Source organism: Hirundo rustica, chromosome 25 (genome assembly GCF_015227805.2).
Source record: "Hirundo rustica isolate bHirRus1 chromosome 25, bHirRus1.pri.v3, whole genome shotgun sequence".
NCBI lineage: Eukaryota > Metazoa > Chordata > Aves > Passeriformes > Hirundinidae > Hirundo > Hirundo rustica.
The window spans coordinates 28,496-286,081 of NC_053474.1; the positions used below are offsets into that span (position 1 = coordinate 28,496).

At 57.1% G+C, this 257,586-nt stretch overlaps 11 protein-coding genes and 3 non-coding genes across 18 annotated transcripts; 4 read left to right on the top strand and 10 right to left on the bottom strand.

Annotated features, from left to right (window-relative positions):
* The first annotated feature begins 4,563 nt into the window (after window positions 1-4,563).
* Window positions 4,564-134,556, top strand: MACF1 (microtubule actin crosslinking factor 1). The gene is given in 101 exon segments (XM_058423538.1): window positions 4,564-4,699; window positions 31,164-31,225; window positions 32,164-32,253; window positions 34,687-34,764; window positions 36,204-36,296; window positions 42,232-42,398; window positions 43,036-43,148; window positions 43,241-43,347; window positions 43,768-43,887; window positions 43,993-44,088; window positions 44,330-44,457; window positions 44,553-44,646; window positions 45,374-45,528; window positions 45,631-45,907; window positions 46,313-46,441; window positions 46,673-46,750; window positions 46,879-47,040; window positions 47,607-47,711; window positions 48,247-48,342; window positions 48,666-48,791; window positions 50,813-50,965; window positions 51,440-51,594; window positions 51,979-52,105; window positions 52,565-52,748; window positions 53,284-53,453; window positions 53,712-53,890; window positions 54,086-54,224; window positions 54,587-54,780; window positions 54,896-55,058; window positions 55,514-55,597; window positions 55,698-55,805; window positions 56,444-56,542; window positions 56,694-56,846; window positions 56,951-57,039; window positions 57,435-57,570; window positions 60,337-65,616; window positions 66,092-66,241; window positions 66,623-66,838; window positions 66,918-67,067; window positions 67,793-68,020; window positions 69,284-69,490; window positions 69,579-69,812; window positions 70,358-70,585; window positions 70,790-70,897; window positions 70,900-70,983; window positions 70,985-71,311; window positions 71,630-71,806; window positions 72,252-72,375; window positions 72,677-72,885; window positions 73,441-73,758; window positions 74,532-74,698; window positions 75,694-75,850; window positions 76,544-76,661; window positions 77,937-77,999; window positions 78,718-78,959; window positions 79,433-79,562; window positions 80,351-80,550; window positions 81,245-81,740; window positions 82,331-83,802; window positions 102,346-102,507; window positions 102,633-102,803; window positions 103,887-104,053; window positions 105,053-105,212; window positions 105,636-105,962; window positions 106,630-106,714; window positions 107,666-107,907; window positions 108,019-108,225; window positions 108,956-109,075; window positions 110,129-110,236; window positions 110,582-110,800; window positions 111,376-111,579; window positions 113,603-113,834; window positions 114,589-114,815; window positions 115,679-115,801; window positions 115,908-116,009; window positions 116,386-116,487; window positions 116,587-116,760; window positions 116,856-117,011; window positions 117,157-117,354; window positions 117,697-117,825; window positions 118,147-118,320; window positions 119,056-119,211; window positions 119,331-119,537; window positions 119,660-119,779; window positions 119,977-120,146; window positions 120,282-120,441; window positions 120,675-120,869; window positions 121,530-121,658; window positions 121,743-121,886; window positions 121,999-122,187; window positions 122,496-122,613; window positions 123,114-123,277; window positions 124,301-124,463; window positions 124,563-124,717; window positions 124,926-125,000; window positions 125,684-125,701; window positions 127,581-127,698; window positions 128,988-129,199; window positions 129,710-129,820; window positions 131,549-131,672; window positions 132,875-134,556. Coding segments are annotated over 101 exon segments (22,359 nt in total). The 5' UTR covers window positions 4,564-4,605; the 3' UTR covers window positions 133,129-134,556.
* A 697-nt stretch (window positions 134,557-135,253) lies between these two features.
* On the top strand, window positions 135,254-147,017 carry LOC120762993 (bone morphogenetic protein 8B-like). The gene is made up of 7 exons (XM_040085965.2): window positions 135,254-135,665; window positions 141,099-141,291; window positions 142,668-142,816; window positions 143,388-143,582; window positions 144,171-144,250; window positions 144,575-144,685; window positions 146,410-147,017. Exons 1-7 carry the CDS (start codon window positions 135,254-135,256, stop codon window positions 146,557-146,559), a joined length of 1,290 nt encoding a protein of 429 aa, XP_039941899.1. The 3' UTR covers window positions 146,560-147,017.
* Window positions 147,018-148,791: 1,774 nt separating this feature from the next.
* PPIE (peptidylprolyl isomerase E) lies at window positions 148,792-151,769 on the bottom strand. The gene is made up of 10 exons (XM_040086014.2): window positions 151,714-151,769; window positions 151,539-151,637; window positions 151,398-151,441; window positions 150,872-150,898; window positions 150,611-150,692; window positions 150,406-150,506; window positions 150,164-150,287; window positions 149,896-150,081; window positions 149,234-149,376; window positions 148,792-149,141 (listed from the first exon to the last, which is right to left on the bottom strand). Exons 1-10 carry the CDS (start codon window positions 151,742-151,744, stop codon window positions 149,073-149,075), a joined length of 906 nt encoding a protein of 301 aa, XP_039941948.1. The 5' UTR covers window positions 151,745-151,769; the 3' UTR covers window positions 148,792-149,072.
* A 1,099-nt stretch (window positions 151,770-152,868) lies between these two features.
* Window positions 152,869-166,458, bottom strand: PABPC4 (poly(A) binding protein cytoplasmic 4). The gene is made up of 16 exons (XM_040086013.2): window positions 166,352-166,458; window positions 165,541-166,109; window positions 159,954-160,147; window positions 159,421-159,536; window positions 158,824-158,963; window positions 158,556-158,650; window positions 157,822-157,959; window positions 157,141-157,236; window positions 156,412-156,684; window positions 156,092-156,179; window positions 155,720-155,836; window positions 155,069-155,196; window positions 154,430-154,523; window positions 154,209-154,339; window positions 154,027-154,126; window positions 152,869-153,222 (listed from the first exon to the last, which is right to left on the bottom strand). Exons 2-15 carry the CDS (start codon window positions 165,731-165,733, stop codon window positions 154,040-154,042), a joined length of 1,890 nt encoding a protein of 629 aa, XP_039941947.1. The 5' UTR covers window positions 165,734-166,109; window positions 166,352-166,458; the 3' UTR covers window positions 152,869-153,222; window positions 154,027-154,039.
* On the bottom strand, window positions 155,467-155,596 carry LOC120763272 (small nucleolar RNA SNORA55). The gene has a single exon (XR_005704067.1). It is a non-coding gene; the product is annotated as a small nucleolar RNA SNORA55 (small nucleolar RNA).
* LOC120763271 (small nucleolar RNA SNORA55) lies at window positions 156,770-156,897 on the bottom strand. Its single transcript, XR_005704066.1, has one exon. It is a non-coding gene; the product is annotated as a small nucleolar RNA SNORA55 (small nucleolar RNA).
* Window positions 157,386-157,521, bottom strand: LOC120763273 (small nucleolar RNA SNORA55). The gene has a single exon (XR_005704068.1). It is a non-coding gene; the product is annotated as a small nucleolar RNA SNORA55 (small nucleolar RNA).
* Window positions 166,459-170,106: 3,648 nt separating the features above from the next.
* HEYL (hes related family bHLH transcription factor with YRPW motif like) lies at window positions 170,107-178,597 on the bottom strand. Its single transcript, XM_040086423.2, has 5 exons — window positions 178,421-178,597; window positions 175,018-175,084; window positions 174,560-174,643; window positions 174,031-174,112; window positions 170,107-172,649 (listed from the first exon to the last, which is right to left on the bottom strand). Exons 1-5 carry the CDS (start codon window positions 178,498-178,500, stop codon window positions 171,982-171,984), a joined length of 981 nt encoding a protein of 326 aa, XP_039942357.1. The 5' UTR covers window positions 178,501-178,597; the 3' UTR covers window positions 170,107-171,981.
* An 11,417-nt stretch (window positions 178,598-190,014) lies between these two features.
* NT5C1A (5'-nucleotidase, cytosolic IA) lies at window positions 190,015-200,618 on the bottom strand. The gene is made up of 6 exons (XM_040086365.2): window positions 200,485-200,618; window positions 194,981-195,148; window positions 194,046-194,175; window positions 193,664-193,786; window positions 193,048-193,232; window positions 190,015-192,840 (listed from the first exon to the last, which is right to left on the bottom strand). Exons 1-6 carry the CDS (start codon window positions 200,578-200,580, stop codon window positions 192,472-192,474), a joined length of 1,071 nt encoding a protein of 356 aa, XP_039942299.1. The 5' UTR covers window positions 200,581-200,618; the 3' UTR covers window positions 190,015-192,471.
* A 1,954-nt stretch (window positions 200,619-202,572) lies between these two features.
* Window positions 202,573-206,116, bottom strand: HPCAL4 (hippocalcin like 4). The gene is made up of 4 exons (XM_040086170.2): window positions 206,075-206,116; window positions 204,332-204,501; window positions 203,997-204,212; window positions 202,573-203,754 (listed from the first exon to the last, which is right to left on the bottom strand). Exons 2-4 carry the CDS (start codon window positions 204,491-204,493, stop codon window positions 203,557-203,559), a joined length of 576 nt encoding a protein of 191 aa, XP_039942104.1. The 5' UTR covers window positions 204,494-204,501; window positions 206,075-206,116; the 3' UTR covers window positions 202,573-203,556.
* A 1,829-nt stretch (window positions 206,117-207,945) lies between these two features.
* On the top strand, window positions 207,946-215,866 carry LOC120763090 (CYFIP-related Rac1 interactor A-like). 3 transcript variants are annotated; one of them, XM_058423559.1, is made up of 13 exons: window positions 207,946-207,977; window positions 211,067-211,151; window positions 211,644-211,724; window positions 212,956-213,035; window positions 213,524-213,645; window positions 213,722-213,827; window positions 213,999-214,135; window positions 214,247-214,324; window positions 214,427-214,543; window positions 214,647-214,726; window positions 214,821-214,947; window positions 215,115-215,185; window positions 215,268-215,866. In XM_058423559.1, exons 4-13 carry the CDS (start codon window positions 212,963-212,965, stop codon window positions 215,329-215,331), a joined length of 975 nt encoding a protein of 324 aa, XP_058279542.1. In that variant the 5' UTR covers window positions 207,946-207,977; window positions 211,067-211,151; window positions 211,644-211,724; window positions 212,956-212,962; the 3' UTR covers window positions 215,332-215,866. The 3 variants fall into 3 exon arrangements, with proteins under 3 accessions (XP_058279542.1, XP_039942090.1, XP_039942088.1); XM_040086156.2 differs by lacking the exons at window positions 207,946-207,977; window positions 212,956-213,035 and adding an exon at window positions 208,561-208,618; XM_040086154.2 differs by lacking the exons at window positions 207,946-207,977; window positions 211,067-211,151; window positions 211,644-211,724 and having other exon boundaries at window positions 212,924-213,035.
* A 3,935-nt stretch (window positions 215,867-219,801) lies between these two features.
* Window positions 219,802-234,094, bottom strand: TRIT1 (tRNA isopentenyltransferase 1). Of its 2 annotated transcripts, XM_058423578.1 has the most exons (12): window positions 233,939-234,094; window positions 229,745-229,887; window positions 229,235-229,331; window positions 228,898-229,046; window positions 226,830-226,972; window positions 226,492-226,603; window positions 226,286-226,398; window positions 225,225-225,302; window positions 223,584-223,693; window positions 223,153-223,270; window positions 221,626-221,714; window positions 220,236-220,373 (listed from the first exon to the last, which is right to left on the bottom strand). In XM_058423578.1, the coding sequence occupies exons 1-11, from the start codon at window positions 234,092-234,094 to the stop codon at window positions 221,632-221,634; spliced, it is 1,302 nt and encodes a 433-aa protein (XP_058279561.1). In that variant the 3' UTR covers window positions 220,236-220,373; window positions 221,626-221,631. The 2 variants fall into 2 exon arrangements, with proteins under 2 accessions (XP_058279560.1, XP_058279561.1); XM_058423577.1 differs by lacking the exon at window positions 221,626-221,714 and having other exon boundaries at window positions 219,802-220,373.
* Window positions 234,095-236,088: 1,994 nt separating this feature from the next.
* Window positions 236,089-240,920, bottom strand: MYCL (MYCL proto-oncogene, bHLH transcription factor). Its single transcript, XM_040086193.2, has 2 exons — window positions 240,321-240,920; window positions 236,089-238,091 (listed from the first exon to the last, which is right to left on the bottom strand). Exons 1-2 carry the CDS (start codon window positions 240,823-240,825, stop codon window positions 237,520-237,522), a joined length of 1,077 nt encoding a protein of 358 aa, XP_039942127.1. The 5' UTR covers window positions 240,826-240,920; the 3' UTR covers window positions 236,089-237,519.
* A 5,306-nt stretch (window positions 240,921-246,226) lies between these two features.
* MFSD2A (MFSD2 lysolipid transporter A, lysophospholipid) lies at window positions 246,227-254,602 on the top strand. 2 transcript variants are annotated; one of them, XM_040086320.2, is made up of 14 exons: window positions 246,227-246,304; window positions 246,384-246,506; window positions 247,023-247,147; window positions 250,136-250,259; window positions 250,407-250,485; window positions 250,681-250,853; window positions 250,946-251,036; window positions 251,494-251,615; window positions 251,862-251,945; window positions 252,588-252,671; window positions 252,940-253,052; window positions 253,220-253,363; window positions 253,504-253,680; window positions 254,020-254,602. In XM_040086320.2, exons 1-14 carry the CDS (start codon window positions 246,227-246,229, stop codon window positions 254,075-254,077), a joined length of 1,575 nt encoding a protein of 524 aa, XP_039942254.1. In that variant the 3' UTR covers window positions 254,078-254,602. The 2 variants fall into 2 exon arrangements, with proteins under 2 accessions (XP_039942254.1, XP_039942255.1); XM_040086321.2 differs by lacking the exons at window positions 246,227-246,304; window positions 251,862-251,945 and having other exon boundaries at window positions 246,393-246,506.
* Window positions 254,603-257,586: the final 2,984 nt, after the last annotated feature.

A 257,586-nucleotide genomic window follows, 5' to 3' on the forward strand; every position in this document is an offset into this window, starting at 1 on the left:
TGTCTCTGCTGTGGTTTTGTCCTCTCGAGGTTCACCCTGGGCGGTTCATCCCCTCAGCGCCGGGGTTAAGGGATGACTGGGCACCTCCAACTGGCGGGTTGGGTGACATTAAAATGCTTAATTAAGGACTGAATGGCTCCTTGGTGGAACAATGCCCTTGGCTGAACTCTGTGGAGGAATTTGCCCAGGGAGGTTTGGGATTCCCACCTGCCCGGGCGATGGAGCTGGGGCTGCTCCTTTGTGGTGCCCATCAGCAGCTCCATCACTGTGGTCATTGGGACATGCTGGAGGGGACAGTGCCCCATGTGTCCCTTTGCCTGCTGTGCTGCCTGACCCAGTCACAGCTCAAGGGAAGGAGCAGGGATGGGAAGCAGAAACAAAAACAGGGATGGACCCACCTTGGCCTATGGTTCCTTCTCCAAGCACCAGCTGTGGGGTGGTGGGGACCCCGCTCCAGGATGGCTGGGAAGAGAAGATGGGGGAATTTGCTCAGGGTGGTGTCTCCAGGCACCAGAACTGGGATTCAATCCTTCACTGGGGCCAAATGGCCATCAAGGGCTTTTATCTGTGTCTGCCACAGTCTGGCCACGTCTCCCGGCTCTCTGACCACCTTTGATCTGTTCCTGCCAGAGCAAACGGATTTGGGGATTCAGGGCCGTGCTGAGAGACCCCTGCTGAGCCCTGGCCAGGCTTCCCTGCCTGTTGCTCCAAGAGAAACCCAGGGCTGGGCTTTAATCTCACTGGTGGGGGTGGGCAGAAGGGTGACAAAACCCCTGAGGTGTCCATTCTGCCCAGCCAGCCCCCACCAGCCCCCAGTCAGTGACCAAACCGGCCCCAGTGCTGGCATTGTCATCCTGTGGGGACACAGACGGGGAGCACTGGGGAGCAGGGATAGCACCTGGCACAGGAGCAGGTGCCAACAGGTCAGGGGAGGCTGTGGGGTGCTGCTCCCTCCCTGCTTGCCCCATGGCAAGGGGGTGCGTGTGGATCGGGCCATGCCACGGTGCCGCCGTACCAGCCCGGGAATCTTGAGGCTGGAAGAACCAGTTGTTTCAAATGATGGTTCTTGCGAATGAACCGTCTGGGGCTGGGATAGGCAAATGTGCAGGGTGCGGCTGGCCTTGCCCCAAATCCCAAATCCCTGGGGCTGGGAGATGGAGGGTACCAGGATCCTGCCATATTCACTGCTTCTCATGGACCTGCTCTGCCCTGAAATCCCCATCCTCCCGCACACTAGGGATGGATTCTGCCAAGGCCCAGCAATTCCCTAGCTCTGTTTCTGCCTGGGATGATGAGTGCTTGTTGTCACCCAGCTCAATCCAGCCCGTGATGAAAGGCAGAGGGATGTCACAAAATTTGTCTCATGCAGATTCCCCATTAAAAATAACTCGGGACATGAAGTGAGACAGTGCTGAGCTGGGGAAAAAAAAACCCCAAAGAACAACAACAACAAAAACAAAAGCAAAACAAAAAAACAAAAAAAATCAGAGACAGTTTTGTGTCACCAGGTTTGAAAATGAGCTGAAATATTGATTCAGAATCTTGCATTATTCAGTGGGAATGTCTGCAGGGCACTGTCCACCCCAGTGCCTATTCCCACTGGGATCAGGCTTGGGCTCAAGGATGGTGGCCTGAGGAATGTGCCCCGGGTGACCTGGCACCTCTCAGTGAAGTGAGGGGAGGTTGATGGGACCTTGGCTTTTTGGGATCCCCAGGAAGAGGCACCAGGGCCTGGGGATGGAGCCTGGGCATCGAGTCCTTTGTGCCACCATGGACCCTGTAGAGATGGCACAGAAGGAGTGGTACTTTTGTGGGATTGGGGGGATACAGGGATCATGATTTTGGGGGGGACACAAAGATCTGAGGGACTCTTGTTCCTCACTAGGCGTGGGGTCCAGTGGTCTCTGCCTCCTTTCTGGCCATCAGAGCCAAGGAAAGGAGGACACAGCCATGGCCAGGGAGGGCCTTGCAGGGGGCTGGGATGTGCTGGCCCAGGTCCACAGGCAGCTCTGGAGCTTTTCTGGCATCTCCTCAGGAGGCAGTGGTGGAAGGGGAGGGGGGAGCAGGACGCGGAGGGTCAGGATGTGACCATTGACCCTGCCTTGCTCTGCCTCTCTCCAGGCACTTGGCAGAGGGTGAGGGTGGGCAGGGGGATGCTACTTTTGGGGGGGAAAAAAAGGCTCTTTCATCCTAAATCTGTTTGCACTTGGTGCTGCCAGGGCTGTGCTGGGGTGCTGCTGGGGCAGGAGCAGCCCGGGGGCTCCAGGTTGCCAAGGGTGAGCGGACAGGGGTGATGGATGAGGCGTCACGGGGACTTTCCAAGGGCTCTTTGAAAAGGTTCCTGGGAGTCCTTTGTCACCCGGACGCGTCACCCGCGCCGCTGGCATAGCCAGCTCAGGCTGAGGGAGGGAGCTGTGCTTCATCCCTGGGGACATGGGAACAAGCCCCCTTGTTCTCCGCTGCCTTGGAAGCAGCGAAGCCACCGGCTGTTGGGGCCGGGGCAGGTTCCGAGCAGCATTCCCGCTGCCCAAGGAGGAATCGCTGAGTGCCAGCTGGCCGGCAGAGATTTCCCTTTCCCTGGGAACGCGTTTTTGGGTCAGAGGGATGTGGAGAGCGTAGGCACCTCTTCAGGGCTCTGTGCCGGGCGACTCCACGGGCAGAGTCGGGGGAGCTGCGCCCCGGGGCCGTTCCCAGGGGATTTTCTGGCTGTTCCCAGTGGAATGCTCCACTGAGAATGCCCTGGCACCGCTGGGCACAAAGGCCCTGCCACGAGGTCACCGTGATCTAAACCCTCCTCCCCACGGAGGCTCTGCCGGGGATGCAGCCGGGCACCGGCGCTCTGTGCCGCGTTAATTACTTTTCCTAATTAAGGCGCCAAGCTGAAAGGGAGATGCCTCCAAAACCGGGATGAGGGGGGTGTGATTTGTGTAACCCCACCCCAGGTCGGGGGCTGCGGGAGGAGGAGGACGATGGAGGTGCTGCCCCTGGTCCCTCTTCATTTCCTGGAGGGATGCGACCCCACCCTGAGGGGTTTCGGGGGTCCCTGGGTGACGGTGGGGACACGCAGGATGGGGCTTTTCTCGTTGCTATGGTTACCCAGCCGGGCCCTCCAGTTGCCGTGGGAACGGCGCATCGGGGTGAAAAACGAGCATTATGAGATGGCCAAAAAAGGGCCGAGATTTGCCCCAGTGGCGGGAGGCTGGATCCGGGGGGGGGTGACATGGGCTCAGCGGGGTGTGGGTGGGTGTTGGGGGGACTGCGGTGTCCCCTGGCCTGGGGACAGCCACCCTCATGCCCCTGTAACAGTGATTTCCACGGGAGGTTTTGCTCTGTCAGCTTGGCTGGGATTTGCGGGGACTGAGTAGGGTTTCTGTGGATATGGGAGTGCCAGGCAGGTTTGGCCCTGAACCCCCATTTCCCCTCAGGGTTTGGCTCTGCCCCATTGTTCCCCTTGATGGGGCCTTTCCATCCCCTCCAAGGTCCCCAAGCTGAGCCTCAGGGCCCCCTTTGTCCTGCCCATTCCTCACCCCTCGCTCAGGGGTCCCCACTCCCCCACAGCCCCTCTAGGCAGTGCCAGGGGGCCTGGCTGTCCCTGGTCATAGCTTCCAGCCAGGATCACAGCCCAGGAGATCCCCTCAGGCTCAGCAGCCCCCCTAGTTTCTCCCATGCTGGAAGCAGGGTGGAGAAAAGCAGGAGCTCCATCCTGGGGGCAGCAGGACTGGGGACAGCTGAGGTGATGCACTGGGTACACTGGGATCTACTGGGATGTACTGGGATGAACTTCCTGGGCTCACTGGGATGCACCAGCGGCACAAATTGCCACTGGGAGGTAAAAGCATCATATCCAGGCAGTGTTGACCCCCTCCTCGCAAAGTGTCGCCCCTGGTGTCAGTCCCTCTGCCACCCCTCTGTGCCACCCCATGGTGTCACTGCCTGTGTCAGTCACCCTCCAGTGTTGTCCACGATGCCACTCCCAGTGTCACCCCCTGGTGTCGTTCTTAGTGTCACCCCAAGCATCACTCCCAGTGTCACCCCCCTGGTGTCACACGCACATTGTCACCCCCTGGTGTCGTTCCTGGTATCACGACAATTGTCACCTCCGGGATCACCACCGGTGTCACCCCCAGTATGATCCGCGATGTCACCCCGGTGTCACCCCCCCCGCCCCGTTGTACCCCAGCCCCTCCCGGCCGGTGCTGCCCAGAGTGGCCGCCAGGGGGCGTGGCCTGCTCGGGGGTGTGGCCTCAACAGGGGCGGAGCAAACAGCCAGGTGGGCGCGGCCTATTCTGACGGGCGCGGTCATAGGCGTGGTCACGATAATTATTGGCTCTGGGGCGTGTCCAGAGGCGAGTCCCCATCCATGGGCGCGTCCTCATCAATAGCAGTGTCGCCATCCATGGGCGGTTACCGGGCCGGTGGGGGCGGGTGCCGGGAGCCATGGGTGGGTCTAGGGGAGTGTCCCTGTCGGCGGGCGTGTCCCGGTGGCGATGGGCGGGTCAGCGGGGCGGGTCGGTCCCGGGCGCGGCGCGGCGGAAGCGGTCCCGGCACAGACGGGCCCTGGCCGCGCCGCCGGCAGCTGCGCCCAGCCCGGGCACAAAGGCCGCCATGGCCGCGTACGTGCCGGGGCTGCTCCCGGCCAACCGCAGCCAGGAGAAGGAGTTCGTGCAGGCCTACGAGGACGTGCTGGAGCGCTACAAAGGTATCGTGCCCGCCGGGGCCCGCGGCCGGGCCTGGAGCGCGCCGGGGCCGCCCCGCGGGGTTGAACCGGCGCCGTCCCGAAGCCTTCCCCGAGCCTTTCCGGGGCCTTCCCGGTGTTTTCTCGGTGTTTTTTCGGTGCCCAAGGCCGGGGCGCTGGGAGCGGCCCCGGGCACGCTGCGGGGTAGATGGTCGGTGGCAGCGTCCTTGGGGAGCGCGGTGCCCCCGCGCCGGGTGTGCTGGCCCGAGTGTCCCCAGCATGGGGACAGCGTCTGAGCGTCCCAGGTGTCCGTCCCCTGCGTGGGGTGCCCCGGGTTCCTAGGTGGGTTGTGTGGGGGAACAGCGTGGCTGCGTGGGGTTCCTGCGTGCCGCGGCTCCTGCGTGGGCTGCCCGTGGACTCAGCATCCTGCAGCTCATCCCTGCGTGGGGTGCCCGAGGGATGAGCGGCGCTGCTGTCCCCAGTGTGGGATGTCTTGGGGTGTTCGGCAGCCCTTCGTGAAGTTCCCACGTCCTCTGGGTGTCTTAACCAGAATTTTAGGGTCCCCGTGTCCCTTCCATGGGGTGCCCAGCATCCCAGCCGGGCACCCCACCGCTCGGAGCAGCACGACATCCCTCATCCCTGTGCCCTCACTCGCGGTGCCACACGGGGTGTAGGGACCCGTCCATGTCCCCACAGCCCCCGACACCACCGGGATGCCTCGCTGAGCTGCAGCCAGGCAGGGATGAGGAGACAAGGTGCTGCCGAGGCCGGTGCTGGTACCGGCAGTGAGTGTGCAGTTTTGATATCAGAGGCTCATCCCCGGCAGCTGTGTGCGTTCCCATTCTAATGCATGTTATTATTTCTTTTTTTTTCCCTCCTCCCCACTGCAGTGCTAGGCTTGTCCTGGAGCCCAGTTTCCAGCCCCACAGGGCTCCCAGTACTCAGTTTTATAAGTTCAGCAGCCAAATTTATTTAAAATGCAGATGGCCGGGCCAAGAGGAGTTTTCCTTTCTGCCTGCGGAGAAAGGGGAATAAAGGATTCCCTGGTTCCCTGATTCAAGGGGTGCCACTCAAGCACCCCAGAGGTGGGAGAGACGTGCAGCCTCTGCAGGGAGCAGGGAATAAAACCTCGTAGGGTGCCTTGGAAAGGCACTGGGAAACGTGACTTGGGCTCATCCAAGTACTTGACAAACTTTTTTATTAATAGAAATCTGCTTTGCTGTAGTTGGGTTCAGCGTGGAAATGCAGATGGCAACGCTGGCGTGGAAGGTGCTGCTGTTTGCATCAGGTTTGCTTTGTTCCAGAAAAGAAATGGAAATTCCAGAGCCTGTAATGCACTTGGTACAGCTGGAGCACCCCTGGCACCTGGGCTCTCCTTGCCTGCTCCCTGCTCTGGCTGTTGGTACCTTCCATGAGCAATTGGGTTCTTTGGAGAAGGAGTTGTTCTAGGGAATACCTGATTTTTGCACTGGGATATGGTAGAAAGCTAGTGATAACTTGGAAATACCCTGCTGGGTGTTGTTGGAGCTTGCTTGTGGTGGAGGGGTGGAGTGTTTATACTCCATAAAAACTTTCCTTTGCTTCTGACCCCTTCTCAACTCCCCACCCATCCTGGGACATCCCACCAGTGCTGCAAGGGCTGAGTTGGAGCCCCAGTTTGGGTTGTTTGGGTTTGACTTGGTGGATGTGTTGTCTCTTTGCTGTTGTTCCCCACTGCAGCTCCTGTAAGCTGTTTGGTTTTTCCTGTCCAGAACAAGTTTTCCACTGGGTCATCCCCTCCCCCTCTTAATCCTGCAAAAACAGAGTTTTTGCTGAAATGGGACTGCTGAGGGCTGAGTGGGGAGACCTGTGGTGTTGGTGGCCAGCTTGTGGTGGCCACCCAGGACCTGCCACGTTCAGGACCTGGCGCTGCCACCACTGACGACAAGGAGGACACTTGGCACTGCCAGAGCCAGGATTGTAAATGCATTTCTCTTAAACAGCACCTCTAAATACCCTAAAAGAAAATCTCGATTTGAGCAGTGAGGCCTCTGGTGCTGAGCGAGCCGGGGCAGGTCCGGAGACAAGGAAAGCAGCAGCACGGGAAAAGTCCCAGAGCAGGCTGTGAGTCCTGATTTTCCCTGGTGAGCAGGAGTGAAGCAGCTGGCAGATCCCCATGATTCCTTTCTTTCTAAGAACACCCACCCTCAGCAGCGGGGGGCCGGGGAGATGTGCCGCAGCGCTGCGGCACTGGGGCTGACTGGGATGCTCCTGATCCCGGGTGTTCCAGGGGAGGATGTTTGCATCAGCGCTGCGGGGGCACCCACCTGCTGTGCCCTGCTCCCGAGGGGGTGGCTTCAACCAGAGGATGGGGCTAAAAGTGGAGATTTTGGGGGTGGTGACTCCAGTGCTGTCTCAGCGCTTCCCTGGCTCTCAGTTCCTCGGGGTTGTCCTGTCTGGGACAGCTGGGAGGTCCCGAGTGCCACCACACCTTCACCAGTGTGGCCCAGTTGAAAGCCAGCAGCCCAATTCCCTGTGGGGATTCCCAGCCCCTCTTGCCTCATCCCTGGATCACAGTGCCGTGGCACGTGCCGGGACCTGCTGCCGCCCATCCCGGTGGGAATGACTGCATCAGCGCGGTGATGGTGGAGCTTTTTGGACACCTCTCTTTTGGGGTCTGGGCAGAGACGGGAGCCTGGCCCTGTCACCCTGAGTGGGGCCTAGCAGCTGAGACCACGCTCCATTCCCATGGCAGCCTCCTGTCGTGTTTTGGGGCCTGCTGACCCTCACTGTCCCCTTGGAAAATCAGGAGCCAGCACATGGAAATCATGGCCCTGTGCTGAGCATCCCCCGGCAGCTCAGGGGTGCTGGCAGCCCTGCCGAGCTCAGAACACAGGTCATGCTTCCCCTGCTCACAGCGCTGTAAACATTAACTAATCAATCCTGGTGAAATGCTTTCTTTCTCATAATTAACTGGGGGTTTTTTGGGATTGAGGGTAGAAAACCTGGAGCTGTGGCATCTCAAAAGCTTTTCTCCACTCCCGGCACTGTCTCTGCCTGCTCCGTGGTGCCTTGCACATGATCTGGCTTGTTTGGACTGGGACCAGCACAGGGTTGTTGTCACCTTGGTTGAGTAACCTGGCTTCAGCTGGGGAGGGAACAACCTCCCAAGGACTGGAGGGGACTCTGGGGTAGGCAGGAGAGGTGGGGGACCCTTGTATAAATCAACCAGGATTCATTCCACTTGGGACTGGAGCCTTCCTGGTGCTGGGTGGCATTCCTGGCAATGCCCATCTCTGACGAACCTCCTCTTCTCCCAATTGTGGCTGGTGTTGTGCCACAACAAATGCACCCGGAGGTGTCTGGGGACTCGGAGTGCCTTGTTCCTTGAGCCAAGAAGCTCTCCCAGCGTGCAGCTGCCTCCTGATGCAAGGGATTGCTGAGAGATCCATCCCACAAGGATAAACATCACTCCTGGCTGGTGCTGAGTGGGCTGCATGAGGCTTCTGTGGCCTGTGACAGCACTGCTGGGTCTGGTGGCGCGGTGGTGACTCCTTGCTGGGGGAGAGGAAGCCCTTCTTCTTCCTTCTCATCCCTCCAGAGAAAGGTTGGCCAAGTTCTGCCTTTGGAGTGGAGAGTCCCTGGCTGGAGCAAGTATGGAGGAAGCTGGGCTGGAAGCCATGGGATTTTCCATCACTGGGTGAATCACCCTGTTTTTTGTGGGGGTCATTGGCTTCTCCGGCTTGAGAGGGCAGGGACTAGAGGCAAAAACGGGGGCTCACAAAGGTGGCAGGAGCCTGGGGCAGCCCTGGGTGTCCGAGGTGGAGCCCCAGCACTCGGCGCAAGGAGCCGTTTTGCTCGTGTTCATTTTGGCCAGCAGGGAAATGGGGCTGGTAGTGTTGCAGGTGACAGGATCCACCCCACCTGGCCCGGCTGGCTCTCTGTGTGGAGTCATCCCCATGCCAAGGCCCAGCCGTGTCTCCCAGGCTGGGACTGCCTGGCAGAGAGGCACGTGCCTCGCCCCATCTCACCGGGATCAGTGGAAGCCGTGGCTGGCGTTGTCCTGGTGCCCTGCTAATGAACCAGAATCATGGCTGAGCCCTGCTCTCACAGCTCCTGGGGCTGTTGGCTGCTTCTCCTCCTTTCCATGTGCTTCTGACCCAGAGAGAAAAATCCCCTGGGAGGGCAGGGGGTGGGTGCAAGGTGGCTTTATCCATGGTACCTCGCTGGCACCATCGCCGGGACGTGACCACTGGTGTGTGGGGCTGTGCCGGGAAGGCTTTTCATCTCTCTCAGTAGCCGAGCCTTTGGAAAGGGCTCTGCCTGGCTCTCCTCAGCGCCGCATTCCGTGGAGCCTTCTCCTTCCCGGCTCATGCTCCGGGGCGAGACCAGAGTCTTTGACCTCCGTCTGCTGGGTCCCAGCCAAGCTCCTTTCCAAGCTTGTCTCGCTTGTGTCAGCTAAGTTTAGACTGCTCTGGACATACCGTGACTGATGCCAGTGGCAAGGAACCTCCCAGAAGGAAGTAAAACAAGAGGTTTTATTGAAATTTAAAGTGTCTTAACACCATTGTTTGAATATTGGGGTGATGAGTGCCATTTTTATGGATCTAAGATGGATAAACCCAGGATGTGGGAGCAGCAGGGTGCTGCAGGTTCCAGTTCCTCCTGTCTTCCTGCAGGGAGAAGCTGTGCTGGAGCTTGGGGTGGGTGTGAAGGAGCTGGTCCATGCTGGGATTTCTGGATACAGCTTCGCAGAGGGGCTGTGAGCCCTGCCTGGACCATGGGCTCAGCCTGGTTGGTTCCTGCACGGGGCAGTGTTTCGCTGCCGGCTGGAGCAGGAGGGCCGGGACAGGTGTGGGGTAGCGGGAGGATGCATGGAGCAGCTGGGAAGCAGCACAGGGAAGCCCTGGAAGGGACCTCACTCCCTGAGCTCCAATAATCCAGCCCTTCCCAATCCTCTCCATGGCTCTGCCGTGCCCAGGGCGTCGCGGCCATGGAAGCTCCATGCTGTGGCCGGATCTTAGCAACGCCAGCTGAGTTTTCCAGGCAGGTGAGACAATCGCTGCCTTGGGGAGAGGCAGTGCGGGAGTGCTGGCACACCTGGGATGAGGCCGGGGTTGGGGACACAGCGGGAGCTCTGACTGCCGGGGCTGGTCACCCGTGCTTTGTCCCCCGGCACTGGGTGGACCCTCCCAGGTCCATGGGCAGGACCAGTGAAGCGGCTCCTCTCTGCGCCCCTGATTGCTCACGCCTTTCCCATCCCATCGGAGGCTGTGGGCGGGGTGGGAACCAGCAGAGCCGGTGCTGGGAGGTGGTGGAGGCTGGGAGCTATCTCTCCAGCACACCCCTCATCCCTGATGGATGCTGTCCTTGAGATCTCCCTTTCCTCCCAGACGTTCTTTCTGCCGGGAAAACTCCAGATTTAACCTCTCAGCACTGCCCTGTATGGGGGGTCTTGGCCTGCTGCCGGGTCTGGGGATGTTCAAACAGCCTCCAGCTTGAGGAGGGAAACTGCCAAGGAAACTCCCTGCACAGAGGATGCTTGTGTTAATAAGCTGGGAAGTTTCACTTCCAAGCTCATGTAATGGGGTTTTGTGTGTCTGGATGGATTTCACCCAGCTGGTGGGGCTGGGGAAGGGGGATCCTCCAGCCTCAGCTTCCTGCGGGAATGTGTGGTGGGGTGGGAGGCTGAATGATCAGATTTGGTGTGTGTTTGGCTGTGGACATGGTAAAATGAGTCCTGGGCTGTGATCTGAGATGTGTGTCCTGCTTCTGGGTCAGATAAGCCCAGAGATTCCTGGAAGTGGGGGGGGGCGGGGGGGTGGAAGTGAGAGGAGGGCTCTTGAGCAAGCTGTTTTGGGAGATTCTGGGTGAGAAGCAGGATGCTGATCCCAGCAGGATGTGCTGCAGCTCCCTGTCACCCCTCAAAGCACAGCCTGGCTCTGTGGCTCTCAGCAGAGGTGGGACAAGTCTGGCTGCAGGGCCTGTGCCTGGAGTGTCCCTTTGTCACCCAGTGTTTATCAGTGCTCTGAGCCAGCGAGCTTCGGGCGCTGAGAGGCCACAATTGTGTTTATTTTGTTGTTTTCCTGTGCGTGACAAGCCTGCATTTCCATTTTTCATTTCCTGTTGAGCCCTGTTTCCCTCCGGTGAGTCCCAGCCTGCCCTGCCTGCCCTCCTCTGCTCAGATGAGCTTTTTTTAATGATGCCGGGGAAGCTTTTTCAGCCTCCCACAGGAGATGAGTGCTGTGTTTTGCACCTCTGCAGCACCTGTGTGGGCTGTGTTCTCTCCCAGCTTCTGTTTTGCCCACCTTGAGCTCTTCTGGGAGCCTTTTCCCCTTCCTCAAGCTCTGCTGGGACCCCTGCCCAGGTCGGGGGTGTAATCCTGTCATGGCTGGGATTGAAACCAGCTCCCTCTCCAAATCTCTTGCTTTGCCTTTGCTCCCCGCCAGCCATCTACCCCACTCGTCCACAGCGATGGAGCTTGTGCCTTGATCTCAGTCGGATTTTTTGTGTCCTGCCAGGGTGAGACTCATCTTGTTTTTTATTAATCATTTTTCAGGTCTGTTGTGGGCCCTACAGAAATACTTTTGCCAGCAGCTTATTTTTCCCTGCAGGAAACTGTATACAAGGGCTCCCTTGGCTGGGAGATTCCAGCTGACCTTGGGCAGTTTTGCTCCCGGTAAATGTATCCTGTGGGAGCGACTTCTTTCCCTGTGGAGCGCGGTCGGGACGTCTCCTCAGCCCGGTAGTCCTGCTCTGCACATGCTGCCCCGCCAGCTAATGAGCGTCAGTTAGTGCCCACTGCACCACCCCTCTGCTTCAGGCATGTCCAGTTGACACAGTGATGTTGGAGATGGCTGGTGTGGCCCTGGCTGTCCCTGTGACCCCTCTAGGGGCTTGCTGGGGTGGTGATGGTGCAGCCTTTAAAGCTATCCCTAAATAAATCCACTCTGCACCCCAGGTGTGTCCAGGATCACACCTCCGTTCCCTGCCTCTGGCAACATCCTTGGCGTGGCTTGAGCGGCCCCATCCCCACTCCTGGGTCTGGTGGGGTCTCCCAGCATCCCCCCAGCTCTGGGGTGACAGCAGTGGGGACAGCCATGGGTGGCACAGGAGCTTTCAGTGGAGGCGCCTCCAGACGCTGCTGCCTGTGGAGATATTTCATCCTGGCTGGCTGTTTGGGATGCTTCTCATTCCTGCTGGGAGGACAGTTGCTGTGCTGGGAGATCTGGGATTCCTGGATGTTTCAGGAGCTGGGGGCTCCCCTGACACCCCCCTCTCAGTCTCAGTGTGCTGATCGAGCCAGCTGGAGCAATCCTCCCTCCTCCAGGAATTCCTGGCGTTCCCGGCAGAGGGGAGAAGGAGCTGGGATGCTTGGGGATGGGATCTGGTGGCGTCAGACCCGCTTTCCATTAACTCCCTCGGGACGGGAGGAGAGAAGTGCCCTTCTTCCCATGAAGGCTGGGTTTGGGGGAGCTCAATGGCTTCTGGGCTGAATTCCCTGCATATCTCTCCTGCTGCTGGAATTTTGGAGCAGCTGCCTGCTTGCCATGTCCAGTGGCCATCCTGGAGGGGTCTGGTCTCTCCCCTTTGCCGGGAAGGAGAGGATGGAGTAAACAAGGTGGAATCTCACTGTCCCCCCGTGACGGGCTCAGCTCCCCGTGCCTGTTTGCGGGTGTTGGAGAGGAAGGATCTGATGTCCCCTCATGTCCCCTCCATGGAGCTGTTCCCACCCTTCATTCTCACAACTGCTTTGTCATCAGGGATCAGGACTTCCCACCCCCCCCCCCCCTTTTTTTTTTTTCCTTGCTTTAGAAGAAAATTCCGTTGTGCTATTTTTAGTGGTGACAACTTGGCTTCTCACAACAACTTCCATTCTGCTGCCGGCACTGCCGGTGGGTGCGGGAGGATGGCTGGAAATGGCCCTGTGATGCCAGGGATGCAGCGGGCCTCAGGGACCTCCAGCTCCTAAATCCAGGCTCTTCGCGTGGCCCCTCCCTGGTGGCTGGATCAGCTCCTGGATCAGCTCCTTGCTGGGATGAACGGATGTCACCTCCATCCCACCCAAGCCCAGGGGTGCAGAGGGTGCTGGGGTAATAAGAGTGTGGAGCAGGCACCTCACCACCTACCCCCCTTTCCAGCTGGGAGCTCCCGGAGAGACTTTTGGCTCCCTGGTTCCCAGCTGTCAAGGGTACAAGTAGCAACTGGCCTGCTGGGTTTGCTCTGCTCGCCATGCAAAGTGTGTGTCTGTCCCTGGAGAAGTGTCCATCTGTCCTGGAGCTGTGGAGCATTGTTTCCATGAGTGTTCTGGTTTTATTAATATTCTTATGGGTAATTTGCTGTGGGATGTGGGTTGCTGTGGGGTTGCATCTCAACACACAGTGAAGGAGCCAGGGATTCATGTGCCCATGGATGAGGGGAATCTCCTCACCACCCTGAGTTTCAAGGAGCTTCCTCCCTGGGGTTTGGAGGAGATTTGGCTCCTGCAGCACACTCTTGCTCTATTTCTCTCCCCTTCCTCTGGCAAAGCTCAAATGCTGTGTGGGAGCCCAGGCAGGATGATCCTGCACTGTGTGGTGGGTCTTGCTCAATCTGCTGGGATCTCTCCAGGGAGGGAATGAGGAGAGCAGGATCTACCTCCATGACAGCAGATTTCAGCACTACTGATGGTGATTATATTATTATCATTGTCATTATTGTTTTTATTATTTGATTTTGTCCATGTCCGGTGGACAGCAGTCCTGCTGAAGGGCAGCAATGAGCGGGTCAGGCACTTGGATCCCCTTGGATCACTCTGGGCTGGTTCCTGCTGCCAAAAATTCCTTTGAAACCAGTAAATTTCCTTTTCAGCTTTGTAAGTGCCTCACAGCCAGGGCGAGGTGAGCACGTGCTGAGTGTTGGGGGGCAGAGACAGGAGGGATCTGCTCTCCACCTGCTCCTGGGTCTCACCTGCCCCATTTTTCCAACATTTTATGGCACTTTTCTGATGGCTTCTCCCTGGTGTCAGTCGCCAGCGTGGCTTTTCCCACAAGGATGGGAACCCATCTGCCCACTGCTTACATTTTCCTCCTCCCCTGCCTGCCAGCCTTAAATCCCATTGGTTTTTTTTCTTACCCTCCCAATTCCCTTCCTTGCTGGAAATATCCCCGGGACATACAATCTCTGAAAGCTGCAGCGTGGAGGGGTGGGATAAGGGATGCCGGGGGGCCCTGGTGGTGCTGGGCAGTTGCTGGGCTCATTTGCAAAAAAAGGGGGGTGGCCTCAGGCCTGGGAGGCTTTCATGTGCTTCATCAAATAAGGAAACACTGCCAGTGGTCAAAGGGCGACTGAGAGGAGTCCAGCGGGAATTCTGAGCCGGGGACAGTGGCTGGAGCTTGTGGGTGCCCCGATGCTGCCCAGCTGAGCAGCGGGGTGGGTCCGGCTGGAAGATGAATTTGGAGAAGTACAAGAAGTTCCTGGATGGACTCGGCACCCTGAGAGGTATTTGTGACCCGGGGCGGGGGGAGAGGCTGAGTCGCTGGGTGCCACCATCTGTCACCGATCGCCAATTCACGCGGATCGAGTGCCCCTGGCACGGCCAGGAGGAGCTGTAGGCTTCCCAGGGAGGCAGCCGGGAGAGGTGGTGCTTCCACGGCTCCGCTTCACTTCCCTCTTTTGTCCTCTCCTTGGGTTTGGAGCTGGGCACAAAGGAGTGCTGGGGCAGCGGCCAGCCCAGCCCTTGCGAGCAGCTCAGGGAGCCTAGGGAAGCTGCTTGGCAGATAACAACTGGGAAAGGAATTGAGCTCAAATTCCTGCTCCAGGGGACAGCAGGCTGCTGTTCCCGTGGGATGGGGGCTGATCCTGCTCTGTTGAGGGTGTTTTTGCCACGTGGCTGCAGGTGCACGGTAGCACCCGGGAGCAGATTGCTCTTTTCCCACTTCTTTCTAAAGCTCTTCCTCAGTGCTCTGCCCTCTCCTGCCTCTCAAGCTGTCCCTGGAGAGCCAGCTGGGACACCCGATCATGCTGGGCTGACTCCTGGCAGGTGGCTGGAGGCAGGCAGCCGTTGTCTTACTGTCACAGGCAGCGAGCCCAGGCTGTGGGACAGCAGCTCGGCTTACCTGGTGCTCTGGGAATGCTTTTTCTCCCCTTTCTTTGTCTATTTTCTATCCTCCCTGCTGTCAGAGGAGCTTTTTCCTCTGAAATTCCCACCCAGTCTCATCCTGCTGCAGGGCTTCTCCTGCTAGAAGGAGAGGAGAGGAAAACAGAAGGCACCTGGAATGCCATCATCCAACCTGTCATCCAACAATGCTGTCATTGACTTGCCCCTTTCACAGCAAGACCTTGGCTGGGCTTTACCAGCTGATCCCATTGTATAACAAAGGTGAATCTATTCTATGTTTAATTTAGCTGGGAGCCAAGGGAGTTGTCACCAGAGGGCTGGCAGTGTCCCCACCCTCCCGTGCCGTGGCAGCGGCGAAGGGTTAATCCCACAGCCCTGTGCTGACAGCTGCCCTGAGTTATCGAGTCTGGGAGGAATATAATTCACTTTCTTATGCTGCTGTGGTGTCCATCATAAATTTTTCCTGAGCCTCGCTGCAGCTGGCACTGGGAATCAATGTAAAAAGGAGCCCAGAGTCACCATGTGCCTGCTGCGTGTGCCGGGGGTGGTGGCCAGCTCTGTCCCCTCCATCTCCAGCCCCTTGGCAGCCAGAGCAGGGATGGGGGCTGGATGTGGTTGCCATTGAGCCCTATTAGACATTTTGGGGCTGCTGCTGAAGCTCTCTCGTGGAGCTTTCCAGCCCTGTCTCCAGCTGCAGCTCGGAGAATTCCTGTCCCGCCCAAGCCAGCGAGGCGCGGGGAGCCAAGATGACATTGTTAATCGTGTTTACAAGGTGATTGCTTGCAGGAGCTGAGCTGGCAGCCTTCCCCTCTCCAGGTGCTGCCCAGAGCCCTGCTGGGAGCCTTGGCTCCCGTGCTGGCTCTCACAGAGCTCGTGGCACTTTCCACTCCCGCGAGCCCGGAACAAGGACATGGAAATGCGGATGGCATATCCCCAGGAAGCCCAGTCTGTGGGTTTTTGGTCTGTTTTGCTGCCTCCAGACCCAGTGATGCTGACTTTGCCTGTTGCCAGCTGTGTTTACCACAGCCGTTTGTGGCTTTAATTCAGGGGGGTATGGGCAGGGAAGGGGTGGAGGCTGGAAGTGTCCAAGGCCAGGCTGGACAGGGCCTGGAGCAACCTGGTCTGGTGGAAGGTGTTCCTGCCCGTGGGGGTGAAATGGCCTTTAAGGTCCCTTCCAACCAAACCGTCTGGCATTCTGTGCTTGCAGGAGGCCAAAGGCTGCTTGAGCTAGCACAATTTGAGCCCTTTCACACTTGAGAGGCTTCCCTGTGCATCCAAGCACAAAAGGGGTGCCCACAGGGAATAGTTGGCTCTGTGGTGCTCACTGACATAGGGGTGCTGTGCTGTGCATCCTGCTGTCACTGTTTGGCATTGCCATGGATCTAAGTGCGCTCCTAGCACAGAAAACAGCCAGCCTAGCCTGCCCTTTAGCTGCAGAGCTGGCCAGAGCTGGAGGAAAACAAGGTTTTATTGCTGGAGAGGTTTCTTGTCCCTTCTCCCCCCTCATCTCCCAGGGAGGTGGAGGCAGCAGCGGATATTGGAGCTGGGAGTGCTTCATATGTAAATGCTCGTGTGTGTAAGTCCAAGCCCCTGACACCGCGCCCCCCGCCCCCCCCCCGGCCCCGGCTCAGTGCCAGCATCCATCCCTGTCAGCCCTCCAAGAGGTTTGGAGAGCATCCCAGTGCCCCCAGCCCGCCTAGCTGGGATGGGGCTGGGGGACCCTGCCAGATCCCTGTATCCATGCCAGGGACAAAGGATGCTGCTCTGGGAGCAACCCTGCCCCAGTGGGTGTGGGGTCACCTGGACTTTCCATGCAGTTTCCATCTTGAGTTTCCCGGGGCAGCGTCGGTCAGGGCCCCGAGATGAACCAGATCCTTTGGGCATGGCTGAGGAAACCCATTAGATTACAAATTTATTGCTGAGTTAATTTTACCAGCAAGCACGAGGCCGGCTGGTTTCGCTTTCTGAGGAGTTTTGTTGTTTACTTGGCAGCCAGCTCAAACCTGGCTTCTCTTCGGCTCTGTCCGTGTATTTCCAGCTAATCTGGCTCCATCTGACCTTGGAGCTGCTGTGTGCTTTCCCCAGGGGAACGAGGCTCAGATTTTCCCCCGTGACCAAGGAGTGGGTCCATGCTTGTTCCTGTCACTTCACCATGGCGCGTGTGTCCACAGTGAGGAATTCCATGGCTCTGCTGAGTTTCTGCTGTTAAAAAGGAGGGATTTGGGTGGCTCTGCTGCCTGAGGGATGTGTGGGATTGGAGCAGGAGGCAGGAGCAGCATCCTGCCCTGCTGTGTGCCACAGTGCTGGAGTGGTGCCACAGCTTATCCCCTGTCACTGTTTGCTTTCGTCCCATCATGTGGTGGCTTCCCTGAGGAGCAGATGGGGCTGCCCAAGGTGGCCGGGTGTGATAAGAAATTCAGGGCCAACATCTTCCCTGGCTGTCCTGGGTGGAGGCCCTGGTGAGTTTTTGCTCTGCCGGCCCTGTGTCCCTATGCAGGGGGAGGATGGGGCTGGTGTCTCCTGGGCAAGGGTGGGGGACGCTTTTCCAGCACGGCCACCCAGTGAAGTGTCCCCTGGGCAACCCTGACAGGCAGGGACACTCACAGGCTGTGCCCTAATTGAGGATCTCTGTTGATTTACAGCTTTCCCACCACAGCTTTGGGGTTCCAGGGATGGTTTTAGCCCCAGAAAGGTCTGGCTCAGCCCTGCTGAGGGAATCTGCTGGGCTTGGGCCAGGCTGGAGGGGTCTGGCGGATCTGGAGCTTGAACAGAGCGGCCAGAGCAGTGTTAGCAACTGGATTATTTAATTTGCTTTTTAACAGGGATTAAGTTTCTCTGCAGGAGAGCAGGTCCCAAGGGAACAGAAGTTTTGAGCTCCTGCCTCCCCCCTTTTTTTTAATCCTACATTTCTCTGTGCTGTTGCATGCCAAGGCCAACTGGTTGGGAGCTGGCGGGAACAGCTGGGATGAAACCTCACTTCAGGGCACAGCAGGGCCATGACCTGGGGTGTGATTGAGCTTGGAAGGACCAGGACCAGATCCTGGGTGCTGTGGGGAGGCAGCTGTGGGTGCCCTGCTGCGCAGACCCCCCCCTCTCCAGAGGGAGGGTGCTTGGGGCTGGCCGGCAGAACAAGCTTCTGCCCCTTTGCTCGCCTCCAGCCTGGCGCTAATCACGTTTCACACTGCTTACTTTGGGACATCTAATGAGATCAGGGCTCAAGGTTGCTGCCTGCCCTCCATCTGCAGAGGAAGGGGAAGAGGAAGGAATAGGCTGCTTCCTTCTCTTTGACCTCCATTTCTCAGAGGAGGCTTTGCACATCTCTGGCTCCACTGCCGCCGTCCTCATGTTTGCAGCATGGCGAGGGTGGGAAGACCCTGAGCTGCTTTTTGGGGCACACCTGGGGAGCTGAAGGCTGAAAAAAGAGGGGACCCACCACTTCCTAACAGCACCTTGGGCGGTGACCTCTGTGCTTTATTTGTGGGGAGCTGGACGTGGCCACCAGAGCTGTTGGCCATACTCAGGGCAGAGCCCAGCCCTGACACCCCCGGCCCTGACACACCCATGGTGTGGGGCCTGTGCAAACACAGCACCCCCCCAAACAAAGCTCAGCCAGTTCCCACTAGCTCAACATTTCCCTATTTCCCCCGCTGCCAAGCAGCCTCTGTTTGGCGCTGGAATAACGAGCCTCTTTGCGGAGACACCGGCTCTTTTGTTAGCTGGTAGAAAAGGAGTTTTGATGCCGGCCATCCCTCCGCCCCGCGGCTTTCCGGCTCTCTAAGCCGCTGCTGAAATGCAAAGCTTGGGCTTGAGCTGCCGGGGGTGATCCCAGCGCCGCGGCTCCGATCCGGCTCCCCACGGCTCTCCCCGGGGCTTGGCGAGCGGGTCCGCACCCCGAGCAACCACACCACAGCGGGACCTGGCTCCTCAAAGAGCGGCTGGGGTCTATCTTCATTGGCGGGATTTTTCCAGCATTCAGGGCATGCCTGGTCCTCGGCTGCTGTGCAGGATTTGGGATGTGGGTTGCTCTCCGGCACGGGACTTTACCCATCCCCTCTGCTGGGGTTTCCAGCAAATCTCATGGTGGCGGTGGGGGTGTTGGTGGCTTGTTTTTTAATGGTTTTCTCCATCTGCTGTCGGGGTGTGCTGGGAATTCCGGAGCGGGTGTTTACCCAGCCGCGGAGACGGCGGCTCTGTGGAGGTGTGCGGCGTTGTCCCCGTAGCCGGAGGGGCAGGGAGGGACCCGGCGATGGCATCGCCTTCCTCCTCCTCCTCCCCCTGCCTGGGAAAGCAGCCACCTCTCGTGTCAGCACAGGCCCCTGGGAAGGCGTGCAGACGTGTGTGTCTTCTTGCACGTGGGCGTGCAAGCAAAGCCTTCCTCTGCCCGGGGCTGGTGTTGCTCCCTTCCAAAGAGCCCTCTGTGTTTTCTGCCGGGAGCCCTTTGCTGTTCCTTTCCCTGTGCATCCCCATCCTCCTCACCTGCGGCACCAGCTTCGCCTCTTCCCTCTCATCCAGCATTTCCAAGTGCATCCCGGATGACTCCAAGCTCTCCATGCAGCTTTTATCTGTGCCCCCAGTGCCTATCCCTGTTCCCTCGATGCCACCGAGTCCATGCCAGCTCTGCGAGGTTTCAGTGCTTTCCGGCATTACGTGGCCTCGAATTTCGTGGCATCACTCAATGAGCAGGCTCTGCCAGCATCCTCGGAGGGGTGACAAGCCACAGGAGGCTTCCGAGAAGCGGGAAGCGATGAAATAGGGCTGGAGCTGCTGCGTCAGCAGAATCCCGGCAGCCTTGGGGAGGGTGGATGTAGAGGGAGGTTTGTCATGATGGGAAAGCAGCGGTGAGATCACCCCCCGTCTAGCATGACGCTCACTCCTGGCCTGCAGGGAGAGTTCCAAAGGCCAGGCAGTGTTGGAATGAGATGTGTCCAGGCTGGCATTGTGTGCACATGGCTCATGGGCCAAGGATCTGCTGGGATCCGTGTCAGGGAGCTGGTGTCGCTCTGTGGGGATGCATAGAGGGGCGGGCACTCTGCCTGTGCTGCGGGCAGCAGGGCTGCAAGTGCTGATGGCTCTGGGTGCCCCTGGGAAAGGTGCTGAATCTGGGACACCAAAAAGTGAGTCCCAGCAAGGAAAGGAAGGTGATGCCCTAGGAATGCCTCCTGCTCTTCCTGTAGGAGATGTGGGAGCCTCTTCCTGATCCTGCTGTGTAGGGAATGGTCTCTTTCTGAGTTATTTTTGAGATTCTTGAGGCCCTGGGTTCTCCTGTTGGCTCTGTCCATCTCACTGGAGTTGGTCCCTTTGGATGGCCCCCGTTGGGATGTCACATTCCCATAGACCCCAAAACTGCTGGTGTGCTGGGGGATTTGCCCTCCAGCCCGGCAGCAGGAGTTCATGCTGCCGGGGAATGATTAAGTCATGAGCAGGTGGCTGTCCAGCTCAGTTGTTTGCCTTTGCAGGATGAAAGCCACAGGAATGATGTTTGCTTCCAGCCTTGCCTCGAACCTTCTTATCCCTGCCCTCCACCTCCCGCAGCAAGGTGGTCATGGGGTGCTTTCCCACATCCCCCCCCGATGCAGCACTGTCAGCCCTGCTGTGGGAAGGGAAGTCTTGTCTTTTTTTAAAGACATTTTTCTAATTTTGGTGCCCAGACATCTGCTGGAAAAGGGAACATCTCCATTCTTATCACTGGAGCTTCCTTTCACTCCCGATTTTACCACTGATGGTGCCTGGGCGGGCGTTCCGAGGTTCCCTCCCAGCCCCTTCCCTCTCCCCTCATTTTGCTGACCTTTGGAAGCTCCTCTGTAAGAGCTTTGCAGGCAAATATTGATTTGTACTGCCCTCACGGTGCAGACTGGGGGGGCTGGTGCAGAATAGCCCCACCATCTCTGGCTGGGATGGAGCTGCCCTGGTTAATCTGGATGAAGCCCAGCTCAAGCTCCCACTATTGCTGTGCAAATGGGGAGCATTGGAGGGATACTCAGAGCCGAAATCCCTGTTTGCAGAAACCCCTGTGTTTGGGATGTCGGTTTTCCAGGGCCACAAGAGCGTTGCTGTCTGAGAGTTTCCATAGTATCAATTTTTGCAGCGCTGGAGTTGTGGGGTGATGCCCAGGGGATGGCACGGGACCCCTGCGGGCTTCTCCCTGTCCCTCCTAGCAGGAATGGGGATGATGAAAGCCAGAAGGAAATGTTGAACGCGGGGAATGTGCTCGCTGTGCCAGGAGCCAGCTGGGGAGGACTCACCAGCCGTGCCCGCACACGCTCGGGTGGGTGATTCACCGGCAGCAGGAGGGGACTGGAAGCTGGAGCCGAGGAGCTGGGCAGCGTCGGGAGCCGTGACCTAGCTCGTTTCCACCTTGTTTTTAATAGCCTGGATCAGAAGAAACGTCATCTTTGTTCTGGCTTTCCCAAGGCTCCTGGCGCCGCGGGCAGGGTGGAGCGAGGCTCCGCGCCCTGGCGGGGTCCTGCCCGTGCTTGCCGGCAGAATGGGGTGCCCTGGCACGTGCGAGAGAGCTCGGCAGCCAGGGATGTGTCTTGCTGAGCTGTCTGTCTGTCTGTCTGTCCACAGCTGCCTTTGCTGCGGTTTGCCAGGGGGTTGTGAAGCTGTGGAGAGGGGGGAAGAGCTGTGATCCGATGGGGAGTTATCTCAGCTGAGCACTGCAGTGGGGCATGTGGTCCATCCCCTGGCTAAGGATTAGGAATGGTGTTCGTTCCAGCCCTGTGCCCTCACTCAGCCCCTGTTGAACCCCAGACAGACCCTTTGACCCACTCCAGAGCAGGGCCTGTCCCTCTGTGAGGCTGTCTTTGATTTAACAGGGCACCCCTGGTCCTTCCCCTCCTGGCCGATTTTTAGCTGCTGCCATAAGCCACTGAGATTTGCACCTAAAGCGCCCAGAAAGGAGGAAAAAACAACAGAAAGGGGAAAAGCTTCACTGAGGAAGCACAGCAGGAAACCTGGTTCCTGTCCTGCAGTCACGAGTTTGTGCGTGCTCAGCACTGCTGCTGGACAGGCCCTTTAACTGCTCTGGGAACTGGGGTGCTTTGTGGTCAGGGTGGGGTGACCCCGATGACCCTTTGGGGCAGAGAAGTCCTCCAGAGCTCTCCTAGCTGCCCCCATGTACATTTTTTCCTGCTGCAGGCAATGGAGGGGCTTTGCTAGGCTTGGCTGGGGGGCACTGGGTGCCCACCCAGGCACGGCGGGGTGCAGGCAGAGCCCCAGAGTGATGCTTCACCCCGGCTCAGTGCTGCTGGGTGCCAGCTCTGGCTCTGTCCACAGCGATGCCCACTCCAGCGTTTCCACAGTGCCACCTGGCTGCTACCTCCCAGGGCGGGGACACGCAGCCCCGGCTGAATCTCACAGACCTTGTGCTGCCTTTTGCAAGGCCACAGCACCCAGGGGATGAAGGAACACCCCAATGTCTTTGCCCACACTGATGCCAGGGTGCCTCCATGCCCTGAGTGGCGCCAGGGACACAGGGGCTGTGCCCGGCTCCCGTGTGACAACTGCCCAGCAGCTTCTCTGGTCATATAAGGAGATGCGGGAGCCGGGAGCTGAGCCGGGAGCTGATCTCTGCCGCCTGAGCATTACTCACTGGAGAGGCACATGGAGGGGGAGGAACAGCCCAGGACATCCAAAGCTTGGCATGACTCACCTCTGGGCAGGGGCATGGCTGGATCGAGGTGGGTCCAGCATCTGCATCCCCCCAAGCTGCCCGATGGGGTACCCTAAACCCAGGTGGGGGGCATAGTGCTGGGGTCCCACCATTCTGGGTGATGCAAAATGCTGCCCTGTGAAGCAAGGGGGTGCCCTGCAAGGTGGGGACCCCCCCCTGTGGGAGGGCAGGGCCTCTCCGCTCCCCAAATTCCCACACAGGCAGGAGTTGTGCCCTCTCCCCACCCCTTTCCTTTCTGGGCAAAGCCGCCTTGCAAGGAACTAAAAATGAGCTGTTTGTGTTTTGGGTGTTCAGGGTGGTTTCTATGGCAAAGAGGGGGGGTGTGTGGTGGCAGCTTCCGGGGCTGGGTGGTCCCCTGAGCCTGGCAGAGTCACCCCAAAACCCGACATTGGCTACTGACACCCCAGATCAGCCACCTCCTTCCTGCCCTATCAGCTTCCTGCAGTGTGCAAAGGAAAGTGGGGTGATGGTGTTAAACTGAGCTGGATGAATTTGGGATCACAGGAATCCCCAGGGTGTCCTGATGAAGCAGAGGGATGTATTGATATAAATACTCATTTATATAGATATATTCAAAAGTTGGGCTTGGTGATGCTTGTGGGTCTTTTCCAAGTCAGGGCATTCTATGATTCCATTAAATTATATTTATACGTATAAAAATAAGTAAAAACATATTTACATGTGGCTGTATATACTTTAAGAGTTTCTTTCACCCAAAGCCTTCTCCAGCTGGGGCAGCTGGCAGCACACTCAGTGCATTTTATCATCCCCTCCATGCAGGAAACACCCAGGAAGCCCAAGAGCAGCTGAGCCCCTATGGTTGCAGCTGGGGTGAGGGGACATGGGGAGCCAGCTCCTGCTACCTGGACCATTTCCACCAGCACAATCCCAGCTCCACCATGTCACCAGCACTCATCTGTCTTGCAGGAGGCTCTTTGCCCCTCTCAGGTTGGACCATGGGCCCATTTATGGTGGCCTCGTGCCTGCCTTGTGGTGGGTCATTCCTCCTGCAGCTTTAACAGAAAGCAGACGTCTTTGGAGGAAAACTATGCCGGGATATTTTTCATCCAGGCAGGGATGGAGCTCTGGAGAATATATTGCAACAGCGCCGAGCCCCGGGGTAATTCCGTATTTTTTATCACCATCTTGTTGTCCTGAAGGATGCGGGGGCTGCACAGGGAACCCCAGGGAACGATACAATTGTAGGATCATGGGATAGTTGGGTGGAAGGGACCTTAAAGATCGTCTCATTCCAGGCCCCTTGCCATGGGCAGGGATACTTTCCACCATCTCAGGGTGTTCCAAGCTCTGTCAAACCTCGCCTAGGACACTTTCAGGGATCCAGGGGCAGCCACAACTTCTCCAGGCAAACTGTGCCAGGTTTTGGAATGTTTCAGGCAATGTTTGGGTCTTTCAGGTTTTGCTTGATATGGTTTTCTTTGTGTGCCTGACTAGTTGGTGGCTGTTGGGTTTGGGGAACTGCTCAGGGTTATAAATATAATATAAATCTCTGTTTGCACCTGGATGAAACCCTGGACCTCATGGGGTTTCCTAAATGTGGAGCAGGAGTTGTGGGATGGCATCTGGTGCCGTGCTGGCCCTGCATGAGCTGCATCTCCTGGTCACTAAATCCTGAGCTGGGATTCCTGGCTCTCCCACCAGTAAATCCTGAGCCAGGCTGATGCTCTGCAGGTCTGCTCTGTACCACGCTCACCCTAACAATTCCCCTGAGCCCCGGCAGAAAAATCCCGTCTTGTCTGAGGCCTTGGGAGAGGGAACGGCGAAAAATGAGCCTTTAATTCCATGCCTCTATCCAAGAGCCAGTTTCTCCCTCTGGAGCTGGCAGAGGGATGTGAGGGACTGTGAGATCAATCCAGGCTTTGTGGGAGCCTCTCCACCGCGTTTGCTTGTGGTTACAACGGCAGAGGGGCCGGGCAGGCACCGGCTGCTCTTGGTTTCCCTGGTTTGCCGTTCCTGGCACCGCCGGCAGCGGAAGCCTTTCCGCAGAGAACTGAAACTCTGAGTAACGCCCAGCACGCTGCAAACCCTTGGTAAATGGGGCTGGGCTGCAAAGTCTGCGATGCTGAGGGCTAGCAGGACACCCAGCCACGGGAGGGGTGGGGAAGTGCACGAACCTCTGGTGTTAGAGCATCTTTTGGGGTGTTTCCTCATGGCGGGGCGGGGTGTTCTTACATTATTCAGAGCATTCAGGGAGGGTGATGAGGATGTGGAGGATGTACCTGTGGTCCTCAACTCCCAGAAGCACAAATTTTGTCACCGTTGCTTTCACCCTCCTGCTGAGCAGAGCTTCCTGCGAGCAGACACTGCTGGCTCCAGCCCAAGTAGCCCGGGAGCCCCTGGAAGTGCTGCCTCCATGTCGCAGCCGCTCCCCCTCGATCCCGGCTGCGCTTGGCATCCCTGGCTGTCTGCTGGCAGGGGACGCTGCTGACTGTCACCCATCGGGGGGAGCTGAGGTTTTGTGCCTGTCCCAAGCCCCCGTGAGGACGGGGACGCTGCAGCGGTGCCGCCACGGCAGCTGCAGCCGCTGATATCCCCTCGGCTGCGGCTTCTTTCCAGCGGGGCTGGGAATGGATATTGAGGAGATGACGACTCCTCCCCACCAAGCGGGGAAGGCGGGGGGGGGGGGGGGGGGGGGGGGGGAGGCGGGGGACCAAGACGAAGTTTGGCCGCGAGAACTCCGAGGAAAGATGTTTGAGCCGGCCTGACGCTCGCTTTTCTCCCTTTACCCGCCCCCTCTTCGAGCTCCGAAATATCCCAATCCCAGCGGCGCTGGCTGTCCCAAGCCGTGCCAGGTCCGGGAACGCCGCAGGACACAGCCAGCTGCAGGCAGAAGCGCAGGCAGGAGGTTTTGGAAGTTTCTCCAGCCAGCGGCTCAGCCACCATCCCCTCACCCTCTCCGGCAATGCCGGGCTTCAGCAGCAGAAAGAAAGTCGGAGCCAGGCTTGGGATAACGGGCCGGGAATAGGAAGCGATGCCTCTTTCGGAGAGCTCCTATCTGCCGCCCGCTGCCTTTGTCCTGAGCCACGTACTGGGCATCGCCGGCGTCCTTTACTGGAGGAGCCGGAGCAGGGAAGGTAGGGGTGTTCCGGGGGGGGGGCAGGGACGCTAAGATGGCCGGCATGACCAGGGCACGGATTGTTTTCCTTCCCAGGCGCCGTTGCAGCGTCACGGACAGGGACAGACGTGGTTGTGGGGAGGAGGGAGGAGGACACGGCAATGGGGAACCCTCAGTGGGCTCTGAACCCATGTGGGGAGGGGGAGGCAGAGGTTTGAGTGCCTAAATTTGGCCTCACCACCCATTCCCGGCCTATGTGGGGCTGGGGGTGATTGGGATGAGGGGAGGTCTGGCTGGGGATGAAGCTGCTTTTTGTCTGGCACAATCCCACAGCATGTGGCTGGGTTTCTGCCTCCCGCTTCTGCCCCGGTCGCTCCCAACCCTGGCTGTGACAGCGGCGTCTCCGTCAGCCACCAGCACCGGCAAGACGCAGCCCTGGGAGATTCTCCTGGAGCTGGCATGGCCTCACTGAGCAGCTGGGGCTGACCCTGCCTCAGTTTCCCAAAATAGGGCTCACACATGACTGCCCAAGGAGGGCAAGGATTCATTACAGGGGTGTGGGATATCTCCAGGCCCCAGCTTAGGTCTCGGTAACTCCAGCTCCATCCCCGACCTCTTCCCCCTGGGATTTGTTTGTTTTGATTCCTCGCTCTTTCTTTCCAGCCGTGCTTGTTCTTGCCTGAGCCTCCGCATGGGGCCCTTTCCCAGCGTCCATGACCGATTCCCTCTTTTCTTTCCCTTTTTCCGTGCAAAGGGGCGGGACTGCGCAGCCGGGCAGCACACGCAGACTTTTCCCTGGATGCTACTTTGGGATACACTTCTTTCTTTCTCCCTCTGAACTATTGGGAGAGGGAGGCTGAGAGGGAATTGCACAAACACGTCATGCAGAATGCACCCTGTCACCCACTGAACCCAGCCTTGCTGCAATTCCTTCTGCTGACCTGCCCACTTAATTAATCTCCGTGGCTGGGCAGTGTGATGTTCTTGGCTCCGTTTGGGGACCTCTTGGATGCTTCCCAACTGGACTATCTCTTCCCCATGGTGACCTGCTGCTTCATCCTGTTTGGAGGGATGTTTCCCCCTCCAAATCCACCCCTTTTTGAAAAGACCCTTGAGTAAGTGTTGCAAGCAGCAAGTATATCCAAAACCTGTTCTATTTCATCACTTTTTCCCGAAAAATGGCAGATAAAGCCCAATCCTGGAAGACCAGAATCATTTTGCAGCAGGTTTTTCTCTCTGTGACGCTCACCCAGCTCTGCTGAGCATTTGCCCTGCTCTCCTTTGCATCAGTACATCTCAGGTGTCTCCCTCATTAAATATCCGGGTTGGATACTTTTCCACCGCAGGTACCTCTTGTACATTCTTCCAGGCTGAATCAGGCTCCGTTTCCTCTCCCTGGATGAAAGGCTCTGTAAATCCTACCCTGTTGGCTCTGTTGTCATGATGGATTATGTCAGCTCTCAAATTGGCAGCCAGCATGTTTTAAATACCTGGTGTTCCTCAGCCAGACAGATTTTTTTGCATATCCCCCTCTCAAAAGTGCCAGGTTCAAAAAGCCCCCTGCGCATTCTCATTCTTTGCTTGCCTTGAACGGAAGATGCTGGGTTTCATTGCTTCAAAATTTGGAGTTTTGGCTTTTTTTAAGTAACCAATGCCTGCTTTACCCTATGGTTGGCTCTTGTTTAATCCCACTTTCACACTGACTGGGAGCTTGGAGATATCCTCGAGATCTCTGTGAGATCATCTGGTGCAGTGCCCTGTCTGAGGTCTCCCATGCTCCTTTGGATTTAACAGCAGAAGAAAGTTTGGGAGCCCCTTCCCAACTTTATTCCAGGAGCTGGTGGGCAACATGAAATCCCCTTGTTCCCTCCCAAGGATAGCGAAAGGCCATGCCAGGGAGCACCAGGTGTTGGTGGTTGAAGGGTGCCAAGCCCGGGTTGGGATTAGGGATGGTGCCTGGCCAGGTTCCTTTCATCCTGTTGGTTCCTGGGGCTGGGGCTGGACTCTGGCAGCAGCCTGAGGCAGGAGGAGATGCACAGGGATGGAGTGTGACAGGGAGCCAGGCCGGTGACGATGGAGGAGTGATCCGGGGGGGAGCAGCAGCTCCTGGCCAGACATGTTGTGAGCTGCTGGGGACAGGCAGGCTGCCAGGACAGAGGCTGCCACAGGCGAATGGGGAGGGAATTGTCTGTGCAGGGCATTGTGGTGGTACTGGGGTGTTCTCTGGCACCCAGCACCTGTGGGAGCCATCCCGTGACGACGGAAAGTGCCTGGGGATGCTGAGGTCCAGCCGGATGGGAGGTTTTCTGCTTTTGGAGTGCTGGAAAGCAGCTGTGGGACAGGATGGTTTTCCCTGTTTCCCTTCACTAGTTGAGTTCAACGGCAGAGAAAAGAGCCCCAAGCCTCACCTTCCCCTTGTGCAGCCACCAATGCCCCTTGAGCCGCTGTGAGGGATTTGTGCTACAGTGCCCCAGTTCCTTTGGGATCCCCGTTTTTGGGGATGCGGTGAGCTGAGCTCTGATGAGCAGTGTTGGGAGGGAATTAAACCACGTATGGTCCTGCAGAGGGTCATGGTCTCTGTTTGCTGATGTTCCCTGTGTCACTGCCACCAGCCTTTGCTCCATGCCCTGTGTGTGAGGGATCTGAGGCTCTGCAGTCCCTTTTCCTGCCACTAGCTTGTCTTTGGAGGGGACAGATTTTCCTTTCCTTTTCCCTGTAATCTTCCCCCTAGCCCTACCTGTCGTGCCTCTGCTGACTTTCCCTGGCTGGTGACCGGGTGGTTTTTGGTGGCTGGGGCTAGTAAACCTCTGCTAGACCAGGGGGAGGACGACCATCGGGGGGATTGCAACAAGTTACTTGTCAGAGTGACTCTGGAGAAGATTAGCTGGGCAAGAGATAAGCTTGCAATGCCTTAATATTGTTAGTAAGCAGTAACCAGCATTATTATTAGCTCAGTTAATAGTGTGGGTCCGGACTGGGGAGGTTTAATCTGGTTACAGCCCAGGAACCACCCAAAGGAGGTGAGTCAGGGCAAAAAAAATGGAGGAAAACTCCCCATTTCTGTGGGGCATGGGAAGAAGGATCTTGTGGAGGAGCCTCTGGGCTGTGGGCACCCTGGCGATGCAGCGCTGGAGGTGGCTGGCTGCCGACTGTTCGTGTGGGACCCGGTGACATCCACTCCTCTGTCCCCGCGTGCTCCGTGCGATGCTCGGGGATGTGCTCCCACCTTCCCGAGGCATCAGCCCGGCTCCTCTCGTCCTCCAGGCCGGGGCAGCAGCCGGCAGAAGGGCTGCAGGGGGATTATATTTAGAAGAAGAGGAAGAGAGGCGGTGATAAGGCGGTTCCCGTTATCTCCCCGCGTGCCAAGCGGGGCCGCGTCCCTGGCTCCTGCCCTCCGGACCTGGGACATGATTTGGGCAGAAGCCGCGGGCGGGCAGGAGGGAGCGCCGAGAACAGCCCGGCATTGTCCCTCCTGTCCCTGGTGCAATTAACTGGAAAACAAGGCGAGGAAAAACAAGGCGAGGAAAAACAAGCCGAGAGCCGGGCAGCGGGCAGTGCCCGACTCTGCGGGACTAGCCTGTGCCTGCATGCCGATCGCGCCGGGCTTTGGGCTGCGGGAGCCTCACCGCGCTCGGCATCGCTTCTTCCTCACGTGCCGGAGGGAGAAGCGGCTCTGCCCTTCGCTGCTGGGAGTTCTCCAAGCTGCCCTGCCGGCCACCGGGACCGGTGAGGATTTTGCAGAGCGGGGCGCACCCGGAGGAGCCAGGAACGGGCGTGGCGGTGTGAAGTTGGTGGCGATGCCGCGGAGGAGGAACGGCCGCAGCCCGTGCCGGGGGCACCGGGGGTAGGAAGTGGCTCGGTGGGAGGAGCTGTGGCCCAGAACTCATCCGTCCACACCCGCCGGGGAGAGAGAGGTGCCGCCAGAAAACCCTTCCCCAGGCGGTGCCGCTTTGCCGGGACCATCCCGGGCTGGGGCGATGGAGAGGCGACTTCTCTCTGGGGAGAAGAGGCGGCTCAGCGCCTGCCTGGTGTGCCGGATGTGCTGCATCGGTTAGTACCCACTGCCCAGGGACTTTATGCATCCCGAATGGACACCAGAGTTGGGAAGGGACCCGGCGCTGCGGCTCTGGAGGGGGCCTGGTGAAGGAAAATCCCGAAAACCACGCGGAAGTGGCGCAGCTCCCTATGGTCGGCGGTGCCAGGCGGCAGCTCCGTGGCTCCTGGGAAGCCGTGCCAAGGCTGGAGTCTGGCGGGATGGAAAGTGAGGGTGGATGTGGCTCAGCCTACGGGGAGTTTTTGGCATCTGGTTCCGTGCCGTTGCCTGGGGATGGAGTGGGACACAGGGAGGTGACGCTTGTGTCACCCTGTGCCACGTGTTTGCGGTGCTTTCGGAGGGGGAAGCCGCGGTGTGGGTGAGGAGGAGGAAGAGAGTTGGGTGGTGCTTTCCAATCTGGATGGAGACATCAGGAGGTTTTGCCGAGGGTCCCTGGGGCTGTGCAGGGACCCCCAGAGACCTCCCATCCCCGGAGAGGGTTCTGGGGCTGTCCTGGGGAGCTTGGCCTGGAAGATGCTGGTTTTCTCCTTTTTCTCGATTTTTTTACTGAAAACCAGAGCAAGGGGTGCTGCTGCCTGGTAGACCCTGATGTCAAAGATGTGTTTTGTGTGATCAGGGCTCATCCTTTCCTGAAATGTCCATGGGGTACTCTGGGCTGGAGATGCAGTGCTTGGGATTGTGTACCATGGATTGGTGCTGGGGATCTCTCTGTGCTCCGAGATGATGTTGTTAAATCCTGCTGGACACGGGGCTGGCTGCCAGGGCTGCCCTGAGCCCTCCTCACTACGTGGGGAGCTGAGTGAGACACCCCCCTGCCCTGTGGGACCATCTCCTTTCGCCTGTTTACCTGTTTTCCTCTGATATTTTTTCATGGAGCAAAAAGCCTGCCTAGAGCTCCCCCATCGCTGCTTGGTGTCACCGCAAATGTCCCATCCTGTCCCCCTGCCACCCCTGGGGACTGGGACCCTTGGGGATGGCATGCATGTTGTCACCCTGTCCTGGCAGCACTCAGAGCTCCCAGTGTCCTGTCAGGGCTGAGCTGTGGGACAGAAATAAACATTAAATCCTGGCAATCCAATGAACCAAAAATACAGCGACAGAATAAGCTGCTAATTGCACGCGCTGGCAGTGCCTGGCCAGGACCTGTTATGGGACATCTGGGGGTTTATGTAATACCCTAAAGCCTTCCAGGAGTGGGCAGGGGAGGGGGACACCCTCCTAAAATTGGGCAACCCCCCCTTTCCCTTCCCGTGCTGCCTCCAGGGGAGGTGGGGTCGCACAGAGGGTGATGAATTCTGGGGGTTCAGTTGGTGCTGCCGGTCGCACCTATCCCAGTCATCCACGTTGCTTTTGTTAAATATTGTTATTCACACCAGAAAAAAAACCCGGTGTATTTTGTTCTGACTTGAATTTCCCTGCCCGGGGGGGCATGCTGGAGCCGCGTGAACGGCCCCATCCCGCACCATTCCCTGAATAAGCTGCCTCTGTTCCCTGGGATCCGTGCTGGCACCGTCGGCGATTCCTCTGTCTCTTCCTGTCATTTCAAAGTCGTTTGAGTTTCTGCATGAGAACCACTGACCAAGAGCTGCCTTTGTCTCCTTTTGACAGATGAACGGGACAGAGTCCAAAAGAAAACCTTCACTAAATGGGTCAATAAACACTTGATGAAGGTAAGAATCATGGATTTTGTTATAAAGCCACTGAAATGACCGTCTTTCTGTCTGTTGCAGCTCAGAGCTGGCAGATAAATGCCTTTTTAAGGGTTTTTAATTTTTTTTTATGCTAGGACTGTTCGTTTTGAGTGTTCATGTGAGTCAGAGCAGGGCAGGATGTGCTGGAAATGTGCCGGAGCCTTTGGAGGGCACTGTAGCATCACCACAGAGCCCTTTTATTACCTTTCACTTCTGGGCACCTGATCCTTGCTTAATATGAGGCTTGAGCATCCCGGGGGAAAGGAGGGGATCCTGACTCCCCCCTCACACCCCCTTGCCAGGAAAAAGGGGCGTTTTTGTCCCCTGAAAGATGCTCCAGGGTAGAGACAAGATCCAGAGTCTGTTAAGCAGGATTAACATGGCACCATGACGTGCCTCCTGCTTTCTTGGTTAATGCTGGGTGGGTTTTAATTAATTCTCCATTTGCAAAACATAAAAAAAAGGAGGAAAAAAAGTGGTTTGTGCACTAGGTGTCCCAGCTGTGTTTTCCTGCCAGCTTTGCAAAGCTCTGTGCCAAGCTTTTGGCTGCTTCCTAAACCTTACAGAGGAGGGGAAAACAGAGAAAAATCTTGAGGCTGCCGGGGAAAACATCCGGGAATTTCAAAATGGGTAAAACTCTCTTGGGGAAGAGAGGCTGCATGTGGTGCCCATGGAATGCTGCTCTGCTGCCAGGGGGGAGCTGTGTTTTGGGAGATGCTGTGAGGAACGTGAGAATGTTAAATTCAGGAGGAGCTGCCCTTCCTACAGTATCCCAGGATTAACCTGGGGTACAGATGGTGCCACAGCTGGATTCTGTGTGTGAAATTGGCAGCAGCTTCTGCCAGGCCCTTTGGGAAAGGGGAGGCTGTTTTCCCTGGTGATAATTTGGCGTCACTGATGGCTTTTCCCTTCCCCAGGTGCGCAAGCACATCAATGACCTTTATGAAGACCTGAGAGATGGCCACAACCTCATCTCCCTCCTGGAAGTGCTGTCGGGAGTGAAGCTGGTGAGTCCCCAGGGTTGGGCAGGGATTCTGGAATCCCCCTAAGTCCCTTCCATCCTCTCCCTCTGCTCCCCTTCACCCCCAGCCATCAGCTGTCTTTTCTCACACCATGGTTTCAGTTTCAAATGTCTGTCATTGTTTCTTTTATTATTAGGAATATTATTATTTACTATTATATTTATCACTGTATTTTTTATTTCTTTATTTTTGCTCAAACCCCTGTTCCCCAGGCTGGTCTCTCACCTGATTGTGGTGCCTTAGGTAAAGCCCTCTTCTTGCCAAGTTTTACGTTACACACCTTCACCTTTCAGATGCGGTTCCATATTTAAAATCATGGATAACAGCAGAATTTGACCAAAAGCTGCTTCTTGTGGCAGCGTGCCCAGCAGGTTATCTCAGGTGTGACACTCCTGCCTCATGCTCGGCTCCTGGGTTTGTAGCAGTCATTCGTGCAAACCTCTCCCTGTGCCTGGAGCATCATAGAGTTCCCCCTCCTTCCTCCTCCTCCTCTTCCCTCTCTGACTGACACATTCCCTCAGCTCTGGGAAGATCCTGATTGCCGTAGCACAGCAGGAATTATTTTGGTTCCCCCCAAAAATAGGATCTGGGCAAAGATCTCCTACGTCGCTCTGTACCCTCCGGAGACACTAAATTGTTTTTTTTGTGGGGGCTGAAAACTTGGATCACTCTACTTGTGATCCAGACAGCTTCCTGCTCTTCAGCTTCCAAAATCAGGAGGAAATTCCAGTGCTGGAGCCCAGGGCGTGCTGGAGACCCAGCCGCCTTCACCCCGTGCTGTTGCTGTCTTTTTTGTTTTGTTTCTCCTCATGCCTTGGTGTCACATTTTGGTTTCCATTCTGTGTCCCTTGCTGTGCCACCCTCCTGCCACTGTCCCTCCCGTCCTCCATAGCCCGTAGAGCCGCCAGCTGAGCGGAGCCTTCGCCTGGTGACAGCACCGGCCTGGTGCCGTGCGAGCAGTGAGGAGGAGGAAGATGATGATGATGAAGAAGTAGGTCGAGCCTGCCCTGGCTTCAGCATCTCCCTGGCAGCACCACCAGATAATCAAGTGCCATCCCAGCACTCCCCTCCCCGCGGGGTTTGGGATAAAACCCACCCTGCGCGCTGTGCTGGAGCAGGGCTGTGTTCCCAGGTTTTAGATTATCTGTGTGTGCACTGCAGGGTCAGCCTGCAGGCAGGGCACGCCACCCACCCAGTGTGACAGCATGTGTCCCCTCCACGGGGCGGGAGGGGACAGGGACGGGTCCCGCACGCTGCTCGGGGCCGCTGTGAGGGCTGCGCACCTGGCACTGCATGGACAGGCTCCGGGCACAGGCACCTGCTGGGATCCTGCATGGGAGTGGGGGAGGGAGCGAGCACAGCACAGCCCCAGGTGAGGGTCAGACACCAAAATGCGCCCAGAGGTGTTTTTCAGCCCCTATTTTTCAGCCACTGTGCTTGGGGGGCGGGGGGGCGGGGGGGGGTGGCAATGTCCTTGTGCAGTGTCACCTTCCTGGAGTGGTGCAGGAGGAGCTGGGGCACCTTCCCAATGGTCCCTTGGAGCCCTGGAGATCTTCCCCTTGTCAGGGACAGATTTTCCCCTTGGAAGGACAGCTCTTCCCTTGCTGGGACAGCTCTTCCCTTCAGGCTGGAAAAGGAAGGTGACTCAGAGCACTTGGGGTGTCCCAACAATTCAGAACATGGTTGTGGGGTGTGTCCCCCCACCACGGTTGGAATTAGATGGTCTTTAAGGTCCTTTCCAACCCAAAGGTCCTGTGATTCCAATAACATCCTGGTGATTCCTCATATTGAGGCTGGGATTTGGTTTTGGGTGTCGCTCCTCCCACTCCTGCTGATTCAAAGGCTCCCATCCCCTTTCCCTGGCCGTGGCTCAGCTGATGGATACCTCTGGAAATCCCTCAACTTCAGCAGTGATGGTCAAGGCCCAGGGTGTCTCATGTGCCCCTTCCCAAGGCATTCAGAGGTACCAGGAGCAGCAACCCCTGCCATGTATGGGAAGAGCTGGAGAGGCTGGTGCTGAGGTCAGGGCTCCTCTGCCATCAGTGGGGACCTGCAGTTGGTCTTCCCAGCTCTTCCCAGCTTGTCTGGCTGTCCATGAGGTGGACAAGATCATGCCCTAAGATCTCAGAGGCTGAGCCAGGCCTGGACACAGACCCTCAGGGCCTCAGTAGAAGTCTGGATCTCAGGATCACCTCACCTCCATCTCTCAGCAGGGCATTTTAACCTTCTTCCAGCAGGATTTTTGTGCATAGCAATGACCTTATTTACTCCAGAACAAGGTAGAGCAGGATGTGTGGGGGCACAGGTGGTCACATCAGCACACTGACAGCTCCCAGGGGGGCCACTGTGCATGTGGGGTGCTGCCTGCCCAGCCCAGCCCCACCAGTCTGACCTAAAACTGCTGCCTGTCTCTTGCAGCCGCGTGAGAAGGGGCGGATGCGCTTCCACCGCCTGCAGAACGTGCAGATTGCCCTGGATTTCTTGAAGCAGCGACAGGTAAGGGTTGATAAAAGCTCATCCAGCAGAGCCGGGTGGTTTGTGGATTCTTTCTCTCACCTGAGGCTTTGGAATGAGTCGAGAAGCAGCATCAGCCTGCGCTGGGGTGTGCCTTTCTCTGTGGTGCTGACTGAGGATGGCTTTCACGGGGCTTTTCCCTGTGGGGGTTGTGTGTCTGGAAACCATCCCTGCACACAAGAACTGCTGTGGAAAAGGGACCTGATCCCAGCTCTGAGGAGGGCTTGGCAAATGTCACTTCTGCACCCCAAAAGCCTCCCCTGGGGCTCCCTGGCAGATCCCAGCTGTGGGGATGGAAAGCTGTGGCACACCAGTGCCTTCCTACCAACTTTTGGGGAGATGTGGCAGCTGGCTCTGCCCAGCCCACACAGTCTCGACCTCGGGTTTGGCACTGGGGGTGCCTCTGTGTGACCTCACCTCTCTGGATATCAGCGTGGACTTATTAGCCGTCAGTTTTTGGAGGACAGGCTCTCTCTACCAGGCTTTGGGGAGCTGCTGGCTCCTCAGTGCCTGTGCAGCTGGCAGAGACTAGCTGAGCTCCACAGCCCTGGGCAGATCCTGCCCGGAGCAATGGGATACATCCTAAAACTTGTTGGCTCTGCAGGTGGAACGCCCACAGCCCCAGGGGGGCTGGGTGTCCTGTTCTGCCTGTCAGGTCAGGTTCTCCCCACCGTGATGCTCCCAGATATGCCGAGGTGATGATGATGATGATGATAAATGGTACCAGTTCATGCTGAAGCGGAGGCTTCTCTCCCTCACTGCTGGCCTGAGGGCACGGAATAAATTTGAGCACATTCTTTACTCCAGGGAGGGTGAGCTGCTTCCAGCCCCCCTCCTCCTCCTCAGTTCCTTGATAGAGACATTTTGCCAAGAGCTCTGGGGAACTTGTTTCTCCACTTGGATGAAACAGCTTTTTCCTTTGAAGTGTGGTGGCCTTTCTGGGATGTCTTACCCCAGACACTCCTGCCAGGGAATGATCCGTGGGGTCCCGTGGAGTGCTGGAAAGAGGGGACTCCCCCAGGGGAGGAGTGAGGGTGTTCCTGCCTTCATTACAGCTTGGATTCCCAGGCTGGAATTAAAGCTTGGTCATCCCCTTATCCCCCTCTCTCTGGTCTGTAGCTGTTCAATTATGCACCAGTGCTCAGAGCTTCAGGGACACTGCTCTGTGAGCTGAAGTAAAGCCATTAAGTGCTGGGAAAGCACTTCTGGATGGAGAGTGCTGGAAACATGGAAAAATTGTCCCTGAGCCAGGAGATGAGGTGCCATCTCTGTCTCTCTGGGAAGCACTGGGATCTTCCTGTGCACCTGCTCCTCACCCAAGTGCCTGGGGTGGCCCTGGGGACAGCATGGTGGGTGATGTGTCACCCTGCTCTCTGGGGGAGGCTGATGGGAAACTTTAACCCTGTTTGCTTTTTTCCCAGGTGAAACTGGTGAATATCCGCAATGATGACATCACGGATGGCAACCCCAAGCTCACCCTGGGGCTCATCTGGACCATCATCCTCCACTTCCAGGTAGGACATGGAATTTTCTTGCCGGGGGACGCAGGGTGGGCGTCGGGAGCTCGTCATCTCTCCGGGGCAGCAGAACCTGTGTTTTTCTGCATTTTCCATGGTGATGTCAGTGCATGGATGGGTCTGGAGGTTCATGGCAGTGTCATGGAGACCACGCTTGGAGAACAGCAATAGGCAAATTTCGTTTGCGTAACGAAATCATTAATGATGGGTTGTGTGCCGTGCCCTCCGGGGGTTGTTGGCCATGGCTGTTTGCTCAGTTGGAGTCACTGGAGAAGAAGAGCAAATTTGGAAGGGACCATGGGCTGTTATCCCAAGGCACTCCCGACCCTTTGGGTGGTCACTGCAGCCACAGAACTTTTCACTGTGGTGGAGTGTGTCAGCTGGGTGACAGCACAGGGATGGGAGAGGCACCCTGACCTGGGACTGTCTCCAGCAACTGTGTGCTAGAGATGCTCTTGGAAAAGTGAGAGTTGGGTCTTTAATAGCTTCAAATTATCCAATTGTAGCTCTGATGGCTTCGGGAGGATGACACGTGGCCGTCAGTGAGATGACATTTGGGGTTTGCTGGGCAGTGTTGCGGTCAGCAGCTTGTTGGCCATGTGGCATCGACTCTGTGGGATCGAGCCCGTGGGATCTGCTGTATCCCAGCTCCCTGCCGTATCCCTGCTGGCATCTTCCGGGCGGGACTAGCACTGGCTTTGAGGCTGTTAAGGAAGATTGCATTGGAAGATTGTATTTCTTGGAGGATGGGCAGTGCCTCAGGGAGAGGCTTTGAGGGGAGCATGGGGCTGAGCTGGGTGAAAGGCTGCTGACAAGGCTCTTCCCAGGCTTTGGCCCTGGGAAGCAGCTGGGGTCGAGCAGGCTCTGGATGTTGATGAGTCACCGCCATCCCTGGTGGGGCCCTGGCTTGGTGGCATCTTGTCCCCGCTGTCCTTGTGATCATCCAGCCCTGGTGCATCCTCTGTTTCGGGAGGAGGACAGCAGGAGGTCCTGGGCCCCCTCCATGCCTGGCTGGGAGGGGACACTACCACCCTGGTGTGGGGGACAAGGCCGGGTGACATGGGAGCTGGGCTGGTGCTGGTGAGCCTGCACATCCTCCTCCTGCTGTGCTAATGGGATTTTTTCTGGGGTTGTAGCTCCATTGTGAACCTTTTAATCTCACATGTCCCAGTGCTGCTGCCTGGGGGCAGGTGGCTGGGAGAGTCCCAGGGGAGGTTTGGGGTGGGATGGTGCCAGTGTGGAGCACAGGCACCAGCCAGCTCCGGCATGGTGACAATGAGGGGGGTGCCCTGGGGGCTTATCCCTGTGCCCTGGGAGCTCCTGTGGTCACTCGTTTCCCTTAGTCATCTTCTGGATTGCTCCCTGTTGAGCGTTTCCTCGTTGAGTGTTTCCTCGTTGAATGTTTCTTTGCTTCCTGGGGCTGAGCTCATTGCCCCCCCCCCCCCCCGCCCCATCTTTATGCCCCCTGCTCCCCAGTTTTTGTCTCACCCCTACTTTTGGTGTGTATTAACCCTGTCCTGGTCCCTCTGAGCTGGCAGGCAGAGTTGGGATGCTCCGTGCTCCTAGAACCCCTGCCCTGGGCAGACACAGGAGCCACAGGAGAGAGGCAGGGCTGGGACCAGACTGGGATGGTCAGCATCACGCTCCTATTCCTATTGGGACCCTTGGACCGCGGCTCCCTGAAGCAAGGCTGGGTCCCCAGGGCACCTCGAGCTGCCCCTCTGTGCCCCAAACTGGGTCAGCCTGGCAGCAGTGTGGGCCCCTGAATTGTGTTTTTGGGGCTCCCGGAATGAAGAATTACAGAGCAAACCTCCTGAACTGGAGAGAGGCAGCCCTGTGGAGCCGGCTGGCAAGCATGCAGAGTCACTCTGACTCCTCCCTGCCTTTTCTTATTTTTTTCCCCATTTCTCTCCCACCCCTTCCTTTATTCTACCTTTGCCAATCTTCCTTACGGTTTGTGTTTTATTCCCGTCTTCCCCACCCTCTCCCACTCCCCTCTGCGCTCCGCTGCCTGATTCCTGCTCCCTGTTTGTGTTGGCGAGGACCGTGCTCCAATTACCTCATATTTGGAGAGAAGGACGGCGCAGCCAATCCCCGCTCCCTCTGCTTTTAGGTCAAGTGATTTCTGAACTGCAGTGAGATGCTTTGAATTTGTCTTCTCGCAGCGCCCAGGCTGTAAGATGGCTGTCTGGAGCGGCGGCGGTGGCGGCAGGGCTGGCGGGAGGGGACGGCGGCAAGGGGCAGTCCGCGGAACGCTGCGCACCGGGCGTTTGAGCCGATGAAGCCCGGCTTGGGATTTATTCGGGAGCCGGTGACTCGCTCAGCTGCGTTCCTGCCGGCACCGAGCAGGAGGACATGGGGAATTCGCTGGGCTGCGTTAAAGAGCAGAAGGAAAAAGCTGTGGGGAAGGCACCGCTGTCTCCCAGAAAAAGGGTCCGCTTCAAACGGAAGCGGAGAGGGAAGGGGAGAGCGATGCCGGAGGCTGCCCCGCAGGAGGAGCCGCCAGCGCTGGAGGTGGCCGAGGATGAGGAGGCGCCCAAGTCGAAGGCAGCCTCCCGGCAGGAGGGAGGAGAGGAGCCCTCCGGCAGCCGGCCCCGAGGCGGGGATCCCGAGCCGGCGGCGCTGCACCCCGGGATCATCGTGCAGGTGAAGGAGCGCTTCCAGGGGGAGGTGCAGAAAGCGCGCCTGGTGCTGGAGCCGCAGCGGCCGGGTGTGGCGGGAGCTTTCCGGGAGGAAGGCACCACCGTCATCGCCCGCCTGCTGGAGAACCCAGCCGAGAAGGACTGCGAGAAGGCGGTGAGCCGGCTGGTCGAACTGCAGAGGAGCGGCAGCTGCCGGGCCGTGCTGCTGCCCCTGCGCCGCACAGGGACTGATGGCCATGCGGGGGGATTCCTGTCCCCGGCCGGCGCCGTGTCCGGTGAGGAGCCAGTGCCCAGCCGGGAGCCGGAGGCCGGCAGTGCCCTGGATGCCTGCGGGAAAGGAGGCGGCGATGATCCCAGCTCCAGTGCCGCATGGACATGCTCCTCCGCAGCAGAGCCGGGCACCGTGTCCGAGCTTTCTACGCCGTCCCCTATGGTGGATCAGCTGGAAAACCCCAGCGTGGGGAGAAGCTCAGGGTTGCAGTCGTCTCGGGCCGGGGAGGGAGATGGTCATGGACTGCCAGCTTCCCGCAGCCCGCCCTCCTTCAGTGGCAGTGCGGCCCGGAGCTCCTCGGGGTATGGCAGCGACCGGCTGGCCAAGGGCACAGGATCTGGTGGGACCACAGTGTCACCCTCTGATGGTGGCCTCAGGCTCGCTGTGGAGGGCCGGGCTTGGAGGGGGAGCTCGGGGACAGCCGGAGCAATGGTCAGTGTGTGCGTGTGCCCTCGCCCCCTTTCCGGAGCGGGGTGGGGGGACCCAAATCCCACCCCTGGCTCAGTGGACCCCAAATCGTGGTGGCTTCTGGGCATGGTCATTCGGAGAGGGGCAACCTCGTCCTGAGCACAGGTGGCAGGATGCTGGGGAAGAAAGCTCCTGAAGTCTTTTTCCCTCCAGCATCTACACTGAGAAAGTGTCCCGTGGGGACCGACCCATTCTGTCCTCTGCTCCTGGCATGGGCAGGCTGGGAGTGACAGTCCCTGGATCCAGTGGGTGCGGTTGGTGACTGCTGTCACCAGTGGCACTCATGCCCTCAGGGCTGCTGGCTCAGGTGTGAGTTTGGGGTGTTCCCTTCCTGCTGCCCGTGCAGGATGAATGGCAGCAGGATGAACATGGAGACACGGGTGCTCTGCCTGCCTGAGGGGTCTCCAGGAGGAACAGGAGAGGATGATGCTGTGTTTTAGAGCCTGTTGCTTTTTGGTGGTCACTCTTTCGGGGGTGACAGTGTGGGCAAAGGTGCTCTTGGGTCTGGTCAAGCTGTGAATGCCCCAGGACAAGCGTGTGGTTCATGGGGCAGTGCCTCTGATACCTTTGCCAGGTTGGGACCAGTGTCACAGCCACCATGTGGCCTTCAGCATCCTGCCACCAGTTGCTTGATGCATGAAGCCAGTGCTGGAATGGTTTGGCCCCAAGTCCTGCGAGTTTCCACTCTCTTTTCTTGCTGGTGCCTCCCTAAATCTTTGTCCTGTCACAGACTTGAGGAGAGGAGGGTGGAGCTGGTGCCGCACGCTGCACCTCCATAAGCACATCTCTAGGAAAGTTTCCTTCAAAGATGCTCTCAGCGAAGAGGCCCAATGGTTGGAGAACCCCAGTGCTGAGTCAGGGATTAAAAATAAAGGATTTATCGGAGCTGGGTGCTGTGAGGTGCTCCTGGATGGGCAGCACTGCTGGAGAGCCCGAGTGGGGCACAGCTGGTGGGTGGGTTCACAGAAGGGTTCATTCTGCTCTGAATTAAGAGCCAATTAATAAACGGGTGCTGAGCATAGGGAGGGTCCTCCCCTGTGGGCGTGGAGGGTCCCATCCTGCATCCTGCTGCTCACCCAGGTCATCATTCCATCCATCCCAGCTCTGCCACCAGATGCCAGCTCCTGACATCCCTGGGGAAAGCCAGCCCTGGGACTGGAGGAGTTAAAGGCAGCTCTGGCCGTGTGGGAGCAGCTGACAAAGAGCAGGTTTATGTGTGATGAGCGTATCAGGCTGGAGAGGGAGGTGAGCTGCAGCATACCAATTACACCGGCAGATCCGCCCCGCTGGCGGGAGAGATGGCTAATCCCGCAGGTCCTTGTCTCCTGCCTGCAAAGGGATGTCTGACGGCTGGGACGTGAGCGGTGCCAGCACCCAGCTAGGTGTGTTTTCGGGAGGAATAAAACAAATGGGTGTTTTCAGGGCAGTGGGTAGGGCTGGGTCCTGGCACACCTTCTCCCTGCAGTGCCAGGAGGATGAATCCGGGGAGCAAACAGCCTGCCTTGCCTTTCCATGGGCACCTCAGAAAATATGAGTGCCTCCCGTTCTCCCCTTTGTCCTCCCCTTAATTAAGGGGAGGTAATTGTACCAACTGGGGAGCTGGAGAGGGGAGGGCGAGGAGGAAGCCGTGCCAATCAGGAATATGCTGGCATGCGGGGACATGTGCGTGGCGTCACGTGCCAGTCGCAGCCAGTCCTGTCTGAGGGGTCCGTGACTGTCACTGTCTTTTGTTGGAAATTGGGTCAGAGCACCCCCTCCCACCAGCACCCCCTGGCACTAGTGATGCAGAGGGGGGAACTCACATCCTTCTCCCCATCCTTCCCTTTTCCCTCAACATGGAGCTGCTCCGTGGCTGGAGGTCAGGGAGAGACATCCTCTCCGAGTGTTTTCCTGCTTTTAAAGTTGGTATTTTTTACAACAGGATGCTCCAGGTGGAGCTCCCCTGCCACACCTGAAGCCCTAATAGGAGATATTTGTGGTGGTCCCTTCTCATTGCCCACCCTGTGTGCTGCTGGGTGGAAGTGACTGTTCCTGCAGGGGCCCCGCGTGTCCGAGGGTGCTGGGGCTCCTCGTGGTGGGTGCTGTGCAGGGGGAGTGAGGATACAGGAGGAGGCACAGCGTGTTTGGAGTGGGGAGAGGCAGGAAAGGACCTCCTTGGAGCCTCCTCTCTCCAGGACATTGTGTTCCCAGGGAGGTGTGTCCCTGTGTGGTGGGGACAGGGATGGTGCGGAGGGAGTGGCTCTGGAGGTTGTCGGAAGCTGAAGTTTGATGTTGTCAGCTCGTGTCCCAGCTGGGCTACGTGGCCAAGCAGCACCTGGGGCCCCTGTGAAGTGGGGCTGGCAAATGTTTGGCTCTGCCCGCTTGGATCTCCAGCCTGCCCAAACACACCGTGCAGCTCTGGGGATGCCTTCCCAAGTCCCTCTGCCCCAAGGTGACCATGAGTTTCCTCCTGCCCTTTCTGGTAGCCAAGTCTGGGGCAAGTTCATAGAAACTGGATGTGCCTGGTGGAGGTTTCCCTGCTCCTGCATCCTCCCGTGCTCCTTCCTTACAGATCTCCGACATCTACATCAGTGGGGAGCTAGGGGATATGTCAGCCAAGGAGAAGCTCCTGCTGTGGACACAGAAGGTGACAGCAGGTTACATCGGGTTGAAGTGCACCAACTTCTCCTCCTGCTGGAGCGATGGCAAAATGTTCAATGCCCTCATCCACAGATACAGGTAGGCAGAAAGAAGCAATGGCGAGTATCATGAAGGTGGGAAGGAGGGATGAGGATCTCCCAGGGGTCCCTGCCCACCGCTGTGGTCAGTGATGGGCTGGAGTGCTTGGAGATGTGGGTGAGGCTGGCAGGAAGCAATGTCTGTTTTACCTGGAATTATCTCTTCTGCCAGGTCAGCTGTGGAGGGGGGGGATGCCTGAAATGAGCAAAAAAATACATCAGGTTGCAGGGAAAAAAAGCCTTAATGAGGTTGGGGAGAGAGGCAGAAAAACAAAGCTTTTAAACTCTTGGGTGCTGCAGTGGTTACATGTCAGCGCTGCCCTTACACTCTCCATGAACAGCAGCACTTCCATCCATGCTTTTATTCAAGGATCTTGGAGGTCTCCCGAGCAGCCGTTAAACCTCTCTTGGTTCCTTCTTCCCCAGCTGGGACCAAGAGGTTTTACTTTGCAGCCTGAAACCCCTTCCCAAACGGGATGAGACAAGGAAGTCCTGCAGCCCAGGTCCCTTTGGAGAGCCACTGCACTGGGGCAGGGGCTCAGACCAACCCTGGGAGCCACTCATGGCAGTGATGCCCATCCAGGATGCTCTGCGCTGGCCACCTGGTGCTGGTTGTGACTCTGGGGTGTGTCTTGCAGGCCAGATCTGGTGGACATGGAGAGGGTGCAGATCCAGAGTAACCGAGAGAACCTGGAGCAGGCCTTTGAGATCGCCGAGCGCCTGGGGGTCACACGGCTGCTGGATGCTGAAGGTGGGTGGCCAGGGCATGTGACCAGTGCAGGGAGATGCCAGCCTCTCTTCCCAGTCCCTTTCCTCACTGCCTTTCTGCTTCCCTCTTGCCAGACGTGGACGTCCCCTCTCCGGATGAGAAATCCGTGATAACTTACGTGTCTTCAATCTACGATGCCTTTCCCAAAGTTCCCGAGGGGGGAGAAGGGATCAGCGCCATCGTAAGTACTGCTGTGGGCTGGGAGGCTGGGACAGCCGATTTGGGAGGCAGCTGTGGCTTGTGGGTAGGGTTTGGGAAAGGGTCTGTTCCCTGTGGAAGAGGGCTGAGGAGAGGGAAGAGGCTCAGAGGGAGGAAGTCCCCCCATTGTGGTGTCTGCCCTGTGACCTGCTGGGGTGTCTGTAAAGGACACAGCACTGCCCAGGCTCTGCAGGAAAAAAGCTGAGCTTCCAAAGAGCAGTTGACAAGGAGGATCCTCCTTCTCCCTGTCCCTGGGGCGGCGTCACAGCAGCGAGGCCCTGGCACATGATCCACTCTGTAGCTTGTCTGTGGTGCCTCAGTTCCCTCTGTGCTCTGGGCTCTGCCTTATGCCTGTGAAGATTTGCCCACCAGCGGGGCTTGCAAAGACACTCTTGCCCCACAGGAGGTGGATTCGAGGTGGCTGGAGTACCAGACCCATGTGGAGTCCCTCATCTCATGGATCAAGCAGCACACGATACTTATGTCAGACAAATCCTTCCCCCAGAACCCTGTAGAGTTAAAGGTAGGTCCTGGACAAAGTCCCTCCTCAGTGTATCCTGTGTCCAGTGCTGAGCGATGGGTGGTGGCATTCTCCGGGGTGGTTCCTGATGAGCCTTTCTCATCCCAGGCACTTTATAACCAGTACATACACTTCAAAGAAACTGAAATCCCAGTGAAAGAGCAGGAAAAAGGACAGATAGAGGAGCTCTACAAACTGCTAGAGGTAAGGCTTATCATGGCTGCCCAGAGGCTGGTAGGTGGGAATGTTGTGCTTTTTTAGCAAGACAAAATTGTGCTCAGTTCAGGTTTATTTTGGAATGGAGAAGTGGGAATAACCCTCAGGATAAACGAGGCAGTGAGCAGTACACTGCAGGAGCGGAGGCAGAGCCCTTCTTCCCTCACTGTAGTCCCCAGCCAGCTCAAGGGAGAGGTGGAAAATGCCATTCTGCTGGTGTTTCCCTCAGGTTTGGATCGAATTTGGACGCATCAAGTTGCCCCAGGGCTACCACCCCAACGATGTGGAGGAGGAGTGGGGCAAGCTCATCATTGAGATGCTGGAGCGCGAGAAGCTCCTGCGGCCGGCGGTGGAGAGGTCGGTGCTGTGCCCATGGCAGGGGCATCCCCTGCTCCTTCCTCTGGCCAGAGGGACATCCAAAACCCCTCTCCCATCTCCCTCTGTCATTCCAGGCTGGAACTGCTGCTACAAATTGCTAACAAAATCCAGAATGGTGCTCTGAACTGTGAAGAAAAGCTCACCCTGGCCAAGAACACGCTACAGGCTGTGAGTGAGGGGTGGGGTTTCCCCCTCCTGATTTTATTGATTTGTTTTCCTATTCTTCTTTTGTACCCATCTCCCCCCCTCTCTTCTGCTCGGGGTGACGGGTTCCCCTGGGCAGTTTTCCTTCTTTTCTGCCTTTGAGCCTGTCCCAGGGCTGTAGAGGAGCTGGTGGATATTTGGTGATCCACAGATCACCTTGAGGACAGGGGGATGGGGAATGGTCTTGTCCTCCGAGAATACAGCAAGTGAGGCTGGATATCTGCAGAGGTGCTGATGTGGAGGAGTTTCCCCAGAAGTGCTGGGGAAACTTTTGAACACTTTTTGTTGTATAGTAAGGCTTAAAAACCCCAAAAATCTATTTTATTTGCCTGGCGGAAAGGACTCAGTGGGCAGACCCTGGGTAGGGAGAGGTTTCTGAAGAGGTTTTCTTTGTTATGGAGAAAGAGATGTTGGTTGAAAGGGTTGGGAGCTAAAAGTGGTGATTCCATCTATTCCTGGAAGCTTCATTTCCAGAAAAGAGAAGAGAGAACTCTTGAGCAGTTCATCTCCAGAAGTTTTTCTAAAGAGGGGTCGTCCTGGGCATGGTGTAGGGGGATGGATTCATGTTCTGCTCCAGTTAAGCTTGTGGATCCAAAAGTGTTTCCAGTCTCCAAGCTGGGGTGCTGTGGTGTTCTGCCTACCCCTCCTAGGCTTGAGGGAACTCAGCCCTGAATGTCCCATGTCCCCTCAGGATGCTGCTCACCTGGAGTCGGGCCAGCCGGTACAGTATGAGTCCGACGTGGTCGTGTACCTGCAGGAGTGCGAGGGGCTCATCCGCCAGCTCCAGGTGGATGTGCAGATCCTCCGGGATGAGAACTACTACCAGCTGGAGGAGCTGGTGTTCAGGTGACCGTGGAGAAACTCCCTCTGGGGCTGCACATCTGCTCCGTGTGGGGAAAGGAGGGGAGCCACATGTCCATCTCCTTACCCACTCGTTTCCTTCCCCAGGATCATGAGGCTGCAGGATGAGCTGGTGACGCTGAGGTTGGAGTGCACCAACCTGTACAGGAAAGGCCACTTCTCCACCCTGGAGCTGGTGCCCGCATCCACACTGAGCACGATGCACTTGAAGGGCGAGTCCCTGACCAAAGGGCTCCACACCTCCTCGGCCTCCTGGTTCCGGAAGCCGATGACCAGGACAGAGCTGGTGGCCATCTCCTCCTCCGAAGATGAAGGCAACCTCCGCTTTGTCTATGAGCTGCTGGCCTGGGTGGAGGAGATGCAGGTGGGTGCTGGGCAAAACCTCCTGCCTGTACTCAGACTGATGTGGGAAGCTGCCCCAGGCCTTTTCCTGTCTTTATCTGGGAATAGTTGCTTTGATGCTCTGTAGTTTTTGGAGATCCGAGGCTTCTGTCTGGAGCTGCGTTTTCTCTCTTGTGGTTGTGCTGGCCAGTGGGGATCAGAGGAAGCTTTCAAAGCTGGAAGCAGATCTGTGCTGATACAGTCACTTGGTTTTACATGGGAAGCTTGTGTAGGCTGTCCCAGAAATATTGCAGCCAGTGCCGGAACACTGGCTTAGGATCTTCTGCCAGGACTGGGAGGTGTTTGTTCCTTCTGGGGTGACCTGGGAGGATTCCTGGTGTCCCTTTGAGCAGAATGAGCAGCGCTGACCTGAGACTCTTGGTTTCAGATGAGACTGGAGCGGGCAGAGTGGGGCACTGACCTGCCAAGTGTGGAATCCCAGCTGGAGACCCAGAGACACATCCACGCCAGCGTGGAGGACCTGGGCTCCAGCGTGAAGGAGGCCAGGATGTATGAGGTACGGCAGGGGACACGTGGGGGCTGAGGGCATTGGGATCAGCTCTTGTGGGTCACATTCCTGGGACAGAGGTGATTTTTAAGGCTGGAGCTTCTAAGTTGATGAAGTGCTGTCCTGAGCCATACTCTCCAATCCCCCTTCCTCACACAGAGCTGTGGAGAAAGATTTGGAGATAGAGTTCTGAGTGATGCTGTTCTGTGTGGGGTAACAGGAACATTTCTCTTCCTGCAGGGTAAAATGTCTCCAAATTTCTGTGCAAGCTACATGGAGACACTGGGCAAGCTGGAGACTCAGTACTGCAAACTGATGGTGAGTGGGCTCCCAGTACTGCCCAGGGAGCCTGGGGCCCATCCCTGCTCCAAGGCTGGGGAGAGGGGAAAGAAACCCTTTAGCTACAGAGCGGGGAGGAGGAGTAATAAATAATCCTTTGTGTCCAGGAAACCTCGAGCTTCAGGCTGAGGCACCTCCAGAGCTTGCATGGATTCGTGTCCCGGGCCACTGCTGAGCTGATCTGGCTGAATGAGAAGGAGGAGGAAGAGCTGGCCTACGACTGGAGTGACAATAACCCCAACATTGCAGCCAAGAAGAATTACTTCTCGGTGAGTGCTGGGAGGGCAGGTGCTGCTTTTGATCCACTGTGGTGTGGATCGCACCTGTGATCGACACAGCTGTGCTGGCGGCTCCCACAGACCTGGATTCCTGAGGCTGGATGTTCCCTCCCAGCTCACTGAGCTTGTTGCTCTTGAAGAGAGCTGATGGAAGCTCTCCCCAGAGCAGAAAGTGAAATGGAGGTGTGTGTTCAATTGAATTGCAATCAAAAAGGCATCAAAAGATATATTTTTAGGATTATTTTGGAGCTCGAGGCATCTTGACCTAGTGGGGGTGAGGGGATTAAGTCTGAGCCAAAGAGGAAAATTGATTCCTCTTTGAAGCAGTATAAACAAATTCTCATCTTTCCCCAGTCACACTGTGTAGAGCTGAAGAGGTCCCTGGACAGGTTTCCAGTGCCTGTTTAGCACACAGGAGGCAGATTCCCATTGGGAATGGGGCTGTAATGCCATGCTGGAATCCGCTGCTACTTCCTTTAGAACTTCCACGCTGTGTTAATTGAACACATGGTCTGGGCAAGGTCCCAGGGCTGAGGTTTGGACTTTTCCTCCTGCAGGAGCTGACAGCAGAGCTGGAAGACAAGCAGGACATCTTCCGCTCCCTCCAGGACACGGCTGAGCTGCTCTCCCTGGAGAACCACCCGGCCAAACAGACCGTAGAGGTGAGCGGGAACCTGGGAGAGTTGTGGGGTTCCCAAGGATCAAATCACCTCAGCTGGAGCTGGGAGACTTGCAGCCCCACCCCATAGTACCTGATGGAGTGTTCTGTGGTGGTAGGACATCAGTGCAGTGGTAGAGGTTTTTAATTTTGGGAAGTGGCCGTTCCCAAATAATCCCCACCTCAAATTAAGACACAAACACACGGAGCATGAGCCTTTCCTGCAGTGAGGTGATGCAGAGAATGGCCTTGTCTGCCCTGGAGTCATCCAGGCTCCCAGGGACACTGTGGTGGTGAAGCAAAGGGCTGTGGGATACTTTTCCAGGGGGAAAAAGCAAATCTGTTCCTGCCTCTGGCATCATGGGTGTGTGACATGTGGGGACACTGAGATGGGGTCTGTCATCTCCAGTGTCCAAACACTCCTGGCTGTGGCCAGATTTTGGTCATTTCTGTCCCTCCCTCCAGCTCCTGTGTCCTAACTGTGCCCCTCCTGGCTGTGAATGCCCCTTTTCCAGCACCTTTTTCTGTGTTTTCCACAGGCCTACAGTGCTGCCGTGCACACCCAGTGGCAGTGGATCAAGCAGCTCTGCCTGTGTGTGGAACAGCACGTGAAGGAGAACGCCGCCTATTTCCAGGTATTCGGGATCAAATTCCCTTAGTCCCATCCACTGAATCCCACTCCATGAGCTCCTTACACTGCTGTTCTTGGGGGAGAGGGAAGGAGGGATTTGGGCTTTCTCTGGGATATCTGCTAGCTGCTCCCTGGGCATTGCTAGGGGAAAAAGGGATCAACTTCCCTGTAGTTGTGGTCATCCATATAGGATGATCCTGCCCCTTGCAGCCCTAAAGCCAGAGCAGTCTCAGGAGCTGCTGGCTGAGCCTTTGGGGTGCTCCTTGCCTGCCTTCAGGCTGCTCAGGGGGCTTTTCCAGATTCCCGTAACTCTTCTTGCCTTCGCAGTTCTTCAGCGATGCCCGGGAGTCGGAGACGTACCTGCGGAACCTGCAGGACTCCATCAAAAGGAAATATTCCTGCGACCACAACACGAGCCTGACGAGGCTGGAGGACCTCCTGCAGGACTCTATGGTGGGTTCTCCCACACCCACACCCCACCACCCTGCTCTGGTCCAGCAGTGTTGCCTGGGGCATTTCTTGCTTCGCCAGGGCTCTTTATCCCCATGGTTTGGTGGGATGTGGTTTGTTTTCCACCTCAGGCAGTGATTTGTCTTCCCTGAGCGAGCTGCAGGCTGTAGTGTGGCCCCAGCTGTGTGGTGTGGCTGGAGTTGGTCACTGTCATTTAGAGGCACCATCTGACCTTTCTGTGCCTTCAGGGTGAGGAGCAGGCAGCCTGTCCTGTCTGTGCAAGGTCACAGCCTGACTGTGCAAGCTGCGTCTGCCCCAGACATGCCCATCCTGCCATCCTGCTCATGTCCTGCTGACAAAGGCAGGGCCTGTAGGATGCTCCTGGTTCTGCTTTGTAGTTGATGGAGAAATGCCTGCTCTTTATCCAGCCCAAATCTCGTGTTAATCCATCCTGCTGGATGGGGGAGAGCCCGGGCAGCCTGGCTGTGCCAGAGGCTGATCTCTGAACACGTGAGCTGGCTTAGCTGAGCAGAGCAGAACCCGGGCTGTGGCACTGTCACCTTCTTGCCTGATGTGGCCTGAAAAAAACAACTTAAAAACAACTCCCAAGGAGCAAAGCATCAGCTGGTATTTGACACCAGGGCCAGGGGAGGATTTTGGCTGTGGCTGAAGTGCTGAGCTGCGGTGGCAGGGTCAGGAGGTGACACCAAGTGTGTGGAGGCAGGTGGTCACTTTGCTCTTAGCAGGGTGTTGCCAGTGGCTCTGGGGTGCCCTTACTGGGGGTGATGGGTGCATCAGCACTGTCTTCTCTCCTGGAGGCCTAGGGGCTCCCCCATCCTCTCTGTCACAGTCTCGGGGTTATCCTGGCCTGTTTGTGTGCTGCCAGGACATGGAGCAGCCAGCCTGGCTCCTGGGGTTTGTGTTTGGGAGCCCTGAAATATCAGGAGTCTGGCAGGTGCCATCTGGGGTGGGAGAAGCTGCTCTGGGCAGCCAGAGAGTGGCCACAAACTCAGGACTGGGGCAGCTGCCCTGAGCTCAGCTATATTACTCTTTCTTACCTAATAAGTTAAAGTTGTATTTCTTCCAATCATGCTCCCTGGGACAGGCACAGGTAGTTTATTTAATCATTTATCCTTTTCTTTTTCTTTCTCTTTTTTTTTTTTTTAACTTTTTTTTTTTTTTTTTAACCATTAAGTTCTCCTCCACTGTCGTAGCACACTAACCAACCCCAGAGTACTGCGCATGAGGGAGAACCTTTTCTGGGATTCCTTTTTTTTTTTTTTCTTTTTTGAAACCTTTGCCACAGCCACACATGGGCTGAGCTGCCACTAATCGTACGAGCTGCCAGTGTTGTGATCCGCACGCGTCTCCAGTGGTGCTGGAGGCTGTTCCAGGGGAGCTTTGCCACCATTCCTCCCGGGTTGGTCCCATCACCAAACCCAGCAGGGATTTGTAGGAATTAATTAGCTCCAGCTAGCAGATTTCTCCCCAAAGCCAGACGCCTAATGGATCGCTCCACCCCAAGCCCCTTCTCCTGAGATGTTTTATCGCCATAATTCATCATCTCCCATTCCAACCATTGGTTTAAACACCCCTTCATCCTTTGCTTTAGAGAAGGGAGCATGCTTCCCTGGGCTCTCCTCCAGGCAACTAAATGTCCCCAGCTTTGCGCTGGACATTGTCCTGCTCTCAACCCCTCATAGCTCCTGGGATTTTGTTTTGGTGGATGTTGTGTTCTCTTTTTTTTTTTCCCTTCTGAAATAAAACACTTTCTTGTCCCACCAGCCAGACAGTGAGATGTGTGCATGTGGCTTTGCAGGGTAGTGGGAGTAGCAGCGACGTCCATCCTCCTCCCATCCCATCTCCTGAGCCCTCTTCCCATCCTGCCAAGGCAGCAGGAGCCTCCTGACATGTTTGCTCAGCCCTTGCAGGCCAGCATTGGGGTGGGGGGGGGGGAGCCAAGATGCCTGGGAGAGACCTCCCCTTGCCATCCTTGAGCAACCCATCCTCCTTCTCCCTGTCAGGATGAGAAGGAGCAGCTCATCCAGTCCAAGAGCTCGGTGGCCAGCCTGGTGGGACGGTCCAAATCCATCGTCCAGCTCCAGCCCAGGAACCCAGAGCACGCCGTGAAGAGCACCATCCCCATCAAGGCTGTCTGTGACTACCGGCAGATCGAGGTGAGGGCTGGCAGGGTCTTGGTGGCACTTGGAAAGGGAAGGCAGGGACAAGGTAGGGGGAGTGACAACCGTGGGGTTTTAGGATGAGCACCGTAGGTTCTGTCAATGGAAAGCAGGAGTGGAGTGGGAAGATGGAGGGAAACAGCAGGGATGTTTTTCCTGGAGCAAATTTCCGTGTCTCAGATTTATTCTGGGCTGGAGCTGGAGTACTTTCCCCTTCCGAGGAGGACGGGCTTCATCAGCCTCAGCCAAACAAGCACGTGGGTGGTAGCCAACTCCCTGTAACTTCCTTGTCCCTTCCTCTCCCGACACGAGCATGCCGCAGTGCTTGGCACCATTCCAGGCTGTTCCTTGATTAAAACATATCCATCTGTGTATTTTTGGGAGCTGGCTCACCCCCAGGAGAGGGGCTGGCAGCAGGGACAGGTGTGCACGGCCCTGTTGCTGATTTCTGATGGGCTTCTGGTGTTGCAGATCACCATCTGCAGGAACGATGAGTGTGTCCTGGAGGACAATTCCCAGAGGACAAAGTGGAAGGTGATTAGCCCCACAGGGAATGAGGCCATGGTGCCTTCTGTCTGCTTCCTGATCCCCCCACCCAACAAAGAGGCCATCGAGATGGCCAGCAGGTAACTTGGTGGAAGTCACAGAGAGATGGGATGGTGGCATGGGAGGGGACAGATTTGGTGTGGGAATGGGAAAAGGGTGAGGATGGAGGTATGAAAGTGGTTTGTGGGGAGGAGAGGAATCCCTCGTGGTTCTACAGCTGCAAACTCCATTGCAGCGACTGCTGCAGTAGCTTGCAAAATGAAAAAAATGACAATTTGGGAGGAGTCATCCCCCAGGGATCTCTGGCACTGAACAGCAGGAGCATCAGTCCCTGCGTGCTGCCAGACTGGGATCACTGGATTGATCAGCTGCTGTCTGGCAGTGATGGCTGGAGGATTAATGGGGTCAGGGCTGGGTTTGCTGGGAAGATCCACGGCTGATGGATCCACTCCTTCACCTTGCAGGGTGGAGCAGCTGTACCAGAAAGTGATGGCTCTCTGGCACCAGCTCCACATGAACACAAAGAGCCTCATCTCCTGGAACTACCTGCGCAAGGACATAGCCCTGGTGCAGAGCTTCAGTATGGAAAAGGTACAGAGGAACTGTCCTGCCTGATTCTGGGGTTGTGTTGCTCTCCAGGCTTCTCTGTGGCCTAAGAGAGGGGAAAACCAGAGAGTGGAAGACTGGGGAAGTCAAGGGTCTTTACACCTGGAACAGTGCACACCTTGAAAAGGGTCACAGGTTACATCTGTGGGGAACAGCAGGGGAAAAGGGGAACAATTTACACCTTGAAAACCTGAGTTTGAGGGTGTTGTGCAAAAGGATTGCAGCTTTTCTCAGTAAAAAGAGAATCAGGTGTTTGCTGCTACTGAGAGATTGTGGATTGAGTGTTTCATTAGGGAGCGAGCATGGCTGGAGGGAGGCACGGGTCTGATACAGAGGATTTGCCTTTCCCCCTCTGAATATACTCCTTGGGCAAATTAAAGCAGTTCAGCTGGTGTGCAGAAAGTTGTTCCTGATGTTTGGATGTGCTGCTTTTTCCACTTGCAGCTCAGATCCTTGGCTCAAGGGGAGTGTCAGCAAGCCCTGAAGAGCCTCCAGGCCCACTACGAGGATTTCCTGCAGGACAGCCAGGACTCGGAGCTCTTCTCCGTGTCAGACCGGCTGCGCCTGGAGGAGGAAGTGGAGTCTTCCAAGGAACACATCCGGCAGCTGCTGGAGTCCATGGAGAATGGTGAGCTTCAAAGGGCCTGATGGCTTAACCAGGAGCTGTGGGAACTCATAAACAAAAGATTTGTGGGACGGCTTCATGTTCTTCTTTTCCTGAGCTAGCTGGTTGATGGTGTGAGCAGCTGCTCTCCTTTTTCTTCCATCTATCCATCCGAGTGTTCAGCCTTTGTCCGGTACTGTTCCTGGAGAGAGGCCTTGGTTTGGCAGCTTCAGCTGAGCTGCTGTTTCCTCTTCCCTTTGTAGTGTTGGCAACAGGGATGCATTCCAGGCAAGGAGCTCTTCCTGCATTTAGTCTTTAGGAAAATACACGTGGTGGTGGGACTTGTGACATCGTGAATCTCACTAGGACTGAGGACTCCAGTGAGGTTCCCTGTGGCTGGACTCATTTCCAGAACAAGATGATTTAATTAGCGTGTTCTCCATCTGAGCAGAGATCCCGGTGCCAGCCCAAGGCTGCGCTGGGCTCCGAGGATTACTCTTTGGGACAGATATTGGCCAGAGATGCTTGAGCTGCTGTTGTGTGTGTCTCTGGCTTGCAGAGGACAAGGATGAGACCGTTGCCAGGACATATCTGTCGGAGCTGAAGAACATCTGCCTGCGCCTGGAGGAGTGCGAGCACAGGCTCGTGAGCCACATCCAGTCCCCGAGCAGCGCCCGAGCAGATGGTGACACCATCCAGGAGAACGCCATCCGCATTGCAGAGCAGGAGGTCAGGCCTGCTGCTGGGAGGTGGGCAAGGGAGGGATGAGATGGACACAGATCTAAAAATAGCTGTGGCTCCTCAGCATGGGTGAAGGGTGCGGGGTTTGAGGGAATCTCACTGCACAGAAGGCAGCAGGAAACCTCAGCAAGTGGGCTCCCTGCTTCATTTCCTACCAGCTCCTTTGCCAAGGACAGCCCTGCCTTTTCCCTGTCTTTTCCCTGCCTCTTTGGGCTCCCCTTTCACATTGTCTCCCGCCCTCTGCAGTGCGCGCAGGAGAATCTGCATCAGCTGCAGTCAGAGCTCCGGGTTGTGTCCGAGAGGTGCTACAGCTTTCTGGCCAAAGCTCCTGCAGGGCCCAGCACCCCACACCTGCGTTCAGAGCTGGACTTGGTGGTGAACAAGATGGAGCAGACACATGCGCTGTCTTCCATCTACCTGGAAAAGTGAGTTGGGATGTGCCTCTGTTCCCAAATACCCTTTTGAGTGTTTCCAGTTCATTGAAGGCTTTATTCTGTTGTCCCTCCAGCACACCTTGTGCTGAATGTGACTGAATCCATCCCCCGTGCAGCACATGGTGCAGCCTCCAGATCTCTGCCACATCTAGGATGTCATTGTGCTGCCTCTGTTTGACTTGCCAGGTTGAAGACGGTTGATGTCATTATCCGCAACACCCAAGGAGCAGAATCCCTGGTCAAAGGCTATGAGGTGAAGCTGAGTCAGGAGGAGGCTGTTCCTGCTGACCTGGCAGCCATTCAGACTCACAGGACCGCGTTGCGGGTTGGTACCGTTTGTCAAGCAGCGCCCTTCCATTTTTTCTGCTCAGTTTGGACTGTGGGACATTTTTCTTGCCTTGATGCATTTGAGAGGGTTTTGTGCTGGTTTCTTTGTTAGTGTAGAGGAGGTGCTGTGGCTTGTCCTCTGTCTAGTGCTGTAGGACAAGACCTGAACCAATCTGACCTGGGAGCATGTTCCCCTTCATTCTACACCTCCTATAACCTCCCAGTTCTTTTCAGGTTAAGGAGAGGGAAAATAAACCCACTAACCCCTTTGCAGCTTTGTCACCTCTGGGTGGGAGGACATCTCTGACTTGGTCCCTTGTGCTTTCAGTGATACTGACCCGGTGCTGTCTCCTTTTGCAGCAATGGCTCGGGGAGGTGAAGGACAAGGGCTCTGTGTTCTCCACACTGGAGGAGGAGATGGCCAAGGCGAAGGAGGTGGGGGAGCAGCTGTTCCAGCTGAGGCAGGAGCGCAGCATTGACCTGGAGCGTTTCCAGGAGAAGGGGAGCCAGCTGTGGGATCGCTGGCAGCGAGTCTGTGCCCAGATTGAGACCCGGTGAGAGACCCCGTGCCTCCTCTCCCACATTTACTCCCGCCCTTCAGCTGAGAACTTGGGTCAGTCTTGGTGGCGTTCCACCCCCTCCTCTTGACCTGTCGTGGTTTTCTCTCAGCCACGCGGAGCTGGAGAGCATCCAGGAGGTTCTGAGTGATTACCGGCAGTGCCACAGCGCCCTGATCCAGTGGATCGAGGAGATCACAGCCCAGCAGGAGCTGATGAAGCCTGGCCAGGCTGAGGACAGCCGGGTGCTGTCGGAGCAGCTCAGCCAGCAAACGGTGAGACAGGACCTCGTGATGTCTTGTTGCTGCCGTGACCGTGTCACTTCTTTTCATCTCTGAGCTTGGAAATGTGAAAAGCAGCAGGGAAGAGGCTGCAGGCCTCTGGGTGTCTGGAGGAACTCTGCTTGACTCGAGGTGCAGATGAGGTCTTGCGTGGAAAATTGGAGAGGGTAAAGATGCAGGGTAAAGAGGTGCAGGGATGTGAACCAGAATTCTGGTCCCCAAGACTGCTGTCAAAGAATCCAAGAAAGGTTGGGTTGGAAGGGATCTCCAAGATCATCTTGTTCCATCCTCCCGCCACAGGCAGGGGCACCTTCCACCAGATCAGGTTGCTCCAAGCCCCATCCAGCCTGGCCTTGGACACTTCCAGGGTTGGGGCATACACAGCTTCTCTGGGCAGCAGCTCAGCCAGCCTGTTCTGACAACCGTTTTTGCTTTGAATTTTCTTGAAGGCTTTGGCTGCAGAAATTGAGAAAAACCAAGCCAAGCTGGACCAGTGTCAGAAATTCTCCCAGCAATACTCGGCTGCCGTCAAGGTACAGTTCCCCCCCTGCACATGGGTAGGGTGGGCTGGGCAGGAGCAGCCCCGGCAGAGTTTGCAGATCTCACAAGCTCCATGTTTCCCCACCTTTGCAGGACTATGAGCTGCAGCTGATGACCTACAGGGCCTTCGTGGAGTCGCAGCAGAAGTCCCCCATGAAGCGCCGGCGGATGCTCTCCTCCTCAGATGCCATCACCCAGGAGGTAGGAACCCAGCTAAGCTCAGCAGGAGGAAATTTTGGGGGCTTCTTCGACGCCCAGCAGAACCACCCAGCAGCTTCTGTGAAATGAGCTCCTTTCTGCTGAACTCTCTTGTATGAATAAAGTTTCCACCCTCGCTGTTTTTTCCAATAGCCAGAGAGGATGGCTTAGTGCCCTAAGCACCAGGTATGCCATACCTAGACTCCTGGGAACCCCTGGGTCAAATCCAGCGGGGTCGGCTCAGCCCTTCAGCCTTGTGAGGTAAATAACCAGAGCACCATGCAGTGTTGCTGTGTGTGCATCTTTGGGATGAGAACCCTTTAGGGACCTGAGGTCGTGTCTGCTCTGTGTGGATATTAAAGATGCCTCCGTAAGAGTTGAGCATCTGCCCCAGTGTCCGTGGCCGGAGTCTTCCCTCGCTCCAGTGTCGTGCAGCATGCCTTGTGTGGCCACCACCCTCCCCAGCAGACTGGCTGCATTCCATTGGTGCCATCCTGGGTCTGCCAGGTGCCTTGGGGGGTTCCCAAGCCAGAGGTGTCGCATCCATGTCATGTATTGCAAAGGGTGACACTCCGGATCCACCAGCAGGACTGATGCACTTTCCCCCTTTTCCCTCCGTTTTCCTCTCTCTCCCTTGGCAGTTCATGGATTTGAGGACTCGCTACACAGCCCTGGTGACGCTGACCACCCAGCACGTGAAGTACATCAGCGACGCACTGCGGCGGCTGGAGGAGGAGGAGGTGAGGGTGTGGGGACACACCTGGACTCTGTCCCCACATTCCCTCCATCCCCAAGGACGCTGCTCTGTCCCGAGGGCGCACCGTGGGCATTCTCCCCCTTTGGAGATCCCTTTTGACGTGGTTGTCTTCCTCCTTCCTCCTCTGTTTGCAGAAAGTCGTGGAGGAGGAAAAGCAGGAGCATGTGGACAAGGTGAAGGAACTCCTGGGCTGGGCCCTGGGCTTGAAGCAGAGTGTGCAGGGCAGGACAGCTGCTATTGGGAGCAGAGAGCTGGGAGACATTGAGAAATCCATCTTGGAGCAGCAGGTAAAGCAGGAGTGACACCAAGACACTGAGGTTTAACTTCTGCTCTTTTTTCACAGCTCCATTAAGCTGCTTTCTTTTTTTTAATATATTTTTTTTTTTCCCAGGCCCTGAATGAGGAGCTGACTGCGAAGAAGGAGCAGGTCTCTGAGGCCATCAAAACTTCCCAAATCTTCCTGGCAAAACACAGCCACAAGTGAGTGTGATCCAGGGGCTGGAGATGATTCCTCAAAGCTGGTGGATCCATGGGATCCAGTGCCTGACTCATTAAAAACAATGAGCTGCACACAACAATTGTCTTCTTTATTGTCTGCAGTGAGACCTGTGAAATGTGCGACCCATTTATGCTGTGGGACAATATTAATCCTCTTGAGCTGAGATGCAGCCGCATATATTTGGCGATTTGATTGTTACCATGCAGCTCAGCCTTTGCTCAGTTCTCCTGGCAGGTTTTAGCTGAGCTGGGGAAGGAGCAGGGCAGGGAGAGGAAAGGACTCATGGATTTGGCCTTTTCCTGGGCTTGGAATGACATGGTAATTCCATGGAGCTGGTTGACACAGTATCCTGAGATATTTCCCCCTCCCCCTGCAGGCTTTCCCAACCAGAAAAGGACCAGATTTCTGCTCAGATTGGAGCTCTGAAGGAAACCTACCAGGCTCTCTGCAGCAACTCCACAGAGCAGCTCCAGCAGCTCCAGAGCCAGCTGGCCCAGGAGACAGAGCACAAGGTACTGCTCCCTGCTCAGCCCTGTTCACTCCTCACGTTCACTCCTCAGGGCGTGGGAATGGTTTCATTTTGTTGTGTGTCTCATGACCACTGGTCACTCACAGCCGTGTTTGCCCTCCCTTCTCTTCCATCCATGGTCACCTAAAGCATGTTGTGGTCCCTGGAGGCCAAGCAGGAGCTGTTTTACTGCTGCCTTCCAGGTCCATGGGAGAGTTGTCCTTTGGTTCTCATCAGGGCTCTGCCCTCTGCACAAGGGTTGACTCGTTCGTGCTTGGTGAGCAGGGTGGCAGATGGAATTCTGTCCTGGAAATGGTCCCCTTGAGGAAATCCGTGTCCTCTGAGAGCTGCAACCTCAGAGGGCTCAATCCCACAGGCTGCCTGCAGGCAGGGGCTGCGGGAAGGTGGGGACTCATGTGGCCTTAGGCATCTCAGGGTCTGGCCAAGGGTTTTTCTCAGCAGTGGCTGAAACAAGTAACTCTTCCTTGTGGAAGGCAACTGCATTGTCCAGCCCCTCAGCTGACCTGAGAGACCTTCAGGACCTGTTCCCTGTTCATATCCACCAGGCCCCATCCTTGTAGTGAGGGCTGGAAGCGCATCCTTATTGCCTCTTGTTACAAGCTGTCGTTCACAGATTTACGTGTGTGTGTTCTCTAAGTGTATATTCATGTGTCAACGGATATTTCTGTGTGTTTGCTTGCTGGCTCCCTGTACCCTGAAGCAACAGCTCGCTCACCTCTGGCTGTGAGACGCAGGTTTTGGCTCTTGGGTGTGTGAGTGAAGCCTTGTTCAAGCCTCTCATGTGGAGAAGGTGGCAGAGCTGCTTTTTTTGAGATCTGCCTGTCCAGCCTTCATGTAAATATGTAGTGTTTTGCTCCACACCGGACTGTACAGCACAGTCCAGGTGTTTCAGAGCAGGAAATTATTTATTTTGTTGCAAGCCCTTAAGCCCTTGTGCTGGCAGCAGAAAGATGGACAAGTAATTTTGTTAATCCATCACAGATTCGGTGCAGCCTCCCTGTGGAATGGATGCTTTTTTCCTTTCCCTTTCCCTCCCTTTTGGTCAGGAAAATGATTTTAGAGCAAAAGCCTTCTCCGGGGCTTGTCAGACTGTTTCGGTACAGCACGACATGGCTTTGGGGCTGGAACAGTTTTCACTCATCAACTCGATGAAGCCCAGGCAGCAAAACAAGAGATGGCGGTGGGGCTTCACCTTAAATCCCCCTCTGCAAAACCATCCCTGCGGCTATGGTGCAGAGCCGTTGCCTCACTGTAGAGGGAGCATGAAGAACTCTTTTAACATTTGCTTGCTGGAAACATCCAACTGTCAGAAAGAAGTTACAAAAGACAAAAAAAATGCAAAGCACAACGCGCTAAATTGAGCATGATGTGTCCCTGTATGGTTTGTGTTTCATGTCAACTGTTTTTGAGATTAACTGACATCCTTGCTTACAAGTTTAACTAACCCCCCTGGGATTTAAACAAAACAAAACACACAAAAGGGAAAGAGGACGGACCTGTGTGTGGGGTTCTTTTTGCAAAACAAAACAGTCGCATGCTGGACGCTAACCCCAAGCTTTACACTGTGTGTGATACGGCTGAACTGCTCCATAAGGCTCTGTCTTTAACTGCTCAAGGCACACCCTGCAAGCCGGTAAGTAAAAGCCTTTTACTCCCCCCTCCCTCCCATCCATCTCCTTTTTTATCTTTCTCTTTTGTTTGCCCCCTTTCCCTCTCTTCTCTGTCTTTCCACAGCATGTTCATCTCTGAGTATGCACGTCAGGGTCTGGCAATGGTGGTGGAGAGCTTAGGTTGTCCCAGAAGGTTCCTCCTGCCCCCACAGCAGGGTGTTGGGATGCAAAAGGAATTCATTCCATAGTCCTGATTCCCTCCTTGCTATCCCCACAGAAATCTTGGAGTGCTTGGGCCAGCCTTATACCCAACCAGTGGCACTGGGAGAAACCCAAATGTCCAAAGAGCCTTCAAAAAAGGACACTATTAATGACCTAATTGATTACCTCCCTGTGGGGGTAGCAGCAAGAAAAGCCCCTCCAGAAAACGCCACAGTAGTTGGTGTTGTCCCAGTCTGTCATTGTTCCCATGATGGAACCTCCAACTTGTTCCATTTCTCCCCTGGCCCTGTCTGAGGAGCAGCTTGGAGGTGCTGGAGTGGGCAGAGCGGGGGCCGTGGTCGTGCCTGAGGAGCTGTCCTGCTCCTGCCCTGATGCATGGCTGAGAGCTGCTCCGTGGCACGGGGCTCTGTGGTGTTTCCCATCCATCCTGACACTAGGGATTTGCTTGGGAGGTGCAGGATTTTCAGCATGGCAGGAATCAGCATGGAGGCTGCGCTGGGAAAGATTCATCTTTACCCCAAAGTGGGTGGTTTTGGGGGGTTTTCTTCCCCATGAGTGCACAGTGGGATTTTTGTTGTCTTTACTTTTTAAAGCTGGAATTGTTGAAGGGCTTTGTTGTGCTTGTTGGTCTCCTGCCCTTTTTTCTGTGGAGCATTAGGAATGATTCTGAATTTTGGTGCTTGCTGCTTTGCTGCATTACTGGTGGTGGATATTGGAAGTATCTTGGTGCTGCCCTGGTGATGGACTAGATTTCAAACACTTTAGGACTTTCTAGCCTGTTTGGGGATTTTTAAGTTTGTTTTTTGGGGTTTTTTTTTGTTTTTTTTTTTTAAACTGAGGCCTCCCTGAAACTCATGCAATGAGTGCTGGAAATGCTGGATTTTGATTTAATTCTTCTCCTTCTCTTTCTGTTCCAGGGCAGTGAAGCTGTGGCAGGAGTGATCGATCTAGGCACAGTAGAAATATTCCCTGTCTTTGGTGCCATGCAGAGAGGTCTTATAGATCAGGACACAGGCCTGGTCCTCTTGGAGGCCCAGGTGATCACCTCTGACTTAGTTGTCCCAGAGACCAGTGAGAAACTCTCCTTGGAGAAAGCTCTGGCAAGAAACATCATTGATCTCAGGGCATTCCAGGTGCTGCAGGAACTGAAGGATGCTCTCCAGCAGGTGGAAGAAGTCAGATGTGAAGGGAGGCAGCTCCTCCCTGTCGTCGCTGCCATAGAAGAGGGGAGAATCAGTGAGAGCGTTGGGCTAAAGATTCTTGAGGCTGAGTTCGTCACTGGGGGGTTTAAATTCCAGCAGGGCAGAATCAGCATGGAGGCAGCTCTGCAAGAAAGGCTCCTTCCCCCCCAGCTTCACTCCAGGCTCCTGTCTCACCTGGAAGGTGGCAAGGATTTGATTGACCCCAACACTGCTGAGAAAATCAGTCTGCCTGAGCTCCTGGACCAGTGCATCGTCCACCAAGAGACTGGGCTGAGGCTGCTCCCAGTCAAGCAGCTGGCGGGTGGGATGGTGAGCTTGAGGTCAGGCAGGGAGGTCAGCATCTTCCATGCAGTCCAGGAGGGGCTGATGGACAGGCAGGTGACCATCAGGTTGCTGGAAGCACGCCTCTTTGCTGGTGGCATTGTTGACCCCAGGACAGGACACAGGCTGACCGTGGACGAGGCTGTCAGGCACAATTTGATTGACCAGGATTTGGCATGCGCGCTTCTGATCCGGCAGCTGCAGATGGGTGGGATCATCGACACTGTCACGGGAGAGAGGCTGACCATGGATGAAGCCCTAAGGAAGGGGTTGGTAGCTCCAAGGACTGCACTGCTGGTTCTGGAATCCCTGTGGTCCTTCGCAGGGCTGCTGTGGCCAGAGACAGGCGAGATCATCCCTGTCGCAGATGCTTTGGAGCAAGGGATCCTCTCCACAGAGTTGATTGAGGAGATTCTCAGTAAGAGGCAGCTCCTTCAGGCTGTTTTTATACCAGAAACCACAGAGGTGTTGTCCTGGCAGAAGGCAGTGGAACAGGGCATCCTGGAGAGAGAGGTGGTGAAGAAGCTGAAATCAACAGCTGTACCTGATGTCATGGCCAGTGTGCAGCTCACTGGCTCTCCAAGCAGGAGCAGACATGGCCAGAGCTCCCCTGGAAGGAGCCCCACAGGTCACGAGGAGCCTCTGCTAAGGAGTGACGATGAAAGGCTGATGTTCCACTTGATGACCCACTGCTACATCAACATCCATGATGGCCAGAAGGTGCTCTTAGTGGATGCAGAGTTGAACAATCTCACCAAAGCTCTCATCCAAAGCCAAGAAAATGGATCCTGTGCACAGGTGTTGGAAGGCTTTGAGGAGACAGTGGCAGATGCAGCTCTTCAAAGCAAACCTTGCAATGGTTTGTCTTTGCAGCACCTTGAGCTTCAGTTTACTCCTTCAAAAGGTGAAAGCGAGAAGATCCTACCACCCAGAACTGCTTTAGAGAATGGGGATATGGTGATGGGACCTGAAGGTCTCCTCTTGGAGGATGCAGAGGATTTCCTGCGTGTGGAAGAGGAGGAGCAGATTTCCACTGAACAGGAGACCATCAGGAGTGAAACTGATGCTGAATTTGGAAGAGAACAGGTCACTTTTACGACAAAAGATAAACATCGAGTAAAATTATTGTTCCCAGAACTTCCCAGTGACCTTGACAGTGGATTAATCAGAGAAAGAGAGGAAATTATGATTGAGACAGAGGAAGAGTCCAAGCCTCTTGCAGTAGATGGAGTGGAAAGTCCCGAATATCAGAAGAGGGCATTGGAGAGTGGGCCAGTGGTTGTGAAAAGTGAAATCTGCATAATCATGGGTGTTCCAGAAAGTAGAGACAAACTGAAAATCATGGCAGAAAGGTCTCAGGGTGTGAGGGAACCTGAACAAGAGGCAGAAGATGTTAGAGAGGTTTATTTGCTAAAAGAGGAAGCAGTTGAAAATGGTGTGCTGGGAGGGGAGGAGGTTGTGCTCCCTGCAAGTGGAGAGGCAGCGCCAGCAGAGAGGCAGAGCAAGGACATGGAAAGGGTGTTGGAAGTGGAAGAAGGAGAGCGGGAAGAAGTGTTAGGTGATGAGGGCATTGAGGAGCCATCCCTGCCAGCCCCTGAGGAGCAGGAAGCAGAGGACACTTTGGAAAAACTCCTGTTGCAGCTCCAAAGCGGTGGCATCATCCACGAGCAGATGGGCAAGAGGCTGCTGCTGGACGAGGCGGTGGCCTCTGGAGTGATGTCCGGCCACACGGCCGTGAAGCTCATGGAAAAGATGAAGATGTTCAGTGGCTTCTTTGACTCTGAGGTGTGTGAACCCTTGACCACTGAGGACGTGATTGAAGAAGGTCTGATGGATGAGAAGCTGCTCCAGAAGGTCCTCGCACCTGACAAAGCTATAAGTGGTGTCCTTGACCCAGGCAACAACTTTGTCTACTCCGTCAAGGACGCTGCTGCCATTGGCCTTCTGGACAAGGAGACAGCGATGAGGATCTTGGAAGGGCAGGTGGTTACTGGGGGGATTGTTGACTTGAAACGTGGCAAAAAAGTGTCGGTGACTTTGGCTTCAAATCTGGGCCTCATAGAGCCAGCGAGTCAGACAGAGCTGGTCAAGCTGGAGAAGGCTTCCAAGGGGAAAGGCACTGATGAGGTGACCAGGCAGAAGCTCATTAATTTACAGGCTGAGACAAGTGGCATTGTGGATCCTGAAACCAAATGGCCTTTAACTGTGGCAGAGTCTGTTGAAAAAGGGCTCCTGGAGAAGGAAAAAGCTTTTCAGCTCTTGACCAAGCAGGTTGCTGGTGGAGGAATCATCCATCACGTGTCTGGGATGAGGCTTTCGGTGGACAACGCGATGAGACACGGTTTGATCAATCCAGATCTTTGCAAGGAGCTCAGGAAGGCTGAAAGTGTGGTCCTGCAGGACTTTGTCCATCCAGCCACAAAGGAGAAGCTGCCCTTGCCCCAGGCAGTGTCCCTGGGGCTCATTAGCCCAGAATTCCAGAGGAAGGTGCAGGAAATCCAGGCTGCGAGTGGAAGCATTCTTGATCCAGCTTCTGGCCAGAGACTAGCACTGTGTCAAGCGGTGCAGGAGGGCTTGGTGCCCCAGCAGGTGGTAGAGAAAGTCCTGTCGTCTTCAGAAATGAAGGAAGGAGTTGTAGACCCCGAAACCTGTATGATCGTTCCGTACTCAGAGCTCCTGAAGAAGTGCAAGATCGATATTGAATCCGGGCAGAGGTATCTGGAGGTGCATCCCTTCCAGGCCATCAAGGATGGGGTGACAGGGACCAAGCTGCCGTGTGCAGAGGCGGTGAGGCTGGGGAAGGTGGACCTCCTGCCCACCCTGAGGCTGCTGCAGGCACAGGCAGACAGTGGAGGGGTGGTGGAGGGCACTGTCAGCCAGAGGCTGTCCCTGAGGGCAGCTGTGGAACAAGGGATGCTGGATGAGGCCATGGCCAAAGTCATCGCCACCAACCAGCTCAGGGCTGGGGGAATTGTTGATGCCCCCAGTGGAAAAAGGTTGACTGTGAAGGAAGCTGTTGGAAAAGGACTGATTAGCCAAAAATTAGCTGTCAGTCTTCGGGATGCACAACTATCCAAAGAGAAAGTTGGTTCTGAGGTCTGCAAAGTAGAAAAAATGCAACTTTCACAGGAAAAAACAGAAAAATTATCTCCAAAAGAGGAAGGTGTCATCCTCCCTGCCAGATCTGCCAGGTCTGATGGTGCTGAGCCCAAAGCTCAACCTGAAGCTGTGAGCTATGACACAGCTCCTAGTGCAGCTGCTGCCACTGAGAAACCCCCCAAAGCACAGACAGAAAGGGAATTAAAACCCCAGGAAGCTTCAGGGGGTTGTGTCCATCCCCAGGATGAACATCATTGTCTTCATCATCCCCAGGCAAAGGCTGAGGTGACTCCAGAGCACCCCTCAGTGTTGGGGACAGCGTCTCTCCCTGAAGAGACAGTGGTGGCAGGAGCTGTGGAAAAAGAGATACCAAAAGGCAGCTCACAAGTGAGAGCAGCCTGGGGGAAGGAATCGAGGGAAGAAGTGGATGGAGGGACAGAGAAAGTAGAGAGACTGGGCTTGGAGAAGGAGCAGTTGTTCTTGGGCACAGAGGTGCTTCACAGGGAGGAGGATGGTGAGAAGAGGAGGAGGAGAGAGTTTGTAAGAGCAGAGGGAGTTGTGGCAGGTGGAGAAGGTGCAGTGGTGACTTCTGGGCAAGGAGAGAGAGTGACCAGTGTGGTCCAGGAGACACCAGCGCCCGCGAGGGAATCTGTCAGTGTGGGCCCAGGGGAGGGAGGGATGGGTCCTGCAGAGTCTGGAGAACCCCCTGAGGTTGGTGTTCCTATGGAGCCTGTGGGAGATGAGCTTACAGGGAAGAAAGCTGTCAAACACACAGAAAGAGAAACCTCTCACACAGAAGGTCCCATTGATCAGGAAAAAACAAGTGAAAGTGAGCTAAAAACTACCCAAAAACAGAAAAGCAAAAAGAAGAAATCAAAGCAGGGCAGCATTCCAGGAGACAGCGCGCAGCCCGAGAAACCTTCTGCAGAAAAGCAGCTCCTTCCTTCTCTGGTTTCCCATGAAATTCCAAGGAAAAAGGGTGAGAAGGAGCACTTTGTCTCCAGGGTGCCAGAGCCAAAACATGAATCCAGCATCGAGACTGCTGCTGGGTTGGCACGAGATACAGCCAAGCACAAGGGTGGAAAAGGAAAGAAAACAATTCCTGGGAAAGATACAGAAACCCCCAGAGCAGATCAGGTGTTTCCTGTGCCTCCCAAACAAGAGGAAGCTCGAGAGGTGGAGAAAGGTGGGATCAAGGATGGTCACGATTCCTTGGTGGCACTGAGTCTGGAGGAGGGGATGGCTCAGGAAGACACTAGGGTGGAAACCACCCGGGATGTGTCCAGCAAAGCCACCGTGGCACAGGAATTGCCCCATGACTTAATTATCAGAGAGGAACCCACAGAAGTTCAGGAAACGGCCACAGTCCTGGAGCTTGGAGAAGAGAAACAGCACGAGCAAACAGCTGAGCTCAGAGCAGACCAAGGGAGTGTCCCTGCTCCCCCAAAATCCCAAGAAGAAACCCCCCAGGAGAGGACCAAGCAGCCAGGTCCAGGTGATCGGGGTTTGCTCTTGCCTGTGATCGTGGAGGGTGAGCTGCTGGAAACCTCGAGGGAGTCCACAAGACCAGCCCAGGTCAGTGAATATTTTTTGCTATTTTGGCAATTTTTCGGAGCTATTTGTGGATGTTTGGTGCTAAATCTGTCTGAGGGCAGCTGGAATATGAGGAGTCGATGTTGCAGTATCAGCTGCAGTGTATTTGGCAAAGGAGCCGGTGATGTACAACTGGAAACACTCAGGGCGTAGTTGTGGCTTCTTTTGCTGGAGCATTACTGCTAAATGACTAACACGTACAACTCTTTGTTTGGCACTTTTGCTTCAACACCAAGAGATCTCTTGCCATTTATAAGCTTATGTTGGAAAAAGAACTGTGTCTTTTATTTTTCCTGTAGTAAGTCTTGTGGATAAGGCTGGCAAGTGGGAAGTTTGTGAGCGGGAACATTAACAAATTTCTCCCTTGGGGAAAAAAAAAAAAAAAAATAAATTATGTAACACTTTGTCTCCTTTTCTGCCTAAATTTGAAGCTTTGATTTCCTGTCTGATTCTGCAGATCAAGTTCAGCAAGAAGATGTGTCTGGAGCACGACCAGAAGCTGATATCTTATCTCTCCATGCTCCGAGATATCGAGATGAGAATCAAACGGGTGCAGCCAGTGGAGCAGAATTTGGCAGCCCTGCACGACCTGAGGCAGCAAGCAGAGGTGAGTGAGGCTGGGCCAGGCTTGGCTGGTGTTAGACAGAGGTTTCCCCCCCTCTCCCCAGCTTCCTGCACAGCCCTTGCGACCCTCCCTGCTTCTGGGAGTTTTGTCTCAGTTTTAACAGGCTTTTATATCAAACCTCATCCCTCCTCATCCATCCACCTTCTCCTTCCCGCCCAGACAACAGCCTGAGTTTGGCTGATGTGAATTTTACAGCCTGGAGAAAGGCGGGAGAGTGCTGGCAGCTGAGCAGGGCTGGAGGGTGGTGATGAGTCTTTCTAGACCCAGTGTTTGTAGCTGCCTCTCCAAAACCCCTGCTGGGTTTTGGCAGTGGGGAGGTGAAGTCACGCTGTCACGGATGTAACCATGCTGTCTTTGTCTCAGGCTCTGGGCGCTGAGCTGCAGGAGCTGAGCTTCCCAGTGAATCAGGAGCTGGATGCTGTGCAGAGGATTGTGGCAAACCCCCCTGAAGAAGTCCCTGAGCAGTTACTGAAGGCTTTGGAGAAGGATGCCAAGAACCTCCAGAAGTCTCTGAGCTCTGCAAAGGAAGTCCTGCAGTCCCGACTGCAAAACCTTTGTGGAGCGGCAGAAGCTGAAAAGGTAGAGCTGGCAACTTCTCCCCGCTGCCCCACAGGCTTCCTAAAATTCCTCCTTTAAATGATGAATTTCTGCTTCTAAGGCTAAAATCCTGGCTCATCAGGAGGCTCTTCAGGGCAGGCTCCAGGAGCTGCTGAGCTGGGTCTCTGGCACCACAGAGTCGCTGGATGACAGCGATTTCCAGCAGGCCACCGATGCCAACAGCTTGCGTCTCTGCCTGCAGCACTATAAGGTAACCATGGCAATGCCCCTAATCCTGCAGGCTGATGAACTTGCTGCCCTCTGTACAGAGAAGCTTTTAATCCTGCTTCTCTCCCAGAGCCTACCAAGGGTTTGCCCTTAGCTTGTGCTGCAGCGGGAGCCGCTGTGTTGGGTTTTCTCCAAAGTAGTTTGTTTCCATGGTACACAGCCTGGTTTGGTTGTTTGGACACGCTCTTGTGCGAATGGTGTGGTGGTGGCTGAGTGACCTGGGAAGATTCCTGTCAGGCTTTTGAGGAGAGAGCTACATCCTCTGGGAAGCGGCTCCATCACACCTGCCCCAGTCTCCGCCACCTGTAGGAGGAGCCCAGTCTCCTTGCCCGTCTTCTAGCAATAGCTTTAAAGATTATTTCCAAGTTTGGTGGTGGCACCTTGACATGGAAATCAGGGGATTGAAGGCTTTGAGAGCGGTTAGTGGCACATGGAGCTACTGTGGCCAGGTCTGGGGCATCTCCAGACCCAAGGGCAGCCCTACACACATCCAAAAAACCTCTTGGTGAGGTGCCTCCAGCACCTGCTGCAGAGGGAAGTTGGAAAAGCCCTGTGGTGAGACGCTCTCACCTCCATGCTGAGTGTTGTTTTGGGAGAGTTTGGTGTTTCTGGAATACATTTCCTGTGGCACCTGCAAATGGGAAGCAGTGCAGCACAACCCTGGCTGCAGGGTCATTTTAGGTGTTTTACCTTTTTTCTCCCGCTCAGGAGCTGAAGGAGCCCCTTGCTGACACCAAGGCCGGGCTGGACACCACTGCCTTCGACATCCAGCTCCTGATCTCAGAGCACGCCCAGGATTTAACCCCCCAGCAGAGCAGGCAGCTGCTGAAGCTGCTCAATGAGCTGCAGAAAGCCTTCAGGGACCTGTCAGAGCGTGTGACAGCACGGGTGGAGGTGCTGCAGGTCTGTCTCCAGCAAGTGGAGCAGACAGAGCAGGTGAAGGTTGTGAGACATCTCCTCCCTGGCTGCCCTTTCCTCGCTGAAGCGCTTCCCAGCCACAGGAACAGGCGCTGAGGCACCTCAAATTTGGGATTTCCTGTGCATGCCACTCCCACTTCAGGAGTTCTCACTGCACATCATGAACTTCCTCTGAAAGTTTTTCTTCCAACCAGGCAGAAGGTGGCTTTGCTCCCAAAATATGGAGCCCTGCCGAGGTCTGGGTAGCAGTTCTCTGCTAAATATGGAATTGTTTGGGGCTGGGTAGGATAAACCCTGTAATCAGCCCTGACATCCCTGTGCAGAGGGTCCACCACGGACGCCCAACAGTTTTAATGACTTATTTCCACTGCACAAATCAGGCATTGTTGTCCCAGGGAAACAGCTGGCAAGGACAAAAACAAGTCCTCAGGTCTCTGCTGCACCGCCTGCAGCACCCCAACACTGCATGGATCCTCCATCCAAGGCAGGATTAATGTGGTTTTTTTATTAACAATTGCTCTCTGTAACTCTTGCCTGTCCTCTCTGGAGTGTGTGTGTGTATTAACCACTTTGCTTTGCCTTTTCAGATTGAGTGTGCACCCATCCTAACCCAGGAAGAATTCGCTTTGCAGCTGAGGAGCTCTTAAGAAGGCTCTTTCAATTTGCTTCTGTTGTTTTATCTTATGACTGGGAGAAACAGGCACAGTGTTTTGCACAAGTTTGTACATCACCTTGCTGAAATGCGCAGTGAAAAACTCAAAAACCTTGTATCCCCCCTGGCAGAGGGCAACAGGGGTGTCGCAGGGACTCTCAGGTCACATCATGCTCAATTGCTCAAGCAGGCGCTTCTGTGTTGTGCTCTGGCAGCAAAAAGAGGAGCTGGATCAGCTACAGAACCACTTCCCCTCTCCAGGGCTCCCTTTCCAACCTCAAATCATTTAAAAAATCCCTTGTTTGGGGTTTTCTGGGGCTCCACAGTGGCGCTGCCTGACCCGGGTCATGGTTGCCTCTCATTCAGTGAGTTTCTGCTGCTGTTTTATTGTTCGTAAGGTGGAGTGGAAAAAGCACAGGAACTCGTGGCTGAGTTTTCCTGGGAGAGCAGTGCAGCTCCACCTTGGCCTCCTCAGAGAGAAACCTCAAATGGTGGCAAAGGCGCCGCCAGCTCGGCAGGGATGCAGCTCCTGCTGCCGGACAGGGAGCGCCTGGAGAGCCACAAAGTTTTCTGTGCTGCATCCTCCCCTCCAGGCGCTGCTCCAGCTTTAACCTCACCTTGCCTTTCAGCAGCGTGAGAGGAGGTGCAGGCCTGGTAGTGACTGCCCCCTGTCCCCTTTGCTGTGCCCGCAGACGCTGCAGGAGCAACAGGCAGCCCGGGCACAGAGCCTGGCCGAGCTGAGCCGCTGGCTGCGCCAGGCAGAGGACACACTGGCAGAGCAGCAGAGGGCAGAAGGGGACCTGCCTGCCTTGCAGCAGAGGCAGAGCGATGTTAAGGTCAGTGATATTTAAAAGTCGGGGGGCAGAGGAGGTGGAGCAGCTTCACCTCCGGAGTGCCCAGAGCCTCACAGCATCGTCCACGCAGGAGCTGCAGAGGAACATGCACAGCAGAGCCGCCTCTTTTGCCAGTGTTCTGAAGAGCACAGAGCAGTTTTTGGAGGAGAACAAGGCCAAGCTGGAGCCCGGGGAACTGGCAGCACTGCAGCAGGACCTGCAGCATGCCAAGGAGCAGTACCAGTCCCTGCAGGAGAGGACAGAGGTGGCCCAGAAGGAGCTGGAGAGCGCTGTGGCTGCTGCAGTGCAGCAGCAGACCGAGAAGGTAATGTGCCAGGAGCTGTGGAGCCTCCAGGCTTTGCTTGAGGGGGACTGTGAGGTCCTGGCAGCCGTCTGGGTGATGCAGCACAAAACAATTTGTGGTTCCTTCCTGGGTGTTCCCCGGACAAGGTTTCCTCCAGATATTTCTGTCATTAAACGCCTTGGAAGCTGTGGCCAGGGATGAGCTGGTTGTGCAGGGAATGGGGGAGGAAAAGGTCCCGTACTGTGCCTTTGGGGTTACCCTTAGTGGATGAGGGTGAGGATGACCCTTGTCAATCATAGCCCAGCCCTTTTGGCATAGGGACCCAGGGTTGTATCAGGATCAGAAATTCAATGTAGCACGGAAGGCTGAGGTTTTCACAGCTCTTTGCGCCTTCCAGAGAGTCACAAAGGGGTCTGGGAGTGTCTCAGGCATTTGCTAGGGCTGGGAAACTCCTCGGGTTTTCTTTTTTTTTTCCTTCTGCTGATTTTTGTCTCCCTCCCCCATGCAGCAGTTTGCTGAACATGCAAGAGCCGGGTCATTCTTATCTGGACCCCTTGTACTTTCAGGTGAAAGCTGCCAAAGAGCTGGAGGAGAACAGCAATAAGATCGATTCCCTTTTGAACTGGGTAGCATCGCTGGAGCAGAAGGGAGGGCTCCCAGAGTACAGACCACACCCTGTCAATCAAGGGACAGGGACACAAGCAGGAAAAAGCACTGGGGATGTCCCTGATGGCCATGTTGTGGGCGCAGACAGTGCTGCTGAGAGCCTGGACGAGCAGTACGAGACGCTGAAGGTCAGCAGTGACACCTCATACCACCCAAAGCCTCCTGCCCCACGCCCTGACCCTGGTGTCAGCTGGGTCTGGCCTCTGAAACACGTGATTCTTCGTGCGGGAGACTCAGGAAGGCCCTTCCCGGCTTCCTGCAGGAGATGCAGAATGTGTGGTGGATGTGTGCCATGGCAAAGTGTAATCACCTTTGCTCCCTGGATCTTGCAGGTGCAGCACCAGGAGCTGCTGTCCCAGCAGCAGGACGTCATCCTGGCCACGCAGTCAGCACAGGCTTTCCTGGACAAGCACGGCCACAGCCTGGCCCGGGAGGATCGGGGGGGAGCGGCTTGCAGGCACAGCTGACCGAGCTGAAGGATCAGTACTCGGCGTCGCTGTCACGGTCGGAGGCGCAGCTGAAGCGGGGTGCAGCTCCTGCGGGATGAGCTCCAGAAGTTCCTGCGGGACCACAGCGAGTTCCAGGCCTGGCTGGAGCAGGCAGAGCAGGACCTGGAGGGGATGTACAAAGGGGACAGTGACCCTGCCTCCCTCAAGGAGCTGCTGCGGCACCAGGGGAGCTTCTCGGAGGATGTGATCTCCCACAAGGGCGACCTGCGCTTCGTCACCATGTCGGGGCAGAAGCTTCTGGATGGGGATGCTGAGGATGCTGAGTCCCAGCTGTTGATGTCCAGGAGTGTGGTCAGGAGCAAGCTGGAGGATGCCACGCAGAGATACACCACGCTGCACTCCAAGGTATGGGAAGGGCTGCGAGCTGAACCCTGAGTGCTTTTTTCCTCCTGTGCAGCAATGGCAGAGGGATATTTGTCCCAGCTGCCTGCCTGGACTTCCAGAACATCTGTAGATTGTAGGACAAGGATTGACTTCTTCAGGGCTTGGGCAACACCCTTGTCTTGCTGTTGGTATGCATGTTACCTCTGGTAATTCATTTAGCCTTTGACAAGATTGATTTTTTTAAAATTGTTTTTCCTTTCTTGCTGATTTCTGTACCTTTTCTCATGGGTTGCTCAGCGCTTGTGTGCATCCCTGTCACCTCTCGTTGCTCCTTTGTAGTGCTCCAAGCTGGGCTCCCACCTGAGCACCTTGCTGGATCACTACCAGCAGTTCCAGGAGGTGGCAGAGTCTCTCAGGATGTGGCTGCAGGAGAGTGAAGCTGCCCTCGGGAAGCTGCTCTCAGAGACGGTTTCATCAGATCTGGCCATGCTGCAGAAGCAACTCGCCAGCACCAAGGTACAGGGACCTTGAGGGATTTCCTGGGAAGTGCTGGAGCCTGGATGGGAATTCGGCTACTCGGAGCAGTCAGCAGCAGGGAGGAGAACTTGACCCATTGGGGTTTTTTTGGGGGTTGAGGGCAAAGCTGCACCTGTAGCAGGTTCCAGTGCTGCAGGTCAGGTGGGGTCAAACTTCTGGGAGAGTAAGGACCAGGGGCTGCAGGCACAGACAGCCCAGAGGAACACAGAGGGGCACGTTCCTCCCCCATGAGGGGGGACAGCCCAAACCCTCTGATCCAGCTCTGCCTGCAGTGTGGGGGTAGATTTTTCCATCATTTCTGAACGATTCAGTGACGAAGTGCAGAGGATGCCTCAGAGGGTGGAAATGGAGCCCTGAGCTCCATGAGTGTGGGAATCCTGCCTGGGACCCATCTCTGATTTTGTCTTGTCTTGTGTGCAAACAGCAACTGCAGGGAGACCTGGCTGAGCACCAGGTGCCAGTGGAGAAGCTCCAGAAAGGAGCTCGGACTCTGCTGGACATCCGAGGGGAGCCGGCCCCAGACCATGGCCACATTCAGGAAACCACAGGTACAAAGCAAAGCAGTGTTGGCAGGGAGGGTTGGGAAGAGTGAGAACAAGCCAGAGCAGGCAAAGATAAGTCACTTTTTGGGGAATTTGGGGGTAATCACCTGGCAGTGCATCCTCAGGGTTTGTGTTTGCGTGTGGGGGGGGATGTGGCCGCTTGTGTTGCATCTCCTGTCTCACTGCTGAGTTTGGGGACAGGGATTTGTCATCACTGAGAGTTTTGGGGGACCAGAGGTGACCCTGGCTGCTCTCTGAGCACCTGGAGCTCTGTGCCACTGAGTGTCCTGTGCGCTGAACCCTGCAGATGCCATCATGAGCCGCTTCCAGAGCCTCTCCCAGCAGATGTCCGAGCGCTCGGACCTGCTGCAGAAATCCATCGCCCAGTCCCAGAGCGTCCAGGAGAGCCTGGAGAGCCTCCTCCAGTCGGTGGCTGAGATTGAGAAGAACCTGGAGAAGGACCAGCCAGCCGTGCTCTCCTCTGCCTCCATCCAGGACTCTCTTGCCACAAGTGTGGTAAGGCTGGGCCCGGCTCCTTCACCCCAAACACCCCAGAGCAGCACCTGCACCACGCAGGGCTTGGTGAGGTTTTAACTACTGAGTTCTGAAAGCACCAAAAAAAAATCCTAAAAAGGAATATGAGCAGAACCTTTTTATTTTCATAGAATCACTGAATGGTTTGGGTGGGAAGGAACCTTAAATACCATCTAACTCCAAAGCCCTGCCATAAGCAGGGACACCTTGCACTGGATTAGGTTGCTCAGGGCTCTGTACAATCTGGCCTTGGACATTTCCAAAGATGGGGAAGCTCCAGCATCTCTGGCCAAACTGTGCAAGGATCACAGACTTGTTGAAAACCTCATTTTTTCTTTGCTAACAAGATTTCAGACACCTGGAAGAGCAGAGCACGTTGGCCAGATCAGAAAGGAAGGGAAAACTGGGATATAAAACTATTTTTTCTGAACTCTGGTTGTGTCAAAGCACCTGCTGCTGCTCCCAAGGGAAGCCTGGTGAGTTCTGCTCAAGAACCTTCCTTAAAAAGCCCTCACTGTCCTCATGTGCTCCCCACAGAAGCTGAAGCAGGACATTGCCCGGCAGAAGAGCTGCCTGGAAGCCACCCAGGAGATGGTGACACAGTTCATGGAGGCCACCGACAGCCCCGCGGCCTCTGCCCTGCAGGACAAGCTGGCCCAGGTGACAGAGCACTTTGGGAGGCTGTGCCAGCAGCAGCAGGAGCGGGAGAACACCCTCAAGGGCCTCCTCCCCAAGGTGGAGCAGTACGAGCAGCTCTCGGAGAAGCTGCAGCAGTTCATGGAGAGCAGCACGCGGGTGTTGGCGTCTGGGAACCAGCCAGACCGGGACATCGCTCACTTCTCCCAGCACATCCAGGTGAGGCACTGGCAGGGGGGGTTCTGCCTGCACCAGGTGTCTGAGGCAGGGTCCAGGCTGTCAAGGTCCAGCTGTGGGAGAAGGGATTTCATTTCCCAGGAGCCAGGGTGGTTTTCAGATGGGATCTGTGGACAGGCCTTTAGGATCCAGTCCAAATGTAGCAGGATTTTACTGGTTAAAGACTCCATGGGGTTAAATCAGCAAAGTACCCTGTGCTGGCAGTGAGGTCAGTGCAGGATGTAACCTTGGAGGTCTTCGAGCCAGAGAATCCTGGAATGGTTTGGGTTGGAGAGATCATCTTATTCCAAGCCCCCCGCAAGGGACAGGGACACTTTCAACTAGACCAGGTTGCTCAGGGTTGCCTTGGACACTTTCAGGGATGCTGTGGACCATGGTGACTGTGCAGGATTCCTCCCTCTGGCTTCCACAAATGTTCTGTTACAGAGGGTCCTTCATCCACAGCCTCAGAAATGCTGGAAGATAACATGAAATCAGACACCTGTGCTGTAGGAGGGCTTGATTTTGCTTGATCTAGAGCCCGTCGTCCCATCCCATCCCAGTCACCAGCACTGGGGAAAGTGAGATTTGCCCCTGCAGCTGCTCAAAGTATTTGCTGAGCTGAAGGAGCAGATGGCAGTGAGCTGTGCCCAACATTTGGCACTGGTGCCGTGCGTGGCACTGCCCGCAGAGGGTCTCTCCAGGACGTGGGACTGTCTGATTCATCCCCTCTGCTGCTGAGGAACATGGTCAGCATCACCCTTTGCCCTTGGCAGGAGCTGAATTCAGAGATGAGGCAGCACCAGGAGGACCTGGTCACCCTGGAGCACCTGGCTGAGGAGCTGAGCTCCTGTGGCTTCACCCCCAGCACCTTCCAGCAGCAGGAGAAGCTGCAGGGCCTGAAGAAAGATTTCCTGCAGCTACAAAAGGAGGCAAAAGACAGGTGAGTCCCAGGGAGGGGAGCTTGGGGGTGGCTTCATGGTCTGAGCAAGACCCTGTGGAGATCTCCTTTCCAAGGAGAGGGGGGCACAAGCCAATTCTTCCTGCCACCCTCCTCCCACGCCAGGATCCTGAGGCAGCTCTGCTCCAGCTGACGCTTTAAAAAAAGCCTTGGCTGGGGGCGTTGTGAAAAATTCCTGGTGCTGCAGCAGGAGCCAGTGCTCTGCATTTCCCAGCTCCCGGCGTGTGGGCTGCCACAGCTCCATCCCAGAGCATCCTGCTGGGTGCTTGGGAGCGAGGTGACAGCGGAGCAGCCTGTTCCTGGAGTGCCCTGAAATGGAGATAAAGGGGAGCTTGAGCAGGGTCAGAGCAACAGCATCCCCAGGAGTCACACCTCTCCAGCTGTATCTCCCAAATCCCTGCAGAATGCAGGGAAGGTGGTGGGGAAAAGCAGGTGAAAGTCCCAATAATCCCCAGTAATTCAGCACTGTGCAGGCTGCTCGCAGCTGTGGCCAGCAAAGATGAGCCAGAGGGGCCCGTGACTCCCATCCAGGGGCTGCCTTGCTCCTCCAGGATCAGCTGAATGGATGGATCTGTGGCCAGGGAGGAGGGGCAGCGCAGCCTGGGCTCTCTGCCCCCCGGATGCAGGTTCCTGGGGGGACACAGCATGAATGAGCCCTGTCTTCCCAAAAGCATCGCTTTTCCCAGGACAAAGAGCCTGGGCAGGTTGGCAGTGGTGGTCCCATGGCTGTTGGCCACCACTGGGGTGCCCAAAAGTGGCACCAGCCAGGATTTGAGGGGGTCAGGAGCAGTGAGGGGCTGGCACTGGGTGCACCCCGTTTTGTGCTGTTCCCAGGCTAATAATAATAATAATAATAATAATAATAATAATAATAATTTTTAAAAGGGCTCCTAGAGACACAACCATGCTGCATTCAGGAGGGGGTAATTGCAAGGCAGAGCACGAGCTCTCACTCTCCAAAATCTTTTCACTCCCAGAGAAAAGGATGCATCATCCTGCCAGGAGCAACTGGATGAGTTTCGGAATTTGGTTAGCACCGTGAGGAAGTGGCTGAGGGAGAGCGAAGGCAAAATTCCACCTGCTGAGACCTCCCTGGGCACCCAGGAGCTGCAGCAGCACAGGCAGCAGATCCAGGTGGGCCAAGGGAGCTGGAATCAAACTGGGAAAGCCTTGAAATGTTGAAATGTGAAACAAATCTCAGGAAGTAGAGGCTCGGGAAGTGGTTTATGATCTCAGGAATCCTCAGCGTGCATCCAGTGGCTTGCAGAGCAGGGAGCAGTTGTGAGAGTTTTCTTGGGCACTGCCTAGTTTCCTGTCACTCCTTGTGCCTGCTCTGGGTGGGATTTGGGAGTGGGAGACCCGAGCGCACTGTTTTTTTCCCAGTGTTTCCTGTGGCAGGTGTGAAAGGTGGCCTCCTGTCACCCGAGCCCCCGCTGCTCAGGGATGTGATAAACTGGGATGTGCCCAGGGTTTGACTCAGAGGCAGAGCAGCTCTGTTGAGTCACCCGCAGCCCTCACACCCTGCGGTGGGATTGGGCTCATCCAGGCTGGGCTCCGCAGGGAGGGGGTGGAGGGATGTCCCCGGAATGGTGGGAGGGAGAAGCGTTCCTTCAGCTGACCCATTCCCAGTTGGGAAGAGCTTTTCGCTGTTTGATTCCCCCCTGGCAAGAACAGATGTGTCACACCCACGTCCCCCCGTGCAGCCGTGAGCTGGTTCCCTGGGTGCTGTGTCTTGGTGTCACCGTGTCATCAGAGGGGACAGGCAAGGAGAGAAGGGCTGTGGCCAGGCAGCTGTGGCCTCCACTCCCAAACTTTGCTTTTGAGCAGGATCTCCTGGAGGAATGGAAGGGGAAGGGGCCCCAGGTGGAGGAGATTGGCCGCAGAGGGACCCTCCTGGAGAACCTGATTGTGGAGATTACAGCCCCCAACACCCCGCCCAAGGCAGGTGAGCTGTGGCCAGTGCTCCTGTGGACAACTCTGCTCTCACCACTGTGTCTTCTCTGAGCCTGCCTCGAGCAAAAAAAGGGGTATTTTCCCCCTTTAACCAGATTCAGAGGGCCTCTGATGATCTGAGTATTATGGGGCTCAGCCCAGTGATTGAGTCGCCGGTGCTCATTGCTTTAATGTATCATCCTAACTTGGCTTAATTAACTGTAGCCTAACGAGCTCTGCATTGCCCTGCGTTTGCTGTGGGGACACATATCACTCTCTAACAGAGCTTGGGAGCTCATGGAAGTGGCTCCTGCTCTCTCCTGGTGATGTTCTTCAGCCTCCCAAGGGCTGGAGTCGTTTTAATCAACCTCCAGCATTTGGGTTTCATATCTGGATGACATTTGGGGCTGCAACAGGCAGATGTGATTTACTGGTCTCTCTTTTGGCTTCAAGTCTGTGAGGCAATGAAATTATGTCTGGTTCGTTTGGAAACCAGCTCAAGGATGTCTTCCAGCTTGTGAGAACAAGTCCCTGGACTCTCATCACTGATGGGAATTTACAGGAATTTACAGTCTGGATATGTTTGTTAGGATTAAGTTCCTGTGCAGTTTTTTGGGAAACCATCAGGAGAAGTGAGGAGAGGCTTGTGGGTGATGAAAGGTGCAGCTCCCAATGTCCATGCAAGCTTTAAATACATGGGTAAAAAAGAGGGACTTGCCTGAAAATGTCCATCTCCCTTTGGTTGTGACATCTGGTGTCCAGAGGAGGGACACTGGTGAATCCTGTGTCTCTGGGCAAAGAGAGCATGAACACAGGACTAGTTTGAATAGTTTCATTCCATAAAAAAAGGAGGATAATGGGAAATTAAATCCCTTCAGGGAAGGCATTCAGCAGTTTTATTGGGTATAATTCACAAAATCATGCTCAGGGTAGCAACTTCCCAGGCGTGGCGAGACACCTGTGGTCCCCAGTATTGCAGCCCATGCAGGAGCCACAATTATCCCTGCTCTCTGGGTATTGTTGGGATGCTGGGAGAGCTGCCCATCTCCAGAAGTTTCAGAAGCTCCAGAAAGGCAGGAGCAGCTCCAGGAATGTTAGGGAAGCAGGATGAGAGATAAAGGGACTCCAAACCAAATTAATGTCCAGTGCTGGGCAGGTGGGCGGTGGAGACGCTGCATCGATGCTTGGTGGTTCCTGTCATGCAGCAGCCATTCATCACTTGCTGTTTGCATCCCTAACGGTTCTGTCTTGTCCCTCTTGCCCTCTTGTCCCTGTCCCCTCTGCCCAGGTGCCACTCTGCCCACTCCAGGAGGCTCAGGAGGCAGCGTGAACGGATACCACACGTGCAAAGGTGAGCTTGCTGTCAACATCGCTGAGCCATCCCCCTGTCCCCTTTTTGTCCATGCATTTCCATTCCCTGGAAATGCAAACCTCAATGTGACACCGTCAGCATCCCAGTAGAAGGGAAATGAGCTTGGCAATGGGTTGGGAATTCTCAGCTGCTGTGATGGAGGGTGGAGGTTGGGCTGAAGGACGGAGGGGGCAGCCTTGGGGAGTGACAGCACCCTGACACCTCGTCAGGTAGTGTTAGGAGCTGATAATGGAAGATCATTTTAAGGCCTGCTATTAAATTTATTGGTCCTGTGGGATTATAACAACATCCAACCGTCCAGTTTGAAGAGCAATTTTAATTATTGCCCGTTATCTGCTGTTAGTTCACCAGTTCAGTGAGGTAATAAGTGCATAAAAATGGCTTCAGATCTTGGTGCCAAATTATTTAACCTTGTATTAGCAGAGGTTTTATGAAGAGGGGGCTCAGTTTGCATCAAGCTCACAGAGAGCTTTGTTTGTAAACTGTCTAAGAGCACAGGGGGGACAAGTGGAAAATGCCCTGTGGCAGGAGAGGTGAGGGTGATGCGACGTCGCTCCGCAGGCGGGGTATACAGAGAGTGGCCTCCTGCTCCTCATCTCGGCTGTCTGTGGCTGCCTGGGGCTGGGTTAGAACCTGACAGTCTGAGGTGGAGAACGTGGGCAGTGGTGCTCACCCTGGGCTGGTTTTTTGGGTGCAGACCTGACAGAGATCCAGTGCGACGTGTCGGACGTGAGCCGGCGGTACCAGACGCTGGGCATGGCGCTGCGGGAGCGCCAGCAGCAGCTCTCGGCCATGCTGGACAGGATGCAGGAGGTGCAGGAGGAGGCCAGCTCCATGCTCAAGTGGCTGGAGTCCAAGGAACAGACGCTGTCCGAGCTGGAAGCCTCCTCCTCACCCACCAAGACAGAGACGATGAGAGCTCAGGCTGAGCACAACAAGGTGAACTTCTCTTCCCAACTTTCTGGGGTCGCAGGATCACAAAGTGGCCCTTAAAGATTGTCCAGTTCCACCCCTCTGCCATGCATCTCCCAAAGATGGGCTTTATTGCACAGAATTAGCCACAAGGGCTTGCCCTGAGTTAAAGAAGGGCATTCCCAGATCAGGAATTCCAGGCAGATCCATGGAGCAGCAGCCCAGAGTTCCCCTTTGCTTTTAGACCTGTTGATGTCAGGCTGAGGGGAAAAGATTATTTGGAGCACTTGCTACTGGATCACTCCAGCTCCTCCTGAAAAGCAATTCCCAGCCTTTCCCTGCCCTTGCAGCCAAGTTAGCTCACAATATTGCTAAAAAATTGATTTAATTAAAGAGCAAAGAACACAAATTATCCAGCTCCAGCTTGTGGCTGCTGCTTCATTCCTACTCAGTGATTTTTTTGCCCTGTGTCTGATGAAGGTCAAATCATTCTTTTTCAGGCATTTCTTGCTGAACTGGAACAGAATTCTGGGAAGATCCAGAAGGTAAAGGAAGCACTTTCTGGCTTGCTGGAAAAATATCCAGAATCCCCAGAAGCAATGAACTGGAAGAAGATGCAGGAGGACCTGAGTAAGTGCCTGAAGCATTAATGAGGCTTCTGTCTCCAAGCATCATGTTAGACGTGGTTCAAGAGTGTGGGGCGATCCCAAAGTCACGCTAGAGCAGAGTCACTTCTAATTAAAATTCAGTAAACAGCAAACCTGTCTCTGAGCTGTCTGGTGTGGAAGGTGTTCCTGAGATGAGCACTGTCGTGATTAATGAAATCTCTGTGATGGATGTGGATTTTAAAGGATTGCCGCCTTAAATTGCTTCTTTAAAAAAAAAAAGGGGGGAGGGGGGGAAATGTGTTAGCAGCACAGGTTGATTATTTTGATTAAAAGCTTCACTGCTTGATATAAAATTCTAGTCATTAGTGAGGCTGTCCTAGGTAATTGAGTGTTGACTAAACAAGGCTGTGTGTTCAAAAAGAAGCCCAGAGATTCCCTTCTTTGAAGGAGCAGGAGCACGTTGACGCCATCCAGGGGATCCGAGTGTGCTGTGTGAGGAGGGGTACACATGAGAGTATCCTCATTTATCAGGCCAGGAATGTGAGGTGGCTCACCCAGGGTCATCCCAGCTCATGGTGGTAGTGACTAGAGCGCAGAAAGCCTGCTTGCAAGGTTTTCTTCTAGGAGCTTCCAGACCATGCAGCCACTATACTTGGGTGATGGCTTATTAGATGGAGAGTGGATAGAGCCATGCTAGTTTTGTTAGAAAACAGAGATTCCCCCAAACCTTGGGGAGGGGAAAATAACCTTGGTGATGGAGGGGTGGGCTGGCCAGGAGCTTGACCACGGCCAACAGAGATGCTGCTTCAGATTGCAGGTGGGAGAGGGCCAGCCAGGCCACGGCCGCACGGCAGCAGAAGCTGGAGGAGTCAGCGACGCAGCTGGCCACATTCCAGGCTGCCGAGGCCCAGCTGCGGCCCTGGCTCATGGAGAAGGAGTTGATGATGAGCGTGCTGGGCCCCCTCTCCATTGACCCCAACATGCTGAGCGCTCAGAAGCAGCAGGTCCAGGTGAGAGGGGTTTGTGTCTCCGTGGTGGGGGCGCAGGATAGAGGACAGCGTCCTGTCCAGGAGGGAGGTGGAAGGGTGTAATTGTCTTGTGAGCGCTCTGACGTGGAGTGAGCGCTCAGAGACCTCGTGGCCCCTCTCCGAGTCCTCCAAACCCCGGTGAGCCCAAACTGCTGTGAGTAACTTGAAAAGGGTGCAATGCTCAGCTCCCTTCCTGTGCTGGATAGACTCACCAGTGAATCATTTGGCCCCTCTTGGAGAGTGGAATTGCTTTAAACAAGGCCTGTGCTGACGCTCTGCAGGACTTGCCAATGCTGCCCCTCTGCCTGCCAGCCTGGCCCTTCCATTCCTCCTGCTTCCAAATCCTAACATGGCTGTAACCAGCCACATCATGGAGCAAAAAAGCCCCAGTGGAGATAGTTAGATTCTCATCTCATCTAAGTGGTTTATGCTACATTACAAGACAAATAAGAGAGAGCAAAGTCCTGGAGTCACACACCCCTCCCAGCTTTTTAACTTCCAAGGTCACAGCAAACCCTAACCCTGGGCTATCCAGCCCAACTGCTGTCCCATCCCAGGGCCTATTCCTGCTGGTTCCATGGGCTGGATAAAGCCCCTGGAGGTCTGGTTTATTTTGACTGTGTGTACTCGGAGCTGTCAGTTTTATGCAAACATTTTTATTTTATTTCTGTTCCAGTTTATGCTGAAGGAATTTGAAGCTCGCCGACAACAGCATGAGCAGCTCAACCAGGCAGCTCAGAGCATCCTGACTGGCCCTGGAGATGTTTCTCCATCCACGAGCCAGGTGCGGGATGAGCTCCAAGGGATCAACCAGAAATGGTCCGAGCTCACGGAGCGCCTCAACTCCCGCTCCAGCCAGATCGACCAAGCCATAGTAAAGAGCACCCAGTACCAGGAGCTTCTCCAGGGCCTCTCAGAGAAGGTGAAGACTGTTGGGCAGCGCCTGAGCAGCCAGTCTGCCATCAGCACCCAGCCTGATGCTGTCAAACAGCAGCTGGAGGAGACCAGTGAGATCCGCTCAGACCTGGAGCAGCTGGAAGAGGAGATCTCAGAGGCTCAGACTCTCTGTGATGACCTCTCCATCCTGATTGGGGAGCAGTACCTCAAAGATGAGTTGAGGAAACGTCTGGAGACGGTGGCACTTCCCCTCAAAGGGCTGGAAGATCTGGCAGGTGAGATAGAGGAGAAGCTGCTTGAGAGATGCTGGGATGTCAAACTCCACCCCTGCTCTTTGCCCAAGGGCTCTCCCATCACTGGGTTTATGAAAATAATAGAGAAAGCACCATTTATCACATTTTAGGGTTCTTCATGGCTGTTTTACGTGGGACCAAGAATGGGAGAGTTCCAGCTCCAGAAATACCTGAGCCTGGGGAGGGAGCTGAGGAGTTTAGCCCCACTGATGTGGCTCTGCACCAAGCAGGAAAAAAAGCGTGTGCTTGGAAAAAAAATAACTGGTTCCTAAATGCAGATTGAGGCATGAAGAAACCCCAGTGGCCACCCTCTGATCTTGGGGTGCATCTTGTGGTTTCTGCGATGTTGCATTTAGAGAGTGGTCAGGAGAGCTGAGACTTCTGCATTACCGCTGCCTTTTACTACGTAAGAAATTTATGAATCAGTGAGCAAAAAGGGCTGGTGATGCAATGGAAAGCTCCTTCCTGTTAATCAAAACACAGTTGGTGCATCTGAGATGATTTTAAATAATTGCACTTCACTTATTTGATTTGAGCTTAATTGTCACCGTCTAATCTCATTGCCATTCCAGCCGACCGGATGAACCGACTGCAGACTGCGCTTGCGAGCTCCCAGCAGTTCCAGCACATGTTTGATGAACTCAGGACCTGGCTGGATGACAAAAGGTGCCAACAAGCCCAGAGCCAACCAATTTCTGCTAAACTGGAGAAGCTGCAGAGCCAAATCCAGGAGCAAGAAGAGTTCCAGAAGAGCCTCAACCAACACAGCGGCTCCTACGAGATGATTGTGGCTGAGGGAGAATCTTTGCTGCTTTCGGTCCAGCCTGGGGAGGAGAAGACCACCCTGCAGAACCAGCTGGTCAGCCTGAAAACACACTGGGAGGAGCTCAGCAAACAGGCTGCTGACAGACACTCCAAGCTCAAGGACTGCTTGCAGAAAGCTCAGAAGTACCAGCGGCACGCGGACGATCTCCTGCCCTGGGTGGAGGACTGCAAGGCGAGGATGGCAGAGCTGGAGGTGACCCTGGATCCAGTGCAGCTGGAGGCCACTCTTCTGAGGTCCAAGGCCATGCTGAGTGACGTGGAGAAGCGCCGGTCCCTGCTGGAGATGCTCAACAGTGCTGCTGACATCCTGACTGACTCTTCCCAAACGGACGAGGATGACATCCGGGATGAGAAGGCTGGCATCAACCAGAAAATGGATGCTATCACAGAAGAGCTGCAAACCAAGACTGGCTCCATTGAAGAAATGTCCCAGAGGCTCAAGGAGTTCCAGGAGAGCTTCAAGAACATCGAGAAGAAGCTGGAAGGGGCAAAGCACCAGCTGGAGATCTACGATGCCCTGGGGCCGCAAGCCTGCAGCAACAAGAATTTGGAGAAGCTTAGGGCACAGCAGGAGGTTCTGCAGGCCCTGGAGCCACAAGTGGATTACCTGAAAAACCTCACTCGAGGTCTGGTAGAAGATGCTCCAGATGGATCCGACAGCTCCCAGCTCTTAAGCCAAGCTGAGGTGGCTCAGCAGGATTTCCAGGCTGTGAAGCAGAAAGTCAATGATTGCTGTGCTCTCATGGAAAACAAGCTGGAAGGGATCGGCCAGTTCAACAGCAGGGTCAGGGAGATGTTCTCCCAGCTGGCAGATCTGGATGATGAGCTGGACAGCATGGGCCCCATCGGGAGAGACTCCGACAGCCTCCAGTCCCAGGCTGAGGATGTCCGCGCCTTCCTGGGCAAGCTGCACCGCCTGAAGTGCGACATCGAGTCCTCTGAGAGCGAGTGCAAGAAAATGCTGGAGGACGAGGGCAGCCCCGACTTGCTGGGGCTGAAGCGGGAGCTGGAGACACTGAGCAAGCAGTGCAGCAAGCTGACGGAGAGGGGCAGGAACCGGCAGGAGCAGGTGGAGACAACGCTGTCCCGCGTCGAGGACTTCTACAGCCGCCTGAAGGAGCTCAGCCACATGACCACGGCGGCCGAGGAGAACGAGGCCTTGCAGTGGGTGGTGGGGACAGAGGTGGAAACCATCAACCAGCAGCTGGCAGACTTCAAGGTAAGTTTGATTCCATAATGGCTTGGTTTTTTGTTTTTTGGCTGGTGGTTTTTTTTTTTTAAGTGTTTTTTTGTCATTGTGGAAGGCGTGTTTTTTTGTGGGCTTCAAGCCATGGCATCTTCATTGTTTGTTGCTGTGGTTGTGAGTGGGTTTGCACTGAAATATCCTTGCTCTGGAGGATTTGAAATCCTGCTGGTGGACTTGATAGTCTGTGGTGAAAAGGTGTGGAAAGATTCTAGGACTGGCAGGAAAATCCCTGTTCTCCTGGTGATGTGTGATGTTGCCGTGCCAGCACCTCGTGGGCTGGTAGAGGTGGGTGGCATTTAGATTTTGGGAGAGGAGGGGAGGGGTTTGAGTCCACCTGAGCTGTGAGTTTGCGCCGTTTGGGTGTCTAGTCCAGACCAGATCCTCCTGTCAGTCTGGCTCTGCCTGGCCTACTGTTCCTGCTTGTTGTTCACTCTGTCTGGGTCGCAGTTTACGCCCATTTTGGGATCCTTGGGTACAAAAAGAGCCACAGATAAACTGTGAGACAAGGAGTGCACCCAGTAAATAAAACCAAGGTGGAGTTTTCTGTGGGCTGTTCACATTTGCAGCAAGGAGCTGATGGAGACCACCAAGACTTGAGAGAGGGAAGAGCTGGAGTGTGTTTGATATATTTCTATACAGCATTATGATGTTGGGTCATGCTGTTACACTGCTTACTTAACACGGCTTAGAAATTCTCTTGCTGTGAAACTTCTATTCCTCATGTGCTCAGGAGTTGATGATTGGGCTGATTTACATCTGGCTGCTCGTTTCCTGGTGTTAAGGGGGGGCAGGAGGGAGAGGCAGTTTTACAGCCATTTACTTTTCATCTCATGGCCAATTGATCCCGTTCCACCACTTGAGCAGCTCTGTGAAACCTTGACCAGGACAAGGTGTTTCTGGTTTGGGGTTTGCCTATCCAAAACAAAAAGAGCCGAAGTGTGTTTATGGCACAAATTCAACCTCACCTGGTGGTGTTGCTTTTGTTGGACAGTTGACTTTGAGCTCATGTCGATTTGAATTCATCATTAAACACCACAGAGTCACTTGGAACAAATATATCCAAAAGGGAGATTTGAGTCCTTAAAGTCAGTGAACCTTTCCTGCAGAACAAGCGATTGTTCCTGGCTGAGCAGCTCTCATTAGGAGCGATGACAATACCCAGACTGGGCAGGAGCAGCTTAACCCACCGTGGGGTTTGCACGTGGTCCACGCTCAGTGACCTTGAGGATGACCCTCTAAGGTGTGGGTGACCTGAGCCAGGGGGTTTGGGGCTCTGAGTGTCCTTACCAAGAGTCATTCCTTGGCCACTGAGGCCTCGTGGAGCATCTGGGGCCTTTGTGGGTGGGAAAGGGAAAGCTGCAGAAGTGGTGGGAAGGTTTTGCCGTGTAATGGCTGGGAATGAAATGGGGGAGAAGCAGGAGTGGAGGATGGAGCAATCGTGGTTACAGCAGCATTCCTGCATTCCCACTTCCCTCCATTTCTTCTATGCACAGTTCATCCCGAGGGATTTTTGCACAAATCCTAAAGGTTGCAGAGCTGATCTTGGCAAAGCTTCACCTTCTGCTCCTGTCTAAGGGAAACACGATTCCAGATCCTGATCTCTGCATGTGGAAGGGCATCAGCAGGGACTGGAGGGAGAGCTGTGGAAAAGCCTGGCTCGTGCTCTGTGGGGAACTGGGGGGGGCTTCTCTTGCTTGTGCCAGGCTTTTATTTCCCAATAAATTCTCTCTCTAAGACAATATCACCACTCTTGCCCTCCTTGGATTGCAAGCCAGGGGCGTGCCCAGAGTGTCCTGGCGGGGCAGGGGAGCTCCTCATGCTGGCAGTGCTCCAGGGGGAGGATGGGGTGACGGATGGGGTGATGGATGGGGTGACAGGGGCTCTCCGGGAGCGGTCGCGCTCTGTCTGTCCAGAAGGCTCAGATGCAGGCAGATATTATGTCTTAAGGCATTAATTTTAATGAACATCTGTGTAAATGAGATGCAAATCAGGCACGGCCCTGGGTCTCCAGGCAAGTTGCCAATAAAGCCCTGACAAAGGTGGGCACTTCTAGACCCATTGTGTCCAGATTTTAATAAAGAAGATACATTGAAGGCTCTGGTGGAGGCTGGGAACAGATGACTTTGGAAGCAGCTCGTATTTGAAGCTTCCCATGTATTTTTCTTTTCCCCTTTTCTTCCCCCAAAAGGCCACAACCTCCTTCACTTTTGGAAAACTGCCATTTGTGCATTTCCTCTCTCCCCACCCCAGCCCTTTTCCCAGGTCACAGAGGGACTAATCCTGGCTTTGGGATGGATGAGCCCTCTCTCGCTGTAAGTTTTCCTCCTGGCCAGGTTCCTCCAAGGCGGGAGGCTGGGAAGCAGCTGTTGGATCATGCTCAGGGGGAAGCTTTGTTTGCAGGAAGGGTTTTGCTTCAGCGAGCGGATGTGATTTTGGGGACGGGTCCTCACCAGCTCCCACGGCCATCAGGAGCCAGGACAATGATCCAGAGTGGAGCTGGAATTCAGGGACTGTGGGATAACCAGGCAGGGACTGGTTGGTTGCAGCAGGATTTTAAGAAACCCCATCTGGAGGAGACTTTAAGGGGTCATCGAATTCAGCCCTGAGTTTTCTGGTGAGATCAAGTGCGGCTGAAAAGCATTTCTTTGGCTCAGAGCCTGTACTTACATGGACATCCCGATGGATCACTTCGGATCCAACGGTGCCGCAGAAGAAATAACATGGGTTTAGCTCATGTTAAGCTGGCAGAGCAAAGGAACCTCATCTTTAACTCCTGATCTCCAGCAGGAGTTTAACCCAAGTGGCTCTCATTCCATTGCTGCCTCTCTGAGGAGCCTCTTTTATGTTACAAAAAGGTGCTAAAAGTCAGGAGAATCTTTGTGCTGAGCTTCACACAGCCAAGTTGGGCTCTTTGGCACCAGCAAGAGCTGCTTGTAGGAGTTTCTAGGCTGGGGCACTTCTTCCCCCTCCACTGTCCTTGCTGTCAGCTCAGGTTTCTCAAAGCTTATGCTAATATTAAATTTTAATGACTGGAATCAAATGAGCTACAGTTGAGATGTTTCTAAACATAACAGCTCTATGGATTCAGTTTGGCAAACAGCAGAATTCCCCAGGGAAATGATTCCCCAGGTACAGATGAGATGGCGGGGTTACTCACAGGAAGGCATAGGGGGTTTCTGCATTGCTTTGTCTCCATCATCAGCAAGCCCTGATCAGCTGGACGACCCTGAGTGAGAGCTCTTCACCCCAAAAATCGTGAAACTAATGGGATAAAACTTGTGCTGCTCAGTGCGAGTGGTTCATCCTCCTTTACACACCAAAGAAGCAGAGGTGAGGTTTGCTGGTTGGGAGCAGAGGTGCCAGAAGGCCTCAGGCGTGGGCTTGTTCTGCCTGGCCAAAGAGTACCCATCAACCTGAGCCACAGAGCTGATGGAATCAAATTCTTGGGTGTTCTGGGGCAGACATCTGTGCTGGGGTAGCTTGGCCTCCTGGCTAAGCAAGCTTAAGCCTGGCTTTTGTTTATTTTTTACACAGTGGATTTTGAAGTTGGGTTTCAAAGCATGGCTTGTGCTTGGCATTGGCAGTTCTGATCTGGGACCCTCTTTGATTCACGGTGTTGTTTTTGGACAAACTCTTTAATTTCACCTACGAGGCACAGCATTGACGCTCAGCCCTGGGTCAGTTGGCAGGGAGTTCTGGGCTCTCTGCCTTGCAGTGCTCAGGAGTGAAGGGTCCTGGTGCCTCTCCAGTCATGGAATCATGGAATGGTTTGGGTGAGAAGGGGCAGGGACACCTTCCACTCTCCCTGGCTGCTCCAAGCCCTGCCCAATCTGTCCTTGAACTCTTCCAGAGATGGGACAGCCACAGCTTCTGTGGGCATTTCCTCCAGTGAAGAATCTCAGCTGTGTCGTGCCAGGGTGCCTTGCTGTGCTGGGGGCACTTTGTCCCCATGAGGAAGATGAGAGCGGGATCAACCCTGCACTCCTTCCGAGCTGCGCTCAGCAGCCAGAAGGGATTTCTGCGAGAATCTGGAGCGCTTCCCCCAAAATGAAACCCAAGGAAAAACGCACCGAACTTGACACAACCAAAGGGTCGCCATCACTGGGTGCAGGTGCAGTTGGCTGCTGGGAGGGACACCTGGTGACATGTCTGTGCTTGGCTGATCACCGTGGGCTGGTGGCTCCCGCTGTCGCCGCAGCTGAGCTCGGTGGCGCTGGGGCACGGCACAGGAATGTGGCGAGCCAGGACCTGCCGCAGCTGGCACAGCCAGGCTGTTTGTGCAGGGTCTCGCCTCCCAGAGTTCATTAAACCCCACCCTGGAGAGGAGGGGGGAGCAGGAGGGGGTCTCCCAAATCCAGCCTTCAGTGGGTGATGGCTCTGCCAAGGCAGTGGAGGGAAGAGATGGGATTTGGGGATCCTGCGTCTCCTCCTGACATTTTTGGGGAGGTTTTTGGAAACTGGAGTTGCTCAATGCAATGAACTCTAGCAGTGCTGTGTCACAGCAATAAAAGTTTAATGCTGGATGATGAAGAGGGGGAGGGAGAATCCCTAGAGAGCAATAACTGAAGCCTCTCTGTTTTATTTTAGAGTGGGTCAGGTCGGCCAGGGCCTGCACAGCCATTGTGCCTCCAGCACCCTCTCTGTCTGGTTCAATTAAAAAAAAAAAAAAAAAAATAGGAAAGAAATCCTGGGAGTGGTGATGCAGTGAGTGAGGCCCAAAGCAGGGTTACTCATCTGGCCATTCCAGTGCCATTGAGAACCTGCTACAGGTCCTTCCTGGGAGAAGGCAGCAGTTAGTCAGGCCTGGGGAGCCCACGCACGCTCCCGTGCCCTCCTCCTGCCCCCCTTCCTTACTGGGGGGTGTCAGCTTCTCTCTGCACTTTATTTATGACTCGTAATTCCCCCAGCCTTTCCACCAGGGAGCTGACTCAAAGATGTGCCGCTGGAGCCTCGTGTTCCAGGTGTCACTGCCTGAGGGTGATGGTTTTGGAGAGGGGGCTGCCGCTGATGTCACCTCATGTGTCCTGTCCCCTGCATAAGCCATTGATGTCAGAGGCAGGGAGGGATGGGATGGGGACATGACTCCCCAGCATCCTGCGGTGTTTCACCAAGGGTGTTTTGCAGGAGGATCAAAGTTTGGGTTTCTCCCCAGAAGTTTTAGCCCTTTTGGGTTTCTCCCCAGAAGTTTTAGCCCTTTTAGGTTTGTATCTCATGCTCCTCAGTGGTCCCTGGGTGCACAAGGGGCATTTTGTGACCTTCCTTTGTAGGGTGATCTTGAGGGCCTTTTCCAGCCTCAATGATTTTGTGGCTCTCCCTGTGACTGTTAGCTCTGCCCCTGTCATTGCAGAGCTGCTCTTGAAGATCAGAGAATGATTTGGGTTGGAAGGGACCTTAAAGATCATCTCATTCCAACCCTCCTAAGGATAGCAGAAGATGGGCAGAGAGGAAAAGCAGCATCCCATTTTGGGATTGCAGGGCTGGACTGGAGAGCAGGAGTAACTCCGTGTGCTGATGGCACGAGGTGTTGACACTCAAAGCCTTAATTTCTGGAGGCAGCAGGACAAGCGATGCTTAGCCAGGACAAGTGGTCACACAGGCAATGCCTCAGCGCCCAGCCCATGCCTCCGGGGTGGCTTTTTTGGGCACGCCACACCCCATCAAACAGCCAAACCCCTGGCAGGTGGGCGAGGGGAGGTGGGTTTCTGAGAATGGGATGTGGCAGGGAAGGGACACTGCCACTTGCTGTGCCCCAGCCTGGCCAAGGGTATTTTTAACCCTTGTGTGCCCCTGGAGGAATGCAAGAGGCTCCCGACAGTCGTGGAGCTGGGAGCAGCTGGGTGGGACTGGGCTGGGAGTGGGGACAGGCTGCGTGATGGTGTCTTCTCGTTGAACGCTTTCCAGACCTACTTAAAGTATCTCTGGCTTGTATTTTCAGCATCAGCAGCACAGGCAGAAATGCCTCCTCTCTGACAGCTGTTAAGCTGCCTTAAAGGCACCATCTCCCCTCACTGGGGAAGGGGATGATAAATGGGGGGTGATAAACACAGGCTGTGCTGGGTGGCAGGGCTGTCACTGAGCCTGGCTGGGGAGAGTGGCCCAAGCTGCAGAGCCGCAGTGGGGCTGGATGCATTTCTAACCTGGAGATCCTGTGTTTGCACAAGAGTGGCCCTGGCAGCCTCCTCGCTCCTTGGAAGCAAATTTTAGCACTGGGGGAAGAGCAAATGTACTCCTGGAGCTCCTCCTTTCCAGAGGGAATGCCGCCCGTGTGCTGGTTCATCAGCAAGCCACGGGTGGGCTTTGACCTTGACGTGTCAGCAGAGGCACAGGCGTTTCCCTGATCCTCAGAACAAGAGCAAATTGAGCCAAGAGTTGCTGAGATCAACCAAATCATAGTGAGATGCTTTTTTTTTTTTTTTTTCTCCTCCTTTTGCTTTCTTGACTGTGAAACAATCGGGCTATGATCAAATGGTGCCTTTCAGGAGCTGCTTTGGGTCAGTGCTCCAAAAGCCACCCACTTGCAGATGCTTTGGTGACCCTGCCACCTCTGAGCCGAAGGGAGATGGCCGGAGGAATGTCCTCTCTCCGGAGCACACTCGTTAGCTGGTGGTGATGACACTTCACAGTGTTTCCAGGAGATACTAAAAATACCGGCTTTGCATAAGACCAGGAGAGCTGAGGATCTGAGGGAGGAGGAGATGGGAAGCTTTTTGTCTGCAAGGGCTGAGCAGAGGAGGGAGAGGGGCCGGGTCCCAGCAGGATGCAGCCATGGAGGGGGAATCCGTGGAGACATTCCCATCACCCACAGCATCCAAACCTGGCTTAGGAAGGGTGGGACTGTGGCCACTGGGTCTGGAACAAGCAGGGAAGGACTCAGGCTTGGATTAGTCACTGCAGCCTTTCAAGAACAATTGCCAATTCTCCTGCTGAAGGAGTGGTTTCGATGTCTCCCATCCAGAGGATTCTCAGGATGATAACACACTTACCTCACTTCCTAAAGGGCCTCAGAACAGTTCATTAATCACCCCATCCCCGTTGTCCCCTTTTGCTCTGGGGAGCAGCTTCTGCAGTTCACGAGCAGTGGGGTGGGAGTGGGATGCTCAAAGAGCCCAGGGTGCCTCAATTCACAGGGAAACGGAGCAGCTGAGGACAAAAAAGGGCATTTCAGCAGCTCTCACCTCCTGGCTGTGAGGGCCCTGGCACGTGGCTCTACCCTTGACTCACAGTCCCATCTCAGGTTGCTGCCAGGGAGTTTTGGGGCTCTCTGTGCACAAAGATGGGGTTCCATGGGAACGCTGAGTGCCGTGGGGCTGTGCCTGAGCACTGCTGTAATACATGGGCTCCAGGCTTCATTGGGAGAATTATTTATACCAACATCTATATTAGCTGCCTTGCAGCAAAAGCGCTGCGGTGCAGCTCCTGCACTCTTGGAAGAACAAAATAAATTGAATTCTTTTTTTTTTTTTTTTTACAACACTCACTGTAATCGTGCATCCAAAGTGCAGGAGGTTTCTCTGGGAGTTTGGATTTTAACCCCTTCCTAAAACTTTCCCCGTGGAGGTGCAGACCCCCACGGGGCCTGACGCGGTTTCCTCCCACAGCCCTGCGGAGGAGAGTCCTGAATGAACAGGCTCCAGGTTCCAAGTGGCTGATTTAAAGATGTGCTGGCTCCTCGCATCGCGAGCAGCTGTAGCCTTTGAGAAGGGATTGAGTGCTGGCAGAGCCCTGATGTGAGGTTGGTTTGAAGTCAGCTATGAGCCAAAGGGATAGGGGAGCACCCAGAGCAGCACAGCGGGGTGGGAATAGCCCTGGTGCTCCTGCCTGGATCAGGCGCTGGAATGGCAGTCACAGAGGTTTGGGAAAAGGAATGAATGCGGAGGAGAGCGAGAGGGAAAGAAAGAAGTCCCTCTGACCTGACAAATGCAGCAAAGGCTTTAAAAAACATGAATCCTCTGCTAAAAATCCCAGCGCAACCTAAAGCACCGTTTCTAAGGGAGATTTTTGTGTGTGCTTGATTTGGCTTTGTGTTTTTATTGCAGTGTCTGAGGGAGGGTGAAATGGCACCCTCAGTCCTTCTGTTGGGCTTTGAGGCACTTGGGCTTTACGACTCTGCCTTGCTTGGGCACGGCACAGCGTCCCAGCCCAGGGGTGGCACTCGTGGGCTCAGATATGGGGGGCACACACGACGGCAGACACAGGGGACCGGTTGCCCAGAGAAGCTGTGTCCACCCCATCCCTCAAGGCCAGGCTGGAGCAGCCTGGTCTAGTGGAAAGTGCCCCTGCCCATAGCAGGGAGTGGGACAAGATGAGATTTCCTTTCCTTCCAACACAAACTGTTCTAGGATTTTATGACGCGGTCAGCAAGACCTGCAGGGACAAAGCTCAGAGTGCCAAGCCAGGAGCTCTCCTCCGTCCACTCTACACTCCCATGGCAGAAGGGCACCAAGGTGAAGTTTAAAGAAGCTTTGAGGGTGAACAAGACCCTTGGTTTCACTCGGATCTCATAAATGACCCATCCATCAGAGATCTTGAGCTGCCTCTGAGCTCTCTTGCTCATCATATAACACAGGTCCCTCGCTTCCAGCTGCTGAGATGCATTAAAAGAAAGCTAAAAATACATTGGTTTTCAAATAGTGCTGTGCCATGTAAACAGTGGCGGCAGCGGTGGCAGGATGTAGCAGAGCCGTAAACAGGGTGACATCAGCCCGTGACGGGGACAGCACGCATCCCCACGCGCCAGGGCTGGTGGCCATATGAGGAAAAGCTTGAAACCAGCAGGTTCAGGAGACAAATGGGGATGTCCTACTTGGAGAAGTTCTTGGATAAACATCTGGGTGGGTTTTTGCTGAAGGTGTTTTATCTGCAGGATGTGGCCTGGGGTGGGTCCAGGTTTGGGTTGGGTGACAGGAGTTGTTTTGTGGGAGGTTTGGGGACTGAGCAAAAGCCAAATGAGGGGTCTTGGTGGTCACTTGGAAACACCTGAAAGGACAAAAGTCAGACAGGACCTTCATGTCCTTCCATATCCGTCCCGTGCAGCAACACAAAACTCAAGCAAAGCCCTGACCTTGCAATTCCCAGCACTGTTTGGCTTCTGTCCCCCTTGCTGGGGTGGCGCTTGAAGGCTAAAAGCTGCGATTTGGGGAACCTGCAAGAGCTGTGGCTGGGATCTTCGGGCCAGGCACAGCAGGTTTCCAATTGGCTTTCCTCCCTGCCCAAAATTTCCCTAATGGTTTTAGAAATTGTTGGTGGGGGGAACATGTCGGAGGAAGACTCAGCTCGCTCCTGGCACGTGACTCAGTGAGGAAATGGGAAAAGAATTTCTGGCTGTGAAACGGGGCAGCTCCATGGAGAGAGAGAGAGAGAGAGAAAGATCGTTCCTTCTTCGCAGTGGAACAAAAAATCCTCCTCGCCCCAGCCCGGATGCTTGGGATTCCTGGCGGCGGGGCCCCGGAGCGGTAACGGTGCAGCTCCACCAGCTCCCGGCCAAGGTGGTAGCAGAGGAGCCGGGGCGGCGTTGCTGGCACAGCGCCGTTGTCCTCTTGTTGTTTCAGCTGCTCTGGATTAATACCAGGGACCAGGAGCTGTGTGCGTTGTCCCCCGCCAAGGGGAAAAATCCAGCCGTTGGGACACTCTGGCAGTGCTGGCAGCTGGGGCTGGAGGAGGCTGCAGGGCTGAATGTCCGTCTGTCTGTCCAGGAGGGCTCGTGGGGACATGGAGGGGACATGCCCTGGATGGGCAGAGGGGCTCCCTGGGGGATGTTTGGAATCCCCTCACAGATCCCCATTCCCTTCCTGCCTCCCGCTCTTTTCCTTGTTTATATTTAATGGTGGGGGAAAAAAGAGGTTCCTCAGGTTTCCCGCTGTGCAAAAATCTCCATCTGAGGAGCACTTTGGGCCATTTAATGGGCAATTCTCCCTGAACCACCCCCTTCCACAAAACATCCGTTCCCATGTCTCTGAAAGCAAAACAAAGCTTTGGGAACACGGTGCTGGAGCTGCTGCACGTGCAGTTGGTGCCGGGACAGGGGGATGAAGTATCTGAGAGCTTGGGGATGTGGAACCTGGACTCCCACCACACCACACCGTGACTTTGGCAAAGCCTCAGTGTTTCCAGGATGGCAGTGCATAAAAAAAATATTCGGGATTTCATTTTTCCTTGGCTGTGGCTCACCATGGCCAGGTGGGAAGGCTTTTGGTGAAGCTGTGGCACAGCAAAGCGCAGACCGAGATCTGATTCTCCCAGTGTTGGTGCTTTTGGAGTGCAATGCTGCACGTTTTTCTGTATCAAACACCTTGTATTTTTATCCCGATGCCATAATTCATCCCAAAGTAGCAGGCCGGGTGGCTGGTGGGGCGGGTTGTTGCCTGGAGATGCGTGGAGGCTGTTCCCAGCCCTCCTGTTTTCTCTCCCTAGTCTGACTTCTCTCAGCATCACTTCGCAGCGGTGATTCACGCGCCCGGGCTGCCTCCCTCCACACTTCCAATGTTCCCCATCTCTTAAACCCAAGGGTTTTGGGGGAGGAAAAGAGTGTGACAGGACTCAGGGTGGGAGGAGCAGGATGCTACCGTAGAGCTGGAGCTATAAAAATCACGATTTTTAGGAAAAGAGCCTGCAGTGGTTGAGGGGAACGGTGACAAGTTACGGGTGGCTTTTTTGGCAGAGCGATGGGGGAAGGCAAAATTGGTACTTTGGGGGTGTTTCGGCTGGGTTTCTCCGGTGATTTAGAAATTCGGTTCTTTGTGCGAGGACGGGCGTGAGGAGCAGGGAGACCCGATGTGCGGGGGGGTCGCCGTCTCCCTCCCAGCGCCGGCTCGGGGAACAGCGGACAAAGGGCCGGGGGAGCGGAGCCGGTGGCGGTGGGAGCCGGAGCCGGAGCCGCCGGCGAGCCAGGGCGTTGCTGCTCTTTGTCGGGGGCTGCCGCCTCCCCCCGGAGGAGGGGCCATTCCCGCGGGGCGGGTGGGCACCACCCCCGCGCTGCCACCGAGCGTTCCCCCCCCGTTCCCCAGCCGGGTCGCGCTCCGGTCCCCCCTGCCCGGGGCCGGCGGGGGGGGTCGGTGCGGGGGGCTGCGGGAGGCACCGCCGCGCTCGGGGAGGGGGTGGCCCCGGCGCCGCCGCCCCGCCCCGCGGCACCGCCCCCCGCCCGCCCCCGCCTCCCCCCGCCCTCCGCCGGGGCTGGAGCTCCGCGGGAGCCGGTGCTGGCGGCGGCGGCGGGGCCGGGGCGTGCGGCGGCCTGCGCGGCTCGGCCTTTTGTTCCGCCGGCGGGAAGGAGAGCGGGCGGCGGCGGCCGGGAGCAGAAGGACGAGCAGGAACAGGAGGAACAGGAGGAGGAGGAGGAGGAGGAAGGCAGCGGCCATGCATCCCGCCGCGCCGGCCGGGGGCTGCCCGCGGGGGCGGCGCGTAGCCCCTCGCCCCCGGCCCGGCCGCTGAGCCGCGCACAAAAGGGGCGAGAGCGGCGGGGAAGTGGGACGGCAGGGCGATCCCGAGGTGTGTGTGTGGTCCCCCCCCCCCGGCCCCAGCCCCGTCCTGCCCCGCATCGCCGCCGGTACCGGCCGCGCGCCCGCCCCCCGCCCCGCCATGGCCGGGCCGCCCGGTGGCGCGGAGCCGCCGCAGCCCGACACCGGCCGCCGCGAAAGTTAGTGCGAGCGGGGCCGGCAGCAGCAGCAGCAGCAGCAGGAGGAGGAGGAAGGAGAAGAAGGAGCAGCGGCAACAGCCGCCTCCAGCCGCGGCTGCTCCCCGTCCCCCCCGTCGGCTCCCGGAGGCAACTCAGGGGATTCCATCCCGCTCCGTCCCTTTGCCATTTTTGGATGCGTTTTATAGCCTTTTTTTTTTTCCCCTGGGGAGAAAGCGAAAAAAAAAAAAAAAAACCCAAAAAACGAAGACCCAGCAGCCTTCCTTCACCTCTGGACTCCGCCGCCGTGCCGCCACCACCGCGCACCCACCAGCTGGATTTTGGGGTTCCACCACTGCCGGTGGCACCGGGCGAGGTGACGGCAGCGACAATGCCATCATGTTTTTGAGACAGGAAACCTCCGAGTTTGCCCTGAATGAAGAACTTCCTGTGTTTAAAGTTGTACGAATATCCGCTGACAAGCTCAGTTCAAATGAAAACACGAGAGTCGAGGGGAGAGGCTAATTCGGACCAGCTGGACTTTCACGGCGCTCGGAGCTGGGCAGAAAACACACAGAGCCACTCGCCACTGCCAGCCTGGAGCAGCCGGGACAAGCAGTGCCTTTGTTAGTAAAGAAGGACGGATGGGATAATTTAAGAGCTTCAAGCTCCTCCGCCGTTTCTGGCACGAACCACTTGGAATATTTTACCGAAGCTGTTGGATTTTGGATGATCTGCTGATGAATGGGGTATTTTTAGGGGGACGGGAGGGGTATGAGGTGTGTTATTTCACTGCTTGGGACCGCTGGTCGGGCTGCTGAGCTGGTGTGGTGCTGCCAGTCCCCCCTCCTGTCCCCACAGTGTCACTTTGGGATTAGAGGCTGCCCCCGGCGGGTTTGGGACCTGCTGGCTGTGTGATGCTTCCTGCCGGGGCCGGCGAAAGGTTGCCAGGGTGGTTCCGTCATCCGTAAGGACGAGAGCATGGGCAAACCACTGAGCCGGCCAGACTGTTTACGGCAGAACCGCACTTGCCTGGGGAAGGGCGAGGATGAGGATGGTTATATAGAGGATTGCTACGTGCCCCAGAGATCGATATACGACACAATGAGAATTAACGAGCAGATCGATCAGGGATCAAAGATCAATCAGGTCTCCAAGAGCACCCTCGGCAAGGGGGATGGCAGCACCATATCCAGCAACGGGACTCTGGGAGCTGCCAACGTCTTCGAGTCCAGGCCTCCGGAAGCCAAAAAGCTGGATGAGCGAGTCATCTTCGACCAGCTGAAGCTCAGCAGCGACGTCTCCAAGCCGGCGCCGGCTCCGCCGAAGAGGCGGCCAAACCCTGAGAAGAAGGAGAATGTCAACCGGCGCTCGTGGAAGTCCTTCATGCCGCCCAACTTCACCGAATTTGCGGAAAGGATGGGGGCTTCGCTGAGCGAGGTGTCGGAGGCAGGCGCTTCCAACCCTTCCCTGCGGGATAAGCGGGATTCCAGCGCCATGCTCGCCGAGCAGCTGGGCCAGCCCGACCACAGCGAGCCCATGTCGGAGTCTCTCACCTTGGAGCATGTCTCCAAGTCATCTGGCACGGCAGAGGCTCTGGCGGCCAAGCAGTTCGGCGGGGATGGCTATGGCGGTCCCCGGGATGAGCGCCAGGTCCTGCTGAACGCCGGTGACAGCCGCGTCAGGGACCTGGCCAGGGCCCGCCGCCTCCCCAGTGCTACCTGGCCACGAGCCAGGAAGAACTTCATCAGGGGAAACTTCAACGATGGGCGCCAGGAGACCCTGGAGGCTTCCGAGTCGGACTCTACAGTGGAGAACGTCAACCTCTCTCCGTGCCTTAGTGAAGAACTGCTGGATACGGGACTGGATATTCTCATCACCTCCAATCTCAGGGAGAAAACGGAGTCTGAACTGAGATTCGAGGAGGACGAGCGCTGGGTGATGATGGAGGAGTGGGAGGAGGCAACGCTGTCAGAGAGAGGAAAGGCTGTTCTGGTGGCAGAGGAGAAGAGGAGCTGTTGCTTGGCAGATATTTCTGAAGAAAGGGAACAATCCACTGCTCTGGAGGATGGCTCTGCCCTCAGCCCGGGGACCTCCCAATCCTGCACGTCCCTGGGGGCTGGAGGCAGCACATGCTGCACGGAGGATGTAGCGGTGCAGTGTGGGGTTGAGGACTTTGCTCCCGTTTTGGAGCACTTGGCAGGCCCTGAGCTGTCTGACACGGACTCGGTGCAGATGTTCCTGGAGCTGGAAGAGCAGTGCCTAAATGAGGACGGGGACAATGGAGCTGTCCCCAGCTCCCTGGAGGTTCAGATGTCCCTGATGGACTCAGAGGGATCGGACCCAGGTTCGGCCAAACTGGCTGAGTTGGTGGTTGAAGGGGGTCAGCACAGGACCCCCCTGGATATCAGCGCCTCGGATTCTGCCGTTGTGTCAGATCTGGAGGACTTCGATGTCACCTGCAGCTCACAGGTGCTGAGCACGCTGGAGCCCTTGACAGAGCCCTTCTCAGAAAGGGACACCTTGGCTGTGACCCCGACGGACTCGGACGGAGGGGCCTCCCCCAGCCCTGTGGCCATGGCAGGACTGGGGTCCCTCCTGGAGTGCTCCCCAGCACTGGTGGGGGAGATTGATCCTGACCCACTCATGGACCCGGAGGTTGTGTCTGGTGGGATGCGGTGTTCTGGCACAGGGGCACATCCATCTGCTGGACTGGGGGCAGATGGGTACCCCAGCGCTCCGGTGGGGTGGGGTGAAGATACCCCAGACTTGCTTCCCGAGGGGACCTGTCCTGGCCGAGTGTCCCCCTGCCAGCCCCCAGCTCTGGACACAGAGATGGAGGGGATGGGGTCCCCCCCACGGCGCAGCCAGGATGGCGTTGAGGGCATGGATCCATTCAGGACCCATCACCTTCTGCCTGGAAGGACTGAGGTCGCCAGCTGGGATGTCCCAGAGCTGGTTTCTGAGGATGAAGCCACAGACTTGGGATCAGGGAGTGAAGCTGAGGGCTGGACTCATCCAGCAGAGAGTGGGGATGTTTGCTGTGGTTCTCTGCCGCCTTTCCACGCTGGCTCTGCATCAGAGCCAGGCTCCAAGGCTCTGACAACATCCCCGGTGCCTGCTGAGGATCGCCCATGGGAAATGGTTTCCCTGGCCCGTGGCCTGTCTCTGGAAGGGGCTGCCCATAGAGAGGGGTGCCTCGTGGAGGTGGCTGTCACACATGGGGAGACAGCAGCAGCCATCCTGCAGCCAGGAGATGTGGATTTGTTGTTTGCCCCTAGCTGGGAGGTCCCATGTCCTGCCAGCCCAGCCGCCCCTGAAGAGCTTCCTGGCACATTGTCCATTGCAGGGCCTGCCATCCCATGGGATTTTGAGGAGCTTTCTGCTCCAACCCACCCACTTTCACCAGGAGATGTGGCTGTCCTGGAGTCCCAGGCTCAGAGGATGCCACCCGCCACTAGAGATCCTACCATGGATGCTGAGGAACCTCCAGGAGCCACCACCACTGCCGTGCCCTTGATGGTGGAGGAGCTTCTGGAAGCCCCACCACCCTTTGCTGACGTGCCTGTTGCCACTGTGCCACCGCCAGCGGCCGATCCACTCGCCTCAGGTGCCAGGGACCTCGGTGGTGACCCCGTGCCATTAGTGGTGGCCTTGGGGGATACAGATGACTTTGCCATCACGGTCGTACAGCCCATCCTGGAGCACCTGTCCGCTGAAGCGGTGGCTTTGGAGGACGACCCCGTTGCGAGCGCACCCGCAGCGGTGCTGTCAGCTTGGGAGGGTCTCCCTGGTGCCTTCTCACCCCTCCCAGAGGGTCCCACCACCCCAGAGCTGCTGGAGACACCCTTTGCCACAGCACCCAGGGCACAAACCCTTCCCAGGGCTGTGCTGAGGGCTCCCCTCCATCCCCGCAGCTGTGGGGGTGGCCTTTCCCTCTGTCCCAGCGAGGGAGAGGGGACATCGGGCACGGAGGGACCCCTCGGCGCCGCTCTCATGGCAGAAGGGCCCCCTGCTCTCCCAGACGGATTCGTTCCAGATAACGAGGTATTTGTTGCTCCCGCAGCCAGGGCTTCAGGCGCAGAACTCGCTTTATTTTGCACTCCAGGGGTAGGTGGGAGGTGGGAGCCCGCTCAGTAACGCACGATCTGGGCTTCCAAACAGCCTTCTCCCTCCTGAGACCGGCTTCAGTTTGGCAGGCAAAAAGTTTTTGGTGGGGGGAGGGAACTGTGTGATTGTGTAAGTAAGGGAGGCGAAAGATTCTTGCTGCTCGATGACCTGAAGTGTTGACTTACATTTTTTTGGGCTTATTAAAGTGCATTGTGGTCACTCAGATGGAAATCATGGACTTCAGAAAAACCTTCTCGCTGGCTCCTGGCAGGGTGTTCCCATCTTTGAAGGAGAAAATATATCAGGAAAGAAAAACCTGTAAAATGAATTAACTGCAAGCAATTCCCGTGCAGTCATTGCTGTCTGTAGTTTTTTTTTCTGTGAGCACTGAGGTGCTGATGCTCAGAAGGCACTTGGGAAGGGGCTCAGATTCTCTCTGGTGTTTGGGGATTTGTGTTTCTCGTGGCTCTTGCCTGGAGAGACCTCGGTGCCGGAGTTCCCACAGCCCAGTGCTGATTTCCTGCCATCTGGATTAGGAGAAATATCACTAAGGAGACATCAGAAATTAGTCAGCACCAAAAATCCCAATTTGGTGGCAATTACTCATCCTTTGGGCTGTACCACCACTTTGAGATGTGCACATGGAGGGGCTTGGAGAGGTGGTTTCACATGGGGGGTCCATGTGAGCACGGGCTGGGACACCCAGAAGGGACCTGGATGAGGGAAAAAAACATTGGGTTCTTGCCATAGTTGTCTATTGCTTGAAATTCAGTGGGAGGATCCTTTTTTTTTTAGATTCAGCACCTCTGATTAATGATATGTTAACCCCATAAACCTTCCCCTTGCTCCAGGCATTGCTGGAGATGCTTCCTGGAATTCCACATCCAGCAGCAGTGAGATTAAGGGAGATGAGGGAAGCAGAAAGCGAGGGGATGCTTTGGGAAGCCTTTCTGGGAGTGAGGAGGAGGTGTGGTGGAGCAGATGTCCTTCTGCTCTCCCAAAATGTCTGTCCAGCTCTTCCCCAGGGCAGGACACCTCGCTCCACAGCAAAGGCGAGTCGTTAAATATTTGTTTCCAAGCTGAGTCACAGTGAGGTTAATGAACTAAATCGCTGGAATCTTTTATGAGCAAAGGAAAACAAGTGTGTTGGACACGCTCACCCTCAGGCTGTTGCTGGGATTATTTTTGTCAGGCTCCTCAGGGAGCATCAGGCTCTCAGGCTGGCTGCTACCTGTGTGGCAGGTAGCCCTGGCTGGATCATCCAGGCTTTTCCACAGGGCTCCCACCCTGCCTGGCTCCTTTGGAGTTTGTTTTGCAGCACATGGAGAGCTCAGACCGGCCTGGCATGCCAGGCTTATCAGCCTGATCCTTTTGTGGGTTTGGCTCTTCTACCCAGCAGCTCCATATATAAACAGTAACAGGAGAACAGCCCGGGAATCGATGATTCCAAGTCCCCATTTATTTCTTATAACTGTGGCAGAATTCTCCATGAGCAAACAGCTCTGGAGAGTGTCTGCCAGCTCACCCTTCGCTCATGTCCTGGAGGGACCTCCCTGCCCTCCGGTTGCTGAGCTCTGCTGGGAAGAAGCAGCTTTTTTTTTTCCTTTGGAAATGAGGCAGGGAAAGTCAAAGCAGTGCCTCTTGGTCGGGCTGGGAGCTGTGCCTGTGTGCTTTGGGGGATTTTGGTGTTTTTAGGGGATTTTGCTTCGTGCTCCTCCAGAGCAAGGCGATTGCCAGGTGCACAGAGCCATGTCCTCCATGAAGATCTCCTGGGTTGGGGGAAATCTTGCATCCAAGTGGGAATTTTTCAGTGCAGGCAAGTTCAGTGCATTCTTGGGCACAGGGTGCAGGCGGCTGGCTGCCATCCCTCTGCTTCCCAGTGGGAAAACGTTGTGCCAGGGCCAAGGGCTCCACTCCTGCCCAGCACTGGCTGTGGGGTGACCTGTGCTCTGCAAGGGCTCGTGGGCCAGGGGAGCAGAGCGAGCCAGGAATCTGCTCCCTATTTTTGGGGTGTTTGCTGTGGGGACAGGGCAGGCTTGTCCCTCAGGATTGGTGGGGAAGGACTGCAGAGGGACAAGGGTGCACAGGCAGCGCGTGGTTCCAGCAGATCCCCAGCTCTGATAAAGAGCGTTTATCTGCTCCGGAGAAACAGGATTCTCCCTGCTGCCTCTTCTGACAATGGGGAGCTTCATTCGCTCTCCTCCCCCTTCCCTATCAAATCTTTTTTGGTTTAGAAAGCTTTTCCCCACAGGATTCCCAGGCAGGACCGTGCCAAATCCGTGGTAAACGACTCGCACATTAATTGCCTATTGCCTTTGTCTTTCGAAATTCAGCGAGCTCCTCGCTGCCTGTAATTTGGTGGTTAACAAAACTCATATGATGTCAGGTCTCGGCTCTCAATAGCTTCACTGTGAGAATTGCTTGGGGTTTTTCCCCAGGAGCATTATTTCCCAATCTGATGGCGAGTCAGAGCCGATGCTCTAATTTCTTCCTCGGTTTTCTCTTTTTACCTCACTCCAGTGCTTGGAAAAATGGTGTTTACTCATTTAAAACCAGAGTAAGGTGTGGATAGACCCTGAGCTGTGCTCCACACCAGCAGATTCCTGTGACATCTGTGTCACTAGGTCAAGGCAAGGGAGAAGTTTAGATAAACTTGCACAATTCCAATAAAATCAGTGCAAGTGGCTACTGCATCTTCCCTAGAGAGGAAAGCCCATTGTATCCATGGAAAGACTGAGTGGCTGGAAGAGCAGCTCACAGCTTGCAAATCACCTTTTCTCTCCCACCTTTTCCACCCATAGCAATTCCAGAAGGAGCAGGTGGATCCCCTCCAGCTAAAGCTACAGCAAGTCAATGGAGTTGGTCAGGGACTCATCCAAAGCGCCGGGAAAAACTGTGACGTCCAAGGGCTGGAGCATGACATGGAAGAGATCAACACCCGCTGGAACACCCTCAACAAGAAGGTAGGAGTGTGGGGAGGGGCTGTCCCTGCCTTCCCTGGGGTCTGGGGAAGGAGGGATCACAGGCAGGGAGCTGAGGCTCCGGTGCCAGTGCCTGACACTGCAGTGGGGTTGTTTTTGGGGTGCAGGTGGCCCAGCGAGTGGCTCAGCTGCAGGAGGCCCTGTTGCGCTGCGGGAAGTTCCAGGACGCCCTGGAGCCGCTGCTGAGCTGGCTGGCGGACACCGAGGAGCTCATCTCCAACCAGAAACCTCCCTCTGCCGAGTACAAGGTGGTGAAAGCCCAGATCCAAGAGCAGAAGGTGAGTGAGCACTGGCTGGCTCTGTGGGAGGGGACCCCAGGACAACCAGACAATATTCTGGTGGTCCAGCCAGGATGTCCATGCTTCTCCTGGTGGATCTCTGTTCCTCACTGAGAAATTCCATCCCAGTGTAATGAACAGTTTGCCAACACTCAATGATCTCCATTGCCTGAATCCCCACTTCCCTTTGTTGTCCCCCTGCCTCTTGAATTTGGTTTTGATGCTCGGCCGTGTTTTTCCAGCCCTGAGTTTTGCTTTGTGCCGATAGTTCTGCTGTGTCAGGAGCGAACTGCTGGCAGTGCAGGGCCTGGTTTGGACGTTTGGACAAAGGGAATGTTACGAAGTGTGAGAGCAGGCCCGAGGTGTGCCGGTGTTTGCTGAGATAACAGCCCTGGGTCGGCGCCTGCCCTTGGCGTGGGAGGAGGGAAGGTCAAGTGTGGTCATGGGGAAATATTTTAGAAATTAATTCTTACCCAGGCTTGGTCTGACATGTGGAGGTTGGAAGAGGAAATGTGCTTCAAGTGGAAGTTAAAAACTTGATAAGTTGGAGGCGGTTGGTGGGGAAGACTCGGAAAACTCTTCTGGCACAGAAGTGGTTTGGATCTTGAGTCGTGTAAAAGAGGAGAGGGGGAAGGAAAAAGGAAAGGGGAAAATGGAATGGAATGGAATGGAATGGAATAGAATTAGAATGGAATAGAATAGAATAGAATAGAATAGAATAGAATAGAATAGAATAGAATAGAATAGAATAGAATAGAATAGAATAGAATAGAATAGATGAAAGTTCAGTTGAATGGGACCTACAATGATCACCCTGTCCAGCTGCCTGACCACTTCAGGGCTGCCCAAATCAAAGCATTTGATTATTATAATGTAATATAATGTAATACAACAATATAATATAACTCTATAATTTTTTGAACTGGTTTTGAAGGCAGAGCCATCCCTCTGAGCTGGGCCTGGTCTCAGCCCAGTGCTGGCAGTGCTTCTGAGCCACAATTAGAGATCTGACCCCTCCAAGGGCTGGATTTAGTTCTGCTACCCCAAACTGGTAACTTCCTCCCTTGTTCTGCCTCCCCAAAGCTGCTCCAGCGCCTCCTGGACGATCGCAAAGCCACGGTGGAGATGATCCAGGCGGAGGGCGACCGGATCGCGCAGTCGGCCGAGCCTGCGGATCGGGACAAGATCGTGGGGCAGCTGGAGAGCCTGGCACGGCGCTGGGAAGGGCTGCTGGGCAGGGCAGCTGCCAGGTGAGAGGCGCTGGACCAGCTCACGCCGCGAGTCACGGTGCCCCGGAGCCTGGGGTGACAGCAGTGACAGCGTTCAGGAAGCTGGCGGAGATTTTTGGTGGCAGATACATCCTGGAAACAGCTGGAAAACATGAGGAATCAAAGGCTGGCTGGGAGCTGGTGCTGATAGCAGTGGTTTACAATGGCAGGGGAGAGCTGAGATTAAATAATTTCCCTGCAGGGAGGGATGTTTATTTTTATTCCTGTAAGCTTTAACGTTTAGCAACATCCTGTTGACACCTTTATGCTGCCAGAATCTTCTTTATGAGTTACTTATTTCTACCTAAGCTGATATTTGAGGTTATGAAGTCACCTCTGAGGGCCAGATTGGACCCTTCTCCGTGTTTTTAATCGTTGCCAAACAAGCTGTACTGCCCGTCCTGGACTGTCCATCCAGGACTGTCTTTAGCCAGAAGCTCTGAAAGACCAAGAGCCTGCCCACAAGCTAAGGGATCTCCAAGGCAGTGATAGGGATGGAACAAAAGGGTGCTGGAATTAAATGATCTTTAAGTCCTTTCAAATCTCAAACTGTTTCATGAAAAGCTGCACAATAGGGAAGCCCTTCTGCCACCTTCCCAGGGCGATAAACTGGATCCTAAAGTCAAAGCTGCAGGAAAAGCTTCTTTTGCTGTTCCTCCACGTTGATTCTTATCTTTGCCACTGCAGCTTGCCTGGCAATGGTGTCTCACCTTGCTCTGAACAGAGCTGCTTTGGTTCCTTCTTCCAAATACCTGAAGCTGCTTCCTATGCCTGGCTCCAGCTGGGAGCTGCTCCTTAGTGCTTTCATTGACTCAAAGAATCACACGCTGGTTTTGGGTGGAGGGGATCTTAAAAAACCATCTTGTTCTGACCTCCTGCTGTGAGCAGGGACACCTTCCACCAGACCAGGTAGCTCAGGGCCGCATCCAACCTGGCCTTGAACAATTACATCCTTCTAATTTTATGATTACTTTTTAACAGGCAGAAGCAGCTGGAGGATATCTTGGTGCTGGCAAAGCAGTTCCATGAAACCACGGAGCCCGTGTCCGACTGGCTGTCGGTGACAGAGAAGAAACTGGCCAACTCTGAGCCTATTGGCACCCAGACTGCCAAAATCCAGCAGCAGATCAGCCGCCACAAGGTAGGACCTGTGCAGGAGCAGGATGGAGGTGGCTGGAGTCAGGTCCCGCTCCAGCAGTTGTTTCTACCACAACCAGAGGGGGTTTGGGCACAAACAAGGACTGGAGGAGTTATCCAGGCTGTTTTATGTACAGAGGAGGCTGCAAGCCTTGCCCCACCAGCATGGGTAAACATTAAACTGATGTCCTTGCACCTCCCAGCAGATTTAAATAGAAAAAAAAAATCCCATTCATGTGTTTCTTTTTAATTTTGACTCAGTTTGCCCTTTCACGGGTGGCTTTTGTGTCTCCTCCATTTTTTCAGTTGCATTCACCGTTGCATTCCCCCTTTTATGTTGCGTTTCTTTTATTTTCCTCATTCTCCACTCATTTTTTCTTTTTCCCCCCACCCCTTTCTGTTGTCCATTCTGCCCTCCACCATTCAGGCTCTTGAGGAGGAGATAGAGAGCCACGCTGCTGACGTGTCTCGGGCGCTGGGGGTCGGGCAGTCGCTGTCCTCCCTGAGCTGTGCCGCCGAGCAGAGGCTGCTGGCAGAGAAATTAGAGGCTCTGCAGAGCCGCTACGGCGAGGTTCGGGACCGGTGCAGCCGGAAGGCAGCACTGCTGGACCAAGCTCTGGCCAACGCCAGGCTCTTTGGGGAGGAGGAGGTGGAAGTGCTCAACTGGCTGGCTGAGGTGGAGGACAAGCTGGGCTCAGTGTCCATAAAGGATTACAAACGGGACGTCCTGCAGAAGCAGCATGCCGAACAGCTGGTATTTCCCGTTTTGTTTGGGGTTTTTTCCTTCCATATTTGTGTTGTTTATTTTGTTGCATTTTATCTGGTTTTGTTTATGTTTCTGGCCTGACTTTAATTTTGCGAAGCTCGTTCCGCTGCCGGGTCTCTCCGAGGCTTGGAGAGGAGTGTAAAGAGATTTCATGTGTTGTAAACAACAGTTGTACCCCCCCCACTCCCAAATAATGGGCTTCTCAAGGCGGAGGAACTTCAGATGGTTCGTTTGATTTGTGAATAGTGCCTGAGCCAGCTTGGCCACCCTGTGCCTTCAGAAAGCTGGATGCTGTTTCCAAAACTGAGAGCTGGAAAAGTCTGGTGGGTTTTGGAGCTGGGCTGGCCACCGAGGAAGCTTTTGCTTCCGCTCCCTGCAACTGTGCAGGCTCTGTTCAAGAGTGAGGTTCTGCCTAATACAAGGGTGAGTCCTTGGATGACACAGATCCAATGGGTTGGGTTTGCTCTGAGATTTGGGCCTTTGAGTCCCAAAAATCCCAATAATTCCCATAGCAGGATGACTGGACAGTTTTCAGATGGGTTGTCCACCCTGCCTGTGCTCAGTAGGGAGGTTCATGCCCTCCATGGCATCTCTGGCTAGCAGAACACAGGGACTTGCCCACAGCAGGATAACCCAAATTTGTCTTTTTCTTCAGGCTCTGAATGAGGAAATTGTGAACAGGAAGAAGAACGTGGACCAAGCCATTAGAAATGGACAAGCTCTCCTGAAGCAAACCACAGGTAACAGGAGATCTTGGCACGCTCTGGGAAATGTGGGGGGGTCTGGTAATCCAACGTCCACATGCTTTTCCTTGGGAAGTCCATGCTCTGTTGGGTGGAGGCTTTTCTCCCTCAGGTCTTCATTTCCTTTTGGAAGCTACCAAAGTAGCTGGTTTGCATCCAAGCTTGGATGCTAAGCCACAAACACTCCAGCTTAGGATTTGCTTGGTCCCAAAATCCCAGCCTTACAGCTTGGGGTGCGGCGATTCCCACTGCTGCTGTGGGGATGCTCAGTGCTGAGAGAGGCTTTTCTCACTGCAGCCAGATGCTAAATAACATGGAAAAGAGGTTAAAAATACTCCCAGCCCTCTCCTAATATTGCTTTCCCAGACTGAGCAATTGTGGCTGTTGCCACGTGGGTGTGAGTTTATGTTTATGAGTGGGAAGAGAGGTCGGGGCGCTGCATTTCCTTCAGATGTGGTCCGCTCAGAGCAGATGTACAGCCCTGTGTCCTTGTGGGAGCTGTGGAGCAGGAAGAGTGATTACAAAGGATTTGGCAGGCAGCTCTGTGTCCTCTTGGAAACAGCAGCGAGGGGTGAACTGACCCGTTTTTCTCAGAGCTGTGACACGTTGCTGAGAACTGAGTTGGAGTGGCTCTGGGGCTTGTGGCAAAGCCTTTGCAGCACACTTCTATCCCATCCCATCCCATCTCATCCCATCCCATCCCATCCCATCCCATCCCATCCCATCCCATCCCATCCCATCTCAGGGATGAGGTGGATGTTATGCTGGTGGAAAATCTCAACTCTTAAGTAAAAACAGGTTGAAGTTGCATTAACACAAAGAAAAGTGAGCCTGCAATGCTCTGTTTGAAAGGGGGAGGGACAGAGAAAGTGGCTCCTGAAGCCTCCTGGGGTGGCTTCTTTAGCCCCCAGAGCTCAGCATCATTTTCCCCCTGCTGCTGTCCCTCAGGGGAGGAGGTGCTGCTGATCCAGGAGAAGCTGGATGGAATCAAGACCCGCTACTCCGACATCACCACCGCCAGCTCCAAGGCCCTGCGCACGCTGGAGCAGGCCCGGCAGCTGGCCACCAAATTCCAGTCCACCCACGAGGAGCTCACCGGGTGGATGAGCAAGGTGGAGGACGAGCTGGCTTCCAGCGGGGCACAGTCCCCTGCTGGCAAGCAGATCCCCCAGTTCCAGCAGCGGCAAAAGGTGGGAGAGCAGCAGCTTTGGGATGGGGATGCGTGGGGGTGGTTTGTTCTCTGCTTTGGGACGCTGGGGAGGAGCTGGGAAGGACACGCGTCCCACGGGTGCCTTCCACAGGAGCTGAAGAAGGAGGTGATGGAGCACAGGCTCATCCTGGACACGGTGAATGAGGTGAGCCGGGCTCTGCTGGAGCTGGTGCCCTGGAGAGCCCGGGAGGGGCTGGACAAGCTCGTGTCGGACACCAACGAGCGCTACAAGCTGGTCAGTGACACCGTCAAGCAGAGGGTGGAAGAAATCGATGCTGCTATTCAGAGGTCTCAGCAGGTAAGTGAATAACCCCTGCAGGGTTTTCCTGGGAGAGCAGGAATGAGTGGCCGGGCACACGGGGCCGTGGCAGCAGGAGGGATGGCAAGCACAGCCAGACGGGAAGGGCAAATCCCATCAGGAATGCAAAGAAATGGACCCAGCAGCAGCGTGTGGCAGCAGGGATGTGGCTGACCCATCCTGGTGTGTGGTTTTGGGATGGGATAATGCTTGAGCAACACTGTGTTACCCTGCCTGTGAACTTCTGCCTGCAGGGGTCAGAGAGTTGGTGTAAAACTGGTGACAGGTGACTGCCAAAGCTGGGGAAACATCATTCCCTGCTGGGAGAGCACAGGGATTTGTTCCAGGCCAACAGCACTCCCCAAAAAGGCTTGTCCTGCGTGGACAGGAGGCTGTGGCGCGCTGGGAATACCTGACCTCGCTCCATGGAGTTTGTTCTCCATGCAGGAGGAAAGAAAATGTTCCTGTTTATAGGGATGTCCCTTTCCCTGCAGGCAGGGAGGGTGTAGGGAGAGGTGACTGCTCCAGTTTGCCCCAAAACCAGCTGCAGGAGCCACAGGGGCAGTGTGCAGTCAGAAACCTGAGCCCCACCCCAGCGTCCCCTTCTCCTCCACGTGTTTGTCCCCGTGTCCTGCTGGGTCCCTGTTTGATTCCCGCTGTCCCCAGCTCTCCCTGTGCTCCATCCCTGCTGCCCAGCGCTGACCACTGCCCCTCCTCTCCCCTGTGCTAGTACGAGCAGGCAGCTGATGCGGAGCTGGCCTGGGTGGCCGAGACCAAGCGGAAGCTGATGGCTCTGGGTCCCATCCGCCTGGAGCAGGACCAGACGACGGCTCAGCTGCAGGTGCAGAAGGTCTGTGTGCACCCCCTGACGGGCTGGGCGGGGTGGGCAGCAAGGAGGGATGCTCCAGTGTGGGTCGTGGGATGCATTTTGTGGGAGCAGCTTTACAGGGTGTGCAGTGCTGAGCCCAGAGCACCAGGAGAGATGCAACACTTGTCCCTCAGATGTGAAAGGAAAAAAAAAACCAAGGAGAGAATTGCTCTAAATCATCCAGGTGTTAGGCTTCCCAAGGAAAAAGCTTTTTGTCTGTTTACAGGAGCCATGTAGGCCTTGATAGGTGCTTTGCTTTGGTCTCCCTTGCGAGAATTGCTCCCATGGAAGCTTTTCCTTGTGGCCACCAGAGCAAGGTCTGCCAGGGTCTCACCAGCGCTGGCAGCTGTATTTAGAGAAATACAGATATTGATTAATGAGGGTGGTTTCCATCTGCTTTTTGCTCATTGTTCCCTGCAGTGAGGGACTCCACAGTTCCCTCCCGGCAGCCGGACGTGGAACAAAGAGGTGCTGGAGGATTTGTTTTGGTTTTTTTTCTATATATCTTTGAGATGAGCTCATGCCTGAAAGAACGTGCACTTTAAGTAAACGGCCCTTTTCTTCCCTTTGTCTGGGCAATCGGAGCAGCACGCAGGCTTATTGGATTTAAAATTAAAGAAAAAAAAGGAAAATAAGACACTGTTATAAGAGATGGGAGACTGAACTGTCGAGCATTAACTTAAATTGAGCTCAGCTTCCCACTGTTATTCTCATGGACCTTGGGAATGGCAAAGTTACTGGCGGATGCAGCTCTGGAGAGCGTCATTTTGTGGGATAACATTCACTAACAAATGGATATGGAGCTTTTACTGCAGTGAGGACCTTGTGTGTGGATCATACCTAATTTTAAGAGCTGTTTTCAGGTCTTTAAAAGAGAGAGGAAGGTGTAAATGAGGAAAACAGGCAGGAATCTGCATTCCCAGCCAGATTTTCAGTTTGCCACAGGACACTCCCACTGAGTTTTGCAGGGTCTCTTTGGCAGGAGGGTGCTGTGGATGGGCTCAGCTCCGAGTTCTCCCCTTGCTCTTTCTGCAGGCGTTTTCCATTGACATCATCCGGCACAAAGACTCCATGGATGAGCTGTTCAGCCAGCGCGACGAGATCTTCGGCACCTGTGGTGAGGAACAAAAAGCTGCTCTCCAGGTGAGCCCCCTCTGCTATTTACTGTGATGGGGGCACAGAGAGGGCAGAGAGGCAAATCCTCAGCCCTTGCACAGGCTGAAGGAGTGTAGAATTACTCCATCTTTAGCAATTCCCACCAGCATTAGCAGGACTCTCTTTACATTTATGACTCTCCTTTATTGCCTATTTTTATTGCAAGGTTTGGGGATGGGGAGGGGGAGATTCCTGAGGCTGCTTTAACTGGAATTCCAATGTGCAAGGCCACCAGAGGCACCTCCTTCTCTTCCAGCTCGCAGCGTGGGGATGGCCCTTTTCCTGGGTCCTTTTGCATCCCTCCCCATAACTCTCCTCCCTCTTTTTTTTTAGGAGAAAACTGAGTCCCTGGTGCAGCAGTACGAGGCCGTGAGCCAGCTCAACTCGGAGCGCTATGCCCGCTTGGAGCGTGCCCAGGTCCTGGTCAGCCAGTTTTGGGAGACCTACGAGGAGCTGAACCCATGGATTGAGGAGACCCAGGCCCTCATCTCCCAGCTGCCACCCCCAGCCATTGACCACGAGCAGCTCAAGCAGCAGCAGGACGACATGAGGGTAAGAGGATGCAGAGTTTGCATCTCCTGTCCTTCAGCTCTGTCCTCAGCAGAGGGCAGGGGCAAGAACACCTTTTTCTTCTGAGTGTTTCTCCTTTTTTCCCCTTTTCTGTTCTTTTTGGGGAGTTTGTTTGTAATGTACACTCTCCAAAGTGAAATGCTAGAGTGCCACATGGACATGCCTTGTCATGTTGGAGTTCTCCTTACCAAAATTCAGCTCGCTCCCGAGGAAACTTGGCTGCTTTTGGATCGCCTTCCTGCTCGTGGCAGGAAAAGAACCACTTTGTGCTTTTAGGGTAGAGACTGCAAAGCAAAAAATTCCCAGTGGGGTCCCCTGTGGAGCTGTGGGGAGGGTCAGAGGCTGGGCAGGGACCCGTGCCGGGCGCTGTGCCGTAGCCTTGTTGGGAAGAGCCCAGTGCCGTGTGCTTGGCAGATGCTGGGGCATGAAATCCAGGGTGTGAGTTCCTCCCAGATACGATCACTGCTCTTGGAGTGCTGTTTGGAATAAACAGGCGGCAGCTCGCAGCAGATTCCTAAACAAATGTGGGTTTTTCTCCCCCTCCCTCTATTCCCTAGCAACTGAGAGAGTCCATCGCTGAACACAAACCTCACATCGACAAGCTGCTGAAAATCGGGCCACAGCTCAAGGACCTCAACCCCGAGGAAGGGGAGATGGTGCAGGAAAAATACTCCAGGGCTGAGGCCTTGTATGCCAAAATCAAGGAGGAGGTTTGCCAGCGGGCCCTGGCGCTCGACGAGGCCTTCTCTCAGTCCACGCAGGTACGCGGGGGCACCGGGGAGGTGAATCTTCCTCTCACAGCCCCCTGGGAGAGCCACGTGCTCTGGAATGTGGTTTTATTCCCCCTGTAAAAAACCCCTTTATAAGGCATAACGTGGTCAGGCACCTCCAGGGTAGTTTCCTGTTGGCTGTGGGAGCAGAGGAGAAGGCGTTTGAGGCTCCGCACAGTAAATAGGGTCGTAAATTTTTACAGCCTCAGTAATGATGCTGGTTCAAAGGGGCTGCCCTGGCATTCACTCAGTGTTGGAAAGAGCCTCTTGAAAGAGCTTGGAGAGATAAATTTCAGTTCTGATAAGCTGTAAGTGCAGTGAGCAGCCACGGGATGCTTTGTATGGGAGAGGTAATGGATGTCTCTGGGGTCCGGGCATCTCCTGAGGATGTGGGTGAGTGCAGGAGGAGAAATAGGAAAGGAATTGCAGAGACTGGAGGTGCTAAAGTCCAGAATGGGGGTGAAGTGCTCCTGCTGCTGAGGGTCGATGACCCCCAGTTTTTGTTTCATTTCACCCTGTGTTACCGTAGCGCGGTTGGTTTTTGTCACGTCCTGGGTGTTTATTTTCTTAATTCCTGTATTGTGTAGTCACTTCTCTTGGTTTGCACTTGTATTAACTCCGAGTTTTTCCCCCCACATTTCCCTCCCCTCTCATCTCTCACTCCCATTGTGGAATGTGTTTGTCTGTGTGTGTTGCTGCCTGTGCCCGTCCTCCCCACATGGTCCCATTTCATTCTTGTGTTGACTGCACCCCACCATTGCAGATTTCGGAGGTAAGTGAGTCCCCCCACCACAGATGTTCATTCACCCTCCCTGGCCTGGTTCTATTTGACACCCAGACTTTCATTTCTGGTCCATGCACAGCTCAGCAGAACATGCTTACAAATTAACGCCGGGGTGGCGGGCCTGGAATCACAGTTTTTTGGGATGGCTTTCGTTGCGTTGCCGCCTGGTCTCAGCTTCTGCTGGGAATGCTTCCTGCAGGGCAGAGGTTTTGCTTCTGGAAGGGTTCACACTGCTCCAGCTGGATGTGCTGGCTTGCTCCTGCTTGTTGGCTGAGCCAGCCTGTCCTGATCAACTTTGCACCGAGAGCCCCGGCCCTTCTCTGCTGGGAGAGCCTGGGATTTGGTGGGCACCTGCACTGGTGTGTTCCCAGTAGGAACTGGGAGAGGGACAAGAGAGCCCCAGTGCTGAGCTGTCCTTCCCACCAGCAGAGACAGTTTGGGATCTTTGAGGCCAAAGTTGACTTCTCTTTAAAAAAACAACAATAAACCCTGCTAGACCCCCTCCCTCCCTCACTTTCTGGCTTTCTGGTTCTGCTTTTGAGGCTGCAGCTCCGTGGCGGCTCCTCCCCACCCGCATGCAGCTCCTGCCAATCTTGAAAGCTGGGGTGGGTTTCCACTGACCTTGCACCACCTGGAGATTCCCATCAGCATCAAACACGGCTGCTTTTCCAGCAGCATATCTTGCCTGGGTATTCCCTCAACCAGCACTGAGGTTGCCCAGCCACCAAAACCAAGATGGTAGCAAAAAAAGCTAATTTTTAGGGCTGAATCCAAGGTGCTGCTGTGTTTGAGTCACAGGTGTTCTGCAAGTGTCCATGGGTGCTCCGTGGGCTCTGCTGGAGCAGGGCAGGTGTGAGCAGGACGCTGCCGAGGTGTCATTGCTGCTGCAGAGGGGTCGTTGCTGCTGCAGAGGGGTCGTTGCTGCTGCAGAGGGGACGTTGCTGCTGCAGAGGGGTCGTTGCTGCTGCAGAGGGGATGTTGCTGCTGCAGAGGGGTCGTTGCTGCTGCAGAGGGGTCATTGCTGCTGCAGAGGGGATGTTGCTGCTGCAGAGGGGTCGTTGCTGCTGCAGAGGGGATGTTGCTGCTGCAGAGGGGTCGTTGCTGCTGTCGCAGGCGCTGTCCGTCCCGTCTCCGGGGCAGCGCAGCACTCAGCACCACGGCTCGCGCTGGCAGCTTCGCGGTGTCACTTTGTCCCCTCCCTCCTGCCCTAATGGCTTTGCTCCTCTCCAGTTCCACGACAAGATTGAGCCCATGCTGGAGACCCTGGAGAGCCTCTCCTCCCGCCTGCGGCTGCCGCCCCTCATCCCCGCCGAGGTGGACAAGATCCGGGAGTGCATCAGCGAGAACAAGAACTCCACGGTGGAGCTGGAGAAGCTGCAGCCCTCCTTCGAGGCCCTCAAACGCCGTGGGGAAGAGCTCATCGGCCGCTCCCAGGGCGCAGACAAGGACCTGGCAGCCAAAGGTATCGCTCGGTGGATTGAGGCGTCCCAACTTCTCCCCAAACCGTGGCTCCATCACTGCTGGGGAGGCTTTGATATCCCAGGGGTGTTATTTTGGGGGTTCTCCTGGCTTTAGGAGGAAGGAGGAGTCTTCTGGATGGACTTGGGAGGTTTTCCTGGACTTTGGGGCAAGGTTGAGTCCTCTGTATGGATTTGGGAGGTTCTGCTGCCTTTAGGACCAAGGATGAGTTGGGTGGATGGATGGATGGATGGATGGATGGATGTGCCTGCTTCCATCTGGGGCAGACAGGGTGGCATCAGTCAGTAGAGAAAAAAAGTATTTGTGGCTTCTCAGCCCAGCTGGGTTCTTGTTGGTGGCCCCTGGGACAGGATTCAGCATCTAATGGTGGGGGGGGACATCCCCCAGCACAAAAAACCCAACAGCACGATTGGCACTAATTGGCACCTTCCTTGGCAGCTCAAAGGGCAGCTCATGGACTGAGTGAGCAGGGACTTCATGCTAGAGGTGGCCAGAACAGAGGTTTGTTGGAGGGAGAGTGTGTGGGCTAATTTGCCCTGAGCTTGCACATAAATAAAGGCTTTTCTGCAAGCTGGAGTTTCTCACGTCCCTCAGCATCTCCCAGAGTTACTGCTCTGATAGTCCTGGCCATCTTTGTTCTCTGGATATTCTGTTGGTTGTTTCTGAGTGTTTTCAAAATACTCTTGCATTGTCAAAAGGTTTCCTTCTTCAGTGATTACTTTAATTTCCTTCCACAGTCATCCAGGACAAGTTGGATCAGATGGTTTTCTTCTGGGAGGACATCAAAGCTCGGACCGAGGAACGTGAAATTAAGTTCCTCGATGTCCTGGAGCTTGCAGAGAAGTTCTGGTACGACATGGCAGCACTCCTGACAACCATCAAGGACACCCAGGACATTGTCCATGACCTGGAGAGCCCAGGCATTGACCCCTCCATCATCAAGCAGCAGGTGGAAGCAGCAGAGGTGAGGCCCACGGGGCTGTTCCTCTGTCTGGAGCTCGTCTGCCCTCAGCTTATCTGCTAAATTGGGAAGATCTTAGATCGTGACCATGGCCAGAGGTGGCTGTAAATCAGTTTTGTAGGCGGTCGGTCAGATTATGAGGAGTTATTTCCATTTGGAGCTGCAAGGGAAAAACCAGAAGTGGATTTCACACATCCTTCACCTTAAATCACATTATCTGCTGCTGTTTTGGGAAGCACACGGAGCTCTGTGTGGTCAGAGCTCTGTGCCCACTTGCTTGGAGTGATGTGGAAGCTTGCAGGGCTCTGCTCCCAGCCCAAGCCAGAGGCTGGCTGACGTGGGAAGAGTATATTTAGATTTTGGTCAGACTAGAGATAAGTGCTTGGATTTGTGTGTTGCTGGTTGCTTCAAGTAAGTAGCAAAATCCACTTCAGGTGGATTTGAGTTGACTCAGGCCTTGAGGAGCAGGGATATTTCTTTATGCTTTGCTAAGTTTAGCCTTGCTCTCCCTTTTCATAACCGTTCTGACTCTGCTTTGCACCTTTTGAGCCTCAAAACCCCTCACTTCTGAATTGACAAAACGCTCCTGTAAACACATCTATGAACATCTTTAGCCAAGACAGTTCAGGCTCACAGCTAAATACAGATGTTCTTATTTTAGTTCCAGAGGTGGGGGCACACCAGGGTGGTGGTGGTGGTGACAAAATTGGCCACCTGCTCTCTGTGTCGCCTGCTGCCGGGGATTGGAGTTGGGCTGTTGGCTGAGGTGCAGAACACTGGAGAGGGAAGGACCCTCCTGCTCCTGGAGCAACTTTGGAAGGGGGTTTGATCATAAAGGTTTTTCTTCTGTGGCTGTGCCTCTGCAGACTATCAAGGAGGAGACAGACGGGTTGCATGAGGAGCTGGAGTTCATCCGCCTCCTCGGGACTGACCTCATCTTTGCCTGTGGTGAGACTGAGAAGCCAGAAGTGAAGAAGAGCATTGATGAGGTAGGGAGAGCCAGCAGCTTCCCCTCCAGACAAAATCAGGTGGGAGCAAGTGGGAGCTCTGGTTGAGGAGCCTAACGAATTTTGTGGGCAATCCCGTGTTCCGCAGATGAACAACGCGTGGGAGAACCTGAACAAAACGTGGAAGGAGAGGCTGGAAAAGCTGGAGGAAGCCATGCAGTCGGCTGTGCAGTACCAAGATACACTCCAAGTAAGAGGCAGGGCTGCTGGTGTGGAGTGGGTGGACCTTGGGAGTGCCACTGTGAGCCCTCTTCCTGGAGCTGTGCTGGGATTTGCACTTCCCTCAAGCAGGAAACATCTCCTGGGCGAGTGTCTGTAGGCTCTGAGGGAGCCTGAGCTCAACCACCTGCTCTGAGGGGGAGCAGATATTTGATTGCCTTGCTCTTCCCAAACCTCGATTCCCGCTCGGAGCAGGAATGAGGGAAGCAAGAGGGAGCTGCGCAGGCAGAGCTGCCCTGGCAGACGAGTTTCACGGCTGTGGGGTGGTGGAGGGACCGTCTTTGTCCCCTGACCAGCTGCAGGGGGGACACTTCGCCATTCCCTCACGTGCTCCTTGCTCCTTCCAGGCCATGTTTGACTGGCTGGACAACGCTGTGATCAAACTGTGCAATATGTCCCCTGTGGGCACCGACCTCAGCACGGTCAAGGAGCAGATGAACGAGATGAAGGTACCCGGGAGGGGAGGGACCGGTTCTGCGGCGCTGCTTCGCCTCACGGAGCTCCAGTGATTCACTCCCTTCTGGTTTTCGTCCTGCTTGTCTTGGCAGGAGTTTAAAATGGAGGTTTACCAGCAGCAGATTGAGATGGAAAAGCTTAATCACCAAGGTGAACTGATGCTAAAAAAGGCTACGGATGAGACAGACAGAGACATCATCAAGGAACCACTGACAGAGCTCAAACATCTCTGGGAGAACTTGGGCGAGAAAATTGCTCACAGACAGGTAGAGTGAACACCTGGGGCTGTCACAAGATGAAACTCACTGCGGTGCTCCCCAGCCCATTAAAACTGCCCCGTTTCATCCCTGTCCTTGCCCAGCACAAGCTGGAAGCCGCCCTGCTGGCACTGGGCCAGTTCCAGCACGCCCTGGCAGAGCTGATGGCCTGGCTGACCCACACCGAGGAGCTGCTGGATGCCCAAAAACCCATCAATGGGGACCCAAAAGTCATCGAGGTCGAACTGGCAAAGCACCACGTGAGTTCCTCTCCCACTCCAGATACATTTTTAGCCCATTCCCTTGGCAGGACTCAATTTCTCACAAAGGTTTTGAGACGTTTTGGTCCCTGAGAGTAGGCAGGGTGTTTAGGAGACGTGTCCAACACTCACCCACCTCGTGCAGGTGCTGAAGAACGACGTCCTGGCCCACCAAGCCACCGTGGAGACAGTGAACAAAGCAGGGAACGAGCTGCTGGAGTCGAGCGCTGGGGACGATGCCAGCAGCCTGCGGAACCGCCTGGAGAAGCTGAATTCCTGCTGGGAATCAGTGCTGCAGAAGACAGAGGAGAGGGAGCAGCAGCTGCAGTCCACGCTCCAGCAGGTGGGCAAGAGGCACTGGGGATACCCTCCCGTGCAGTGGGGTGCCTCTTCCCCCTTTGTTTTAGGGAGAAATAAAGGGGGGGAAGAGTTGGGGTGACACTGGGATTTTTTTAATGGAAGTTTTTCTGTGACTCCTGCGGTTCAGTGCCTGCCCAGAAGTGCAGTGGGGGACCAGGCACACCTGTGGGTTGTGGACACACCACGTCCCACCCTCCTGAGCATGCTGGCACATCCAGCCCTGCCTCTTTATCTGCTTTCAAAGCAAACACAGCGTTACCCCTGGCACATGATCAATGGTGGCTGATGTCATCTGATCCGGGGCCGGTTCTCTGTTCCTGAACAGGCTCAGGGTTTCCATGGTGAGATTGAAGACTTCCTCCTGTGGCTAACGAGGATGGAGAGCCAATTGTCGGCATCGAAACCCACAGGAGGTCTGCCAGAAACTGCCCGGGAACAGCTCAATGCCCACATGGTAATTTCTCAGGAGAGACTTTTTTTTTTTTTTTTTTTTTTCAATGCTTTTAATTCAGCAAGTTCCTGTCAAATATCAGCATCAAAACTTCCCCTTGCTGTGTCTGATGGGGAAAGGAGGCTGCTCTGGTCTCCTCTTACAGATGATTTTGCTCTTGATGCCTGGAACAACCATCAGGACACTTTAACCACCTTTTCTCAGCTCAAAGTGTCACTGTGCTGTCACTTGCCAACATGTTCCCATCACCTGGAGCTTTGCAGCACGACGTGTTCCCTCTCAGAGCTTTTCTCTGCCTAACCCTGCGGTGGTGGCTCTTTGCAGGAGCTGTACAGCCAGTTCAAAGCCAAGGAGGATGTCTACAGCCAGCTGCTAGCCAAGGGCAGGCTGATGCTGCTCAACCGCGACGACTCCGGCTCCGGCTCGAAGACGGAGCAGAGTGTGGCCCTGCTGGAGCAGAAGTGGTGTCTGGTCAGCAGCAAGATGGAGGAGAGAAAGGTAACATTGAGGGAAAAATGCATCTAGCCTTGCCCCATGGTCTGACAGCAGCTGCTCCCTGTTTTCACGCTCTGCTTTCCCACATAAAGCTGGGAGTTGGGGCTTTTTTTGTCCATCTCTCTTGGTTGTAAAGGTTGAGTCTGTTTTTTAGGTGGTGCTGAGTGTCAAGCTGTTAGTGTGTTCGGGTTTTTTTTTGTAGATAGTCATCAGAATTGGTTAAATCACACAGAAAATGAGAGTGAAATGGCATTTTGGGTTAATTCAGGGAGGTGGGAAGAAGCCTCCCGCTGCTCTCAAAGGCAGGCTTTGTTGGTCAAGCCAAACCCTCCTCTGAGCTGACTCCATCCTCAGCTTTTGGCCAGGGATGAGATAAAACAAGGGCCTCGGTGGCCTGGGCCCAGAATAAATTTGCAGCGCTGCAGCTGCTGCCATCAGAATATCATCCCCCATCCAGGCAGCCCCGTCCCCACGGAGATCCCTTTCCCAGGGAGCTGAGGGTGACGCAGCTGCTCGTGTGCCGAGGAGGGTCTCCCCTTTCAGAGACCATTCTTGTTTGGAGAGAAAGCCGTGCCTTTCACTGCAGCCCCCTCCCCCTGGCAAAGCAGTGGCGTTCCCAGGCCGGGGCGATGAGGTTCCTGTTGCAGGGACACAAAGGCTGCCTCTGTCTGCAGATCAGAGCTCTCACCCTCCATGCTGTGTTTTTTCCTCTCTTTCTCTCCCTCCCCGCTGCCACAGGCAAAGCTGGAGGAGGCATTGGCCCTGGCCACAGACTTCCAGAATTCCCTCCAGGATTTCATCAACTGGCTGACCCTGGCTGAGCAGAGCCTGAACATTGCGCCGCCCCCCAGCCTGATCCTCGCCGCGGTGCTGGCCCAGATCGACGAGCACAAGGTACCCAAGGGCTCCATCCCCAGGACGCAGGGAGCCAGGGTGGCTCCTCACCTCCCCTGTGGCTTCTCGGGGTCACACCCGTCTCCTCTGACGCGTGGGACACCCTTTGTTGTTGGCAGGTGTTCGCCAACGAGGTGAACGCACACCGGGATCACATCATCGAGCTGGATCAGACTGGGAACCAGCTGAAGTTCCTCAGCCAGAAGCAGGACGTGGTGCTGATCAAGAACCTGCTGGTCAGCGTCCAGTCCCGCTGGGAGAAGGTGGTGCAGCGCTCGGTGGAGCGGGGACGGGCTCTCGATGACGCCAGGAAGAGAGCCAAGCAGGTGAGAGGCGTGGGAAGGGTGTGACAAACCCCAGGGAACAGCCAGCAGGAGGTGCCAGGAGTGCAGAGGAACTGGGGACACCACCAGTGTGAAGTTTCAGGCTTGCTCGTGTTGTCTTGCAGTTCCACGAAGCCTGGAAGAAGCTGATTGATTGGCTGGAGGATGCAGAGAATCACCTGGACTCAGAGCTGGAGATCTCCAATGATCCTGACAAAATCAAGCTCCAGCTCTCCAAACACAAGGTGAAGCTCTGCCAAAGCCAGGCTGGGGCTGGACATGGGGTGGAAGGAGCTCTGTTGGGAGGGTGAGCAGGGCAAGATCTCCTCTGACAGGACAGGAGAAAAACATGTCCATGCCTCCCATCGCCACGGAAATGTGGGAGTCCTCAGAGCCAAGGCCAGGCTTTCTGGAGCAGTTTTGTTTTCTCTCCATTTCCCAGGAGTTCCAGAAGACTCTGGGTGGGAAGCAGCCTGTCTACGACACTACCATCAGGACAGGCAGAGCCCTCAAAGAAAAAGCCTTGCTTCCAGATGACACTCAAAAGCTGGACAATTTGCTGGGAGAAGTCCGGGATAAGTGGGACACGGTGTGCGGAAAATCCGTGGAAAGGTGAGCCCGGCCCCGAGGTTGTACAGCAGTGCTCGTGTGCCACAGGGATTTCATGGGCTGGCTGGAGCTCGCTGGGATGTGACAGAAGGAGGTGAGTTTTGCTCATGGAAGTTCTCTGGGATGTTTGTTTTCCAGGCAGCATAAGCTGGAAGAGGCCCTTCTCTTCTCTGGGCAGTTCATGGACGCGCTGCAGGCTTTGGTGGACTGGCTCTACAAGGTGGAGCCCCAGTTAGCTGAGGACCAGCCTGTCCACGGGGACCTGGATCTGGTCATGAACCTGATGGATGCTCACAAGGTGAGAGCACCTTTCCCCAGCTCTTCTCCAAGGCCTGAGTGGGGCTTGTCCTCCCCAAGAGCCAAAGAGCAGGCACGGAGTTGGTGCTTTGCTGCCAGGATGCCTGTCCCGCCTTCCTGCAGCGGATAAAGAGGGAAAAAACAGCAAAAGGATGGGAAGAACTTCCACGTCACTGGGAAGGTGACAGGAGTGGAGCTGCCTAACCTTGCTCAGCTTCTGCTGTGTCCATCCAGGTGTTCCAGAAGGAGCTGGGGAAGCGCACGGGGACAGTGCAGGTGCTCAAGCGCTCGGGCCGGGAGCTCATCGACAACAGCCGGGACGACACCACCTGGGTGAAGGTGCAGCTGCAGGAGCTGAGCAACCGCTGGGACACGGTGTGCAAGCTGTCTGTGTCCAAACAAACCCGCCTGGAGCAGGCCCTGAAGCAGGTGAGGAGAAAAAAACATGGCTGGAAGCTCCTGGGGCGCTTTGCTGGGCTCCAGGTTGGTTCCACACCAAGCTCAGGGAAGAGGTTTTGCCCTGGCCAGGCAGGACACACCAGCCCTGCAGTGGTTCCTGCAAAGAAGTGGGGAATCTGCTCTTTTTCCTAAAAAATGAACAGATAAAAGCTGGTTTGAGCAGGGAGGATGGGAAGATCTTACTGATGTGCACAGCAATGATCAGGCAGGCCAGGCTGGTGTTTCCCAGTGTCCAGAGAGACTCGATTGAAGCAAAACAAAACAACAAAACAAAACAAACAAGCAAACAAACAAAAACACGCAAAAAGATCAAAGGCTCTTAAGCGGCTTTTAGATCAAGTAGGCAATTTACAGAACAAACTACCCAGGTGCCAGATTGCTCAGGATACAGCACTTGTGCTGTTTTTAAAAATACTTCCTTCTTCGGTGCAGCTGATGGTGAGGGGAGGGAAGTGCCTGAGTGCTGCAGGGCAGCCCAAACCCCAGCCCCAAGCAGGACGTTTTCCCCATTCTGATGTACTTTTAAAGCCCTTTTCAGCCCTGTCGTCACTCCAGCTGCCAGGAGTGAATGCAGCAGCCTGTTTGGGCAGGTGGAGCGGCTGACTAAAGCCTGTGCTGCTGTTGCTGCAGGCTGAGGAGTTCAGGACGGCCGTGCACGTACTGCTGGAGTGGCTCTCGGAAGCGGAGCAGTCCCTGCGTTTTCGGGGAGCGCTGCCGGATGACACCGAGGCCCTGCAGGCCCTCATCGATGCCCACAAGGTAATGGGGAGCTCCAGAACACAGCCCAGGCCAAGTTTAGATGAGGGGGGAACCATCCCCAAATAATTCCTTTGGGGCTTCCAGGAGTTCATGAAGAAAGTGGAGGAGAAGAGGGTGGACATGAACGCGGCTGTGGGGATGGGCGAGGTCATCCTGGGCGCCTGCCACCCCGACTGCATCACCACCATCAAGCACTGGATCACCATCATCCGGGCCAGGTTCGAGGAGGTGAGTCCTGCAGGATTAGTTCCGGGCTGGTGGTGGTTCCAGGGATGGCCACAGAGTGGTGGGGCCTGCTCCGGGTTTCCCGCGCTGGATGATCACCCCGTGTTTCCAACAGGTTCTCACATGGGCAAAGCAGCACCAGCAGAGACTGGAGTCGGCACTCTCCGAGCTGGTGGCCAATGCAGAGCTTCTGGAGGAGCTCCTGGCTTGGATCCAGTGGGCTGAGACCACGCTGATCCAGCGGGACCAGGACCCCATACCCCAGAATATCGATCAGGTCAAAGCGCTCATCTCCGAACACCAGGTGAGCCCCGAGCTGAGCTCAGGAGAGGGCCAGGGGAGGGAGGCTTCCCCTGGCTCCCTGGGTGGAGGAGGCACTAAATTCTCCTGGAATTCTCTGCCAAAGCAGCGTGGGACCCAGCTGGAACCCAGCCATGATGTCCAGCCCCAGCAAATCTAAGCCAGCGCTGAGCAGCAGCTCAGCCACAATCCCCATTCGCTGGGGCTTGATGCTCACCTCCCTCTACAGGCCTGGCATGTCCCAGTGAGGGCTGGAAAGCAGAAAATGGTGAAACTGCAAAGGGTTTTTTTATCCTTTCTGTGTTTTGACAGTCCTTTATGGAGGAGATGACAAGGAAACAACCGGACGTGGACCGGGTGACAAAGACTTACAAAAGAAAAGCGACTGAGCCTCCCCACGGGCCCTTCATCGACAAGTCCCGCAGCAACAGTGAGTCTGCTTTTGGTCCTAGGATGGCAGGAAATGAAATTCCTAGGAAGCTAATTAGCTTTGATTATCAATTAACAAGGCATCCTGTGCTAACAGCCACCAGGAAGGCGGCTGAGCCTTGTCAGGCGGGGAGAATCCAGGTGGCATTTCCCAAAACAGCCGTGCTGGGTGTGCTGTGCCTGGAGGTGCTTGGGCCAGCACTGCTCTCCTCTCTCTCTGCAGCTGCTTTGGGATGAAGTTTTGGGGTCTTTTTAATGTGGTTTCTTGAAGCCAGAGTCCCGTGTGCGTTCCTAAGTGCTGGGGGTGTGGAGCTGTCTGTCACCCTGTCCTCCTACCTGGGGACGCTGCATCCCTTGGGACAGCAGCCAGCAAGGCCGTGGGAGTTTTTTCCCTTCCAAAAAAAAACCCAAACCACATTTCACTGCTGCTCTTCAGACCTGCTGCACCCATGAACAGCACCTCAAACAACTTCTCTCTCTTTTTTCCTTGGGAAAATCCAGGGAAGTCCTTGGGGCAGGCTGCTCCCCCAAGCATGCCCATTATCTCCCAGTCGGAAACGAAGAACCCCAGGATAAACCAGCTCTCAGCACGCTGGCAGCAGGTCTGGCTGCTGGCCCTGGAGAGGCAGAGGAAGCTCAACGATGCCCTGGACAGGCTGGAGGAGGTAACAGCCCCGGGCAGGGCGGGAGCTGGGAGCTCATCCCCAAAGAGGTGCAAAAAGCGTTTCAAATCAGTGCTGCCCCAGCTTTGCAGACAGTTCCTGCTGCCTTTCCAGAAATCAAATATTCCTAAAATATTAAGGCTAAAAACCCTTTGGTAATTAAGTAATTAACTGCACATTAACCAGCTTTGTGCCGCTGTATTTGGTATCTGTAGAGTTAATGACAGCCAGGCCCTGCTTTCCTTCTAATAATTAGTTTAACAATTACTGTCTCTATTTTATCCAACCATCTAATGTCATTTTTGTTTTTATTTATGCTTAACAAAGCAGCTATGCCCAGAAGTGAGTGTTTTTTTTTTTTGTTGTTTTTTGTTGCTTTTGCTGTAGGTCAGTTCAGTTCCTTCGTATTAATGTTTTTTCTTTGTTGCTTTTCACCCCAAGAATGTTTAGAGAGAGACAAAAAAAACCCCTTAAAATTGTTGTCTTACCTTGTTGTGAGCTGCTTGAGCTGGTGGGGTCATGGGGGTCCTCTTGGGGTGGGGAGATAAGAAAAGTGCTTAAATTGGAGGGTCTGAGGCTGGGATTTGTAGAGCTGGAAGATGAGCAAGAAATCCCTTCTTGGCTGCTCAGAGGGAAAGGGCGAGGGGAGATCCATGCCCAGAATGTTGCTGGCAGTGGGAATTCCTCCCTGGCAAGTCCCTGGGGTGAGGAAGCATTGCAGAAGGCGGAGCAGATGGGGTGTGTGTGTGTGTCTGTGTGCCCGTAGCTGATCTTCCCTGCCTGTGTGTCCCCACAGCAGCATCCCGAGCTCCTGGGATGCACAATCCACATGCTGGCTGTCGGCTCTGCTGTGTGTCCTGTGCTGGGAATTCAGTTTGGGCAGCCCCTCCCTGGGAATTGCCTGGATAAGTCCAGACAACCTTCCCAGGAGGGCCAGGAGCTCACCCAAGGGGGTTTTGGGGTGGTTCTCTGGGTGCTGCTCCTTTGGGATTTCCCCCACTGACTCTCCCTGGGTTTTCCTTCCAGTTGAAGGAGTTTGCAAACTTTGACTTTGACGTCTGGCGGAAGAAGTACATGCGCTGGATGAACCACAAGAAATCCCGGGTCATGGATTTCTTCCGGCGCATCGACAAGGACCAGGACGGGAAGATCACCCGGCAGGAGTTCATCGACGGCATCCTGGCTTCCAGTGAGTCCCTGGAACCAGCCCGGAATACAGCCTTGCTGCTCCTGCCTCCCTGTCTCTGGCTGAGGAGCTCATCCTTGCCTCACTCCCTTCTCCTTCCAGAATTCCCCACCACGAAGCTGGAGATGACGGCGGTGGCCGATATCTTTGACCGCGATGGTGACGGCTACATCGACTACTACGAGTTTGTGGCTGCCCTCCATCCCAACAAGGATGCCTACAGACCCACCACTGATGCCGACAAGATCGAGGATGAGGTGAAGCACCAAAAAAAGGGGGTGCTCAGCAGGGTCGGGGGTGGTTCAGGCTGTGGGTTGGCAGTGGGGAAGAGAAAGGTTAAAAGAGGATTTTGTGGTGCTGGGCCAAGTTAATTGTTTGGAACTGAGCGTGTTTTAGAGGGAAAGGCTGCTTTTATCCGAGCAGTGATTTGTGCTGATTCCTCACCTCTCGTGTTGGTGGTGGCAGGTCACCAGGCAAGTGGCCCAGTGCAAGTGTGCCAAGAGATTCCAGGTGGAGCAGATCGGCGAGAACAAATACAGGGTAAGGCAGAGGGGGACGGAAACCTCCCCAGATCCTCCTCCCCCTTCCCACCGAGGGAGGGGGGAATCACCCGGGGGGTGCCCAGCTTGGATGGGGGGGACCCGGGGTGAGGCGGAGGTGGCTGGGATGTGTTTTCCCAGCTCCATCCTTGGCCCCAGGGCGTTCCCTGCACTGGGAGAACATAAAAGTGTCCCTGTTCTGGGGCAGGCGGCCCGGGGCGCCCGTGAAACGCCGCATTCACTCTGCCGGAGCCGCCCTTGAAGTTTCCCTCCTGGATGAGTGTACCTTACGCCTGTGTTTTTCTTAGCTCGCTCCCCGAAGAAGGGAGAATAATTTCCTGACAGAATCTCTTTGTAACGAGCTGCTGTTTATGTTTCAAACCCTTCACCGAGGCGAAGTGGCGTCAGAATTCCCACTTCCCTGCCCCAGCTGGGTTTGGGGCTGATGTTCCAGGTGGGAGGAGCTGATCCCTCTCCAGCAGCACCAGCCCCAAGCTCCCAGGGCTTCTCCTTCCCCCCCAAAGAGCCCAGACTCCCCAGATTTCTAACTCCTGCAGTTAACAGATTTCATGATTATTGCACTGTTAATCCCATAAATATTTTTCTTGTTTTTCTTTCCCCTCCTCTTCCTCTTTTCTTTCCCGCTCCCCGTTCCCTCTCCCTAAAACTCCTCTCCCTCCATAGTTCTTCCTCGGCAATCAGGTACAGTTTACCTTGTGGCGCTGTTTCTCACCTCTGGAATTTTTTAACCACCGTAGTTCTGTGTGTTGTGATGCTGCTCTGTCCTGTGGTGCTGCGGGGGGATGTGATCTGGGAGAGCTGCTCAATAGAGCCTGGTACAGAACAGTGCCACCCCCCAAAAAAACAAAACAAAAAAACCAAAAAAACCCAAACAAACAAACAAAAAAAAGGAGGGCAGAAAAAAAATTGATGGAAAAAGCAGGATTTGGCAAAAGCAGAGGAATTTTTCTCTCTGGGTTCCTCTCCTGGATATATTGGATACATTCCTGGTGGTGAATCGTGGCACTGGGCCGCAGATGGATGTGTTCTCCTGAGGGGCACAGCCAGCCCAGGGGGTACAACCTGCACCAGGCTCAGGGTGGGTTTGGACTGCAATCACCATCAGTAATCCTGTAGGACAACTAAACCCTCATCCCTGCTCCTCCCACTGAGTAACTCCTCACGGGGGCCAGGCTCCCCTCCCACAACCTGCATGTGTCCTGAGAGTGACCTGAGATAAGCCCAGCTCCCTTTCGAACACCCGGAGCACCCTGTGTCCTTCTGATGTCCCCCCTGCCCCTGCCCAAATAAAAAAAGCTTCTTTTTCACGTGCAGTGATGGTGTCCACCCAAAAAGATGCCCCAAAAGATACCCAAAGTGAAACAAACTTGGATGTTGGAAGTGGATGACTCTTGAGAGCTCTGGCTTTAATTTAGGCAGTTAGAGAAATGTTTTCAACAAAAACTGAAAAATGATGAGAATTGATTCATCCCTTGAAGGACACCTCATGTAGAGCCTGGAGAGGGGGAAAAAATTTCCCTGCTCCCTTCCCTGCCTGTGAGCACAGTTGCAGCTCTTTAACTGAGACAAGAACAGCTTGGTAGGACCCTCGGGCAGGGAGATCCACCAGTGGTCCAGGTCCCATACCCCTGTGGGTCAGAGATGTCACCTCCTGCCCTGGCCCATCCCAGTCACTTTGCACTCTCTGCTTTCTCTTACTTTTTGCATCTCTACCCACAGAAAATGCTCCTGTTTATTTTTGGGGTTTTTCCCCTTTTTTAAAATCATTCTGGAGAGGGTCTTGCTTCCAAAACCTGGTTCTTCCATCTTCTCATCCCAGCAGGTGCTCTGCAGAGGTGGATGCAGAGCTGCCACATCCAAGCCAGGCTCTCCATGTCCCTCCCAGGCCTGGCAGACACCAGGAGCCTGGGCTTGGATGTCCAGGAGATTTAGGGGCTTCTGATCTGGGGTGCACTTTCTTGACATCACAGACATTTCAAACCACTAATGAACGTCGCAATCACTAATCAACATTGCTGGGGATTCCTGCCTGGATTTCCATCACTCTGCGCTCACCCAAACATCCTCACTGGGCGATTGCTGCAGCAGGGGCTTTGTGGCTGGTGGGGTCAAGTCTGAGGCTCAGGGGAATCCCTGGATTTCAGACTTGCGGTGATCAGAGGAGTCAGGCTCAGCTTGTCCTGCTGAATCAGCCGGCTCCTTCCCTCATGGGCTGCACCAGAAGGGTCAGGGCATCGCCAGCCTCTATTTCCTTCACAAAAAAAACAAAGGAGAAAAAAACTACAATTCTGCTTGAGAAAATCCATCCAACCCCCAAATTCTTTGTTGCTCTTAAAAAAACAGCTTTAAAGCGAAAGGATTTGAGTTGGTTGCATAATCTTCAGGTGGGAAAAATCATCGTCAGTTGACATTACCTTGCACTTATCCCAGAAGAATCAGCCTGGAGAAGCCTTTAAACTATGAAATAGGTGGATGGAAGCCTTTGGTGCTGCCTGGGGAGGGAAGGAGCCGCGTTCCCCTGGTTGTTCCCCGTTCCCTGACCTTCTCCTTGGCCCCACAGTTCGGCGATTCCCAGCAGCTGCGGCTGGTCCGTATCCTGCGGAGCACGGTCATGGTCCGTGTGGGCGGAGGATGGATGGCCCTGGACGAGTTCTTAGTGAAGAATGACCCGTGCAGAGGTAAGGCTTGATGCAGTCAGGGTCTTGCCACCCACAGCGGGGAGTTTGGATGCTGTGGCTGGGTGACCAGCGTGGGTCATTTATCCAGATGGGCAGGAGCTGGAGAAAACAGATCCAAAGCAAACCAAGAACTTGGAATCACCAGATCTGGTGATGCTGCAGGGAACCTGGCAGTGTTTATCCAGGGGAAGAGGGAAGGGTTGCGTTTTCCTTGGTTTTAAGACCCCAGCAAGTGGAGCTCCTTCCCAAAACCTTGGGGTTTGACAGTGGTCAGAGCCACAGGGCTGGACACGAGCCGTGGTCAGACAGAGCAGGATTAGCCGTGGGTTGGCCAGGACTGGAACGTGTTTTGGAGAGTGCTCCACGTTTCCCTGGGGTCTCTGGGGTGTTAATTGCTTTGGATATGTCTTGTTCAAGCTGCTGCTGAAAGCAGCATGATTTACAGCGAGCTCCGGGAGAGCCCTCAGGCTTTTCCTGCTCCTCCTCCGCCCTGCACGCTTTGCAGCAGATGTTTTGCAGCGCTGACATCGAGGTTGTTTCTATCCCTTGGTTATCTCAGCATGGCTCTTCCCTCCTGCAATTGCTTTCTTGGCTTTCTGGTCCATAATCTGTCGGCTCCGGAGTTCCTCCGGTGTCCCGTAAGGCTCGGTGCGTGCCCTCGCGCTCTGTTTGAACACCCTGAGCATGAAGCGCTCTGGCACACCTCAGCTGGCCCAGGAGCTGAAGCCCACAGACCTTCTCCCTGCTTGGTTGCCCCTTGCTTGTCAAAGGGAGACCCTCCAGCTCTTTGAGGCATTCAGATTAAAGTTTGGAAAAGTCGGTTTGCAGTGGCTGGTTGGGAAGGTGGTTTTCTCTCCTCTCTCCCCAAAAAATCTGCAGAGAGCTGCCCAGAGCTGTGAGAGAGCAGAATCTCTCTCAGATTCTCAAGAATCTCAGCCCTCCAAAGCTGCTTTTGCTATTTTTAAGCCACGTTAAAGATCACATTGGCTGCTGTTGTGACACGGTGAGTTTAAAGGCCATTGGGATGCTTTTCCACAAGAGAGGAAAGAGCTTCCAGTGGGAATTCCTGGCCCTGGGGCAGCTTTTAATCAGCCAGTTTCTCAAAGAGCTGATCCGTGGCAGGAGGTGGTTTTAAGGCAGAGCAGGAGAACCAGGGCTGCCCTCGGAGATGGGTGTGGGGAGATGCCCAAGGAAGCTGCTCCCAGCCCTGGAGCCTCTGTTGGAGCTCCATGTTGGAGGATGCTGGGTCACTCCAAAGCTGAGCTCTCCTCTCCTTTCTCCCCTTCCAGCACGAGGACGGACCAACCTGGAGCTGCGGGAGAAGTTCATCCTGCCGGAAGGGGCCTCGCAGGGAATGACCCCGTTCCGGTCGCGGGGCCGGAGATCCAAGCCCTCCTCCCGGGCAGCCTCCCCGACACGATCCAGCTCCAGCGCCAGCCAGAGCAACCACAGCTGCGCCTCCATGCCCTCCTCCCCGGCCACTCCGGCCAGCGGAGCCAAGGTGGGCAACAGGGGTGGAGCTTTCCCTTCCCTTTAGGAGCCGCTGCTCTCCAAAACCCAGATGAGGAGCTGCAGAAGGTGTAGGGAGGAGGAAGGTCGGGGCTTGGGGGCTTGAGGAGGGCCCTAGAAGGTGCTCACTGGTGTCCAGGTGGGACGGGGGTGGGATACTGCAGGACAGGTTTCCAGGTTTCCGGCCCGGACTGGGAGCCCTGTGGCTCCATAGGAGGGTCCCCAGCACTCGCCGTGCAGCTCCTGGTGCCCGAGGCTGGGCTGTGGTGTCAGGAGGAAGCCATCACCCCTCATCTCTCCTTCCACACCATGCCATTATTTCATCACCTTTTGGGTTTTTTTTTTTCCCTTTATTTTAATTTGTGTAATTCCTGTTTGGTCCATGCTCCATTTTAGTGCCGTTTTCCCCCCGTTTTCCAGATATTCTCCCATTTCTCTTTTTTCATTTTTTTTGCCACTCATCCCACCTCTCCCCCCCTTCCTTGGCTTTTCCATTTCACAGACGCCACATCACTTCTCTCGATGTTATGACAAACCCTGGTTGATAAACAGTAAAGCGAGCACCCCCCTGAGGGGATTCGATTATTCCGACTTCCAGCTCCCGAGCACCGAGGTAGAGTATGGTCTGCCAGCCCCAAGGAGCTGCTGGAGGCTGGAGTGCCCCTGGCACGGAGTCATCCCACTGCCGTGCCTGCTCTTAACGCTTTCCTCGTGGTAGAGCAGCGCTTGTAGCACCGCTAACGCTCCGACTGTTGGCGTTTTTCATGGGTCTCCAACTCGGATTAAAATTAAAATACCGGCTTCAGAGTGAAGCACAACACTTTCAATTCACCTTCACCTGCTTCCAAACCATGTTAATCCTCTTGTGCTTTGAAAAATGCAGTAATTTTTTGGAGCTTTATTGGAAAGGGGCCGCATTTGGCTTCCCAAAAAATTGAAATCCAGCAGCCGAGTTGGGACTTGAAAATCAGCTACAGCGCATGCACCGTAACCACACTGCCTCAGTTCTATGGAGAGCTTGTGTTTATCACCGTGTTGAAGCACGTCTGGTGCGCCCAGCCACCGCCTTGGTGCTCCCAGGAGGATGAATTTGGGCTGAGGCTTTGGTTTCCCTAAAGTTTTCAGCCTCCTCGTGGACTCTTCCTGCCCTTGGGAGTAGGTGATGAGAAGCGCCAGGTGGATCCTGGTGGTTCACTGTGCTGGTAACTGTGTCTTGCTCAGCGGTGCTTCCATGTGGAAAATGGATTTATTTGATTCACCAGGAGCTCAGGAGAACTTCCCCGATTGCCCCAAATTGATGCTTGCGGCCTATTTTAAAATAGGATCAAGGGTGAGAATCGAAATCTCTGGTGATGACAACGGTACCTCGAAAATCCCGTCTTAATGGATTTTGATTCCCTCAGCTGCCCCTCTCCCCCTGCAGCTCCAGTTTCATCACATTCCAACATTTCTGAGGTTCCCAAAAACCACAAAATGGCAGGGGAGGGAGGAAAACCCCTCCAGCCATTGCTTCAAAGCTCTGTGGGAAATGCCCTCTGGGATCTGTGTCCATCTCTCCAGGGATGCAGCACCCCTAAAACCCCCAGGGCGAGGTGCACCACAGGCAGGCGCTTTCCTGCAGCGCTGCCCCAAACCCAGAGCTTGGGATGGTGAGCAGGAACTGGAGCTGCCTTTTCCAGCTGGATCCAGGTGCCCTCGCTCTGCTGGCACCTTCCCCTTGGCTTCCTGCAGCAGCAGCGGGACCAGAGTTGCCTGTTGTGCTGCTTCACCCCACACCAACATCTTAAAGGTCAGGAAAAGGCACCATTTCAGGATGCAGCCAGAGCTGATCTGCTGGGCTTTGTCCATCACTTTTCCAATTTGGCTGCCTCTGGGCCCTGGGAGTGGTGGGGACATCAGCACCAGGGTGTCCCTGCACCTCCTCCCCACAATGGGTTGTGCTACTCAAGGTCCCAAGTTGGACTTCACCTTCCAAAATGCTCCTGAGCTGCTTGGATGCTAAAATCCCTATTTTTCCATATTCTACATTCCCTTTGTGGAGGTTTCAAGCCCAGCTGATGCTGTCTCTTAGCAGCTTTGCTTGGAATTTCCTTTTTCCCAAAAAATTCCTTTTCATCAGCCTGCAGCTCACAAACTGCCACTGCCCTCCAGATTTTCAGGATTTGGGCTTTTCCCTTACCTTATCAACTGCTGAAACGGCTGCTTGTGCCCTCCCTGACCATTGAGATGGGGGTTCCTTAAATGCCCAGATTTTTGCTGAGGATCTGTTCTGGGATGTGACCCAGGCCCGTCACAGTGCAGGTGACAGCTGAAGGATGTCCTGTGTGTGCTTCCTCCCAAGGTGACCCCCTCGGCGGGCAGCAAGCTGAAGCGCCCCACCTTCCACTCCAGCCGGACCTCCCTGGCTGGGGACACCAGTAACAGCTCCTCGCCGATCTCCACAGGTGCCAAAACCGCTCGGGCAGGTGAGTGAAGGGAAAAGATGGAAAAACTGCCCGGCACAGCGGAGAACACACGAAATATTTGAGGGGTGGGCGGTGGGGGAGGAGATGCTAGTGCAGCTCTGCACTCCATGGAATTGCTGAAATCCGGGGAGGAATCAGCCCTGGTGTTGAACCTCCCGTCTCAGGGGCGCTGGTGGAAGCACCCACAGAGGTTAAAGGGATAAAGCAGGTGTTGATTAAAAAGGCCTTCAAAGGATACACCTTGGGCAGTACAAGAGCCTGGCCGAGGCTCTACCCAGGATGGACAGTGGGTCACAAATTTTCCCATTTTTATAAGTTTTGGTCCATTTCCATATTGTGGTTAATTGTCCAGTTACAGGTTCAGGTTACGCAGTCCCACCCTCCCAGTTTGCTCTCCTCAGTTCTCTGTTTACACTTTTTGGGCCTGAAGCTGCAGTGGTGTCCTTGGGCTGGAAAAGGATTGTTTTGTCCGACTAAACCTTGAAGAGGACTTGCTAACACTTTACATGAAATTCAGAGTGATACACCAATGCAGTACAGAATCTGAAAAATATGAGAGCTAAACCTTAATGTGAGGTTGTTATCTTCTTTTCTTTGAGTTAGAGCTGGGATTAACACACGGTACTCGTAGTTTCATGTTTGGACTCTGTTTATTAATTCTTATCTGTAGTACAGCTTCACCAGTTGTGAGCTCCAACTAGCAGGGTAGAAAATGGAGGTGTCTCTAACTCTTCCCAAGGTTATTTAAGCATAAACTATCCAATAACGAGATGACACCTATATTATTTATACTTTTAACCCAGTAATTGACTACCCGAGGTCTGCAATGTGGACCTCATTCACCCAATTAGAAAAAACCACCCAAAACCATGAAGGAGAAGGTGAAGAAGAGGGACTTGGACAATGCCTTAAATCCTCCGTATTGCCCCATATATATTACTATAAACCAAAATCTCAGAATCTGTGTTGTTCACCCTGTGAGATCCCCCAACACCATTCAAGCCACGCAGCCACAACCCCAGTGCTGCTGCTCCCTTTGGGAAGCCTGTTCCGCAGCCTCGGGACAAGCGCGGTCCCCGCCTGGGGGGTCAGTGCCTTTTCAGCGCGGAGATTTTCGGTTTCCAGAATCAATCCCAGCACCTCAAGGCTTCGGGAGGAGCGGCCCCCGCTCCTCTCACGGCTTTGCGGGGTTGTCCTTGCAGATGCCAAGAAGGCGGCCAGCCGTCCCGCGAGCCGCGCCGGGAGCCGCGCCGGGAGCCGCGCCAGCAGCCGCCGGGGCAGCGACGCCTCCGACTTCGACCTGCTGGAGACGCAGTCGGCGTGCTCGGACACCTCGGAGAGCAGCGCGGCCGGCGGGCAGAGCTCGCGCCGGGGCGCGGCCAAGCCCTCCAAAATCCCCACCATGTCCAAGAAAACGCCCGCCGCCACCCCGAAAACTCCCGGCCCTAAAAGATAATACTGTACCCGCCGCCCTCCCGAGAGAGAGAGAGAGAGAGAGGAAGGAAAAAGGAAAAAAAACAAAATCAACCCGACCCGCGTCCAGTTTTTAACCCTGCTCCGTACATTGGATGTATATTTATTCTAAATGGGAGAAACTATATTGTTAAAAGTGTAAAAGAGAAGTTGTGTTATGAAGCTGCCTTATTTAGGGTTTTTTTGTTTTGGTTTTTTTGTTTTTTCTTTTTTTCTTTTTTCCCTTTTTTGTAAGTTACTATTTTCATGTGAATATTTATGTAGATAAAAAAAAAAATTGCCTCTCAGTGACCCCTGTTTAGAGAGGGGCCTGGAAAACTGAAATGTGGGAGAGAAAGAGAAAAAAAAAAATCAAGAAAAAGATTTAAAAAAAAAGGAAGCAAAAAAAAAAAAAAAGGTCAAGATGTGAAAGTGTAAAGAAGAACTAAACTATAAATAGGATTTCTGCGCGGTGCAGGGTGTGAACCTGCTTTATCTTTTAGGATTGTTTCCTAAATGCATCTTTATAAACTTAACTTGCTGTCTCAGCAAGGTAAATTATATTTAAAAGCAAAGACCTGAATCCTGCAGTGTTCAAGGAACTCTCTTTTTGTAAATCACAGATACCTCAACCAGAGAAACATGAGGTGAGGGGACTTGGGGCTTATGTTTCCATTTTTTTTAAAGCTACGTGGTTTTACCTGAAGAAAGCGGAGTTTGACTTTAATAAAATTTGCACACACTACAGCAAAGGCCGTGACAATTTTGCTGTCTTGAAAATACTGTCCTGACAACTTTGTTTTTAAAGAACAAACCGAGGGTGAGGGGTTTGGGGAGGGGTTTGAGGAGGGGCTTCACGCCAGAGGAGAGCACGGGGTAGGATTGCAGGTCTGGATCACTCGGATGCATCCCTTAGAGGTGGTGGGCCCTCCAAAATCAAGGATTCTTCTGGATTGATGGCTTAACCAGCCCGCCCCGAGGCGTTCCTTACACAATCGCTGTTTTATCTGCATCTCTTTGTTTCCTATTTATTATTTAACTGGTCATTCCACTTCCAGCCAGGCTGAGATTGATGTGAACTCTGCTCCTAGGAGAAATCTGGACTTACACGCACAGTTGCTTGTCCTTGAAATGAGTCTCACCAGCACACTCGCTGCAAGTCCTGTCTCGCTTTTGTACGCTCCTTTTTCTTTGTAATAAAAATCCAGCTGACCAAGTGAACAGGAGACGGGCCGGGGGCGAGGGCTCTCCACAGCTCCTGTATTTATTAAATATTGTTCCTCTCCGGCTCTGACCGTGTTGCTGTGTGATTCTCTCAATTGGTTTCAAATTGAGGCAAAACTGAAGCTCTACCAATGAATTGTTTAAAAAAACAGACACATTTTTGTATTAAAATTGCTTGCGGTAATAAACAATCTTGCTTCCTACTTTATTCCCCAGTGTTAGCTTTGTAAGGAAGAGCTGGAGCTGGTTATCCCGTGTGGGAAGTCGGGGGGCGTTTGCACCCGGGGTTTCTTGTGGAAAAATTAAACGGTCCCAAAATTAAACGGTCCAGGAGGGTGAGGCTGGTGAGGGCCCTCGGCAGGGTGGGGAAGGGATGCAAGGGGGAGTCCGAGAGTTTGGGTGGCCTTGGGAGTGGATGCCCGTGGGGGTGAGTGTCCCCAGGTGTGGATGTTCAGGGATTCGGGTGCCAGCGAGGGTGGGTGCCCCTGGGTTTGGTTCCCCACGAGGGCGAGCCTCCTCAGAAGTGGGTGCCCATGGGGCAAGCATCCCTAGGAATGGATTCCCGTGCTTTGTTCCCACGAGCAGGAGCATCCCTAGGGACGGGCGCCCATGGTTTCGGGCGTGAGTGAGGGTGGGAGCCCACGGCTTTGGCAGCCCACGAGGATAAGCATCTCTAGGGACGGGTTCCCGTGAATTTGGGTCTCCGCGGCTTTGGCCGCCTGCCGCTTCCCGTGCCCGGCGATGCTCCCCGTGCCCCGGAGCGGCCGGGCGGGGAGGGCCGGGGCGGTGCCGCTGCAGGGACCGTCCCTTTCCCTCGCTCCGCCGGGGCGGGCCGGGGCCGGAGCCGGGGCCGTGCCGGTGCCCGGGGCCGCACCGGGCGGGCGGGCGGGGGTCCCGGCGGTGCCATGGGGCCGCGGCGCGGGGCGGGCGGGGGGCGGCGCGGGGCCGTGGCACTGCTGTGGGTGGCGGCCGTGCTGTGCCAGCTGGGCAGCGGCAGCGTCCTCCGCCGCCGGCTCCACGCCGCCGGGGTCCCGCAGCGGCGGCTGAGCGGCGGCGAGCGGCGGGACGTGCAGCGGGAGATCCTGGCCGTGCTGGGGCTGCCCGGCCGGCCCCGGCCCCGAGCCCCCGCCCGCGCCCCCGCCGCCGCCGCGCCGCTCTTCATGCTCGATCTGTACCACGCCGTGGCCGGCGAGGAGGAGGAGGAGGGCGAGGAAGCGGCGGTGTCGCGTCCGGTGCTCACCGGGCTCAGCACGCAGAGCCCCCCGCCCGGCAGCGTCGTGAGCCGCGCAGACACCGTGGTCAGCCTCGTCAACATGGGTGAGAGGCGCTGCGGGGCGCCGGCGGCACCGGGGGTGTCGGGGACCACCGGGGGACACCGGGATGTGCGGGGCTTCGGGAGGACCGGAGCGCACCGGGACGCACCGGGGGTACCGGGAGGGGATACCAGGATGCGCGGACAGGATCCAAGAGGCTTTGGCTCCATCGGAGCGCGCCGGAGCGAACGGAGCTTGTGGAGGCACGGGAGCGCACGGAGACCGTCCAGGCGGCTCGGGCAGGACCGGGGGGGACCGGGGCGCACGGAGGGACCGAGGGGACAAAAGCAGACAGGAGCGGACGGGCAGGACCGGCGAGGAGGCGGCGGCTGAGCCCGCGCGGCGCAGAGCCGGGAAGGCACCGAGGGGACACCGGGGGACAGCGCCCGGCGCGACGGGCACACGGGGCTGAGCTGACCCCAGCCCGAACTCCCGCTCCGTGACTGTGGGACCGGCAGCTGCGAGCATCCCTCGGGCCCGGGGTGCTTTCTGAGGAACTCTTTTTGCCCAAAGTTAAGCTCAGTAACGAGGAGAGAAGCTGTGAGGGACACGGTGGCAGTGAGGGACGCGGGTGTTGGGTGAAAGTGGGCAGGATTAATTCCCAACTCCGTTTTAAGAGGGGAAATGGAGAAGGGGAATGTCCTGCAGCAAGGGGGAGCTGAGGGAGGCTCGTCCATCCTGCTCTCCCCATTTCGGAGGGCACAAGGGGCTCAGGACAGGCGGGACAGCAGCAGGGGGACCCTCGATGGGACGCTGAATCACGGTTCCAAATAGAATCCCCGAGGCTGCTCATCATTGCTGGAATCCCTTCCAGCTGGTTACCAGGCTCCAGCTCCAGCATCCCTCGCATTTCCAGGCAGCAGCAGAGCTGTTCCCAGCGCCAGCGGTTCCGCAGATACTCGGGGTGGATGAGTCCTCTCCCAGAGGAGGCACCGGCGTGGCCTGAGCCCAGTGGGATTTGCAGAGTTCGGATATGGAGCTTTTCCCTGCCACTGCTTGTTGCTTTAAGGGATGTTTGGGTGCTCCAAGCACAAAATCCTCTACAAACTCTGAGGATGGGGAGAATCCCTCCTTGGAGATTGGAGGCGGGGAGGGGGATCTGCACCCTTGGGAGGAGGTTTAGGCAAGGAAGGGGCTGTAGAGGTGTGTCCCACTCATTCCTACGGCCCCCCTGTAGCACGTGTGGGTGTGAGGAGTCTCCCTGGGACAGACCTAGGTCCTTGGGGTGCCCACAGGTGCAGGCACCCAGCACCCAACTCTGCTCCAGAGTCCTGAGGGAACCGGTGGAGCTCAACATCCTGGGAAAGCTGAGAGTGATGGAGACAAAAAAAATGAAGCACCAAACCCCCTCAGCACTTGGGACAACACCCAAAGCACCAAAATGGGCTTTAAAATGGTCGAGTTTGATGGCAACTGGAGTGGGATGCTCAGGGGAGCCTCTGAGAGGTGTCTCTGGTCCAGGGGTGCAGGCACAGGGGCACTGCTCCCCTTCCCAGTGCTCCTGGAGTGGCCGGGAGAGCTGGGGAACACAGCTCCAGCCTTCAATTTGAATGGCTTTGATTTCTGCGGCTTCATCAGTCCCTTCATGTTAATTAAATAAGGGATTTTTTTTTTTTTTTGTGGGAGAAGGCCAGCTCTCATTTGCATACATAATTAGCTGCACAATTATCCTGATGGGACATGCAAATGGGGTGAAGTCTGTGCCCCATTGGGCACTCGGACCTCTTTGCTCACAGCACCCCTGTGTGAGCCGGGCTGGAGCGTGGCTCCCGACGGCGCGCCTTGTTCCTGGGAAGGGGGAATGACAAACCTCCCTGGGGCACAAACACGGCCCAGGTTGGGGCACAGGGGCAGCCAGGCCCACTGGGCACCCCCAGCTGCGTTTGGTGATGGTGAATCCACCCATCCCATCCCTTTTGCTCCTCCTGGAGCCAGGATAAAGCCTGACCTGTGCTGTTTCCGTGTCCTCGCTGGAGGAGCCAGGCGGGATGTCGGGGCTTTAAGCCTGGGACCAGGATGGGCTTTGGGATTTCTCCTCAGGTGTGAGTCATGGATACGGGCAGCGTGTAATCGTGGAGCAGAGAGATTTGTAATGGGAAGGGGGTGAGGACACTCACAGCACTCCCGAGCCCCCCAGAGCACCACAGCACACACATCCCTCCTTTCCCCCCGGCTCCTGATTTATTGGAAGGTGTCCCTGCACGTGGCAAGGGAGTGGAATCAGATGGTCTTTAAGGTTCCTTCCAGCCCAAAGCAGTCTGTGATTCCATGTGGCCGGACTCTCCCCCGGCTGTTTTGGATGAAGCTGTGCCCACAGCCAAACACCTTCCTGGAAAATCCAAGGAGCACCGGAGGGGAAAATCAGGATTTTCCCACCCCTGGCTTCATTTTGCAGCCATTTGGGCCTCCTCTTCCGGGCATCCGCCTGAGAGCAGCCTGTGCCAAGGTGTCAGGGCTCTGTATGGACCCTCTCTGTGTTTTTTAATGGGAAAAACTTCCCAAATAAATCCCTGGGATCCACCTGTGCCAGCTCCCAGCTGGGTGTGTGTCGACAGGGGCCAAGGCTCTGTCCCAGCCAAAAGTAGACTGGAGGTGTCTAGAGCCCAGCCCCGTGTCCTGCATCGCCCAGTGCTCATCCCAGGAGGATGAAGGAAGCGCTCATGAGGCAAACTGGGAGTCTGGATGTGCTGGGATGACTCCTAAATCCCTCCCCACTTCAGAAGGCCTCCAGAGCTTGCTTATATTTTCCTGCTTGCAAGTGGAGGACAGCATCTTCCCTGCATCTCCTTTAAACCTATTTTGGGATCCAGAGCACTTGATGTGGTTGAATATCCTGACATTTCCTTTTAATTTGGTGTCTGAAATGATCATGGGGACCCATCGGGAGCAGCCAGGACCGGTAATTACAACTGAAGCACAGAAAGTGCACAATGAAAAACGTGCAGCTAAGAATAACCTGGGGAGCAGGAGGAAGGGTGGGATCTGGGAAGAGATCTGGGAATGCTCAGGGATTGGGAGACACCAGGAGGCTCAGCTGAGGTGGAGCTGGGCAGGGGAACGGCCCCAAGGCCATGTGTATTGGTGTATAATAACTTTTATTTTATTTTCTGGGGGGTGATGGCAGTGCAGAGCACAGGGGGGACATTCAGCTTTGGGAGAAGATGCAGCAGCTCCTCGGGATCACGCCAAAGGAGGGGGAAAGGAGAGCAAAGCGCTTGGGTTGGGTTTTTTTAGTGCGTCTCCTCTGCAGTCCGGATAATCCGCCCACAGATAATTGAGGGTTGGTGGTGCGGCTGAGTCAAACCCGAATCGGGGGCAGGTTCCCAGGCACCGTGGGCTCCCCAAACCCGCCGGGGGGCACCCCCAGAACACCCCCAGCAGCATCTGAGCGCCCACAGCTCTGCTGGGGACCCGCTGGCTGCTCGGGGGGAACTGCACGTTCTAAACCTTTTTTATTTTAGCAGCAAACACGGCGGTGTTGAACCCTCTCCAAGCTGCTGTTTTTGTTCCAGCCGTGGCACAGAAGGGGAAGCTTCTCCCTCGGTTCTCCCCCTCCAAAGGGGTTCCCTTTTTTTTTTCTCCCTGAAGAAGCAGAGAATTCAGGGATTGCTCCCAGGATTTCATCCCAAACACAGACAGATTTCTGTCAGACCCAGCTAATTCGATTCATCAAGGAGCTCAGTTAACTGCAGCCCCTTTAGCATTTGTCCTACTGCCGAGGCGTCCCTGGGCTCCCCTGCCACCAAATCCCCTCCTCTGCTTCATCCCTGGACCCCTCCATCACCTCCACAGCGACAGGAAGTTTTCATTAGAAATTTTAGCGGAGGCTTTCACTCTCCTCTAGGGGCAAAAATCACCTTTTTGGCTTTTTTTATCTTCTGTGGGGTCTCTGTGACCTCCTTGGCCCTGACAAAAAAATCCCTCTGCCTTTCCCTGGGTGAGGGTCCAACTACAACCAAAGATTTGGGAGCAAAGGGGTCACCCGAGGGGACACCACTCTGTGCCTGAGTGCCCCTGCACCGACCGTGGGACACCCACTGCGGGTCAGGGAAACGGAGGCACCTCCTCTGCTTGTGCTCTGGGGGGAATTTAGGGATTTTTGTGAGCGCCACAAGGCTTTGGCAGCACCGATAATCCAGGAGAATAAAACCAACCCACGATGGGATGGTGGAAGGGATGGAAAAGAGGGAAGAGGCGGAGGGGTTGCAGAGGGTTTGGGGGGCTCCGTGTCCCCCTGAGGGGGACAGGGCTCGGGTCAGGTCCCACAGCATCCTCCTGCTGCAGCTGGCAGCCGCCCGCCTGAGCAGGAAGCGCTCTCCGCATCCGCCCCGCCCGCCCCGGGCTTTTTATATCACACAACTTGTGGTGAGGCCGGGAGCTGGAGGGAATGTGGGATTTGGGGGGTGGAAAAAAAAAAGGAAAAAAAAAAAAAAAGTCAAAAGGTTTGTGGGAACATGAGTAAAATCTTGGGTTTGGAGGGATGCGGCACTCCCTCCGTATAAATGGGAATGGCAAGTTTATGGTGGGTTAAATTTGGGATATTCCCCCCCCGGAACTGGTTTAAAAAATGCATTAAAAACGTTTATTTTTTTATTTAGTTAATTATTTATTTGTTTTAGTTTTAAAATTGGTTGCGTTGCTTCTGCGCCTGAAGCAGGAGAAGCTTCAGTAATATTGAATCATATTTAATCATAAACTTAATTACGCTCAGACTGGAAAGATTGGGATATTTTAAAAGAATAATTTGAAGCAAATAATTGCACATTATCAAAACTGTGGGGGCTGCATTGCCATAGAGAAAGGAAGGTTTATCCTTTACAGAAGAACAAAATAAAATCAGATTTTTCCTGTCTCTGTGATGGAGAAATAAGATGTTTTCAGGAAAAAGGGAAGGTTTTTTACCGAGCAGCAACCTGATAATCTCTCCCCAACTCCCCAAAAACACACAGAATTTATCTTCACTTGTGGATAAATTTTTACTTGTAGACAAATCTTTACCTGTGGACTGTGATATCCGGTGATAGCCCTAATGAGCCCTGGGCTTCTCTGCTGCAAGAGAAGTTTGGAAAACCCCAATTCCTGCTCCAGATTATCTTGCTGACCCCCAAAACCTCAAATTTTTTGCCTGTGTTTGTCACAAGCTGCAGCCCCCAAAGCACGGCACATTCTCTGTGCTCCTCCCATAGCCAGCATTAGTGGTTTTAATTTAAATTTTAATTATTTTTATTTTAATTAATAAGAAAGCAAGAGGGCTGGGAGGTGGGTTTACAGTGAAACAAATTGCAGAAATAAGGGGAGGCTGCATCCAGATTCAAACTCTGAGGAGGTGGGAATTTCCAAATGGGGTTTGGGGTTCGTCCCCAAAATCCATTTGGTGGGATTCAGCGGGGAGATTCCAGGCTTGGATCAGCCATCCCTGACCCCTTCTGCTCCACAGTGGAGCAGGACCGGGACCTGTTCTCACCCAAGCCCTACTGGAAGGAGTTCAGGTTCGACCTGACCCAGGTGCCGGCGGGAGAGGCCGTGACGGCCGCCGAGTTCCGCATCTACAAATCCCGGGGCGTCCCTGGCCACGCCAACAGCAGCCTCCACGTCAGCATCTACGAGGTGGCTGCCCAGCATTCCAACAGGTGACGGGCTGGAACGGCGGGATGGCGGGAAGAGAGTGGGAATGGGGAGAGGGCGGTGGGAATGGGGAGGAGGGCGGTGGGAATGGGGATGAGGGCAGTGGGAATGGGGAGAGGGCGGTGGGAATGGGGATGAGGGCGGTGGGAATGGGGAGAGGGCGGTGGGAATGGGGAGGAGGGCAGTGGGAATGGGGATGAGGGCGGTGGGAATGGGGATGAGGGCGGTGGGAATGGGGAGAGGGCGGTGGGAATGGGGAGGAGGGCGGTGGGAATGGGGATGAGGGCGGTGGGAATGGGGAGGAGGGCGTTGGGAATGGGGATGAGGGCGGTGGGAATGGGGATGAGGGCGGTGGGAATGGGGAGAGGGCGGTGGGAATGGGGAGGAGGGCGGTGGGAATGGGGATGAGGGCGGTGGGAATGGGGATGAGGGCGTTGGGAATGGGGATGAGGGCGGTGGGAATGGGGAGGAGGGCGGTGGGAATGGGGATGAGGGCGGTGGGAATGGGGAGAGGGCGGTGGGAATGGGGATGAGGGCGGTGGGAATGGGGAGGAGGGTGATGGGAATGGGGAGAGGGCAGTGGGAATGGGGATGAGGGCGGTGGGAGCGGGCGTGGCGTGAAGGGTGTGAGGTGATGGGGATGGGATGCAGGTGAAGCGGGGAATGGGGGTCAGGATGAAGATGATGGGGATGGGAAAAGGTGTGGGAATGAAAAAGATGGGAAGGGAATGGGAATGAAGATGATGGGAATGGGGGTGAGAATGCAGGGGGTGGGGACAAGGGTGAAGATGAAGGGAAAGGTAATGGGAGTGGGAATGGGAATGGGAGTGAGAATGGGAATGGGAGTGGGAATGGGAGTGAGGATGGGAATGGGAGTGAGTAAGGGAATGAAGATGGGAATGGGAATGGGAATGGGAATGGGAATGGGAATGGGAATGGGAATGGAAACAAGGTTGATGGGGATAGGGATAGGTACAGGAATGGGGATGAAGGTGATGGGAATGGGGGTGAGAATGCGGGGGATGGGGATGAAGATGATGGGGATGGGAACTGGGATGAAGATGGTGAGGATGGAGACAGGTATGGGGACCAGCCCCGGGCTTTCCTTCCCACCCCACCCGGAGCGGCACCGCCGTGTCCGGCTGCTCCCACACTTTCCCACAGGGCAGTGCCACGCCCTGGCATTTCCACCTGGGAGGGGAGGGAGCTTTTCCCAAGGCAGCTGCCAGGACACCCCCATCGTGTCCAGCACAGCCGGTGGCACCGAGAGCCGGGATCTGTCCAGACACAGCTCCGAGGAGTCATTTCCATTAATTATCCTTCCTGCTGCAGCCCTTTGGGTGCTGTTGCTCAGCTGCTCCTTTTCCCCCTGCTCCTGCAGGGAATCGGACCTGTTCCTGCTGGATGTGCAGGATCTACGTGCTGGGACAGAGGGCTGGCTGGTGTTTGACGTCACGGCCGCCAGCAACCACTGGTCAGTGGATCAGAAATACAACCTGGGGCTGCGGCTCTACGTGGAGACTGACGATGGTGAGTCTGCCCCACCTGCCTGCAGCATCTGGGGCCAAATTCCCTGGAACTGGAGTCCTCTTGGTGCCGTGGGATGTGGTGTGTGTGTGCGGGGGTGTTGATCTCGGTGCAGTTTTCAATTTCCAGCTGTGATGAGTGCCAGTGGTCTGGGTTTGCCAGTTCTGATGGCTTGGACTGTAATTAACCCTATTAATGCTTAATGAACTCCTTACCTGGAGGGGTCTCCTGTGTATGTGGCAGAGGATTAACCCTCTTTTCCCCATGGGATTAAATCTGCTCCAGCAGTGCTTTTTCCAGGTGGGAAGGCACACAAAAAGCAGCTCCTCTTCCACGGGAGGAGGAATCCCAGCCAGGACCTCCACATCCATCCCGTGCCCTCCACAGGGGTGAAATCAGTTTTAATCCTCGAATAGTCCCTTGTGACCATTTTGTGCTGGAACAGGATCCTCAGGGGGCTCCTTGGGATGCCAGAACCGCAGCTCCTGCCGCAGATTTCCTGTATTTTTAATCTCTGCTTTAACCAAACGAGTTCTGTTTGAGGACAACCCCAGCCACGGTCCTGTCCCCGCAGGGCACAGCGTGGATCCGGGCTCGGCCGGGCTCCTGGGGCGCCGGGGGCCCCGCTCCAAGCAGCCCTTCATGGTGACATTTTTCCGGGCCAGCCCCAGCCCCTCCCGTGTCACACGAGCGGCCAAGCCCCCGAGGAGGCGGCAGCCCAAGAAATCCAACGACCTTCCCCACGCAAACAAGCTCCCGGGGATTTTTGGTAAGGTATTTTCTGGAGGAGGAGGGATCCGCTATGGAAAACACGAGGCTGTGCTTGTCAGCGCCTTGAATTCCCGTGTTTTTGGCCCAAGGGAAACGGCAAAAATTTCTGAGGTTTTAGGACTGGAGGTTTTTGCAGTTTGGGAGGTGTGGGGAGGGTTTGGGTTGGATGCCCTCAAGGAAATGGTGTTTTCTGAGCGTGTCAGGATTACTGAATATTGGAATTTTTGCCTCATTGCCCTTGGCTTCGGAGCCCTGGGAAGGTGTCACAGCTCCAGCAAGCTCAGGCAGGAGGGGAGCAGGAATGCCCTGGAACCACTGAGTTTGGGGAACCCTCAAAGTGAGCAAAGCTGGGGTTTAGCCCTTCCAAGACCAGATTCCTTCACCCCGATATTGGAATATCAATTTACAGGCCACTGGAGCTGCTTTTCCCTTTGTGCAGCAGAACAAAGGCCGCTCTCCTCTGGTTCTCCTGGGCTAATCCCAATCCCAGCGGTGTATCCAGCCTCTGAGGGGAGGTGACTGCAGGGGAAGGCAGGGATGGGGCATTCCAGGGCTGAAATTTTCCCCATTTCTCCTTTTCCCACAGATGATGTCCACGCCACAGATGGGCGGCAGGTCTGCCGGCGCCACGAGCTCTACGTCAGCTTCCAGGACCTCGGCTGGCTGGTACTTGTCCACTGGGAGAAGTAAATGACAAAGAAGCACCCCCATCATTCCATTCCCCCACACTGGGCTCCCTCCCAGGCTGGATTCTCCTGCCCATGAAACCATCCCGGGAGCTGGGAAGGCAAACACCATCTGCCACAACCCCAAACCCCACCGGTGACCCCAAACAACGCAGGGCTCGGTCCAGAAAATCAAAATAAACCCTTGCTGCTGGCACAGCCACGCGGGGAGGAGTTGGATGAGTTGTTTATGCGGGTGGGGGATGGATGAGGGGGCACAGAAGGGTGAAGCCCTCGGTGTAATCCCTTTTTTTTGTGTTTGCAGGACTGGGTGATCGCTCCACAGGGATACTCAGCCTACTACTGCGAGGGGGAGTGCGCATTCCCGCTGGACTCGTGCATGAACGCCACCAACCACGCCATCCTGCAGTCCCTGGTCAGTGCCGGCCCCGGGGGGACACTCAGGGTCCTGGGGGCGGCAGGAGCCCGGCGGGTCCTGAGGAAGAGCTGGGATTTGGGGATGAGCACGGCTGGTGTCAGGGTGCTTAGGTGGGAGGGTGCAGTTGGGATCCTGATTGAAATAAAAATTAGTGGGTGAATGCACATCTGGGTGGGTTCACGCCCCTCTGGATGGGCGCTCTCACATCTGGGTGGGTGCTCTCACATCTGGACGGCTGCTCACAGCCTGGCCCCCACCACAGGCTCATGGGAGGTTCCAATATGGAATTGGAAGGAGAGACCCAGAGTGAGGGCACAAAGCTCTGTCCCCCTCATCCTCATCCTCTGGATTTCTTAATTCAGTTTCACAAAGCCACACCACATTTACTTGTCCAACAGTAATGAGAGAAATTTCAGTATTTTCCAGAGAAATGATTTTCTGACTGACACGATCCCGCTCCAGTTACACAGCTGGGGCAAGAACTGATGATTTCTGACAGGTTAATGGTCCCTCTCCCCTGGCTGCGACCTGGGGAGCAGGGACAAACCCTGGGCACCCCAGAGCCCCCAGCTCTTCCCAAAACACTCCATGTCATCCCTGCATGCTCCTCTCCAGCTGTTTCCGAGGGTTTATCCACAGCCCCGGCCCCCGAACGTTGGGCTCAGCATATTCCGAGCAAGAAAGCTTTAATGCCTTGGGTTTTCTGTTGGGTTTGTTTTTTCTGTTGGGTTTGTTTTTTTGTTGGTTGTTTTTTTTTTTCTCCCCAAACCCACCCCACATCCCAGCCAACGCTTTAATTTCTGGAATTTCCTGCCCTGTGAGTGTTGGGTTTCCCGGTGGCAGAGCCACCGCGGCTCCGGTGCTCGCGGTTAATTACAGGGAGCGCCGAGCCCTCGGCCCAGCCTTTGAAGGTGTCGCCTGGCGGGGTTTAATTTCAACATTAACGCAGCTTCCAGGGCCCATCCGGGGACTGAGAACCACCCTGGCAGCAGCAGGGAGGGGCCCTTTTTCCCCCCTACGCCCACCCACCACCCCTAAACCCAGCGCTGTTCCCAAAAACGGAGCCGCTCGGGCAGGATGTGAATCACCTGGATCCGGCCCTTCTGGGAAGCGCCGGGGCAAAGGCGGCTGCGGAGCCGTGCCAGCCCCAGCCTGAGCTGCAAATAGCAGGGTTGGACAGCAAAAACACCGGACTTCCGAGCTGGGAGAGCTCGGCTGCCCCTGCCATAAATTAATGGCACATGTCGGGGCAGCCAGCCTCCCTCCGGCTGCTCCCTGCAGGGAAACACCGGGATAGAGCGTGTCCCGAGCAGGGGAAAACGATCCCAGAGCGGAGTCGTGTTCACAGAGGTGTTGTGGACTTTAGGTTTGGAGTTTGGGGTGGAGAATCTCTGTTGGACAAACAGCCAGGGCCCCCCGCCCACACCGGAGCCTGACCCGAGCTGTGCTGATTTATGGGCTGGGAGGGTTTTAAGTCATTTGTCTATTTTTGTGAGAAAAAGGGCCCTGAAATCCCAAATTAATGAAGGGGCTGCCTGGCCCAGGCAGTGCCATGAGCCCTGATCCAATATAAACCGCAGCAGGGAGTTTAGAATAAATATTTTTGCAAAAAGATGGAAATAATCCCCCCATTCACCCAGGGGTTTTGGGTCGGTCTGACACTTTTTCTGTTGCCTGGAGCCACATTTGCTGGTGCTGAAGGGCTCCATCCACGCCCCCAGGTCCACCTGATGAAGCCTGAGGCCGTGCCCAAGGCGTGCTGTGCTCCCACCAAGCTCAGCGCCACCTCTGTCCTCTACTACGACAGCAACAACAACGTCATCCTCAAGAAGCACCGGAACATGGTGGTGAAATCCTGCGGCTGCCACTGACGGACAGGTCCCACTCCCACCCGAGTGTCCCATTCCCACCCCCGAATGTCCCACTCCCACCCGAGTGTCCCATTCCCACCCGAGTGTCCCACTCCCACCCGAGTGTCCCATTCCCACCCGAGTGTCCCACTCCCACCCGAGTGTCCCACTCCCAGCCTCGAGTGTCCCATTCCCACCCGAGTGTCCCATTCCCACCCGAGTGTCCCATTCCCACCCGAGTGTCCCACTCCCACCCGAGTGTCCCATTCCCACCCGAGTGTCCCATTCCCACCCGAGTGTCCCATTCCCAGCCTCGGAATTCCCTGTCCCCCCCATTCCCACCAGAGCAATGTCACCCTGGGTTTCTGCTGCACGCATGGAAGAGAAGCTTTGTGGGCTGCATCAGGGCAAAATCCATTAATTATAATAATTAATAATAATAATAAAAACCAAAAATAAACCCCTCCCACCCCTTTCCAGAAGCGGATGTAAATAATATAAAACTTCCTTTCTCTAATCCTGCCTGATGAGACACATAGATATATACAAATATACATATATATATATATAGGAAAGGATTTTCGGCCAATTCTGTTTTGTCTGTAACTGATTTGTTTTCCTTGTGGTGGAGGCAGTTTTGGGGGGAGGCAGCATCCAGGATGCTCTGGGACTGAGCTGTTTCCAGCTGTGCATTTCTCCATTAACCCACCTCTTACCCAAGCAACGCTTTTAATTCCCTTAATGAAAATATCATCAGCCAATTAAGCAGCTGGCTGACTAACCCCCTCCTGTTTACCCAGAGTTCACCAAACTCAGCCAGTTGGAGAAAAAAAAAAGAAAATATCCATATTGAGCTACAGCACTGTTATAAAATAAACGCAAAGTTTGGAAAGTAAACACGGAGTTTCTCTCGCTCTTTGTTTTTTAATGTCACAGCACAACAGGGCTCTGTTCGGAGGACATTTCGCAATGAAAAAATACTCAGAATCGGCTAAAATTGTACCTATTTGCTTGAAAATGAGCCCTGATGTGAGTTTTAGGTCGGGCTGTGCCCATCCTGTGGGGGCTGTGACCGCACCAGTCCCCGGCAGCTTCCCCAGGTTATTTGCACAATTAAATTATTTATTTGCTCTGATTTTAAAAGGAAAAGGCCTGTCCTGGTTCCCAGCTTGGCTACCTGGGGCACCTTACATCAATGAACAAGGAAAGAACTTGGCACAGAAGGGGAAAAATCCCAATAACCCCACCAAAATAAGAAAGATTTGCTCCCCGCCAGTGCCCAGCTTCCCAAGGAAAGGTCTTGCTCCTCTGGGTATGTAATTCCACACGAAATCCAGCTCGGCAGCCCTGGCTTCGTGGGACCTGGTGCCTCCTGCAGAGAGAACACCCAGGCCTCCCACTGCCTCTGGACCTCAGGTCCTGCTGAAGGTGCCTGCAAGGGCTGACTTCAAAATGTGGGATTTGAACAAAAAGAAGGGAGCAAGGAAGGGCAAAGCTGGGCTGGCGTGTCTGTCAGGAATCGCACCCTTGCATCTCACCTTGTCTCAGTTTTAGGACAGTGCACAACCCCCCACCACCCCAGGAAACCAGCCAGAGGGAAAAAAGCAACCCTCATGGAAAAGCGACACCCCTGACGTGTGAGGGGCTGGGCTGGCAAACCCCAAATCCCCAATGGCACAAGCACTCCCAAACATCCCCAAAATCCGAACGCCAGATCCTCCTCTCCACCTCAGCAGCCTCAACCCTCCTGCCAACATCTGCACAACCTCAGAACCAAACATCCACAATTTCATAGGAAACCCCAAAGCCATCACTTCCTGGACACCTTTAAGTGCAAAACCAGGGCTGCCGACCATAGGAACTATAAATCCATGTGGTTTATCCCACTCTGCAACCTGGAGTCTGGAAATCCCTTCCTACAGCCTCATCACTCTGGATTTTTTTCTTCTTCATCACCCAAAAGGCTCCCTCAATTTCCTCGTGTTCCTTGTCCTGACCATGTTCTCACACATCCCAGGGACCTGCCTCCCTCTGCTGCTGGAGAAGGACACTACCAAGCCAAAAATGCCTCCACAAGAAGCTGCTGCAAACGCGAGAGGTTCAGCTCTGCTCCTCTTTCCCTGGCACAGGTACCTTCCCCCGGAGCCAGGATTTAGACACAGGATTAATGAAGGAGAGGGCAAATACAAAAAAAAAGCATCTTTCCTCAAAGATCAGCCTTCCACAGAGGGAATTCAGCAGCCAGGCCCTCAGTATTTTTAAAACTAGGTTTTATTTTTACCAAACATAAACTTTTTTCCAGAACACGGCAGCAGGACCAGCCCAGCCCCGCTCCAGCAGCGCAGGCTGGGAAGCGATTTATCCTGGGAAGGACAAATCCTGCCCACAGAAACCTTTGGAGGGGAATTCCTATGAAAGCTGCAGGATGGGCAGCGCTGGGGAGGCGCTGGGGTGGCGCTGGGGTGTCCCATCCCTGCTGGTTCCCTGTCCCTCCAGGCCAGGCTCCCCCCATCCAGCGCCTCCACGCGCAGAGCTCACGGGCACTCCCCGCAGTCTGAGATGATCACCTTCTGCTTTGGCTTCCCATCTTTGGTGCCCTGAGCCTTGGAGGAAAGAGCAGCAGGAATTGCGGGCACGGATCCTCAGGGCAGGAAGGAAGCGGGCTCTGCCCCCAGCACCCCCTGCCCTCACCTACCTCGATCTCCCGCACCACGTCCATGCCCTCCGTCACCTCCCCGAACACCACGTGCTTCCCGTCCAGCCAGTCTGTTTTGTCACAGGTGATGAAGAACTGGGAGCCGTTGGTGTTCGGGCCCGAGTTTGCCATGGACACCACCCCTGGGATCAGAGAGAGCAGAGTAGCGGCTGAGCACAGGAGCTGCTACTTCAGCCCAGCCCCATTCCCATGTCCCTCAAAACGCTGCCAGATCCAGGGGACCTCCTGGATATCAAAATCCACAGAAACTTCTGGAAATCAATTATACCGAGAAACACTTTCAAGTGTGAAAGATGCTCGGCTATTTTTAGCTGCAGTAACAGCAAAGCTGTTTGTATGGAGATAAACCTGCTTGCTTGCTCCTGGTTTTCACAGTCATGCTGTGACATTCCTCACTTAAAATAAAGCAGGAAAAGCAGCTTTGAAATTGGTTTTCCTTTATATAATACTGCAAATAACGTGGATGGAGAGGGAATGGTGCAATTCTGCTTGGTGAGACACGAGGGTCTGCGTGTGGCAGAATAATCGTAATAATTGTAATTCAGGGCTGCTGCTATCAACACGGCCAACACAGCCCAAACGTGGTTCCCAGATGCTGCTGAGCCATTTTCTCTCCAGTCTCTGCCCGCAGATGGTTCTACCTGGCCCCGTGTGCTTGAGGATGAAGTTTTCATCATCAAACTTCTTCCCGTAGATGGATTTGCCGCCGGTGCCGTTGTGGTTGGTGAAGTCTCCGGCCTGGCACATGAACTGGGGGATGACGCGGTGGAAGCTGCTGCCTTTGAAGCCAAATCCTTTCTCGTGGGTGCAGAGGCAGCGGAAATTCTCTGCATGGGGACGAAGGGGAGGGAGGTGAGAGCTGTGCCACCCTGGGAGTCACCAGGAGGGGAGGCTGAGCCCGCTCCTCACCGGCGGTCATGGGCACCACGTCGGAGCGCAGCAGGATCCGCAGCCGCCCCGCCGGTTTGTTCCCGATCTTGATGTCCATGTAAACCTGGGGGTTGACCCGGGATTTCTTGGCAGGAGGCTCATCCTGGGCAGGAAAATAAAGAAAAACAAGTTGAGGTGACACTGCTCTGCTCTGCCTCCAGCTTTACCTTCTTGTCCTTCGGGACAACGGGGATACAGATGGCTCCGGTTGTTTTTCCTACCTCCTGTGCCTCTGCTTTGGGGGCCTCTGCTCCTCCTTCCTCCTTGTTCTCCTCCAAAGTCTTCCCTGAAAACTTCTTCAGCCACTCATCATCTGACCAGACTGTGGCCACAAAAGGAAAGGTCAGAGCACAGGAACCGACCCAAAGGGCCACAGCCCAGCTTATGCACAGAGCTCCGAGCACCCCCAGGGATGTTCCAGCTCACCAGGCCTGGATGATCCTTCTTTAATCCGCATGGGCTTGGCCAGGTTCACGCGGATTGTCCTGCCAAAGAGCTCGGACTCATTCTGCAGAGGGGAAAAAAGCACAACAAAGCCCACCAAAAGGTATAAAACCACCGTGCCCCCCAAAGCCCCGCAGAGCTCAGAGCACAGAGCTTGTGCTCTCTCTGTAGCCCACGGCACCCAGGGCAGCAAAGCCACACATCCCCATGGAACAGGGAACAGCGTGGGAGCAGGGCCCATACCATATTGTCAATAGCTGCTGCTGCATCCTGCCAAAAAATGAAAATAAAATCATTATTAACATTTATTCTCAAGGCCCAGCAGAGCCATGTCCCAGCACCTCATTGTAAAGACGAATGCCGGGTTTTCCTAAAACCCATCTGTCCCAGGGATGTAAGAACTGATGGGTTTTGTAAAAGCCATATCCAAACCCCCTCCATGCGGGTCTCATCTTCAACAACCCACTAGCCCCTTGTATTTAAGATGCTTTATCGCTGCCATGAGAATTTGTGAGAGACTGGAGCCCAGGACAGATGACAAGAGGACAAATAAATGACAGCCCAAGGTGGCCATGAAACCAAGAAACCAGAGGATGGCGGCAGGGAAGCAGTTTGGGTTGGAAACAGGAAAAGCAGGAACTTCAGCCCAAGAGAAAACGGGAAAAGCGGGAACTTGGAAGAGCAGAACAACATCTGAATGCTGCGGTGGGTAACCCGCACCCGATTTCACAGATTTCTCCAAAAGCCCCAGCACTCGCCGGTTCCTCACCTCCGCCAGCTCAAACTCCACGAAGGCGAATCCTCGGTGCTTTTCTGGAGGGGCAGCACGGACACATCGGTTTCCACCCCGGGAAAGCCGCCGCCCCCCGAGCCCGCACCCCGGGGATGCTCCATCCCGCCAGGCACGCACCGGTCTCGTAGTCCAGCGGGATCTGGATGTCGGTGATGTCTCCGAAGGGGATGAAGGCGGCGTGCAGCACCTTCTCGTCCACCTCCTCGGCCAGCCCGCCTGCGGGGCGGCCAGCGGTCACCGGGCACCGCCGGCGGCCCCGGCCCCTCGGGGGTGCCCCAGCCCGGCCACTCACCCACGTACAGCACCCGCTTGGTGGCCGCCATCGCGCCCCGGAACGGCTCGGCCCGGCGCGGCCCGCCCCGGAACGGCGACAGCGCTCCGCCCTGCGCCGGGGCGGCCGCGACCGAGCGCGGCTGGTCCTGGCGGAAGGGGGAATCCCGGAGCTTTGCACTCCTGGCTCGCTCCTTCCTTCCACCCCGGCTCGTCCTGGCGGAAGGGAGAATCCCGGAGTTTTGTACTCCTGGTACGCTCCTTCCTTCCACCCCGGCTCGTCCTTATGGAAGGGAGAATCCCGGAGTTTTGCACTCCTGGCACGCTCCTTCCTTCCACCCCGGCTCATCCTGGCGGAAGGGAGAATCCCTGTTTTGCACTCCTGGCTCTCTCCTTCCACCCCATCCCAGGCTTTTCCTGAGCACCTGCCCTTTTCTGAAGCTGCGGCGTTCTGTGGGCTTAACAAAGGTGGTGTTTTAGGAGGGAACATCTTACAATTGTCTAAAGATACAGCAGTCATACTTATTTCAGAACCCCTGTCTGCCCTTCGCAGGCACCTCAGCCACCGACAGCCTCCGTGCCAGCTGCTGCCTCTCCCCGGGAGCAGAAACAGATGCTGGGGGAGTAAAACCCACTGCTCAGCATCATTTTTCATCCCCTCAGGTTTCAAAGATCCAAACTCACACACTGGACAGTTCAGCTCCTGCCCGAACGAGGGATTTTACCTTGGGGTGTGGAGTCTGCGATTCTCTCTTTCAGAATTAGTGCATGCTCTGTTTACCTGAATAAAGTTTTTTATCCCTAAGGATCACCCAAAATAAGTTTTGCAAAGCTTTAGCGATGCCAGTGCCAAAACTCAGCCACCTTTGGAGTATAAGAGCAGCAGAACCATTGAAGATCCAGCTGAGAAGGTAGAAATGTAGACAAAGACCAGCCCAAGCCCTTGTACTCGTCCCTTGAAAATACCTCCCCACCCCTTCTTAGATCACTCTTTACAGGCATCACCCCCTCAGATAATTTCAACCCAGCTGCCTCAAAATGCTCATCATCCAAAATTAGCAAGCAGAGCAAGTCAAATCCCTGTTTGATGTGTTCACTCCCCAATAACTGCCCATCAGTTTAACTTCACAAAGCCACACCACCTTTTTTTATCCAACAGAAATGATGACAAACACAGTACAAGTTTATTCATTTATTGATAAACGTTTTCCAAACTTTCCAAACTGGATTGTTCAATTAAACACAAACTCACAAAAATACTTCCAGCCTAAAATCCTCAATGTCCTCTTTAGAAGACATGAGGGGCAGCTCTGTTCTGGCAAAAGAAAAGCTTTCAAACCCCACCCAGATTCTGGTTTTGGAAACCTTGAGCTTCAGAGTTGGCTTTTTAAATAAGATATTTAAGATTAATTTACAAAATGCAATATAACTATGTGATACAATGCATGGCCTTGAGATCTGCAGGACAGTGAAAGATCTTCAAACATCTTGAGCCGACGTCTAGGAAGGAGATATTTGGCTTCTTTGGATCCTAGAGGGGAAAAAGGGAGAAAAATTACTCACAGCATCCCTGCTCCAGGCTAGAGAATATTCCAGAATTCCAAGGACTAAGGATTCCAGTATAATTGGTACAGAGAAGCTGCTCATGGTGGTCAGACGATCAGAAATTGTTATTATCCATAAGAAACTCAAATTCTTTGCCAGACCACCCAGTGAAAATAAGAACGCTCATCACTCTTCACCAGCTTGGGTTGTGACGTCTGATCACAAGCAGCTTCACAGAAAAGTATTTGAGATGGCAATTCCAGACAACCCACAGAAAACTGGATCATGAGAAACAGGAAGAGGCATTCCAAGAATCAAAATCCTTTATTCATAAATTAAACAAGAGCCAACTCCAAACACAGGTGACAGCACTCGTGTGGACAGACCGATGCAGTGAAACATTTCCAGCATTTATTATACCCTGAAGGCAGATGGCTTCCAGGATAAGGAATGGGCACTAAGAGCCTGTTTAGCCCCAAGATCATCACAGCTCATTGTGGCTATTTCCCAGATTAGCAGTTCCACAAGACTCATCCCCAGCATGCCAGCTCCAAGGAACACCTTTAACAACATCTTTAGACCCCTTAAACGAGCATCAGAATGAGTATTTCTTAAGTTCTACAAAAGTATTCTGCTGGGAGAAACTACTGTAGGAGCTTTTTGTTGTTGAAGAGTGGACTATGATCAGCTGAGTGCTGGTCACAGACCCAGGTCAATTGCTCACTAACAACTGCGTTTCATTTACGGATCCGGGAAGCTTTTCACTGAAGCTGAGGACCGAGACACTCACCAGTCATCCTGGTTCAAGAGGTAGCAGCAACCACACCCACTTTCTGGGCAGCTTCTTTCTTGGCTTGGTGAGCCTGCAGCACTGCCACAGCCTCCTCCACCTGGGGACACAAATCCCGTGAGATTTTCTCCCTGCTCAGAGCCTCCCACACCAAAAAAAAAAAAGGGAACACAGCAGCTCACCTTGGACCGGAGCGACTCTGGAGATTCCAGCATGTGCAGCAGCTCCGAGTTATCGATCTCTAGCAGCATTCCAGTGATCTTCCCCGCCAGGCTGGGGTGCATAGCTTGGATCAGAGGGAACAAACGCTCTCCTGAAGGAGAAAAAGGAGTTCAGACATGAGTTTGGATCTTTGAAACTTGAGGGGATGAAAAATGATGGGTGAGCAGTGGGTTTTACTCACCCAGCATCTGTTTCTGCTCCTGGGGAGGGGCAGCAGCCAGCATGGAGGCTGTCAGTGGCTCCTGGCCCTGCACGTGCACTGCGGGCTGAGGTGCCTGCAAAGGGCAGACAGGGGTTCTGAAATAAGTATGACTGCTGCATATTTAGACAACTCTAAGATGTTCCCTCCTAAAACACCACCTTTGTCAGGCCCACAGAACACCTCTGCTTCAGAAAAGGGCAGGTAAGGTGCCCTTGGCTCCCAAGCACTCCCTGCAAGTGGAATGTCACACAGGAACACCATAAATACCTTATGAAAACTGATCAAACATCATGAAATGCTGAGAAAGCCAGGTGTGGATGGTGCTTTCTTTCAATGATACCCCAGTGAGAACTTGGCAAAGAGGAGAGAGACTTAAATGGTTGCAAAATGGGAACAAAGAGCCAAGAAAAATATCCTTGCAGCCAGTCTGGCTACAAAAGGGCTTGTGAGTACAAGACAGATAAACCAACCAGGGTGCCCCTGGCAAAGGCACAACTGCCAGGTTTTTAAATTCCACATTAGGCCTGTCTAGGTCATAAAGTAGCTTGAAGTTTCTATAAAAATACTTCAGTTGCATGTGAAACCGCAGGGACTCCCCAGCCCAGCCCCTGGTGGTACCTGCAGAGGCTGGACACCCGGGTGTGGGCTGCGGACACTTGAGGCATATTTGTAAGGAGGGACAGCCCTGGGAGCAGGGGCAGCTACGGGAGGACGGGGAGCCAAATTCTGTGCTGCTGTGCCGACACCTGCAAAGGAAGGAGAACGCTGTGACAAACTGTGCAGCAACACGCAAACAAGTTGGGACGTCTGGCTTTAATCCCGAATTCAAACTACGCTCTGCATGGTGATACTTCTTTAGAAACCAAAGTGTAGCTGGTTACTTCAGGGAGGGGCTGCTCTCTCTAGAACCAATCCATAGATTCCACACCTTTTGTTTTATAGCTGGTCACTGGAAAAAAATTAATTTGGATCCTCTCCTCTGAAAGCAAACCCCATAAGCTACAGAGATTTTTGAGTGGTGTTGCAGAGGTGTAGAGATGAGTCCCAAACCAGTGAGGAACCCATCTGGATTTCCGCTGCTGCGCTGTAGCACCAAGTGCCCCCAGACCTGCACTGCACAGTGAGGAACGGGAATGAGGCCAGTGCTGGCTCTGCTCTTTGCAGACATCCCAGGTCTCACAACCAACTCTGGGAGTAAAAGTCCAGTCTCCACAGCATCCTCCTCCCTCCCAGAGAAGGGGGAAAGCCCAGGAAGAGACCCCTTCTTACCGACTCTCTGGGCAGCGGCGGGGAGGCCCCGGGAGGCCGGGGCATTGGCGGGGGCCAGGTGGCGCAGGGCGGGCCGGGGCCCCGACTGGCGCATGGCATTCGGCATTCCCTGGAAGCCTAAGGGATGGAACGAGGGGAAACCCTCAGAGAAGGGAACCAGCTGGCAAGGCAGGACAGTCAGCTGCAGGGGTGGTGCACGGGAAGAATCAGAAAATCACAGAATATGCCGAGTTGGAAGGGACACACAAGGGTCAGAGGCGAGGTCCCGGCCCTGCACAGGACCATTCCCACAAAGGAAAGCATTAATTGTTCCTGCTGGGAAGTACAGCCCCCAAAGGGTCCTACAACCAGAACAGCCTCTGCCACTCTCACCTTGAGGTCTCCCTCCTTGCTGCCACCGCGGGTTGGGTCTCATCTGTGTCATTTGGTTGGGTGCATAGTAAGTGGGTCTGCTCTGAGCCTGGAGGAAGATCAGATAAGCTCAGAGGCAACATCCAAGTGCATCACAAACATTGTTTACAACTGCTTTGGCCGTTGCCAGGACTCAACACTCAGGTCGGATTAAGAGGACAGGCAGCTGGCAAGTCCCAGAATTAACTTTGCTGCAGCACCCCTCATTAGGAGCTGCTGTTTACAGGCACAAGAAAGGCTCAGTGAGGTTAACACAGGTTAAAAACCCCACAGCAGCTCACCTGGGGCACAGCGGGCATGAAATACCCGCCAGCAGCAGGCTGGAACTGGTTGATGATGGTGTTGGCAGGCAAGGCCCTCATGCCAGCGATGCGCTGCATGTACTGGTTGGTGAGATGGGCCTTCCTCTCCTCCTTCCGCTGTGCCAAAGCCACATAGAGGGGCTTGGAGCCCACGATGCGCCCGTTCATCTCTGTCACAGCCTTGGTGGCCTCCTCTGGAGAGGAAAAGCAGACAAAGCCAAACCCTTTGCTCCGTCCATCTTCCAGCATCACCTGCAGTAAAGATCAATTGCTAATGGAGTACCAGTACAACTGAGCTGAAGAATGCGTGGGTTTTTTAGATTTTAGGTAGGATGTAGCCTGTTGCAGAGGTGTAGAGACAGGTTCTCATGAGGAGTCACCTGTCTGGATTTGCTCTGCGTTGCTGTCAGCACCATGTGTCCCCAGGCCTACACTGCACAGTAAGGAATGGGAAAGATTTGGTGCAGTTCTAAATGCACAGAGGAAAACGCCATTTCACGCTTATCACCTCAAGCAACCATGTTTGCAACTTCCTGCCTCCCCTTTTGGTAAGGGAATGAAGTTTTCAGTAAAATCCCACTATTTACTAGCCAAGGTGTTTTCAGAATCACAACAACCGCAGGTTAAGAACAGCCCTTTAATCCTATGTCAGACAACAATTCCTTCTTCAGGCTTCAAAACCCAAGTAACCCCCAAATCCCACAATACCTTGGCACTCGTTATTGACCCAAAAGGCGAGAACTCCTTCCTCAGTTTCTCATCATCTATAGTGTCATCTAGGTTTTTAATGTACAGGTTAACACCCTGGAAGGGAGACAACAGCATGACATTCACAACATTAAAAAAAAAAATCTTAAGCACATCAACTTACCCATCTGCCAGAGCTGTAATTTATCTGAAAACTCTTAATTTAGCATCATGTTCCTTATACACCACCCAAAGCTGAAGGTGATAAATGTTGCAAAGGCGTAGAGACAAGATCCACTGTGGTGAAAGGGAGCTTGTCTGGATTTCCTCTGCCTTCCTGTGGCATCATCGCGTGTCCCCAGTCCAGCACTGCACCTCAGGGAGTGGGGGAGGTTCAGATGCCACCTCTGACATGACCCAGTTCTGCCACAAACTACAGAGAGCAGAGCAGAGCTGTGCTCTCTCTTCCATCCCTCCAGGGATCCCCATTTGAATGTCAAGGAGACTGCATGCCTGTTGTCTCACATCCTCCTAAACACTTTCAGCACCAAGACTAAGCCCTGATGCCCCCTTTGCCCCCAAATACCACGGAGACATCTCTGTGTTTTAACCCAGGATGTCTCACAGGACAATAACAACTCTGTAACTCCTTCAACAGACCAGAAATAGTGCTTAAATTGAGAAAAGAAACAGATTATTCACCTGGTACCGGCTGAGTCTCTCCTGTTTTAGCTGTTCAAACCTCCTTTTCAGCTCTGCCTGGCGCTCAGCCTTCTTCTGTGCTCTGCCCACAAACAGCATTTTCCCATTGATGTCTTTCCCGTTCATTTCTTCCACTGCCTGCACAGAGGGTTCAAGAGGAAACTCTCAGCTGCTGCAGCAGGACAGCCCCTGATGCTGTCAGAACAGGACTGCCCAGAGCTGACGCTGTGCCCCTGCCTGTCAGTCAATAAATCAGAGTTTGCACGTTACCTTTGCACTGCTCCTGTTAACAACAGGCCCATTAAACACAAGCTGAAGTTATCACAGACCAAGCTGACACACCACAGAGCACGGAACTAACGTGGGAATTCCTCCCCACCCTTTCTTCTAATTAAAACTACATTTTAACAAGCATTCTGCTTAGAAAAGACCATTTTTGAGCAATGTTCTCGCTCTAGGTGCCCTCCTCCTCCTTCAGCCCTGCACTGTACTATTTCTTCCGCAATTAACATTCTCGGTTATACCACTGCACTCTGTGTGGATCTAGGAAACTGGAGGAATGCCAAGTTACCCTTGAATGTCAAGCTATTAAGGTGCCAAAGGCTTCCACGTTCCCACATCCAGAAGAGGTCATGCCCGAGGCAGAATTATCTTCCATTTCAGAAACAGACCCCCAAGATAAACCAAGTTTTTCTTCTCTGAAGTTATCCAAGCAGCATAAAAGTTGGCCCTACCTTGTTGGCCTCTTCGTGCTTTTCAAAGCTTACAAAGCCAAAGCCTTTGGATTTTCCAGTGGGGTCTGTCATCACTTTAACACTCAGAGTTTTACCTGTTACCAAGGGACAGGGTTAGTAAAATATCAAAAGTATTTCGAGATTATTCAATTCCACATAATAGCTCCAGTCCTCAGCCTTAAAGTGACACAGGTAGGAGTCACAGTAGCAGTGAAACTACCACGTTTCGTGAAATTCACAGCCTCAATAAAAGTATTTCTGTATTTACCATATTTGCCAAAGAGCTCCTTTAGTCTTTCATCATCCATGTCATCCCCAAAGTTCTTAATATAGACATTGGTGAATTCCTTTGCCTTGGCTCCCAGCTCAGCTTCCCTCTCTTTACGAGACTTGAATCGCCCAACAAATCTGTAATATAAAAAAAATGAAAAACCCAATAAACAGATTGGCCTCAAGAGTGAAAAAATAATGTGTGACTTGCAGTGAGGCAAAAAAAATGAGTGTGCAGTAGGAGCTGGGAACGGGGACAAGAAAGGGTGACAGCAGAAGACAACAAACAGCCCACAGACCACCCAGAAAAATCACCTGTGCTGTGGCTGGCCAAGGACTCCCAGTGGCCCTGACAGAACCCACCCCAGCCCGCTCGCAGAGAGGCGGCAAACCAAGGCTCGGTCAGGGAAACCCCCCAGTCCTGGAATGGAGGGGTAGCAGGCCATGGCTTGGGCAGGGTCACTCACCAGCCCTGGAGTGGAGAGGAAGCAGGCCAAGGCTTGGGGCAGGAGAACCAGTGCCTTGTGTGTCCCTGTTAATACCGAGATGCATCCCGGAGCATGTGAGCGCTGCTGCTGCCGCCTGTGACACTCACACTTTGCGGTCGTTGAGCAGCATGCCGTTCATCTTCTCGATGGCCCTATCTGCAGCATCCTGGGTCTCAAAGTGCACAAAGGCGTAGCCCTTAGAGCCATTCTCATCACACACCACCTGCAGGACACGGAGCAAAGCCAGGCATCAGCGTCCCTCCTCTGCCACGGCCGAGGTGAAAACGCGTTACTGCCAAAGGTCAGCACGAGGCAGCTCCTGACAAGGGTCAGTGCCAGCAAACACCACCTGCGTGCCAGATTCCTGCACTTCATGACCAAATCTGATGTAATCAGCAATCCCTGAGGTTTTGGTCAACTCCGCCTTTCAGAGATTCAGCTTTAACACCAAGGTGATAGGCTTGATCTCTGCAGGCATCATTCATTTAAATAGCTGGACTTGATGAGCTTTGTGCGTCCCAACTCAGAATATTCTGTGATTCTGCTCCTTACACCTGACAAGAAGTGTCCCTTTCACTACACTCAAATCCCTGATCATGTCCCCACCCCAAAAGAACTGGACAAAGTAACCACATCTCACCTTACACGACAAAATGTTTCCAAACGCCGAGAATGTGTCGTAAAGTGCCTTGTTATCAATGGATTTGTCCAGGTTCTTGATGAAGACATTCCCAACCCCTGACTTCCTCAGGGAAGGGTCCCTCTGAGACCACATGATGCGAATGGGTTTCCCTTTGATCACATCAAAATTCATGGTATCGAGAGCTCGCTCAGCTGCAAGAGAAGCCAAGAACAGATTTCTGGGGTTGGTTAGAAAAAATAAAGGTTTCTATGGGGTAAGTGATCCTTTCCTCCGAATTTTAGTCAGCTCATGGAGGCATCTGGGATATTATCAGAGGTGATCAGTGATTTTTTAACTCAGTGTTTCAAGGGAGGTATTTGCAGCACAGTAAGTCTGTAAAAGGTTTCACAGACTTTAAATTTACATTATAGCAATATATTCACCACCACAGCGAAGTGGATATCAAAATGCCTGGTTTATTAACTATATTATCAAATTATTATAAAGGTAAATGACTCCACCTAAAGAAGGAAAGGAAAACCAAGAAACTCTGGTTAAAAAAAAAAAAAAGTCAAAATGTGACTGTGTGGCTGTTTTGCTTTTCATAAAGCTCACATCTCCCCATCCTCATTTCTATTCAGAGAGAAGGATCATCTCCCTGTCAGGTCAGGGAAAATGTGCACGAACACATGGCTGGCTGTGAGGACATGAGTCAGCTTCTACATAACTTATGTGGCCAAAAAATGATTCCCAAGTTGCTCAAGCTAAAGATGACAAGAAAGTTGAGAAAATTCTGGGGGGGAAAAAGTCTGTACACCCCATCTGATTAACAGGGAAGTGTTTATCTAAACTCTCAAACGCCAGCTCTGTCATTCTAACCTGCACTGAAACCCCCCTCCACAAGGCTATTTCTGCTGCCTGCTGGTGTATTAAAAGGATCATTACATACACACATCAGGATCTTGTTCATAAAATTGAGATGCTTGCACTGTTCTGTGCCAGAAAACACTCCCAGCATGGAGCAAGCAGAGAAGAAAGAAAGACTCTTAATTCTCAGCATGAAGCAGGCAAAGAGATGGAAAGACACGCAGTAAAATCAAGGAAAATTAACAGAGCAGAACCCAAGCTTTGACAAATTTGTTTGGCTCAGCTCTCCCAGGCCACCTCCACTCTGTGGAATTTGCTGATTAGATTTCAGGGGCAGAAAATGCAAAGAAAAGACGGATCTGAACACCTTGCACACGACTTGGCTTAGCTTGTGCAGCCTGAGTAACCCCTCAGCATGTCCCAAAACTACCTCCAGGGATTCCAATGGAATACTGCCTATCAAAGCCTGCACTCCCTACTCCCCATGCCAGCTTCTAGTACTGCATGGAAGTTTCTCAGAATTTGTCATGTCCTTTGAAATGTGTTTTTTCGTTCTTGCTGCTTTTTAAATTGAAGTGGGACCATCACTGTTCTCCCCACACATAAATCCAAACAAGCTCTGCTGGAAAAAAAAATACATATAATTTAAAGGACTCCAACAGCTCTGTTTAGACCAAGGTGTTAAATGCAATTAACTGCCAGGCTAAAATGAATCCTCAGCTTCTGCTCCAAGTCCATGCAAGCCAGGTTCTTGCTGCAGTCCTTTCCTAGTGCAGGCAGCTCAGCAGACTCGTCAAATTTGGCAGTGTTTATTTATAGCAGGCAGAGGTCCTGCAGAAGCATGTGCTGGCAAGGGCACAAACTGGGTGGATAACACCATCTGCAGCAGGAACAGGCTCCTGCTGGAAGGTGAGGAGCAGATCCAGCAGTGGCTGTAACCGGGGGGAGCTGCGAAGGCTCCAGAGCAGTTAGGAAGTTCCCCCCGGTTCTTCCAAGCTCCCTGAGCAGATACTATGGCACTGCTCTTTCAACAGGTTGCTACTGTTCCACTCTATTATTACACAGCGCTTGAAATTCGCCCAGACACTTCTGGTAGAGCGTGAAAGCCCTTCACGGATTCCCCGAGGGATGTGTGCCACACCCACAGGTGGAAATGCAACCCCACTACACCAGGACCTCAGAAAACCCGCAAGGGATCTGCAAAAGATCTGTGAATGACTCACACCGAGCACATCTGATTCATTTCCCTCATCTGAGCAAACACCTTCTCGTTTTCTCCTATTTAAGACACAAAGCTTCAGCCATTTCAGTTCCCGTATCTGTTTCTCCCCCGCTGGTTCCCGCCATCCCTCCAGCAGACTCAAATGCAGTTCATACAGAACATTAAACACACTCACAGCCCCTTTCTGGCTTCCTTTTCATTTCATTTTCACCTCAACACTCACTGCAGTTTGCCTCAGGCCTCAAGAGCAATTAACCTCCCTTAGAGATGCAGAGTTAACACAGTGCTGGAATTAATGGCTGTGGTTTGAGCAGCATGAAGACTGATAACCAACCTCACACCCCAAGATTCACCCAGGAGAAACTCCACACAAGGAGTTTTATTCTCCCTAAACCTCCGGGCTCTCACTGAGGTCACTGAGCAAAAAAGTCCTGACAAGGAAAGCATACAGTACAAATTTAGCCACTTTTTTTTTTTAATGGTGCATATTCAAAAGAATTCCTCAATCACTGAGGTTACAACAAAAAGCTACTGCAATGAAGCTTGTGCCAGTACCAACTCTTCCCTTTTAGCTTCACAGTTTGCCTTACACAGGACCGCCTTTACACTGCCTTCAAGGAGGAGAACAAACAAGTTTGTCTATACTTTCCTACAGAAACACGTATCTACTCCCAGCCCAGGGATCCTCCTTCGCTTGGGAAGCATCCTGTTCCTCCTACACTTTGAAAACACCTTATCTCTGCAGCCAAACTAAAGTTTCTCTGTTTCATTAACACGAGTTGCCATTTCTTGACTGTCAGTGTTTGGAATTCAATTGCACTAAACACATGAAAAGAGAAATTCACCTTGTTTGTTGAGTTTGTTTCCTTTCCCTTCTTCACAGTCAACAAGAATAAATATTAACAAGCACTGCTGAGCCTGAATTAGCCAGAACTTTGAAGTGTTTCCTTACCCTGCCTATCACAGGAGGACAGGCTCAGAATTCAGCATTCCCTGGTTACTACAGCAAGGAACTGCAATCAAAACCAGCAGAGCTCATTTCACCTAAAAATAACCTCTCTGCAGCAGACCACTGCCAGTTAGACAATGCCTGTCCAGCATCCCTCCAGCAGCTAAAAAAGTTGTAAAGAAAAACACAAGTTTTGGCCCAGTTTGGACACAGGAACCTGGAAGCGCAAAGCATGCTCAAAACGTGAGTGTGAGCTCCTCGTGACCCTGAAATGAGGGGAGTTCTGGCTGCTTGATTTGCTCTGTGGACACAGGGGCAGAGTCCTGCTTTAGAAAACACAAAAATAAGTTAAAACATTGCTTTCTTCAGATCTACAAAGCCCTCACCCTTCCACAAAAGGTGCCAAGGAAATGCAAACTATCATTTATCAATCTTTTTAGTACCTACCACCAGTTCAAACATACAATGTGTCCACAAGAAGTGTGCATAGCACAAAACCTCCTGATTGCTGTAAGCACCTACTCTCAGCCATAAATCCAACCAGATTCCTACAGTGCTCCCCTCAGCTTCAGCGGGATGAAGCCCAAGTGCATTTCTGATTATACATTCCTGGAAGAAAACACAGAATCCCTCGTCCTCTCAGGAAGCCTCATGTAGGCAAGTGGCACCTTAAAAACAGTCCGGATTTCGACATTTTACAACAAAAATTATGTTCTTCATAGTCAAGGGGTTTTTTTGGTTTGGTGGTTTTTTTGAGAGAGAGAGACCACAACCCTCTTCCAAACTATCTGTCCATGTCCTGCTGCATTACATGCAGAGTGCATTTTACTTATGCAGGGTAACACACACTGCAATTTGACAGGAAAAAATCATAAATTCACATCTCTTCATGAGAGCAGTAGGAGTTTGACTATTTCCCTGTCCCGATATCCACTCAAACGATTAGGTTTAAACCACTTGACCTTCTAAGACCTACCAGTAACAGGACACCACTTACTTGCTCCAAGTATCACTTCAAGTCCAGGAGCTTCCTAAAATGTCTGCTGCCTCCCCAGCAGCCCAGAATGGTGCAGCCTCCCCCTAAATTCCTGTCTATTTATTACCATAAAAGATTACCTTGGAATATGTTGGGAGGGCCCCCATTTGTACAAGGTGCAAAATGCTTCTGCTAAAGCACACGAGACCAGCTGCTGATCCCTTCTGAAATCACTCTTTGCTTTGAGAGAATTTTATCTATGCAGAATTTTACTTCTGCACCCCATCTCCCCAAAATTCATCCAATCCAAGCTGCAGTTCCTTCCTGGCTTTGCTTCTGCTGCTTGTTTTTATTTCTCTGATCCTGCAAAATGAGATCAGAGCCGAAGGAGGGCAGGTGAGCTGGGATAACTTTACTCAGCACATAAACGAACCAAGGTGGTTTTATAAGAGGCACTCAGGGCAGGATAGGCTCTCAGGTTCCTTCCTTCTCTGAGAATCTTTAAAACACAAATACACCGCCACCCCCCCAAAAACTCACTTTTTTGAGTGCCATGAATGAGAAATTATGCAGTGGGGTGCAAGTCAGCTTTCAATCAGCATGACAAAGGAAAGGATCAAAAGTGCTCAGTCAGATCAGCCCAAGGAAATGGCATCAGAAGGAACTGCCCTGCAGAGGATGGAAGCTCTGCAAAAACGTAAAGTAAGAAAAAACCTGCCACAGGAAAGTTTACTTGTTGCTGAAGTCTGTGCTGCTGTAAACTGTTTCTGATTCAGGGGAAAAGCTCACTCTCTTCTCTACTTGGATGCCTCTATCACGTAGAGATGCCGTTAAACCCCAGCACAGAGCCATAAACTTGCAGCAGTCAGCAGGCAAAGCTCTGAAAACTGGGGCAGAAAACGCTGACCCATTTTCCTTCCAGAAAAGACGTGTTCCAAAATGACCTCTCCTGTCCCATCTTTCACATGCTGCTTCAGCTCTGCAACACCTGGCTTTGAGTAGGAAACAAAGTGTAAAAAAAGAGAGTCTGGCAAGAGCAAAGCAAATGTGGCTTCTGCACATGAGACAATCTGGCTTTCCACACATTGAACGAAGTGTTTTATTTCACTTTAAAGCAAGAACACCACTTCCCAAACTGGGAGGCACATCCAGCTGCTTGAACACAGCAGATATTAAATTTATTAAACTGGGAGTGTGAGGAGCAGCCACAAGATCGATCACTTAACTGAGTACTCAACCAGGGCTGACTACTCCAAACTTTCTCTGCTAGGACTGGCTGCACAAATCCCCACAGAAACAGCCCCAAGCTACCCCAGAATGAAGGGAAACACAGCAGGGATTATTTTCTTACGCGAGAAACAAACACAAATCTCCGAAATTTGGTATCATTTCAAGAAACAGGCATGTCTAAAAAAGATGTTACTAAGTGCACTTACAGAGCACTTTATAGACACCAAGAAGTAAAAAATACTCTTGTTGCAATCACCAGAAAGGGACGACTCCCTCTGTAACGCTGTGGTGGGCAGCTACATGACAAGGCGCGAGTTAGCGGGGAAAAAACGCCAGGGATGCGGCCGCAATTGTCACTTACCATCTGCGGGCTGCTGGAAATTGACGTAGGCATAGCCCAGGGAGCGGCGGGTGATCATATCCCTGCAGACCCGGATGGACAGCACGGGGCCAGCCGGGCTGAACTTCTCATAGAGCATGGCCTCGGTGATATCGGGGTGCAGGTCCCCCACGTACAGCGAGGCCATGGGGTAACTGCTGGCGGCCGTGTTCATCTTCCCCTCGGCGCTCTCAGCCACTGGGGGTTTTCACTTGGGGTCTCAAGTCAAGCTTCTTATAAATATTAATTCGGGGGGGGACACTCAAACTCTTATTCAAAGCCTAAGCTGCGGCCGGATGAAGCCTGGGACAAGGGGGATGGCGGCAGGGTGGGCACCGGGACACAGCGCAGCTGAGAGGGTTGTGCAAACTTGAAAATCAGCAAAAACACCCCAAAGTTAAGCCTTTGGAGAGCAGGGATCGGAAAAGACGTCAAAATTCACACGCCAGCTCCTGAGCGCTTTGAGGCTAAAACCTCCTAAACCCCAACGTCTCTTGTGTGTTTTGCTTCGATTTAGCCCAGATTCTGCAGAGCGGCGGCCCGTTGGTTTTCTGAGGGAATAATAACAACAACAAATAGATAAGGCTCTAACACGCATTAATGTAACTATTTCTTTTAAAATTGTCTCGGCAGGCTAGCCTAAAGGTATTATAAATAAACGAGAGCGGCGTGGCGGCGCGGGGCGCTCCGGCCTGAAGGCGGGCGGACAGGGCGCGGCCGCCGCCGCCGCGCTCTCCCGGCGCACCGCGCTCCCCCGAGCCCTCCCTACCCCGCGGGGCCGACCCGGACTCACGCGGTGCGGCCGCGGCGAGCGGAGGAGCGGCGGTTCCGAGCGGCGGCGGCGGGCGGCCCTTTATAGGCGCCGCGGCGGCGCGAGTGGGCCGCGGTGCCACCGAGAGGAGGGGCCGGGCCCGGGCCGGAGCGCCCCGCGCCGCACGCAGCGCCCCCCAGGAGGCGGGAGGAGCCGCCCGGCTCCGCCATTTCGGGGCCGCCGCAGGAGAACGGTAAAGTTCTTGATTGAAGTTGGAAATGGTGTGTCTCCCCTAATTAGTTTTAGGATAATAAAAGCAAGGAGATGATGGAGAGGGTCCGGCAAAAGGCACCAAGATGATTTTGGGGTCTGGAGCATCGCCCCCATGGGGGGAGACTGCGGGAGCTGAGCGCGGTTATTCTGGAGAAGGGACGGCTGAGAGGGGATCCCGTCAATCCATAAAAATATCCTCAAGGGGTGTTAGAGGATGGTGCCAGACTCTGTTCAGTGGTGCCCAGCAAGGAGCAGCAGCCATAAACTAAAACGCAAGTTTCATCTCAACATTTATACAGATTTGGGGACAAACAATCCCCGGTCGGCCGCTGCCAGAGAGATGGATGCACAGCAACAAACCCCAGAAGAGTTTTTGGGGTTGTTTTCCCTCCCACCCCATCTTACACCTGCAGATGTCTCACAGGGCAGCTCAGTCCCACCATAAAACAAAAAACATCCAGGGAAGCCTCCTGGGGAGAGCAGGGCCATGGGGCTGGGACCGGGGCACGGAGCAGGGCAAGCAGAGGAATGCTTGACCCCGGGAGAGCAAACAATTCCTCTGGGATCATTCTCCTCGCTGCTGCAAGCTCTGGTTTTGGAGGTGTCGCTGGCAGCGGGATGAGGAGCAGTCAGAGCTGGAGCTGTTCCCACAACCTCCTCCTCTTCAGAACATCATTTTTTCCTCAAATAAGCGCGAGTTCCTGCGGCAGCGCCGGCGCTGTGCCAGCTCCCATCGTGGGCTGCCCTGGAGCGGGACCCAGGGTGCTGCTGTCTCGCCATGGAAGCGAGCTGTCAGCCCCTCTTCCCAGGGTGAGGCTTGAACAACTCCCAACAGAAAGCTGCTGGAATGGGAGAGGCATCCACCCCCCTCCTGCTGCTGTCCCGTGGCTTCACGCTCACGAGATCAGCTCCAGGGAGAGCCGTAATTATCTATTTCCAGCATCTTCAGCAGAGCGTGAGGACACGACAGTGCAGGATTCAGTGATTCATCAGTGACCTTCAGGCTCCGTGGCTGTCCTGTTAAGGGAGGCTAAGATGGTCTGTAGACACTGGTTAGCTGGGCATTGTGGCTCTTCAATTGTTAAATTACCTTTAATTTGCTTTAAAAGCGGGACACAACGCTATCATAAAAATGGGATGTGACGTCTTCCCCTTCGGTACAGTGGAATAATCAAGAGCACAGAATAAAGGTAAAAGTAGCGAAGCAAGTTGTAGTGATTTGCAATATTTTCTGTCTTGAAGAACACAAATGGCACAACTCCTCCTCCGCCTGGTCTCATCGTTCTCCCAGCAGCTGACGGTGCTGCGAGGCCGCGCTGGTGGGATCACACCTGCCACTGTTTTGTGCTTGGTCCCTCAGAGCTGGCACCTCCTCCTCTGGGAAACCAGGGGCTGACACAGGCGCGTCACCGTGGGAGCATTCAGCTCCTGCTTTGACAGCCGAAGTCAAAACACTGCTCAGCTCAAAGAGCGTGTTTCCACATACAACGCCCTTTGGCTGCAGCAGCCGCTGCGGCTACGCTGCCAGCGGCTCTGATTTGAAACATATTTAGTGACATTTGTGTTCCCTCCCAGGGGCCTCTGTGCAGACAGCCACAGTGTCCTGGGTCCTGCTTGAGCCTTTTCACTCCCCACACGGACTGACGGGCTGGGGGTACAGAACTGCCCCAGGGAGCCCACTGCTCTCGGTGCCCTCAACACACGAGTGCAGCTGCTCCCGGTGACCGGCGATACCTGAGATCCTCCCAGCTGCCCCTCTCGGGACCTTCAGCATCGCCTGGAGCACAGGGGACACCTGTAAATGGCTTCATCTGGCCAGTCCATCCGCATGGATGCTGGTGGGTGACCCATCGGTTATCCGGAGTCCTCCCAAGCTGCCTTGTGTCAGGGCTGTGCCTCAGCCGTTGATGGTGGCCCTAAAGATCACCCAGTTCCCAGCGCAGGCGGCAGGTTTGCAACCAAATGCCGCCCCCGGTTTAGGATTTCTCCTCCTCGGCATTAGGATTTCACCAGCAGATGGCAGGGCGGGATTGCTCCACGAGCAGAAAGGAGCGAGAACATTTCACCCAGGGCAGACAGCAGCAGAACTGAGATTAGCAGCATCTTTCATGCAGGGGAATTTGGGAGAGCGTGGCTCGCTCCTGGAGCACCTGCTGCACGCCAGATCTCCCACGGCTTGGGAGGGAGTGTCCCCGTCCCCTCCAAGGCCGTCCATCAGGAGCCTGTTTTGTTCCAGCCGTGTCGGGGTGGGAGCCTGGTTTAACACCGCTGTCACCCAGCCCACGCCTTCCCACGGGCCCCTCCATCAGTTTGTTTGCCTGAAGAAGAAGGGTGAAGGGAGTGCACAGGGAGTTCGGGGATTTCCCCTGCAAGGTAGATCAAAAGCTGCCAGGATGTATTAGAGTTTAGGCTAAAGAAAACCCTGGGGGAAAAAGAAAAAAAATAATAAAAAAAATTAGGCTGCAGTCCCAATCTACTGCCCTATAATCACTGTGTTGCTGTGGGGAGAAAACCCCACGGGCCTGAACCGATGCCCTTCCACCCACCCCAGCTCCTGTTTGATCTGCAGAGATCAGGAGGGGTTTGTTTTGCCTTTTTTTTTTTTTTTTTTTCCCCCCCACTGTCTCTGTTTTGTTTTAGCACTGTAGCCCGCGGGGCCGGTTTGTGTGCCTGCCTCCCACGGAGGGTAATTTGGTTCCCCTCTCTGGCCGAGGCCACACCAGAGCTCCCAGCGCTGCCTCCAGCCGGGTCAGGGCAGCCCGGGCACCAGCGGGACGACCCGTCATCAATGGCCCTATTATTGCTCTTGAAGTTTTTCCCCGCTTCCAGACGGATGCTGCATTACTCCATCACAGCTGCAGTTGCTCCCTTCCAGCAATTCCCCACACAGCACTTAAGGAAGGGATTTATGGGCGGTTTTGAAAGGCATTTTGCAGCGAGAAGGAGTTATGGGAAAGGAAGTTGAATTCCCACCATTCCCCAGTAAAATTCTCCCAAGCATCTTTCATGAAGAGGGATCATTTACTAGTCCTTTCCTCAAAACAGAGACAGGCTCTCAGCTGCGGCTCTTTGTTGAGTCCAAAGCGTTTCCCCACAGCAAGATGCCACAGGGGTTTCTCAGATTCTGGCTGCAAAGGGTCAGGAGACCCGGGCGAGCCCTCAGTCTGGCTGCAAGTTTCTGCTGGACCCCATCTGTTCCCTGACACTTTTGTAGACCCTAAATGAAGTTATTTCTTCTCGAGTGACAGATTATTGCCAACCTCAGGGCAAGCCTTGGTGAATACCTGGCTTATTTTGACTCCTTTTCCAAAGTAAAAAGTCTTGGGGCCAGAATGACCAAGAGCTATAAAACAGAGAGGATGTCACCTTAAAAGCTGCATCTTACCTTTCTTTGGAAGCTTTTCAGGAATCAAAACCTGCAACAAAACTACTTGTCAATGACCTTCACAGGTCTGTTCCGTGATCCAGGCAGGCTGGATGAGCAGATCGGATTCACTTCAACACCACATTTCACAACCAGAACAGGGGTTTGAAAGACTTTATTTGACACCTTTGCTGATGTCACAGCTCATGAATCTAAGAGCACTGCACAGTGTAAAGTGAGGCCGTGAGCTCTAGTGCACAAACCAGCTGCAGGAACAGCCAGGGTCCACGAGGATTTCCCTCCTGTGACTTTATTAAAAGGGAATATGTTGTTCCTGGCTGATTCCTGCACTTGAGGACAAGGGTGAGAAGCAGCAGAGGCATTTCTGTGTATTAAGTGCGATGACTTCCATCAAAACAACTGGGAGGGACTCACTTCCCAAAGAGAGGCAGATACATACATTGGCATGCACATGGCAGATACCATCTGCAGGAAGGAAAACAACAGCTCATCCGCACAGCCCAACAGGCTGCACCTCTGACCTGAGGCATGGGAAGAGCTTCTCCCATTCAAAAGAGATCTCCCTCTTTTTTACCTTCCTTTGCACTGACCTTTTCTCTCTTTCCATGTCAGAGTGCTGTAGAAGTGGGCAGGGGCTTGGGCATGCAGCTGGGTCCAGAATATTCTGCACATGTATCCCAGCAAGTCAAGGCACAAATGCAGGGAGCAGGTGAGGGGGAGCACTGGGACACCCTGCCCCGCCACCACGGGACGTGGCACAGGGGCAGGGGTGGCTTGGAAGCTTCAAGTTTCTGTTCTTTCTGCCCAAAGAAGAGGGGAGGGGAGGCCAGCTGCAGGAGCAGAGGTGTGATCTGCTGTCAGTCACCTAGGAGCACACAGGGCAAGGCAGGGAGAGCTCTCAGGACTGAGGACAAGTGCAGTGGCACCTCAGTGGCTTTTGGTCCCGGCCCAGGGAAGGGGATGAGAAGTGTGAGACCCAAACATGGTGCTGGAGAAAGAAAACAGAGGCATTGTGGGAGGGGAGGGTGGGGGCTGCTGGGCTCAGGGAGAAGGAGGGAGGCACTTCAAATTCAGGCTGCTCCAACCCATTTTCCCCCTTTGCAGTCACGGCTGTGCAGCTGGGGGTGGAGGAGAGACAGCTCCGGCAGGGAGGCTGGCAGAGGGAAAGGCATTTTCTTCTCACTGTGGCCGTCAGAGCCTTCCCCTCCGTGGCAGGCGTCCCTCTGAAATCCTCTGTCTCACGTCTTCACACCTCAGTGCGGGGCAGGGGCTGTGCCCGGGCAGCCTGGCAGCTGCTCCAGCAGGGTTTGTGCCAGGAACCCAGCACAGGCCCTGCAGCCACGGCGGGATCGCAGCCGGGCTGTGGGAACCAGCCCTGCTAAGCCGCAGCCTCACTCCACCTTAAGGGCACATAAGTGGGAAAAGCTGGTAATGCGGAGAGGAAAGCACAGGGATTAGCAGGCAGCCAGTTCTTTTCGGGAGCTGGGGGGGCTGGAGCCTGCCTTGTGCGTGCCAGTGGTGCTGGGCACAGGGTGTGAGCTGTGTCCATCCCACCACACCAAAATTAGGTGCTGCAGCCGGGGGAGCGTTGCAGGGAATCAGCACGAGCAAGTCTAGCTGGCAGCTCCGAGTCCCCGGGGAAATGAAGACAGTATTTCAAAGCTGGCTGTTTTCCAAAGGAGAGCAAGGCTGGGTTCTGCAGAGGGGTTTGCTGGAGGAGGAACGGGGCTGGGATCTGCATGTGCCTCGTAGCCAGAAGGGTCTGGAGCGTGGCCTCGTGCAGACAAGTGCATGGAACTGGATGTGATTTACGTTTGCAGGCGTCACGAGGGAGAGGACGTGTGATGGTGAGGCGAGGAGGGCGGTGCAAGGAGGGAGGGAAGAGCAGAGAGAATTTTCTCTATGGATCCTTGGCTTCTGCAAAGCAGGAAAGATGCCTTTTCAACCGAGTTTGTTCTCAGCCCTGTGGGCAATGAGCGCTGAAGAATTCCTGTCTCCGGAGGGGAAGGGAGGGTCAGAAAGCCCCGATTTCCGTCGCCCAGGAGCGGCAGATCCTGGATGTCCCAACCCTGATCCCTGGTCCCTGCGCAGCGGTGCTCAAGACGGGAGGTGCTGCATAAGCTGGCGGCACAGGGACGCCGGCAGAGGCTGGGGAGAAGAGGAATGTGGCGATCTGGCTGCTCTTGGATGAGCCCTCTCTCAGTGCTCCCGCTGGTGACGGCATCCTGGGCACAGCTGGCACGGCTGCGGCCGAGCCGCTCGCCCGAGCCCTCCGGCTGGAGGAGCCCATCCTGCCGGCCAGGAAGCTCCGGCGGGACGGCAGCATCTCGCCGGGGACACGGCGGAGAGGGGCCGGCCTCACCGCGGGGCTGGGGTAGGCCAGGGAAGATGCAGTCAAAACAAGGGGAGCAGGAGCAGCCTCCCTCCTGGGCATCTGCACAGGGCCGGCGGCGCCGTGCAGGAAGGACCACGGCCAGGTCTGGATGGGCAGCAGGGACGTGGCCACGGGCGAAGGCTCCATTTCCGCCACGTAATTATTCAGGTGGGAGAGGAGGCGCAGCCGGATGGGGTCGGCAGCGTTTTGGCCCTCGAGGATGCCCAGGTACCTGACAACTTCGGTGAGACACTCGCGGAATCCGATGCTTCTGTAATCCACGGCCAGAGCCCGGGCATCCAGGAAGCCTGGAGGGAGAGAACGTGGGTGACAGTAAGGCTGCGCCGAGCTCAGGAATGCGCTTGGATTTCACTACCCTCTCTAATGCACTGTGTATTTCACTTGAGGCACTTTGCTGCCATGTGATATTCCTGAAGCAGGCAGCCAAGTGGGTGTCCCAAGGGACTGGAGCGTGCATGAGAGCAGCATCTGTGGTTATCTCACCGGGATAAACCCGTCCGGCTCAGGGAGCCTCTCACGCCGTGTGAGAACAGTGAGAGGTTTTGTGAGCAGTGTTCAAGAAGGAAGAATTAGTTCCTTTTGGATTCTATCAGTTACCACTGCCAGAGACACGGCTATGGGCTAGCTGGGCACTGGGATTGGGCTGCCTTTGCCAGGGGGATATTCCACTCAGGACAGTGTGTCCTCGAGGCACAGCTTAGCACCACTTCTCTCTGCCTGGCTCCCAAAATTTACACTCCCTTTAAACCACTGTCATAGGGCAGTGGCAGAACCAAAACAGCTGGGCTGAGAAAGCTCAAAGCCATAGAAATCAGCAGCCAACCGCTGATTTTCAGGCTTCTGCTCCCAACTTGGAGCTTCATAAGCAATAAAGCAGAGAATGTCACAGCACAGTGAAGCGCTGGACCACTGTGCTTGACGGGGTCTCTTGTGACAATGCAGCCCTTTGTTGCAGTGCAGTCAAACTGAATATCTAAACAAATGTTCCAGACCAAGTTACAGCCCTGAACCAAAGCCTGGGTGCCAGCAACGTCCCCAGCAAGCCAAAACTGGGTGGTAAGCAAGCCAGAGGCTTCTTTACTGGAGCTGTGATCTCCATCCTGTTAACTGGAACAGGACAGAGGGTCTGTACTGAGGTCTCAGTACAAATAAGAGCTTTGTTGAATTTTGCACAGGGCCCCCTCTCTCTTCTTATAACAACCAACACACACACATTAAAAAAAAAAAAAAAAAAAAAAGAACAGAAAGGGGAAAAAAGCCTTGTTTATTTGCAGAGTCCTCATGCAGAATTCAGCCTCCGCAGGAAATGTATCCCAGGGAGGAGGTAAAGAGTTTAATATGGTTTTTCTGGAAGCAGGCTCCACTTCTGAGCAGGAATAAATGAGTCTCTGGCAAAACGGCTTTTAGCAGGGGGTGTGACACCAGCAGTGCTGTCCCTGTGGGGCTGGGCCTTCACCGTCCCACACACCCCAGTACCCCAAATGGATGCATGGAATGCCGACCCATCTCTAGGAAAATGCCCATCTGCCCTCCTCAGAGGGTGCCTCCCTTGGGAAGCAGGCAGAGCTGGCTGGAGGCAGCTTGCTGCTGCTGCTGCTGCTGATGGAGAATTTTCCTTCCAGGTTTGCACCTTCACCTCACCCATGTGCTCCTAAGAGCAGTTCTTACCCGTTCCTCCTGTGGCATGAAGCATTTTTAAGTGATCCACTGTCATTTGTAGAATTTCTGCCTTCTCCAGCTTGGAAGACCCCTGTGTTGGGAGCAGAAAGGAAAAGCCATTTGTCATTTTATGGTCCAGGGCTTTGTGCCTCTGAGAAGCCAGGGTCTGACCGATGATTTCCTTCCTGAAGCCTCCCTGAAGCCCAGGAGTGCGCAGAATGGCGCAGGGCATCCACCGGGGCTCTGTTTCTTACATCAAGTGAGCAGAAAAAGGAGCTCCTTCCCGATGCAGATTGAAAAATCCCCATTTCTGTGCTTCCTCATATCTGCAAAACTCTTAGATTGAATTTATCCTCCCCAGGGCTCCTGAATATTTGCTAATAGCATTTCACCACCCCATCTCCACCACCTACTTATTGCCTGCAGTGATGATGATAAGAAAGGCATAGCCTTGCTCCAGGCTTCCTCATCCTGGGGGCTGTACCCCAAAGCCTGCAGCCCTCACGGGAGGGCACCAGGGGCTCACACAAACACACACCTGCTTCTCGAAGGCCGTGGGCACCAGGCGCCGCAGCTCCGAGAGGCTGCTGTTGATGCGGTCACGGCGCCGCTTCTCGATGATCTGCGGGAGATTTCCAAGCAGACAGAAGAAACCACAGTCACTCACAGGCACGGCTCACAGACCTAAAGCCCTCCAGGTGCTTTGGAAGGGCCCCGCGTGTGAACATTTTTGGGGTGCAAAAGCTGAGTGAAGAAATGTGAACTGGCACGATAACCCCAGGTGAAATTGCTCTCCCCTTTTCTGCCAGGTTTGAGGCCAAGTCTCTGAAAAAAAATTTGGCTTTGGGGAGAAGTTCTGCAGGAGGCGGAGCAGGAGGGATGTAAAAGTGATTTTACAGTGTCCTAACAGTAAGGATGGGCCAACAGCCCCCCAGTGCACACAGGGCCAGCCTGACCTGACCAGGGGACACAGCTGGCATCATAAAGGACACTCACCCCTCTCCTCTTCTTCCTGGCTTGTATCTGAGAGGTCGTGGTGGGAGACACAGACCTGGAAACATGGCTGGAAAGGAAGAAGAGGGGATCATTTCTGGCTGGAGAGCAACCTCTGTTGCACATATGTTCTACAAACGTTTGCCATCTGCAGTTTCCTCCCCCCACCCCAAAAAAATGTCTTCTGTGGTTCCCATCTCATTTTTACCCACAACACAGAGCTCAGGAATTGGGGATGGGGAGCAAAGCAGAGACTTGAATCCCACTCTCTCCCCTCTGAGATTTCTGCACCAAACTGTCCATCCACTCCCAGGCACAATTCCTCAATCCCAGCCTGCGATGGCATCTCCACGGGGCTGGAAGAGCGGCGATCTGAGCTCTGGAGTCAGGGCCCTTTTTCCTCCATGTGTGAACCTCCCGTCTCTCGTGTCTGAGCCTGCCGGGCTTTGCATCTCAGAGCCAGGCTAGCAGGAGGGATCTGAGTTCTGGGATCCGAGCTCCCACCCAGGCAGGGCTGGCTGCTCCTCAGGGTGAGGCCAGTGGTGGCACTGATGTGGTTTCTGAGGGCTTCTCAGAGAGTCGATTCCCAAACCACAATTTTCAGGGTGGGCTGGGATGTTCCGAACTCACGGACACCCCTGAACCATTCAGAGAGGGGCCAGGAGCTGGGCAGGGAGGGCACCTGGCAGGAGGTGACAGAGCAGGGACCCTCCTGCTGGCTCACAGCTCTGCTTAGGGGATGAGGGACATCGTGGGGACAGGCGAAGGACAGGGCCCCACAAACCACCAGGCTAAAGGCACCAAAGGTCAGCACTAGACATGCAGAGGGAGGCAGAGTTCAACCCTTAGGTCCCCACGGAGGTGAACTCTCCATAACTATGGATAACCGGGCGTGGGAAACTCCCTGGAGCAAGACCCCACGGCTGAGGAGGGGGATGAGGCTGGCGGGGCCAGCTCCCACCTCCCCCAAGCAGCGTTTGTCCCTCTGGAAAGCGGAGCTGGCTCAGGGCTGTTTCAGTGCCTTACGAAACTCGGAGCAGGGATGTGAACACGCAGCCGCCTGCAATCCCGGCCAGCCCAGGGCGCCGCAGGGACCGGAGCTCGTGTCAGACACCCAAATCTGGGAAACGGGCGCTCGGGTTCACCCCAATACAAATGTTTTTCAGTTTGACGAAGCTTATTAAGGATTTTCCTGCACAGACTGTCTGCAGCGAGCCGAAAACTAGACCCAGCTCAGCCTATTAAAAATCGGCCCAAGCGAGGCACTTTCAGAAGTGGTTTTACACAATAACACGTTCTTCTACTGCCTGCTCCGCTCATCTCCATACAGGTCCCCTATTTGAATGTCTGCTGGGTGGGCTCTCTGAGCAGAGGTGCTGACTGGCCCCACAAGTACTAACAAGCATCGCCAGCTACACAGACACGCAAAGAATGAGCAATTCTGATGTGAAAACGGGCTCTGCATGGACACCAGGGCATTTTAGGTGCAGGGGGTAGGTGGTGAATTCACCTGGAAATGCAAAGTAGGCACCCGAAGAGGAATAGTGATTTTTGAAACTCTCTTTGTAGAGCGATCTGGATGCGTTGCTCTTTGTGAGCTTCACGTCCAGATGTGGATATCAACATCCACCTCTCTGCAAAATGTACTTTAAAAATACATCTGGTGGATTTGAACCACATAAAAGATAGTGTGAGTGTATTCCCTGGTGATTGAAATTTCTGCATTGCTCTTTGCTTGGTTTTATCATCCACAGCATAGCTTTGGCTGTGAACTGAGCAGAGCTTGCACTTCTGCAGTGACCCCGGAGCCTAAACTTGCTCCATGCACTGATCCAAGCCTCACACCCGGCGTGACTCATCCCCTCAGTACAGGGAAACTGGTTTGCCCAAACCACTCAACCGGTGGGTAATGGGCTGGGAGCCCCAGCCAGGCAGCCTCTCTCTGCTCTAATCACTCCTCCTCACTCCCCACCTGGAAGTGTTTGATTTTTCGGGGTGCACCAGCATCCCATGCAGGATGACATTACTTGGGGTGTGACCTCAGCAGGGCAGGAACAGCTCTTTTGGCCATGGGTTTGCATGACGTGGGGAACAACATCCACCCATACAAATATCACCAGATCACAGCCAGCCTGGTTCTACCGCTGCCTTGAGAAGACAAACACATTAGCAGCACCAGAGAGAGATTAAAAGTTCATCGTTACTGGTCACTGAAATAAAATATTGTGACAATTCCAGTATTTTATCCCTCGGGTTCCTGTGGACTCTGTGCTGCACGGATGGGAAGAGGTGGGATATATTTCACCTGCAGCAGGAAAGCAGCTTAAATATTGATGCACTTGGGAACTGCGTAAGGGCTCAGGGAATTTCTGCAGGTCATTTTGTGTAAGACGTGCCCGACTCTGCTGCGACTGTATCAGAAGCAGATTCACGAATTTAGTCCCGTGAGAACCTGAGCTTGGCACCAGCCAGGCAGCTTCTCTGCTCAGGATACCAAAGAGCAAGAGGGAATGAATTAATCCAAGGCCTCGCTGGACGCAGAGGGAGGAGGGACACTTGGCGACTGAAACAAGAGTTCAAAAGCAGCTGATTTTTGGATGGGAACAAATAACAGAGCCTTTCCTTCATCCCCTGCGCCGTCTGCACCCTCGGAGCCTGGGAGGGCTGAGCCAGCCTGGGAACCGGGGCTGCCAGCGGCGCTGGGGATGCCCGGTGCCAGGGGAGCACGGGGAAGCCTGAGGGCACGGCCCGGGGAGCCACACACGGCCAATTGTCCTCAGCATTTCCTCGCCATCAGCAAAGCCCCAGAGCTGGAAGCGCGGCTCAGCAGCGATGGGACAGTGCCGAGGGGCACCGGCACAGCCCTTCCCTGCTCGGGCTCCCTCCCCAGCACATCACAGCCCCAGCTGCTGCGTTACGAATGCATCAGCAGAGCAGAAGCGTTTTTCTCATGCAAAACCTCCCGGTTTCTTCCACATTCCCTGGGAGCCCTCGGACTGCCGGGAGGGCAGGGGCGTGGGGCTGCCCCATCTCGGGGCGCAGAGAATGGGCTCGTACTGCCCCTCTCCCACCTGGCAGGACAAGGCCACCGCGCTGGCTTTAACGGGATTTCCTTGAAGCACCTAACAGCTTTAACGCTTGCACGGCCACGTCGGTTTTGTGGGGTCAGCCCCACGGCCAGCACCAGCCCCGGCCGGCACTCTGGGGTCATGCTGCCGGTCCCCGCAGGACCAGCCCGACCCCGAGGGGTTAAGCGAGGTGCGAGGGACTCTCGGTGCGGCGCTGGCAGCGCCGGTGCTCTCCCGTGCCGTGCCCCAGTTGGCACCGAGCGCTGCCGCCCCGAGCGGCTCGGGGGGAGCGGTGCCGGGACCCCAAAAACCCCGCGCGGAACGGAGCCTGCCCTCACCTGTACTCCTCCTCCCGGCCCACGTCGATGGTGCCGTCAGACTCGGTGTCGGACGAGCTCTCCTCGCAGAGCCGCTTCATCCTGGCGGGGGCAGAGGCCGCTGGGCTCGGCGAGGTTGTCCCACGCGTGGCCCCGGTGGCCGCCGCCGTGCTCGCCCGCCGCGCTCGGGGCACTGCTCTGTCCCTGCCCGGGCTCCGCGGCTCCGGCCCCGTACGGCTCCTCCCCTGCCCGCGCTGCCTCTCCCACCCCCGGCTCTCCTTCCCTGGCTCCCTCCCGGCACGTCCCCACCTCCCGGGTAATGGGTTAATGAGCCACCATCTCCCGGGAGTGACGGATTACGCGGCCGCGCCGGCGCTCCCCGGTTCCCAGGGCCCCCCCTCGCCCCCCCGCCTCCTCCCGCTCGCTGGTCGAAATCCCAAGTCTTCCTGTAAAAGGAACAGTCTGTGTGAACCGTCTCATGTCCCCCCCCTCCTGCCCACGGCCCCCCTTCCACCCGCTGCACATTGGCCTCAGCCCCAGTTTAAAGGGACCAGTGACCTCACTGGCAACAGAAAACCGTGGGAAAGAGATGGGACTGATAAAGCCTCGAGTTGTTTCAGGGAAAAATCAACATCCAGCCCCACACGCACACACATGTCTGCCCGGCTCCGCGCGGCGCAGGCACTTTGCAGGCTCACGGCTCAGATGGAAACCGGCTTGCTCGAAGCGCGGTGCCGTTTGAGGACGCCGCTCAAAGGGCCCTCGACTGGGATTAATCCGTGGCCGCTGCCGAGGGCCGCGGCGGCAGCGGTGGCACCGCGCTCGGGCCAGGTCTGGCACCGCACGGCGGTGGTCCCGCCGGGAGCTCGGCGTCCTGCCACGCTCCCACAGCCTCGAGTGCCAGCTCACGGCGCTGCCAGGGCGTTTGACACCGGCCCCGTGAGACTAAACGGCCCAAGCCCGACTTTAGGCTTTGTAACACTGGGATGAATCGTTGTTTTCGCGTCTCTTTCCACGATGCTGGAAACTTTAACCCGCAGTGAGCGTCTCCCTTTCGCTGCTCTGGCGGCGAGGAGGCTGGAATCTGTTTTTCAGAGCCCTGCGCTGCTAAAATCCCCCAAGGCAGCAAAAACGTGTGCGTGTGGGAGAGAGACGGGGAGAAGGGGAGGAGGGAGAGCGCTGAAGTGGAGGTTCCCAGTACGAAAATAATGCCTTTTATTTTGAAGAAAATAATCAGCGCTGAGATCTGGCAACACGTGGGTTTCCCAAAGCCCTTCTGCGGAGACCGCGGCGGCGATAAGAGCCCGTCGCCGCTCGGGCCAGCCAAGCCACCCGTCCCCCGTGGCCTCCTGGGGTGCTCCCTATCTCCCTCAGCCATCTCTGCCGGCTCACCCACGCTGCACCCGCCAGCACCGGGGTGTCTGCAATTCCCCAGCACCTCGCCAGCAGCTCCGGAAAAGCCAAATCCCGGCTCCTGCCTGCCCTTCGCCCACGCCTGCCCCAGCCCAGCAAAGCACGGTTCCCCCCTCCCTTCCCGAGCGGTTTTTTGGGACTGAACCACTCCACCCTCCCTCCTGAAGGGAGGCCGCAGCGACCTGAACCACCTGTCCCGGGCTGGAGTGGAAATCTGACATCTCGGCAGTGTTTGTAAACTGAAAAGGAAGGTAAAACCTTTGCTTTAGGCCGCAGCACTTTGTTACTCTAATTCTGGTGTTTTGTTTTCACTATGAGAAGTGGTCAAGAAGCCGAGCTGTTATTAGCTTACATTTCCAAATGAAAAGTTACTTTGAACCAGAAGAATTAGAAAAGTGTTATTTTAGCAGTTTTGAGGCTCGTTCTTCCTCCCTTTCCAAAGTGATTTCAGTTAGAAACACATACATCTCCAAACCAAACTTCCCATAAACATGTGTTTTTGAGAGATTAATACTCTTTCCACTGATAAAACTATTTAAATGGGTTCCTGAGACTGGTTGTTTCAGGCTCTTACTCATATCACAGCCTGAACCAAGCCGAGCCCAGACCTGCCACAGAGGAACACTTTTCTTCTCCATTAGAAAGGAATTCACTGTCCAGACTCCATCTTTTCTGGGCCCTGTCTAAGCATCATTATCTGGGTTCAATTGGAGTGTAATTGGCAACATGTTTTCCTAGGATTACACTTCATTATGAACAGAGCGGGGGCCCCAAAACCCACTTCTCCTGTAATCGGATCCCTTCTCCAGCCCGTGCTCCTGGAGAGTCGTTTATAATCGACCCCAGGGATCCCAGGAGGGATTGTGAGGGGCATCTGAGCCACCCCAGGCGCAGCAGAGACCCCTCACGGGCCGGTTCAGTGGAGACGACAGGGAGGATTAAATGGGCTTAGCTGCCTGAGGGGAGATGGATTTCGGGAGTGTCACCCATGTCCCATGGGAAGGAGCAGCGAGACCTCCCCCACCGCGGGCACGGGGAGCTGGGGTGCAGAAATGGGGGTTCAGCCCCTCCTGGCCTCTCGCTTTGCAGCCAATCCCCACGGTACAGTGACCCCGAGAGCAGAGCCACGAGCAGTGGGTGACCAGCCTCTGCTTTGCTCTTCCCTGGAGAGCTCCAGGCTTTGCCACAGCCAAACCAGGGAATCATCAGAGGAAATCTCTCCCCGAGCCCTGCATTAACAGCGCTGGCCCCATGCTCGGGGCTGTTTCCCCTCTGGAATCACAGCAAGCATTGCTGCCATGCCTGTCCCCGTCCCTGGGACCCCTGTGAGACCCTCGGGGACTCGAGCTGGTGAGAGCTGTCCCCTGCTCCGGCCGGCTGTGCCTCTCCGTGGTGGGAACTGTTTCCAGAGGATGGGTGTCACGAGGACGGGGCTAAGCCATCCATCACACCCAGCACTAATTGGCTACCCTGCTTCAGAGGCCAAGGAATAAGTGAGCTGCAAAGATTGATGTCCCTTCCCTGCAGCAGGAAAAACTCTCCGGGCCAGGACTGAGGGTGGATCCCTGCCAGGGACCTGGGATTGCCTGGGTTTGCCTGTGCCAGGCCTGTCCTGGGGATGAAGGGCTGAAGGGCTCCAGACTGAGAGTCCGTGGAGGGGACAGGGTCAGCCCAGCCACCAACCCCCCTCCCAGGCTGGGACCACGCTGCTCCCTCCCCTCCCGCCTTCCCAGCTCTGGGAAATGTCCCAGGAGAGCGGCCAGCTGTGAAAAGCTGCAGCAGCTGGAATGTGGGAGGGAGGGAGGGCAAGGCTTCTGGAAAGCCAGAGGCAGCCGAGGAGCAGGGCTTATCTGTTACCTCCCGGTGAACTGACACCTCTGGTTTAACCCCGTGCGTGCCTGGAATGCCCTGTCCGCACATCTTCAGTCAACATCACCTCCTAACCTCAGGTCCCACCGCCGCCTGCCAGAGCCACAGCTGTAATTTCCAAAGCAGAGGCCTCACAGGGATGCTGGACAGGATTCCTGGCTGTGGACAGGCTGCCTTGCTCTGTGGCTGAGCAGATTTCATCACAGGCAGGAGAACCGGGCAGGGCTTTCAGGAGGTGATTTGGGATGAAAGCGCGGAGGGACGAATACGGTATCACCTCCTGCTTTGTCAGATCTGGAGCAGGGCCAGGAGAGGATTGTTTGCCCTGGCTCTGCTCCAAGCCAGAGGCACCACAATTGCAAACTCCCCCCCACTTCCCCGGCCCACGCAATCCAGAGCCCGCCCAGCCGACTGCTACGGGCAGTCCAGGGGAGGGAAAAACAACATTTTCCCACAAACCCGTGGCCTCACCCTTCCCCAGGCAGGGACAGGGCAGATCCTGGAGCTGAAATTCGGCGCTGCCCTCACCACCCTGGCAGGGCTGTCTGTGTCCTCACGCCTATTGCCCCACGGCGGGTCTGGGAATGCGGCTCAGCCCTGCAAATCCCATGGGATGGGGCTCCACGAGGCTGCACCTGCCAAGCTGACAGCTGGGACACCCTGGAGCTGCTGCTGTCCCCTTGAGTCTGTGCCGCTCTGTGTCACCAGGCCAGCGGGGCTGAGGGACACCAGGGACGGAATCACCACCCTGCTCTGGAATCAGCAGAACATCCTGATGGTTTAGCACCACACACCACCAGTGGGCTGGGCCCTTGACATGCCTCAGTTTCCCCACCCATAATGATGCTGCTGCGCTGGGCACTCACTTTACAGAGAAACCACAATGAGTGATAATTAATATCGCACCAAACGTGCCGACAGACAGGGACACTGCGTGTCCAGGAGCCCCCTGAAGTCAGGGCTCCCCTGTGGCCCCACAGAGTGGACACAAGATTTGTTGCCGCTGGACACCGGGCTGCTCCTCTCTGGTGTTTTGTATTTTGCAGAGAGGGTGATGGGGACCAGGTGAGCTGCTGTGGCACAGGGTGGCCCCATGGCCACTGCAGCCCTGAGTTCCTCGGCCCTCGCTCTGAGGGATGGGATGAGCCACCCTGCAGGTGCCAGCCCCGCTCCCACCTCTGGCCGCTGGAACCCTTGGATGGGCTGCACCCGTGCTAGGAAACAAGGAGCTGGGATGGGAAAACCCGTGGCTGGTGAGGCAAGGTCCTGCCCTTCCCCCGGGGCCAGTCCCCAGGGCTCCAGGGAACACAATGCCTTTGTTTGGGACTTGGCCCCAAAACACCAACCCTTCAAAAGGCCGGTCCCCCCTCCTCTTCCCCCAGCGATGCTAATGTGCCAGGCCTCTTCTCATGAACCCTGGGAGAGATCAGGCTGGTAGACAGTTTCACCACTTGTTAAATGTGTGTTAAGCGATCTTGTGAGTAGACAAGAACAAATACAAACAAGCCGGGCTGGAGAGCCCCTGCCCCTCCGCCCTGCCTGGAACGCACCAGCCCCAAAGCCTTTCTTCTCTAACCACTTCAAACTTTCATTTCTTCTGAAGCCACAACAAGGCACACTTTGTAAAGCAAATGAGTAAACAGCAACTTTCAGCTTAAAAGGAAAACAAGGGGGAGGGACTGTTTTTAATTACTGGATTTTTAAAAGGGCTTTATTCTGTTAATTGCTTTCTGTTGTAAAATGTTCTCCTGCACACAGCCCTGGTTCTAGCTGCTGGCCAGATGGCACTGGAGAGGCAATGACAGCCTGTGCCTGCGCTGCTGGGGTACACGAGTGCCTTTAGCGTTCGCAGACATCACCCCCGAGCCCTCCCAGCCTCATGGAGGTGACACGAGGCACCGAACCTCCCTCAGACGCGGCCGGTGGTTTGGCATGTCCAACCCCCGTCACTTCCAAAGCTTCGGCACGCACGGAAAAGCCTCTGCAGCGTTTCCCGAAAGGGGCTAATTGCTGCTGATTGCCTTGGCTGCAGTGTCACCTCCCCAGTCCGCGACGTTCGTGCGAGGTGCTGGGATCAGCCCGCTCCCACCCTCTGCGTCGGGGCAGGGTGACGGGGCTGCGGGCTCTGGCGTGCGTGGAGGCATGTGGGGCTCTCCGTGCGCTGCAGCCGTGCCAAACGGATTCCAACTGCAGCCCTGATGATCACAACCAGCCTGGGAGACACCCCGAGCCCGCGGAAACAGATGGATTAAAAATAGAGAGCTGCGGGGTGCGCGGGAGGATCCTGAGCGGGAACGCCACCGGTGAGGTTGTCACTGTGCTGGGGACAGATGGCAGGGAAGGGGCAGGGAGAGGTGGCAGCAGGAGCCTCTTCTCCAGCTGGATCGGGCCCAGGAGGGGAAGAGCGAGGGAAGGAAATGGAGCAGAGATGGCCTCGGGCTCCTGGCACATGAAGCCCTCACTGCCCTGGGTGCTGCAGGGGTTTCCACAAGGTCCTGGTGCCTCAGAGGGGGCCCAGACAGAGCAGGGGAAGAGGGGGAGAGGTTTGTTCCCAATGTGGAGCTGACAGGAGCACACACTCCTTCCTCCTTTGCCGCCCTCCGGGAGGGAGCGCAGACGTGTCTGGGGAAACAGGGACAAGGAGGCTCCCAGTCAGTAGGGGACGGGATCATCCCCTGGCCCTTCCAGCACAGAGGAGGGGAAGTGCACATCCAGAGGGCTTTCAAAGCCACCAGCCCTCGGCCACGGAGGCCCCAGGGTCAGGGATCACACAGAGTTCGGGGCAGAGGTGAAGCTGCAGCGCTCGGGCTGGGAGCCGCTCCCTCCAGCACTTGGAGCTCCGGGCTTTGCCTCCTGGCATCGCCTCTCCCCACTTCAAGTGTCCCTCACCAGCACGTGCTGCTGTTTTCCATGCTGGTGCTTCCCACAGGGTCATTAAAGTTGGGAAAGACCCTTAAAATCGAGTCTAACCATTAACCCAGCACCGCCGTGCTCTCCACTAAACCGTGTCCCCGAGTGTCACCTCCACATGTTTTTGGAACACCTCCAAGGTGTTTTCGAATCACCTCCAGCGATTCCACCACTGCCCTGGGCAGCTCATTCCAATGCCTGACCACCCTTTCAGTGAAGATCTCTTTATTTTTTTGTAATATCCAACCTAAACTTCCCCTGGCACACCTGATGCAGTTTCCTGTCGCTGTTCCCCGGGAGCAGAGCCTGACCCCCGCCTGGCTGTCCCCTCCTGTCAGGGAGCTGTGCAGAGCCCGGGGGTTCCCCCTGAGCCCCCTTTTCTCCAGGCTGAGCCCCTTTCCCATCTCCTCCTCATCCGACTTCTGCTCCATGGAAGCTGCTTTGATCGGGAAATCTCCTCCCAAAAAATAAACTCAGGAGAGAGCAGTGGCAGCCAGAGGTGCTTCGGAACCCGCCGTGCCCAAGGCACCAGGCAGCTTCTGCTGCCTTTCCCTGCGCCCACGGCGGCAGGGGTTCTGCTCCTGCCAGCAGCCAGCAGCTGCCGCTGAGCGCTCGCTCGCTCGCTCTAATTGAATAGCAGGAAGTTCAGTCTCGTTCCTTCGCCTTTCAGGCTGTCAGTTGGAACAATCGCCCACCTGCGGCACCACCCCGGGGATATAAATAAGGAACAAAACACAATCGCTGCCCGAGGAACGGCTGGCGTTCCCGGCAGATCTGCGATACCGAGTGCCACGGTGCGTGCCCACACACGGGACAGGCGTCGGTGCCGCGGCCGGACACACGGACAGCCCCGGGAGCGGCTTCCACGCGCGCAGGAGGCGATGCGCGGGGCGCACGGCACACGGCGAGGAGCGGCGAGCCGGGACTCGGGTGACAAACGCCGCGCCCAGGCGGCTGCCAGGCGCTCTGCCGGGGTGCCCGGTGCTCCCATCCGGTGCTGGCATTGCCCGGCAGCTGCCCCGCGTCTCCAGGACAGAGCCCGGCGTGTGCTGGTGGCTCCCTCGCTGCTTTTTTCCCGTTTCTCCGAGCGCTGCCAGAGCGGCTGCGAAGCCAAGAGGCAGCGAGAGCTCCTTCCTGGAGCTGCGCCTCGCTCGCCGCCACCCAAGGCGCTTCCCCGCCACCTCCGGCACTCGCATCATCAGTTCACAGCCGGGCCCTGCTCCCGCCGGGATGCTCCCGAGGCCGCGGCCGGCGCAGCTGGGCTGGATCTGACAGCTCCGCACAGCTGGAAGGAGCGCAGCTGGGGACAGGGATGGAGGGAGCTGCAGCGTGGACCCCCCAGGAGCGGGAGAGGCGGCGGGGAGGGCAGTGGGAGCCACCAGCGCACGCACTCGCACGGGCCAACGCTGCTGCCACAAGAGGAAATTATTAATTTGCTGGGAATAAAGTCGGCAGCGAGTCAAAAACCGTCCTTCTCCCGATGTGCTGGAGAAAAGGCTCCCAGGCCCCCCAGGCGCCCTCCCTGCCAGCAGCCCTGTTGCCTTAGCAGGGGGGTACGGGCCTGGCACACGGGCACCACGTCCCCACGGTGATGGAACCCATCCCATTCCAGGATGGAACACGGCCGGGAGTCACCCGGACACGGGAGCTTTGCTCCCAAGCCCCGGTGCCACGGCAGGGGATGTGTCCCCCTCCCTTGACACCCTTTGTCACCCCCTGTGGCGACACTCACGGCGCTTCCCTGTTTGTTTTCCCACTGCTGCCACGGCCGCCCCCCCTCCAGCTCCCAGAGTGGAGCCGGGGTATTCAGGGCTCGGCAGCCTGAATGAAGCCAGATCCCTGGATGCATTCCTGTGGTTGTTGCTTTTTTTTTTTTCCCCTTTTTCTCTTTCTTCCCCCCTCCTCTTCTCCCTCGCTTGGCACAAGCTAAAGGATTCAAAAGGAAGCCAGGCTTGGCAGACGCGGGGGGAGGAGGGAGTGGGGAGATGAAAGAAGGCCTCTCTCCAGCTTTCTCTTCCAGTTCCCACACTCAGCCGGCGCGGAGAGTTCCTAATGATTCCCAGGCGCACCTGGAGGAGGCCGGCGAGGAAGCGGGGCCTGTTTGTGCAGCCAGCAGGACAAGCCCCCGTCACCCCACCCCTGCTGTAAGGGATCCCCGCAGCTCCCCCAGCCGGGTCACCCCGGGTGACAAAGTGCCTGAGATGGCGTTTAAGGACCGGTGTCCCGCGCCACAGCTGGCGCTGAGGAAAATCTCTGCGTGCGCAGCTTGGTGGGCTTCAAGGAGCTGCCCTTCCCCATGGAGGTCAAACCCCGCGGGGGAAGGGGCTGGGGGCAGCCCGGGGGCTCAGGTGACCCTGTGCTGAGGCAGAGGCGCCCGTTCACACTCCCCGAGCCTGAGGGGACAGAGCGCCAGGTGGCACCGTGGAAGGCGGTGACGCCGCTTAGGGCACCAGGAGGGGACATCGGCCACCAGGTCACCTCCGGCGGCACCGCACAGCCCTCCACGCCCTCTCGTGGCACCTGCTCAGCGCCACAAGTGTCCCTGTCCCCGTCCTGTCCCCAGGAGAAATGTTCCCCGTTCCCTGGGGCAAACGCATGCCCAGCAGGATGGACAGGAATTCCAGCACGGACAACAGTGCCCACTTGTGCTCCAATTCCCACCAAAAGTCTGCACAGGTCGGGGAAGCCAAGCTCCCCTCGTAGTGCAATCGGAGCAGATTTTCCCTCATTTATCCTCCCCGTCATCCACAGCTTCTCTGGGCAACCGGTGACAGGGCCTCAGCACCCTCAGAGGGAAGGATTTCTTCCCAATAGCCAATCTAAATCTACCTTTCTTCAGTTTAAACCCATTCTCCCTCATCCTATCACTCCATGCCCTTGTCCGAAGTCCCTCTCCAGCTCTCTCATAGCCCCAGAAAGTCCTGAGACAGCCCCTCTTCTGCTCTGCTCTGCTCTCCTCCCCGGGGATCATGGCACAGCCCCATCCGGCACAGCACTGCCAGCAAAGCTTTGAAGTGCAGCCCCGGTAACGGAGCCTTCGCTGCAGGAATGGGAAAACGCCAGGACAGGGAGATCTCCGCCTCCATCCCTCGCTGCTTTCAGCAGAACTGGGAAAATGAGGCAGTTTTTTTATAAAAGGGATCTCTGGGCAGGGAACAGGGTGGGTTTGCTCTGTGGTTCCAAGATCTTTGCCCTCTCGTGTGTGGCTGCAGCCCGGTAGCCAAAGGGTCATTCCCACCAGCATGGGTGGAAGTTCCCACAGAGCCATTCCTTAAGGACCAACACCAAGGGAGAGCCACGATTCCCAGTCAGGGCTGGACAATTCCCAGTTCTGGAGAGGTGGAAGGTGGTGTGTGTACCCCACTGACTCCTCCTGGCAAGGGACCAGGCCCTAACGTGAACCTCCTGGAGCATCTCCCGAGGAGCTGCCCCAGCGCAGAGCTGCCCCAGCACGGAGCAGCCCCAGCGTGGAGCTGCCCCAGTGCAGAGCTGGCACAGCACGGAGCTGCCCCAGTGCAGAGCTGGCACAGCACGGAGCTGCCCCAGTGTGGAGCTGGCCCAGCACGGAGCTGCCTCTTGGCAGCAGGAGGCTCCGGCTGCCTCCGCCAGCCAGCAGCTCCACACACACCCCGTTGAGTCACGGCTTCGTTGGTGGCCTCGGCGGCGCGGGGTGGCCCTGGGTGCGCTCAGGGGGGACCATTTTAGGCACTGGTGACAGAGGTGTCAGCAGCCACGGCTAAAAATAGCGGTGTCGAAGGGACGTGATGGCCGGGCCGCTCAAATCCTGGCACGGGCCCGCCGGTGCTGATAGCAAGTGCCCTTTGCTTGCTCTCCTGCCGTCAGGTCCCCTTATCTGTCCTTCCAGCCCTGGGTGTCTCTGTCACCCTGTCACCAGGTCTCCTGCCCTGACATTTTATCCCCCTGGGATGGCTGCAGGCTCCTGCTCCGGGTGTAAAACTAAACGTGCTGCAGAGGAGTTCCCACCTGGGCCACAGGACAGACCTGGGTTTTTGTGGCTCCCACACACCGGGATCTGCAGGGGTTTCACCGCACTTCAGAGCAGTTTCTGCTTTCCCTCCTTAAGGAGCTGGAGTTATCCTCCATTCCCTCTGGATCATCCATCAGTTTTGGATTCACCATCCTAGGAAGTGTCCAAGGCCAGGTTGGACGGGGCTTGGAGCAGCCTGGGACAGTGGGAGTTCTCCCTGCCCGACCTCCCTGCCATGCTCATCAGGGGTGTCCCACTCTCTCAAGACATCCCACAAGTTCTTGGGGTTAAATCCTGGATTCCTCATGAAAAGCAGCTCCTGCTATTCAGGGCCGTGATTACCTCGGGAACATCTGTGCTGACAATTGCTGAGTGGCAGCATAATTCCCACCAGCTCTGCCTCCGCCTCCTCCTCCTCCACGGGCTTTATCTCAAAGCACGCTCCCTGCAAAGCCCTGCCATGCCTGATGAAGGGAAAAAGCCCGGAAAAAAAGGCAGCAGAATCAAAACCTCAGGCGTGCAGCAAAGCCGAGCCAGGCGTCCCAAATCCACCTGCACAAACCTCCCCCGTCCCTGGCAGATCTCAGCGTCAGCCCTCACAACCAAGGGCTTGGGGCTGTCCTTGCTGCTTTTGGCTTTGCCGCGGGCATCCCGACCTCCCAGGACTGGATGGACACACCTGGACTTTCCCCTGTGCATCACAGGCTGGAATCGGGGCTGGAATTTGATTTTGTTTGTTGTTTTTTTTTCCCTTCCCCTCCAAGCATCTGGTGGAAGAACGCGGCAGGATCGGGGATGGGCTGGGGAAATTATTCCAGCAAAGCGGGAGCGCTCTGCCGAGCGCCATCCACCCCTTAAATGAGGACCCATAGCAGGGATGCTGCCCCGGGGCCTACGGACATTCCTTGGCTATATTTGGTGATGGATGGGGAATTTGCTGCTTCCCCTCAGCCCATCTGTTCCCCTCATCGGCGGGGAGGAGCCGGCGCCAGCGCTGCAGTGTCGCCGCTCGCTCGGATGGAGCCGGTGCTTCAGCAGCCATAAATCTCCTCTGCTGAGCTTTTGCTGCCTCCCACCTGTTGGCTGGGAGAAGATCAAGTTGACAAAAGTCTCCTGCCGAGCTGTATTTTTATCCAGGGCTTCATCACGAGCCCCGGTGCCCCACAAAAGCCGCTCACGAAGCAGAGGGAGGTGGCTGCATCACGGCGCATCCCACCCCTGGAATCCCACCTCTCCCACAGGTCTCCCGTTGTAAATCTGGGAGCTTTAATCGCATTTTCTGAATTCCCTTAAACCCCCAAACCCCCTTTTCGTTCTTGTCACCCCCGCCCCATCACCATGAAACCCGGGAGGTCCCAGGCAGGGAGCTCCGACCCTGCACCGGGCAGCCAAAAACTGATGGCGGGAACAGAGGGAGCCGGGCTGGGACCAACACGGTTTATTTACGGAAAAACACCCCGAGGGATCCCATTAACATGGCAAAAAAACCCACCGGAGGACAATGAAGTGAAATCCACGGCAACAACACGCAGCAGGAAAAGTCCAGCGTCAGCCAGGGCAGCAGGAGAGGCAGGACCCCGCGGGAGAAGGGCTCATCCCCGAGGATGATCCCAGGGACGCGCCCCAGCCCGAGGGGACGCGAGGGAAGCACACAAGCAGCAAGTCCTGGTCTTCCAGTTGTAGTAATGGAGGAGGGAAAAAACAAAAAAAAAGAACAAACCCAAAAAACAGAGGAAGCCGCGTGGATAAAAGCAAAAGGGGCAGCCACGGTGGGAATGGAGAATCCTCCCGGCTCGGGCAGGATTTGGGGAGGTCTGGCTCACCTGGGCCCATTCCTGAGCCCCACATCTCCCAGGGAGCCCCATGGCTGCCCTGGCAGCAGGAGGACCCAAAGCAGGGTCACTCAAACCCTGTCCCCAGCTTGCACCCAGCTCCCTGCGCCCCTCAGCGCCTGGAGAGGCAGCAGGAATCGGCTAAAATCCAGGGTTCTGCCCCAAAACCACAACCCACTGCTTCCCTGGGCATCCATCTCCCCCTGCCAGCCCAGCCCTGCCAACAGCAGCGTCACCTCTGGCCCATCCCACGGACACAGCCCGTGTCCCCGCTCCCACTGGCACCCGGCCCCGGCCCCCAGGGCTGCCTGACAATTCCCTTCCTCCCGCAGCATCCTCCCCCTGCACAAGCCGGCCTTGGCTGGGCTTCCACCATCTTCAGGAAACACCTTGGAAATGTTTACTGGCTGTGCTCCCCCTCCCAGCTGCCAAAAAAGGTCTCCAAGATCCAGTTCAGATCCCAAAATCTTGGCTTCACATTAAAAAAGACGAGACCTTTCTATAAACCCCAGTGCTGGTGGATGCGACACTCAGAAAGAAACTCATTTCTCCCAGGATTTTTCATTTGTTTGTTTGGATTTCAGACCTTCCTCCGAGGTGTTTGTCACCCAGATGTGACAGTTAACAGTCTGCCAAAGAATTTTTTTGGGGGGGGGAAAGTGCAATTTGCTTTTCACTGCCAGAGCAGGATTTAGTGCAATGAGAAAAATCTCCCGAGCCACTGAAGGCATCCCCAGCGCTTGGTTATTTACATATTCCTCAAAAGGGTGATAACTCCAGCTCCAGCCTCGCTGTTTGAGCTGAAACCTCCCTGGAAAGAGCCAGACACAACTTGGAAAATTTCAGCCCATGGAATTTGTAGAAAACTGTCTGATAATATTGACAATGCTTCCTGCTCCGCCGTGGGGTGTCGTGCAAAAGAAAAAAAAAAAATACAGGAAAAGAAAAACTCACAAGGAAGAAATAATCTTTAAATTTTCCTCCCGAGTGTCTCCTTTGGGACAGGGCTTTGAGCAGAAACGTCAGTGTGATTTTCACACCGGTTTCTCTCCCATTGATTTCCCATCCTGTTTTTCAATCAGAGATTTGGTTCTCTCGCAGCATCGCTAACAGAGGTGTCTATTTTAGGAAACACCAGAGGTTTTAAGAAGCTGAGGAGAAAAAGATTATCAACTCATATGGGCTCAGCCTAGAAAGGGAGAAAAAAAATCCTTTAATTGAAATCCCCAGGCTGAAATTCTCTGCAGATTTGCCTAAATGGACTTCAAATGATGTCCCTAATATATCAGGGCTGCTTTTAACTTAATTCAAGCCCTGGGCATGTGTCTGCAGCCCCTGGACAAGCTGGGCTTTGGATGCTCACTGAGATTATCAGTTTAAAGTGCTAAATCATGCAAGTGTGAAACCCAAATATAAAAACCTGGGCCAACAATACACCAGCCCAAAGCTCCAAGCAGGAAACAGGATTTTTTTTTTTTTTTTTAATATGCTAAGTATTTGTTTCTATTTTCCCCAATTTTAGCTGGCAAAATCTAAGGGACAAACATTGAGTATTTTGTGGTTGGGGAGCAGCAGCTGGGACTGTGAAAGAACAACATCACAGTTTAATTCCAGTTAAAAGGGACAAAATTTTGTTTCAAAGCTGCTTGGAAGGTTTTTGGGTGCTCCCAACTTTCCAGTTCAACAGTTCAGCCTAAACATTTGCTCGGGGAAGCAAGAAGGCTTTGGGAGTCACTGGGGGTTTTCAATAAATAGGTTAAACCTGCCTGGCACACAGGTTCCACACAGGGCAGAGCCATCCTCCAGGGATTTTGCCCGAAGCGAGTGCAGAGCGCACGGACGAGCCGGGAAAACGTCTCCTGGCACAGAGGAGCCTCCGGTCCCACGAGGGACGGGGACAACGCCACAACACCCCGACGAAGAGAGGCACCAAGGCAGCGTTCCCTCCTCTCTCCCTGCCCCGAGGCGGGGATGAACTCCCGTTCCGTGGTCAAACATCCCCTGCGCGAGCGGGGAGCGCGGCCCGTGGGACGGGGTCCGCGTGGGATGCCCCCGCCCCTCTATTTGCTGTTGGGGCTCTGCCGCTCCTCCCGCGCCGGCCTCTTGTGCTTCTGGGCCACGCCGTAGGGGACGTGGGCGGCCACGGCGCCCATCTCCTGCGCGCCCTCCACGTGGAACATCTGGTCGTCGAAGAAGATGTGGGGCCGGATCTTCCTGAGCAGCGGCCCCTTGGGAGCCCCGGCCAGGAACAGAGCCTCGTCCGTCTCCAGCCCCCAGCTGCGCAGGGTCTTGAGGGCGCGGGCCCCCGAGCTGGCCGCACTCCGCGCCGTCACCAGGTACGTGCGGATGGGACACTCCAGCCTCAGCCCCTTGGAGTAGAACTTCTTCTGCAGCTTCCCCAGCGCCTCCAGGAAGCCCTTCAGGGGGCCCTGGCGGGGCAAGAAGAAAGCTCCCCGTCACCCTTCCAATCGCCGCCTTGCTGCTGCCGCCCCTTCACCCCAAAAATGACCCCAAAGCCATTCCCCGGGCCGGCAGCCACTGCCCTGCCCCACCTCGGGCTTGATCCCAGAGCCGGCAGCATCCCACGAGGGCTGCCTCGCTCCCAGGGCCTCCTCCTGCCTTCAGCCCAGCCCTACCTGTGCCAGGGGCTTGTTCTCGTGAGCCTTCTCGTGCTCAAAGAACATGTCCAGCCCGTGAGCCTTCACGATCTGCTCCGACTCGTCCGAGAAGAGCACGGCGTCCCCGTCGAACGCCACCCGCAGCTGCTTCTCCGACACCTCCAGGTCCCTGCTGGGGCTGAAGATGGTGGCTGCAGCGATCCCTGAGCATGAGGCAAGAGGTGGCAGTTATCCAGGGATCCGTCCTCGTGGCTCAGCCGCTGAGGAGCAGAGCGAAAACACGACGGGCTGGGAGCAAAACGCCGCGAGGAAAACGCGCCCGGGAGCACCCGCAGCTCGGCCCCGAGAGCTCCCACGGCAAAAACAAACCCCCAGATGACAAATCAGCCTTTGCATACAAGAACTAAGGAGGAAAAAACACCGCCTGTGCCTCGGGAGAGCTGTGGAGCCGGAGGAAAAGCTCATTTCTATGGAAACCGGAGGCTCTTTGGAGCACCAGAGACATGGGGCAAGGCAAACCGTAAGTGCCTGTCGGCTTAGGGACACGGATTTTGGAGTTATCCTTCCTGGGATCAACCCCCTGAGGGCTCCAGGCTCCCCCCGCTGCCCCCCCTGAGCTGGACCCCAGACTCACCCTCTTCAATGGCCCCACTCACTTTCTCAGCGTCGGAGGAGAGGTAGAGGTTGGTGTGATAGGCCTTGAGGTAACCGATGGGGCTGTTCCCTCCCGTCATGCAGAACCTCTCGATGAACAGATCTGAGGCAAGGGGGACCCCGGGGTGAGCCTGGCTGCCCCCAAACCCAGCCTTGGTTCTGGAAGGAGTGGGGTTAATTCTGGTTCTGCTGCCCTACAGCAGGGCCAGCAGCCAGAGCCCCTCCCCACCAGCCAGCTCCTGCTCAGCCCCCAGAACATCTGGCACAAGCGGGGAAAAATGGGAGCAAACATCTCCTTTTCTCGGTGCCAAGCAATGACACCACCCAAAAGCCACCAAAGGGCAGCTTTGTCCCCATCTCACCGTAGTGGTTGATGCTGTTGATCAAGCGAACCCCGACCTGGGCGTGGTTGTTGGTCATGAGGACGATGTCGAAGAGCTCCTCGCTGTCGGGGTAGAGCTCCCGGAGCTGAGCGTTCACTGCCTCCAGAGCCTGCAGCACCCGGGAGAGGCGCTGGGCGTCAGCCGGGCCCCCAGGCGCGGCCCTGACCCCACTCCCACCCAGAAAAACACTCCTGGTCACCAAACCCACAAACCTGCCCAGCCCCGAGTGTGGTCCTCACCCCTTCCCATCAACAGAACACTCCTGGTCACCAAAACCCCCACCTCAACTACACCCCGAGCCAAGCCGACACCAGCTGGGGAAAAACAGATTCATTCTGGGGGGGAAATCCACCTAGCTACTCTTCTGATTTCAAACACAAAGGGTTTGGAGCTATTAAATGAGGATAAAGTAGCTCAAGTTACGGATGAGTGTTTTTCAAGCAATCAGAAACAAGTCTTGCCCCACAGAGCTGATTAATTCATTCATTGGGAACAGGTTCCAGCACCCAAAACTGCACTAACTGGTACAGGAGTTAGAAATTATTTTTCAAGTTTGAAATACCTCATTTCAACACGCCAGGATTAGAAATTGGCCGACTCGAGAGCACGGCTAAACTCAGCCAATTTACAAGAATAAATAAATAAATTGTAATAACGATCGTAATTAAAAAAAGACAATTCTCTAAAGGGAAACTTTAAATGTGATCCAAGGAGATGATTTGTTCAATTCTTGGGCTCAAGATGGAAAATCCAGTCCTGGAAGCAGCACATCACTTGCTGGGAGTTTCCTCTGCCCTCTGTTTGCTCCGTGGCTCCGTCCCTCCTGCCGCGCTGCACGTGTCCATCCTGGCCCCACGTGAGCTCTGTCCACTCCCCAAATCTTCTGGGGACCGCAGTGCACTGTGGCTGCTCACCTTGACGAAGGGGAAGGCGGCCCCGGGGAGGAAGGGCTCGTTCTCGTGGTCCAGCTGATATTTCACGTAGGCCTCCACGCCCTGCTCCGTGTAGATCTTCTGCTCCTCCTCCATGCGGAACAGCGCCCGCGAGGACACGGCGATGGTGATGGCGTTCTCGGGTTTGGGCTGCGGGCAGAGGGGAGAATCAGGGAGGCAGCCCCTGCTCCCAGCCTGGGCTGGCACCCCTTCACTGCCCGCCTGGAAGGCGGGTGAGACCTGCAAAACGATCGGAGAACATCCGATCTGTTTGATCTGCATCCCAGCTGCATCCCAGCGCCTCAACAGCTGAGGCCCTGATGCTCTGTCCCCGCACATCTGGGACACCTCAGATCCCACTGCCGAGCCCTCCCGCTGCAAACAGGCTCCCAGGACCCGTGCAGACCCCAGGAGGAAGCGCTGGGATGCAGAAGGAATTTGTGTGGCTTTTCCCACCCCCAGCCAGGAGAGAGCCGCGCTCTGCGGCTGAGCCGGATCCGCATCCCGTGACGCCGTCCAGATGTGACAAACAGCCCGTGCCAGCTCAGCTCCTCCAAACGCTCGATACGGTTATTGTGGGTGGAAACACGACAAACAGGTGGTGCAAGCAAAGATTTATGAGTCATTATTATTAACGTTCGAGGGCTCGATCCAAAACCCAAATCCAAATTCTCCTCCGGCTGAAGCCAGCGAGGCGTCTCCAGAGGGACTCGGCAGGGACAGAGGGGACAGTGGGAAAGTCAAGCTCATCTTGACCCCCACCCTCCTCCCCCTCTGCCCTTGCAGGGCAGGGAGAGTGTTAATCCCCATCACTCACTCGCAAGCACAAAAATAAGTTAATTACCCATGGCCAATGAGAAATCCTGGCTGCCAGGACAGCAAATCCTGCAGAGGGACAGTGGCACGGGGAGCCCTGTCCCCTACAGAGGAGTCCAGCGAGCAGGACAGGGCTCGGGGGTCTCTGAGAAATCCCGGCAGTCAGCACTGCGGGAACACCTCACCCCCTGCTCCTCCGTGACTTCCAGGATCCTCTGTGCCACGCTATCCATGAGTAATCCTCCGGCAATGCCACCTGCCCGGGGTGGAGGCTGCCTCCTCCAGCTGCGCCGCACACCCGGGTGCTCCAAAGTTCAAGCTCCCACCCTGCCCAGGGCTGAACTTTCCCGGAGCAGCAGCCTGGCGAGGCCGAGGCGCCCCATCCGCCCCGGGATTCGCTCCCCGCGGGGCTGGGCTCGCCCTGCTCCCGGCCCCACCCAGGAATGAGTCAGTGGCAGCCTCCACGCCATTCCCAGCGCCAGCCCCGCAGCGGGTCCGTCCCAGGCACCTCTCCAAAGGCTGCATCCGTCCCCAGAATACCCCAAATCCCCAGCAAAGCGATTAAACAGCGGGCGATTAGGACGAGACCCAGATTAGCTCGGGCTGAGATCACTGGGGCCACAGGGATCCCTTTCCTACAGCATTTTCGAGGGAATCAGATCCCTTTGGGAAGCGACTCTTTTAGGAAAGTGAGGGAACAACCCCCAGGACAGGCAGGGCTGGTCCAGGACAGCAGCACCAGTGAACCACGGCCGGGTCCCCACGCAGTGTCAGCTGTTAACTGGTCACGGGCCAAGCCTTGGCACTTCAGCTCATTAATTAATAACTCTGGTGTCATGGGCCATTTATTAGCTGAAAATATTAATAACTCTGAAAGGTCTTGGGACATCCGGCCATTAGCTGGAGTCCTGCTGCTCCATCCTGCTCCCGAGTCCCTGCAGTGCCGGCTTCAAAGAAATCTTCCAGGTGTTTGTTCCCTGATCCTGGACCGGGGTCAGCCCTGGAGGGAGACTCCCAGGAGAGAAAACAGGTCAGCAGCCCAGATGTAACAGCACCGAGGCGCGTTCACGGGGGTGAGGAGGATGTTTGGGGCCACAAGCCAAGCCAGGTGCCCAGAGGGAATTTCCATCTCCCTCTCTCGCTGGCACACACCTTCCGCACCTTGCACAACAGCCCCGGCTGCTCAAGGTCCCTTCCCCGCCTCTGAAAGGCACCAGCCCTCCGGGAGGTTCATTTAGGAGGCAATAAACACAGCAATAAAAATAACCCTCAGCTCGGGGCCCGACTGTGCCCCAGCGTGGGCTGCCGGAGCCGCGGGCGCCTGCGGGCAGGGAGCCTCTGGGAATGGGACCACGGGAGCACTCACACTGCCGGATCCTGCCAAGGGAGATTTGCACCTTTCAGAGCACTCGGGGGCAGGAAAGTCTCAGCCGGGCGCGAGCGCAGCTCCCAGCTCCGGCTGGGCTGGAAGGGCCCTGCTGTTCTCTGGGAAATGCTGACATTTGGAAAACGAGGCGATTCTGCGCTGCAAGGAGGGATCTGCATTTTGACATTTCTTTCAAGTGGAGGTTTCATTTGGAAGCGTTCCCTCCTCAGGGTTGTTTGGATGCCTCTCCGTCCCCATTAGTGCTGCAGATGGTCATTACAGCGTTCAAAAATGAGCTTTAAAAAGCCTCAGCAACCACGGCACCTCAAATCCTCCATCTGAGTGCTGCGAACGACCCGCCCAACCCCACTTTCCCCAGAAATTGTGGTGTTTCAAGGCAAACACTCTTGTGTAACAGGAAATGTGTGCAGGGGAGGGGTCCCAGTCCTGGCTAGGATGTGTTTGGTCCCACAGCCCCATCCCACCACAGCCTCCTGCTCTGGCTGCCCGGCCCTGGAGGGTTTGGGCTGAATCACAAACTCTGTTTTGCCCTCAGAGCAGCATCCAAGGTCAGCCAAGGTCACTGAAAGCTCATCCAACACAAGTCCAGGCTCTGCTCAGCCAAATCCAACTGAATTTGCTGCCTGGGGATTCACAGTGAGCTCCTCTCCCTTCCCACGGGAAGGTCAGATCCAGCCCCGTCCTGAACCTCGAGCAAGAAATCAACGACGGGTTCAGGAGGAGCATGAACAGGGTGGGGGAAGGTCCCATCCCAGTCCTGGGTCCATCCCTAGGGTCAGCCAAGCAGGAGCGACAACCAGGGACATGTCCCCACGGCCCAGCCCTCTGAAGAGGAGCACCAGCCGTTGTCAGAGCTCCAGAAAGTCCACAAGGTCCAAACCCCACCTCAGAAGTGTAAAAAGACCTTTCCAGCAGGTTCCAGCTCCATCAAGTGCAAACCCCATCCCAGAGCCCAAACCCCCCCGTTTTGGGGTGAAGGTGTATTTTGGGAGTGACTGCAAACAGCCCAATTTCCTCCCTGCGGATCCAACAGCTGGCAGCCTTTAAATCGCTGCTCTAATCAGATGCAAATCCTAAGCAGCCCCCCAAGGATTAGAGGCAGACATTTGGAAATCCCACAGGCTCCTGGGATGTGCAGTGGGACCGTGTCCTCCCGGCCACGAGAGCCACAGGTGCCCACAGTGCCACCCAACCCCAGCAGCTCCACTGCCACCCTGGAGGCCACCACTGGCTGGAGCCACGCTGGGGACCCCATTCTGCCCCCCCTGGTCCTTTTGGGCTGCCTGGGGCTGGAGCAAACTCCATCCTAAAGTCCTGCAGGAATTCTGGCAGCCCTGGGCACTCCCCCGGATGCTGCAGAAGAGCAAATACTTGTGATTAATTCAATATTCAGAGGTGGGGTTTGGTCACAGGAAGGGAAGAGGAGGGGTTTGCCCCAGGGCCAAGCATCGTCCCCACTCCAGCAACAGCACCCCAAAAATCAGGCACACGGGTGAGATGGGTGGTCCCAAAGGGGACGAGCAAAGGAAGGGAGCCAGCAAAAAACCAGCTCCCACTGACCCCAGCCGGCGTCACCAGAGAGGCTGGGGGACATTTCCAGCATTGCTGAAGGGTGACAGGTCTCACCCCTGACCTCCCTGGCAGGAGCTGGAGCAGCCCTGGGAAGAGCTTCCACCACTGCAAAGCAGGAATGCCCCATTAACCCATTCCCCAGCCAGGAACGGCTTCCCAAAATCCCCCTTCCTCCTGGCACCTCGCAGCTCCCACAGCTCTCCCCGGCTCCTGTTTGGCCAGGACAGACAGACAGACCCCGCACCCCCAAGGGCGCAGACGGATGACACCAAACCCCATTTCCCGAGGGAGCGCCACCGGCCCCCTGCTCGGGATCAGATTAAAGTTCAGGGCGATGGCCAGGGCGGTTTGGAGTTTTCCAAGAACATTATTTATACTGCGGAAACGCGCCCTGCAGCCATCCATCACGGGCTGGCAGCTGCCGGGCGGAGTGAGGGCGGCCCAGCACGGGCCCCGGCCGGCCCCAGAAGAGGGGCGCAGCGCCTGGCATCATCCCCAGCCCACAGAGAGCGGTGGCACGGCCCAGCTCCGGGATGTGAGCGCCCGGATCTCGGGCTGCCAAGCACGGGGCTGCCCCCGTGCCTCAGTTTCCCCAGTTGTACAGCAGGGATGGGTTAGTGGTCAGCGAGCTGGCTGCGAGGAGAGGGAGAGGAGGAGCCCGGGCTGACACCCATCAGCAAAGCATGGCATGAAAGACAAGCAGCTGCGTCCTGCCACCAGGCCAGGCTGTCCCTCTCCTCTGGGAAGGGCACGGGCGGCAGCAACGCGCTCCGGCGGCGGGGCCGGGCCCGCGGGTGGCAGCCTGGTCCCGGCAGGGGAAGCTCGGGGGCTTGGACGTGTCCCCCGTGGAGAGGGGACACGCAGAGCTTTGCCACGGAAGGTGGCAGCTGTCACCGGGTCCCCAGCTGGCCGTGGGCAGCGCCTCTGCCAGACCCCAGGTTTTGGGGGTCCCGCGGCCCCGGGGGTGGCTGTGGCTGTGTCCGGGGGGCTGCAGGGGCTGCAGGGGCAGGGCCAGCCCGGCTCTCCCGCTGCCGTACGGGGATCCGTGCGCTTCCAGGCGCTCCCGTGTTTAGCCCGGCAGGCTCAGCCCCCGCCGGGTAACGCAGCCTTTCCCTGGGACGCCCCGGAGCGGGCGCGCCTGGCACCGGCAGCTGCACCCCCGTGACACCCGCAGCGGTTCCGGGCTGTCCCCGGCCCTGTCAGTGCCACCCCTCCCGTCCCCGGCAGCTCATGGGGCCACTCTGCAAGGACACCTGAGCCCAGCAGGGAGCCAGGAGCACCCCAGGGACCTGCAGGAGCCCGGGGGGGCCCGGAGAGACCCCACGGGTAACGCAGGGCTGCCGCGAAGGAGTGGGAGCACCTGGAGAGAGCCAGGGCATCCCCAAGGACCTGGGTGGAGGCAAGGGGTCAAAGCAACACCAGAGACACCATGTGGGGACCCCACGGAGCCTGGAGGAGAGACTCAGGGGGACCCCAAAACACGCGGAAGAAATGGGGCACCGGGAGGGACCCCAGAGAGCCTGGAGGAGATGGGGCAGCCACAGGCACCCGCGGGGGTCCGTGGGGGAATGCAAAGAAGATGAGGCACCCAGGAGGAGCCCGGAGAACCTGCAGGAGACGGGGTACCCGGAGAGCGCCGGGGCACCCGCGGGCGATGGGGCAGGCGGGGGCCGCGTCCCCCCGTGCAGGGAGCGCCGCGCGGGGCTCTCACCGATTTGGGCTTCTTCTTGGGGGCGAGGTTGTCGTAGAAAGCCTTGGCTTCGTCCCAGGGCCGCCCCGGAGCCCCGGCGGGGCCCGGCGGCTCCATGGCGCGGCGGCTCCGGGGCACCGGCGGCTCCGCTCCGTGCGCGGCCGCGGCTCCGCGCGTCCCGGGAGCTCCCGGAGCCGCGGCCGGCCCGGCGGAACGCGCTTTATAAGGCATCCCATGAAGCTCCGGGCTTTCAGTCCACCGGGACACGGATTAACCTCTTCGGGGCCGAGCGCTCCTGGCCGCCGCCGCGCTCCCCACGGCGATGCCGGGGAGCTGCGGGGAATCGAGGGGGGAGCCCCGCTCCGGGGCAGAGCCAGCGCCGCGGGCAGCGAGCGCCCGGGAGCGAGGGGAAGGGGCTGGGGACAAAGGTGGCGTCAGCAGAGCCCCGGGAGGACACGGAGCGGGAGCGATGGGGCACCGCCGGGGGACCCCGGCTCCTGCTCGTCCCAAGCCGCGGGTCTCTGGGGTTTGGCCATCCTCGAGAGCACAGCGAAGGGCAGGAGGGTGGCCAGAGCTGGGAGCTGGAGGGGATGGAGCGGCCTGGGTGGTGGCGGCAGGGGAGGACAGAGGAGCGGTGGGACCTCGCTCCGTGCCAGGGTGACCTGTGCCATCCGCTGGTTAATGGAACGGGTGTTAATTAAGGCTCTCCACTCCCACGAGTGCCGGTGCGAGCAGCCACAGAGCTGCACGTTCAGCTCAGGTTAAAAATTCCACCACGACCGGCAGAGCCCCCAGAAGCCCTTGGAGAGCTGGGGGTGCATCCCAGAGAGCAAAACCCAAGAGCCAGGAAGGGGCAAGGGATGAAGGATCTCACCTGGAACAGGGCAGCTCCTGGCGGGAGGTCACAGAACAGGGTTTTACCCAGATCCCTGTGCTCCAGCTAAAGAAAATCCCTCCCAGACAACAGCCTCGGGGACCCCCGTGCCCCCGTCCGTGGGACCAACCCAACACCGCCCCAGCAGCACCGAGGTGCAGCCAGCAGAGCAGAGCCAGGGGAAGCCGTGTGCTGGTGAGCAGAGCTGGCTCCAGCAATCCCAAACCCTTTGGGGATTCAACATCCTGTCAGCCTCACAGACTTCTTTTCCCCAGGGCCTTTGCAGCTCCCTGCTGGGAAACACCTGAGCTTCCTTTGGGATGGCCCCCGGGGAAGCAGGAGCCTGGAGGGCCCCGGGATCACCAGGCTATTCTTGGAGCTCTCTCTTGAGCTTTTGAGCCGCTGCCCTTTCAGGCAGCAGCCCTGGCACAGCCCCAGCTCCCACAGGGTGGGACAACGTGCCCCGGTCCCCCTTTCCCAGGCGCGGCTGAGCTGCAAACTCACAGCGCGCTCCTGGAAAGCGCAGCGGCCGAAGCCGAGGTGCAGAGCTCTCCCATCAGCCGCACTCCTAAAAATACACGCCCTGCCGTGGTTTTGGCACCCTCCCATCGGCGTGCTCCGGGGCTGGCTGCTGCAGGACACAGCGAGGGCTGGGGAATTGCGGGATCCAGGTGGGATGGGGGGAGCTGGAGCCAGCGCTGCTGCCCAGGAGCCAGCTCTGCCGGATTGGTTACAGAGGACGATTAAAATTTGGTGAGAGCTCCTTAGCAACAGTCACTGTCTGTGCAGGCTGCTGAGGGAGAAGAAAGGCCAGAGGAAAATCTGTGCGGGGGAGATGGGGGTGGAGAAAAGGAGGACAAAGATGCACTGAGAGCAGGTCCCAGATGGAGCCCAGGACAAAGCCACCACCCTGCGGGAAGGGCACGGCCAGGGGCCAGCTCCTGGTTGATAAATGAAACCCATTTCCAGGGAGGTTTGGGGTCTGGGCCTCCCCACCCCAAAAGTGACATTCTCTTCCCCAGAGCTGCCTGCACGACTGAAGGGTTTCACTTCCACCCACTTCAGTGGAAACTGAAGGGTTTCCACTTCCGGCCCCACCTTGCTGTCCCCCAGGGGTTTCTCCCCACCTTGGGGTGTCACAGGGCTCAGGTGAGACCCCTAAAATATTCTCAGAAGTGCAGTGTTGTCACCTCAATGTCCCCGGTCAGCTGCCCCCAATAAACCAAACGGAGGGGGACACCACACACAGGGGACAGTTTATTTTTCCATTAAAAAAATAGGTAAGGACCTCACCATCTCCTAAGACACCACAGCCATCAACACCACAACGTGCAGACTAAACACCAGCCTGGGACAGGAGGGGATGCGGCAGGCTGAGACGGGGAGGAAGGAGACAGATTTGTTTCTCGTGGCCTCAGAGCTTTGCCAGAGGCTCAGCGGGTACGGGAGCCATCCAGGCCACCCCAGAGCCCCCATGCAGCACGCAGCCGGCCCCGCAGCGGTGCCACAGCCCCAGGAGCAGCACCAGGACCTGCCTTGCACCCACACTCCTGAGCCCCACCCCGGTTTGGGACCGAAGGCGTCGCCTCAATATCCAGGAAGGTCAGAAAAGCCACAGAGCAGCCAGGGCAGCTGTGGACGTCACCCACCTGATGGGATGGAAGGCAGCTCCTGGGGTGGGACACTGGCCACAGCCAGGGCTGGCTTTGGACACTTCTGTTCTCCACTAAAGTGTCCTGACCAACCCTGGCTGTTCCCAGCAGGAAAACCAGAGGTGGAAGAGCTAAAGCTGGTGCAAGAGCCTGCCCTGGCTTCTCCAGGCAGCTTTCCAGGGAATTGCCAGCGAAGGAGGAACCAGGAGAGGGACTTGGGACTTTTCAGCCTCCCTGGAGACATCACAAGCCATGAAGTGGGGGAGAAACAGCAGAAAGGGGACAGAGCTGGTCTCAGTTAGGATCAGGGAATGGGCCAGGTGGAGCAGTGGGGCAAAGCAGGAAGAAAGCAACAGGGATGTGGGAACAGTTGGCCCTGGTCGGCCAGGAAACACCAGTGGCTGCAGGGCGTGCAGCTCCGGGGTGGGAGAGGCTGAGGACTCTGCCCTGGGAGGGAGGGATGGAATGTGGCTCCTGCCTGGGGCCAAATGGGGGAAAAGTGGGGATCAAAACCATCACAGGGCGCAGAGTTTGGCTGCAGCCAGTCCAGCCCCGAGTCCCAGGGCTCTATTTTTGCATGTCACACTGCAGGAGCAGGACGATGGAGGGGTCGCTCTTGGCGGCCTCCTTGAACTCCTCCAGGGAGATCTGGTCGTCCTTGTCCTTGTCCATCTTTGTGAAGATCTTGTCCACTCGCTGCTGGGGCGTCAGCCCGTCCTGGTTCATCCTCATCATGATCACAGTCCCCACCATCTTGTAAATGGCCTGGAGAAGGATGAGAGTGGGAATGAGAGGGAGGGAGGGAAGGACACAAGATCCCAGGACACGGCAGGGGACAGGGACAGGGCTGCTGCTCTGCTGGCACCCATTTCCATCAGATCCACATCAAGCACCTCTCAGACACAGCTCTGGGTAGGAAAACCCATTCTTTAGTGCTAAAAGGGACCCAATGTCTACAGAAAGCCTGGAAAAAGCAAACAATCCCTGCTGGTTTGAAGCACCGGTACCTCAATGATCTCCAGCATCTCCAGGCGCGTGATCTTCCCGTCCCCGTCCAGGTCGTACATCTCGAAGGCCCAGTTGAGTTTCTGCTCAAAGGTGCCCCTGGAGGTGACAGACAGGGCACAGATGAACTCCCTGAAGTCGATGGTGCCGTCCCCGTTCTTGTCGAAGGTGCGGAAAGCGTGCTGGGCAAACTTGGAGGCGTCTCCATAGGGGAAAAACTGCGGGAAGGAGAGGAGAGGAAATGAGGAGGGAGAACTCGATGTGGAGGCTGCTCCAGAGGTGCTCCAGAGGTGCTCCGGCCCTCCAGGCAGCACTCAGAGCCCCAGCTGGAGCCCACCTTGATGTAGAGCTGCTGGAACTCCTCCAGGTTGAGGATGCCGGTGGGGCAGTCCTTGAGGAAGCCCTTGTACCACTGCTTCAGCTCCTGCTCGCTGAACTCCGTGCTCCTCACCAGGTCATCCAGCATCTCCGGCGCCAGCTTGCTGCTGTGCTTGCCCATGGCTGCCCCTGGGAAGGAAAATCCACACCAGGCTGGAGAGGGATGATCCTCCCAGGCCCTCCTCCACCCGGCCGCTGGCTGATCCCACATCTCTCTTCTCCTGTGGAGCTGATCCACCTGGCTGATGGGTGTCCATGCAGGACAGCAGCCGTGGTGCTGGAAACGTGGCCTTTGCTGCTGGAGATGTCCGGGAGCTGGCGCTGGGGCCGCCCAGCAGGGCAGCATCATCCCATCCCCTGGGATCATGCTGGGCTGCAGCAAAACACTCGAAAATTCAGAACTCTTCCCATTGCCTTTGCCAGAGCATGATCATAGAATCTGAGGATGGTTTGGGTTGGAAAGGACCTCAAAGACCATTTGGTTCCAGCCACACTGCCATGGGCAGGAGCACCGTTCACCAGACCTTCTCTAAGGATGGGACAATGAAGAATCCGCCACTGGGGCACAGGAAAACCTCCCTGGCTCCATCGGCCCAGCAGCATCCAGCGATGCTCCTGGCCAGCCCTTGGTGGGGACGGGCTCTGGCCAGGGCGCTGCCAGCAGCAGGGAGCCCTGGCAAGGCCCTGGCTGTGTGGGCAGCAAGCGGAGCCGCTCCGATACGCGCCGTGCCCGCTCCCACGCAGCCTTGGCTGCGGCGCCGCTCAGCCAGAGCAGCAGATGGTTCTCCGGGAGCTCCTGGAGCTTCTGTCTCCATGAAGTTGAGAAGTTCACCTGGAGCCCAACCAAGCGCCCTCTCCTCTCCGGGATCCGATGTCCTGGCCGTGTGGGCACGCGGGGGGACCCTGGGACGGGCGATGTGGGGTTCCTCGTGCCCCCAGCCAGCCGCGCTCCCGGTGAATCCCACAGGCTGCGGCTCCTTCCTGCCCCATCATCCCACCAGCATCTGTCACCGTCTGCCGTGGCAGCACCAAACCCACCAGCCCTCGGCAGCCGGAGCCCCGGGAACGTCCGGACACCCACGGCAGGGACACCCACCCAAGGCTCCCCCAGCGACCCCAGCTCGGCTCCACGAGCCCCCCCAGCACCGCGGTCCGGTTCTGAATTGCTGTCATTGATTATAAACCATGCCAAGCACTCTACATGGGCACACCTGCCACGATCCAATGCTCCCACCTCTCCCACAGCCGCCCTGGCAGGAGGATGCAGCCCCCTTGCCGCAGCTCAGCCCCCAAAGCGGCCGGGACAGCATCCTGTGGTCCCCAGCCCTTGATTCCCTTTTCCAAGCAGTGCCCAGCCGTGCCAGGGCAGGGAACAGCGCCCAGGAGAGCCCCACACGCTCAGCCCAAAGCACCAATCGATCAGCGGCTGCTGGTCCCAAAACCGGACAGAGCGGCGGCACTACGGGCATCCCCGCCAGGGCTGCACCCCGGGCGGCTCAGAGCACCCCAGCACCCCCGGATGGCACCCCAGGGCGCAGGGACGGGGCTCGGGGATGCTCTGCCCCCCGCACTCTGGGACAGCTCCGGGCCACCGGCCCCGAGCCCCGCTGGAAGCGGCTCCCGGCAGCTGCCCCGACGGCGGCTCCGCGCCGGGGGAGCCGGGTCCCGGGGTGGGCGCGGCTCCAGCCCCGACGGCCCTTACCTGTGCGCGGCGCGGGCAGGCGGCGGCTCGGCGGGGCCGGGCGGGGCGGGGCGCGGAGCCGGTGCCGGTGCCGGTACCGGAGGGGCCGCGGTCCAGCCGCCCGCTCAGCCCCCGCCGCTCCCGCCCCTCTTGTAGCCGCGGGCCCGCCGCCCCCCCGGCGGCGACGCTCGTCCATTGGCTGGGAGCGCTGTCAATCGAGCGGGAGGGGCCGCGGGGTGGGGGTCGCGGTGGGGTACTGGGGGGTACTGGGATGCTGGGAGGGGAAATGGGACCGGGATGCGGGGGGATGGCGGCAGGGGGATCCCGGGATGGCGGCTCCTCGCGGCCTGCACTGGGGACACTGGGACACGCCGGTGGCTTGGCTGAGGCACAGCTGAAGCACAGAGGAGAGAGGGACGAGAAAAACACTTTGATGTCCGGGACCAAACGCGAAATGTTTCCATGGAGATCGCCGAGCGCTTTTCCCGGTGCCCTTGGCATCCTGCTGTGATCCCGGTGCCACCAGGGCCCGTGCGCAGCTGCCCCTCCGTGCCCGGTGGCCGCGGGGCCTGGATGAAATCTCTGGCCAGCCAGGGCCCCTCCCCATCCCGTCCCCATCCCAGTGGGGCTGTGGGGTGCCATGGGGCGCTCAGCCCTTGCCCAGGGCGCCTGCCCTCGGCTGCGCCCGCCCTTGCTGCAGGGGCGGCTGCAGGAAGCAGCAGGAGCTGCCCCAGATGGAGGCGACACAGGGCTGGGTGACAAAACCCACGAGAGCTTGCAGCAGTGGGGCTGAAGGGCTTCATCCTCCCCCACGGCTGGACCTGGCATCCTCGTGCCAGGGCTGGACCCCACTGAATCCAGCCCCACGGGTTTCGGGTCAGCTCCATCGCTCCTGCCGGGCACGGGGCTCAGCGTGGCCCCAAAACCTCTCCGTGAGCCCCCCCGGCCCCGCGGGCGGCTCCTGGATGCGGAGTAGAGAAGACCCCAATTAGCAGCTCTGCAAACGTGCCCGGGGTGCTCAGGGGGACTGAAAAATTAATGAGGGCTTAATTGAGGCAGCACAGGCTGCCAGGGCTGAGGCCGGCCCAGCTCAGCTCAGCTCAGCTCAGCTCACGGGGAGGGGGTGCCGAAGGGGCAGGGGGGTGACGGGGCTGCCCTTGGGATGAGGATCGGGGTGACTCTGCGGCCCTGGGATGTCCTTTTGGGGCTCGGACACCCCAAGCCGTGGTGCTGGGTGGTGCCTGGGCTGACCACGCTGGCGGAGCACCCACTGGAGCACCCGGCTGAGCCCAGCACCCCGGCTGGGACACCCCAAACCCTGCGTGAGCCCGGGCTCGAAAGGGATATTGGCCCTGGGTTTGCAGAGGGGACAACAGGGTGTGTCTGGAGGGGACACCCCTGTGCAGGCAGCGCTGGCTCCGCGACAGCTTTTCCCTCCCCACTCCTGCAGCCGCAGCCCCCAGCACCCACCCCCGGGCGCGGAGCCGCCAGGGCGCTGCCGGTTCCTAAAACCCTCCCTGCCCAGCGGCTCCAAGGAATGCAAAGGGCTGCAGCTTCCCCCAGCGGCCGCGGGCTGCACCGGCACGGCCGGGGGGCTGCGCCCGCTGCGGCGACCCCCGCTGCCTCGGGGGTGTGGGGAGCGCGGGGCGCGGCTGCTTGTCCCCGAATCCCGACAGCTCCGGTCCCACCGCCCTGCCAGGTCACCCAGCCGTGACCCTGCCGCTGCTCGGGGCATTGGCGGCGCCTCTGCGAGCCCCCGGCACAAAAGCTCCAGTGAAGGAGTGAGGAGCTGTTGTCACCCGCCCCGCGACCCTGAGGGACAGCTCTGGGTGCCACCGGGCAAACTGCACCCGGGGTGACCCAGACGCCGCGGGTCCCTCTTGATGTCCCCGCTGTCACGCCCAGTGCTGGCCTGGGAGAAGGGGTGAGTCAGGGTAAAACGCAGAAACAGCCCAGTTTGGGGTTCTATCAGCCCTGCGGGAACAGCTCTGTGCTGGTCCATCCAAACCCCTTCTGGCCCCGTCCTGGGGGAGCTGATGAGGCACAAAGCAGGGGTCCGGCGCCTGGGTCGGGTTTGTCCTCGCCGCGGTGGCGCCAGGTGGGGCCGGTGCTTGTCCCCTGCCCGGAGAGGGGACCGGGGCAAGCGGTGCCACCCACGGGCTGGGGCAGGAGCATTTGGGAACGTTTGGGAGCATTTGGGAATATTTGGGTTTTCTCTCCCCCTTGCTGCGGCTGGCTCTGATGGGGGAGGACCCTGTCAATGTCCCCGTGTCCCTCAAACCCGCGAGCAGCAGCCGGTCCCGTCTCCCCGCCAGGCCGCAGCGCTTTCCCGGCCGGCACGCAGGGGGTTAAGCATCCCCGTCTCCCTCACACTTGAGACGTCACCGTCACCAGTGGCGTGGGGGGGGCCGGGGGGCTATGGTGGTCTTTGTGGTGCATTCGGCAGCTGGCGCAGGGCGGCTCACGCACTCGGCGGGCGGCTCGTCCCCGGCACCCCGCGCTCGGCAGCATCCGCAGAGCCCCGGCCGCCGCCGCCCGCCCCCGCCGCGGGCTCCCACCGCCACGGTGAGCACGGGGACGGCGCTGCCGCCGGGCCGAGAGCGGGGCTAGGGGCCGGCCGTGCCACCGGGGACCCCGCCGGCAGCCCCTCGAAGGCGCCCCTCTCTCGGCTTTGCACCCCCGGCCCGGTGCTGGCCGGCGCTGGGGCGGCGGGGCGGGGGCCGGCGCGGGGGGTTCGCCCCACCCGGGGCTGCTGCGGCCCCGCGGGGGCCCCGGGCGGGTGCGGGCGCACGGGTGGGTGCCCTCCGCGCCCGCGGGGTGCTGCGGCTCGGCTCCCGGCAGCGCTGCGGTAAATCCGGCCACTCAGCCGCAGCCCGGCACGGGGGAGCCCCTGCACCCCGGCCCCGCTCGGGGGGACTCGGCCCCATGGGGAGCTCCCTCCGACCAGGGAGCTCTCCGAACCGGGGGGGGTTCAGCGCGCCGAGAAGCCCCCGACTCCACCCCGCTCAGGTTGGGGGTGCCCCGGCTGGTCCTGGGGTGGGGTCTGGCCCCCGCACCCCGATTCCCGGGATAAGCTGTGCTCCCCCGTGGAAAATCCTTCAGGCGCCGCGCTCCCGACCCTGCGGCGGCTGCGGCGGTGGCGGCGCGGCCATGGGTGGGGGGCAGCGGCTGGGGGGGCTCGGGCGGCGGCGGGGGCACCGGGGGGCACCGAGGGGCACCGGGGGGCTGCGGGGAGCGGGCCCGGGTCAAGGGCAGGGGGCGGGCAGCCCCCGGCCGGGGCTGCGGCGCTGCACCAGGCTGCGGTGCCCGGGGCGACGCCGCGCCGGCAGCAAAGGGGCACAGCCCCGGAACGGTGCCACGGGGCGGCCTGAGCCGGGGCATCGCTGCCCCTCCGGCGCGGCCAGCCCGGGCGCTGCCGGCTCGGGGGAGGGATGCTCCTGGGCGCGGGATTTGGTCCTGCCTGGAGCAGGAGCGGGGTTCACCCCATCGGCTGGGTTGTCCCCAGGGAGGCGACACCCGCCGTGGGTGCCCGTGGGGCAGGATGCTCGTGGGGAGCAGGGAGAGGCGGCGGTGCGGGCAGAGGGGCAGGATCTGGAGCGGCGCTGGGGTGCAACGAGGCCACTGCAGGGAGGGACAGAACCCGGGGCCACCTCGGGTGTGGCTGAGGACAGGGAGCCTGCTGTTCCCAGCCCTCCTGTGGCGGCAGTTCCTCTGGGAGCGCTGCCGGTTCGGGGGGGTCTCTCGCAGCGGATTTGGGGCGCGCAATCCCCCAGTTCAGCAGTGGGCAGCCTGCGCTGGGGGGAGCCCCTCGCCCTCCCTCACAGCCCCCTCGGGAGGGGCGTGCTGCGGCCCCCCAAGTGCCACGGGGGGCGTTAAGCATCTGGAATCAAAGAAATGGCACAAATCAGGGGCTGCAGCAGTCCCCAAACCAGCACCTGGCACCGAAGCCCCATGCCAGGGCTCTGGAGTCGCCCCGGGGTGTCCTCACGCTGGGGACCCACCCGTGCCCCTGCCCCGGGCACAGGCAGAGTCCAGCAGTGACAACAAGGACAATGGTGGCACGAGGATGCCCTGTGTGCAGAACCAGGGCAGAGCAGGTGCCAATCTCCCACCCCAGGGACCCCCGGCACCCCAGGGACCCCCCCGGCACCCCAGGGACCCCCGGCACCCAGTGCTCAGCAGGATGAACCTCGGGGTCACTGTGCCAGAGCAGCTCTGGGCGTATTTGGTGTACCCCACACAAAAACCAGCTGCATTTCAGGCTTGTGCAGCCCCAGTAAAGCCAGCGCTTTCTGGGCCTGGGAGGAGGAAGAGGAGGAAGGCAGCAGAGCCGTCATTGTTGATGCCATGGGTCTGTGCTGGGGCTGAGTGGAGAGCGCTGGGCCGGGGGGGTCCAGCCCCATTCCGGGCACGAGACCACCCCATCCCTCCCCCTGCTGCTCCAGCTCTCCCCTTCCCCAGCCTCATTAATTAAACCCAAGCGCCTAATTACAACCTGCTGAGTCCCGCGGCTGCTTCCCGGCGCCTGCTGACACCATGGGGCCGATCCCGACCCCCCACGTCCCTGTAGGAAAGGTGGGGTGCAGGGAACTGGGGGAGCATCCCATTGCCTGCAGGATTTGGGCTGTGGCTCATCGGCGGCATAAAGGGATCTTCACGCAGCGCTCAGGAAGAGCAAAGCCAACCACCGGAGCTGGCAAAGTCATCCCTGGGGATCTTGGCCTCTCCAAGGAGAGATGGGGACAGATGGCTCCGCTCTGGGGTTATCCCCGAGCTGCTGGCAGGTCCCACAAGGGGTGAAGAGGGACCGGGATGCTCAGCCCGATGCCTGGTGAGCTCCTGGTGGCAATAAAAAATAACCAAGGTAAATAAGGTGAAGGCTGGTGGCAGCCCGAGATGGAGGAGAGATCCAGTGTCCCACCGTGCTTCCTCACCTGGTCACCCACCCAGGGGTCCCCAGGGCAGGGAGGTGCCCGGTGGGGTGCCCTGACCCTCTGTCCCTCCTGCCCACAGGTCCCCACCGGCCCATGAAGTGACCCAGGCGGGTGGCACAGCCCCTGCTCCTGCCGTAGCCACCGCTGCCACACCAGGCACTGAGGTAAGGACCGAGGGAACGGCTGGGGGGGGGTGGGATGCTCGGACACGGGCACCAGACCCCAGCCCGGGTCTGTGGGGCACAATTCCCACTTGGGCTCTTCCCCTGTCCGTGGGACATGCCCAGCCCTGTAACCCAGGGGAACAGCATGACACCGTGGGGGTCACCTGGGGCAGCCCCCCATCCCTTGGGGATGCCAGGGTTGGGGGACTGGGGTGTCTCAGGGGTGGCAGCACGACCAGGGGTGCCCCAGGAGCACAAGGGGGCTCCCAGACCCTCACCCCTCTTCCTCTTCCCACCTCCGGAACGGGCAGAAGCGCTGGGACAGCTGTCACATTCCAGGGGACGCTCACAGCCGCGTGCCCAGCCAGGAGGGGTCGGGGTGGGCGCAGGGAGGTGCCGTGGTGGTGGCACTTGGGGGCCCGGGGGCGGCACTTGGGGTGTCCGGCCGGTGGCACCGGTGCTGTTCCACTGTGTTCTGTTTCTCTCGCTCAGGTCTGCTGGCCATGGGCAACCTGATAAAGGTATTGGGCAAAGATTTAGAAAACTGTCCTCATTTTTTCCTGGATTTTGAAAGTAAGTCCCATGAGCAGGGTGGGCATGGGGAGGGCGCCAGGGCTGCCACCGCAGCTGCTGTCCAGAGGATGGGGACAGGCACGGTGTCCCCGAGCAGCCCCGTGTCCCCAGGGGCCTCGGGGCCCTGAAGAAGTCTCCAAAATGGGGCAGGGGACCGGGACTCCAGGAGATGCCCCAACCCTCAAAGAGTGGGGCGTCCTGGCTGAGTGGTGGGATGCAGGACGCAGCGGGACCTGGGCCGGGACCACCTCAGGCACGCAGCCACGGCTGTTAGCTGATGGCGCTGGTGGCCGTGTGGCATGTCCCGTGACACCGCCAGGACAGGGACAGCCCGCAGGCCGGGAAAGGAGGAGCAATGATCCGTGCCACCTGCACCGCTGCGAAGTGCCGGGGAGCAGGGACCTGCCTCAGCTCCCCTGGACATGACGGACAGGGAAGGGCAGGGAAGGGCAGGGAAGGACAGGGAAGGACAGGGAAGGCCAGGGAAGGGCAGGGAAGGACAGGGAAGGACAGGGAAGGACAGCTCCCGGCCCCCGGGCTGGACGCGGCGGGCGCGGGGCACGGTGGCCGCTGTGGCAGGATGCCCGGCCGGGCACAGCCCCAGGGCTCCCCCGGCTCCCGCTCCCGCGGCTCCTCCCAGGGCACAGCTCAGAGCGGGAGTGAGGAGGGAGAAAAGAGCGCAGCGTTGTCTGCTGGGCCCAGCTCCATCCCCAGCGGGGGCGGGCCGTGCGTGGCTCCCCACACACCCTCTGACTCCGCCACCCCCCAAAATACCCGGGGCTGGGGTCGCACAGCCCCCCGCTCCCACGGACAGGCACCTTCCTGCTCCTCCTGGCTCCTTTGAGGCAGCAAAAGCTTTTCCTACCTCCAGCCCCCTCCACAGCCCCCGGCACAGGTTCTGGGGGCTCCCCAGGACCGCTCATTTCGGGGCTGGCTCTGCACTACGCCAAGGGTTTGGGTGTAGCCAAGACTCCGGGGACTTCAGGGACTTCCCGGCGGCTTCTCCTCCCTTCGCTCCTCCCTGTCCATCACCCCATCCGCCAGCGCTCATCACCATCGGGGGGGAAGAGGCTGCACCCGGGGCCGGGTCACCGCCGGAGCCCCCCGAGCCCCCGGGGAGCGGCGGGGGGAGGACGGGGCTCCGGCCACCGCCGCCGCCCACGGCCCAGCGCCTCTTCCCCGGGCTCCACCTCACCATCATGCTTTTTTCCTCTTGTTTCTTCTCTTGCAGGTTTCACATGGGGAACCTTCTAAAAGTGTTGACTTATAACGAACTTGACCAAGGCCCTAATTTTTTCCTTGACTTTGAAAGTGAGATGGGATTTTTATTTTCCGTTTTTGTTTCGTACTTATCCTGAGTTCCACATCCACGCCATTTTGAGTTCCTTGTCCCCCGTCGCCCATCGCATCGCGCCCATCCCAGACGTCCTCCCCCACCTTTGCCATCCGGGGCTGTCCCCGGGGAGGGGGGCCAGGCCCGTGGCCGGGGGCTGTCGCCCCGCGCCTCCCCCCCGGGGCACTTCGCAGCCTCCGGGGGCCGAGGGCTGCTCGGGGACCGCTCGTGGCGAGCAGGACCGCGGTCACAGGGCAGCCAGGACTCACCCCCGCCCGCGCCCCGCTCCACGGCTTGACTCGAGCTCGGGCAAGGAGAACGGATCAGGGGGAGAATCCCGCCAGGAAGGGCCGCGGGCCGGCGGGGGAGCCGTGGGATGGGGTGCTGGCACCCCGCTCCGGCTCTCGCCGCCCCGCGCCCCGCTCAGAGCCCTCCGGGTTTCTCTCCCCGGGGCGCTGCCCTGCAGATGCGCAGCCGACGGAGGCCGAGACGGCGGTGTGGAACCAGGTGAACGCCGTGCTGGAGGAGGCGCAGACCGTCCTGGCCGAGCTGCAGTCCTACACGGGCGCCGGGCAGGAGATCCGAGAGGTGGGCGCAGCCCCGGCGCCCGCTGCCCGCCCACGCAGCGTGCCCTGGGGCAACCGCTGGCGCTCTCCCCTCCCAGGCCATCCAAAACCCCGGGGACCTGCGGCTGCAGGAGCGCGCCTGGAGCGCCGTGTGCCCCCTGGTCGCCAAGCTGAAACGCTTCTACGAGTTCTCCCTGCGGCTGGGTGAGTGCCCGAGCTCCCCGGCACCCCCGCCGCGCGTCCCGCGTCCCTCCCCGGAGGCTGCGGAGTCCCGGCCGCGGAGCGTGCGCTCAGCTCGGGATGCTGAGCCGTGCCTCGGTTTCCCCTCGCGGGGCGTGGAGGCGCAGAGGGGGACCGGGCGTGCTCTGTCCCCAGAGAACGCCCTGCGGAGCCTGCTGGAGGCGCTCACCAGCCCTCCCTACGCCCCGACCCAGCACCTGGAGCGGGAGCAAGCCCTGGCCAAGCAGTTCGCCGAGATCCTGCACTTCACCCTCAGCTTCGATGAGCTCAAGGTGCCTCCCTGTGCGGGGGGACAACGAGGGGGGGCCCCGCGCCGGGCCCCTGCCAAAGCTGCGAGCCAGCAGAGTCCCTTGGGACCCCTGACCCCGGTGTCCCCCCCTCAGATGACCAACCCCGCCATCCAGAACGACTTCAGCTACTACCGACGGACCATCAGCCGGAATCGCATCAACAACCTGCAGGTGAGAGGATTCTGCTGCTCCCCCGCGGCCTCCCCCGGGGGCTCACAGGGCTGGGAGTGGCTGGGGGGGCTCAGCTCAGTGACCCCCATCGCTCCCCCCCAGCTGGATGCAGAGAGCGAAGTGAACAACGAGATGGCCAACAGGATGTCCCTCTTCTACGCCGAGGCCACCCCCATGCTGAAAACACTCAGCAATGCCACCACCAAGTTCGTTTCAGAGGTGAGGGAGGCCGGGGGGACCCTCGGGGTGGGCAGAAACCCCCTCCAGCCGCCACACACGGGGCTGGGGGTGGAAACAGCGGCTGGGACCTGTTGGGTTTCAGAACAAGACCCTCCCAATCGAGGACACGACCGACTGCCTGAGCACCATGGCCTGTGTGTGCAGGGTGATGCTGGAGACCCCGTGAGTGCCCCGCTGCGGGGTTCGGGGGGACGCCTCAGTCCTGGGGTCCCTCTGCCGCCCTGCCCAGGCTCAGGCAGCCTCTCTCCTGGCACAGGGAGTACCGGAGCCGCTTCACCAACACCGAGACCCTGCTCTTCTGCATGAGGGTGATGGTCGGCGTCATCATCCTCTACGACCACGTCCACCCCGTGGGGGCCTTCGCCAAGACCTCCAAGATCGATGTGAGTGGTCTTGGGGTCGCAGCTGTGGGGTCACAGGCCATGCCGCTGTCCCAGTAGCTGTGATCCCTCTCCCCGGCTTGAGCAGTGAGGAGGAGGATGGGGAGGAAGGGGAACAGCCCCCTGTGGTCCCTCGGGGCTCTCACAGCCCCTCTCTCTGCCCCCATCAGATGAAAGGCTGCATTAAAGTCTTGAAAGACCAACCCTCAACCAGCACCGAGGGGCTCCTGAACGCTCTGAGGTGAGACGGGGGCCCGGGGACGCAGTGGGGACATGGCAGCAGAGCGTGTCGGGGCTATGACCTGTGTCCCCTCCTCGTCCAGGTACACCACTCGGCACCTCAACGATGACACCACGTCCAAACAGATCCGGGCCCTGCTGCAGTGAGCGCGGGGCGGCCGCCGGAGCCGCACGTCACCGTGTCACCCATGACCATACAGCTCATTTTGTACTGAGGGAGAAGGGACAGCGAGGAATACACAGAAATACTGGGAGCAAATGGAAACGGCCCCGGGCCGCCCTCCCCCGCCACGCGCCCCTGCCCCGCTTCCCGCCCCCAAATCAGCCCCCGCTCCTGGACACGAGGTGCGGGTGGCACCGTGGGGACGCCGCAGGTGGGCAGCGCTGACCCGGGCAAGGGAAGTGCTGGTGGGGCTGGCAGCAGGGTGCCCGTGGCACGGGGGCACCTTGGGGAGGGGGCAGGTGGTGGCCCTGTCCCCATCCTGGTCCCCAAGCGGAGGAGGAGGGAGAGGATGAGGATGAGGAGGAGAAGGAGGAAGTATCCCTGTGGATCTGCACTGACTCTGGAGGAAACGGCTCAGTCTCACCTGGTAGATTTTTAATACGAGCAATTAAATCCACACTCACCTCTTCTTTTCTACATTTTTTCGGGGGGGTGTGAAATAAAATGACATTTAATCTGTTTGTGGCTGGAGCGGGGCCGTCTCTACTGTGTCACATCCCGGGGACCGTGACACCCTGTGGGACAAATCCCGCTTCCCACGGGGACCAGGAGGGACAAGAGCCCGTGGCGGGGCTGCCCCCCGAGCCCAGGCGGGCCCCCCTCTCCCCAGTGCAGCGGCAGACCGGGAGGACTGGGCTGGCGGCCGGCAGGTGGCCCTGCGACACCGCGACACGGCGGCCACGCTGCCCCGCCCGCGCCGGGGCAGCCCGGGGCACCCGCTCCGCCGCGCAGCCCCCGAGCTGGGGGAGCCCCCGCGGGGCAGCACCCCGTGCCACCCCCGGGGACCCCCGGCACTGTCCTCAGCGCGGCGGTGGTGGCACGGGGCCAAGTCCCCCGGTGTCCTGCCAGCCCCCTCGCTCCCGCCCGGCACACGCGGCCCCGCTGAGCCCCCTCCGCCCTGCGTGTCCCGGGGGACAGTGGACACCCCGCGGGGGACAGCTCAGACCCAGAGCCGCGGGGAGGCGACTCTGGCGGGCTCTGCCTCAGTTTCCCCGCCGGACCCTGTGTGTGCTGGGGGGGCACATGGGCAGTGTCCCCGCGGCTCCCCGAGCTCCGGACCCCTCTGGAATTCCTCCGGGTGCCACCATCCCACCCACCCGCAGCCCGGTTCGGCCCCCATGTCCCCAGACGTGCACGGAACCCCTCCCCAGACACAGGGCGGCACAGAGGGGACAGAGAGGGGGGACAGCCCCGGGGCCTTTGGATCCCGGCGTTTCCTGGGCCCGGTGCCAGGATCCTGCCCGGCACGGCCGCGTTTGCCGCCAAATCCACCGAACTCCCGCGCCGGGCGGGACGGGGACACGCTCTTGCACAACCCCGGCCAACAGCTCCTTTTATTTTTAGGCTCTTGCAACACTCGACTTTGCCACAGCCACCTGAAAAGCTGCCAAGGCATCGGATGGGCCACAGGCTCCCCAACGTCCTGCGCCGCTCCCGAGCCGCTCCACGCCCCTGCCGTGCCTCAGTTTCCCCATTAGTCCCTTTGACCCGCTGTCCCTCAGCCCCGCTGAGCCCACACGGACCCCGAGGGCCCCGTCAAACCCCCCCGGTGCTCCCGCAGCACAAGGATCCCACTGGGAGCCGAGGATGAGGCCAGGACGCGGCTCAGTGCGGCGGCTGCAGCTGCCGCGCGTCTGCAGGAGCCCATGTCCCCAGGTGACACCGTCCCCCAGATGGTCCCTGGCCCGTCCCTGCAGTGTGGGAACTGGGCTGGGAAGAGTCAGGACAGCGTCAGCACCCGGGACCCTCCAACAGGAGTCAGGGGACAGCCAGACCCTCTAAAGCCACCAGTGAGCACGGGCACAGACACCAGCTGGTCACCGGTGCTGGGAGAGGTGGCAGCTGTGTCCCGTGTCCCAGTGCCGGCCGGGCCCTGGCACAGCGCCCGTAACATCCCCCCTGTGGTGCCCCTCGCTTGTCAGGGGAGGGGTGAGGCCAAATTCGTGCCACATCCCAGCCCTGGCTGTCCCCAGCGTGGCACTTTTCAGGGCAGAGCAGGTGGCACTTGCCACCTCGGCAAAGGGCAGCACTGCACGGATGAGACATCTCCTGTCAGAGCATTTCAGAGCCAAAACCGGGTGAGGAAAGGGAACCAAGAGGGATGTACAACTCCTTGATCACCACAGATATCTGAGCTCAGAGCTCAGCACGTCAGGGGCAGCTCGGTGTGGAGCCCTGGCAGGGGTGCTGGAGGCAGCACACAACGGGACGCAGAGGAGGAGGTGCTGCCCGTGCCCCTCTCCCTGCTGGGCGAGGATCTGGGCTGCCAGGGGAATCCCTGGATCTGCCCCTGCTCCTCCTGGCACCCAGCCCCGCCAGCGGCCTGGGACAGGAGCGCACCAGCACCGTGCAAAAATGCCAAATGCCGAAATGCCAGTGTCCACGCGAGGGGACGGCCCCGGGGACAGGCTGTGCCACCGGCGTGCTGCCCGGTCAGCAGGGACACGGAGCTCCTCCAGCTCGGGCTCCGGGCTCGATGCTCAGCCAGACCAGGGTGCCGAGGACTTTAATTGATGGCGAGCCAAGCCACGCCGGGCCTGGGCTGTTTTCTAATCCCAGTGTAATTAATGACCTTATCTTTGCCCAAAGCCATTTAGATTAAGTGGCTGGTGTGATGGGCTCGGCGGCTCCGGCTGCACAGATGGAAGAGCCGCGTTTGTCTGGGGATTAGCGGAGGGCAGATGGAGGGAAGTGCCATTCCCCATCCCCAAACCTCCCGGCACTGACAGCAGCCTGAAACATGAGACCACAACAACTTTCTCAGCGAGCCCTGGCTGGGGCTGGCGAGGGATTCCTGCATTGTTTGTCCCTTCTGCAGGGCCCAGAGCAGCAGAAGGAGCAGCAGGAGCTGCTGCCAGCACCAGGAACCGGCGTGACCCCGCCGGGAGCTCGATCCCAGCCCCTGCCTGGAGACCTTCAGACAGCAGAGGTACAACACAGCGAGGAGAGCAGCCGACGGCAGGGACGCTGCCCTGGCTCTGATTCAATAAACTGGGGGCAGCCCCCACCTCTCCAAGGAAGAAAACCCACCTGCATCGCGGTGCTGGCAGGATCAGGGCGCCGGTCCTCCCTCCACTTCCCTGCTGCGTGGACAAGGAAGCGCGGCTCACCTGCAGCACCTGGGAGCCGGGGGGAGAAGGCCTGGGAGCCCCTGCCCGCCCCTCCAGCACAGCCCACCCCCAGCGGGCTCCCGAAGAGAACAGGCCCCCGTGGAAGAGGAATAACATGTATCCGTGGGGATAACAAAGTTCATATTACACCGATTAAGGATATCTAATCCATCTCTACCAGTATGGACATCTGACTGCGCCCAGGAGCCGGGGCAGATAATCCCAGCCCTCCTTCCCAGCGCTGCCCCGGCCATCCCGGCCTGGCCTGGGGAGATGACTCAACATCCCCGAGCTGTCGGTCACAAACCAGCTCAGCACACGGGGCTCCGTGCCCAGCTCACCTGTGTCCACCCAGGCTGGGAGAACACGATTCCACGACCTCGTGGCTGTGTGCTGCATCCAGCACTGGGCTGAGCCCACATCCACGGGCTGAATCAGCATGGATGGCAAACAAGTCTGGGCTGGAGAAGAGACCCAGCAGCACCGCAGTGCCCAGCATTCCAAAGCTGGTGCCCGGCTCTGCCCAGTGCCCAATTCCCAGCTCTTCCTGCATATTCCCTTCAGCCTGAGCTCCCACACCCCATCCCACGGCCCGAGGCAGCTGCCCCACGGGGCTACAGGAATAATTCCACGCCGAGGAACACAAACCGGAGGTTTAATCTAATCCCTACCAAAGCAGGAATCTCCAGAGCCCGTGCTGGCAAATCCACCCACGCAGCCCTTCCCTGGCAGGATGAGCCCTGGCTCTTGCCACACGGTGCAGCACAAGGAAAAACTTGTGCTCTACCAAGCCTCAAACCCTCCCAGGTTTGCATGTGCCAGGAGAATCCCAAAGGCCCTGGAAAGGCTGTCCTGGTTTCACCAGAGCGGCATTCCAGGCACAAAATGGCACTCGCATCCTCCAGGAACAGCACTGGGACACCAACTGCCTGGCGGACGCAGCACCAAGAATGTGCTGCTCAGTAGCTTGGATTCAAATTTGGGGCCGGTTCCCAGTGCCAAACCACAGTGTAACCCCCCGGGAACTCTGCCTTAACTAGGACAGGCTCATCTGTTGCAAACTCGATGAGATCATTTCCAAGTTCCTGTTTAACAGGTGCCAGCTCCTCCTGCACCTGCTGTGTGCACAGGGCTCCCTGCCCCCGCCACGCTGGGAACATCTGCTCAGCTCCCCCAGGAGCTGTGGAAAAGGTGACTGGGAGAAGGAAGCAGACCTGGATCTCCTGCCCTGTGCCCAGAGCAGGGAACCGGGCCAGGCAGAATCAGAGAGCAAGGAAACCGCGCTTGTTAACAGGGAGGGGAACCCACAATAATCCTGCTACTTTATTTGCATATAAAAGAACAAAAAAAATATCCTCTCCACAATAAAGACAGCCAGAGCTCCCGGCCAAGCCGGAGGAGTCGGGGTATTTCTGTCTCTGAGATCCACACAACCAGCAGCTCAGCCATTCCAAGGATGCAGCTCCAGCAGGAATTCACACTTTGCATGGAAGGACGCTCCCAGCAGCCTGGCCCCGGGGCCCGGCCCGTTCCAGGCATGGGAACACAGCGGGATGAGGCCACATGAAGAGGATCCGATGCAGCCGATGGCCTTTGCCGTCACACACCTGCCTCATCCCAAAAAAAAAAATGACTCAGCTCCTCGGCCCAGGGCTGCCCAGGACTAAGGAGCTTCCTCTGCGTGCAGCTGGATGCACAGCTGCTCCCTTTTCCAGGCTAAGGCAAAGGCAGGCTGCCATCCTCGCCCCAGGTCTCTGCGTCCCCGCTGTCCCCCACGGTCCCTCCGGCGCGGCCGGACGCCTCCAGCTTCCTCCTCTTCTTCAGGTGGTGCAGGTGGGATTTGGACCGCGTGTGAGCTGGAGGAAGAGGCAAACAGAGGGTTTAATCTGTGGAATTTGGGGGAGGAAACGGCCGAACCCCCCACACAGGGCAGAGCACCCTCCCTTCCCGGCCTCCCGCACAATTCCCGAAGAAAAGTGAATTTCCAAACCCTGCCCTGGCTGGAACAGGAAACTATCCAAACCATCAGGGCTCAGAAGAGGATAAAGCTCCCAAACCTCCTCAGGAAGAACTGAGAGAGGGAAAAATCCTGGTTCTGTGTAAGCAGAAGATTCCAGGTTGTCACTCCCAACAAGTCTGCTCCCAGCCTCTCCAGGGAAGAGGAATGTGTTTCCCAAGAGGCGGCACTTTGCAGGCTGCAGGTGAGGTTGTGCAACTCCCTGCTCCCCATGGAAAACTGCCAGGATCATTTGTAGGACTGGATCCCTGCACCACAGCACTGGGAATATCCTGTGCGTCCTACAGGGCAGCCAGGGAAAAGCCTAGAGCAGAATTAAACTTCTGAATAGCTCCAGGGCAGCGCCCCAGCCATGAGAGCACCGCAGCAGGAGTCAGATGGGAACAGAGGGGTAATCCCAGGGATTCTGCATTTCTCGGAGAAATCACATCCTTAAGGACAGCCAAACCTCCTTATCAGCGGTTTTATCTCGGAGGAGGCTTTGTCTGACCACCTTGGCGGGGAGGTTTTGCCATTTCCAAGAGATCGGAGCAGCAATTAAAGCACAAACTTTTCAAGCAGGGCCTTAATTAAATGAGGGTATGTGCTCTGCTGAATTGAGGCCCTCAGGTGTTTTCCAGCCATCCTTTTTCTGCCAAAGGATGAAATCACATGCAAAGCTGCTGCTTTATCACAATGCTGGAGGGTCACCCTCAGCCTGAGATAAAGTCTCACCTCCTGCAATTTGTCACAAGCAACACCAAAGCTTCCCCAGTGGCTGAGGAAGCACCAATTGCTGCTGCTGTCTGGGGAGCTTTCTCATGAAGTCCATACAAATTGTAAAATCAAACGCAATTTTAAAATCCCCCAGAGGCAGCAGGGAACCGGGAAGCAGTTCCCAAAACTCTCTGTCACCTGACTTAAGAAAACAGACCAGAGTGCAGATCCACCCAGCTCCCAGCACTGTTTTTCCATTTTTTTTCTTTTCCATTTTGCAGGCGCAAGTAACACCCAGGATTCGGAGCATTTTTCTCCCACCACCTGGGGATGTGAGCGATTTCAGCTGGATACAGAGAATAACAGAGGGAGGCACTGTCACCATGGATTGGTACCTGGGGTCATCCCTGAGGACATGGAGCCGCAGCTGTGGGATTTGGGGGGACCTCGAGGAGCTCCCACTCGGTCACAGAACTTGCTGGACCTGAAGGATGACAGGGACCCCGAGAGCTTTCAGTTCTGGACAAGCAGAGCTCCTTCAAACACCTCCTGAGACAGCTGAGACTGGCTAAAATAACAACTGCACTGAACTGATCTCATTGCAAGGAGCCTCCTCTTCAGAGCCAGCTCCTGTCTTTGCTTTCAGCACTTCCCAACGCCTCAGTCAGGAATAAGCAACTCCTTCAAGCCCAGCAACCTGGGAAATTTATCTTTGGTTGTGTCTGCATCTGCTGGTTTTGGCTGGGGCAGAGTTGATTTCCCCCACAGAAGCTGCTCTGGGGCTGTGTTTGGATTTGTGCTGAGCACAGGGTTGATAACTCGGGGATGTTTTGTTATTGCTGAGAGTTCTGGAAGTGTGTCAAGGCCTCTTCTGCTCCTCACAGCAACACAGAGGGGCTGGGGGTGCACGGGGGTTGGAGGGGACACAGCTGGGAGAGCTGACCCTGGATTACCCCAGGGATATCCCAAACGGCTCAGGCTTCCTGGGGGCAGGAGGAGGAAAGGGGGGGACACGGGGATGATGGTGTTTGTCTTCCCAAAAGTCACTGCAGATGCGATGGAGCCCAGTGTTCCTGGGGATGGCTGAGAATCTGCCCAACCACGGCAAGCAGTGAATTAATCCCTTGTTTTGCTTTGCTTCCTCTATTAAACTTTAACCCGACCCATGAATTTTCTCACTTTTATCCTTGCAGTTGTCTCTGCCAGAGACAGGGAGTGGGTGAGCGGCTGTGGGGGGCTCAGATGCTGGGGTTAAACCGTGGCCCTGCGCATCCTGTATTTGGGGGACACATGGAGATTTACCAGTTTCATTTCTGCAGCCTGTTTCTCCATGACTTTTTGTTCCTGGTTCTCAGCATGACCCTCCCAGCAGAGATAAATTCACTGACTTAATCTGATTCCAGCTGAGCTCTTTTAAAGTAAGTCTATTGAAAATAGAAAATCCCTTTCTATTACTATTACAGCTAGGAATAGTTTAAAAAGAAAAAAAAAAAAATACACAAATAGGAAATATTGCAGCAAAATGGAACTATTAAAAACATTAAGAAACTTCCATTTACACAAGAGAATTTACACAAGAGAATTTTACAGGAGAGAGATTTGCTCTGTGCTTTTTGAGGAAGCATCCAGAGCGTTGTGAAGGACCAGGAGCCCTGAACAGAGCAGCTCTGAGCCTGATGCCTCACACAGACCCCTGGAGCGACGCTCCCTGTGTTTACCGAGTGCTGGGGAAGGGAGGGAAGCCCAGGGAAGGGGGAATCCTGACAGATGGTTCCTGTGGCACGGCTCCTGCAAATGGCTGCAAACAGCCCTTGAGAGGCCGGGATCACGAGCTGGGGGTCATCCGGCCCCAGGGGAGCTGCTCCATCTCCCCACAGCCCCAGAGCCCTGCCGGGTGCCCCCCGTGCCCCGCCTGGCCCTACCTGCCCACTCCCTGTCCCCGATGATGAGTCTGTCACAGAGCTCGCACACGCGGTGGCTGCGCTTGTTCTCCTCCTCGTCGTGCTCCATCCTCAGGGGCTCTGCCGGGGGCTCGCGGCCCTGGAGATCAAACAATGCCTCAGACTGGTCTCTGCCGCGAAAATTTGCCTGCGTTCACTTCCACAGAGTTTGGGATGGGAACTTGCCAGACTCAGACACCGAGGCTGGCAAGGCAGACACCGGAGTTTTACCAGGTGCAGCTGAGCACCGGGGAAAATATTCAGCTGAGACAACAAACTTCTACTGCTGCAAGGAAATGCCAAGGCTGGGCACGTGAACAGCCAGCCCTGCTCCAGGGAGAGACTGTGTGCCAAGTGAGGGGGCCTGGAGACCACGGAGAAGTCAGGCAGTGCCAAGCCCAGCTCCCCAGTACCTGGATGAAGCTCTCCACGATCTCCAGGGCAGGTTTCAGCACATCCTCCTCCCACCGCTGGAGATCAGACACCTCCAAGCCATAAACTGGGGGCACGTTGGGCCCAGGACCTAGAGAAACACGAGGCAGGTCAGCAGCAGGAAGCCCCAGCACCCGCTCCCAGAGCCCAGGGGAGCAGAGGGATCTGCTCTCTCCTCTCAGCGTGCAGAAGCCAACAGCACCACGCTCTCCAGAGCCAAAATTCTCTCCTGCAAGCAGCAGGAACACCTCAGGACTCGGGGAAGCATCTTCACAGCTGGCTGCCCTTGGGAGAGTGTTCTGGAATCTGAGCGTGCCAACAGCCCATCACAAGAAGCAGCGGCTCAGCCCAGCCCTGTCCACAGGAGGCTGGGAGGATGAAAGAGCTGAGCAGGCACAAAGCCACCACACCACGCTTACAAGGAGATGCAGGCATGGAGCCTGAGGAGGGATCTGAGCGTGCAGGTTCCCACTCAGAGCTGGGACTGATTGTGCAGGGGCTGGTGCTCCTGGTTGCTGGCAGCAGGACATGGCAGGAGATGCTTTATTGATGACAAAGGACAAGCTCACAGCCACCCCTTCGGTCTCCCCTGGCCCAGCGCCAGGGCACAGGGCACTTGCTGCAGCCTGGACAGGGTGCAACAGCTGCCCTCAGAGAGCACCTGCTCCCCAGCGACCTGGCTGCTCTCCATGGCTCACCTGCCCTCCACGGGCACCTGGCTGTCCCTGCCTGGACAGAGCCGCCAAAGGCTCCACGTGCCAGTCCCCAGCAGTGCTGGTTTTATTGCTGTGCCCACAAAGCAGCCCCTTTCAGGCCCATCTGAAGCACACCTGCCGCCAGAAAGGTGAGCCCAGCCACCCAGCACATGGCTCTGGCAAAGCTCCTGCGCCTCCTTCAAAGTCCATCTTTTTGTGACTCGAGTTTCTCCCCGCCTTCTCTTTTTTTTTCTTTTTTTTTATTATTTATTTTATTGTTGTTTTGCCCCTACTGAGCACCTTTCAACAAGTGCCCGGCTCCCAGCTGCTGCTGCTGGCCCTGCTCCAAGGCTGGGGCTGGGATGGGGAAGTCCTGCTGGCTCCCTGCCACTGCAGAGAGCGTGGCCCGGCCTCCGAGAGCCACGGGGCTCCTGCTCCTAATCTGGAGGGCAGCTGTCAAACGGGCTTCCCTCCCTGCCAGGAGCGTGTGTGGGTGCCTGGGGACCCCTCCCCGAGCCCCTCAGGAGGATTTGGCAGCAGGAGCTGCAGGGATGTTGTGGCCATCATCATCTAGCGGTGCGTGACACAGGGATGAGCCCCTGCCTGGGATTTTATCCCTCCTGGTGGCACTGCTGCTGGCAGGGGACAGGGCACAGGGGTACAGGAGGAGGAGGAGCTGCTCTTGAGTGTCTGGGACGAGAGGCTGTGGGCAGGACACATCTCAGGAGGGGCAGGAGATCCGCTCTGCAGCCCCAAGCAGCGGGAAGGAACTGGGGCTGGCAGGGCCTGGTGGGTGGATGGGGACACGGGGTGGCTCCTGGGGGGTCTGGGTGGCAGCAGACTCCCAAACACAGGCTGCCCCACAGCACCAGTGTCCCCTCTGGAGCTGGAGTGGGGCGCGAGGAGAGGTGGGAACAGAGGACTCACGTTTCAGGAAGCGGTTCCGGACCCACTTGTTCTGCCTGCGGGCGTATCTCTTGGTCACCTGCTTGAGGGCCTGGATCCCTTCGGAGCAGGGGGATTAGGCAAAAGGAAAAAACCCAAAGGTCAGTGTGGCTGTCGGCTGGCTCCAGGGGAGGGAAATCACACAAGAAAGAAGTTTGTGCTGTGTGGCCCCATTTTTACTGCCAGCCTGGGGGTCTGTGCCTGCACTGGGGAGAGGCTGAGCCCTGACACACAGTGGAGGGGCAGCGGCAGCGTGGAAAGGCTGCACGAGGTACCCCAAATATCCCTGAATAAACAGAGGGGGCAAAGGGCCCAAACCCTCCATCCTGAAGCTTTTAGCAGGTAGGACAACCTGTTCAACTGCTCTCCAAATGCCCAATTCTCGGCACAAATGGAGCCCAGAAGCGCTCATCCCACCCAGCAGAGGATGATTTACCACCCTACAACTCTTCAATATTTAGTACCAAGCTCATCAAATCCCTCCTAATCATCTCCTGGCAGACACAACAAGCTCCTTCTGCATCAGACTTGTTTTCAAGCCTTTTATCATTTCTGTGGTTTCTCCACCTCCGCCTCACACTGAACCCTCCTTGGCACAGAGGGACTTTGCCTGGGCCCTCGCTGTGCAGAGAGCAGCTCCCCTCCAACATCAGTCCAGACATTCCTGAATAACACACCACCCAAGGGTGCATCCCTGCTGACTGATGCTGGCATTCCTTGTCACCACAGTGCTGCTGACATGCTGAGCTCTGCTTCATTCCTCTCTTCTAGTCCTGCTCTCCACAGCATTCACACCCCAGCTGGGATCTCCAGACCACACCTTGTGACCCTGCACACCTCGCAAGGAGGCCTGAGGGGATGGAGGGATTGCTCTGGGAGGGCTCGGAGATGCTATCCAAGCACTGGAAAACAGGTCCCTGCCCCTCTGGGCTGGCAGAAGTGGGAAATGCAGAGAGAAAGGTGCAGCTGGGGCTGTGACCTTGGTTAGACTATCTTGTGGTGTCACCTGGAACTTTGTGGGGCACACAGGGCGCTCCTCCCACCTTTTTCCAGCAGCAGGGCACTGGTTTCGGGTGAGCAATTCCCTTCACTGACGAGGAACTCGTGGAATTCCTTGAAGCCGATGGACTGGAAGATGCCATGCTGGTAATCCTGCCTGGAGACCCAAAGGCAGCGGTCACAGCCACCTCCCCTGGAACAGCAGGAGAGCTCCAGAGGGAGGAGCAGGAGGATCTGGCTGCTCACCCACCGGTTCTCTGCCACCTTCTCTTGGTTGTAGCGGCGGTGGAAGTCCCGCAGCTCCTCCAGCAGCCCCGCAGCCACCATGTCATCCACCCGCTTCTCCAGCCGTGCATCCAGAGCTGCGGGAGGAGAGCAGCACGCGCTGAGCCGCGGGCAGCCGCGTCCTGGGGGGCTGCACGGCCTGCCAGGACACGGGTCAGCACTGCCAGGCTGCTGCTCCAGCTGAGGAAGGCAGAGCCCGGCGCGTCAGGGAGCTCTCTGGCACACCCACTGATGCCAGAGGAATTGCTGCCTTCTCCAGGGAGGAGGCTGGGGCAGGAGCAGGGAGCCTGCCCGTCCTCTCACCTGCCTGGTCTGCGTGGAGCCACAAGATGCAGGAATGTGGGTATTTCAGGGGCCCACCTAAGGGCCCCCCACCTTCCTCCTCCTGCTGCTGGTGCAAGATTTCACTGTGGGGGATCCCTGTCTCTTCAAACACTTGGAGGCTCCTGGAAGCAGAGACACACAGAGCTCCGAGGCTGGCTGAGAATGAGCGTTCCCGTTCCCCCAGCAGCCCCGGGGGCTCCAGCAAAGGGAACCGCAGACACCTGCCGAGACCCAACCCTCTCCCGTGGGGGTGTCATGGGTTGACATAGTTTGGTTTTTAGTTAAAAAGGAATACGGAACATTGCCCTGTCAGGACCTTGGAATTGCTTTGGAAAGGACAGGGACCTATCAGAAGCCAATTCTTAGCTGCTGGCATATGGTCTGACCACTGAGAAAGCTGAATACGACTTTTGGTAATACCCATAAAAAGCTGAGACTGGTTCAGCCGCTCTCTTTTCCCTCCTCCTCGGAACAGGAATCAGGGCCGGTCCCGCTGGCGGCCCCCGGGTCCCCCACCCCACTCTCTCGGCAGCTGCCGGCGATGGGAGAGGACGCTGCCGCTGACGTCTGCAGAGCCCCCGAGGGCAGCTCCGGGCTCGGGTCCCTCCCAGCCCCTCCCGGGCCGGGCTTTTCCCGGGAAGCCACCGGACCGGGGGACGGACGGGAGGAGAAGTGGAAGAAAGGATTGAGGAGTTGCTTTGTTTGGCGGGACGTCTCTTGTGAAATCATGGAGAATGGACTAACCCTCCCTACAATCTGTGAATGCTGTTTGGGGATGCATGGCTCTAGTTAGAACAGGAGGAAAAGTGAGATGAAGCCCTTTGCTCCTAGGGGAAAAGGAGATCTTTAGTTCTTGGGATGAAGATGATTCTGGAGATAGAAGAAGAGAATCTTTGTTTTAAACTAGAGGAGGCATCCTTTAACGGTACCCTGGAAAGCAGACACGGCCCACATGCAGCGTTGGGAAAGCTGCTAACAGCAGGGACTTCACAAAGGCGGGTTCCTGGGCAGCTGTCCCTGTGAGAGGCGAGACCCACGAGGGAACTGAGCCATGGTGTCAGCGGGGAATCTCCATGGAGGTCCTAAGAGAGACTCCTCTCCCAAGGAATTGATGAGAGATTATTTTTAAACGGTGAAACTGACTGAAAACTACAAGTTTCGTCTCTTTACCTTGTTTGTGGGAAAGTGAAAGTAGTGGGAGAGGAAAAGTTTTGGAAGTTTCATTTTTTCATTCTTATTTTCTTCTTTTGGTGCGTGTTAATAACACAACCTTTGCAACCTTTAAGTTCAGGCCTGCATTGCCTCTCCTAATCCTACCTCACAGCAAACACTGGAGCCCTCACAGGGGGAGGGCAGGCTCCAGCCTCGTCCTGCGCACACCCAGCTCCTGGGGGTGCAGTGCTGGCACCCAAGGAGCCCAGAGCACAGCCGCCCACTCCTGCCTGGCACCGGGACAAAGCCCTGCAGGGGACAGGCATCTGGCTCCAGCCCTGCCCTTTCCAGCCAGGCAGGGCTGCAGGGAAGGGACCAGCGCTGAGATGCTGCTGTGGAGCTCTTCCAGCGCAGGCAGGGGAGGAGGGAGCTGGAGGAGCTGTGCCGGTGCCCAAGCCTCCATCCCCCTGCACCGTGCGAACGGGGTGGGCGGTGTTCTGCTCCCCGGGGCCAGGGCTCGGCTGGGAAGGAGCAGCAAGCCTGGTCTTGCTGCCGTGCTGTTCCCACAGAGCTCAGCTATGTCACCCAGCCAGCAGGGCAGCTTGCTCTTTAAATAGCTCCAGACAAACCCTGCTGCTGCCGGGGCACGGAGCGGGAGCAGCCCCAGAGCACAGCCCAGCACCCGAGGCAGCTCAGGCTGGGGCTGTGTGGCCAAAGGGCTCAGATCCCAGAGAGTCCCCAGCACCAACGCTCCAAGGTCCCCAGGCACCGGCTAAGAACCCAGGAGCATCCAGCCAGGGTGGGAATGCTCATCCTGCCGTGCTCCCAGGCACACAATTCCCTAGGAAAGGGTGCTGGGCCCTGGCACCTCCTGCCCCTGGCACGCCAAGCTCACCTGGCCACCTTGCGCTTGTCGTGGGGGTGCAGCTTGGCTGCCATCTCCGGGTCCACCTGGCTCAGGCGCCGATGGAGCTCAGCACTGTCCAGCTGCTCCAGCTCCACCTTCCTGTCACTATCCGGCCTGGGGGCACTGCTGGGCATCTCCTGTGGGGCACAGGACAGCCCTGAACCAAACCCTGTGCAAGGCCAGCGTAAGCAACAAGATCCTCCAGAGCCGTGGGGTGAAGGAGGGGCTTTAGGTTCTCCTTGCCCCACCGAGCCAAATCGCAGGAATTCTGCCCTAAACACGGGGTTCATCCTTTCCCAAAGGGATTCACAGCTCCCCACAGTACCTTGGTGTTGATAAGGACCTTCCAGAGCAGGGACTCAATGTAGTAGTTGGTTCCTCCCACAACAATGGGGATCTTGTCCCGGGCAAAGATATCTTCAATGTGCCAGAGTCAAGGAGTGTAAGCAGAGATGCAGAGCAGGGGGGCAGAGCTGTGGGAGCAGTAGCCTGTGGGGCTCAGATCCCACTCTCCCAGCCCCAGGGAACCAGTAAGGCCGCGGGACAGGGTTAGAGAGGTCCCTCATCTCTCATTACTCTCTGTCACCTCTGCCAGCCACCACCAAAACTCAGGGACACTCCAGGGCTTCCAGGGAGGGCAACACTCAGCACAGATCTTCCTTGGGCTATCCTGAGGATTAGCTGGGTAAAAGGAGCCCCGAGCCCCTCTCACCAGCAGAATCCTCTGAAAAAATATAGTCAGTTGGGGTGTGGAGAGCCCAAACATGGATCCCCCTGGCCGAGGAGGGGGGAAGCCCATTGCTGCTCGGCCAGGCAGGCTGCAGCATGACAGGATATCAGAGGCACAGCTTTGTCCCTGAAATCCACCACGGTGTAGTTGGAGACAAGGGGATCCACGAAGCTGATCATGTGGTGTCTGCAGAGACGCTGCTCCTGCGGGGAAACCTTGTTGGTGATGATGTCCAAGCCCTTGTACACCTGGGGAAGAGAAGAGCCTGTCCTTCACCTCTGTGTCCCGTGAGAGCGGCTCTGAGCACCGCCGCTTCCCCCTGTCCCCGACACCCTCCCAGCCCCTGCTGGTGTCCAGGACAGGCAGCACGGGCAGGGGCACGTGCCACGTCCAGGCAGGGCAGCAGGAATGCTGCCAACACCTGCTCCTGCCAGGGCCAAGCTGCCTCTCTCTGGTGTTTGTTCCTGCCCACGGGAGATGAACCGTTGAGCCCAACCGCTCATGACTGCTTTCCTGGCTTGGAACAGCCCTGTAATTAGGGGTGGGAGGGCTGACCGAGCTCTTGGACAGTGCAGTCAGAGCCTTGGCAGTGTCACCAGCCCTGCACAGAGCTCCAAAGTGAGGGTCTCCGAGCTGCCCCCTCCTCATCTGCTGCTGCAGCTAAAAGCTCAGGTGTGCTGTTCTCCAAATGTTTCCAGCACAGCACAGAGTCTCATGTGGGGACAAGGATCACTGCTTCCTGCAACACACAGAGATCTCTGTGGATGCAAACCACAACTCCACGAAGCCTCCTAAACACACACAGCCTCAGCTCATGCACGCCTTAAAAGCCTGTGACATGCTGTCGGCTCCCCGAGCCCCATGGATACAGAAGGCAGCAGGGCAGTGATCCCAGGGGAATGAGGCACTGTCCTGGCCCAGGTACCAGAAGACACTGGTGAGCACAACCAGCAGCATCCCACGTCTTCATTCTCGAACTGGGGATACGCAACCTGTGAGAGCACAGGCGAGCTGCCGGGGCGGCTGAACCAGCTCTGCTCCCACCTTGCTCAACTCTGGCACTTGGAGCTGGGAGAGCCAGGGCTGGCTCCTGCTCCCATCCCAAAAGGCTCGCCCGGGGGGCAGGAAGCGAGGGGGAGAGGGAGGGCAACCAAAGCCTGCAGAAAGGCAGCTGCCCCAGGGGACGGTGAGCGGGCAGGACGGGCCCACACAGGCAGCTCTGCCAACGTGCCCCGTGGCTGCGGGCAGCCTATTGATCCCTGGGCTCGGCAGCTCCATTCAACACAGGGCTCCAGCCAGCACAGAAAACCTCAGAATTCAGTGAGCTTTGGCTCCGTGCCTGCTCTCCCCATTTCCAACCCTCCAGCTCCTCCGACTCCCACTGCCTGTCTGAAATCACGGCGAGCGCCGAGGGCTGGCGGGCGGCTCCGAGGCAGCCAGCAGCTCCCAGTGCCCTGCACAGGCACAGCCAGGATCCACGGCTCAGGCTGCTACCCCCGGGTTCTCCCGGAGATTAAACACCCAGAGCCTCCCGGAATATCTGGCAACAAGGGGAGGAATGCGGTGTCAGTGTGTGGGCTGGGAGGAAACAAAGGCAGCCTTTTACACACAGGCAGTAAGCCCGGAGAAGGTTTCCACCAGCTGGCTGTCGGCAGGGCCTCGCACCGAGACGTCCTCCTGACACTCATTTCTATTTTCAGCCAGCGGCTCAGATAAGCCTTTGTTGCTTTCTAAGACCCCAAAACAGATTAGCGGCAGCCCGGAGCAGCCGGGCTCCGAGACACGGAACACAAGCCAGCACTAAAGACGCTTAGCCTTGACGGCGTCCTCCCACCTCTGCGCTGAGCCCCCGCGCTGGGCTGCAAGGTCAGCGCTGCCCCTTTGGAAAAGGTGGGGAAACTGAGGCAGGACACACAAACACCCACGATTTTCAGGATCTGCAGCCGGGGAAGGGCAGGCTCTCCCAAATCTTGGCTCTGCCGCCAGTTCCGCGCATCATCCCAAACTGTCGGCACTGGGGGGAAAGCACCATCCTCACCCTGAGAGCAAGGAGTGTAGGAGGTGACGTGACAGACCCCAAACACATCCAGGCCATCTACGGCCAGGAAAACATCAGGATTTCACAGGGGTCACACTGGAGAGGGGCGTGGAGGACCCAGACCAAATGACGGCGAAAGGAGAGCACAATTTACTCCCTGCCATGAGAACGATGCCAGCAAAGGCTCTGGAGATGCCCTGACTCCACACACTGAGCGATAAATGTGTGCCACAGCAACTGCATCACCACTCCCAAGGGAGAAATCCAGAGGGGACACAGGGATCCGGAGGTGACAGTGGGATCCTGTGATGGGGCCCTCACCAAGCTGGCACGGGGATCCCTGCATGTTCACTGCCAGGAGTGAAGAAACACCCTGCCTGTCTCTCCAAGGAATTACTGACTCCTCAGCAAAACTCACTGGGATGACAAACAGCAACAGAAAGGACAAAAAGAAAGATTAGGAGGCCAGCAGATTAACCAGAGCTCCTGAGCTGCAAGCAGGCAGCAGTTAAATCTGTAATTTGAGCACAGCGACTCAGAGCCATGACGAAAACACCCTGGAGATGGATAGAGGGGTGCCTGTGTGTGGGAACAGGTGGGCTCGGGGCTCCCCAGCCCCTTCCCGAGCCTGCCTCCCGCTCCAGCAGCTGCCCAAAACACTGCCAGCATTTGTCAGAGCTGCTCGGAGCCCAGCGATGAATGCACAGAGGGGGCTGAGGGCGACACGGCCGCCGGCAGCTGTCGGTCCCCAATGAGCAAAGGGATTTCCGAAGCCCAGCAAGCCTCCCGCGAGGAGAGCAGGGCCAGCCCTGCGTGGCAGGGGGACACGCCACGGGGAGACACGGCGTGCCACGGGAACAAAGCCAGCGAGAGGGCGAGCGCGGCGGGGGCCGCGGCGGGGGCTGCCGGGCTCCCCCGCCCCGCCAGCACGCTGCATTACGGGATAAAGCAGCCGAGCTGCTCGGCCCTGGCCCCGCAGTCACGCTAGAATGAGATTAAAAGGAAAGCAGGACAAGAGCCACCGGGGCCCGGATGCCATCGGGCGCCGGCAGCAGGGTCCTCCCCGCATTCCCATGGTGGGGCCCAAAAGCAGCACAAAACGCGCGCTCCGAGTCCGAAATGTCCGCCAGCGGGGATCCACGGCGCGCCAGGGGATCCATGCCCGGAGCTCGGGATGCTGCAGCAGCCTGCTGGCCGCAGCACGGTTCCAGCCACTTCCCCAGTGCTAGAGACGGGCAAAGCTCCTGCGCTTCACGTTTTGCCCTCTCAGGATTTCAGTTCAGCTCAGACCTCACTCTTTCCCCAAGAGCTTAAGGGAAACATTCCATAAAATTACTTTCTGATTGCTTGCCCCAAATTCAGGGGACTGAGATTTTAAATTTAGCTCACTGGGTCACAAACAGTGACCAGGAAACGGGGGGGTGGGCACAGGGCAGCGGGAGCTGATCTCTGAGCAGCACAAAGGGTGTCGCTTTTTAATTTTTAATAACTCTTCCCCAAATCTCTTGGTGTCCCTTTGCTGATGCCAGAGGATACCACCCTGGGTGCTGCTCACCACCAGGTTACTCCACCTGCCACCTCCCCTTTCTCAATCCTTTATACCTCTCTATAGCTTCTGGCGGGTTAAAATTAAAACACCTTTGCTCTGGTTTCATTCCAAAAGGTGAATTTATTGGGGATGGGGGGCTTAAACAAACACTTAGAACAAACTCCGCAGTTTCAGTTGTGCTGTGCTGTTTAGACCCCCCCGGCAGGGAAGGGACACAGAGGCACTAATGACACGAACCCAACAACGGCCCACTGGGAAAGGCACTGGGGAACTGGGGAACTGGGGAACTGGGGACAGGACAGGGGCACCAGGACACCGGAGCTGGGACCGGGGCAGCAGGATGGGTTCCAGGCTGGGACAGGGACACCGGGAGCACATTCAACGGGCAGGATCCATGCCGTGGGCTCTCCCCTACAGGCACTCGGACACGGGGCACGGGGGAGCCGGAGGGACCCGGCCCGGGGCCTCCGGAGCTGAGCTTCTCCAGGCCCGACCGCGCCCCGCTGCCCCTCCGGGCCCAGCTCGGCCCTTCCGCGGCGCGGCCCGTGCGGCCCCGGTACAGGCCGGACCTCCCCCGCTGCAGCCCGGACCCCTCCCGGTGCAGCCCGGGCCGCCCCCGGTGCAGCCCGGGCCGCCTCCCAAGGCCCCGGCCCGGGCCCAGGCCCCGCCGGCGCTCCGGGCGCGGCTCCTCCCCGGCCCGGCCCGGCCGTACCTGCATGGAGTCGGCGCTGACGATCTCCCCGCCGAGGCGCAGCCCGAGCTGCAGCGCCAGCGCCGATTTCCCGGTGCCGGTGGCGCCCAGGATCACCACGAGCGGCCGCGGCGGCCGCGGGGCCCGGCCCAGGCAGAGCGCGGCCGCCGCCGCCATGGCCCGGCCGGGGACGGGCGGGCGGGACGGGGGCGGGCCGGGGCCGGGGCCGGGGCCGCCCCCGGGGAGAACGGGGCCGGGCCCCGAGCTCCGTGCGCCGGTGCCCGCCGGGGCTCCCCTCCCCGGCCCCGGCCCCGGCCCCTTCCGCGCCCCCGCGTTCCCCGTCCGTGCCCCGGGTCCCCACGCCCGGCCCGGTCCCCTCCCCGTGTCCCGGGCGCCCAAAGCCGTCCCCACTCCGCGGCCCCTTTCCGGGTCCCCCGTGACCCCCCAGGCCCCTGACGCCCTCGCCCCGCTGGGGCTCTGCCCCGCGGTCCCTTCCTCAGCACCCAGCGGGAAGGATGCTGTTGCCGTAGCAACGGGGCAAAGCGATGAGGAGCGGGGCTGTTGCCACAGCAACGGGGCAGAGTAGGATGCTGCGAGGGGCCGCTGCCGTGGCAACGCAGAGGAGCGCGTTGCCGTGGCGACCGCAGCTTCCACTGAGGCTCGTCCTTCCCATCGCCACGGCAACAGGAGGAGATGGGGAGCGGGCGGCGGAGCGGAGGGGAAGGGGAGGCCGTTGCCATGGCGCCCCGGCGGTGCCGATCTCCCCGGCAACACGCATCCCTCGCCACGGCAACAGCGAGAGGAGGCTGCGGGCCGGGGGGTGTGGGCAGCCGGCCCCCCTCGGCAGGGAAGGGATTATCGCCGCCTCGGGAAACTGTCCTAAAAATTTGCCAGCCCAGGCGTGAAGGCGGCATCGAGCCCGCAACACCCCCGGGCCGGCGCAGGGACGGGAGGGAAGATGTGGTGGGCGAGCAGAAGCGGTTTGGGGGGCACAGCAAAGAGCAGGGTGTTGGCAGGGCGGTGTGCATTAAAAAAGGACGAATCCAGGCCCTCGCAATGCCGACTTGTGATGGTTGCAGCTGACTCGCACAAATCGCAGTGCTGAACGAGCGAGGAGGAAAGCCCTGTGTGCTTATTTTGTTCATTTCATAGCAGTTTCAGTCTCCTTCCCTCACCCTGACCGTGACAATATGAGAGGAGACACGTGCTCCAGTAACCAGGGAAGATTCAGGTAGAGACGTAGGGATGCAGGCTTTAGGCAGGAGAACTCAAAGGTGTTTGCAAACTGCAACTCAGTTCTTCGCTTTGAAGATTTGGGCTTTGGGGACATCTCCCACTGGGGACGGTCTCAGCTCAGCCCGTGGATCTGCTCATCTCTTCCAAGAACCATAATTAATATTTTAAACTTCCTGTGTACCTTCAGCAGGAAAAGAAAAAGCCCAGCTTGCTAAAAGCCTTCTCTGGAGGGTCACCTTGAGCTGAGAAAAGACGACAGACTGTGAGTGTGAGTGTCACAAAACCACAACAAAAATAACTGTTTGAGGGGCTGGGACATCTGGGCTTTGTTTCCTGCGCATGAGCGAGGTGTCAGATTTAGGTCACGCAGCTCGCTGGTTAAGCTGTGGGTCATGGGAGCACCTTTTAATGCAGCTCTGAAAGGCTGTGACACCGTGTGATGCAACGCAGAGTGCAAATCGCTGCTGGAACCGAAGGGGATGGGTGTTTAAGGGCTGCTGTGTGGCAGCGTTGCTATTTAAGGCTCGTTTGCCCCGGGTGATGGAGGCTCCAGCAGCAGCTCCTCGCTCCTGACTCCTCAGCAGTAACATAATCCCACATCCCTCCTGCATTTAGAGTAAGACTCCTGCTGCCAGGACAAAAGAAACCCAAACGCATCAGGTGTGGGGGCAGCAGGGAGAACACACGCATATATAATTCCATCCACTTGGCAGGCCTGGGGTATGGAGTTCTCCGGTGCCCCTGGAAGCGAGTGGATTGCATTCCCCCTCCCTCTAGGGTTACTGCCAGACACAGCCCCGGCCCCGGGCCTGTGGGGCAGCGACCACCCCACAGCCCCAAACCCCATTAGGGGGGTCTATAGTTACATCAAAGCCTGGGCTCTCTGCCCTTCCTTGCCAATAAAACCACTTAAAAGGGGGAAAAATAATCCAGGTGATTCATTTCCCTGGCCCCACCACCACGACTGCCTCTTCTTCGAGCGCTGGGAGGAAACCAGGACAAAGAGCTCAGTCTTGGTGCAGCTGAGCCCTGGTGCAAAATAGATTAATTTCCATTCATGCCCAGGATACCCCAAAACCCGGGGGCCAGAGCAGCTCCCCCAGGAGCACCATGGAAACCCACAGCCGACTGCATGGAAAAAGCCAACCCAGGCTGTTGCAAACTTATTTATTTATGAAGTATGAGGTAATGAAGAAAGTGCTAAATCCAACCAGTGTTAACTCTAACAGTTCTCAGCAGGGACCTCAGGGTGCCACCCTGCAGGACCACCCCTGCCAGCACCCCCGGGAGGGGACAGGGGACTCTGCCACCCACACACCCCCCAGGCTGGGCAGCAGGAGGGCACAGACAGGGAAGGCAGCGCAGCCCAACCCGCTGCCTGCAAAGCCCAAAGCTTCGCTGGGGATTTTAAGTGGCTGCTGGTGAAGGAGAACTTGCAAGGGTGGGAAAAGGGGTCACAAGGATGCTCACAAGGATGGGAAAGGGATAAAACCCCGTTATTGCAAATGGGTGGTTTGGAGAGCTGCAAGGGGGTGAATGGCCTCTGCGAGGACTCAGCTCAAGGGTCCAGCAGGAACCAGCCCCTTCCTGATCTCCCTAAAGTGCAGCAGGACTGAGCCCTCCCCCACACCAGGAAATCCCCCTTAAAAAAAAAAAAAAAAAGTTTTAATATATTTATATATATATAAAAAAGCAAACTCTTTACCAATACTTCTCAAAAAGTGGTACAAAAATACAGTATAAAAACACAGCCTCCAGTATAAGACTCGCAGTTACAGCAGCAGTTTCTAGAACATAAAATCCAGGACCAGCTACTGTGTGAAGTGTCAGGGAAGTGAGGTACGGCCCAGCCGAGCAAGGGGATTGCCCACGGGTGCTGTTCATCCCGGTGAGAGGCACATCCTGCCATCACCACCTCCATGGGATCTGTCCAGAGGCGAGCCCCGTGCTGGGCTCTGCGTCTGCCCGCTGCCAGGAGCCAAGGCAGACGCAGTGGCTTGGGATTTTTAGGGTGAGGTGGATGCCCAGGGGTAGCTCCCAGCAGTGCTGTCAGTGGCAAACGGCAGGAAAGGGTGCAGCGGCGGCTGGGGAGGGGGAATATATTTGAGATCTTGGACTGGAGCAGTCACTGAGGAAGCTTCACAGCAGGGACAAGGGACATCTTGGGACACCCAGTGCCAGGAAGCCAACGCCGGGCAGGTGATGCTGTTGGGGGGTCTCTGCTGTAGAGCCACTGCCGCAGCCGCTGCCGTGTGCTCCAGCCCTCGGGACCAAGAGTTCAACAAGCAACGAAAAAATTTAAAAAATGTGCAAATTGAGAAGGAGCTGGGGGGCTGTGGGGACCAGAGCAGGGGGCACACCGGTTGCTAGTGCCCCTTAAGGTGAGCAATCCTTTTGAGCAGCTGGGTCTGGCGCAGCTGCAGCTGCCGCTTCTCGGCCGCCATCCTCCTCTCGGCACTGATGAGGGACTGCAGGTACTCCGAGGATTTGCTCAGGATCACCACTTTGGGGGTCTTGGGGCAGCTGGCGAGCCCGGGCACCTGGTCCCGCAGGGCCAGGAAGCGCGAGCGCAGGTCGTTGCGCCGCTTGCGCTCCAGGTAATTGTGGTTTTTCCTCTTGGCCACGTCCTCGCTGTCCGAGCCGGGGCTGCTGCTGGGTTTTGGCAAGGCAGGCTCAGGCGGGGTCACGGCAGGGGCCGGCTCCACGGCGCCGGGGGGCTCGTCCTGCTCCTGCTGCTGCTGCTGCTGGGGTGACTCGGGCGGAGGACAGGAGTCCGGCGGCGAGCGGGCGGCGTAGTTGTGCTGCTGCTGGTGGACGGAGATGTGGAAGCGTTTCATGCAGGGGTCCAGGGGGTCGGCGCGGAGCGTGATAGTGACCGGCTTCCTCAGGCTCAGCGATTGTCTCTTGTCCACTGTCACCACATCGATCTCTTCACCTTCTGCTCTCGTGGCAAAGAAAGAACAAAATTCCGCGTCAGCTGGGAGTGCCAGTCACCTTTTGTCACCTTTTTGGGGGTCCCCGCAGCTCCCTGGACAACCTCCCCACTACAGTTTGCTCATGCAATGTAAACTCTGCCACCCCCAGAAGGGACTGAGTGATTTAAGAGCCCTTCCAATACCACCACGTGGGAAGGAATGGAATTCCCTCCCTGTTTCATGCGCCTGGTCCCCCAAAATTGGACTGGGAGGCTTTACTTCTGCCTCGCTTCAGCCCCAGGAGCAACATGTGTTCATCACAAAGGATCATCAGCAAAGAAACACCCGAGCCGTGCTGCGAGGGGGGGAGAACTGGAGGAGCAGGACGTGGGACGGCCTAGTTCCAAAGTTCATCCCGGTCGGGTGCTTTCATGGCCCATTGGAATTGTAAATGAGGGATTTAAGGGCAGAACTACCCTTTGTTCCCCTTGGCCGCAGCTTCCCACCTCGGTGACTTGCTCCTTTTCACAAGCGATAAAGCCCATTCAGCCCCGGCCTCCCGGGGACAGTCCCGCTGCGCAGGGAGGGAGAGGTGAAGAGGCCCAACAGCAGATTCTGAACCTCAAAGGCATCTCAAGCCCAGAAACAGAAAGACCCGAATAAAGCCTATTTGGCCCCAAAGCACTCTGCCCGTTGCCTCTGCAGTTGTCCCATCCCAGCGGCAGAGCTGGCTTTGGGGACAGCCCGGTGAGCAGGCTCCAGACACGTCCGCGATTGCTCTCGCTTCAGGGGATGGGCCTCCAACTTTTTTCCTAGGCTTTGAGGGAAAATACAGCCACTTGCCAAAGGTCCCCGAGATGCTCAAAGCCCAGCAGCACCGCGGGCAGAGGCCTGGCCCCACTCTCTAGTGAGGGTGCCAGCCGTGGGCTTCTGATGGCGGCCTCCAGGCTTTGGGGTTCATCCCAGGAAGCCCAAACCCGCCGGCACTGGAGCTGCTGGGCTGGGGGACGCTCATGGGTGTCACAACCCGCGCCGCCTCAGCCCCGTACACACACACACGCTCATTAATAAAAAAGTGGGACCGCGCAGCCCCGCCCCCCGCGGGCACCCATTGGCTGTCCCGCGGGGCCGGCCGGCCGTTCTCCCATCTCATTGGTCCGCGCTCCTGTCCATCGGCGCTGCCCCTCTCATTGTTTGCAATCTGTTGCTTTTTGTTCGGCGCCCACGTGGCGCGGCCGGACCCCTCCGGCACCCCCGCGGCACCGGGACCCCACCGGGACCCCATCGGGACCCCCGCGGCCCGCGCCAGGCCCCCGCAGATTTGGGTTAAGCCTCTTAACGCCCGCGACCTGGCTTACGGTCCCCGGGCTACTAATGGCATTAAGCCCCGTGCCATGGCTCACCGGCGCAGGTGGCGGCCACCGGCAGATTTATTAACGGGGTCACGGCACCGCGTCAGCCCGGCCTCCGCGGGAGCGAGGGAACAGCGCACGGGCCTCCACGGGGCTACGGGGCGGGGGGGCTGTGCGGAGCCGGAGGGCGTTCGCAAATAAGCGCCGAAAACTGGCGTGAGAGCGGAGAGATGCGGGGCAGCGGCACCGCACCGCCCTTGGCGGGGGGGTTTCGGAGGTTTCCGCGCCCCAGCCCGACCCCCCGCGTAAGCACCCACGCGGGACAGGCAGACGTGCCCCGGGGCTGGGCTGGGACACGCCGCGGCCGGGGCGGCTGTTCCTGCCCGTCCCGCCTCGGGGGACGCGCCGCTGCTCCCAAACCTGCCGCCCCCAGGGCATCTTTTGCCTTTTGTCCCGAGGGAAGCCCGTCCCGAGTGGGCCGTGGGAGGAAGAAGGGGGAGCAGCCCCCTTCAGCAGCGGCAGAGCGCGGTGCAGCGCTCCAAACCCCAAACTTTGCGCGGCGAGCTGCAAACTTGCCCTTCAACCTTCCCACGGGATTTCCGTGGGGCCGGGACGAGGGAAAGGGGCCACCAGAGCCCCGGGCAACAGCCGGAGGGAGCCCCGCGCACCCTCCCGAGAGGGACAGGGGCTTCCCGAGGAGAAACCCCGCGGGAAGGGGGAACAGCCGAGCCCGCTTTGTTCGTGGGGCCGGGACCGGGGCTCGCTTGGAGCCTCAACAAAGGCGCAGCCCGGCTGGGAGGATCCCTGCACGCACAAGTGTGGACACGCGTGTTCCCCACGCCGGGCTCCAGCGAGGCTGGGGCACCGGGCAGCCCGGCGGCGGAGCGGCTCCATCCCTACCGGAATCGCTCTGGCCCTCGGATCCCGAGGACGCGGGGATCTTGCTCTCGGCCAGCGGGCAAAGGAAGACGGCAGCGGGATCCACGCACTCGCTGACGGAGCTGCTGAACCCAAAATCCTGCGCGAAGGACGGTTTGTGCGGGGTGGCTCTCTGCGTGCCCGTGGAAAGTTTCTCTGTCATCGCCTTCTCCAGCCTCTCCCGCGCTGAAAAACCGCTCCACATGCAATCCTTGAGGATGAAAGCGCTCAGGTTCCCGAAGATCTGCCCCGTCCCGATGAGATACTCCGGCTCTTCCCCGGCGAGGCAGTACCGGGAGAGCCATCCCGGCCGCTCCTCCGCCCCCGAGCAGCACCCCTTCTCCCCGGGGGTGCCCAGCGGGGACAGCGGGGGCGTGGGCACCAGCTCGAACTTCTTCCAGATGTCCTCGCTGGGCGCCGTGGAGCGGTGGAAATCCTCCTGGGCGTCGTGATCGTAGAAGTAGTGCTGGTACGAGTCAAACTCCATCTCTGCGCGGGGAAGGGGGCGGCCGACAGAGGAACGGGCGCTCAGGAGAGGGGCAGCCCCAGGGATGAGGGGGGACCCCCACCCCGGCGCCAGCCCCCGAGCCGGGACCGCGGGCGCATTGTTCCCCCCGCTCTTATAGCCCGGCCGCGGAGCCCGGCCCCGCCCCGCCAATCGCAGCGCGGGGATTTGCATAAAGGGCGGGACCGAGCTCCTGCCCCGCCCCGATGGACTCGGTGATGGGGCGCGACCCCCCCCCGCCCCCCCGGGGGTCCCCGGTGTCGCTGCCGGGGATGCGCACCGGGCTCTGCGTCAGCCGCCCCCCGTGCGCTGGGCTGGGGGCTCCTCGCTGCCCCCAGGAGCGTCCCGGGGGCTCCCAGCGCCGTCCTTGGCCCCCCGGGAGGGGCAGGGTCCGGGGATCCCCCTCTGCCAGCGCTGAGGAGGGACACGCAGCTGTGCCACCGGCCTGGGGACGAGGGCAAAGCTAGCTGGAGAAGAGGGGACAAGTCACAGGAGGCATCAGCTGCTGCCGCGGGTGATTTTTGAGGGCTCTTTCTCATCCGTCCCCCCTGCCGGGCTGTCACCCCAGCTCCTGTTGGGCTGCCCAGCTCACACTGGACGGCAGCAGAGCGGCTCCGGCACTGGGCAGCAGCGGGGTCACTTGGTGTGCGCGTCCAGCTCAGGGCGCCGCCCTGGATGCCACCTGGAGTCATCCCCAATCCTTCCCAAAGCCCTCATTCCCCCCCTGGAAGACACCAGCTCCAGCAGAAAGCTGGCTGGAACGAGGAGGGGCTGTGGGGACACCAGAGGAACACAGCTGGGACACAGTGCCCATGAGGAACGAGGCCTGTGCACGGAGGAAGGGTTGGGAGCCCCCAGGGGTGTCAGGAGCCACAGGCTGCAGGGAATTGGGGTGTCCTGGGACAAACACTCAGCTCCCACCAGCAGCATTTTGCCCATCAGCACCTGGCACATCCAGCCTTGGGGTCCGGAGGGACACGCTGTGTCCCTGGGGACACGGGTGAGCTCAGCAGGACGCTGCATCTCTCCAACGCCAAGTTCCTTCCCGAAAGGGCAATAAATGTTGTGAAAACACAGCGGGGCTTTCACCTCCTGAACATCAGTGTTAGACACACACACAGAGGTGCAAAGTCCAGCCGGAACCGACAGATTCCCCTCGCGGCGTGTGTGAACCCACTTCAGCCCCAGCGCCCTCCTTGCGCCTCCCGCTGTGGGTGAGGCGGGGGATCGGCCCCAGCCGGCAGCGCCGGGAGCGGCGGGGACTGGGGGCTGCTGCCGGGGTGCAGCACGGGCCCTGGAGGGAGGAAGCTGGCCCAGCCCAGCCCAGCCCGGTCCATCTCGGCTCCCCCGGTCCCCTCCGGGCCCCGTCCGCCGCCACCGGCGGGCGCCTGGCGCCACCTGCTGGGCCCCGGGAGCCCCGTCCGTGTGGCGGCGGGGACGGGGACGCGCGGGTGACACCGCACCGGGCACCCCCCGCCCGGGGGACAGCGCTGCCCATGGCTCCGTGCCTCAGTTTCCCCACTGCCAGCGGGCACTGGGCAGGCAGAGGAGCAGGGCTGGGAGCTGTCCCGGGGTGCCCAAACAGGGGGTGTGTCCCGGTGTGCCCAGGTGTGCCCCGGTGTGCTCTGGTGTGTCCTGGTGTGCTCTGGTGTGTCCCGGTGTGTCCCGGTGTGCCCAGGTGTGCCCAGATGTGCCCCGGTGTGTCCCGGTGTGCCCCGGTGTGCCCCGGTGTGCTCTGGTGTGTTCCGGTGTGTCCCGGTGTGCCCCGGTGTGCTCTGGTGTGCCCCGGTGTGCTCCGGTGCGTCCCGGGGCAGCTCTGGCCCTTCCCTGGCTGGCTCGGGGCCCGGCAGACCCTGCGAAGCTTTGCCAGCTCCAGCACCCGGCCCGGGACTGTGGTTTCCCAGCCGTGGGGTCCCGGACGCTCTCCTGGCTCTTCCAGAGCAGCCCCGAGCCCCAATCCTGCCCGTAACGCCCGCGGGGCTGGGCAGGAGCTGCGGGGTGCGGGAATCCCAGCGCACCCCGAGCTGATGTTCCCTTTACACCCCGATCTCAGCTCCGGACGCAGTCCCCAGCCACGTTGCCAGCCCCGGGAACGTCCCCGAGCTGTCACCAGCCAGAGTCCTTCCACCTCAGGGCTGCTCCTGCCCTTTCCCCTCTCTGGGGACCGGGGCCGAAGCCCTAACTTCCTGCATCGCCCTGCACCGAGGGCAGAGACTGAGCTGCCGCGGAGGTCTGTGCTGTCCCAGCACCCGCGGTGACAAGGTGACACGGCTGGGACACGGCTGGGACACAGCTGGGACACGGCTGGGACACGGCTGGGACACGGCTGCGCTGGCGCTGTCCCCAATCCGCGGGCACAGCGCGCACCCGCCCGCCGCCTATAGCGCCCGGACACGTCTCCTTCCTCCCTTCTTTCCTTCCTCCCTTCTTTCCTTCCTCCCCGCCGCCTCGGGGACCCCCCCCGCTCCTCCCGGGGCGCGGCAGGAGCTTGTCCCGGCTTCAAGGGGCTCGGCACGCTTTGAAGGTGCGGAAGCACCGCTGGGGAGGGCTGGAGGGGCCGCAGCCCTTTCATCGCGGCCTCTCCAGGCTCTGGGCAAACAGCGCCCGGGGGCCGCTCGCCGCTGCGCCGGGGCTGCGGTGACACCGACAGAGGGGCCACCCACGGGACAGGATGACCCTCGCCGTGCCCCGGGGCTGCAGGGTGCTGGCACAGGTCCGCGCCCAGCGCCGAGTGCGCGTCCCCGGTGCTGGCACGGCCCCAGGGTTGCTGCCATGGCCCTGCTGGAGGCTGGCACAGCTCCACACATGGTGCAAGGGCATCTCCCGGGGCCCTGTGCCCTTTGGATCCCCGCTTCCAGCAGGGCTGCGCTGCGAGGCTCCAGACCCCGGAGCTCTTCCCTGCAGCGGGCAGCCACCCCCGGAGCCTGACAGGGTCTCAGGGGTGCCCTGGGCTGGGGCTGTGCCTCTGGCTGTCTCCAGGCCGCTGCAGCAGCAGCATTGGGGCCGCTCTGCCACCCCTGAGGGAGTCGTGGATGCTGGGGGATGGAGTGCCAACACATCCTGGCCCCATCTGGTCCCCCCGTGCTTGTGACACGGTCCCCAGGGTGCCACGCAGGAGAGGGGCGGGCAGCACAGGGCAGCTGCCGCGTGCAGCCGAGCCCTGAGTCCCCTTTGTCCCCAAGAAGCTGCCGGGGAGCGGGCACGGGGTCTGGCTGGAGGTTTGCTGTCCCAAGCCCCTTTGGGCTGCAGGGGCACCACCAAACGCTGCCCAGCCGGACGGGGAGGGGGACAGCACCCACAGCCCGGGGTGACTCCAGCGCCAGCTCCTGGGCGTGCAGCCACCCCCTCTGAGGGCGCAGAGAAAAGCAGAGGAACACGCACCACTGCTTCCAGCCCTGCTGCCGCCTCGCTCCCTTCATTTTGTCGCTGTCACACCGTACCCGACAGCAGGAGGTGCCCTGAGCCCTGGGAAGCTCTGTGGGGTCAGGCAGTGCTATCCCCACGCTCAGGCTGGTCTGTGGCCCCCAGAAAGCTCTGGCAGCACCTCCCTCTGCCCCCGAGCCCAGGCCCCTGTCCGGGCTGGCCCAGCTGGCGGGGCTGTCTGGTTTCGGGTGCTCTCACACTTGCTCAGCTCCTGCTCCAGGCTGTGCCGGATGTGTGACAGAGGGAGGTGTGGGTGGCAGGAGGGGTGGCATCGTGCACTCCATCCTTCCGTGTCCCCATTTGGGTCCCATCCCCAAAGGGGCCCCCGTGGTGTCCCCAGGGAGGGATGTGGAGGCCAGGCTGGTGCAGTGTCACCGTCACAGGGGGGTTTGAAGTGGTCCTGGTGACAAGGGCGACCCCGTGAGTGGCCCAGCCCCAACCACCTGTGGGTGCCTGGAGTCCCCAGGCTTGGCAGGAGCTGCTGCACGGACATCCGCGCTGGGATCAGCCCTTGGTGGCTCAGTTATCACCATGAGGGTACCCCAGAGCATCTGCACGGGAGGAAGGGATCAAACCCCCACCGGAAATTGTGCAATACCAGATCTGGGGGAGAAAATCCCCCTAATCCAGGGAAATCCTGGTCTGTCTACTTCTCCTGGTCATATGCAGGGCTGGGTTCACCTATCTGTGGTCTTTCTGCACAATCTGTGTCTCTCTTTGTTCCCCCAAAGCCGTGTTTGCCCAGGAGGCAGCTCCTGAGTGCTTTGCTGAAGGTCAAGAATGCCAAAAGCATTCCCAGGAGCTGAGGAGCCCCCGGGACAAAGGGAGCAGAGTAATGGTGCTGGGGTCACACACAGTGGGGAGTCAGGTCCCTAGAGCTCGGGCAAGTGCCACCACGGGGGTCCCCTCTGCTCCTGGGCAAGAGATTTTCCCTGTGAAAGGGAAACTGAGGCAGGTCTTTATCCACACCTCAGTCCTCTCTCGTTTCGAGGTGTTTTGTGTCACTGATTTGGGCACCCTGAAGCCTCACACAGGCCCAGGGGTGGCATCCCTGTGACACAAGGCAGTGCCAGGGGAACCCACTGCAGGCGTGAGGGGCCAGAAACTGTGAGTCAGCGGTGACAGCAGCTCGGTGCTCCCGAAAACTGGGAGCGCCTGGGGCCGCTGGGACACCCACCCACCGTGCCCATTCTCGGGTCCCGCCGCCCCTGCCGGTCCCCACGCCCGGCTCCGAGCGGCACCGGAGCCGCGCTGGCCCTCTTGGCTCAGCCCTGCTCTCCATCCTCATCCCAGGGCGATCTTTGAACCCCGCCGGCCTGAGCCGAGGGCAGCTGGCGGCTGTCACTGGTGACACGACACTGACACGGGTCCGCGTGTGCTCGCTGCCGGGCAGAACCGCGGCTGAGAGGGGCCGGGACTGATGTCCCTGCAGCCAGGGGGACACTGCGAGCGTCCCTGCATCCCTTCCAGCGGGGCCTGCTGTGACAGGACAAGGGGTGATGGTTTAAACCGAAAGAGGGGAGATTTAGATGAGATATAAATAAAGTTTTTAACGATGAGGGTGGTGGGGCACTGGCACAGGTTGCCCAGGGAGGTGGTGGGTGCTCCGCTCCTGGAAGCGCGCGAGGCCGGGGAGGTGGGATCAGATGGGCTCTGAGGCCCCTCCAACCCAAACGTTCTGCCAGTCTGAGGGATGAGGGGCTGGGATGGAGGGGAGGGATGGAGTGGGGGGCTGAGGGATGAAGAACGGGGGAACGGAGGGATGAGGGGACGCGGGACAGAGGAGAGGCTCCGAAAACAGCGAGCGCTGGGGGGAAGGGCCGGGAAGGGAGGAGGAGGAGGAGGAGGAGGAGGAGGAGGAGGAGGAGGAGCGGGTGGGTCGCGTCGCCTGGCCCCACCCCTGCGGGCTCTGCCGGTACAAGGGCGGGCGCGGCGGCTCGGCCCATTCATCGCGCACGGCATGGCCGGGGGCGGCGGCGCCGAGCGGCCCGGGGCCGGGGGGCTCCTGCCGCCCGTGCTCCGCCAGCACCGCCGCAGGGTGAGCACCGGGGGCGCACGGAGGGGGTCCGGGGGCGGGGGGCGCTCCCCGGTGTCGCTAACGCCGGTCCCGCTTGCAGGAGAGCCGCGAGCGGCTGTCGGTGTGCAGCAAGTTGTGCTACGCCGTCGGCGGAGCTCCCTACCAGATCACGGGCTGCGCCCTCGGCTTCTTCCTCCAGATCTACCTCCTGGACGTGGCGCAGGTAGGGCCGGGCTGGGGGGCGGGATTGGCCGTGGGGTGGGGGTCCCGCAGCTCCCGGTGCCGCGCTGCCCGCGGGATGGAGCCCCCGGGATGCGGGTTTCCCCCGGCCGGTGCCACGCGTGTTGTTGCCGTGCGGCCGCTCCGTGTTTGGGGTCCCCACGGGACGGAGCGGGGTCGTGGTGGCTGTTTCGGGGGGGCACAGCACCCGTCCTACAGACCCGCGGCGTGAAACACGGAAGGAAGGAAACCGAGGGAGGAGAGGCCGCGGGGTTCCTTGTGCCAGGTTCGGGGAACCCTGCTCGGGATGTGGGGATTCCGTGTGGAAAGAGCGTGGTGGGGCAGCGCTGCCCGGTACTGGGAGCCTCAAATCCCTCTGAACGCGGGGAAGTGACCGAGGAGCGGCTCCCAGATGGTTGTGGGGTCACAGCAGGCAGTTGAGATGGTCCTGAGGGGCTCAGGAGGGGCAGCTGGGGGCACCGGGGGTTTGCATATCCTGACACGAGTTCCTGCTCTGCAGGTAGATGCTTTCTATGCCTCCATCATCCTGTTTGCGGGACGAGTGTGGGATGCCATCACGGACCCCATGGTGGGATTCTTCATCAGCAAAACCCCCTGGACCCGCTTCGGCCGCCTGATGCCCTGGTAAGAGCTGCTGGTAGCGCCCTGCATTCCCTGCCTGATGTGTCACAGCTCTTCCCGTGGGCATCCCCTGGCACGAGGCGCGCAGGGCAGGGTGTGCTGACGGCCCGGCTCACCCAGGTGAGGTGCCAAGAGCTCCAGAAAGCCCCAGGTGCCACCAACAGCTGGGTGGCCTCAAGTCTGTGCCCGTTGCTCTGGCAGGTCCCAAGCTGGGCCTGGCTGACCTCAGTGTCACTGCACCTGCACGCCCCCGTGTCCCTGCCACCACGCTGGACTTTGTTCCTGTGGCAGCCGGGGCAGATGGCATCACCGGCACGGGGAGGAGGGTCGGGGGTGTGCGTGTGGCCAATCCCCGGAGGTGGAAGTGCCAGCTGACAGTCACGAGGGTGCAGGGCAGCAGCTGTCGTGGATCTGGGTGTCTGCCCGTGGGGGCTCCCGCCGCCCTCGGGAGCGGCGAGCCGGGCGGGATGGGCTTTGTGAACCCCCAAAGGGCTCGTGCCCGCACCCAGGGCCGGCTTAGGACATCCCTGAACACCTGCTCCTGCGCGGGATGTGGAGTGTTAGTGCCTGAGTGGGGCCTGGGTGGCTGAAATACGGAGAGGGTGGGCACGGGGGGAGTGCAGCTGGAGGGACGCAGTGCTTTCCCCCGCAGATTATACCCTCTGCTTCCTGCCTTTCCTGGAATAGCTCCGGGCAGCAGCAGGCAGTTGTTGAAGGCAGGCTCCGCACACGTGGCCTGAAATAGCTTCTGCAGCAGGGTCTGGGGTCCGGAGATTAGCGCGGGGCTGGCCGGGGTGCGGCGGGGCCGGGTGCGAGAGCCGCGGATGGCTCCGCTCGCCCTAATCTCCAGGAGGGGTGGGACTGAAGTGGCCGCATTCCTCCGAGCAGCTCCTGCTTCGTTAAAATTAGCCAGAGCTTTGGGCTCTGCGCTGGGCCCCTCAGCAGCGCCGGGGCAGCCGGAGCTCGCTGCTATTGTGCACGGCTCAAGGGCTGCCCGCTGAGCCCAATTTGGATGGAGTCAGGCTGATTTTAAACCTCTTAAACCCAGGTTTTTCTGGCTCTGCGGGGCTGCTCAGCCCCGGGCTGGTGTTGCTGCTGGCGCTGCCTCAGTTTCCCTGTGCTCCCAGGAGCTGCAGGGGTGGTCTCAAGGCTGCTGCCTGACCCCAGCTCTCAGCCTGTGCCAGGTGACCCCGCCGTGTGTCAGGGTTTACTGCTGGGCTCTGAAGGGGCTGATCTGTGGGACCGAGCCCAGCTGGCTCCAGCACAAAGCTTGTGGCTGTTCCAGTTCCTTGGAAGGGAGAGGACACCTTCCCCGAGGGCCACCACCTCTTTCTCTTTCAGTTCTTTCTCTTTGAAACACTTTTTTGGCACATTTCCTTCCACCAGCTCATCCACCGGCTGCTTCCTCCTCTTCCCCCAGCCTCGTGGACGTCACTCTGTCCCCAGCTCTGAGCTGGGATCCCCATTTCCTTGACCACCGCCGACTTCCCGCTGACAAAACTTTTCCTGGAGGTGTCGGCGCCTGAGAACCCCGTGGCTTTGAGCTCCTCGGGCGGCAGCAGCCGTTTGCAGACAGTTCGAGCGGGCCGGGAAGGGCTGTGCACAAAGGAACACACCATCCAGCGGGGCCAATGAGCGCCGGGGCGCGTCACGGCAGCCGCCTCCGAGCTCCTTAATCACCTCGCCCCGGGTCAGGGGTTACTCTCAGTCACTCTTTTGCTCGCTAGGAGCTGCGCTCAGCCCCGGCCGGGGCTCAGCTGCCCGGCGCTGGGGGAAGCGGCGCGTGTGACGCTCATGCGATGGCGCGTGTGACGCTCTGGTGATTCCGTTCAACGTTCGGCTCCGCGTTCCCCTCGGCTCCTCGTATGTGAGCGCAGATAAGCGGCAGCGAGGAGGGGCTGGAGCCGCTCGGCGCTTTCCTCCCCCCTCCCTCCCCGGCGGGGTGACGTGGGCGCGGAAAAATGTGCATGTGTTGGGTCCTGTGCATCCGCTGTCGCTGCTCTCCATCCATGGAATTTCTCTTGCTCTCCCCGCTCCCTCCCCGACTTTTAAGTTTTACGTCCTGTACGTCAGCCCGGACGGAAAGATCTCGCTGTACCCTGGCCCTGAGAGGCTCTGTCCCGTGTCCAGTCCCGCTGGACTCGCTCCAGGATCTCTGTCGTGGGGTTTGTGGAGCGCAGGGTGCTCGCAAATCCCCCAGCAAAATCCATCTCCTAAACGTTTGTGGGTTTAACCTGAGCACCCGCCTCGCCCCCCTCCGTCCTTGTCCCCTGGGTGCCTGTGGTGTCCCCGGGGTGCTGGAGCAGGGCAGAGCTGTGCCCTGGCTGTCCTGCAGCGGGACAGGGGTTATGAGATCCGCTGGATGAAGAGGGCAGATGCCCTTGCTGGCAGATCCTGCAGGAGTTGCTGCCAAGGCCCAGCACTTGAGCAGTCCCCTCTGATCCTCTGCTGTGTTTTGCAGCCCCTGTCCCTGCTCCCGCAGCTCTGGAAGGCTGGGCAGAGGTGGAGGAAGGAGCCAGCTGGCTGCTGGTTTGCTCAGCTGCTGCCAGCAGAGCCGGGCTGACCCCAGGACCGGGGCCTGGGGGGCCTTGGCAGCAAAGCCAAGCTGGTGAGAGGTTTTTGGCTGCTTGGGAGCAGGGCTGAGCTGCCTGGCTGTTCCCCAGCCCTTGCCAGGACGAGGGAGGTGATTACATCCCGCTGAACACAGCGGTGCTGCCTGGGGGACAGGTCGGGGCTGGGGGTGGAAGCCAAAGGCGGGAGCAGATCAATCACTTCTGTGGAAGGAGACATCTCTGTTAGTGCAGGAAAGCTCTTCCCTGGAGCTCTGAGTCAGCTCTCCCGACCCTGGGAGAGCGGAGCTGCTGCCTCCAGCCTGGTTTGGATCACCCCTGGGGCAGCCCAGGAGCCCCCGGGTCAGATGCCTGAACCCCAGGGGATGTGTGGAAGCAGGGAGGGCTGGGCCCACAAGGCTGACACTTTGTTCTCTCAAAGGATCATGTTCTCCACCCCTTTCGCCATCATCTCCTACTTCCTCATCTGGTTTGTGCCAGACATCTCCACCGGACAGGTGATGTGGTACCTTGTCTTCTACTGTGCCTTCCAGACGCTGGTGACGGTGAGTCAGGCTCTGCTCACACCTGACCCAGGTGTGCCCGTCCCTGCCTGCCCCTTGCTGAGCTGCACAGTGGGGCACAAACGCCCTGCCCCAGGCTCCCTGCGCTGTCACATCCTCCCCGAGTCAATTCTCCTTGTGCCATTGCAGTGCTTCCACGTGCCTTACTCAGCCCTGACCATGTTCATCAGCAGGGAGCAGAGCGAGCGGGACTCGGCCACTGCCTACCGTGAGAGCTCCTCCTTCCCTTTCTCCCGCCCTCCTCCTTCCCTTTCCCCCCCTTCCCTTTCCCCTTTATCCCTGGGGGATCTGGGGGGAGCTGTGGCCCAGCTGGGCTGGCTCGTTCCTCGCCGGGCAGAGTCCCAGCTGGGGATCTCTGCTGTGGACAGGGGCAGCGCTCAGTCCCGCCGGCCTCTCCCTCCAGGTATGACCGTGGAGGTGCTGGGCACCGTGCTGGGCACCGCCATCCAGGGCCAGATCGTTGGCAAAGTGGACACTCCCTGCGTTGGGAGCCCCTTCTTCTTCGACCTGCCCAACTCCTCGGTGGCCATGGAGGAGCTGAACATGACCCACGACACCGAGTCGCTGACGGACACCGTAAGCTGGGGCTGCCCTGCCCCGTGCTCCCCTCGGGGCAGCCTCTCCCCGGCTGAGCCCCTTCCCTGACTGCTGCTCCCTCTCTTGCACAGAGGAACGCCTACATGATCGCCGCGGGGGTCATCGGGGGGCTCTACATCCTCTGCGCCCTCATCCTGCTGCTGGGCGTCAGGGAGAGGAGAGGTGAGGCCGGAGCGGGGCTGCGACGCTCGGGGCCTGTGGAAGCGCCGCCGTTCCTTCCTCTCGGGGGCCTGGCCGAGCTTTTGGCTCCTCATTTGTGGGCAGGTGGAGCTGAGCTCTGGGTCTGGGGAGGTGCTGCAAGCGGGGAAGGAGGCCGGAGCACCTCTGGGCTCTGTCAGATAACCTTTAACTCACCCGTTTTTGGCTGGCCAAGGTTGCCAATGCCAGCCGGGGCATCCCAGGGGGATGTGATATCCAAACCTGTGTCCTTCCCTCTCCCTGCCTGTCCTGGGGGAATCATCCAGGCCGCCCCTTGGGGCTGAGGGACCCCCAGGTGAGGGCAGGGGTTCCCTCCCTTGGCCGGGATGCTGTGGGTGGGCAGGGAGGGTGCTGAGCAGCGGGATGGGGCGCCCATGGGTGCTGTTTTGGGCAGGGTCTAACACTGATCTCTGCTCCGCAGAGTCCTCCGAGCTCCGGTCGGACGAGCCTGTCTCCTTCTTCCAGGGGCTGAAGCTGGTGATGAACCACGGGCCCTACATCAAGCTCATCGCCGGCTTCCTCTTCACCTCGCTGGCCTTCATGGTGAGCTGGAAGGGCTGGGGACAGGGGCCAGCGGCCCGGGGGTGGCTCTGGGGACGATCCCGGGGGCCGGGAACACGCGGTGGATGAGCCCCGGGCAGAGGGAGGAGGACGTGGCCCCGTGCCCTCAGAGGGGTCTGTGAATGGCCGCTTTCTTCCCCTGCCCGTGCCAGGGGCGCCGGGGAAGGAAGGACAGACGTGTGTGGGGACTGACGTGTCCCTCCTGACCCCTGTCTGCCTTTGCCACAGCTGCTGGAGGGAAACTTTGCCCTCTTCTGCACCTACACCCTGGGCTTCCGCAACGAGTTCCAGAACGTCCTGCTGGCCATCATGGTGGGTACGGCCCTGTCCTGGGGCTGGCACGGGACAGGGACACAGGGACAGCGATCAGAGGGACAAGGGGAGGGAGAAGAAGCTGCCAAGTGTCCTGCCAAGGCCGGGTGGGCTGGCAGGAACAGCGGGGCCTTTGTTCCTGTGTGAACAAGGCCACAGACGGGGCAGACCAGGAGCCACGGGCGCCTTTTGTGCAAACCCTGCCGCTTGTCTCCCTCCCCTCCCCGCTTTGAGAAAAGGGTCTCAGTGTTCATGCCAGGAACATGGAGCAAAACATCTCCTTGAGAGCTCTTTCCAGCTTGCCTTGTTCCTGGAAGCGCCTCCTGCCCTCTCCTCGGTGGGGTGGAAAGGTCCAAGGTGCCGCGGAGCCTGGCTGCTGCCCGCGGCTGCGGTGACAGGGTGGGGTCCCGTCCCAGGACGAGTCAGACCCTCGCTCTGTCGGGCAGGTGTGCTGCCAGGGCCTGCTCCGGGGGAGGAGGTGGCCCCACACGCCACGTGTGGCTTTGTGCCAGCCCCGGGAGCGTGTGGAAATCACAGGTGCTGCAACTGGGGTGGGAGGAGGCCGTGCCAGGAGCTGCTCCTTGCTGGGAAGAGCCTTTCCTGCAGAGCAGAGCCAACAGCAGGAGCCTTCTCTTCCCACAGCTCTCGGCCACCTTGACCATTCCCTTCTGGCAGTGGTTCCTGACCCGTTTTGGGAAGAAGACTGCTGTCTACGTGGGCATCTCAGTGAGTGTCCCCTCAGCTATGGGGACGGTCTCTATCCCGTGGGATCAGCAGAGTTCCCCCAAAGGGGCACAGAGCAGGGCAGGGGCTGCTGCTGCTGACAGCTCGGTGTCTGTCTGTCCCTCCTGGTGCCGTTTGTGCTGCCCTGGCTGTGCCGTGGGGCTCAGCTGCACCTCTGGGTCCCTGCTGGGATACGTGGGAGAGAGGAAAGCCCGGGGCGGGTCTGGGCCAGGCCCTGCTGGTGCCAGCCTGGTCTCTGTCCCCTCTGCAGTCTGCCATCCCCTTCCTCATCGTGGTGGTTGTCCTGGACAGTAACCTCTTCGTCACCTACGTCGTGGCCGTGGCCGCCGGCATCAGCGTGGCAGCCGCCTTCCTCCTGCCCTGGTGAGTGCGAGGGGCTGGGCCAGGGCCCCCCGAGCCTGCCAGAGCGGTCAGAAACCCTCAGAAGGCTTTTTTTGCCCTGTTTCCAGCCCCAGGTGGGGCTCCTGGGGCCCTGCTCTCCGCTGCCTTTGCTGGCTCAGGCCGGGTGGTCACCGTCCCTGTCTGCACAGGTCCATGCTGCCAGATGTCATTGATGACTTCAAGCTGCAGCACCCCGGCTCCCACGGCCACGAGGCCATCTTCTTCTCCTTCTATGTCTTCTTCACCAAGTTCACTGCTGGGGTGTCCCTGGGCATCTCCACGCTCAGCCTGGAGTGAGTTCCTGCGTGGGCGCTGAGGGGAGGGAGCTGATGGGCTCTAAATGCAGATGCTGCTCCAAAGCTCTCCCCTCAGGGAGCAGTTCAGCTCCTGCAAACCCCGTTTCCTTTGCCTGAAGGTGCCTTTCTGCCCACAGCTTCGCAGGGTACCAGACCCGGGGCTGCTCCCAGCCCGGCCAGGTGAATTTCACTCTGAAGATGTTGGTGTCTGCTGTGCCCGTAGGGCTGATCCTGCTGAGCCTGCTGCTCTTCAAGCTGTATCCCATCGACGAGGAGAAGCGGAGGAAAAACAAGAAAGCCCTGCAGGATTTAAGGTGAGCATCAGGCAGCGAACCAGGCGTGTGGGGGGGTGTGTGGGGGCAGGACCAGGCGGGTTGGGACACACCGTGACTCGTCCAGGAATCCTCCAGGACCCGTGGGTGGTGGCGTGAGGGAAGGGCTGACTTTGTTTTCCCAATCCCAGCTTCCGAAGGGATGGTGTGAAGTGCTGGGAGATGAGCAGGATCCCGCCCCAGCTGCCACCCAGAACTCGTGAGGGGGCCGCACGAGGTGCTGCTCTTTGGGAGCCCCCGTGCCCCAGGGCAGATATTACTGGGATGTAGACCTTGCTCCTGTGGCTTAGCCCGTGCCTCATTCCCAACTCTTTCCCCCAGGGAGGAGAGCAACAGCAGCTCGGAGTCGGACAACACAGAACTGGCCAGCATCGTGTGACCCGGGCAGGATCTGTCTGCTCACGCTGGGGCTCCCCAGGGCCTCGTCCCCTGGCCCAGCCCAGCGCCGCTGGAGGTGCTGGAGGAGCAGCGTGGAGCATCCACTGCCTCCAACTCGGGATCTGTGCCCGTCCCGTGCCTTGCACGGGGCCACAGAGCGCTGGTAGTGTACATTACACACATGGTGGTGCCTCCCCCGCGACAAACGCTGTCCCTGCCGGGCTCTGGAGGGCAGGGAAGCCCGGGCTGGGCTGGTTTTGCCGGGAACAGCCGTGCCCGTGCCCCGTGCCCTGCCCGGGGGCGATCGTTAGTGTACATTACACTGTCAGTGTGCCCGCGCCCAGGACGTGAGCTCACCTCTGCTGTCTCTACAGAGGGCACGAATGTGGGAACTGTTCTTTTTCTACAGAGCCTAATTAACTTAATGATGTAAATACGGAGCTGTTTCCTGTTTGTATATATCTGTACAGAACCCAACCCGAGGACCTGTTAATATTAATTTACATAAAAGTGGGGGAAGTCGGGAGCGGGCGTGAAGGATCTTTTTTCACTCGGCTGGGATTTTTCACGGCTGTCAGCAAGCCCAGGGTCCCTTTCACAGCGCGGGGTGTGCATTGACTTCTCCTGAGCCGTGGTGCAGGAATGCCATAATCCAGGCAGGAGGCTGTGCTCAGCCTTGCCCCCGTGCAGCTCCTTGCTCCGTGCCTGTGTCGCAGCCGTCCAACAAAGGCTCTATTATTCCCTCCTTTTCAAGAGGGGAACGGGGGTGGAGGGAGGAATGAAATCAAAGTGCTGCCAGCAGAGATGGTGAACTCAAGGCTGGAAACAGGAGAGGCAGCTGGGGAGCGGGGAGAAAGGAGTGCAGGCTGAGGGTGACACTCAACACTGGCTGCCGGGGCAGAGTGCTGGGGAGCGCTAATCTCCCTGGATATTTATACCCTCCTCTCGCATTCCCTGCTCTCCCCAGCGCCTCCAGCAGCAAGTGGAACTCGAGGAACGGGGGCTGGAATCAGCGCAGGGATGAAGCAGCCACCCCCTTGGACGGGGTGGATTCCCAGCTTGTGCCGGCTCCGCAGCAGGGGCCAGGGCTGAGCTGAGAGTGGGGGGCTTGGGGCGAAGGACGGCTCATCCTTGGTTCCACGTTTGGGTACAAAGGACGGCAGTGAGGATGGGGTTTAGAAACAGCCGGAGGGCTCAGCTGGGAATGCTCCAGCGGCCCCACTCTGCCCCTGTGGCCGGGGAAGGAGGCAGAGGGCTGGGCTGGCGGGGCAGGGGCTGGCTCTGTGCTCGGCAGGGCCCCGAGGCAGCGCTGGGAGCTCCCTGCAGCGAGGGAGCAGGACAGCAGCGGGACAAAGCCAGCGCTCTGCAGCCCCCGTGCAGGGGCCGTGGGTGTCAGGTGCACCCTCTGCAAGAGGAGGAGGAAGGCTGCAGCCAGCACAGAGCTCAGCACTGTTGGGAATGTTCTGACCCCTGCACTGCTCCTGGCTGGGATTGCCAGGAGTTATCCCGGCCATTGCCATGACCTGGCTGCCTCTGAGGGGTGTGGGCAGGGCTGCTGCCTCCAAGGATTTGAAAGATTGCTGTGAGCCTTTGTTTTCTTCTCAAAGAGTTCCAGCAAAAATAAGGGACATTTTATTCTTTGCCTCCTTGTTTTGTTGGCTCTGTGGAGTTCATGAGTAGGAGTGTCTGTCAAGGTTTTTTGCAGCCAGCCGAAGAGACTAAAACCAAACAGAAGAGCTTGAACCGGGGCCTGGATATTCCTCACTGAGCACACACCTCTTCTGCTTGAGGCTTTCAAGAAATGAGATGTGTGGGGGAAAAGTGACCATGAGAGCTGATAACACTCGGGCCCTGGGCAGAGCTCCAGCCTGGAGCAGGGATCTTGCTCCAGCTGTGGGTACAGAGGGTCTCACTCCAGGCGTGGAGAAGAAATGGATGGTAAAACACAGAGCTGCCTGTACCCACAGCTGTGCTCTGGCTTGATCCACACACACCTGGGGCTCGGAGCAAATGCGTCCAAGTGCTGGGAAGCACCTCCCTGCAGAGCTGGGCCGTCCTCGGGTGAGGGGCAGGGGATCAGGAGCTGGGAAATGCAGGCTGGGGGCATTTTCAGCTGTGTGCTCACACCTGCTGGGCTGTGCCTCCTCTAGGAACCAGCTGGGAATCAGCCCTGAATGCCAGCTCAGGGCTCCTGGGCCAGCCCTGAACCTGGGGACCTGTGCAGGAGGAGACCAGGTGGCTGCAAAGGGGACAAAAGCAAACAAACATCAGCTGTAGCTCCAAGAGGCAGCACAGGAACTTGCAGAACTCCATCCTCTGGCACCAAGGGACAGCTCCAGAGGTGACAGCAGCCACGGAAATCAGCTCAGCCTGGGAAATTCTGGGAACGCTGGAGCAGTGCAGTGCTCAGGGCAAGCGCTGGGCTCTGTCACCACCTTGGGGACAGCAGAGTTAACCCAGCCAGCTGCGCACGATGGGTGCCACAGCTGTCCCCAGGGGTCACCCTGTCTGTGACCAGGCTGAGGTCGCTGCTGTCATCTTCAAACACAGGCTGACGTGCTTTGGTGGGCTTTGGTTAATGTTTTGCGAAAGTCGCCGATCCCAAGGTTGTTCGCAGTGCCGGGACCGCGGCACACGGGCAGGAACGAGGGGGCAGTGAGGTGGTTTCCTGGTGGAAAAATCCATTTCCCAGCCATGAAGCCGGGCTGCAGCTCGGACGAGTTCCCCCCCTCACGCCACAAGAAAGGACAAGCGCTGTCCTGTGGCTGCAAAAAGCCAAAGGCTGCTGTCCGAGGGACACGGAGACATTTAGACAAAACACGGCTGAAAAACGAAGCAAATTTTCCACGGTGCTTGGAGAAGAGGGGGACGTGGCGGCAAACACGCAGGGACGGAGCAGTTGCCGCATTTTATGGGCACCAGGAAGCTCCGCACAGCGCTGACCTTCCAGACTGTAAACACGCAGCTGCTCCGTGCCCCAGCCGCAGCAGGAACTCGATCTTTGTTCCTCCAGGAACCGCGTCCAGACCCAGCCCAGGAGCAAACACCGCGGCCGGGGCTGGGCCGGGACATCGCCAGCGAGCCCCGCTCTCCTCCTCCCCATTCTCAGGTTATTTCTTATTCCTCTGGGATTTCTCCTCCCGCTCCCCGTGGATCCAGCCCTGGAGCACAGCTCCTGCCCGGGCTGCGCCCCCGGTTCCCCCTGCCCTCACTACTTCAGTGACTTTTGGGATGCTGTGAAACAGCAGCCGCGGGCCAACGAGGCAGCGGCGCTGTGTTATTTTCTATTTGGCATCGCGTCTCGTGTCCGATGGTGACCGAGACAGGGCAGGGGGCACGGCGGGAAACGGGGCGAGAAAACCAGAAAGCCGCGTGGGTGAGTGCGGGAGGATGCGGCGAGGATGCTGCCGGGCTCCGTGCGCTCTGCCGGGCGGGGCGGGAGCTGCGGGAGCCTGGCGGGGCACGGGTCCCAAGGAAAGCGGGATCACCGCGAGCTGGGAAAGGGAAACC

Coding starts and splice junctions, on each gene's coding strand:
- LOC120762993 (XM_040085965.2), top strand. CDS start 135,254: ATGGGGCCGCGGCGCGGGGCGGGCGGGGGGCGGCGCGGGGCCGTGGCA. Junction 135,666..141,098: donor GGTCAGCCTCGTCAACATGG/GTGAGAGGCGCT, acceptor TCTGCTCCACAG/TGGAGCAGGACCGGGACCTG. Junction 142,817..143,387: donor CTACGTGGAGACTGACGATG/GTGAGTCTGCCC, acceptor CTGTCCCCGCAG/GGCACAGCGTGGATCCGGGC.
- PPIE (XM_040086014.2), bottom strand. CDS start 151,744: ATGGCGGCCACCAAGCGGGTGCTGTACGTGG. Junction 150,693..150,871: donor CAGCAGCTATTGACAATATG/GTATGGGCCCTG, acceptor TCCCCTCTGCAG/AATGAGTCCGAGCTCTTTGG. Junction 149,142..149,233: donor ACGTGGTGCGGGAGATCGAG/GTAGGTGAGGGC, acceptor CTTTCCTCCAAG/GCTCAGGGCACCAAAGATGG.
- PABPC4 (XM_040086013.2), bottom strand. CDS start 165,733: ATGAACACGGCCGCCAGCAGTTACCCCATGGCCTCGCTGTACGTGGGG. Junction 156,180..156,411: donor TCATGCCCGCTGTGCCCCAG/GTGAGCTGCTGT, acceptor ATCTTCCTCCAG/GCTCAGAGCAGACCCACTTA. Junction 155,837..156,091: donor GCAAGGAGGGAGACCTCAAG/GTGAGAGTGGCA, acceptor TCCATCCCTTAG/GCTTCCAGGGAATGCCGAAT.
- HEYL (XM_040086423.2), bottom strand. CDS start 178,500: ATGAAGCGGCTCTGCGAGGAGAGCTCGTCCGACACCGAGTCTGACGGC. Junction 175,085..178,420: donor GGCCGGGAGGAGGAGTACAG/GTGAGGGCAGGC, acceptor CTTCCTTTCCAG/CCATGTTTCCAGGTCTGTGT. Junction 174,644..175,017: donor CCAGGAAGAAGAGGAGAGGG/GTGAGTGTCCTT, acceptor AATCTCCCGCAG/ATCATCGAGAAGCGGCGCCG.
- NT5C1A (XM_040086365.2), bottom strand. CDS start 200,580: ATGGAGCCGCCGGGCCCCGCCGGGGCTCCGGGGCGGCCCTGGGACGAA. Junction 194,176..194,980: donor CCGCCTTCCCCTTCGTCAAG/GTGAGCAGCCAC, acceptor CGGGTGCTGCAG/GCTCTGGAGGCAGTGAACGC. Junction 193,787..194,045: donor CAACAGCATCAACCACTACG/GTGAGATGGGGA, acceptor CCCTTGCCTCAG/ATCTGTTCATCGAGAGGTTC.
- HPCAL4 (XM_040086170.2), bottom strand. CDS start 204,493: ATGGGCAAGCACAGCAGCAAGCTGGCGCCGGAGATGCTGGATGACCTG. Junction 204,213..204,331: donor TCCAGCAGCTCTACATCAAG/GTGGGCTCCAGC, acceptor TCCTTCCCGCAG/TTTTTCCCCTATGGAGACGC. Junction 203,755..203,996: donor AGATGCTGGAGATCATTGAG/GTACCGGTGCTT, acceptor ATCCTTCTCCAG/GCCATTTACAAGATGGTGGG.
- LOC120763090 (XM_040086154.2), top strand. CDS start 212,924: ATGCTTTTTTCCTCTTGTTTCTTCTCTTGCAGGTTTCACATGGGGAAC. Junction 213,646..213,721: donor CCGGGCAGGAGATCCGAGAG/GTGGGCGCAGCC, acceptor CTCCCCTCCCAG/GCCATCCAAAACCCCGGGGA. Junction 214,948..215,114: donor CCAAGACCTCCAAGATCGAT/GTGAGTGGTCTT, acceptor TGCCCCCATCAG/ATGAAAGGCTGCATTAAAGT.
- TRIT1 (XM_058423577.1), bottom strand. CDS start 234,094: ATGGCGGCGGCGGCCGCGCTCTGCCTGGGCCGGGCCCCGCGGCCGCCG. Junction 229,332..229,744: donor GACAAAGCTGTGCCTCTGAT/ATCCTGTCATGC, acceptor ACTCTGGCACAT/TGAAGATATCTTTGCCCGGG. Junction 225,303..226,285: donor TGCCCTGCTGCTGGAAAAAG/GTGGGAGGAGCG, acceptor CCTGCTCCGAAG/GGATCCAGGCCCTCAAGCAG.
- MYCL (XM_040086193.2), bottom strand. CDS start 240,825: ATGGAGTTTGACTCGTACCAGCACTACTTCTACGATCACGACGCCCAG. Junction 238,092..240,320: donor CGAGGGCCAGAGCGATTCCG/GTAGGGATGGAG, acceptor CCACGAGAGCAG/AAGGTGAAGAGATCGATGTG.
- MFSD2A (XM_040086320.2), top strand. CDS start 246,227: ATGGCCGGGGGCGGCGGCGCCGAGCGGCCCGGGGCCGGGGGGCTCCTG. Junction 251,946..252,587: donor ACGTCCTGCTGGCCATCATG/GTGGGTACGGCC, acceptor CTCTTCCCACAG/CTCTCGGCCACCTTGACCAT. Junction 252,672..252,939: donor CTGTCTACGTGGGCATCTCA/GTGAGTGTCCCC, acceptor TCCCCTCTGCAG/TCTGCCATCCCCTTCCTCAT.